Source organism: Panthera leo, chromosome B1 (assembly GCF_018350215.1).
Source record: "Panthera leo isolate Ple1 chromosome B1, P.leo_Ple1_pat1.1, whole genome shotgun sequence".
Lineage (NCBI taxonomy): Eukaryota > Metazoa > Chordata > Mammalia > Carnivora > Felidae > Panthera > Panthera leo.
This window is the reverse complement of record NC_056682.1, coordinates 35,215,981-35,457,270: the sequence shown is the minus strand read 5'-3', so window position 1 is coordinate 35,457,270 and position 241,290 is coordinate 35,215,981. Positions and strand designations below refer to the sequence as shown.

General features: G+C 45.5%; 6 protein-coding genes across 26 annotated transcripts; 5 read left to right on the top strand and 1 right to left on the bottom strand.

Annotated features, from left to right (window-relative positions):
• Nucleotides 1–15,498: 15,498 nt before the first annotated feature.
• Nucleotides 15,499–115,969, top strand: PPP3CC (protein phosphatase 3 catalytic subunit gamma). 3 transcript variants are annotated; one of them, XM_042934609.1, is made up of 15 exons: nucleotides 15,499–15,828; nucleotides 55,082–55,279; nucleotides 55,604–55,728; nucleotides 67,353–67,464; nucleotides 79,420–79,565; nucleotides 80,981–81,120; nucleotides 86,189–86,266; nucleotides 86,353–86,447; nucleotides 90,171–90,296; nucleotides 91,026–91,097; nucleotides 104,028–104,109; nucleotides 104,730–104,827; nucleotides 112,146–112,175; nucleotides 113,532–113,735; nucleotides 115,394–115,969. In XM_042934609.1, exons 1-15 carry the CDS (start codon nucleotides 15,780–15,782, stop codon nucleotides 115,447–115,449), a joined length of 1,611 nt encoding a protein of 536 aa, XP_042790543.1. In that variant the 5' UTR covers nucleotides 15,499–15,779; the 3' UTR covers nucleotides 115,450–115,969. The 3 variants fall into 3 exon arrangements, with proteins under 3 accessions (XP_042790543.1, XP_042790545.1, XP_042790544.1); XM_042934611.1 differs by lacking the exon at nucleotides 115,394–115,969 and adding an exon at nucleotides 114,155–114,365; XM_042934610.1 differs by lacking the exon at nucleotides 115,394–115,969 and having other exon boundaries at nucleotides 113,532–114,050.
• A 1,918-nt stretch (nucleotides 115,970–117,887) lies between these two features.
• SORBS3 (sorbin and SH3 domain containing 3) lies at nucleotides 117,888–146,810 on the top strand. 8 transcript variants are annotated; one of them, XM_042934602.1, is made up of 23 exons: nucleotides 117,901–118,750; nucleotides 119,745–119,823; nucleotides 122,642–122,796; nucleotides 127,857–128,013; nucleotides 128,306–128,378; nucleotides 130,098–130,291; nucleotides 131,167–131,230; nucleotides 133,655–133,693; nucleotides 134,124–134,217; nucleotides 135,896–135,983; nucleotides 136,234–136,320; nucleotides 136,420–136,473; nucleotides 137,275–137,361; nucleotides 137,907–137,953; nucleotides 138,357–138,496; nucleotides 138,740–138,792; nucleotides 138,919–138,965; nucleotides 139,151–139,265; nucleotides 140,673–140,798; nucleotides 141,986–142,291; nucleotides 143,094–143,194; nucleotides 143,755–143,861; nucleotides 146,482–146,810. In XM_042934602.1, the coding sequence occupies exons 1-23, from the start codon at nucleotides 118,734–118,736 to the stop codon at nucleotides 146,541–146,543; spliced, it is 2,292 nt and encodes a 763-aa protein (XP_042790536.1). In that variant the 5' UTR covers nucleotides 117,901–118,733; the 3' UTR covers nucleotides 146,544–146,810. The 8 variants fall into 8 exon arrangements, with proteins under 8 accessions (XP_042790541.1, XP_042790536.1, XP_042790534.1 ...); XM_042934600.1 differs by having other exon boundaries at nucleotides 128,261–128,378; XM_042934603.1 differs by lacking the exon at nucleotides 119,745–119,823 and having other exon boundaries at nucleotides 128,261–128,378.
• Nucleotides 146,811–150,689: 3,879 nt separating this feature from the next.
• PDLIM2 (PDZ and LIM domain 2) lies at nucleotides 150,690–164,382 on the top strand. 2 transcript variants are annotated; one of them, XM_042934598.1, is made up of 10 exons: nucleotides 150,690–150,838; nucleotides 152,268–152,362; nucleotides 153,084–153,235; nucleotides 155,996–156,065; nucleotides 156,175–156,326; nucleotides 156,483–156,561; nucleotides 160,078–160,166; nucleotides 160,414–160,559; nucleotides 162,241–162,358; nucleotides 163,673–164,382. In XM_042934598.1, exons 2-10 carry the CDS (start codon nucleotides 152,270–152,272, stop codon nucleotides 163,848–163,850), a joined length of 1,077 nt encoding a protein of 358 aa, XP_042790532.1. In that variant the 5' UTR covers nucleotides 150,690–150,838; nucleotides 152,268–152,269; the 3' UTR covers nucleotides 163,851–164,382. The 2 variants fall into 2 exon arrangements, with proteins under 2 accessions (XP_042790532.1, XP_042790533.1); XM_042934599.1 differs by having other exon boundaries at nucleotides 150,690–150,823; nucleotides 163,673–164,381.
• Nucleotides 164,383–169,872: 5,490 nt separating this feature from the next.
• On the top strand, nucleotides 169,873–174,766 carry CB1H8orf58 (chromosome B1 C8orf58 homolog). Of its 5 annotated transcripts, none has more exons than XM_042934597.1 (7): nucleotides 169,873–170,046; nucleotides 171,203–171,714; nucleotides 172,071–172,235; nucleotides 172,344–172,485; nucleotides 172,619–172,731; nucleotides 172,973–173,055; nucleotides 173,606–174,766. In XM_042934597.1, the coding sequence occupies exons 1-7, from the start codon at nucleotides 169,998–170,000 to the stop codon at nucleotides 173,715–173,717; spliced, it is 1,176 nt and encodes a 391-aa protein (XP_042790531.1). In that variant the 5' UTR covers nucleotides 169,873–169,997; the 3' UTR covers nucleotides 173,718–174,766. The 5 variants fall into 5 exon arrangements, with proteins under 5 accessions (XP_042790531.1, XP_042790529.1, XP_042790527.1 ...); XM_042934595.1 differs by having other exon boundaries at nucleotides 172,949–173,055; XM_042934593.1 differs by lacking the exon at nucleotides 169,873–170,046 and having other exon boundaries at nucleotides 170,732–171,714.
• A 612-nt stretch (nucleotides 174,767–175,378) lies between these two features.
• Nucleotides 175,379–189,872, top strand: CCAR2 (cell cycle and apoptosis regulator 2). Of its 6 annotated transcripts, XM_042934585.1 has the most exons (22): nucleotides 175,884–176,252; nucleotides 176,343–176,397; nucleotides 176,560–176,654; nucleotides 176,933–177,024; nucleotides 177,453–177,544; nucleotides 177,749–177,863; nucleotides 178,034–178,163; nucleotides 178,345–178,441; nucleotides 182,388–182,507; nucleotides 184,265–184,487; nucleotides 184,575–184,688; nucleotides 185,054–185,217; nucleotides 185,668–185,839; nucleotides 185,927–186,157; nucleotides 186,266–186,487; nucleotides 187,077–187,221; nucleotides 187,341–187,423; nucleotides 187,784–187,930; nucleotides 188,107–188,218; nucleotides 188,317–188,505; nucleotides 188,658–188,863; nucleotides 189,122–189,872. In XM_042934585.1, the coding sequence occupies exons 3-22, from the start codon at nucleotides 176,597–176,599 to the stop codon at nucleotides 189,164–189,166; spliced, it is 2,757 nt and encodes a 918-aa protein (XP_042790519.1). In that variant the 5' UTR covers nucleotides 175,884–176,252; nucleotides 176,343–176,397; nucleotides 176,560–176,596; the 3' UTR covers nucleotides 189,167–189,872. The 6 variants fall into 6 exon arrangements, with proteins under 6 accessions (XP_042790523.1, XP_042790518.1, XP_042790519.1 ...); XM_042934589.1 differs by lacking the exons at nucleotides 175,884–176,252; nucleotides 176,343–176,397 and adding an exon at nucleotides 175,379–175,682 and having other exon boundaries at nucleotides 187,344–187,423; XM_042934584.1 differs by lacking the exons at nucleotides 175,884–176,252; nucleotides 176,343–176,397 and adding an exon at nucleotides 175,380–175,682.
• A 1-nt stretch (nucleotide 189,873) lies between these two features.
• Nucleotides 189,874–232,566, bottom strand: BIN3 (bridging integrator 3). Of its 2 annotated transcripts, XM_042934591.1 has the most exons (10): nucleotides 232,491–232,566; nucleotides 228,568–228,628; nucleotides 209,867–209,915; nucleotides 203,105–203,145; nucleotides 202,607–202,668; nucleotides 199,323–199,459; nucleotides 198,725–198,765; nucleotides 194,177–194,318; nucleotides 193,827–193,961; nucleotides 189,874–191,104 (listed from the first exon to the last, which is right to left on the bottom strand). In XM_042934591.1, the coding sequence occupies exons 5-10, from the start codon at nucleotides 202,632–202,634 to the stop codon at nucleotides 190,958–190,960; spliced, it is 630 nt and encodes a 209-aa protein (XP_042790525.1). In that variant the 5' UTR covers nucleotides 202,635–202,668; nucleotides 203,105–203,145; nucleotides 209,867–209,915; nucleotides 228,568–228,628; nucleotides 232,491–232,566; the 3' UTR covers nucleotides 189,874–190,957. The 2 variants fall into 2 exon arrangements, with proteins under 2 accessions (XP_042790525.1, XP_042790524.1); XM_042934590.1 differs by lacking the exon at nucleotides 228,568–228,628.
• Between the last annotated feature and the right edge of the window lie 8,724 nt (nucleotides 232,567–241,290).

Here is a 241,290-nt window from a genome sequence, read left to right as displayed (position 1 = left end):
TGAATTGATTTATTATTATCATATTGATAATGTGAGATTCTTTAGCCACTTTGGGGAGCCAGTCTCTCCAGAAGCCTTTCTTAGTGGTGCCCACAGTTGCAGCCCAGGGGCTGTGTTTGTTCACTGACTGATTTGTGTGAATGACTGACGAGTGCTGGTCGTGGCCAACACCTGTGAGTTTTTCTGTTCTTACACAGGAAGACTTTCCACTATACAGTAATTAAAAGCAGCATCTATTTTGTTTTTTTTTTTCTTCTTGGGAAATGGCCCTCAAACCAGGAATAGTCTTGAAAAAGAGTATGCGTGGGAAAATTGCTGGTGATGCTTTATAAGTTTGTCTCCTTCTCTTGCTGTTGACTTTGATAGATTTGAGAATGGGCTGAAGAATAAGAAGGAAAACTTGAGTTCTCAAGATTCTAGAGTAAATATCAGGACTGACTCCTGATAGGATTAATGGTCCAATTTTACCAAAGAACCAATTCCTTGAATGTTAGAATCTAACTTTTATATTATCATTATTTTTATTATTGTTGTTACTGTTTTAAAACGGTTCTTTGTCTTCTGTTTTATTTTCCTCAGTGTCTGACATTGCTTTCAGGAGCTAGTAGCAAATAACACTCAAACTTTAAGACTTTACAAGATTTTTCTTTCCCTGATTCACATTGATAGATGAAATGTATAATTTTAGCATTCCCTGTAGATCTGCCATTCCTTACAAATACCGTTATTCTTGGAGTAAAATACTAAGTTAGAGTTAGTGGGTTTCTAGTTTTAGGAGAAGAGCTTGAAAATGTAATCTTTAACAAATTAAAAAATAAAACACGAAGTAGTAGGGTGCTTTCCCTTTTCGTGCACATCCATATTAACTTAAGAACTTTCCTTTTATAGACCGCTGCCTCAAAGGGAAATTCTCTTTAAACTGTAGTTGGCCCAGAGGCCAGTGCTGGCTGGAACTCAGGGGTGGAGGCGCTTGGATAGTGCAAGCTAGTACAAGCGAGCAAATGTTGCCATTGGCAGCAGAGTTGCCTCAGGCGTAGAAGTTTGTGGCGATTCCTTTTTGACTTTTAAGTGCTAGATTTGCTGTTTTAAGCATTTGTACATATTAGAAGTCTGAGGAGTAGCAAGTTGTGAGGTCTTGTTTGCCCCCGGCATTGTCCTCTTCAGCGTCTTTCCCCAGATGACCAGCTCCTAACATCAGCAAGGAAAGCACATGTCCCATGCGGGAGCAGTGACCCAGGAGCAGGGTTGTGCTGCTTCTTACTCTTGCCCTGGAGTGCGGGTTGCCTTCTGTCCTTGCCCCTGAGGTGTTCAGTGTCTTTTGTGTCTAGTGTCAGCTTGGGGCTTTCCCTCATTTGGTCCTTCACCTGGGTTTAAAAGAGAATGCATCTCTGTTTGGGTATCCTAAGACTTGTTTTTGGTAAGTCCTCTTCCAAAGAGATGGTAGTATTGTGGAAATCTGCTTAAAAGACTAAAAACTGTCTGATTTTTGCAAAAGAGAGGTGAGGTTTTTATTCATATTTCCTTTTACAGTTCTGCAGTTCCATCACAGTATTTTTTTAAATAACTCAGGTGTTATGAGATAAATTAGAAAAGAAAATAACTTATGTGGACTGTAAATGTTTTATTTGTAAGATTCTATAAATAAAGCTATATTCTATACTGCTGAATCCCAAGTGTGATTTTTTAAAGGAATGTGGGTGTAATGGAGGCTGAGGGACACAAGGTGGCAATGGTGTCTCACTGATTTCTAAAGCTTTGTTTTACTGCCCCGCCTTACATTTGGAGGGGAGATTTTAGGAGGAAGCTTAGGTATAACCTGCTCACTTTAAAATGATTTAGCGGGGGTACCTGGCTGGCTCAGTCGATAGAGTATGCAACTCTTGATCTGGGGTTGTAGGTCTGAGCCCCATGTTGGATGTAGAGATTACTTAAAATCTTAAAAAATAATTTTTAATTTATCTTCTATGGAGCCTATGACTTGACTGCTGTTGCATGATAGAAGAACTGTTGTGTTTCCTAAGAAGAACTTTCTGTCAGTGCTGTTTCCCCATGTGTAATTCTACGATTTGAAACTCATAGAGTATGCTTGGTTCATTTAGACCACACCTCCTATACGTCTTAACAGGGAAAAATCCTGTCATGGGACCTAAAAGTTTAAACCTGTTATCACTCCAGTTTAGTCATAGGGCCAGGGCTGTTGTTTTTCTTCCACAACAAAAATGAGCAGTAAGGTATAAGAATTGATGTGACCTTATTACCACACTAGAAAAATCCCAAATGCCTATTGCTCAACCCTTCCATTATTTAAAACTCAAAAATTATGTAGCTCATGCTGGTCTTCTAAGTTGCATTAACCAGCTACTCTATGGGCCTGCCATCTGCCAGAGTTCTTCAAAATGACATTCACTCCACTCTTCAGCTTGTATGCCTCCTGTGGAAAGCTTTCCTGGGTTGGCATTGGTGCCTCCTTGTACATATCCCAGTCAGTGGGCTTGTGCTGTAATCTGTCTTCAGACACTAAGTTCCTACTGGGTGGAGGCTATATCTGGTTTCTTGTGATTTCAGCACCTGCCACATAGGAGGAATGAATGGGAAAAAAAAAAGAAATGTCTCAAAGGTCTGTGAAAACAATCTTTTTCCACCAGCAGCTATTCCATTGGTGTTTTTCTGTCTTTGGTGTTGGTTTTGCTTATGTCTTCTTATTACTCATTTTTTTTTCTTAATTTTTTTAATGCTTTAATTTATTTTTGAGAGAGACAGACCACACAAGCAGGAGAGGGGTAGAGAAAGAGGGAGACACAGAATCAGAAGCAGGCTCCAGGCTCTGAGCTATCAGCACAGAGTCCTACGTAGGGCTCGAACTCGTGAACTGTGAGATTAGGACCTGAGCCTAATCTGAGCCTGAGTCAGATGCTTAACTGGCTGAGCCACCCAGGTTCCCCCTCCTTTTTTTTCCTTAACATTTTTAAGCTTTTACTTTTAAAAGTAATATCCATGCCCAATGTGGGGCTCAAACTCATGACCCCAAGATCAAGAGTTGCTGTAACAACTGAGCCAACCAGGTACCCTTGGTCCTCCTTCATTTAGAAACAAGTTTGAGAGATGAATTTGTGACCCAGGTGGAACAGAGCTAAGCAGAGTAAACAAGTCCTTCAGGAGGTTAAAAGTTAGATATTAGACCATTCTTTGTAATGTTCTTAACCAGCTAGGCCATTTGGGACATTTTTGGTGGGAGGTAAATGCTTTTCTATTGCCTTGCTTCTAGAAGCACACTCTTTATCATGCAGTGATGCTGAGATGTGATCTGAGCAAAGCCCCCTTTAAGAAATAATAGAGACACCAAATGTGGACAAAGCGTTTTTAAGTAATCTTTACACCCAACATGGGGCTCAAGCCTACAATCCCGAGATCAAGAGTCATATGCTCCAGGGGCGCCTGGGTGGCTCAGTCGGTTAAGCGTCCGACTTCAGCTCAGGTCACAATCTCACGGTCCGTGAGTTCGAGCCCCGCGTCGGGCTCTGGGCTGATGGCTCAGAGCCTGGAGCCTGCTTCCCATTCTGTGTCTCCCTCTCTCTCTGCCCCTCCCCCGTCCATGCTCTGTCTCTCTCTGTCTCAAAAATAAATAAACTTAAAAAAAAAAAAAAAAAGAGTCATAAGCTCCAGCCAGCCAGATCCCCCAGTGCTCATCTGTTTTAAAGATTTTTTATTCTTTTTTTTTAAGATTTTTTTTTTTTATTCTTAATGCTTTAGTGTGAAATATCTAAACTTATGAAGAATGATAGGTTCAAATACCAGCAGAAGTGAATCCCTTTCATCCTTCGGGAATAAAATGGATTAACATTCCATTTACAGCAAAAAATATTAGTGGCTGGAAAAGATTCATAGGTCCTTATCGGCCTTTGGCTAAGTATGTTTAGAACTGCTGGTCAAAAAAAAATCATTTTTCTTACCAACACTACAGCCCCTTCTTGCCATATGCCCATTCGTGGTTGTTTTTTTGTTTTGTAATTGTTTGAGTAAGCTCCACACCCAACGTGGAACTTGAACTCACATCCTCAAGATCAGGAGTTTCATTCTCTACTGACCGGGCCCAGCCAGGAACCCATCATGGTTTATTTTTATTTATTTTCAACCTAGAATTTTTGTAATGTTTATTTAAATAATTTTTGAGAGGGAGGAGAGAAAGAATCCCAAGCAGGCTCTGCCCTGTCAGCATAGAGCTTGACGTGGGGCTTAATCTCATGAACTGTGAGATCATGACCTAAGCAGAAATCAAGAGTTGGATGCTTAGCAAATAAGCCACCCAGGTGCCCCCACTCACGGTTTGTTTTAAATGGAGGAAGTTAACAGAGACTATCCGCCCTGTATAACAGCAATCCTTGACCCTGGCAGTAGGTGGGATTCCGTGATGGTAGCATCAATTACAGTTAAGGAATAACCCAGAAGTGTTCTGACTCTGGCAATCACAAGCCAAGAAGTAGTTCTTTCTTCCACTGGGCTCTGGATTTTTTTCTCTGTCTGTGGTTTGTTTATAGTTGTTTTGGAACACTAAGAATAAACTCAGGCAATAATCCATAAGGGTTTTTACAAATACTATACACATCCTAGAAAGCCATCAGGCAATTCCTATTGGAGCCCCTGACAAGACCTCTTTTGATGAAGTAATTCTAACTGTGAGATGTGCTCTTAAAATACATATTGCCCTGCATTTGGTTTTCTGTGTGTGCACATTTAATATGAGAAGTGGGGTACTGCTGTCTCTGTCAGTGTGTATAGGGTGGTAGGGAGACAACCAGAGAGTAAGAGGCTGTTCTGGCCCCAGGCTGGGGAGAAGGATGCGGATTGAGGGGACGGGGTGGGTAGGGTGGTAAAGCTCTGCACACATCCTTGGACCACAGTCCAGGCCCACTCTGTCACCGAAGCAAGAATAGAATACAACAGTGCAACCCTGGTGTTGGGAGGCAGGAAAGGGAAGGCACCGGACAAATGGTGCAGCCCACATTCAGTGCTGCCGGGTCTGGCCCACCTCCTGGCCAGACCCTCTTGACTGACCCCCCTACCGCTATCCCTTGGAACCAGGCAGGACCCCGATGTAGCTACTAGGTCTTAAATCAGTGATTATCAGCCAAAGCCACCACCATGTGGCCAGTGCCTGTCCCGATGGCCCCTGCACTGGTTCCGCAGTCTTGTTGATTTAGGAGCGGAAGGAGCTGTCGAATACTTGGATCAGCCACAATCCCTCTGGGGTCCACAGCTACTCCCACGGGAGCCAAACTTGAAAAGAAACTCTCCACTGGCACTGTACACCCCCACTGAATGACTGGAAATGCTTCACTACAACTGCATTCCTGTTTACAAGATGGGGCCCTACAAAGTGCCATTGGGCTGGGAGGTAAAGACAGAACTTGTCGGCCACAATGCGGTGGCCACTCCGGGGGGCCTGTGAGCCAGCTCTGATCTTTGTCTTAAACGAAGACGCTGCCCCAGTGGTTGTCACAGCCACACTACCATCTCCCTTGGTGTCCACTGCCACAGCTAGAAGGCACTGAAGCTGCCCAGGTGATGCTCTCAAATCCCAGAGCACATCTTCCCAGAACTGGCCTTCACCAGAGAAAATCTGGATACTTTGGTGGTGGTTGTCTGCTACCACGATGCTGCTGCTGCTGCTAGCTGGCAGATTTGGTCTTCTCCCTTCCATGGCTGCCAACATGGAAGATGGGGGTGTCCTGCTTGAGTCCTGGCTGTGCTCAGGCTGCCCGGAAAGCAGAGACTGGACACAGAGCGGGGCAGGGCCCAGGGGAAGAACATGTGTTCTGCTTGACTAACAGTTTAAAATGCAACAAAATCTAAGAATGACACCCAAGCCGGTTAAATGAAAATTCCTGCCAAACATGATGTTAACCCTGTGGGTTTTAAGGGAAACAACTAATTCAATAGACTTCTTGTTATTGTTGCTTAAAATAAAGGTTTAGGTCTTTAATTACAGATGCTAGAGAGGAGGGCAAAAAGTCTCTTTGATCTAGTGTATCTTCCCAGAATAGGAAATTCTTTCAAGTGGCATGTTTTTCTATAACTTCTTGAGGTTAATAAAACAAGCTCTTTTGAAGCCAGTGGCTGGTTGTATCGTAGAGACGTGGCCCCTGAGAAGAACTCTCTCAGGCTGCTAAATTCACATAGTTTAAACATTTTGTATTAATTCTCCAAATAATGTAGTTTCCACATCCCCACCCCTTCTCTTGAAAATTGTGTGAGCAGAAAAGAGATTAAATTCAGATTTTCCTGGGGCACCTGGGTGGCTCGGTTGGTTGAGTGTCTGACTTCGGCTCAGGTCATGATCTCACAGTTTGTGGGTTCGAGCCCTGCATCAAGCTCTGTGCTGACAGCTCGGAGCCTGGAGCCTGCTTCGGATTCTGTGTCTCCCTCTCTCTCTGCCCCTCCCCGGCTTGTGTTCTGTCTCTCTGTCTCTCAAAAATGAATTAATGTTGAAAAAATTTTTAACTCAGGTTTGCCTTTTTTCTAGAAAAACTGACTTTTTTTTTTTTCCAGTAGGCTCCACACCCAAAATGGGGCTTGAACTCACAACCCTGAGATTAGAGTCACATGCTCTATGGATAGAGCCAGCCAGATGCCCCTGGAATAACTGATTTAAAAAAAATTAGATTAAACTGATTTTTCAAGATAGATGGTTCAATTGTGTATCATAACTAAAAGAGTAGATAAAATTGAAACATTAGAGATCTCAACATTGTTTTCATTTGATTTTAAGGGTTGTTATATTTATTCTTGCAAACTGATTTTCCTAATTATGCTCTACTTAGCCTAGCAGAAAACTATTTTGCATTCCTTGGTTCATACATTAAAATTTTCCCTGAAAACTGCCTTGATCTAGCTGATGGTAATAATTTTTCATTGAAAATTTTAATGCAGCCTCATATGCTAGTTTAAGTAAGGAAGTCTTTAAAAAGTGTTAAGTTTGGTGCTTTTTAAAGCCAATGAAGATGAGCAAGAATGAATGCAAAACTACTAGCCCAGGATTCTGGATTCTGTCTTTGTCTTCACGTGAAAGAGCACAAGATGTTTAGGCCAAAAGAATGGATTTGTCATTCTGTTATTGACCAGCTATGTGAACTGCACCTCAATGCCTTTATCTGTCAAGTAGAAAATACCATTTCTATCCTATCTATCTCCATAGATGGAACGAGAACTAAACGTATGAGAAAGTGCTTTATAAATTATAACTCTATACCAGTGGTAATTAACATTTTGCTGTTTGGATTCCTCTGAGAATCTGAAAAATAAAGGTTTTCCAACATTTCTCTCACACACTCCCAAAAGCACTTGCAAATGTACTCAAACCCTTAATTTCATTTACAGTTGGGAAGGAATGATTTGAAAGCCTTGCACCACAGGTTAAGACCTTCTGCTACAGGGGTGCCTGAGCGGCTCAGTCGGTTAAGCGTCTGACTCTTGATCTTGGCTCAGGTCATGATCTCACAGTTTGTGAGTTCAAGCCCTACGTCAGGTTTTATGCTGACAGCACAGAACCTGCTTGGGATTCTATCTCTCCCTCTCTCTGCTCCTCCCCCACTTGCTCTCTGTCTCTCTCCCTCAAAATAAATAAGCTTAAAAAAATAAAAAAGAACTTCTGCTCCAGACAAGAGTAAGATATCCGCCCATTCAACAAATTACTGAGCTCCGACTTCATGCCAGACACAGCAATGACAATGGCAGTGCCAGTGAACAGACAGAAGAAGGCGCTTCCCTTAAGGAGTGAGGGTAGACCCAAAGAAACAAGTGCTACAGGTAAATTGGGGTAATGAGGTAAGAGAGTGGTGGGGGTGCCCTAGCTTTAGTTAGCACAGTGATCAGAGGAGGGGCATTAGAGCTAGCCATAATCAGAGGAGACATTTGAGCTGGCCATAAACAATGAAGAGGCAGCTTTGTGAGAATGTTCTAAGCAAAAGAGATGGCAAATGCAACAGCTCTGGGACAGAAAGGAGCTTGGTCTGTGTGAGGCCAGTTTGTATAAATCTAGTATATACAGTATAAACAAGGCCACCATGTTTGAACTTCAGCAGCCATAGGGAATGAGGTTGGAGCTGAGTTCAAAGAGACAGGCCACTTTGGAGAAAGGAAGAGGCACTTGAGGGTTTCAGGCAGAGGAATGACATAAATCAGATTTATGTTTTCAGTTTGGGAAGATTTGTTGTGTGGCAAAATGGACTGTAGAGGGCATCAGTTGACAGGATATGTCCTGTGAGGGATCTTGCCTCCTCCTCCAACAGCCCGCCCATTCTACATTTCTGGCACAAGTGACTTGATGAATGTCAGTGCCATTTCCCTTGTGGGGCCCAGATGTGAGAGAGGTATTAAATTCTGCTCTCCTAGACGATTGTATTATGTAGCCAATAGTGACTATCACCATTATCTCCTGCTTCGTAATGATGTAAACAAAAGTAATAGGGAATGATGGCAGCTTTGGGGCTCCTTGTCACATCACAGTTCTCACAGTGTTGGAGTCTCCCAAGGAGACCAAGGGAGACCTTGGTCCAGGAAGGGAGACCTTGGTCCAGGAAGACCACTGCTAAGACGTTTGCATACTGCCCCCCAAAATGGGCTGAATATCAACCTATGAATACATGTTACACATTACACAAGTCAGCAGAACTTTCATGAGATTTTACTTACAACTGTCTAGAGGGGTTCCTAATTTGATATCAGGCTATCATAATTAGTAGGATGTTGCTTTGGACTGTGTTTTTTCCATTACAAAATATATAAATATATATATTTTTTGATTCACTAATTTTTTTAGACATCAAGACTGTGGAGTTTCCACACCAAGGTAATTTAATCGAAACTAAGCATACTCAGGAAGATATGAATTAAATATAACACAGTATATGATGTCTATACCATATGTATTACTAACTGGGGTGCCTGGCTGGCTCAGTCGGTAGAGCATGCAATTTTTGATCTCAGGTTGAGCCCCCATTGGGCATAGAGACTGCTTTAAAAAAATTATGCAGTGCTTTTCATATAAATTTAGGAAGTATACACCATAAAAGACCTTTTCTGTGTAGACATTTTAAAATATTTTTTAATGTTTATTTATTTTTGAGAGAAAGAGAGAGACAGAGCATGAGTGGAGGAGGGGCAGAGAGAGAGGTAGAGAATCTGAAGCAGGCTCCAGGCTCTGAGCTGTCAGCACAGAGCCTCATGCAGGGCCCGAAACCATGAACTAAGAGATCATGACCTGAGCTGAATTTGGACACTCAACTGACGGAGCCACTTAGGCACCCCTGTGTAGCCATTTTAGAAACCTTCATTTTACTCTAATTTTAAAAAAATTCTATAGTTCTCTTACCTGCATTTAACACAGAAGTTTAATATTTAATGGCTTCATACAAATCAAAACTGAAACCAGGTTACTTTTATACAACAATGGAAACTAGGATTCCCTGTACATTTGTTAAATTGAAAGCATTAATAATTATTTCTCAGAAGGGCTGGTCATTAATTAAGATTTATGAAGTGCCTTGGGAGTTTCATAAGGAAATACACCAAATCTCGCAAGCTCTGTAAAATGGAAACCTAGATTTGAAGAGATTAGTAGAAATGCCAATTACACATGGATCTTGGTGATTTCTAAAAAAAAATTTTTAATGTTTTTATTTTTGAAGGAGAGAGAGAGAAACAGAGCATGAACAGATGATGAACAGAGAGAGAGGGAGACACAGAATTCGAGGCAGGCTCCAGGCTCTGAGCTGTCAGCACAGAGCTGGATGCGGGGCTCAAACCCACAAACTGTGAGATCATGACCTGGGCTGAAGTTAGATGCTTAACCAACTGAGCCACCCACCCAGGGGCCCTGGGTCTTGGGTGATTTCTAATAATCATAACCAATGCAGAAAGCAAAAAGAAAGAGAACCAGACTTGCTAGTTAGATAAAAACACCACATACCCTGGCCAGGTGAATGGGTGTACAAACTGAATGAAATAGAACATTCGATTGTTGCTGGAAACTCTTAATGTCATGACTAAAAAAAAGCATCACCACTACCAATAAGCTTGAATCTCATTTATTTAAAAAAATTATTTGGGAAGGAGCTTAATTAGAGTTTTCTTTTCATATTTTCATTGAGTGGCTCTGATCAGAGAAATCTGTCAGAAAATCCCCCAAATGAGTATGTAACACTACTGGAAATAGGCCAGGACAATAGGTCTTTGAAAGAAAAGAGCTCTTTATTTTCACCTAGTTATAAAGTAATACTTCCTCAGCATAGACAATTTGTTTTTTTTTTAATTTTTTTTTTAACATTTATTTATTTTTGAGACAGAGAGAGACAGAGCATGAACGGGGGAGGGTCAGAGAGAGAGGGAGGCACAGAATCAGAAGCAGGCTCCAGGCTCTGAGCTGTCAGCCCAGAGCCCGACGCGGGGCTCGAACTCACGGACCATGAGATCGTGACCTGAGCTGAAGTCGGATGTTTAACCAACTGAGCCACCCAGGCGTCCCGACAATTTGTAAAATACAGAAATTATTGTTCATTTGTTTCTCCTAAGCCACCCTTCTCCTAAGTCACACTACCCAGAGATGGCTACTATTAACATTCTTTTCCACAACAGACAATGCTCCGTGAGGGTTTGAACTGTGTCAATTTTAGTTCATCACTGTATCCTACCGCCTGGCATAGGGCCAGCAGGCACAGTTGGCATTTGATTAATGTTTATTGAACGAACAAATATTTCCTTCTAGCCTTTTTATGCATACATTTGCTTGTTTGTTCACAAAGGGGGTCCATACTGTACATTATTATATTCTATTATTTCCTGAGGCTTTTCTCATAGCAAATATCTTTGTAGTCTAAAATACGCTGTTTTTTGGGGGTGCCTGGCTGGCTCCGTCAGAGGAGCATGCCATTCTTGATCCTGGGGTTGTGAGTACGAGTCCCACATGCAATGTACAGATAACAAAAAAAAATTTTTTTTCATTTTTTTTAATGTTTATTTTTGAGAGAGAGAGAGAGTGTGAGTGGAGGAGGCTCAGAGAGAGAGGGAGACACAAGATCTGAAACAGGCTCCAGGCTCCGAGCTATCAGCACAGAGGCCAATGCGGGGCTTGAACTCATGAACCGCCAGATCATGACCTGAGCTGAAGTCACCGACTGAGCCACCCAGCCACTCCCCCCAAATTTTTTAAATATGTTGGTTTTTCTTAAAACATAATGTTCCATCCGATATCATATTTCGTTTAACCATTTTCCTATGCAAATGAAATAATATAGTATGTCTTATTTTGTATCTCGCTTCTTTTGTTCCCCACAATGTTTTGGAGATTCATCCATATTGTTGTATGTACCAGTAATTCTTTATTTTATTAGCTGAGTAGTATTTCATTGTTTGAATAATCACTGCTGTCAGGTAAAACACCTAAGAACAGAATTACTGAGTCATAGAGTAGGTGTATATTTAACTTTATAAGAACCTTCCCAACGGTTTTCCAAAGTAGGTATAGCATTTTACTTTCCCATCAGTAACGTGGGAAAGTTGCAGTTGCTCTCACCCTTGCCCAACACTTGGCACTGAGAATCTTTTTTTGGTGGGGCACCTGGCTGGCTCAGTCTGAAAAGTATGCGATGCTTGATCTTGGGGTCATGAGTTCAAGCACCATGTCGGGTGTAGAGATTACTTAAATAAAAAGTTAAAAAAAAACAAACAAAAAACTGCTGTATTTTATTTGTTTGTTTTTAAAGGGCTTTAACTCATGACCTTGAGATCAAAAGTCACATGGTCTACCGACTGAGCCAGCCAGACACCCCAGTATTGAGAATCTTTAGTTTCAATTACTCTAGTAGGCTAGTGAAGTGGTATCTCAATATGGCCTATTTTACATTTTTTTGATGACAAGTGATGTTGACAGAATCTTTTCATTGGCCATATGTAATCTCTTCTTTATTGATACTGACAAATCCCTTTCTAGAGAAGTTGTGCTAATTTGTAATTCTGCTAACAGTATCACCTTTTCAAAATGTTTTCCTATTTGCTATGTGAAAAATGGCATCTTGTTTTAAATTGATTTTTTTAATTTCTTCTGAAGTTGAACATTTTTAATGTTTATTCTTTTATAAACTCTTTGCTTATGGCCTTTACCCATACTTGTAGAGTTCTTCTTTTGAATAGTGAAAGTTCTTTATCTTGACTTCCGAGATGCAAATATCTTCCTGCTTTTGTGCCTTTTAATTGTGTTTATCTTTTTCAAGTAGTCAAACGTAACATTCCTTTGTGATTCCTTTCAGTACTTTTGAGCTTAGAAAGTCCTTATCTGAATTAACTAAGTTGTTTTTGATCTGATAAATGGGGGGAGGGAGCATCAGCATCTGTTGGCATCTATTAGCTCTGGAGTTACACCAATCAACCAAGTAGGATAACTTCATTTTCTTCCAGGTTTTTTTCTTTTACTTTTGCATGTAACTTTTTTTTTTTTAAGATTCTTTCTTTTTAAAAAATGTTTATTTATCTGTTTTTGAGAGAGAGAGGTAGAGAGAGAGAGCGCACAAGCAGGGGGAGAGGGCAGAGAGAGAGAATCCCAAGCCGGCTCCACCTTAGTGCAGAGTCCCGCATGGGGCTGTGAGATCAGGACCTGAGCCATAAACCAAGAGTTAGCCAACTGAGCCATCCAGGTGCCCTTCGACGTAACTCTTTAAACAAGATTCACTTTATTTTAATATTACGGAGTGGCTCCAACTTGAGATCCAAATGGTAACTTTTCCACTACTACTATTACTATTATTGAAAAATCCATCTCTTCACATTGGTTTGCAATGTTTTCTTACCATTTTTTGTTTTTTAGCTATGTTCTTCAGATGAATTTTAGCCTCTACTGTGCTGCAGGCACCACTTTAGTTTTGAACTTTAAAGATTTGCTCTGTTTGATAGAAGTGTGGTGTTCTCATTACTTTTTTTTAAATGATTTTTTAAAAGTTTATTTATTTTGAGAGAAAGAGAAAGCACAAGTGGGGGAGGGGTGAACAAAGCGGGGGGGGGGGGGGGGGAGAGAGAGAATCCCAAGCAGGCTCCACACCATCAGCATGGAGCCTGATGGAGGGCTCAAACCCACAAACCATGAGATCATGACCTGAGCTAAGTCACACACTTAACCGACTGAGCCACCCAGGCGCTCCAACTTTTTTTTTTCTTAAGGTTTTTGTTTATTTATTTTGAGAGAGAGAGAGTGTGCGGTGAAGGGGCAGAGAGAGAGGGAGAGAGAATCACAAGCAGGCTCCATTGCTGTCAGTATAGAGCCCGACACAGGGCTTGAACCCATGAACCATGAGATCATAACCTGAGTGGAGGAGTGCCTGGGTGGCTCAGTTGTTAAGTGTCCAATTTTTGATTTTGGTTCAGGACATGATCTCAGTGTTGGTGAGTTTGAGCCCCAAATCAGGCTCTGCACTAACAGGACAGAGCTGTTTAGTATTCTCTCTCTGCCCCTTCCCTGCTTGTGCTCTCTCTCTCTCTCTCTCTCTAAAAAATAAACATTTTTTAACAATTAAAAAGATAGCTTTAAAAAAATAAAAATTAAAAAAAATGATCTGAGCCGAAACCAAGAGTTGGACGCCTAACTACCTGAGCCACCAAGGGGCCCCACTCATTACTTCTTAAATGAAGAACTTCCTCAGCGTATCTGAACAATTCTCTTGGGTGAAAGCCTTAAGTCAAGACCCAAGAAAACAGTACTAAATTAAACCCAGCTTCCAAAGTGCTCCTACCTTGTTGGGGTTGCTATGAACGGCCTTAGGTCAAAACTGCCAGGCATAATTCAAGGGATGCCTCCAATGTATACCCCCAGATCTCCTCCCAATACATAAATCTATATTTTTTTTTTAATTTTTTTTTTTAACATTTATTTATTTTTGAGACAGAGAGAGACAGAGCATGAACGGGGGAGGGTCAGAGAGAGGGAGACACAGAATCTGAAACAGGCTCCAGGCTCTGAGCTGTCAGCACAGAGCCCGACGCGGGGCTCGAACCCACAGACCGTGAGATCATGACCTGAGCCAAAGTCGGCCGCTTAACCGACTGAGCCACCCAGGCGCCCCTACATAAATCTATATTAATGGAGATTTAGGCTTTAACCCTTATAATCTTTTAGTTAGAGGCTGTCCAAAAAGACTTTGTGCTATGATGGAAATGTACTATGCTACCATGTCCAATAGGGTAGCCACTAGCCACAGAGTTATTGAGCGCTTGAAATGCACTTGAGGAACTGAATATTCAAATTTTTAATTCTATTTAACTTAAATGTGTATAACCACAAATGACTTATTGGCCACCATTATAACTGTTAAGACTGGTTTGACTCTGTTTCTTGTATCTCGGTTTCAATATCGCATTATCATTGCTAAACTCAAAATATTTTTGACTTTGCTGGAAGCTATACTCAGTGAGGGAAGGCAGTCATAGTTTCTACTCTAGACTTACAACGTAAGGAAAGAAAAGGTCGGTTTTTAACCCAGAGATGCGCTAGATTATTAAGACTCTAGAGACTTGCCCATCGTGTTCCACAGTAAGCATGAGCGGGGCAAACAGGTACTGTGTCACTGTGTCAAAGGGGAAGAGGTGTTGCTTCTAGCAGAGTAGGGGACACGCAGAGCATAATTATAAGGTCAGTTCCTTGCACGGTGGAGGTCTGGCTCAGGGGCTCCCTGGAGCGGCTGCCCTCCCTTCTGTTAGAAGGTGGCAAGGAAGTGAGGAGGCCACCGAGCCTCTCGTAGGGTCTTAGGCCACTTGGAATCTGAGTCCCCCCCCCCCCCCCCCCCCCACGTCCTGGACTAGAACTGGCATGGACACGAACGTACTTCTTACAATACTAACTGCACTCAACAAATGTGAAAACTGAAATCAGGTCTTAAATGGGTTTGATGAATCGGGGGAGGATAACCAATGGGAAGGAGCGTGGGCAAATTGTTAGGGACTCCCACAGACAGAGTGGGCGGAAGACCAGAAGAAAAAGAGGGAGGCCTCCCGTGGGGAAGGTCTGGGAAGACAAGGGCTCTCGGCAAGGTGGGCCCAGGGTGAGGTTCGCACCTCCACCGAGCTGCTGCTGGGTCGCTGCGGCCGGGGCACAAGATGGCTGCTGCTTCGCTGCGGCTTTCCGTGCAGGACCCGGGGGCTGGTGTTAGGTGCTGCAGGTCCGGGCAGCGGCAGGCAGCCCAGATGGAGTCAGCTGCGGGGAGGGCAGGCTGAGGAGAAGGGAAGACGGACCGTTGGAAGCAGGAGGGGAGAAAGGAAGCACGCGAGCGCGGAGAGCGCCCGCGGAGCCCTCGGGCCTCAGGAGTGGGGTCCGCAACGACCGGGGAGGCGGGAAGTCAGGTGGCCGCCTCGGCCAGGGCAGCGGGACCGCGCGTTGGGCTTCGGCAAAGCGGCGGCGCGCGCGCACGGGCCGCCGGGAAGTTGGGAGCGCGGCGTGCGGCGGCGCGCGCGCGCGCACGCGGGCCCGGGCTGCGAGCAGCCGCGGCCGCCCCGGTTGCCTCCCTTAGCCCGGTGTGCTCGGGACTCGGCGCCTCAGGAGGGAGCGGCCAGTGGGCTAGCATCTTGTCGGTGGGGTTCTGAGGCCAGGCTGCCGCGGCCACCTCTTTCTGGTGCCTGAGCCTCTCGGAGGGGCCGGGGCCGGGTCACGGCGGGCTGACTGGTCCCGGGGAGCTGAGACTGCTGGACCCGAAGGCGGAGGTGCACGTCCGGCGGTCGCCTGGCGCCGGGAGGAGGCTGAGGGGACCATGTCTGGGAGGAACTTCCACCTCTCCACCACCGAACGCGTCATCAAAGGTGCTGGGCGGGCTGGGCCCTCCTCGTCCACCCGCGGGAAACGGCCCTCGGCCGGGCGGTGGCGGGAGAACGGAGGGGGAGAGCCGAGGAGGGAGGGCGGCGGCGACCCAGGCTGCTTCCGTCCGGGAGGAGGAGGACCTGGAGGGGCTATGGGACAGAGGAGGGGGATCCCCTCCCCGCGGGGCCCGGGGCATTTTCTGTTGCGCCTTGACCCGTAGTTTGCTGGAGATTGCTGATTTATCTCCGGTCGAGCTGGACTTGCAGGTGGGGTGGGGATTTCTTCTGCCACCACCCCAAAGGGCCAGGATCCCCATCTTTTTAAAAAAGAAACAATTCCTTTTTTCTCGTCTTGTATCTGGTGAAGCCATCTAGAGTGGCGTGGGCAGGGACTTTAGCAGATTCTTCCAAGTCAGATCTTCTGCCGCTCCGCTCCCCGTCTTTAGGATCTGATTATCTCGCCCCTCCCCCACCTTTTTTAAAGGACATTTACGCGTACCTTTTGGCCCACTTTCTAGAGATCATCACAAGTCACTGTTGTTACTAAAAGAAACAGTGTGGTGAAATAAATACAAATAAATCCATTTGGGAATGTGTGAAAGGGATTCACAGGTCTCTTGACATGATGTTGGTGTTTTATTTTTTGGCCAAAGAGACTTGGAGAAGGATGTTCTCTGATTCAGAGGTCTAACCAAAACTAAACTGTTCCTTACTAATACTTGTGCGATTTTACATTGTTGTTCCTATTCTTAAACTAAGAATACTGGTTTAAACATAACCACTAATTTATGCACTTTTGTTTAGCGTTAACACTTAACTACAACTCTTCTCGCCCGAGTTTTAACAATCGGTTTGATAGCACGATTTTATAAGAAGGGCGTATACCTCGACAAGCCCTGTTAGTGGCTTCTGGATAAAGGGGTTAGCTGTACGAGGGGAAAACTATTAAAATGCTCTTATTTTTTCATTTTGATAATTAGAAGGAGAAAGGAAACTAAGATTGGTGACAAGAATGCATATATTTTTTAAGTGGAAAAGTCTCTTGAATGTTCAGTGAAGGGGGAGAATTTTAGCGTTTAACTTAGATTCTCCCCCCCCCCCCCACACATGAATCATCATAAATGTTGATTTTCTACACTACATAATTCTAGTGTGTAACTTAGTTTTTTCCCCTCTAAAAAGCCAGGAGCATAAGTGATGATCATAAACATACACTACATAATGTTTAGTAAAGGTAATGGGTTTTTGAGATTTGTCAGTTTGTTTGGTTTTATTAAGGATCTAAGTGAATTGTTCATATAACTGACAGCCCTTTAACTGTTAAATATTTTGACCATTTTAATGTCAGTTTATATAGCATATAACCCATAAAAAGTATAAATCTTCTCTTAAGATAAAGAATATACTAAACATAACCTTTTTTGATGAATCAAGGTCAGTTGTGTACCTTAATTTCTGTCCTGTGCTTTTAACATGGCTGGTGCATTCTGCCGTATAAGGGTGTTGGCAGTTTCTTCCTGTACCAAAATGACTCCTTACTGCTATACCATTTAATGCTTTTGTCTGTTTTTAGTTTATCTCCTCCAAGACTGTTTTCTATCTGTCAAAATATGCCCTTCTAATCTGCTGTTTCTAAGCTGAAGTAGGCAGGGAAACCAGATAAACCAGAATTGTGTGTCAAGTCAGAATAAATAGGATCTGAGCGAAGCTTAGTGGCAGTCCTCAAACCTTCAGGTATTATCAAATTCTGATCGCCATTGTTGCATGTAATGTCCATCATAAGATATAAAAGAGATGTTAAAATAACCCTCTTAGACCCTTAAAATATAAAAGTAAAGTAAAATAAAACATAGTTAAAAGGCAGGTGCTGTCTTAGTGCTAGGCATGCTCATAGTTAAGAAAACACCCTCATAGTCTGTATCATTTAAGTTTGGTTTTTGGCGAACTTATAAATTAATGCATGTTGTATACTTATAAGATTAGTCTTAAATAAATGAAATATAGTGATTTCAACGCCTTAGAAATGTATGGATTTATCTTGTATATAAAAACTTTAGTGTGGGGCACCTGGGTGGCTCAGTCTTTAAGCAGCTGACTCTTCTGAGGTGGTGAGATCGAGCCCCTTGTAGCACTCCGAGGTGAGCTTGGAGCTCTGCTTGGGATTCTGTCTCTCTCCTTCTCTCTGTGACATTTCCTGGCTCGCTCTCTCTCTCTCTTTCTCTCTCAAAATAAATAAATAAACATTAAAAAAAAAACAACAACCAAACACTTTAGTGTAAGAACTTGACCACAGCAATTTTGGCTTCTCCGTGACTTATGTTGCTTTTTTTCTGGGTTTTCCAGAGTTTGAAATAGTTGAGGTTTGTTCTAAGAAAGTAAGGTGTCACTGTATGTATAATATAGCTAAGATCCATTGTACCGGGTACTAAATCCTGATACGATGTTATCCTGCCTGGCCAGAGTTGTCTGCAGTTATTCACAGCTGGAAATCTTTTTCAGAGGTGAGACCACACCAGAGTTATTTTTGGTTCTGTCATTTCCTGTTAACTTAAAAGTCTACTTAATTGTTTTGTTTGAACAAATCTTGGAGAAGAGTGGGTAGGTAGGAGGGAGTGATTAGTATTTTAAGTGTCCTTTGAAAAGCAACTTTCCTAAAATGAAGGACTAGGCTGATCATCAGAAAAACCTAGATTTTATTGTCTCTGGAACTTACTTGTAACCTTGAAACTTTCTCTCTCTCTCTTTTTTCTACAATCTCATCTGCATAGTAGGGTTAATGATACCTTCTTCGTCAGGCATCTGAGCCATGCAAATGATATAACTGACATGAAAAGCTTAAGACAAGGTAGTATTATGGGGGCCCCTGGGTGGCTCAGTAGCTTAAGCGTCTGACTCTTGGTTTCGCCGCAGGTAGTGATCTCACAGACTGCCAGTTCAAGCCCCGTGTCAGGCTTTTCGCTGACTGAGTGGAGCCTGCTTGGGATTCTCTCTGCCCTCTCTCTCTCTGCCCTTCCTCTGCTCGCTTGCACGCTCTCTCGCTCTCTCAAAATAAATAAATAAGCTCTCTCAAAATAAATAAATAAAGACAAGGTAGTATTATGAAACATGATAGTAGTTTGATAATAAATCAGTTTCTACAGAAGTGGTAGGTAGAGAAATCGTTAACATTTGAAAAACACCAGAATTAGAAAGTACATGAAATTATAAGTTAGAAAACTGAAAATATCTCTTCTATAATTTATTACTTTATTTTATTTTTTTAAGGTTTTACTTTCAGATAATCTCTATACCCAATGTGGGGCTCAAACTTACAACACCGTGATCAAAAGTCCCATGCTGTACTGACTGAGCCAGGCAGGTGCCCCATTCTCTCTTACAGTTTAGAGGGTATCTGTCTGGGTGGAGTCCCATGTGAAAGAAAGTGAAGAGAGACCAGTACAGTTCTGCCTAGTACTTTCTTGGCAGCTGGTTTCTTCCCTAGCAGTTGAAGGTGTCTGGATCTAAATTTTTTTTAATGTTTTATTTACTCTTGAGAGAAAGAGAGACAGAGCATGAATGAGGGAAGGGCACAGCGAGAGAGGGAGACACAGAATCTGAAGCAGACTCCAGGCTCTGAGCTGTCAGCATAGAGCCCAATGCGGGGCTCGAACTCATGAACTGTGAGGTCATGACCTGAGCCAGAGTCGGACGCTCAACCGACTGAGCCACCCAGGTGCCCCAATGTTTATTCATTTTTGAGAGAGAGACAAAGAGCGTGAGTTGGGGAGGAGCAGAGAGAGAGGGAGATGCAGAATCCAAAGGAGGCTCAGGCTCTGAACTGTTAGCACAGAGTCTGACGTGGGACCCGGACCCACAAACCGTGAGATCGTGACCTGAGCCAAAGTTGGACGCCTAACCAACTGAGCCACCCAGGCACCCCTTTTTTTAAATTTTTAAAGTAACAGTTCTGAGTGTCTTTAGAATAGTCCATATGCATTGGGGTATCACTCTTGGTGACTGGAAACTCAAATGACTGAATTGTGAAAATCTTTCAGCTTGATTTTTTTTTTCCTTCTGGTTTCCAAGTTTCTTTTCTGTTTGAGGGAATTTTTTTCTTTGACAGTGATTGTTATAAAAACAGTTTTTTCCCCTGGGCTGAATCTTTTCAGAAGCAGCAAGGAAATTTCACCAGGAATTACATGACAGATGTGGAGAATCCATTGTTGGTGGCCAAATGGTGTTTTACAGAAAAGTCTGACTTATTTTCAATAAGATGCTGATATATTGCTCCCATTCATTTGGAATTCAAGTATATTGTATATTCACAGAAAGAATTGTGTCCTTGGTAGCACACACTGGAGGCTACTGGTTCTTTAATATCCTGCCAATTGGAATAGTGTGGCTATGGTTTTCTTACAGGATTTTAAGAATAGTATGGACAGAAATTGCTGTTTTCTCAGGTATACCCTGAACCCTGTTTCAGTTTCTGGTACCTATTCCTCATTTATTTCCACATCTCTTTGCCTTCTCTTGCCTTTTTTTTTTTTTTTTTATTAGGAGAATGGATTTACTAAGGTTTTTTTGTTTTTCTTTTTCTTTTTAAGTTTATTTACTCATTTTGAAAGACAGAGATCATGTGCACATGGGTGAGCAGGGGAGGGGCAGAGAGGGAGAGAGAGAATCCTAAGCAGGCTCCATACTGTCAGCACAGAGCCCGACAAGAGGCTTGATCTCTGAACTGTGAAATCATGCCCTGAGCCAGAATCAAGAGTCGGATGCTTAACTGAGTCACCCAGGCGCCCGCCAAGTTTTTTTCTTTTCAATGTAAGCTCAATCCTGCTTATTATAACATTTGAAAGGCAGAAAGGGAAGAAAACAAAGGTGTCATATTCCTTCCCTGCAGAAACAAGTTCTCTTAATACTTTTCATGTATTTCTATCTGCTAGTGTATTTTGAATTCAAAGAAGAATGGATCACATATATTAAAGCTTGTACTTGGCAAATGTTTCATATTATTTTAACACAAATATTATAATTTTACCTAAATACTCATGATGATCTTAACCAATATGAAAACGGTTTGAAAGTGCTTGTATTCATATTTTGGTCCTTTGTATTTTCAATCATTTGATACAGTGCCAATCTAGAAGAAACATTTTTAAGTATAAATATTTAATGTGGTCAAGTCATATAGTACATATCTGTTGAATTTGTCAACACCATTTAAGTTATACTTAGTTTACCATTGTAATTAACAAGCCACCACAACATTTAAACACTGGAAATCTATGCTATTTGAGTTTCATACCTCTCAGTGGAAGTCTCAAACCTTGGAAAGGACATCTTAATGTAAACACTTAAATCTTTTTTGAGCAGGAATAAGGTGTTCTTTCTTACCTGTATGTTAATGGTTGTGATTAAAGCTTTATTTATAACACATGTGGTAATAAAGCTTTCTTCTATAAAGCAACATATTACCACTTTTAGTAAAGTTAAAAAAATGTTTTTGGGGAACACCTGGGATTCTCTCTCTCCCTCTCTCTCTGCTTGACATTCTCTCTCTTCCTCTTTCTCTGCTCCTTTCCCACTCTCAAAATAAAAAAATAAAACTTAAATGTTTTGGGGGGCACCTGGTTATCTCAGTTGGTTAAGCGTTGGACGTCAGCTCAGGTTGTGATCTCGTGGTTCGTGAGTTCAAGCCCTGCATCGGGCTCCCTGCTGTCAGCATGGAACCTGCTTTGGATTCTCTGTCCACCCCCTCTCTTTGCCCCTCCCCTGTTTGTGCCTGTGTGCGCTCTCTCTCAAAAATAAACATTGGGGCATCTGGGTGGCTCAGTTGGTTAAGCATCCGACTTCAGCTCAGGTCATTATCTTGTGGTTTGTGAGTTTGAGCCCTGCGTTGGACTGTGCTGACAGCTCAGAGCTTGGAGCCTGCTTTGGATTCTGTCTCCTTCTCTCTCTGCCCCTCCTCTGCTCCTGCTCTGTCTTTCTCTCAAATAAATAAATAAATAAATAAATAAATAAATAAATAAATAAAGTTTTTGGATCATTTGAGTGAAAAATGCTAAGGATTCAGTAGTTAAGATGAATTAAAGAATTAATTGAAAACCTTTCTGAAGTGGTATTTGGTAATAAAATACCTTACCATTAAAGTAACATTTTGGGGAAAAAAATAATTTTTAGACATATCTATGAGAGACAAAATTGTTCAGCTAATTCTTGGTATTTGTAGTCACTTTGGAGCTTTGCTGCTACTTAATTGGAAGGACTAATGGAAATAAAGGGGTGTCTGGTAATCATTATCATCCTTTGGTGCAATCATTAATAGACTATTATACTCTGTTTTAAAGTTTTCATGTTAAATTTTAGCTGCATTTTATTTTTTTTTTTAAGTTTATTTTGAGAGAGAGAGCAAGCACATGTGGGGAAGGGGCAGAGAGAAAGAGGGAGAGAGAATCCCAAGCAGGCTCTGCATTACCAGTGCAGAGCCTGATGTGGGGCTCAAATTCATATACAGCGAGATCATGACCTGAGCCAAAGTCAGACACTTAGCCAACTGAGCCACTCAGGTGCCCCTTAGCCACATTTTAAATTGCAAAACTGAGATGTAAAAATTTCAGCTCATCCTTGGTGGTATCTGACTTAGGTATTTTTATAATCTACCTAATTATTCAGATACATGCACAGAGTACTTTTAGTTTTATTTATTTGATACAAACTAGATTTTTATCAAGAAATTTGTTTCTTGAGTCTTTATTATTAGAAAAACGTACAACTTGGTAACTAGATCTCTAGCCTGGTGACAGAAAGATACGCTGTATAAGCTGGCCAAGGCAATGTGCATTTTCTATGATCATTATTAGATTTATTGAATGTGAACAATTCATGAGATTTTGTGCAGTCTAGACAGTGTTAGCCCAACAGACTGAAACAAATGAAATAAATACTGGGAGACAATTCAAGAATTTATTCAACAATTACCTATATAATCCTTGCTAAAAATGTTTAATCTGGATCAAGTTATAATAAACAATCAGACAAATCCAGTTTGTGGGATTTCTCTAAAACAACTGGTCTGAACTCTTCGAAAATGTCAAGGTGATAAAAAATATAAAAGGCAGAGAGACTATTATAGATGAAAGAAAATGAAAGAGAAATGACAGGTATATTGCCAAGCCTGGATTGGGAAAATAAAAAGCTGTACAGGCCATTTTGGAGACAACTGAGGAAATTTGAATATGGAGTATATAATAGATAATAACATGTCAGTGTTAAATGTCTGGATCTGATGATAATGCTATTGTGCTTATAAAGGAGAATGTTCTTATTCTTAGCCAATACCTGATGTAGTATTTATGTTGAAATGTCATGATGTCAGCAATTTGCTTTCAAATGGTTCAGAAAAAAAAATTATGTATTTGTTGAGAGAGAGTAAAAGTAGCAAAATGTTTACCATGTTGAAAAGGTAAGGAGCAAATGTGTATTCATTTAACTATTCTTTTACTTTTTTTTTAAAGGTGTTAATTAAATTTTTAAAAAGCTTTTACTTATTTGTTTTGAGAGAGAGGGAGAAAGCCTGAGTTTGAACAGGGGGTGGGGCAGAGGGAGAGGGAGACTGAAAGTCCCAAGCAGACAAAGAATCCCAAGCAGGTTCTGTGCCCCCAGCGCAGAGCCCGACATGGGTCTCAAACGCCATCCAGGCGCCCCAAGATTTTATTTTTAAGTAATCTCTACACCCAGCGTGGCCTTGAACTCACAACTCACAAAAAATCAAGAGTTGCACACTCCACTCACTGAGCCAGCCAGGTACCCCTAATCTTTTACTTTCTTATAGGATTTCAGTTTTTCAAAATACAAAGTTGGGGAGAGAAAGGCTTCGGAAAGGCTACCATCATATTTAAGGATTCAGTAGTGTCTTAGGGAAAGCTTAAAAGAAGAAAATTTTAAAGTATATTATACCTGATGTGAAGTAGAGGTAACTTCTTTAGCAGAACAAGAGGTTGTTGCAGTTACATAGGGTTTGGAAAAACATGCAGAAATGAGGATGGAGAAAAACAAAGTGTATTTGATTAAGGAGTAGACAGGGTGGGTAAAACTAGAAACCTCAAAGAATTGAAAGAGGTAAAACAAAAAAGAGGAAGAGAGATAGCTGAAAACTGCTAGGGCAATTGATGGTGATTCTATTAAGGGAATAGCAAGATTATTTTGATGGCTATATGTTTTTAAAAACCCAAAGCTTAATTGGCTTATAAATGTAACTCAGAATTATAGGTAATTGAGGGGCGCCTGGGGGCTCAGTCAGTTGAGTGCCCGACTTCGGCTCAGGTCATGATCTCACGGTTTGTGAGTTCGAGCCCTGGGCTGGGCTCTGTGCTGACAGCTCAGAGTCTGGAGCCTGCTTCGGATTCTGTGTGTCCCTCTCTCTCTCTGCCCCTTTCCCACTTGTACTCTGTCTCTCTCTCAAAAGTAAGTAAAGCATTAAAAAAATTAAAAGAATTATAGACAATTGAAACATTGTACAAATAGAAATTGTGGAAAGTGAGACCTGTTTTAATTTTATTGAAGAGATTATGAAAAAAGTGGGAAAAGGTGGCATAGGGATAAAACAAATATTCAAAAGCACTAATAAGCAGAGGAGATAGAAAGGATTTTCTAAGTGTATTTCCCCATCCCTGTTAATCACACCACTTACCCATTTAGTCACTGGCTCAGATGACAAGCCTGGGAGTCAGGCCAGACCCTGTCCTGTCCCTTGCACTTCACATCCAGTTCTTCCAGACTCAGTTCTATGGACTTTTGGTTTGCACATAGCCTTCTACTTCATCTCCCTCTCTGACTTCTTGTTTATACCATTGCAGTAGCCTTGTGCTAGGGCTATTTAATCTAATGTCTATATTGCCATCATGATCTGTAGATAATGTAAAGGATTATTCTTATGCTTGAAATCCTTCATGAGCCTGTTCTGCCCACAGAATGAACTCTAAACTCTGTTGATCTATAGTTCCCCTCATGCTAAACTGTGTGTTACTTTCTCCTCTCATTTCATACCCCTGTTCCCAAACTTTACTACTGCTTGTGGTCCCTAGAATGCCATGAAATTTTATATCTGTGAATGGGTTCTTTGTATTATTTTTATATAGACTCTTGTGCCCCAACTTGACCAGGTCCTATTTCTCTTTCAAGATTTAGCTAAGAGGACATCTGAGAAGCGTTTTCTCTTTTACTAAGAGGCTGTCTAGAATAATGGTTTTTAGAACACGGGCTTGGAAGTCAGACATACTTGGATTCAAATGCTGCGTCTTTTAGTAGCAGTATGACCTTGGACCAGTCACTTAATCTTGTTTTTCCTCAGTTTCTCTATCTGAAGAAAAGGGATAATATAACCCACTTTACAGGATAGTTGTAAGGATTAAATAAACTCCACAAACAGTGATAGGAGCCTAGTAAGTGCTCAATGTATGTTAGCTGCTATCATCATCATTAGAAGGGTTAGATACTGGGGTCCCTGGGTGGCTCAGTTTGTTAAGTATCTGACTCTTTTTTTTTTTTTTTTTAATATTTATTTATTTCTGGGGAGAGCGCAAGCAGGGGAGGGACAGAGAGAGGGGGACAGAGGATCTGAAGCAGGCTCTGCGCTGACAGCCTGACAGCAGCAAGCCCAATGTGATGCTGGAACTCATGAACCAGGAGATCATGACCTGAGTGGAAGTGGGTCACTCAACCAACTGAGCCACCCAGGTGCCCTGCGTCTGACTCTTGATTTTGGCTCAGGTCATGATCTCGCAAGTTATTGAGTTTGAGCCCTGCTTTGGGTTCATATATGTATGTGTACATATATTTGTGTACATATATGTATATATAAAAATATATATATATATGAAGGGTTAGATATTGCTCCTATGAACAGTCTCATTGCTTTTCAAATTTCTCTAAATATTTTTGTTATTTATTTACATTAAACTATTCTCTTCAAGGGCAAGAACTATGCATTATTAATGCTGGATACAGTGCCTAGCACGTAAATGCTTAGTAAATGTTTAAGTAAGTGAAAGCTTAAGAAGCTTATTTTATGGAAGATAGTGTAGAAAAGGGCACAGTCTCTGCTAATTACTAGCTCTGATACTTTTTTATTTATTTTCCTTGCTTGAAGTTTATTATTTTTAAAAAGAATTTTTAAAATGTTTATTTATTTTTGAGAGAGAGAGAGAGAGAGAGAGACAGAATGAGCAGGGGAGGGGCAGAGAGAGAGGGAGACACAGAATCTGAAGCAGGCTCCAGGCTCTGAACTGTCAGCACAGAGCCCAACGCGGGGCTCGAACCCATGAACCATGAGATCATGACCTGAGCTGAAGTCTGACGCTTAACCGACTGGGCCACCCAGGTGCCTCTATTACTATTTTTTTTTAAGTTTATTTATTTTGAGAGGCAGAGCGAGCAGAGGAAGGGGCAGGGAGAGAAAGGGAGAGAGAGAATCCCCAGCATTCTCTGTGTTAGAGTGGAGCCCTGATGTGGGACTCAAACTCATGAACCTTGAGATCATGACCTGAACCAAAATCAAGAGTCAGATGCCTAGCTGACTGAGCCACCCAGGTGCCCTTCCTTGCTTTGAGTTTAAAATGAGTGATAACAGGGGGCGCTTGGGTGGCTCAGTCAGTTGAGTGACTTTGACTCAGGTCATGATCTCGCAGTTCATGAGTTTGAGCCCCACGTCGGGCTCTGTGCTGACCGCTCAGAGCCTGGAGCTTGCTTTGGATTGATTCTGTGTCTCCCTCTCTGCCCCTCCCCTATTGTATGTAATGCATAGTACCTCTAGTGGGTGGTTAATAAATGTTAGCTGTTCTTTATTAAAGGAGTTAATCTTGAATCTTAGTGAGATTTGATAGCAGATCTGTTTGACTTTAAGTGGCATATGTGAAATGAATGTTTAAGAGTGTTGTATTTTATGTTTTCCAACTGTAGTCTCCTTAGGACTTTTGAAAGGATTTAAACCTAAAATGCTTGATAAGGAAATTTCCTTTGGGGCATCTGGGTGGCTCAGTAATTAAGCTTGTGCCTTTGTCTTGGATCGTAATCTCAGGGTTCATGAGTTCTAGCCCCGCATCAGGCTTTCAGTGCAGATCCTGCTTCGGATCCTCTGTCCCCTTCTCTCTCTGCCCCTCCCTTGCTTGTGCTCTCTCCCCGCCTCTCAAAAATAAACATATAGTAAAAAAAATAAGGAAATTTCCTTCTATAGTATAGGTAGAATTTCATAAATCATAAATTTATAAACATATTTGATGAATTCCTGCAAGAAACACATTTCTCTCTTAAGCTTAAATACAGTCTTGAAAAGTACTCAGCATATATTAGCTTCCCAAAAGCGTGACAGAGATTAGAAGTATGGAGCTTCCTAGGACTAATACCACCATGGAGAGCAGACGTCTAAATGGTAGACTATATCTGATATGAAATCTTTGCTTCCTCACTCTACAAATTGACAATCCTTTCAAGTTTAAACTTTGGACATTGATCAGTAGCCTAAAGAAATAAGACTCAATTTGTGGTTTTTTTGTGTGTATCCATAGGTACGTTGTGTTCTTGTGACCTAAGGGTTTGTGGAGGTTTAAAAATAACATAGGATAAAACAAAAAACTAAATAACATTAAAAGAAAAACCATAAATAAAATAAGAGTTTCAGTGAATGGCCAGAGTAATAAAGGTAATTGGTAGATTTATCCATAAAAGGAAGCTAGTTATTTTTGACTATTGCATGCTGTTTTATTAAAAACTATGAATGTCACTATAACCTTACTGTTTCTATCAGATTATCATTGATAGTGATTATTACTTAATTGGTTCTGGGAGGGCTAGTTCCTAATATTTTGAAAGTGTGCTCTGGGACTATCAGAGAATAGAGGGAATGATCTCAAAGAGCTATGTCAGATCATTGAAATAAAACTACTTGTTCTAGTAGGTTATGAAAGGATCTGAAAGCTACATATGACTTTCGGTAATAATACTTAACATAACCTTTTCAGTGGTGTTTAACTGGTTCATGATTGGAAAAGCAGGAGAGTAGATTAGGAACTAAATCTGCAAAAGTAGGGCAGGCTTGCTGGCTTAAAATAGGAATGAAAGCAGGGTTATTTGTAGTGAACAGAGATAGCTATTTGGGTAAATCCTGGTGTCCCATGGGGGTTAAGACCACACAATAATCTAAAAATAAAGCTTATAGGCCAATAGCTTTTAAGGTTTATATTTCATAGTTGCTGCTGGATTAAAGTGGTCATCATCAATGTTTTCTTTCTCTTGTATGCAGCTCTGCACCTGATATTAGGTATATTTACCTAAAAATATCATTTATGTAGTAGATCTATATTGTAGCAGGATATTGAATTGATTTTGCCTGTGAAGAGGCTGCAGAATTTCTTCAGTGTGCTTTAGAAACTTAGTTTAAAAATTTTGTGAGGTTTTTGTTTTTAGATTATAGATTCATAGGATGTTGCAGAGAATGTACAGAGAGAGGTCCTACGCATCCTCCCGTAGGTCTCTGTCCTCCACAGTGTCAACATCCCACACTACCACAGCACTGTACCAAACCGAGAAATTGACATTGGCACAATTCATAGAGTTTATTCAGGTTTCACCAGTTATACATGTACCTGTGCACGCATGCATGTATGTGTAGCTGTATGCAATTTTACTTGCGTAGACTTGCATAACTACCACCATGATCAGTGTAACTCACCACAAGACTCCTGTGTTACTGCCTCTTTGTAGCCACACTCATCCTCTTCAAGAAACTCAATATTGTTTGTTTATTATGTTCTTTAAAAGTTTTATTTATGGGGTACCTGGGTGGCTCAGTAGGTTAAGTGTCCAATTAAATAGGTTAAGTGTCCAGCCTGATCTTGGCTCAGGTCATAATCTTATGGTTTTTGGGATTGAGCTCCCTGTGGGGCTCTGCACTGACAACATGGAACCTGCTTGGGATTTTTTCTTTCCTTTTCTTTGTGCCCCTCCCCTGCTCACACTCTCAAAAATAAGTACATAGATAAATACAAATTAAAAAATAAAAATTTCGTTTATTTTAAGAAATTTGTGCACCCAACATGGGACTCAAACTCACAACCTCAAGATCAAGAGTCACATGCTCTTCTGACTGAGCCAGCCAAGCACCCTTGTTTGTTTTAAATCATGTGTACGCTTGGTTGGATTAGGGTTTTTGATTCTGAGTTGGAAGCACTGTAAAAAAAATTTTATTGAAATACAGGTAACCTAACAACAACTGAATCATGGTAAAAAGCTAGGTTAAAATGTATCAGCAGGGATACCTGGCTGGCTGTCAGTAGAGCATGTGACTTTTTTTTTCTTTAAGATTTTATTTTTAAGTAATCTCTACACCCAACATGGGACTGAAACCTATATCCCTGAGATCAAGAGTCACATGCTCTACTGACTGAGCCAGCCTGGTGCCCCAGAGCATTTGACTCTTGATCTCAGGATCTTGAGTTCAAGCACCATGTTGGGCATAGAGCTTACTTAAAAAAAAATAATATGTTAGCAATTTGAGAGCACTAAAAATTTCTTGGATGAATATATATAGGCTTAGAATGATGGTCCTCAACTAATCAGAATCAGCTCTGGAGCTTTAAAAAAATGCAGAAAAATGGCTTCTGTGGCCCCATTCTAGATAAGTCTAGAAAGCAGTGTCGAGTATAAAAATGTAAGTTCCAAAAAAAAAAAGTGAGTTACAAAAGGATGCACAGTATGATACCGTTTATATAAAATTTAAAATATACTGTGTTGTGTGTAGATATAACAAATTATATACATGTGGGAAGGATATACAACTACTTAAATGTAGTAATAACCTCTGGAGAGGAAGGAATCGGATGAAGGTTGCTCAGTTATATCTGCAACATTTTATTAGTTCTTTTTTTAAAAGAAATTTTTTTAATGTTTATTTTTGAGAGAGAGAGAGAGATAGAGATACAGAGGGTGAGCAGAGGAGGGGCAGAGAGAGAGGGAGACACAGAATCTGAAGCAGGTTCCAGGCTCTGAGCCGTCAGCACAGAGGCTGACGTGAGGCTTGACCCCACAAACCGTGAGATCATGACCTGAGCCGAAGTCGGACACTTAACTGACTGAGGTACCCAGGCGCCCCAAGCAACATTTTAGCTCTTAAAAATATTTGAAACAGATATGGCAAACTTAATATTTTAAATCTACATGTTAGGTATATGGGTAGGTAGCAACATTTAAATTATTAATATTATTTCCTATACCATTTTATGTAAAATTATTTTTGAAATATTTCATTAAAAATATCCATACAGGGGCACCTTAGTGCCTGAGTGGGTTAAGCATCTGACTCTTGATTTCTACTCAGGTCATGGTCTCACAGTTTGTGAGTTCAAGCCCCACATTGAACTCTGCACTGATAGTATAGATCCTGCTTGGGATTCTGTCTCTCTCTGCTCCTGCTCACGCACACTCTCTCCCTCTCTCTCTCTCAAAATAAATAAATACACTTAAAAAGATTTAAAAAAATCCATACATGCAGTATATTAGATGTATGTCTGTCATTTCTTCCTTTCTCTCTTTTAGTATACCTTTTATTTTGGTGCCAAGAGTCAAGTGCTGCTATAACAAATACCTAAAAAGTGTGGAAGTGGCTTTGGAACTTTGAGAAGATCCAGCTCAAGTCTCAAGTTTCTGATGTCCTTCCTTGATTTCTGTAGCTACAGCTGACATCCCTTTATATTCTTCCATGCTAAGAGCCTGTACCATACAATGTATTGTTTAACTGTTTTGTGTTCATATTAAATCTTGTTTTATGTGAATTCTTTTGCCTACTTAAATAGAACATGGGACACCTGACTGGCTCAGTCAGTGCAGCAGGCTACTCCTGATCTCAGAGTTGTGAGTTCAAGCCCCACGTTGATAACTTAAAAATAATCACTTAAAAGTGCAGAGATTACTTAAAAATAAGATCTTTTTAAAAAAATTTTAATGTTTATTATTTATTTTTGAGAGAGAGAGAGCGAGCTAGTGGGGAAGGGGCAGACACACACACACACACACACACACACACACACACAGAATCCAAAGTAGGTTCCATGCTCTGAGCTGTCAGCACAGAGCCTGATGTGGGGCTCAGACCCACAAACTGTAAGATCATGACCTGAGCTGAAGTCAGATGCTTAACTGACTGAGCCACCCAGGTGCCCCAAAAATAAAATCCTAAAAAAAGAAAAAAGTAGACCATAAAGTGCTGCTATGTGTTAAAACTGTGTAATCTATAAATGACTTACACAATGTGAGCATGTAATAGGTGCCAGATAAATATTGAATTATTTAACTCAGAATATAACTACTTCCCTAGTATTTTTGAATTTTAATTAATGAACCCTTCCAGCTCTCTGTATCCTATAGATTTCAGAACTTTAGACTTTAGCAGATATTATTATCCAGTTCCAGGAAGGCTAGCTATAGAAACTTAGATCTATTCAGTTATTGAATGTTTTGTTTTTTACTATCATACAGTCTTTCAGCTTTTATAAGGATGACACTGGATAATTAGACTTGAATTGTAAATTGTAGATGAAGGTAAAATGCCAGAGTTTCATAAAGAAACAGGAAAGATTTGGTGATTGTATCCAATCTTTCCTAGCTCCAATTATTAGGAAGAGAGATAGTGAATTCTTCTAAGTTAGCTACTTTAAAAACAAATAGCAATAGTAGGTAGAATGATAAGAGTATAAAATGCTTCATTATTATGAAGAACAGTGCAATCTTAGCATGTGTAGACTTCACATATTGAAGTTGACACTAGAAAGGTAAATTTAGTAATTTTTTTTTAAATCTCTCTTCTCTTTTATAATAGAGCCACAGATTCTTAGTACTCCTTATGCAATTCCGGTGTGAAGTTGTTACTAACAACATTGGAAGTTCTGAAGTTTTTGAATGATTTTGTATATTTGTCTGAGAATTAGGGTGGATTCAAGATGACCACTAATAATCACTTTACTGTCACTCACTTTGTTGTGTGGGATTTTTTTTTTTAATATAAAAGAGGCAGTTATAGCTAATTTATCTAGAATTGTGTAAAATCTTTTTCTTTTCCATGAGAGTAGTTTTGTGTATTTGTTGTGTGTTATGCCTACATAGTTCTCATTTGGACTTACACTTTAGTGGCCACTTGGCTTATTTTCATTCCTTCCCATGTTATATCATGTTGATTTGTACATTAAGAAAAAGTATTAGAGATTATTTGGTAAAGCAGTGTAGCGAAAGAGGGAGAAGAGCTTACTTAGGCTCTGGACTCCGCTGACATGGGATCAAGGTCCAGCTCCTCTAGTTGCTAGTTGTGAGGTCTTAGACAAATTTTCTAACTTCCTAAGCCTTGGTTGCCACACCTGTCAAAAAGAGAAAATAATACTTCATAGAGTGTTATTAGGTTAAATGAGAGTATATGTAAAGCACATAGCGGGGCGCCTGGGTGGCTCAGTCGGTTGGGCGTCCGACTTCAGCTCAGGTCACGATCTCGTGGTCCGTGAGTTCAAGCCCCGCGTCGGGCTCTGGGCTGATGGCTCAGAGCCTGGAGCCTGCTTCCCATTCTGTGTCTCCCTCTCTCTCTGCCCCTCCCCAGTTCGTGCTCTGTCTCTCTCTGTCCCCAAAATAAATAAAACGTTAAAAAAAAAAAAATTTAAAGCACATAGCATAATGCCTGTTGTGTAGTTAGCACACAAACAGTAAACATCATGGTCGTTATTATTATTGCAAATCCAGTTAAGAAAATTGAAATCTAAAACCTATATTGAAAAGGCTTTGTGGATACTGTAGTTTTAGCAGTTTAGCACAATATAAATAATTTAGCATCGGATATTTTTTAGCAAATTGAATGTACTTTTTTTTTTTAAAGCAAATTGAATGTATGAATTATAAGAGTAACACATCATTAGCAAGTAGGGTACATCCCAGAAATGCAAAATTGGTTTGAAAATCATTCAGTGTAGGGGCATCTGGGTAGCTCAGTTGGTTAAATGCCCGATTTTTGACTCGGGTCATGATTTGTGACTTATGAGTTCGAGCCCCACGTCAGGTTCTCTCCTCTCAGCACAGAACCCACATGGGGTGTAAAGATTGCCTGCAAATAAAATATTAAAAACATAAGTAAAATAAAAATTTGCCCGGAGTTGAGGCATCTGGCCAGCTCAGTTGGAAAAACAATGCAGCTCTCAATCTTGGAGTCGTGAGTTCAAGCCCCCCATTGGGTTCAAAGATTACTTAAAAAATAAACATTGCTTAGAGTTGAAATGCCTTTTAAATAGGGAAAAAATATCTGCCCTTTATTGCTAGCTTTAATATGTGGGTGTGTTTTTAGTGATCTTTTATACCTCCCTGCAAATCACAGAAAAAGAGAAAAAGAAAAATGAGCAAAGGATACAATGTTTATAGATAATTTATAAATGAGTACATTTAAATGGCTGATAAACACGTGAGCTTATAATGTATGAACAAAGATACTTGTTGCTACATTATTCATAAGAGCAAAGAAAATAAAAAAAAATCTGCAATGTTTAATAAAGCAGATTAGTTAGGTGAATTATGTTATCTCCATGATGCAGTCTGAAAATTATAGAAGATCATTTGTTGTTATGAGAAGATTTTAGTAGTTTACTACAAAATTTAACAAAAGACAGATTACAAGATTGTATAGTATAACTGTTTATAAAATAATATATTTAAATATTTAAAATGTTAAGATATATACCAAAATTTTAAATGGTTATCTTTGACATTCTAAGAGATTTGTTTTTGTCTTGTGGTAGTTACTGTTTTTTGTGCTCTTTAGTCTTAAAAAATTCTTTTGCATTGAGTTATAATGTAGTATCTTTGATTTAAAGAAATCTTCAAAGAGTAGTTTGAAGGTTGATAATTGATACTACATGGGTATTCATTATGCTGTTGAACATTTTATAAGAAAAATTTGCTGGGACACCTGAGTGTCTCAGTCAGTTGAGCGTCTGACTCTTGGTTTTGGCTCAGGTCATGATCTTCCGGTCCAAGGGACTGAGCCCTGTGTCAAGCCAAGCCCCAAGTCAGGCTCTGCACTGACTCTATGGAGCCTGCTTGGGATTCTCTCTCTCCCTCCCTCCCTCCCTCTCTGCCCCTCCCCTGTTTGCTCTCTCTCACATTTTCTCACTCTCTCAAAATAATTAAATAAACTTAAAATCTTTAATAAAAAATAAATTTTATTTATTTTGAGAGAGTGAGAATGCAATAGAGAGTGGGGGAGGGGCAGAGAGAGAGGGAGAGAGAGAATCCCAAACAAGCTCTGTGCTGACAGAGTAGAGCCTGACCAGGCTGGGCTTGATCTCACAAACCCCGAAATCATGACCTAAGGTGAAATCAAGGGTCAGTCGCTCGGGGTGCCTGGATGGCTCAGTTGGTTAGGCGACCGACTTCGGCTCAGGGCACGATCTCACAGTCTGTGAGTTCGAGCCCCACGTCAGGCTCTGTGCTGACAGCTCAGAGCCTGGAGCCTACTTCAGATTCTGTGTCTCCCCCCTCTCTCTCCCCTTCCTCTGCTCTCTGTCTGTCAATAATAAATAAACATTAAACAATTTTTTTAAAAAAAGAAAGAGTCAGTCGCTCAACCTACTGACCCACCTAGGTGCCCTGAGATTTTGAATTTTGACATAAAGATCTATTGATGATATATTGATGATCTGTTAATGTTCTGTAATCCCTCTTAGCCTTATAGAAACAGGTAGTGAGTTTTCCTGTCTGCTGACAGCCAGCAATACTATGATTCCTGGATGAGTTGTTACTGATTGTATATTGGTAGTGTAACTGTTGGTTGACTCATTTATGATAAGAGTTATATATATTTGTAGATTCTCATTTTATTCTTTTAAATAAATAATATAATAACATGGTATAAAAAATTTTAAAGGTATACAGCAAGGGCGCCTGGGTGGCTCAGTCAGTTAAGTGTCCAACTTTGGCTCAGGTCATGAGTTCATGGTTTGTGAGTTCAAGCCCTGGGTCAGGCTGTATGTGGACAGCTCGGATTCTGGAGCCTGCTTCGGAGGCCCTGTCTCTTGTTCTGTCTCTTGCTCTCTCTCTCAAAAAGAAAAAAAAAAAAAAAATAATAATAATAATAAAAAGGTATACAGCAAAAAGTCTTCTTCCTATTCCCAATTCTGGGCCACCAGTTGCCTGCCTTGGGAATGTTAAAGCCCACGGCCAACGACCACCAGGAACATATCTGTAATCAAAAATAAGTTCACATGTATTTAGCTTGCTACAGCAAGGAATGACACGCACCAGAATAACTGTGGGGCATCTCAGAAGGAGGCAGTTAGCAAAGAAGATACACAGGGTTTTAGGAGCTGAGGTTAGTTATAAAGTGATTTTAGGGTGGAAATTAGTTTCAGCAGGGATTGGCTAAAATCTGTAATTTAGGTGAGTTGCTGGGATAGGCAATGGTTTTATCTTTAGTACACAAGAGTCCCTGAGAAGTTATAGCTAGATCACTTTGACTATGGTATTGGAACATAATGAGCTAATGTTTAAAGAAATCTGAGCTTGGATAGTATGTGATGCACATTGTGGTTTGGTTTGGTTCAGTTTATCTGTTTTATAAGTCATGGTGTTTTTCAGAGTGTTTGTGAGCACTTTGTGGTTTCTCTTTCAATTCTTAGTCTCTGCTTTTGATCATTTTTTTCTAAGCTGGAGGATTTAACCTTTAGGGGAAGTGATCAGTCAAGATCTATATCATTGTTAGGTAGGTTGTGAATGTTTATCAAGCTTTTGATGGTAGGAATTTTGACCTCTGTAAACACCACAACCCTGTTCTGTTTCTTAGATGATCATGTGTTAAATCATCTGGCATGATAATATCTGACTGTAGCATTTAAGACCCTGGAAATCACACATACATGGTTTCTGCAACAAACAAAACCTCAAACGAGTTACTATTAAAGTTTGAAATAATGTCCTATATGTACCATTATCTATTTGGATCTTCGTTTAGTAACCAAGTAAATTTTTCTCCTTTAATTTTGAATGTGGATTATTTGCCTTACCAGTGTCTGAAGAATTCATCCTTTATGTAAAAGTGATTGTCAAGGATAAAGGTGTTGGTAGTACTAAGAATAAAGGACAGGGTGTTTGTTGACAGTCTGGAATCTTTTCTTTTTCTTTCTTTTTTAAAAATGTTTATTCAGTTTTGAGAGACAGAGAGAGATTGTGAGCAGGGGAGGGGCAGACAGAGAGGGGAGACACAGAATCTGAAGCAGGCTCCAGGCTCTGAGCTGTCAGTGCAGAGTCCAATGCAGTGCTCAAACCCACGAACTGTCAGATCATGACCCAAGCATAAGTCAGACGCCCAACCGACTGAGCCACCCAAGTGGCCCTCTTTTTTTTTTTTAATATTTTATTTTTTTGAGAGAGAGAGCAAGCGGGGGGCGGGGTGCAGAGAGGGACGAAGACAGAGGATCTGAGGTGGGCTCTGTGCTGACAGCAGAGAGCCCGATGCAGGGCTTGAACTCATGAACTGCAAGATCATGACTTGAGCCAAAGCTGGACGCTTAACCTACTGAGCCACCCAGGTGCCTGACAGTCTGTAATCTTGAACCGGCAGAGAAGAAAATAGCCATGAGGGTAAAGGACAAAATCATGCAAAGTACATGGTAATCAGTGGCTTCTGGGCATCTGAGAGGTTGTGTTCTGATGATCTTGGAAATAGGTGGTCTATTCACATTGTTGTCTTCTTTTGGATCAAAACAGTTCTGAAAACCCAGATTCAGCCACAAGGTCTGTCTGTAGCAATGATGTCAGCAGTACATGTAATTCATTCTCTGCAGCATCAATAGTTGTAAGTGCATGATGCATACCTTTATAGAAGTTCTTTCGATATATCTCCACACAGTTCAATACTTGATCTTAGATTATAGATGGCAACTTTAGGTGAATGTAAGGAAAAAGCAGAAACCACTTGTGGATATTGAACTATAGGCTTTAGTTAACTTATTATATTAACCAGCATTGTTAACCAGAATCTTCTACTGATGTATGTAATCAGGTGGTTTTTTGTTTTTTTTTTTTTAATGTTTATTTATTTTGAGAGAGAGAAAGAGAGAGCAAGTGCATAAGCAGGAGAGGGGCAGAGACAGAGAGGGAGAGGGAGAGAGGGAATCCCAAGCAGGCTCCACAGTGTCAGCATAGAGCCTGACATAGGGCTCGATCTCACCAACTATGAGATCATGACCTGAGCTGAAACCAAGAGTTAGACACTTAACTAACTGAGCCACCTGGGTGCCCCCATAATCAGTTTTATAAGGAGTTAGTCACTGATTATCCTGAAAGTAAGAATGTGCTATGCCAAATCTCCAGGCCTTTTATTTACCCTATAAAATGTATCATGAATTTCACCAGTACAAACTTATTTAAGCCTCAAGATACAATCTGTGTAGACAGCTGTTGTGTCAGTCTTTGTATATGAAGGTTTGTTTCCTTTAACCTGAAAGATACACAAACATTGAAGCATATTTTACTCACACAACACATGATTAACTTAGGAAGGTTGAACTCTTTATCAGGTTTTTTTTTTTTCTTTTAACCCAATTTTAATAAAGCAAAAAAGCTCTCATAATAGTTTTGAGTTAATTAAAAATTGGAGAATGCCAAACAAAGCTAATAATTTCTGTAATCCTTTAAAAACATTTTTAATAAGATGAAGGACCAAATCTTTATGTTGCCTAATGATCATTTAGCATAAACCCAAAGATGTCATAGGTGTCAGAAGCATCTTAACAGTTTTATTATTCTGAATTTGGAGAAGAAGAAAATCAAAGAGAATTTTCATTTGACAAAATGTAAGTCATGACTATCCAAAGAAACAGTTATAGGCAGTTTTTTAATTTATTTTATTTTTTAATTTTTTAAAAGTAATCTCTACCTCTGATGTGGGGCTCAAACTCAAGTCCCCAGGATCAAGTCTCCTGCTCTACCGACTGAGCCAACCAGGTGCCCCCAGGCAGTATCTTCAAAAACAGCGATAAATGACAGTTAACTTTTCCCTAAAAGTAAGGAACTTAAAAAAAAAAGGTTTATGACTAGACTATTTCAAAAAGCAGAGAGAGTTAACAGAATATTTTGATGATGTAAGGGATGTTTTATCTGGGCACAAAACATTTGCTTTTTTTTTTTTTTAACAAAGCAAAGCTATTTATTTATTATATTTTTTAATGTTTATTCACTTATTTTTGGGAGAGGAGAGGAAGGGGCAGAGACAGCGGGAGGGAGAGAATCTCAAGCAGGCTCTTTGCCATCAGCACAGAGCTGAACATTGCTGTAACGCATGAACCGTGGGATCGTGACCTGAGCTGAAACCAAGAGTTGGACCCTTAACTGACTGAGCCACCCAGGAACCCCTAATTTTTCTTTTTTAACAAAATGAAAATTAAATTCTAGATTTAGTCTATTATTCATGAAGAAGCTACATTAAAAGGATTTATAAGGTTTTATTTTTTATGATAAACCTCTCATATTTGACCAATTTTGTCAAAAATTTTAATATATTTCTTCCTTCAAATTCTTTTTTTTTGTAACTATTACAAACCCAGACAAATAAAGTGTACTTATTCTTAGACCTTCTTCCCTTACAGTGTATTGTCAAATTTGTTTCTCACTAGATTCTTTCACATCTTGGTACAACCAGAAATTTCTCTTTTTTTCCAGCTTTATGGAGATACAGTTGACATATAACATGCATAATTTTAAGGTATGCAATGTGTCGATTTGATACAGCTATATATTTTGGAAAATGATTACCACCATAGGATTAGCTAATGACATATAACACCACATAATTACCATTTCTTTTTTGTGGTAAATCATACATTACTTATTTAAGACAAAGTTATCCTTTTTATTTCTAGATAAACAAAAGCATTTCTGATACTATGCATTCATATTCCCTTGTCTTCACACACATTCTTTTTTATTCCTCCAAAATCACTGTAACTGCAAGACAATATTAAAGTGAGAAGGAAACTCTGGAGGTGTTAGGAATTGCTCTCACTGAGTAATCTCATAGCTTCCCAGAGAGTTAAAATTTTTAAGGGCTTTTAATTGTTTCTTAAGGATTAATCTTGAAATTCTTTCTAGGGTGATGCCAACTAGCCTTTTCCAGGTTTTGCATCTTGTAGGCACATCAAAGTATGGACTAATTGATTTGGGAGGCCTACGCAAGGCTGATTTTTTTTTTCAGTAAACTTTCTGCTTTTTACCCTGGGGTTTGGGAATTCTTTCAGGGAGGCAGTTTTAGAATTTGAATTGCATTTAAAGAATGCAAACCGTTGGATATCAGAGTTCTGGTTCCTTTTTTCTTTCGAGGTGCCTCTCAAACAATCTTGTTCATGTCAAAATTTCCCCAAGAAGACATTTGTAATTCAGAATTTTTCCTTCGTGAAATTATTGTTGAGTTATATTCATAATCTGAAAACAGGAAAGAAGTAGATACAGAAAGCACAGAGTAGGCGTGGATTTAGACTGAGAAGATTCTTATGTGACCTACGGTAATTGGTGAGGATGGGGCTTTTGCAACCACCTGTCTCCAGAAGACATGAAGTGACACCAAAGATTGGCTGTCATCATTTGAGGACTTCGCAGAACCTCAGCTCCAGGCAGACAGAACTAAGCAAAACATATCTCAAGATTATAAGGACTAAGGAAGTCCTTAAGAAGTTTTAGGAAATGTGACCCAGTACAAAGTTTATGTAAAGACACTGGTCTGATAAGACCTCCTGGACTTGTCAGCTTTTGGAGCTGGCTGGAAGGTATACATATTAGGCCTATGTCTGTCCTATGCTGTGGAGTTCGTCTTACAGATGCATGACACTCAAGATACTGAAAAAGGGGTGCCTGCCTGGCATATCAGTAGAATATGTGACTCTTGATATTGGGGTTGTGAGTTTAAGTCCCATGTTGGGCATAGAACCTACTTAAAAAAAGATACTGAGCAAGTGGGCAGATGATAGGAATGCTGTTAATTAGGTAGAAGCCAAACTTCACTCATGAACAGTATAATCGATAAGACTTAAAGTCAGAGGACCCAACTATCACCTCAATCCTGAAGTGCTCAACAAAATTACTGAGGCTCAGATACCTCACTGTCACAGGCAGGATGGCCTTGAGCAGGTAGAAATCAGTGGTCACATACGTGCACACTGTGGCAGAGAGTCATACGTCTCCCCAGGAAAAGGAGGTCAGCTGAATCTTGGAAATGCCAATTGTTAAATAGTAGGACACCCATAAACCACCTACCAAAGATCATCCAGGATTTATTTGTAGTTAAGAAAAAAAAAAGTTAGGTTTATTTAACCTGCTGCAACAAGCAGAGAGAACTGGAGGAACTTGGGATCTTCTCAAAATGGGAGGACAGTTAAGAAAGGCTGCTCATTGAGACTGTTGTTAGATTAGGGACTGTTGTTAGATTTTAGGGTGGAAGTTTGTAATCTGAGCAAGGATTAGATAGAATTTGTGTAATAGATGAGTTGGTAGAACTTGTGAAGTTCTAGTGTAAGATCAGATGTAGTGTTGTGCAGTTACTATTAAATTAGTTTGTGTGAGGTCTTATCTTGGAACATATGGATTTGAAGGATCTGGTGTTAAAAGGAGTTTGAACTCAATACAAAAAAAAAAAAAATCTGATTAAGAAAAGTGGAGAAGACTTGAATAGACATTTTCCCAAAGTAGACATATAGATGGCCAACAGACACATGAAAAAATGCTCAACATCACTGATCATCCGGGAAATGCAAATCAAAACCACAATGAGGTATTACCTTACACCTGTCAGAATGGCTAAAATCAAAAACATAAGAAATAACAAGTGTTGGTGAGGATGTGGAGAAAAGAGAACCCTGTGAGCTGTTGGTGGGAATATAAATTGATATAACCACTATGGAAGACAGTACAGAGGTTCCTCAAAAAGGTAAAAATAGAAATACCACGTGGTCCAATAATTCCACTACTGGGCATTTACCCCAAAAAGTGAAAACAATTCAGAAAGATACACCCGTCCCTATGTTTATTGCGGCATTATTTACATTAGTTAGGATATGTAAGCAGTCTAAGCCTGGGTGTCCATCAATAGATGAATGGATAAAGAAGATGTGGGGTGTGTGTATATGTGTGTGTGTATGTCTATATACATATAGATGTACATACAGTGGAATATTACTTGGCCATAAAAAAGAAAAGAGACCTTGCCATTTGAGGCAATATGGATGGACGTAGAGGGTGTTAGGCTAAGTGAAGTAAGTTGGACAGTGAAAGACAAATACCATGTGATTTTACTTGTATGTGAAGTTCAAAAAATATAACAAATGAACAAACAAAAAAACAGACTCAAATACAGAGAACAAACTGGTGGTTGCCAGAGAGGAGATAGGTAGGGGAATGGATGAAATAGATAAGGAGAAAAATGGAAAAATAAAAAGTTTGAGCATAGATAGTCTGTGTTGCATGTTGTGGTTTAGTTCTGTTCAGTTTATCTGTTTTATGAGTCATAGTACAGTTATAAGGTGTGGCTTCTGTTTTCAGTTCTAAGAGACAGCCCATGTTAGTTTCTTGTGTATTTAAAACTGTGTTTATAATTGTTAAAGGGACGTAGAAAATAATTTTGAAAGAATTCTGCATTAGTTTTCTTTCTTTTTTATTTTTTAATATTTATTTATTTTTGAGAGAGAGAAAGAGAGAGTGGGAGAGGGGCAGAAAGAGAGGGAGACAGAATCTCAAGCAGGATCCAGGCTCCAAGCTATCAGCACAGAACCTGATGCGGGACTTGAACCCACGCTGGGAGATCATGACCTGAACTGAAGTCAGATGCTTAACCAGCTAAGCCATCCAGGTGCCTCTGCATTAGTTTTCTATTGCTGTGTAACAAATTACCACAAACTCAGTGGCCAATTTTTAGCTCAAAGTTCTGTGGGTCAGAGTCCAATCATGACATGGATTTCTCTGCTCAGGGTCTCAAAGGCTGAAGTCAGAGTGCCCACCAGGCTGAGTTTTCATGTGGAGCTTCTGGGGAAGAATCTGCTTTTAAGCTCATTGAGGTCGTTGGCAATTCTTGTGGTGGTAGGAATGAAGTCCCTAATTTTGCTGTCTGTCAACTAGGGGTCACTCCCAACTCCCAGAGACCACCTGCATTCCTTGCTAAATGGCCCTCTCTATTAAAGCCAACAATGCAGAACGTGCACATGAAATCCCTCTTGTGCTTCAAATCTCTGAAATCCTACATATCTGACCTCTAGATCCAGATTTAAAGGTCTCATATGATTAGGCCAGGCCCATCTAGATAACCTCATTTAAAGGTCAGCTGATTTGGAACTTTTAAATTTTGTTTTTTAATATTTATTTATTTTTGAGAGAGAGAGAAAGAGGGACAGAGCATGAGTGGGGGAGGGGCAGAGAGAGAGAGAGAGACACATAATCTGAAGCAGGCTCCAGGCTCTGAGCCGTCAGCACAGAGCCCAGCAGGGAGCTCAAACTCAAGAACTGCGAGACCAAGTCGGACGCTTAACCAACTGAGCCACCCAGGGGCCCCTGATTTGGGACTTTTAAAAAAAATGTTTATTTATTTTGAGAGAGAGAAAGAGAATGGGGGGGGGGGGAGCGCAGAGAGAAGTGAGGAGAGAGAGAATCCCAAGCAGGCTCTGCATTGCCAGCACAGAGCCCGATGCAGGGCTTAATCTCATGAATGGTGAAATCATGACCCAAGCTGATGCCAAAAATCGGTCGCTTAACCAACTGAGCCCCCCCAGGCACCCCTGGGACTTAAATTATGTGTGTAGACTTCCTTCACAGCAGTACCTACATCACTGTTTGCTGGAATAACTGGGATGAGATGTGTGTATATCATGGGCCATGAATCTTGGGGAGCCTACCTCCAGCCTACCATAATGTCTTTTTAACATTTTAAGCATAAGCCTCTGGGTCATCTTAGTAACTCTTGGTGGTTTATAGGTGTAACTTAAATTTGAGGTTGAATTTTGGAATGTTACTGGTAAGAGTCAGCTTGGGATACAGCTCTGCTGATATGAGAAAAGTCTTATTCGTAAAACTGAATAACAGAAGGAAAGTTATTGCCAATGGGATTGCTTTTTTCCCCCTTAGTGTCTATTACTTTTCTTTCAATAAAGTTTATAAAAACTTGGAAAAACTCGAATGTAGGGCAAAGCAGATAGAAAAATAACAAAAATCACCTGTAGTCCAAACACTCTTCCTTATACTTTTATCATTTTCTTCCAGTTTTTATTGTTCGGTTAAAAGAATATTATTATAATCATGTATATATGAAATAATTATATATACTGACTTCCTAAGTATATGTTTTTTTCTGATTATAAAAGTAATACAGGGGCGTCTGGGTGGCTCAGTCAGTTAAGCATCCAGCTCTTGATTTTGGCTCAGGTCATGATCTCACGGCTCATGGGATCAAGTCCCAGGTCAGGCTCTGCATGGGATTCTCTCTCTCCCTCTCTGCCCCTCCCCTGGGTGTGTACTCTCTCTCTCAAAATAAATAAATAAACATTAAAAAAATAAAAGTCAGTCATTGGAGAAAGTTAAAAAAAATAGGAAAGTAATAAAAATAAAATAATTTAGAATCTTGTTACCCAGCACTAATACTTGGGTATATTTCCTTAGTGCCTGTTCTAATGCATTCCTTGGTCACAGATTAGATCCTATTGTATGGATTTATTTTTTTTAATTTTTAAAAATGTTTTTATTTCTCATGCACTATGAAATCATGAGCTGAGCTGGAATTGAGTCAGACACTTAACAGAGCCACCCAGGCTCCCCTGTATGGATTTATTTTTAAATAGAGTTAACACTGGAACACTTGTAGATTTTAAATAAGAGGCATTTGACATATTACTTACTGCCTAGTCATTTTTTTTTTGTCCTAACCATTAAAATAACTTCATTGATTCTGTATAAGTTTGTTTTAGATTCATAAATGTGTTTTTTATTTTTAAAATTTTATATATGCTTGTAGTTGTATATATTTGTTGTATATATTTGTATTGATATAGGTTCATAATTCAGTATTTAATGAAATAGTAAAAGAACACACAAAAAACTCCATTGCTCAAATTGATTCACTCCCTAAGGGTCCCTGACAGCTGAGTTTTCACTGTACCTTGTTTATTATTATTATCAATGGGCCAGGGACATCAGTGTTTCCATTGGCTCTTCCCTCTTGCTCCTTGGGACAAGATTCCCCTGGTTCTGGCATCCCTGTGGGGGCAGCAGTTTAGGAGAAAAAAACGCTTTGAAAAAATTTCTCAAAAGAACATTCCAGACTTAGTAAAACAGAGCACTATGTGCCCCCTCTCACCTCTTCTCCTGGTTTCTTATACTATCATGCCAGAATGTCTCAGCTGAAGGTACTGACTGATATCAGTTCTCAGTGCAGTGTCTTTCTGCTGAAACACTGACAGACTGGGCTTTTTTTTTTTTTTTTTTTTTTTTCTTTTAGAAAGAGAGAGAGTGAGCACCTGCAAGCCTGGGCAGAGGGAGAGAGAGAATCTTAAGCAGGCTTTACATAGAGCCCAACTCAGGTTTGATCTCATGTTCCTGGGATCATGACCTGAGCCAAAATCAAGAGTCCAATACTCAACTGACTTAGCTACCCAGGTGCCCCTAGACTGGGCTCTCTTGGCTATGTGACTATTTATTTATTTATTTATTTATTTATTTATTTATTTATTTATTTATTTATTTAAGACAGAGAGAACAAGCAGGGGGAGGGCAGAAACAGAGGGAGAGAGAGAATCCCAAGCAGGCTCCACACTGTCATTGCAGTCACCAGCCATGTGATCATGACCTGAGCCGAAACCAAGAGCTAGAGGCTCAACCAACTGAGCCACCCAGGCTCCTGTCTTGCTATGTGAGTTTTTAAATAATACGGAAAATCATTACTTGAGTTACTTGGCAGTGAAAATAGTTTATTACTTACTGTGCTTCTGCTTTTGAGGAGAGAGGGGAGGGAAAGACAGATATTTTGTTATGTAATTTTCCTTGCAGAGTGTCCAAAATGTAATTTGGATGTGGTCATCAACCATGTCAAGAGAGTTTCTGTTTTAACAATGGGATGAAAAAAATCATTCCAGAAACACCTTTCTGGGACTGGGAAGGAACTGAAATGGAAGTTGTTGTGCACACGAGAAGTTTGATCTCAGAGTTGCATAATCTTGAAATCAACCTGGACTTCTGAGTCTAGGGTTCAAAGTAGATAAAAGCTAGACTTGAAAATCTTTAGTACCATGATAGCTTCATTTTAAACTGGGAACTTGCCATTTTATTTTGAATCAAGTATTTTAAAAATGTATACTTTACATGGATAGTTTATTTTTGCATTTTTATCCCTTCTGTTTATTTAGAAGGAAAAAATCTTGATTTTTTTTTTTTCAACGTTTTTTATTTATTTTTGGGACAGAGAGAGACAGAGCATGAACGGGGGAGGGGCAGAGAGAGAGGGAGACACAGAATCGGAAACAGGCTCCAGGCTCCGAGCCATCAGCCCAGAGCCCGACGCGGGGCTCGAACTCACGGACCGCGAGATCGTGACCTGGCTGAAGTCAGACGCTCAACCGACTGCGCCACCCAGGCGCCCCAAAACCTTGATTATTTTTTAACAACTGGCTAATCAGAAAATATTTAGTTTATGCAACTTCTAATATAGCACCCTAAATTATTTTGAAACATTTAGGAATATATCTACTTTAATGTTTTCTCTCTAATAAGTGAATAAATATTCTCATTTGATAATAGCTTGGAAAATATAGGACAGCCATTTATTTTTTTTCTTATTATTATTAAAAAAATTTTTTAATGTTCATTTATTTTTGAGAGAGAGCAAGAGAGAGAGCACGAGTAGGGCTCAAACTCATGAACTGTGAGATTGTGATCTAAGCCAAAGTTGGATGCTTAACCAACTGAGCCTAGGTGCCGCCCCTCTTCTTATTTTTTAAACATGCCACTGCATGAATTTTTTAAAATTATTTTTTATGTTTATTTTTTTGAGAGAGAGAGAATCCCAGGAAGGCTCTGAGCTGTCAGCAGAGAGCCCGATGTGGGGCTTGATCCCATAAACCACAAGATCATGACCTGGGCCAAAAGCAAGAGTCAGACGCTTAACAGACTGAGCCACCCAGGCGCCCTTAAACATTCTTACCACAAATCAACAGGCTGTATATCTTAAACTTACACATTGTTACATGTTAATTGTGTCAATGAAGCTGGGGGAGAAAGGTCACTTCAGTTGCTATAAAAGGCCAAGAATAGAGGAGTGGAAAAAGAGACCAGTTAGAAAACTGTTGCAGTAATCTGGAAGACACAGTCATAGCTAGACTAAGGTAGTAGTGACGGATGTGTTAAAAATTATTGAATCCAGAGTTTATTTTATTATTTTATTAGGGAGTATTTATTCAAAGCAATTAAAACTGCTGCCTCAAAAAAATATACACCTTGGAAAACCTCCCCCCACTTTCAAAAGACAGAAACTCAGTGTGACTGCATCTGCTTGGAACTCCTGCCTACACTGTACTCCCAACATAAATGAGGGCTAGCTGGAGACTTTTTGAATTTAAAGTATATTTTAAAGGTAGAATCAGCTAGGGGTGCCTGGCTGGCTCAGTTGGTAGAGATCAGGTAGGGCATGTGACTTTTTAAAAAAATTTTTTAAACATTTATTTATTTTTGAGAGAGAGAGAGAGAGAGAGAGAGCAAACAAGATGGGAGGGGCAGAGAGAGAGGGCAACACAGACACAGAATCTGAAGCAGGCTCCAGGCTCTGAGCTGTCAGCACAGAGCCCCATGAGGGATTTGAACCCACAAACCACTAGATCATGACCTGAGCCTAAGTCGGGGGCTTAACTGACTGAGCCACCCCGGCGTGGCATGTGACTCTTGATCTCAGGGTAATGAGTTCAAACTGCATGTTGGGCACAGAGCTTACTTTAAAAAAGGAAAAAAAAGAGAGGCACCTGGGTGGCTCAGTTGGTTGTGTCTGACTTCAGCCCAGGTCATGATCTTAATGGTTTGAGAGTTCAAGCCCCACATTGGGCTCACTGCTGTCATTCCAGAGCCTACTTCGGATCCTCTGTCCCCCCCTCACAGCCCCTCCCCTGCTTGTGCTCTTCCAAAAATAAACATTAAAAAAAAAAAAAAAGAGCTAGTCTTGCTGATAAATTGGGATTTGGGGAGAACTGGGGAAGTCAGGATTAAGGGAAGATCCCACAGGTTTTTGGCCTAAGCACCTGGGTTTAGCGATGTTTCCATATATTTAGATGGAAAAGATTAGAGGCAGTCTGGGAAATAATAAGTTTAATTTTAGACATGTTATTTTTTTTCTAGTTTTATTGAAAAATAATTGGCATACATCACTGTATAACTTTAAAGCATATAGCGTGATGGTTTGATTTAGATATACAGTAAAACATTGGATTTTGAGTAACTTGTTCTGTGAGTGTTCTACAAAGCGAGTAAACATTTCTAATAAATTTTAACTTGATAAAGTAGCAGTGTCTTGCATAATGAGTAGTACGTGACACTCAATATCACATGATCACAACTGGGCCAATGGTTTTTGAAATTTGCTTTGATATACGAGTGCTTTGGATTACAAGCATGTTTTTGAAACAAATTATGCTCATAAACCAAGGTTTCACTGTATTTTGAAATGATTACCACAGTAAGTTTGGCTAACACCCATCTTTTCATATACATACAATAAAAAGAAAAAAAAGGAAAAAAAATTCTCCTTGTGAATAGAACTCTTAGGATTTACTCAACAACTGTTCTATCATATAGCAGTATTAGCTGTGGTTATCATGTTGTACATTATATCCCTAGTACTTTTTTACCTTATACAGGAAGTTTTTTATCTTTTGATTATAGTCCTCCATTTTCACCTCCCTTGCCCCAACCACTACCTCTGGCAACCACAAGTCTGTTCTTTTTTTCTGTGAGTTTTGTTTTGATTTGAATCCACATATAAGTGAGATCATACAGTATTTGTCTTTCTCTGTCTGATTTATTTCACTTAGCAAAATCCTTCAAGGTCCGTACATGTTGTCACAAATAGTAGGACTTCCTCATATTTTATGGCTGAATAATATTCTGGTGTGTGTGTGTGTGTGTGCGCGCGTGTGTATCACAAGTTCTTTATCATTCATCCATCAGTCCACTTTTATGTTGTTTCCATGACATGTTAAATTTTAAATGCTTATTAAACCTCCAAGCAGATATTAAATAGGCTGTTGGATTTAAGAGTCAAAGGAGAATTTAGGCTAATCATTTTTTAGAAGTTTTATGATGAAATCCTTGGTTGTATTTGTAAAAATAACTCTATGATCATGCTGTAAATTGTATTATGAAATGAAACATTTTCATAATTCTTAGTTTCGCATTTAAAGATAAAATGCCAAATTGTTTTCCCCCACAGTTTACTGTGTATGTTTATTTTATGTGGATACACTTTAAGTGGCCTTTCTTAGTACCAGTCATCTTTGAATAACAAGTACCTCCTCTACTCTTCAAAAAAAAGAAAAATACTGTAGTTTTATTACCCATGAATTATTACATTTCTGGATAAGTGATGTTTCGGTTCACATTTTTTTTTTTAACTGTGTAGTGGTGTTTTGAGACCCTTCAACCCTCTGTTAAGTCTCCTTTCTCATTGGTAAGGGTTGTAGTTTATAAAATAACAGACCTATATTAAAGATGAAGGGACTGCTCTCCCCCCCCAAATTAGGATATGATATAACCAGTAAAGCAGTAAGTAACTTGAGCGCTGACACTAGTGACATTTTGGTTCTTTCATTTAAAAACGCTTACTTCAGGGGTGCCTGGGTGGCTCAGTTGGTTAAGCTTCTGATTTCAGTTTGTAAGTTGGAGACCTGAGTCAGGCTCTGTGCTGACAGCTCAGAGCCTGAAGCCTGCTTTGGATTCTGTGTCTCCCTCTCTCTCTGCCCCTCTCCCCACTCACACTCTGTCTCTCTCTCTCTCTGTCTCTCTCAAAAATAAATAAACATTAAAAAAAAATAAAAATAGAGTTTTAAAATTTCACTCGAGAACTTATTTTATTTTTAAGTTTATTTACTTTGAGAGAGAGAGAGAGAGAGAGAGAGAGAGAGTGAGCACGAGTGGAGGAGGGGCAGAGGGAGAGGGAGAATCCCAAGCAGATTCTGCACTGTCACTAGGAGCCCAACTCAGTCTCATGAACCAAGAGATCATGACCTGAGCCGAGATCAAGAGTCAGACGCTTAACCGACTGAGCCAGCCAGAAGCCCTTAAAAATGGGGTTTTAAAATTTAATTGGAAAGTTCCTGCTATTTCCTATCGTGACCAAACTTAGCTAGATTCCCTTTAGTCTTCTCAGGATGGTGGCTGTTCCCATTCTTCTATGAATCAACCTCAACTATATTGTGTATACAACTATCTAATAAAGGAAGGAAGTTGTAATTTAGGGCTTCTAAACATAGCTAGGAGTAACTTGAGAGGGGATAGGACCCACTCCTTTAAAGTTGAAGATTCTTTTCTTTTGATTTGAAGGAAATTGAATTTATTTGCCCTTACCTAAAAACTTAGGATTCTTCTGGAACTTTCTGTTATGTATGTTGTCTCAAGCCAATCTTAATTCCTCTTAGTGTTCCTGGATCAGCTGTGTCCCATTTCTCTTAGCTGGGCATAATCCCCTTGATCCATTTCAACCTTGCTTTTGCTTTCATTTAATTAGGTGACTTGTTTACTTGTTTTAAGTAAATTGCAACTAGAGACTTTGAAAGAAAGAAAAAATATCTTTCTAACTTTTTTTCTCGGAAGTTCTTTAGGTTGCTTATCTCTTTCATAACTTATATGATACATAAGAAAAATGGTTTCCTATTTTGTAAACTGTTACCTGATTGCAACAATAATGGAGGAAAATTATTTTTATTAGTAGGTATAATACTACTGGTAGAAGTCAAGTAATATTTTGTGGATCTCTTGTCTCTGGAACTACCTCTATATATAATAATACCTTTTTTGTCAATTCCAATATATTTGATTTTGTATTATTTCATTTTATTTTTAGTTTGTTAACCAATTTCAATTATTTACAAAGTGGGGATTAAAAACAAGCTGGCTTCTTATGGGGTTCATTTCAAAATGGGGAAGGGCAGATTGGCTAGCTAGAAATTGAGAGTAAGAGTTTGAAAACTGAAAAAGAGGTAAACTAGGTATGAAAAGGGGAATGATTAAATGTGGTATCTTCCATTTGTTTTTCTGGATCAAGATTTCATAGGACTGAGGGTTCTCTGAAGTCACAAACAAGCGATTAAGTATATCTCTTGATTGAACCTCATGTAAGTTTCTCTAAAGAAAGTTTCTCTAAGACTTCCACTCTTAGGGGCACGTGGATGGCTCAGTCAGTTAAGTGTCTGACTCTTGATTTAGGCTCAGATCATGATCCCATGGCTCATGGGATCAAGCTCAGAGTCGGGCCTTATGCTGACTATGGATTCTGTCTCTCCCTTTCTCTTTGCCCTTCTCCCGCTCATGCCTGCATGCATATACGAATTCTCTTTTGCTCTCCCTGAAAATAAATACACTTAAAAAAAAGATATACTCTTAGTTTGGGCAACTTTTCCACCTTTTTATGCTAAGTATTTCAACCATATTAGAACAGTAGAGTGAATAGTATTATGAACTTCCAAGTAAACATCATCCAGCCTCACTAGTTATTATTGACTCCTTACCAGTTTTTTTTTTCATCTGTACCCCTGCTTATTCCCTGTCCTCCCACTGTTGTGAAGCAGATTCCAAATAGCATATAATTTCATCTGAAAATATTTCAGTAAGAATCTCTAAACTATAAAGGATTTTTGTTGTTAACCACAACCATATTGCCATTACATTTTAGTAAAAATTTAAGTAAGTTTGTTTAGGACTTACCTTTCACTCTGTCTTAAAGACTCACCAGATAAATAAATAAAAGATTCATCATAATATCTTATACAAATTAACACAAATTAAACTGATTTATCTTTCAAATTGGAATACTTGTGAGAGTAAAAGGGGGTGCTATTAACAGTTATGCTAGGACAGCAGTGGAAATCTAGGACTGTCCTGATTAAACTGGGATATATGTGGTCCTCTCAAAGTAATATTTGCTGTTTGGATAGCTACATTTTTTCAATAAGCTTTGAATTGCCTAAATTAGTCAAGTTGTAGCTAGGAGCATGATGAAACTTACATTGAATTTTCAAGTCTAAAAATTAAAAAAAATTTTTTTAAATGTTTTTATTTATTTTTGAGACAGGCAGAGACAGAGCATGAGCAGGGGAGGGGCAGAGAGAGAGGGAGACACAGAATCCGAAGCAGGCTCCAGGCTCTCATCTGTCAGCACAGAGCCCGACATGGGGCTCGAACTCACAGACCGTGAGATCATGACCTGAACAGAAGTCGGATGCTCAACCGACTGAGTCACCCAGGCGCCCCTCAAGTCTAAAATTTTTATAGTGCCTGTAGATTTCAACTTGTTTTTTTTTTCTTTTTAAGTTTTTTATTTGAGTAATCTCAATGTGGGGTTCAAACTCACAACCCTAAAATCAAGAGTTGCATGCTCCTGTGACTGAGCCAGCCAGGCACCCCTCAAGTTAGTTCTCTCTCTTTTTTTTGAGAGGTTTTATTTTTTAATTTTTATTAAACATTTTTTTCTTAATGTTTATTTTTTTTTAATTTGAACTTATTTGATTGATTGTGATTTTTTAATATGAAATTTATTGTCAAATTGGTTTCCATACCACACCCAGTGCTCATCCCAACAGGTGCCCTCCTCAGTACCCATCACCCACCCTCCCCTCCCTCCCACCCCCCATCAACCCTCAGTTTGTTCTCAGTTTTTAAGAGTCTCTTATGCTTTGGCTCTCTCCCACTCTAACCTCTTTTTTATTTTTTTCCTTCCCCTCCTCCATGGGTTTCTGTTAAGTTTCTCAGGATCCACATAAGAGTGAAAACATATGGTATCTGTCTTTCTCTGTATGACTTATTTCACTTAGCGTAACACTCTCCAGTTCCATCCACGTTGCTACAAAAGGCCATATTTCATTCTTTCTCATTGCCACGTAGTATTCCGTTGTGTATATAAACCACAATTTCTTTATCCATTCATCAATGGATGGCTTAATATTTATTTTTGAGAGAGAGAGGCAGACACAGAATCCTAAATAGGCTTCAGGCTTGAACCCATGAGCTGTGAGATCATGACCTGCGCCAAAGTCAGACACTTAACCAACTGAGCCACCTAGGCACCCCTAGAGATTTTATTTTTAAGTAACCTCTACACCCAGCATGGGGCTTCAACTCAAAACCCTGAGATCAAGAACCACACACTCCACAGACTCGGCCAGCCAGGTGCCCTCAACTTGGTTCTTTTTTTTTTTTCTAGGTTTTTTTAAATGTTCATTTTTGAGAGAGAGAGAGAGAGAGAGAGAATATGCATGTGAAGGAGGGGCAGAGAGAGAGAGAGAGAGAGAGAATATGCATGTGAAGGAGGGGCAGAGAGAGAGAGAGGGAGACAGAAGAAGATCTCAAGTAGGCTCTCTCTGCCCTGTCAGCACAGAGCCCAATGTAGGTGGGCTTGGACTCAGGAACTGTGAGATCATGACCTGAGCCAAAGTTGAACGCTTTAACTGACTGAGCCACCCAAGTGCCCCAACTTGGGTTTTTTTTTGTTTTTGTTTTTTTCCAATTTCTTCACATCCTTTCCAATACTTTTTATTTTCTGTTCTGTTTTTGTGTTTTTCTTATAATCATTCTACTTGGTATGAAATGGTATCTCATTGTGGTTTTAATCTGCATTTCCCTGATGATTAGGGATGTTAAAGATCTTTTATTGACTTATTGACTGTTCATGTATCTTCTTTTTTTAATGTTTTTTTCTTTCTATAATTAATTTATTTTTTATAATTTACATCTAAGTTAGCATATGGTGCAATAGTGATTTCAGGAGTAGATTCCTTAATGCCCCTTACCCATTTAGCCCATCCCGCCTCCCACAACCCATCCAGCAACCCTCTTGTTTGTTCTCTATATTTAAGAGTCTCTTATGTTTTGTCCCCCTCCCTGTTTTTATATTATTTTTGCTTCCCTTAACTTGGTTCTTAATAACACTTTCATAAAAGTAGAAGTGGAACCATCAGGCATAAATCACAAATTACAATGAACCCCTTGTTTAAATGTATGGTTTATAGGCTTGTGGATATTAGATCATAGAGAATTAGAATACATTATACAGTAGAGTAGGTAAATGAAATGATGGTCAAGTCTAAAATGTCAAAGTTTTTTTCTGTTAAAGTTGGTAATTCACCATATTAGATTAACTTTATACCTAGCATAAACTGAAATTAGTTTTTAGCATTTTCAGATTAGAAAACACAGCTAGACCTTCTTTATCTATTCTTCTCAAGTTTATGCTGTGTTACTATAGCAAGTAATTCTCAGAAATAGCTCCATCCAGTTAGTGTTTGCTTATTATCAGTAATACTTTAAGCAACTACCTTTTTAAAAAAAAATTTTTAATATTTATTTATTTATTTTTGATTTTATTTTTTATTAAAATTTACATCAAATTAGCATATAGTGCAACAGTGATTTCAGGAATAGATTCCTTAGTGCCCCTTACCCATTTAGCCCATCCCCCCTCTCACAATCCCTCCAGTAACCCTCAGTTTGTTCTCCATATTTATGAGTCTCTTCTGTTTTGTCCCCCTCCCTGTTTTTATATTATTTTTGCTTCCCTTCCCTTATGTTCATCTGTTTTGTATCTTAAATTCCTCACATGAGTGAAGTCATATGATATTTGCCTTTCTCTGACTGACTAATTTTGCTTAGCAGAATACCCTCCTCCAGTTCCATCCATGTAGTTGCAAATTGCAAGATTTCATTCTTTTTGATTGCCGAGTAATACTCCATTGTGTATATATATATCACTTCTTCTTTATCCATTCATCCATCGATGGACATTTGGGCTCTTTCCATACTTTGGCTATTGTTGATGGTGCTGCTATAAACATGGGGGTGCATGTGTCCCTTCGAAACAGCACCCTGTATCCTTTGGATAAATGCCTAGTAGTTCAATTGCTGGGTCGTAGGGTAGTTCTATTTTTAGTTTTTTTGAGGAACCTCTGTACTGTTTTCCAGAATGGCTGCACCAGCTTGCATTCCCATTAAGCAGCTACCTTTTAATAATAAAGTATACATCTGTGATTGCCCCGATCAGGAGCTGAAGTCAGACTTTTATTTTTTTTTTTTTTTTAATTTTTTTTTTTTTTCAACGTTTATTTATTTTTGGGACAGAGAGAGACAGAGCATGAACGGGGGAGGGACAGAGAGAGAGGGAGACACAGAATCGGAAACAGGCTCCAGGCTCTGAGCCATCAGCCCAGAGCCTGACGCGGGGCTCGAACTCACGGACCGTGAGATCGTGACCTGGCTGAAGTCGGACGCTTAACCGACTGCGCCACCCAGGCGCCCCTGAAGTCAGACTTTTAAAACACAATTCCATTAGGCCAGTTCTTTGGAAAAATAAATACCCTTTAGTGTTGAAATTTCTTTCCTTTCATTTTCTTTAACCACAGTTTCAGTTTTAATACTTTTTCTATAAGTAAAAGATAACTCATATCATCTAGTTCTTTATTTTTTAGTTTATTTTCTGTTTGTTTTTTTTTTTAATTTTTTTTGTAACGTTTATTTATTTTTGAGACAGAGAGAGACAGAGCATGAATGGGGGAGGGGCAGAGAAAGAGGGAGACACAGAATGGGAAGCAGGCTCCAGGCTCTGAGCCATCAGCCCAGAGCCCGACGCGGGGCTCGAACTCACGGACCGTGAGATCGTGACCTGAGCTGAAGTCGGACGCTTAACCGACTGAGCCACCCAGGCGCCCCTATTTTTTAGTTTATTTTCTGAATCGGCTTCAAGTCTTTGACGTTTATATGTAAAACAGTATAATTCATACATCCACACACTGACTTTGACTTTGTGGCCTTTTTAAAAATTAGAATCGATCTTCTGTAACATATAGTATCTTAGATTTTTTTCCCCCACATGGTTCTGTTGCTGTGGATTTGAAATCATGTGATGTATTAGGTTTAATTTGTTACATTAAAAAAAAATGGGTTCACAGTTCTCTATGCATTTAAGTATTTTGAATTACTTTTTCTCTCTTTCTAGCTGTCCCCTTTCCTCCAACCCAACGGCTTACTTTGAAGGAAGTATTTGAGAATGGGAAACCTAAAATTGATGTCTTAAGAAACCATTTGGTGAAGGAAGGGCGACTGGAAGAGGAAGTAGCCTTAAAGATAATCAATGATGGGGCTGCTATCCTGAGACAAGAGAAGACTATGATAGAACTAGATTCTCCAATCACAGGTATGAGAAATATTTGGGTGGCACTTAGATTTGAGCTTATTTGAAAAATTATTACAAATAACCAACTAAAATGTGTGATAATTTTTCTAGGAATTATGAGGTAGTCTTAGGATTGTTTGTTGTTTATTGAAGAAATACAACTTAAAATATCTCATATTTCCTATGGGACTATTCAGTATTGATAGATTGACTACAATTATAGAACAGTCCAGTCAAAAGCTAAAGTGATTTCAGTTAAAAGTTAAACTGTGATCTTATTGATGTACTGCCCTTTCTCTTCTAAGACATCATTTTTCACCTCACCTTATGCCCTTTTTTTCCTAGTGTGTGGTGACATTCATGGACAATTCTTTGACTTGATGAAGTTGTTCGAAGTTGGAGGATCACCTACTAACACACGCTACCTCTTTCTGGGTGACTATGTGGACAGAGGCTATTTCAGTATAGAGGTAAAAATTAAATTGGATACGTGGGAACTTTCATTACCTTTTTTTAGAACTTTGCTTTCTGTTCTTCGGTAGAAGAAATTAAAATGAGAACACTGGCAGAACTTATAAACCTTGTTACTTTTAGTAATTAAGGTGTTAGAAAAATGTTTTCATTGGTGTAAGAAAGTTCTATTCCTTCTTGTAGCTTCTATATGTGGTAGACATATAGAAGGGGCTATATTAAACCCAGCTTTGCAGGTAAGTCAAATGTTTACCAACCTTTCCTCTTTGAAGATAGTGTACAGGCTGTATATAAATGGCATAAATTGCTATTCACCCTAAACAGGATTTGGATTAGCAGACACTAATTCTAAAACCACAAGCTGGTGGGCTGTAATTTACTCTTAGATTAACTTCCAATGCTAAACCACCAGGCACTTAGTTTACTGTAGGAATAATTTTTGATACTGTTATGCATAGTAAGCACTTAATAAATGTTCATTGAATAAAAAAAAAATGATTAAAATTAATGAAGTTAATGGAAACTCAAAATTTACTTTCGTGTATTTTGAAAACTGAATGAAGAGAAAAAATGATTGGAATTAAAGTATAAGCTGTTGTGTATAAAAAATAAAACTATTTTAGAACATCATGCAAAGACTTGAGTACAGTGGAACCATATTCATATTTAATATCAATTGATTTAGCTGTACATGCTTGGCAAATAAAAGGCAAGTAACTTTTGAAATAGTACAGGTAATTGAATTTATAATGTGCCCAAGAATAAGCATGAGATGAGAAATTGAGTCCGCTTGCTGTTCTTGTAGTCTTTAGTCCTGCCTCTCCCTCATAGTGTGATGGTCTCGGTGTATTTAGTGTGTTTCTAGTGGTTAAAAGTTTATTTGTGCAGCATCACTCCTAAATCCAAGTCAACTCTCTCACCTAGTGCTTAAAGAAGCAGTGGTTATTCTAAAGCTGGCAGAAACTCTTTAGTTAAATAGATGTGTCTAAATTGATGAATCAGAGAAGTTCAGAGTTATGTGCCAGTGCCCCAAATTAATTTAGTGTCATCTGTGAGGACAAAGGTTAATGGTAGAAGCTAAGAAAATTATCTTCTTGCCCCGCTGCTCAGTAAATTCCCAAGGTCTCCAAGTACGTACCTGAGATGAGTGGAGATGATACCTGCAGACTGTATCATTGAAATGCTTCTCTATTCCAAGTATCCTAAGTGTCCATTGGTAGGGACACCTGGGTCGCTCAGTTAATTGTCTGACTTCAGCTCAGGTCATGACCTCACGGTTCATGAGTTTGAGCCCTGAGTCAGGCTCTGTGCCAACAGCCTGGAGCCTGCTTTGGATTCTGTGTCTCCCTCTCTGCCTCTCCCCTGCTCATGCTCTGTCTCTCTCTCTCTCAAAAATAAACATTAAAAAAATTTTTAATTAAAAAATTGTCCATTGATAGATGAATAAATAAGATGTAATAAATATATATAATGGATATAATATAATAGAAAATTACTCAGACATAAAAGAGAATGAAATGTTGCCATTTGCACCAACATGGATGGACCTAGAGGATATTATGCTAAGAGAAATAAGTCCAAGAAAGACAGATACTTATGATTTCACTCAGGTAAGGAATCTATAAAACAAAACAAGTGAACACACAAAACAGAAGCAGACTTATTTATAAACACCAAGAACAAACTGGTGGTTGCCAGAGGAGAGGGGAGTAGGAAGTCAGGATATAGGTAGAGGGGATTAAGAGGTACAGACTTCCAGTTATAAAATAAATAAGTCGTGGATGAAATGTACATCACAGGGAATATAGTCAAAATACTGTAATAACTTCATATGGTGACAGGTGATAACTATCCTTATTGTGGTGAGCATTGCATAATATATAGGATTGTTGAATCACTATGTTGTACACCAAAAGCTAATATTGTATGTCAACTGTAGTTCAATAAATAAATAAAATAAAAAGGGAAGCAAACATAGTCTAAAAAGGAAAAGCTTTCTAATTCCTATTCACATCATGTTTCAAGAGACAATCAAAAATATGGATGTTTGAAAGACACATTGAATGTTTACTTCTTTGGGTATTGATTAGCATGAAGAGGTTTTATCTATCTATCTATCTATCTATCTATCTATCTATTTTTGAGAGAAGAGAGAGCCAGTGAGCGAGGGGCAGAGAGAATTCCACGAGTTGCAGAGAGAGAGGGAGAGTATGGAGCCCAGAGCTGGGCTCAAGCTCACCCAGAGTTCCACGGCTGGAACTCACAAACCGTGAGATCATGGACCTGAGCCAAAGTTGGATGCTTAACTGATGGAGTCACCAGGCGCCCCAGCATGAAGAGGTTTTAGAGGCTGAAGAGAAGAATACAGAACTTACTGAATTTTTAATTAGTCATTATATTTAATGAAACAACTTCTTAAAAAGATAATATTATGCCAAATCATCTTCTCATTGTTGTTAACTGACATATTTACAAATAGTTTCAATGCATTAATACATTCAGTATAAAGCACACACTGAAAAACTCCATAATGATTTTTGTACACACATACTATATTCAGAATATTTTCTGTTACATATTTTTTCCTCATTCATCAACAAATGTTTCCTGATTGCCAACTTTATGGCAGGCTCTGAGGATAAAATAATGAATAAGATTTATGCTTTCTATTTTTGTTTGTTTTTAAGATTAATGCTTTCTATAGGAGCTGACAGTCTGTTAGAAAAGATGCACTTGTAACTAGATTTTTCAATACTGTATAAAAGTGCTTGTTTAATTTTCTGCAATATTCTTCATATTAAGACCTAGCATACTAGCATGGTACCTGACACATAATTGGCACTCAATCAATATTTGCTCAATGAATGAATGTTAATAAATCATAGTTTGTATTTGGCTTTATCCTGTTATTTGACGTTTGACTAACTTAAAGGATTTTTCTGGAATAGCTTAAGAGGTAAATGGATCAAAACATTAAAGTGACAATGCTATTTTATACCAGTTTTAAAACTAAAATTCAGGGTGTATATAGTGTTAGTTGGAAGTCACCTACTTATAAACTACCAAGGTTATAAACTTCTGTAGGCTACAGCTTAGTCCAGCATGATATAGGTATATACTGGATCACAGTTTTTTTTTTTTTTTTATCAGTGTCCTTGATAAGTACGAGTATGTTGTTTTTGTCAAATGGATGAAAATAAGGCAATGGAGTCCTTATTACATTTTTGTTGTTGTAAATAGTTCATTTTTGTAGAAAAATTGGGAAATGTAGACTCTAAGAAAACAAAAACTTGTATAAATCACATATAATCACTGTTAATATCTTATAGTTTCTTTTTTTTTTCTTTAAGATTTTAAATTATTTTTTAAAAATAATCTCTACACCCAATGTGGGGCTGTAACTCCCAACCGCTGGACCAAGAGTTGCATGCTCCACTGACTCAGGCAGCTAGGTGCCCCAACATCTTGTATTTTCTTGCAGTCCTTTTTCTTCTTTTACATTTGTATTTATCCTTTTTTAAAGAAAATTGAAATCATTTTGGACATTTCCTTTTGTAGTCTTTTTTTCCCCACTCAGCATTGTATTGAAAACACTTTTCTCTGTGGTTAATGGTAAAAATATCAGAATTTACTTCACTATTCTTTATTTTTGGATGTTTGGTTTGTTGATACTGCTTGCTGCCTATCTTTTCTCTCCTTCCTTACTATCAAAATTCTATTTTTTTCAGATAAGTGAGATTGGGGTTTCAGAGAAAACCTTTGATTTCACTTTGGGGAAGCCCTTAACCCAGCCCCAGGGAATGAATTGGTTGGTCTGAGCTAGTCATATAAACCCATTCCTTGTCACCAGTGATTGGTCTAGGGATAAACATGGGATTCTGTTTTGCCCAGTAATATATAAAGGGAACTCTGCTGGGTGCTTTTTAGGTGTGTGAGTGTGTGCGCGCGTGCGCATGCGTGCTGACACACACTTTGAAACACTTCGTTTCCAGATGAAAAGACGAGCAAGGTGAAAGTTTCTGAACCCCTGTTTAACTACATCATATCGAATGTGGGTGGGTACACTATAGCAGCCATTTTGTGATCATGAGGAGGTGCTAAGGATGAAAAGCAGACCTGTGAATTACAGATCATAGAGGGAAAGAGGACATGGTTTCTTGGTGACAGCATTAAGCTGGTACACTAAATCTGGACATCTTACCTCCAGATTTCTTGTTTCATGAGATACTTAATGTCTTTATGGCTTAAACAATTGTTAATTGGATATTTATCACTTGTAATGTAAGTGGATGTTTTCTAGTTACTTCTGCATATTGCTACAGTTAATACCTTTCTGAATTAATAACATTTCTGATATTTACTTAGGTTAGATTCTTATAAGTAAAAGAAGTGGATGAAAGACTATGAACATTCTATTTTTTTTAAGTTTATTTATTTTGTGAGAGAGAGGAAGAGAGCACGCGAGTGCACAAGCAAGTGGGGGAGGGATAGAAAAGGAGAGAGAGAATCCCAGGCAGGCTCCTCGCTGTCAGGGCAGAGCCCGACATGAGGCTCTATCCCATGACAGTGAGATCATGACCTGGGCCAGAGCTGAGAGTCAGACACTTAATGGACTGAACCACCGAGGTGCCCCAGACTATGAACATTTTAAAGATTTTTGAAACATATTGCCTCATTGTTTTCACAGAACTTTATTCACTGTATTTATATTTTCTTTCTATACTTAATAATTGTTTTCCTTGAGCCTGTGTGAAATAATCAAGGCAAGATGATTTTTTTCATGCCCAGAGCAAGCATATGTCTTTCCTGAAGCAATGCAGGCTTTGATTAGTACAAATACTAAGGAGTTTTGGCATTTAGGGACTGATCCAAATCTCATTGACAAAACAAAATAGTAAAGTTTCACTTACTTCTGAGCTTTTTGACATCCCTTCTTCATTTGTACCTATTATAAACTACTTACTCTGAGGTAGGGCAAGCTAAATTTTAGTTTCTTTTAATTGATTCTTCAATAAGAGAAAGGGCTAAAGGAGATTTTTTTTTTTTTTTTGAGAGAGAGAGAGAGAGAGAGAGAGAGAGAGAGAGAGAGAGAGAGAGAGAGAGGCAGAGGGAGAATCTTAAGCAGGCTCCATGCTAAGTGCAGAGCCCAACGTGGGGGTTGATTTCATGAACCATGAGATCTTGACCTGAGCCGAAATCAAGAATTGGATGCTCAACTATCTTGATTCACTGAGATGTCCGGGTCCTACTGGCATTTAATGGGCTGGGTCCAGGGAAACAAACATCCTGCAATATGCAGAAACTCCTAAACAACAAAGGATCATGCTTTTCACATAGTCAGTATTACCTCTGTTGGGAAACACTGTTAAATTTTGGGGATGGGTGTGAACAAACAAAGCCAAGTCTTTTACTGTGTTTTCTAGTGAAAGGGGCAGCATTGTGTATTTGTTTAGTGTTATGAAAATCAAATCAGGGTAAGGGACTAAAAGAGCCCACAAGGATAGCTAATTTAGATGGAGATTAGGGAAGGCTTATCTGAGGAGGTAACATCTGAAGAGAAACTTGAATGACCTGAGGGAGTGAGCCCTGCTTACCTGATGGGAGGTGGGGGAGGGGTGAGTACATTCCTGCAGAGGACACATCAAGTATTAAAGCTCTGAGGCTGGAGCACGCCTAATGCAGTCCAGGAATAGTAACAAGGCCAGTTTGGCTAGATGGAAAAATGAGTAGGGGGGGAGATGTAGGCAATGTGTCAGAGGGATAGGCAAGGGTTAGATGATATCAGGCTTTGGAAACCATAGTAAGGAGTTTGGGTTTTATCCTGAATGCGAAAGGAAGCCATTGGAGATTGTTTTGAGGTGGGAGTGACATATTCACATGTATGTTTTGAAACAGTCACTCTGGCTGGTTTGTGGTAAACTGTGGAAGCCTAAGAGTGGGTACAGGGAGGCCAGTTAGGAATCTAATCCTGTAAGCATGGGCAAGAGACATTGGTGATTTAAATTAAGCATTTTGGGAAGCATCTGGATTTAGAATTTTGAAACCTTTTTTTGGGGAGGTGGGAAAATCTCAGTTAAATTCATCAAGCTGTTCAGATCATGACACATTTATTACTAGTCATTGCAAAGTCCGTCTCTGTTTTATTTTTTTCTTATCTATGATCTCTATTAATATTTTCCCCCTCTTTCCATTATATATGTTTCTGTTATATTTGGTATATGCCTCAGAAGACATATAATACATTACGCTAATTTTATAATATGTAAGGTTTTGGTGGATAAAAGTATTTTAATTTTACATAAATATGGTAGTGTTCAGTGTCCTCAAACTCAAGCATACATCATAATTTCCTCGAGCACCTGTTCAAAAACAGATTGCTGGGCCCCACCCCAGAATTCCTGGAGTCTGAAAATCTCTGTCTCTAACAAGTTCCCATGTGATGCTAATGCACTACACTTGAGATGAATGTGACCACGCTATGGCCCTGTTTCTGTTGATTTGAGTTTTTATCTATCATGATGTTTTTAAGATCTATCCAAGTTGCTGTCTCTCAGTCGTTGCTTTCTGCTTGCCGTAGAGTATTCCATAGTATACATCTATGACATTTTAGTTCTTTATTCTCAATGGTGGACACCTAGGTTGCCTCCAGTTTCTTTTTTCTATGAACATTACTGTTATGAATATTCATAAAAATATAAATCTACTGATGGTACCATGTTTTAGTTTCTCTGTGGCTTATGTACAAGAGTGGGATTGACAGAGAAAAGGGTATATACCTTCCATACTTGAACTGACCATCATAGATTCCTCTTCAGAATAGCTGTACTAATCTATACGCCTGCCTGTAGCAGCTAAGAGTTCATACTTCCTTATAGCCCTCTTTCCAGAATTTGGTTTTATCTCATTTTCTATATTTACAAAAATGATGGGTATAAAATAGTATTTTATGTTTCAAGTAATATTTTTCCAATTACTGATGAAATTAAGCATCTCCTTACATGTTAGCCATTCCACTCTTATAATCACTGTTAAGAGTTTCTTATATGACCTTTAAGATATAGGTTAAGCATTTACCAGCATATTTCCATATCTATTTTTAAAAAATAAATGTACTTATCAGTGTACATTTGCCCTTTAAGTGCTGCTCTATCTGGGTCCTTCAGATTTTGACCCGTATTGTTTCTATTATCATTCAGTAGTTTATATTTTAAGATTCTCTTTAACCTTAACACAATGAAGTAGTATGTTTTTTGTTTCTAGTCATGCAAGATTTTTTTCATAAAGTTAATATTTTGTTATTGATGTTATTAGTGTAATTATTTAGAGAACATAACCTGGACATATTCATTCTTTGGAATTTATGGGGACTCTATTTGTGATGAGATACCTAGTAGATTTTTGTGACTATCTTTTTTTTTTTTTTTTTTAAGTATCTCTGCACCCAAATGGGGCTTGAACTCATGACCCCAAGATCAAGAGTTACATGCTTTACCAACTATGCCAGCCAACCACCCCTTTATGACTGTCTTGTGTATACTTGAAACTTAATGCATTCTCTGTTGAATTGTTCCCTGTGACGTTCATTACTTTTGTCTGCTTGAACTAGGAGTTACTTTTTGGGTGTTTCAGAAGAGCCAACTACAGTTATTACTGATTCTTACCATAGTCCTGTCAGTTGTTGCGTGTGTTTTGAGACTGAGATATGTAATGAGGGAGTGTGTGGTAAGCTGAGGGCAAAATGCAGGCTAAAGCACCCCCTCTCCCACCTCAGGTGGAGTATGCGTGATATTCTGTGGACACTCCTGGCTACCCAAGAACAAAGGAAAGGGGTTAAAGGGCTTGCCATGGTAATGTGGGAAGCAAAGGCAAATGAAAAATTAAATTCCATGCTGCCTGCAGCCCATTGACAAGTCCTTGAAACCAGCAGAGTGACCTCCCTCTAGGATCCCAGCTGCCTCAAGGATGACATTTTTGCTAGGGGCAAAAGAGAATCTTAGTTTAACCTTATCTCAACCTCCAGGATCCTGTAAATCTACTTCGTTTATCTCAAGTGCCCCAAGATATATGCTGGCAATCATACTCCAAGCTTAATGCCCACCCCCCATACATCTGAAAGGTCTCATGACTACGGTTTTACTAAACGGTAATAAATGGCATTTCCCTAGCAACAGCTGGCCTCTCAAGGTCCTGGAAACCTTGCTTCCACAATACCTTAGGTACTTACTCTATACCTGACCCCCTCCCAACTTGAGGGTATATAATCATATAATCAGTAACCCATCACAACCACAGTGCAGCTCTTCTGCCCCATGGGTCCTGTCCCCATGCTTTAATAAAATCACCTTTTTGCACCAAAGACGTCCTCAAGAATTTCTTGGCTGTTGGCTCCAGACCACCCCACCATCACCCCAAAACTTCATCAATATGTATACTTCATTATTAGTATATATGATTGCTCTTCATTATTTGCAGATTCCGTTTTTGCATACATGCCTCCCTGCTAAAATTTATTTGTAGTCCCAAAATCAATACATATAGTGATTTTGAGGTTCTAGTCCCTTTCATCAGGAGCTAGGAAATACATATAAGCATACTAAGCTGCACATATACCCACATTTTTATCTGTTTCTTTATCTATCTGTATATACCCTTAGAAAAGTGAGTTTTGATTTCAGTCCAAATTCACAAGATTCAGCCTAACCTTACCTCTTTCCTATTCTCATGATTTATAATATATTCACTTGTCTGGTCAATTCTAGTATACTCACAAAGTAGGTATATAGCAGCCAAATCATGCTTTGAAAACAGATTCACTAACTAGAGATACAGTATTTGTGTATATTTCTTTGTGTCTTTACCTTGCAGTATGCAGTCAAAATGCTGTTTTCCAAAGTTACTTGGGTTCTTTTTTCCCCATACCCTCCTTTGTTGCTTTGTTTTTCGTTTATAATACAGTTAGGTTTATTACTTGTTTGCATTCTATTTTGGGTTTCTTTCACATGCTGGTTGATTACCTGTTTTGTGGAGGCACATGTAGAACATTACTGTTGTTGTAGAAAATCAAAGCTATCCAAAAAGGTATGCTTTGAGAAGTGTTGTACCCTGCTCATCCCCCTTAAAGTGTTCTCAGTGCTCCCTTCTTTCCACCCCTTTCCTCTGTGCCCTTTGTAGGTAACTGATGTCTCTAGTTTCTGATTTATACTTCCTGTATTTCTTCTGCACAAATGAGTAAATACATGTGGATCTCTTATATCCTTTCTTTATTACAGAAACAGTAGCATACTTTTTTGTACTTTGCTTTTTTTCACTTCACAGTATATTTTGGAAATTGCTCCAAATCTGTTTATAGAGATCTCTCTCTCTTTCTTTTCTTTCTTTTTTCTCCCTTTCTTTATCTCTTTCTTTCTTTCTTTCTTTCTTTCTTTCTTTCTTTCTTTCTTTCAGCTTCATGGTACTTTATTGTGTTTGCTCAGCCTTACATCCTATGTATAGTTATTTAGTTTGTTTCTAAAATTTTGCTATTATAAGCAACACTGCAACTTTGTGCATATGTATTTTCTTATTGTTGGAAGTGTATCTTTAGGGTATGCTTCTAGAAGTGGTCAAAAGTTAAATGAATATGTTGTTTTATCAGTTTTCGCCATATTTTTTTTTACTGTGCAAATTATTTTTATTTGTAGATAGTCAAATTTATCCGTTTTTTGCCTCTGGTTTTTCGTCATTAGTACACTTTATCTTAGCCAAAAGGCCGAGAAGCATTTGGTTTTTTGTCATTAGTGATAAAGTTTTCCCCTACACTAAAGGATAAAGAACTCAGCACTTTTTCTTCCAGAGCTTGTATGACTTCATTTTGATATATTTGTTTTTTGATACATTTATCTCCCTTATCCATTTGTCATTCATTATGTATTATGTGAGAAATATAGATCTATTTTTTTTTTGAAATGCCACCAGTTGTCCCAGAGGCATTTTTTGAGAAGTCCATCATTACCCCCTGTGACTTAGGATGCTACTTTTATTATATACCAATATTGTATGTACTTGGATTAATTTCTGGACTGTTTTATTCCACTGGTATATTTATTTCTATATGTGCCAGTACTACTGTTTTGTTTTGTTTTGTTTTTTTAAGATTTAAAAAAAATATTTATTTTTAGGGGCATGGGGGTGGCTCACTTGGTTGAGTGTCTGACTCTTGATTTCGGCTCAGGTCAAGATACTAGGGTCGTGGGATCGAGCTCTGCTATGGGCTCTGTGCTGAGCATGGAGCCTGCTTGGGATTTTCTCTCTCTCCCTCAGCCCCTCTCCCCAACTCGTGTTCTCTCTCTCTCTCTCTCTCTCTCAAATAAATAAAATGAAAAAAAATTTTTTTAAATCTTTAGTTTTGAGAGAGAGAGAAACAAGCAGGAGAGGGGGAGGGGCAGAGAGAAAGAGGGAGGGAAGATCTGAAGTCCGGTCCATAATGACAATAGAGAGCCAGATGCTGGGGCCCAAACTCAGGAACTGAACCTCGAGATCATGACCTGAGCCAAAATCAGATGCTCAACCAACTGAGCCACGCAGGTGCTCCCAATTATAGAAGCTTTACAGTATCTTTTAATATCCAGTAGGGCTAGGCCCCTCTCCCCATTATATTTCTCTTTTTCAGTGTTTTTTGTTTTTGTTTTTTGTTTTTTCCTGGCTGTTCGTGCATGTTTGTTTTTCCACAGAAATTTTATTATCAACTTATCTAACTCCATAAAATAACTTGTTGGTATTGGAATTGCAGTGGTTTTATAAATTAGGAAGAACTGATGCTGAATCATCCTATCCAACAAGGAATGTTTTTTCATTTGTTCTTGCCTACTTTTGTGTCTTCCAGGAGATTTTTAAATTTTTCTTGGTATTAGTTTTGCACATTTCTTACTAAATTTATTCCTGTGTGTTTAGTCTTTTTTGCTGGTATTGCAAATGGAGTTTTCTCCACCATGTGTCCTATTTATTGTTTGTGGATATTAATTTTATATCCTGCCTTATTACTGAATTCTTTTATTTTTTGAATTAGTTTAATCATTGATTTTTCTGGAGTTTTTCAGGTATACTATCATATCATCTTCAAATAGAGTTTTATTTTTTTCTTTACCCATTCTTAAGCTTTTAATTGATTTCTCTTGTCTAATTCAATTAGCCAATACCTCTAATATAGTGTTGAATAGTAGCAGAGATAGTGGATATCCTTGTCTAGTTCCTTATTTAGTGGAAATTTCTCTGGTATTTCCTCATTAAATAAAATACAGATTTTAAAATATATGTATATATATATTTATATATGGGGATATATATATATATATACATATATATTTATATGGGGGTGGATTTGTCACAGAGCTCTAGATACTTGGAAAAACCGTGGAAATAGAAATTAAGGAAAGGTATCTATGAAGTCTACTCTATGCTCTGTTGGAGTCTAGGGCAACAGCTTGTTCCTTTCAAAAAGCTGGAAGGTTTCATGTTTCAGTTTGGGAATGACAATTAGATATGCCATTACAACAAGTCATTTAAGTCATTTGAATTCACGTAAATTGTCTTTGTGCGTTGTCATGGTCACAAATAAAAATTTATCCTTATGTTTGTCTTTTTATAGTGTGTGCTGTTTTTGTGGAGTTTAAAGATTAATCATCCCAAAACAGTGTTTCTGCTTCGAGGAAATCATGAGTGCAGGCATCTTACAGAATATTTCACCTTCAAACAGGAATGTAAGTATGATCACTTTTCCAGAACCTTTTTGTTTGTTTGTTTTAAGTAAACTCTACCCCTCACAGGCTTGAACTCACAACTCTGAAATCGAAAATCCCATGTTCTACCGACTGAGCTAGCCAGGCGCCCCATAACATTTTTAGTTACCCTTTTGTCAGTCCCAAAATGAATCGCACAGAAACCAAATAAAGAAACTAATGGAACCCAAATGGTTTCTGTTGTTTATTTTCTGATAAGAACCAAGATTCTACATTTTAAGACATTTATTTTGAAAATATCTTTTGTGGTTTCTCCCTATTATGTAATGTAATACATTTAGGATATTTGGAAAACATAGAAAAGTCCAAAGAAGATAAAAGTTGTCCACAGTCACGCCACTTAAAAATAATAACTATTATCTCACTATTTGAGATATAGTCTTCTTTTCTGCATATATAAAAACCTATCATGAAATAGTTGAAATACATATGTATCTATACATATTTTCAAAAAAATTAGACTATTAAATGTACTGTTTAATAAATTGCTCTTTACATTTTATATAATAACTTTTTCTAAATTTTTTTTTTTTTTAAGTTTATTTATTTTTGAGACACAGAGAGACAGAGCATGAACGGGGGAGGGGCAGAGAGAGAGGGAGACACAGAATTGGAAGCAGGCTCCAGGCTCTGAGCCATCAGCCCAGAGCCCGACGCGGGGCTCGAACCCACAGACCGCGACCTCAGATTGTGACCTGAGCCGAAGTCGGACGCTTAACCGACCAAGCCACCCAGGCGCCCCTATAATAACTTTTTCTAATTAAATCATTAAGTACCATTAAATATCTTTGAACATGATTTTAAAATGTTATTATAATATTTTAAAAGTATTTCATCTTATTAATGCACTATCATATATGTAGCCAATTTAGTAACAGCTGTATGACATTTCTGTTGTTTCCAACTATAAATCATACTGTACTAGTAAAAAAAGCTTATTATTAAGGTAGAATTTTTTTGAAAGGCAAACCATTGCTAAACCATTTGAAAAAAAAAAAACCAAAAAAACTGGCACATTTCTTTGACCAGCACTCACAGTTGACTCTTAACATTCAGTGTGATGGTAACTAAATTGGGCTTGAGAGAACTTGCCCCAGGGCATTTGTGCTTATTGTTTCTTGTCTTCCCAGATAGCTATCTGTTTATATATAAGACCTACATCCTTACTTCATTCTTGTCATCTCCTCAGAGACTTTCTTCCCTGGTTCCTTTTTCTAAATTAAAGATCTCATCATTTTACTCTCATACCTTGTCTTTTTTTTAATGGTATCCATCAACGCCTGAAATTTATGTATATATATTTTTATATAAAATTTATATTCAAGGGGCATCTCGGTGGCTTAGTTGGTTAAGTGTCTGACTTCAGCTCAGGTCATGATCTTGTGGTTCACGAGTTCGAGCCCTACGTTGAGCTAGGTGCTGACAGCTCAGAGCCTGGAGCCTGCTTTGGATTCTGTGTCTTCCTCTCTCTCTATCCCTCCCTCTCTTGCACTCTGTCTCTCTGTCTCTCTGTCTCTCTCTCTCTCTCAAAAATAAATAATCATTTAAAACTTTTTTATTTAGTATTCTTTAAAAAAATTAAATTTATATTTAAAAAATATATTTATTTGTTTGTTGTTTTTCTATCCTGCCGTAAGTTAAATTCCATGATGACATGTTTTATCCACTGTTATTTTTCCAGAATAGTATCTAATAACTCATTGGAGATGTTTAAAAATAGTGGTTGTGGGGCGCCTGGGTGGCTCAGTCGGTTCGGCGTCCGACTTCGGCTCAGGTTACGATCTCGCGGTCCGTGAGTTCAAGCCCTGCATCGGGCTCTGGGCTGATGGCTCAGAGCCTGGAGCCTGCTTCCAATTCTGTGTCTCCCTCTCTCTCTGCCCCTCCCCCGTTCATGCTCTGTCTCTCTCTGTCTCAAAAATAAATAAAAAAACGTTAAAAAAATAAATAAATAAAAATAAAAATAAAAATAGTGGTTGAATTAATTTGTTAAATGAATGATCATCTAGGATTTGTATCTTAGCACAAATTCTCAGAAGAGAATTACTAAGTCAGAGAGCATGAACATTTTAAAAGACTTTTTGATACATACTCTAGCCCTCCAAAAAGATTATATATCAGTTTATATTTTAATGAAGTTTTATATTTTTATATAAGGTGAAAAGAAAATACTGAAATAAAAACCACAAAATTTTACCTTTTCTCATTCCTAAAATTTAGTATATTCTGTATAAAATAAGGAAGCTGAACTAAATTCTTGGATATTGTCTGGCTCTAAAATCTGCTTCTTTCCTCAAATAATAATAAATATATACAAATGTTTTAATGTCATATAACTGATGGTTTGATCAGATTTCACTTTGTGTCCTATTCCAATGATTATCTTGGAGGAATCTATTATAAAATATTTAAAGTTTTATTCCCCCCAAGATATTCAAAGTTGAAAAAAACTGATCCTGGGTGACTCACTTGGTTAAATGAGCGACTCTTGATTTCAGCTCAGGTCATGATCTCATAGTTCATGCGTTTGAGCCCCACATCAGACTCCACTCAGTCGCTGTGCAGAGTCTGCTTGGCATTCTCTTTCTCTCTCCCTCTCTGCCCCTCCTGTGTCTCTCTCTCAAAATAAATAAATAAACTTAAAAAAAAAAAAACTTTTAAATTTGTTTTCTGAGACTCAAGAATTTATCCAATCCTTGGCCCCAAAATCCCTTTAATTAATACAACTTGGTAGTGTTTCATATGCTCATATTAACTCTCGTTACCATAGCTTCCTACACTGAAGTTGACAGTTGTAATGATGGCCTTTCTCCTAGTAGACCCTGAAAGGAAAGGTCATTCTTATTACAAAAAAGTTTAGAGAATGAACACTTAAAAAAAAAATTCCTCTGACAGAACAGTCAGCTACAAGTGGGCTTTTGCTCTACAGATCATTCCAGCCCTTGGGACTTATTAGAATAAACAGTTCAAATCAGTAGGTAATAACCAGGAAATTTTTTTTTAAAGTTAGATCTCTTGGTGAATGTTTAAATTGCTATAAAGTATTTGAACAGCAGTTTTGGAGTTTCTGTAAAAATTTTTGACCCAGCAATTTGGCTTCTAGGAATTTATCATGCAGATTATATAGGTGTTTTGTTTTTGGTTTTGGTTTTTTTTGGATTGTATAGGTTTTTTAATGCTGTATAACAAATTACCACAAATTTAGCTGTTTATTTATTTTTAAAGTTTATTTTGAGAGAGAGAGCATGGGGGAGGAGCAGAGAGAGGGAGAGAGAGAGAGAGAGAGAGAGAGAGAGAATATCCCAAGCAGGCTCCACACTGTCAGTGCAGGGCCTGATGTGGGGCTTGAACCTTAAACTGTGAGATCATGACCTGAGCCACAGCCAAGAGTCAGATGCTTAACCGACTGAGCCACCCAGGCGCCCCAGGCTTATTTATTTTTAAATATTTATTTTGAGAGAGAGAGAGAGAGCGCACATGCATACACACATATGCATGTGAGTGGGGGAGGGACAGAGAGAGAGGGAGACAGAGAATCCCAAGCAGGCTTGGTACTGTCAGCACAGAGCCAGATGCGGGCTTGATCTCACTGACTGTGAGATCATGACCTGAGCGGAAACCAAGAGTTGGACGCTTAGCCAACTGAGCCACCCAGGCGCCCTTGAGAGAGAGAGAATTTGAATATCAGTAAGGGACTGCTTAAATAAGTGATAATATGTTTTAAAAAATGGAATACTAGGCAGCTATTGAAAGATCACCGTGGGCCTAGATGTGCTCCTTTGTAAATTAAAGATACATAATGTGTAGGGGCATACACACACAGACACACATACACACACACACACACACACACACACACACACACACACGAGGAATATATATATAGAGAGAGAGCAGAAGAAATTGATAGCAGTGATTATCTGTGGGGAGTTGAGTCAGCAGGACTTGTATTTTTGATTTTGTATCTTCCTGTGGTGCTGCTGGAGTTGTGCTTCATCACCACCGTGTACTACTACTGTAATAAACTTTTAAACTGGTAACTTAAAATCCACCTGGATGGGTGCCAAGCATTTAAGAGGCTTTTTAAAGACCCCAGATAATTGTCCTGCATGCAGCAGTTTAGCACACCTGCTCCAGAGGTTTGGAAAATATCTACTATTTTTCATTTGAGAACCACTTCACCAAATAGTTGAAAAATTGCAACTATTTTGTATTATTTTTCTAAGCCAAATATGGGGATATTACTCATTACACTTCTCTTTCTTTACCTGGGAAAATTAAATAATGCGTATCAAGCAGTTGACAAAGGCCCTAGAATGATTAGTATTTAGCAATAGATAAGTAATAAGAAAGCTGCCTCAGGATGCCTCTGTTCTGAATTAAGGTTTAGGTTTTTTTAGGCAACATTTTATCCAGTTCTTCCTCTGTTTTATCAGAATTCTTTTTTTGACTAGTATAAATTGGCTCAGACTATTTTTAGAAGATGGAACAATAGGTTTGGGAAACATTTTAAGTGTTCTCATTTTTTACAGAATTTCTTATCTTCGGTTTTTATTTGCTTTTCACATGCTTTAAACCAGGTTTCTTTTCTTCTCTTATCTACAGACATACTCCTGTTTCATTCTAATGCTACATCTGAAATGTGAATAAATCTTGGAACAAATACACGAATATAATTTCAAATTTTGTTCTTATAAGCAAGGAGCATGTGTGCTGCTTTGCATGGATATTTTCAGTGATAAGCTGATCTCTCGTAAAGGGCCACCATGGCTTTTAGAATCAGCACCTTATAATTACTGCTAAGTGATGCTTAGTTCCAGATTGTGCAGCTGTAGTCGTGAGAGTATTTCTAAGGGAGTTAGAATATTTTGTAAGGGAGGAGTTGTTTTTTCCTTACATCAATTCTTTAAAAAAAATTTTTTTTTGTTTATTTATTTTTGAGAGAGAGAGACAGAGTGCAAGTGGGAGAGGGGCAGAGAGAAAGGGAGACACAGAATCCGAAGCAGGCTCCAGGCTCCAAGCTTTCAGCACAGAGCCCAACATGGGGCTTGAACTCACAAACCACGAGATCATGACCTGAGCTGTAGTCGAACGCTTAACCGACTGAGCCTCCCAGGTGCCACTCTTACATCAATTTTTGAATTGCTTTATATTGCAGGGGTCTTTAAATACTCCTCTCAGGGTACCTGGGTGGCTCAGTCAGTTGGGTGACTGACTCTTGATTTTACCTCAGTTCCTGGGATCGAGCCCCACATGGGGCTATGTGCTGGCAGCGTGGAGCTTGCTTGGGATTCTTTTCTCTCTCCCTGCCCTTCTCCCACTTGTGCTCTCTCTCAAAATAAATAAATATTTACAAAAAATAGGGGTGCCTTGGTGGCTTAGTCAGTTAAGTGTCTGACTCTTGATTTTGGCTCAAGTCATGACCTTGGGGTTAGTGAGTTCAAGCACAGCATTAGGCTCTGCGCTGACAGTGTGAGCCTGCTTGGGACTCTCTCTACCTCTCTCTCTTCCCCTCTCCCACTTGTGCTGTCCCTCAAAAATTAAATAAACATTAAAAAGAAAACCGTATTGTTATGACAGTTTATATTTTGGACAAGTTTTTTCTTTTTTAATAAACAAATATTGTTTGTCGTTAATTACAGTATTATTTATAGTAGTAAGAGATAGGTGTGGTTAGATTGTGGTATATCCTTAAAGTGAAATTCTCTGTAGATATAAAAGAAATAATTACAAAGCTCTCCGTATAAAGATGTTCTCCAAAATATGTTAAGCACAAAAAGTGAGTGCAAAGCAGTGTACATATGCTTCCATTTATGTAAAAAGCAAAAGGATGTTGAAAAGAGAGTAAATGTACACATCTTGTGTGTTTGCATGCAGTATCTTTGTAAAGACACCCAGAAAACTAGTAACACTAGTTGCCTTCAGGAGTGGGTAGGAGGAGTAGGAGTATGAGACACCATATAATCTTTTGTGACTTTTGCTTTTGAACCATGTAAATGTAATTTTTTTTTTAAATAATGAAAGCAAATGAAAATGAAGACAAGTGTATAATCAGTGGCTAGACCAGGTCATGGTTTCTTACAAATAGTGCTGACTCTCAAAATTACTTTTTTTTAAATTTTTTTAAGATTTTATTTTTTTAAGTGGGGCTCGAACTCACAACCCTGAGATAAAGAGTCACATGCTCCACCAACTGAGCCAGCCAGGAGCCCCTCAAAATCACTTTAGAGAATATTGTTGAAATTTTGTTTTGTGAATGTTATATTATTGATACTAGTTAGAACTTGTATCATCTGTGTGATCCCTGTGACTGAGGTGCATTTTTCCTTTATTATAGAAATGATTGTTTTATGAGATGTAGCTTAAAATTTGTCATGAAAATAAAACACTGAGTCAACTAATTTAATGTTTGGGAATTACATATTTGGCTATTTAAATTCTCCTAGTAGATATTTCATTTCAAATAATGATTGGGAGGAGTATCACATGGTATTAAGAGCATAAGTAGGTTCAATTTCCAGTCCTGCCACTTACTAGCTTGCAACTTTGGGCAAGTAGGCCCAGTTCCTTCAGTTTTTTAAGGACGATACTAATAGCACTTGTTTCATAGGGTTTCTGTGAAGATAAAATAATTTTATTAGTTAACACTTACATAGTATCTGCTGTGTGCCAGACATTATCAAAGCATTTTACATATATGAATTCATTTAATCTTCACAGCAGTCTTGTAACATAGATATGTATTGTTATTATGCCCATTTATAGATGAGGAAATCAAAGCACAAGGCATGAAGTAATTTGTGCTGAGTACCACAGCTAGTAAGCCAAGGTTCAGATCAGGGCAGTCAGGTTCCAAACTCCATTTTCTTGACCACCATGCTGTGTAGAACACATAGCTCCCTGATGGCACAGATGAATTGTGAGCCTTCAACAAATTTCAATAATAAAGGTAATATAATAATAAATGTTACTATGAAAGTTATGTATTCATTGGAGAAAATACAGATAAACGAAGTAAACAAAATATATAGATATCATCTTCAGTCTAACCCCTCAGAAAACAAATATGTTGGTATTTATATACCTATTCATATACTTTAAGAAAATAACATTTTGGAGCACTTGGGTGGCTCAGTCTGACTTTGGCTCAAATCATCATCTCGTGGGTTTGTGTGTTTGAGCCCCGCATTGGGATCTGTGCTGATAGCCTAGAGCCTGTTTCAGATTCTGTGTCTCCCCTTCTCTCTGCCCTTCCCTGCTGCTTGTGTGCACGCTCTCAGAAAAAAAAATGAATAAACTTAAAAAAAGTTTTTTTAAAGAAAATAGCATCTTGTAAACTATTTTGGTCATGTGTTAATACAGCATTAACTCCTTTTTGCTTAATTTGATTCATCATCTCCTGGGTTTTTGAAAAAATTTTATCAAATTTTTTTATTTTAATTTCAGTATAGTTAACATGTAGCATTATCTTAGTTTCATGTGTAGAATATAGTGATTCAACAATTCTATACATTACTCAGTACTCATCATAAGTGTACTCTTTTTTAAAATTTTTTTAATGTTTGTTTATTTTTGAGAGAGAGGGAGAGAGAGACAGAGCCCGAGTCGGGGAGGGGCAGAGACACAGGGAGACACAGAATCTGAAGCAGGCTCCAGGCTCTGAGCTATCAACACACAGCCCTACGTGGGGTTTAAACCTATTTGCCATGAGATCATAACCTGAGCAGAAGTCAGACATCCAACCAACTGAGCCACCAGGAGTCCTGATAAGTCATAATCCCTTTATCTGTTTCACCCATCCCCCTATCCACCTCCCCTCTGGAAACCATCAGTTTGTTCTTTATAGTTAAGAGTCAGTTTCTTGGTTTGTTTTTCTCTCTGTCTCTCTCTTTTTTTTCTTTTGTTTCTTAAATTCCATATAAATGAAATCATATGATATTTCTTTCTCTGACTGACTTATTTTACTTAGCATTATACTCTCTAGCTCCATCCATGTCATTGCAAATGGCAAGATTTCCTTATTTTTATGGCTGAATAATATTCCTGTGTGTGTGTGTGTGTGTGTGTGTGTGTATTACATCTTTATCCATCTGTTGATGGACACTTGGGCTGCTTCCATAATTTGGCTATTGTAAATAATGCTGCAGTAAATGTAAGAGTGAATATATCCTTTCAAATTAGTGTTTTTGTATTCTTTGGGTAAATACCCAGTGGTGCGAAAACTGGATCATGGAGTAGTTCAATTTTTAATTTTTTGAAGACCCTCCATACTGTGTTCCACAGTGGCTGCACCAGTTTGCATTTCCACCACCAGTGCACAAAGGTTACTTTTTCTTCACATCCTCACCAACACTTGTTTCTTGTGTAACCTCCTGTTTTAATGTACAAAATGGAGTTAAGATACTGTATTGCTTGCCATCTTTCTCTAGATTTGGTATTCTTTTGGAAGTAAGCTAAGGAATTCTTTTGAGGCATTCATAGAGGTTTCTCCAAAGAAGACCTACATACAGCCAACAGACACATGAAAGATGCTCAATATTGCTAATCATCAGGGAAATGCAAATCAAAACCACAATGAGCTATATCACCTCACACTAGTCAGAATGGCTAGTATCAAAAAGACAAGAAATAGCACGTGTTGGCGAAGGTGGGGAGATAAGGGAACCCTTGGATTCTGTTGATGGGAGTGTAAATCGGTGCAGCCAGTATGGAAAACACTATGGAGTTTCCTTAAAAAATTAAAAATAAAAGTATCATACGATCCAATAATTCTATCACTTAGATACTTACCCAAGGAAAACACAAACACTAATTTGAAAGATAAATGCAGGGGCGCCTGGGTGGCTCGGTCAGTTAAGCGTCCGACTTCGGCTCAGGTCATGATCTCACGGTCTGTGAGTTCGAGCCCCGCGTCGGGCTCTGTGCTGACAGCTCAGAGCCTGGAGCCTGTTTCAGATTCTGTGTCTCCCTCTCTCTCTGCCCCTCCCCTCTTCACGCTCTGTCTCTGTCTCAAAAATAAAAATAAACGTTAAAAAAAAATTAAAAAAACAAAAAAAAAAGAAAGATAAATGCACCCCTATGTTTATTGTAGCATTATTTACAGTAGTCAAGATATGGAAGCAACACAAGTGTCCCTTAATAGATAAATATATAAAGAAGACAGACAGACAGACACACACACACACACACACACACAGGAATATTACTCAGCCGTAAAAAAAAGAATGAAATCTTGCCATTTGTTACAACATAGATGGACTTAGAGGATATTATATTAAGTGAAATGAATCAGAGAATCAGGCAGAGAAAGACAAATACCATGATTTCACTTATATGTGGAATCTGAAAAACAAAACGGAAACAAACAGACTTATTACATAGAACAAATCTGTAGCCAGAGGGGAAACAAATGGGAGAATGGACCAAATGGGTTAAGGTGATTAAGAGATACAAACTTCCAGTTAGAAAATAAATAAGTCACAAGGATGAAAAGTATAGCATAGAGCATATAGTCAATAATATTGTAATAACTATATGATGAAGATAACAACTACTCTTATCATGGTGAACATTGCATAATGTGTAGAATTGTTGAATCACCCTGTTGTACATCGGAAACTAATATGACATTGCATGTCAGCTGTACTTCAATTTAAAAAAATCCCTGCCTATATGCAAGCTTAAGACTCTTACAGAGGAATTTCTTTTTTTTTTTTTTTTTAAGTTTATTTATTTTGAGAGAGAGAGAGCACACGTGCTCACAGGAGTAAGGGGAGGGTCAGAGAGAAGAGAGGGAGAAGCTCAAGCAGGCTCCGTGCTGTCACCGCAGAGGCCAGTGCGGGGCTTGATCCCACAAACTGCGAGATCATGACCGGAGCTGAAATCAAGAGTCAGTCACTCAACTGACTGAGCCACGCAGGCTCCCCCTTATAAGGGAATTTCTTATTGACATTGACAACAGAGGGAACTCTGGCTACAAGGATTTTCAGGAGAAAAAGTCAATCACTGGCCACAAATGAAAGGATTTTTTGTTTGATTTTTTTTCTTACGTAGACTTTATGGCCAATATGAATCTACTTTCATAATAGCCAAAATTTAATAGTGTTCAAATAAAAAGAATATAAGGATGTAATTATAAGGAGATGTAAAGATGCCTAAGATCTGGCTCCTATTAACTTGGTTGTCATAATAGAGTTAGCATATGTTGTGAAATAGATGATCTGAACTGCTGTCATGGTAATAGAGAATGCTCTGAAAGTTTTTAAAGGAACCCACAAACTCCCTCAAATCTTGACAATAAAGAGAAAATCTTCACATTCAAGGATAGAAAGCTTTATAACCTCAGATATGGTCTCTTGGTTTATACCTTCCCTTTAGGAATGTCTCTCCAGACATGTCTTGTCAACCATGCATTGTACTCTGGCCCAAATTTAGACCATTACCCTTCACTTTATTCTCCCATGGCTTGCCACAACCAGGCGCTGATACTTAAATACAAGAAGGAAATACACAAATAATCATCAACTGCATAATCTTAACTCGCTTGCTGTAGCTTTGTAGCTCTAGGTCCTGTAGGCTCTGTTTCATCTTCACAGAATCTTGGAAGAGAAGGAGCTCAGTTCTGTAGGGCTGCCTGCCTGCATGATCTTTGGCCTTCTCTACCAACATGCCCTTCCAAGCATGACTTGACTCTGAAATCCAAGGCCAAAGAAGAAGAAAATATTCCCTTTCTTTTTAAACTAAAGCCATCTTTCAGTTTCTCACCTGTTAGTTCATGATGGATTCTTTCTGGATAATTGTGGAGACCGTACCCTCTGCTCACTGGAGTATTTCCTTGTTCTTTAGCCCCAACATGACAACCACATCAAAATACAATTCATTAAGATGAGCATTTTTACATAAAATAGAATCAGGACAAAATTTACTTAAAGACTTTAAAAATCATGAGCAAAGATTATTGATATTTTATTGATTACTCTTTTTTTTTAAATTTAATGTTTATTTTTGAGAGAGAGAGAGACAGAACATGAGTGGGAGAGGGGCAGAGAGAGAATGGAGACACAGAATCCAAAGCAGGCTCCAGGCTCTGAGCTGTCAGCACAGAACCCGATGCTGGGCTCGAACTTGGGAATGGCGAGATCATGACCTAGGCCAGTGTCGCAGACACCCAATCAACTGAGCCACCCAGGCTCCCCTTTTATTGATTACTCTTAAAACATCAGTTTCCACTTGCATGTCTTCAGTACCCCCAAGGAGTCTTTTTAGACCCAACAAAATATTCAGGCTTACAGGACTGCCAGGGGCCATACTGGCATTCATCTACTTAGGAGGATACAGTCCAGGAAGGGGCAGGGCTAGGCATCCCTTTTCAGTGGAGTAGTCCTCATAGGAGTGGGTATAGCAGTCCAAAGGTTTTCTGCCTTTCACTTCTTCCTTCCCCATCCCCCTCCAAGTCACAGCTCAGGTGCAGGAAAACAACATCCACATTGTGCAGATCAGGGAGCCACCATGGGTTAGAAGCCTCATATAGTACAACTGCTAATATCTCCCATAGAAGCTTTATTGGTATAGATTCCAGGGTCCCCTGGGGACATACCTTGAGTCATCCCACTCAGAAGTTCAAAGCTATAGCTTCCCACCAGGTAATTGAGTGATTTTTACCGTAAGCAATGTTGCCCAGTAACACAGCTTATCAGGTTTCCAGGGCAAAAGAGATAGAAAGTTAATCCAAGGTCACACTTGTCTTTAAGGAGATTTTTTTTACCTTTTATCCACAACTTCTCAAGAGTATTTTTATAAAGATGACTGTGATTTCAAATTTGCCTGAAATAAATGGCTTTGAAGTAGCTTCATAATTTTCTGTCCTGTAATGGTAAATTTTAGCTTTTCTTCCTTTGACTGTTTTTCCTTTTTTGATAGGTCGAATCAAATATTCTGAACAGGTGTATGATGCGTGTATGGAGACATTTGACTGTCTTCCACTTGCTGCCCTCTTAAACCAGCAGTTTCTGTGTGTACATGGAGGGATGTCACCTGAAATTACTAGTTTAGATGACATTAGGAAAGTAAGTAATCTTTCATTAGTCTCATGGAGTATATATATCTTTAGTTCAGTTTTTTTGGTTTTTTGTTTTTTTGCAGTCAGCTAATATGCCTCTGTCTGAAAATTTTTAAATACTGATAATCAAAAGTAAGAAACTGGAAATCACCTACAATCTCATTATTGGGAGATAACTACTGATAATATTTTGCTATTCCAGAAAATTTCTGTAAATTTTAATGAAATCTGTACTTTTACCAAGTAGAAACATAACATATTTTGGGTACAGTCCTGAGACTTTAAATAAATTGTGTAGCAATACGAAAGGAAGGAAATCAGGATTCTAATCCCTGTCCTGCAGTCAATTGTGCAATCTTGACCAAATCCCTTAAGTCTTAGTCACATTTTCTTCTCTGGGAAATAAGGAAGTTAGAATGGATGGTCTGAGGACTTCCAGCTCTGAAATTTGTCGACATTGACATTTTAAATGATAGAGTTTAAGTTGCTATACTTGCGTGAGTTGGTGATTATTATTTTCAGGACTTCAAAAAAAGATGATCAATCTTTTTTCACTTCTGTTGTTCTACGTTACCATCTTCTTTTCTCTACCTTTGTATTCTTTTACCTGTCTATGTAAGTACTGAAAGTAAAGATTTTTCTGTTTATAAAACTTTTCTCTGAATTAAAGTCACTTTCCTCAGGGTAAGAGGGTGTGCCTACATCTCTGCTGCCTTATCATCTTTAAAATAACCAGAATTTCTCTTTTACATTGTAAGTCTTGAGTTTCGCAATTCTGAACCAACTGTATTAAAAAAAACACTCTCCTTTCACTTAGTAGAAGTCCTCAGCTATTTTAGTTACTCATTTTGTCTTGGTTTTTACGCTGCTAACCAAAGCAGCAGTGACTAAAGGCTTTAAATTGATAACTTACATTGAAATGCCTCCACTGCATAGAATGGAAAGGATGAAAGTCCTTTACAAAATAAAACTAGAAATCTCCATTGGGATGAGGTAAAAAATGAACAGAACCATTGTAAAACCTTTGCTCCTCTGATGATAACCTTAGCTTACCTAGGCAGTTGAAATGAAGACTTTCCATAGCCTTTCTCAATAATAGTATATCTCTATAGTGGTTGATTTCACATTCGAATTAAATGACTACTGCTTTTAATATTAGGATGTAAAGCAGTCCTTTTCTTAGATGACAGAGATATTTATAAAAATTTATTTCAAGAAAATAATAAAAATTGTATATCCAAATTTGTTAAGTGTTTGTATTCTTCCTAAAGGAACGGTTCTTTAAGGTGCTTGCTGCTTATTCCCCTAATACATTCTTGTGGGTGGGAGGTTTTTGGCTTTTGGGTTTTTGATGCATACCAGTTTCCAAAAGGTCTTTTGCTTTCATGATTTTTCTTCTTTTGGCTCTTGTGTGTCTTCTAGTTAGACAGGTTTAAAGAACCTCCAGCCTTTGGGCCAGTGTGTGACCTGCTTTGGTCTGATCCCTCAGAGGATTATGGCAGTGAAAAGACCTTGGAGCACTATACCCACAACACTGTCCGAGGGTGCTCTTATTTTTACAGGTAAGCTAATCCTCAAAGTTATAAAATTAGGAAAGGCAATTGCAATATATTTCATGAAATTATTTTTAAGTATTTTATATCTTTAATTTGTATAGTATCGGACCTTCTGTTTAATTTTTTAATTAACAGAAGGCAGAAAACTCTTGTTTGTTTTGTGTTTTATATCTTAATTGGCATTATGCCCTCATATATGAATACCCTCATGATACTTAAGTGTAATATACTGAACATGATTGAACAGAGTATCTTGCAGTGCTTAAATGTTATTTTCAGACTCTAGATAATCTTGATTATTTGTTCCCAAACATCATTGATAAGCTTTTTTAAAAATAAGGGTTTGTTGACTCTTCCCCCAGAGATTCTGATTGAGTAGGTCTGAGACAGGAAAATCCTGTTATTTTTTAAAAGGTCTCCAACTTTTGGAACCACTGCTATAGGCAAAGATATAAAAAGAACAGGACATTGTGAACTAAGCCCAGGACATTTCCTGGAAGTTGGCTGTTGTCTTAAATCTCACATGAGCTTTTATTGTGTTCTGCCGTTCAAAAATAGGGAGGTAGAGGGAGGTTTGAAGTCTAAATATTTTTAGTTCCAATATTTTACTGTGACAAGTGATGCATAAATGTAGTCCCCTAAAAAATCTGTTAATTGCCTAAGATAATATATTCATGAAGTGAAATCCACATACAAAAAGTAAAGAACTTCAAAATTGCCATAGTTTTAACATTTTTCTAAGCAACCTTGTTTTATTCCTTTTTGAATCATTTAAGTTTTACTTCTCTTGGGGCACGTGGGTGGCTCAGTTGGTTAAGCGTCCAACTTCAGCTCAGGTCATGATCTCGTGGTTCATGAGTTCGAGCCCCACATCGGGCTCTGTGCTCCCAGCTCAGAGCCTGGAGCCTGCTTCAGATTCTGTATCTCCGTCTCTCTCTGCCCCTCCACAACTCGTGCTCTGTCTCTCTGTCTCTGTCTCTGTCTCTCTCTCAAATGTAAACATTAAAAAATTTTTTTTTTACTTCTCTTTACATTGCTTAAAATAAAGAGCATCATTTATTTTTTTATTGTTATTGTTTGTACAGTATAAACTGGTACAGTCTCCTTGGAGATCAGCTTGATAATATCTCTCAATTATAAATGTCCACCCAGGGCCTTTGAACCAGGAGTTCTCCTTCTAAAATGTAATCCTATAGCCATAAGTCAATCCTCGTTATTTATGAATTCTGAGCTGTAAATTTGCCTACTTGCTAAGAATTACTTGTAACTGCAAGGTCACCACTTAAACACTTTCGTGGTCATTCACAGACATGCACACATGCAGAGTAATGCAAAATTCGAGTCACCCCATGTGTGTTCCTAACTGAGGCTAACAAGGAGCTGCTCTGCCTTCTTTTTCCAGCTTTCATACTACAAGACTATCATTATACCATTCTTTCTGTGATCCATTTAGTGCCACATTTTTCACATTTTTTGTTGGCAATTTTGCTGTGTAAAATGGCCCCCAAGCATAGTGCTTAAGTGCTATCTGGTATTTCTATGTGTAAGAAGGCTGTGACGTGCCTTGCAGAGAAAATACGTGTATGTTATATAAACCTAATTCAAGAATGATTTGTGACATTGTTGTCCGTGAGTTCCATGTTAATGAATCAACAGTATGTATTAAATAAGATGTCCTTAAACAGAAACACACATAAAACAAGGTTATGTATTGATTGATTAATGAAAATGTGACCAGAGGCTCCAGGACCCTAACTGTGTATTTTTTCTAGGAGCAGTGGTTCAGTTTTGACTAATTCCGTTTTTGCAACAATTTTATAGAACATAGCTACTGCAAATAACAAGAATCAACTACATAAATGTGCAAATGTGTAAAATGTATGTACAGCTGACCCTTGAACACGATGCATTTAAACTATGCAGGTCCACTTATACATGGATTTTTTTTTTAAGTTTAGTTATTTATTTTAAGAGAGAGAGGGTGGGTGAGAGGCAGAGAGAAAGGGAGAGAGAGAATCCCAAGCAGGTTCTACACTGTCATCACAGAGATCGTGAGAGCCATGAGATTATGACCTGAGCTGAAATCAAGAGTCAGATGCTTAACCAACTGAGCCACCCAGGCGCCCCAACATGGATTCTTTATATAAATATAATACAGCACTATAAAAGTATTTTTTCTCCTTTATGATTTAAAAAAAATTTTTTTTAATGTTTATTCATTTTTTGAGAGACAGAGACAGTGTGAGTGGGGGAGGGGCAGAGAGAGAGGGAGACACAGAATCTGAAGCAGGCTTCAGGCTCTGAGCTGTCAGCACAGAGCCTGACATGGGGCTCGAACTCATGGACCATGAGATCATGACTTGAGCCAAAGTCAAATATTCAACTGGCGGAGGCACCCAGGCACCCCCTTCCTTATGATTTTCTTAAGAACATTTTATTTTCTCCAGCTTATTTTAGTATAAGAATACAGTATATGATACATACAACATACAGAATATCTGTCAGTTGACTGTTACGGGTAATACTTCTGGTCAGCAGGCCAGTAATTAAATTTTGGGGGAGTCAAAACTTATATACATGAGGGGTGCCTTGCTGGCTCAGTAAGCCTGCAACTCTTGATCTCAGGGTTGTGAGTTCAGGCCCCACATTGGACATGGCGCCTACTTCAAAAGAGTAATACATGTGAAAAAAGGTTATACAGTTACACAGTTATAAAAAGTTACACAGATTTTTGACTGTGCAGGGAGTTAGCACTCCCTACATTATTCAGGGGTCAATGGTTCAAGGTTATTCATTGCTGTATTATTATCTTTTTAAATGTTTATTTATTTTGAAAGAGCATGAGTAGAGGAGGGACAGAGAGAGAGAATCCCAGGCAAGCTCCATGCTGTTAATTTTGACACTTAAGCCAGACACTTAACCAACTGAGCCACCCAGGCGCCCCTCACTGCTGTATTATTTATGATAAAAGATTTAAAACAATCTAGATGTTCAATAGAAGACTAGTTAAATACCTTGTGGTACATTCAGACAATGGAATGTGCCAGACTATACAGTGAAGCTGTTTTTAAAAAAGAAAAAAAAAAAAACACCTTTGTACACTGATATAAAATCCTGGCATACTTTGTTTTATTGCACTTTGCTATATTGTACTTCATAGATACTGAGTTTTTTTACACATTGAAGGTTGGGGCAATCCTGTGTTGAGCAGGTCTCTTGGTGTTATTTTTCCAAAAGCATTTGCTCATGTCATGTCCCTGTGTACATTTTGGTAATTCTCCCTATATTTCAAACTTTTTAAATTGTTATTATATTTGTTATGGTGATCTGTGATCAGTGATTAAAACCACTGAAATCTCAGATTATGGTTAGTATTTTTTGGCAATATTTTTAAATTAAGATAGGTACATTGTTTTTTAGACATAATGTTATTGCACACTCAGTAGACTACAGTATAGTGTAAACGTAACTTTTCATGCACTGGGAAACAAAAAAATTCATTTGACTCACTTTATTTTGATATTTGCTTTGTTGTGGTGGTATGGAACAGAACCAACTATATCTCCAAGGCATGCCTGTAGAACATCTTTTAAAGAGTACTCAAAGAAACTAGGAACATTGGTTGTTTCTAGGGTAGCTGGAAGCTAGATGTAGGAAGAAGGAAGGCATTTGGGGTGCCTAGCTGGCTCAGTTGATCTTGGGGTTGAGAGTTTGAGCCACATGTTGGGTGTAGAGATTACTAAAAATAAATAAATAAAATTTTAAAAAACGAGAGAAGGGAGGGAGGTATTTCATTGTATAATCATTTGTATCTTTCAATTTTATACCAAATGAATGTACAATCTATTTTAAAAGTTAATATTTTCTAATGAGCATCATAAGAAACAAAGATTTAAACATAAAGTAAATAATTGGGGCACCTGAGTGGCTCAGTGGGTTAAGCATCCAACTCTTGGTCTCAGCTCATGATTCTTGGTCATGATCTCACAGTTTGTGGGTTCAGGCCTTGCACTGGGTTCTGTACTGCCAATGCTGAGCCTGTTTGGGATTCTGTCTCTCTGCCTCTCTCTCTGCCCTTCCCATGCTAGTGCGCGCGCGCTCTCTCTCGCGCGCTCTCTCTCTCTCTCTCTCTCTCTCTCAAAATAAATAATGATAAGGTAAATAATTAACACTTGGATAATTCCAGGATAATTTGGTATTTTCCAGTTCTTCCTATCAGGTATTTCTAAATATAGAAAGATAACATTACTGAAAGAGAATGTTAGGAGCAGATATAAATATCAGACCTTTCATTAGAATACGGTTGGGTGTAATATTTGTATTTACTCCTAAAATATTCCTGTATAATATTAATTTGGCATAGATATAACCTGTGAAGCCGTTAGTAGATTCTTTAACTTTTCAAACCATTTGACAGTTTGAAAATTGTATATTCAATTTTTAGCAACTAATAATCTTTCTCTGTCTTTCTCTCACACCACACATACACTCACTCACTCTCTCTCTCTCTCTCTCTCTCTCTCTCCCTGGTACTTTTTTTTATATCAAGACACAAAGAAAAGTTTTGGTTTTGTATTATTATGGATTAAGACAAAAACAGTTAAAAGATAAGGGAGCTTTTTTTCTGTCGTAAGGTTATCTGTTACCTGTATATTTGATCTGGAATGAGTTATATTCATGAAGTAGAAAAACAGTGATGATTGCTAAGCCATAAATAAAGGTTCAGTGGTGGGGTGCCTGGGTGGCTCAGTCGGTTAAGCATCCAACTTCAGTTCAGGTCATAATCTTGAGGTTTGTGGGTTTGAGCCCTGCGCCAGGCTCTGTGCTGACAGCTCAGAGCTTGGAACCTGCTTCAGATTCTGTCTCCCTCTCTCTCTGCCCCTCCCCTGCTTGCTCTCTCTCTCTGTCTCTCAAATAAATGAACAATCAGACAAACAATAAAAGTCCAGTGGCATGTCAAAAACCTGCCTTTTTGAAACAAATTCAACTAATGTCATCTTGACTTTTCCCCTTCCTCCTATTAAAAAACAGTTGTTTTAGTTCTGGATTTATATTTTCTAATTTTCTATTCCAGTTACCCTGCAGTTTGTGAATTTTTGCAGAACAATAATTTGTTATCAATAATCAGAGCCCATGAAGCCCAAGATGCTGGGTAAGTTAGATTTATACTGTACCAGATATCACTGTGGAGTTTTTGCCTTTATTATTAAGACAGACGGACTGTTATTTCTCTTCCAGGTATCGAATGTACAGGAAGAGCCAAACAACAGGCTTTCCATCACTCATTACAATTTTCTCTGCCCCCAATTACCTAGATGTCTATAACAATAAAGGTAAAAGAGTCCAGCGATATTTGAGTTTGAATTTGTGAGTAAATGTGAGCTCTAGTTTAATCATATGTGTGTGTGGTTTTAAAACATATGTAAATTTTAAATAAAAAGAAAAGAGGTCTTAGTTGAAACAAAGGCCAAGAAACTTAGAATTTAGGCTACTGCTTGGTTTTCATTTCCTAAGGAGTATTGGGCTCTGTAAATAAATAATAGGTTTGATTTGTACTCCTGAATCAAAATATAAGACAAATAAATTACTTCAGGTTCAAGTTAGAATAGTCACCATAAATTACTAGTTTTGGTGAATTTATTTGTAACAGTACCTCAATAAAATGTCACTGTTTGGTGTTTTAATGTTTGTACATTATTAAGCTGTTTTTGGTTTTCTTGAGGAATGGTACAGGCAGAGTGAATACCATAAAAAATTAAGAAAAATCATTTTAGTCCAATCCCTGCCAGAAACTAGTAGTAACTTTAGGTCTGTCATGTAATTTTTCTAAACTTCAATTTCCCATATTAAAAAAGAGGATTAAATATAAATATGCCTTCAATCCAGAAGTTCTCATTCTAAGACTTTATCCTATTGAAATTTTTTCTTTTTAAGTATGCCCAATGTGGGCCTTGAACTCATGACCTTGAGATTGAGAGTCACATGCTCTATTGACTGAGCCAGCCAGGTGCCCTGAAATCTTCTTTTTCTTTCTTTCTTTTTTTTTTTTTTAATTTTTTAAGATTCATAGTTTGTAAGTTTTGTAGCAGGGCAGACTTCCTCTGTAATATCCTCTGTAACATCCTCTGTAACTATTTTGTTGTTTATAAAGTATGACTATAAAATAATAGAACTTTAATACAAACATGCCAGAACGTATATATCCAAGTGAGTATTGTCCCTTCACAGTAGTTACCTTGGGAAGCTACACGCTTATTCCAACAATGCTGCCATTGTTCAAAACGTTTTTGGAACTCCTCTTTTGGCATTGCCTTCAGAATCTGCGACACATTCTTTTGATTATCCTCAGTGATGGGAAACCTTCGTCCTTTGAGGGTGGATTTGATTTTTGGAACAGCCAAAAGTTATTCGGAGTCAAGACTGGTGAATAAGGTGAGTGATCAAGCTAGATGGTACCATTTGGGGTCAGAAACAAGGTATGATTATAGGGTAATGAGACTGGTTTTTCTTGTGTTGCTTATAAAATGGGTCTGGAGGCAATTCCACAAGAGGAGTTCCAAAAATGTTTTGAGTAATGGCAGCATCTTTGGATTAAATATATGGTAAGGCAGCAAGGTGTATTGAAAAGAGCACTAATAAGCTGAGTCAGAAGATCTAGTCTAGCCCTGCTTCACTTTTCAGTCCACAGTAAACATGACACTAAATTTCACATTAATAAGATATTTAACTTCTCTGAGCCTCAGTGTATCTTTAAAATACCTGCCATATAGGGTTGTTGAAGATAAGTTGGAATAATAAAAATAAATATTAAAAAGCATCCATGAAACTCTACATTGCTGTAATACTATAACATTTTACAGTTGTGCCTCGTATGACTATGTCAAAGGACCACACTCATCTCATATATAAGGTCTGGTGTGTTTGTAGTTGGTGGTTTCTTAAGTCTCATTACTTTATAGTCATACCTTGTATATGCAGGTGGGGAGTCAAGTTTAAAAGCAGTCCACAGTATACTCACTACATAACCTGAGCCTGTGTAAAGGGAAACTATGGAATGGCACATCTCATTTCAATCTGATTTGAATCAGTCATCTCAGTGTGTCCTTCAGTGGCTTCCTATTCATTTTTAAAAACACTTCTTTGGCTTAAGTTCTCCCCCAGCCGTATAGTTCTTTACATCTCGTCATTCTTTTCTGAGTCTTAGCTACCTAGCCACAACACTCAGCTTCTCCCTAACTCCATTGTTTCTTATTTCCTTCTTCCTAATATGCCCAATATATTAGAGACTCAGTTTTTTTCTTGTTTCTTCCATTGTGAATGGTGTGTGTTGCTTGTGTTGGTAACTTCTTCAAGGACACTTAGTGGCTATAGTCCTCATATTTGTGATGAAGACTGTCCCTTCTCCCTTTTTAGACCTCAGCTGGTAAGTGTGTCTCTTGACTGCACGGTGGATTTATTGGTGTGCTCAACTAAAACGTGCCACCCAAAACAGCAGTCATTTTATTGACTCACTGAACACCAGCTCATTTTTGGCCCATTCTAACCTGGTATTGATCTTGATTATTCCTTTAGCAAACTTTTAAAGTCACAGTCCAGTTTACTGGAATTTTCTGTTGACTTTGATATAACTGGTAACTTTATCTTGAAACATTCTTATTTTCCTTGCTTTTTCTCAAATTTTTTTTTTTAGGAAAAAGAAAATGTGGCATCTGAACCAATGTCTGCTTGTACTCAATTACTCTCCACAGAAGTACTTCTTTTCTTGAAAGACAAGACCACTTGTCTTGCAAGACAATTCACTTCCCCTTTTCTTTTTCTCTCTCTTCTTCTGTTGCTTTTCTTTCTTGCATATTGGTACCAACAAGTAATTCTTAGTTCCAATGATTATGTGAAAGATCCTTAAGTCATAATTTTTGAAGATTTCTATTCCTATTTTTTTGTTTCCACTGGAAACGTACACAAAAACATTTTTTTTTATCCTTTCATTTATAATTATCCACTGTAAAGACCCACCTTTCACCTCTTTTTTCCTGTGTAGATTGAGGGAATTATTGAGTAAAATATGTGCATAATAAAATACATATACATGAAAACATTGTATCTAGTGGCAGGTTTTTAAGAGCAGGCAATCTTACTTTCATGTATTTTCTTCATGATGTACATTTTAGACAGCCAGTAACTTACATTTTGAGCACACTAGGCAATCATTTAATAAGCAAAGAAACGGGAACCAGGGAATGACCTGTATCTCATTTCTGGAGTACTTCATACCCGATTCTATTTATGATCACAATAAGAGTAAAGAGAATAATGCAAACAACATCACAGTGCTTTTGCTCATGGTGAAGTCCAAGAAATTGGATTTCAAAACTTTTAAAATATAAAGAAAATTAGTTTGGTACCAAAGTATGTGTACAAATAAATAAACTGGTTAATTTAAACATTTATACAGTGCTAGCAATATACTGGCTGTGTATAGGGGAGATGGCTGTTTTAGTCCTCTTTATATATGTAGATTATTTAATCTACTTTTGAGCCTTGTAAATTGCTGTAAGTTTACCATCTGTATCCCCCACTGTGAATTGATAATTGCTATGCTATAAACTCCCAGAGTTTATAAAATCTTTGGCTCTGGATAATGACTAGCAAAATAGGCTGTGTTCATTTAATGAAAAATGTTTGCCTTCAAAAGAGAGCTGTAATTGTAACCATTTGGCCTATAAAGGGAAATTATGACAACATTTTTCTAATGTGGAACCTGAGATTTCTATACATGGTTACTGTGCAGTGGCCCTTTGAAGTTTCAGAGCTCAGTTTCTTTTGTACTTTTATTATATGGGATCTTCAGATAACTTTGTTCCTTGGGGTAATTCTTAAAAGAATGAGGTGTATAAAATGCTTTAAGATTTTCCATCTGCTCTTAAATACCGAGGCCTGAATTTACAAATGGAGAGTAAGTTCCTGAATTCTGTTTAGTAGGTATGCAGCTGTATGAAGCATGCCAGTTGCTGTGTCATGTTCCTCTGTGCCAGATTCTCTTGCTTTTTCCTTTTTAGCTGCTGTGTTAAAATATGAAAACAATGTCATGAATATCAGGCAGTTTAACTGTTCTCCACACCCCTACTGGCTTCCAAACTTTATGGATGTTTTCACGTGGTCTTTGCCTTTTGTTGGGGAAAAAGGTAAGGAACTAAAGCATCTGGGCTATCAGTTGTCTTAATTAGTGATGGAGTACACTTTTATATTTGCATGAGTCTCCTGATGGTTCAGAAATGTTTTTCTTAAAGTTATAAGAAGTATTTTCGAATTTTCTTTGTTCTCTACAAAGGTTTTGAAATGGTACTTAGTTTTTAAGTTAAAGTTCTAGTCGATTATATTCTTCTTATTGTAAATATCAACTTAAAATAGCTATCCTACTGTGATCAAGATGTTAAAATAACATAAGTCACTACACCATTCCTTCAGGGATTTCTTCAGTGGTAAAGATATTTAAAAAGAAAATACTGTCCTTAGAATTTCATTTGTGCACCTATACAAATAAGCTATGCAAATATAAAATAAGTCTGTTGGACATAGACATGGTGGCTTAACTTCTTTGTAAAATGGTAAGAAATCTTTTCATGTACATATCAGTGAGGAAGAGGTTCTGGACAGCAGTCTCATGAAATCAAGTAATTAATGCAATAGAATCATCAAGACCGAACTTTCATCAAAGCAAGTAATTTCCCCAAATTCTATATAAACCCGAAGGTCTAGATGTAATGCTACTCTTTATGAATACTCTTAGTAGCATAATGACAAATCATTTTTGTCTATGTTTATTTAACATGTATGTTTAGACAGCCACATCATTATAGAGAAAGTACCTTAATAATTGTATAAATTTTGGGTTATTTTGTCTTATTGTATAGTCACAGAGATGCTGGTTAACGTTCTCAACATATGCTCTGATGATGAATTGATTTCCGAAGATGAAATTGAAGGTAAACTTGCCTTTTTCTCATTTGAACTAGAAATGAAGAAGTTTGGTTTTGGTTTTAGTTCGTTTTGAATAATTTTTTTGACTTATTAAAAAAGAATTATGTTCGTTCCAGAAAAATTAAATTTGAAAAATACAGGAAACCGTAAGTAAGAACAAAAAAGTTACCTATAATCCTGCCATCTCATAGATATCCACTGTTCACATCTTGATGTGATATTGTGTTACCTGTCTTTTGTCTTTGCATATATTTTCCCATTTTTTCTTTTTAACAAAAATGAGGTCATATAATAGTATCACAAACATTTATAGTTATTTATTTTGAGAGAGAGAGAGAGACAGTGCAAGCAGGGGAGGGACAGAAAGAGGGGAGAGAGAGAATCCTAAGCAGGCTTTGCACTGGACATTCAGAGCCCAATGTGGGGCTTGAACTCACAAACCATGAGATCATGACCCGAGCTAAAATCAAGAGTCAAGATGCATAACCAACTGAGCCACCCAGGTGCCCCTATAGTTTTTTTGTAGACTAATTTTTAACAGTTATATAGTTGTCCTTGTTGATAAATTTTTGTTTTAATCAGTCCCCTGCTGTTGGATGTTGGATTTTTCCAACATTTTTGTTTTAAAACCCCACAGTTTGGAAAATTCTCAAAGATAAATCTTTATACATTCTGTCAACAACCACTATTCATCACATGCCTAATATATGGCAAGTACTGTTTGGGTCCTTGCATACAATAAACTTATATTCTAGTGGAAGAAAGAGAAACAATAGATAAGTGCAAGTCAGATGTTGATATATGGTATGAAAGAAAGGAAGCAATATTAGGATGTTGAGAATAACATTTTCTTGATTATTTTCATAGGATAAATTTCTAGAAATCATAATTTAAATCAGATACAGATAACCTCTAGAAAGGTTGTACTAGGTTATATTTTTTGTGTGTGATGCATAGTTCATAGTGCTCTCTCCAATTATAGTTTTTATAATCTGGTGCTTTTTATATTTTAATTTGTATTTTTATGATGACTAATGAACATTTTTTGTTGTATTTGTTGACCATATATGTTTTTCTTTTGTGAATTTGTCAATGCATACCTTTTGCCCATTTTCCTACTGGGTTATGTGCACATTTTTTTGTTTTTTGCTTTTCTTATTGGCCTGTGGGCGTGAGGGATATTTATGTAGTAACATTTTGTTATATATGTAGCCACGTATTTTTTTCCTAGGGTGTTGTGGGAGGTTTGATTTTAAATATATATTTGTTAATGTTTATTTATTTTGAGAAAGACAGAGACAGAATGTGAGCAGGGTAGGGGCAGAGAGAGGGAGACACAGAATCTAAAGCAGGCTCCAGGCTCTGAGCTGTCAGCACAGAGCCCATCGTGGGGCTCGAACTCACAAACCGCGAGATCATGACCTGAGCCGAAGTTGGACGCTCAACCCGGACGCTTAACTGACTGAGCCACGCAGGCGCCCCGAGGGTTGATTTTAAAGTTAGGTCCCAACTTATCTGAGAATGCAGAAGATTTTGGAAAGATGGTGGTACCTGAGTTCAAAACTCTGGCTGTCTCGTTTTCCAAGCTGTGTGCTAAAGTGATTCACTCAACTGTTAGGATAAATTATCTATGTCGGGGAAAGCCTAGCCTACTTTGGGCAGATAGAGTCTTAAACATATTTATGTTTTAGATTCCACAGTGAAGGTGAGGAGCAGATGGAGCATAGCTTGTGAGTAACTTTATGTAAGATAAGAGATCACTAGAAGGAACCAATTCTTTGTGAGGGAAGAGTACAGACAAGGAAAATTAAAACAAAATAAAGAATTTAAGTTGGAGGAAGAGGAAGAAATAGATCTAGTAGAATTTATATTCAAATTTAAGTGGACATGGAAGTTATTGTGAACTCTATTATATGTATTAAGAAAGGATTCTTGATGATCATAAAGGTATGCTTATAAAATTATGCCAAAAATTGCATATATATATATATATATAAAAGGATTGCAAATATATATATTACAAAATTGCAAATATATATATTAAAGAATTGTTATAATAGCAACAGATTCAAAGCAATCTAAATGTCCCTCAGTGGAGAGGTGGGTAATTCAATTATGATATATCCATATGATTGATTCTCTACATAGAATATTATTTTCTTCATGCAAACCTCCTTTGTCCCATTCTCTTCAAGTCAGCTCTTATTCAGCTTATTGTAACATCCTCATGGAAGACATTTCTGACCTCCCTGACTAGATCCAATACCCCTGTCATGCTGTCTCATATCAACCTGTACCTCTCCTTAGCATTTGATAGAGTTGTAATTTTGCGTTTATTTATATTATTGTAAGATTAATATATTTTACTCCCACTCAACTGTCAATTCCCTGAATGCTGGGACACAATTGGTTTTTGGTTTTAGGGCTTACCAGTATAGCCCTAAAGCCAAGTGTAGTGCAGTGAGCATGGTAAAGTAAATATTTGTTGAGTTAGATTCAGTGATATGAAGGGCAACTATTAAAAAAAGAATGGAGTAAGGCTATCAGTGCTAATATGGAAAATTTATTAGATATTCTGTTAAGTGCAAAAGTGAATGAATAGAATCCTGTCATTCTCATTTTTTACAGGGTGTAAAGATATCAGCTGATACATGCTTTTTAATTTTTTTTCTGAAAGGAAACAAAGAATAACCATCTAGGTTATAATGGTGAATTGAACACACCTCTAATTCCATTCCTTCCTGAAACCACACTAAAACCACAATACAATTTTGGTTTTATTTAAGTGATATAAATTAAGGATTTCCACTTTAGTAATATCAGACTAGATAGTGTAAATCAACCCTGACTTAAGATCACTGCAAAAGCTACACACAGGATTGTAAAATTTGCTTTAAAGGCATTCAGAAAGCTAACAAAGTAAAATAATTACCAAGTTGAGATCTGGAAAAAGGCATAAATCCAGAGAGGTAAAACCAACATTTGGGACTATTTGTCTCCTGGAGATAATGAATTTCAAAAGAGAGGGTAAGAGGTTGAGCAGCCCTCTTGATAGAAGCTAAAAAGTTAGGGCTCATGGCTTGCTAAGGATGATATGAGTGCTGGTAAGTTTCTCCTCATTGGTTTGGGATCCCAGAAGGTCGCATCCATGTAAGTAAAGGTAAGGGTGAACTGGAAATAGAACAGCCCTCAAAGGGACTACAGTTTACCTTCAAATCATTTCAATCCATGAAATTTAAATAAAGTAGCTGCAGGCGCCTGGCAAAAGCAAACCTCTCTAGGCTAAGATAACATCATGTAGGGCCTTAAATTCCTACAAATAGCCTTTCAAATATAATACGTGGCTCACAACCAAAATAACTAGGCATATGAGGAGATAGAACAACATGAATGAGAACCAGCAGAAACAGCAAAAAATAAAAACAGATGCCAGATTCTCCAGACATTGGCTTTATCAGACTGAACTTTAAAATAGCTATGCTAGGGGCTCCTGGGTGGCTCTGTCGGTTGAGTGTCCGACTTAGGCTCAGGTCATGATCTCATGGTTCTTGGGTTCAAGTCCCACATTGGGCTGTCTGCTGTCAGTGAGAAGCCTGCTTTGGATCCTCTGTCCCCAAACCCCCTGCACCTCTCCTGCTTGCTCATTCTCTCTCTCAAAAGTAAATAAAATAAAAAACATTTAAAATAAAGTAACTGTGCTAAAAACAAAACCAAAACAATGATTACTGTGTTCAAGATCATAAAAAACTAGGTTGAAGGGGCACCTGGTCAAGCATCAGACTTCAGCTCAGGTCACAATCTCACAGTTTGTGATTTTGACCCCTGCATCAGGCTCTGCACTGACAGTGCAGAGCTTAGTTGGGATTCTCTCTCTCTCTCTCTCTCTCTCTCTCTCTCTGCCCCTCCTCAACCTGTGCTTTCTTTCTCTCTCAAAATAAGTAAATAAACTTAAAAAAAAAAACTAGGTTGAAAATTTTGGCAAAGAATTGTGAATTATAAAAGGAGATATAGCAGAGTTGATAAAGTACCAAAAGAAAATGCTAGGAAGGAAAAGTAAAATAAAATTTAAAACTCTGGACAGATGAATTAACAGATTCAATAAAGCTTAAACTGAGAATAAATGAACTAGGTGAGAAGTCAGAAAAAAACAATCTAGAATGAATGAATCATGAAAAGAAAAAATAAAATACCAAAAAGAAAGCCTAAGAGACAGAGGATACAGTGAACAGGCATATCATCTGTGTGTTTAGAGTCCCAAAGAAGAGATAGAGTCAGGGACAGAATCACTATTTGAAGAGAGAATGGATAAAAATTTTCTAAATTTGTCAAGACATTAAGCTATCGGTCGAAGAAGCTCTGTAAACCAAAGCAGAATGAATTTAAAAAATAACAATGACATCTTAAACGCATCATAGTAAAAGTACTTTGGATGACAAAAAAACTTGGGGTTGTAAATTCAAGCCCCAAGTTCGGTGTAGAGATTACCAAGTAAATAAATAAATAAACTTCTAAAACAAAACAAAACAAAACATGTCATACTTTGGTAAGAAATGGGTGTTACAATTTAGAGTAACTTTCAAGAAAAGAGAGTTTTTTTAAGTATGTAACTTTCAAGGGGCACCTGGGTGGCTCAGCTGGTTAAGCATCTGACTTCGGCTCAGGTCATGATCTTGCAGTTCGTGAGTTCAAGTCCCACGTCAGTCTCTGTGCTGACAGCTCAGAGCCTGGAGCCTGCTTCAGATTGTCTGCCTCCCTCTCTCTCTGCCCCTCCCCCACTTTCTCTCTTTTTCTCAAAAATAAACATTAGGAAAAAAAAGTATGTAACTTTCAAGTTTTAGAAAAAGTGGAACAATAGAAAAATAATCCAGAAGAATGCAAGAAGGGAGGAAAGGTACATATAACAGTAAGATAAATAGAATAAATTATCATGGTAAATGTTTCAGAAATTTTATTAAATGTAAATGGATAAAAGACAAATTATCAAGTAGGATTTTTTTAAATTTTATGTTTGTTTTTTAACTTTATTTATTTATTTTGAGAGAGAGGGCATGTGCTCGAGCAGGGGAGGGACAGAGAGAGAAGGGAGAGAGAGAATCCCAGGAGAATCCCACTGAGGGGCTTGATCCCATGACCATGAAATCATGACCTGAGCTGAAATCACGAGTTGGACACTTAACTGACTGAGCCACACCCCAGACTTTATGTTTTATAAGAGACAAGTTCACAGCATAAGGATACAGAAAGTTTATAAGTAAAAGGAGAAGAATAAATAATATCATGCAAGTACTAACCAAAGAAAAGTTGTTACAGATAGAGTAATATTACATGAAGTAGAATCTAAAAAATAAGATGTAACAATTTTAAATGTATATACAATTAAATAATACGGCTTCATAATATATAAAATGAAAAATAACAGAAGTATAATGAGAAATAAAAATATTCACAGTGGGTAGTAGGAGAATTTAACACATACCTCTCAGTAATTGATGGAATAAGCAGACAGACAAAATTAGGAAGATCGTAGAAAATTAGAACAATGTAATTAATGAACTTGACCGACATATAAAGAACACTGCATCCAACAGGTGCTGAATACACCTTCTTTTCAAATACACATAACATTTACAAAAATTTACAGAGCTAAAAGCAAGTTTCAGACATCAAAGGATTAAAATCATAATGACTATGTTCTTTGACCACATGCAGTTAATATATAAATCAGTAACAAAAAGACAATCTAGAGCACCCTCATAATATTGGGAGATTTAAGAATATACATGATAGGGGCTCCTGGCTGGCTCAGTTGATAGAACATGCGACTCTTGATCTCAGCATCATGAGTTCAAGCCTCATGTTGGGCCTAGAGCTTACTTAAAAAAAAAAAAAAAAAAAAAATGTATACAGGGCGCCTGGGTGGCTCAGTCAGTTAAGCGTCCAACTTTGGCTCAGGTCTTGATCTCATGGCTTGTGAGTTCGAGCCCCATGTTGGGCTCTGTGGTGACAGTGCGGAGCCTGGAACCTGCTTTGGATTCTATGTCTCCCTCTCTCTCTCCCCCTCCCCTGCTTGTGCTCTGTCTCTCTCTGTCTCTCAAAAATAAATAAACATTGGGAAAAAAAAATTTTTAAGTATACACACACACACACACACACACACACACACACACACAAACACACTTGATAACCAATGAATCAAATAGCAGATGACGTTGAAAATTTGAAAGTATTTTGAGCTGAATGACTATGAAAAGTAGTACATATTAAAACTTGAGGACAGGCAGCACACCAGGCAGGCCTGGGTTTGGGACTGGAGCCTAAACCTTGTGGCCATGTCAGCAGATGCTAACTGGTTGACAGCAGAAGAGAGGAAGTAAGTTATACTTGACCTTAAAGTAACAGGATGGTCAGAATTAAGTGAAAGAGATGCCATCTACAAAGAATTCTTTAAAATTTTTATTTTTAAGTTTGTTTGTTTGTTTAAAGAGAGCATGTGTGAGGGGGAGGAGCAGAGAGAGGAAGACAGAGAATCCCAAGTAGGCTCCACACCTCTAACAGAGAGAGCCCCACACGGGGCTCAAATTCAAGAACCGTGGAATCATGACCTGAGCCAAAATCAAGAGTTGGACGCTTAACTGACTGAGCCACCCAGGTGCCCCTCCTTCAAAAATTTTAATCAGGCATTTGGCTTCATGTCCTGAGTTGCCCTTGAAGCAGAGAAGATGAATCATCACCCAGAATGGTTCAGTGTGTACAGCAAGGTCCGAGTGACTCTCCTGTCATGACTGTGGTGAACTGACCAAAGGATGCGAAAGTGGTCAAGCTTAATGACTAATCAGCTGCTTCTGTGTGAGTTCTTCCAAAATGCATATAAAATCTTGCATACGTCTTAGTTGCAATGTTTTTTTTAAGGCATCTTCCATGAACAAATTAAGTTGTAAATTTAGTTCATCTTATACTACATTTGTAGTATAAAATCAGTGCTTAAACTCAAACCGATTTAAACTTGGGGGGGGAAACAAAAATTGGATGTATCTAAAGCCATGCTTAGAGGAAAATTTATAGCTTTAAATACATATTTGGAAAAGGAGAAAGGCAGAAAATCAGCATCTATCTCAAAAAGTTGACAAAGGGTAGATAGCACTTTACGCCTAAAGAAAATAGATGTCATGAAATAAAAAGAATATTGTTACAAAATAGGAAAAAAGATACAGAAAAGCAGTAATAACCAAATTGTGCTCTTTTTTTTTAATTTATTTATTTATTTATTTTTCCAACGTTTTTTATTTATTTTTGGGACAGAGAGAGACAGAGCATGAACGGGGGAGGGGCAGAGAGAGAGGGAGACACAGAATCGGAAGCAGGCTCCAGGCTCCGAGCCATCAGCCCAGAGCCTGACGCGGGGCTCGAACTCACGGACCGCGAGATTGTGACCTGGCTGAAGTCGGACGCTCAACCGACTGCGCCACCCAGGCGCCCCCCCAAATTGTGCTCTTAAAAGAGACTTAATAAAATTGATAAATCCCTGGTAAGACTTACCAAGTAAACAAAATGGAGACATCGGACCCTATAGACATTAAGAAAATAATGAGAATAGGGGTGCCTGGATGGCTCAGTGGGTTAGGCATCTGACTTCGGCTCAGGTCATGATCTCCCAGTTCATAGGTTCGAGCTCCTTGTCAGGGTCTGCGCTGACAGCTCAGAGCCTAGAGCCTGTTTTAGATTCTGTGTCTCCCTCTCTCTCTGTGCCATACCCCCATCAAAAATAAATAAACATTTAAAAAAAAATAATGAGAATAAATTTATACCAGTGAATTTTAAAACTTAGATGAAATGGACGGATTCCTGAAAAACGTAACTTACCCAAACTGACACCATATAGAAAATCTTAATAATTACAGTCCTACCAAGAAACAGGATCTGTAATTAAAAAAAAATTTTATGAAGAAAATTCCAGGTGAAGATAACTTCACCAACAGATTTACCAAACATTTAAGAAAGAAACATCAATCTTAAACAAATTCTTCCTGAGAATAAAAAGAAGAAATGCTCCCCTATAATTTAGTGAGGTTAGAATAACTGTGATCCTAAAATGTGAAAGGACATTAATCCTAAACAAAACATCATCAAATTGAAACTAGCAATATACATAAAAGAATTCTGCCTCCCAACCAAGTTGGAAGATTTAACATTAAAAATTTAATCAGTATTACTAATGTAAAATCTTAATACTAGTGGAAATTGCGAGAGGGGTGTATGTGAACTCCATAGAGTCTTCACTACTTTGCTGAATGTCTAAAACTATTCTAAAATAAAAATTTTATTTAAAAAATCAGTATAATTCACTGCATTAAAAACCATAGATGCAGAGATAGCTTTAGGTAAGATTCATCCTTCTTTTGCAATAGATCCATTAATCTAGGCTTGGAGAGGAATTCTTTAACATATTTATAAAAGCCTATTGCAAACATCATATGGCAAGATGTTGAAAGTTCTCCTTGGTGATTGGGAACAGGTAAGGATGTCAGTTATTAATACCTCCGTATAATACCGCATTAGAAGTTATACCCAGTAGGGGCGCCTGGGTGGCTCAGTCGGTTGAGCGTCCAACTTCAGCTCAGGTCATTATCTCGCGGTCCGCGAGTTCGAGCCCCACATCAGGCTCTGTGCTGACAGCTCAGAGCCTGGAGCCTGTTTCAGATTCTGTGTCTCCCTCTATCTCTGACCCTCCCCCATTCATGCTCTGTCTCTCTCTATCTCAAAAATAAATAAACGTTTAAAAAAAAAAAGAAAAAGAAGTTATACCCAGTATAATAAGGCAAGAAAAAGCAACATAGGGTATAAAGATTAGAAAGAGAGAAACAAAGCTATCATTATTTATAGGTGATTTGACTGTGTATAGAGAAAATTCAAAGGAATTTATAGATTGTTAAAATCAACAAGGGCATGTAGCTGCTGGATACAAAGTTAATAAGCAAAAATCATTTGTGTTTCCATTACCAGCAACAAGCAAAATTTTAAATGTGCCATTTACAATATCCTCCCTAACAATAAATCTGACAAGTGGTGTGTGATACCTCTAAGCAACAAACTATAAAACATTATTAGAGAAATTAAAGGAGATCTAAATAAATGTAAAGAAATAAAATGTACATTGAGTTTTGGAAAACTCAATATTGTAAAGATATGTTATTCCCAAATTGATCTGTGGATTCAGTACAAAGTCAACTATTAACAGACCATTTGACTGTAAAATTTATATGGAAATACTGAGGATAGATTCTAAAATTTGTATGAAAATGCTGAGGATAGGTTCTAAAATTAGTGTGGAAATAGTTTAAGTCTTGAAGAAGATCAAGGTTTACTGCAAAGCTAGAGCATTTAGGATTATTAGTGCAAGGACAGATGGGCACTGAAACAGAATAGAGAATCCAGAAACATCACAGCATTTGTGGACACTTGATTTACACCAGAGGTGGTCCTGCAGAGTAGTGGGGAAATGATGGTATTTTTAATAAGTGTTTTGGAGATATCTGAGAAAAAAATTAAACCTGACCCATATCATATTTCAAACACAAAATAAATCCCAGACAGATTAATACACTCATATATGAGGGGCACCTGGGTGGCTCAGTCGGTTGAGCGTCTGACTTCAGTGCAGGTCATGATCTCGCAGTCTGTGAGTTCGAGCCCCGCATCGGGCTCTGTGCTGACAGCTCAGAGCCTGGAGCCTGTTTCAGATTCTGTGTCTCCCTCTCTCTCTACCTCTCCCCCACTCATGCTCTGTCTCTCTGTCAAAAATAAATGAACATAAAAAAATTTTTTTTAATAATTCATATATGAAAGGCAAAAAAATAAAGCCTCTAGTATTTATAATACAAAATATCTTCATGACCTTGCGGGAAGAGGACAATTTCTTAAATACAGGTCACAGAAAACACTTACCATATGGAAACTATTGATAAGTTGGACTACATTAAAAGTAAGAATTTATGAATTTATATTTATCAAAAGACCCTTTTAAGAGTGTGAAAAGTCAAGGTACAAAGTGGGAGAGGGTATTTGCAACACAATCAACAAAGAGCTCACTTGAAGAATATATGAAGAACTCCAGGTCAGTTAGACGAGACTTGAATAAGTACTTCACAAAAGAGAATATCAAAATGGTCTGTGAAGATATAAAAAGATACCCATCCACATTAGTGATTGTGAAAATGCAAATTAAAACCACACTGGCTGATTCTATACACCCACCAGATTGGCTAAAATTAAAGATGAATTAAAGATGACACCAAGTGCTGGCCTGGACGTGTAGCAGCAGGAATGCTCATACACTGAAATATAACTTCGTACGTCCACTTTAGTAGATAATATCTAACTTATCCAAAGTTGAACATATACATACCCTGTAACTGATCGTTCTAATTCTAGGAATGTACTTAACAGAAATAGCAGTAAAGAGAAACGCATAGGAATATTCATAGCAGTTGAATTCACAATAGCCAAAAATTGGAATTAGACCAAATAACCACTGATAGTAAAAAGGAAAATTGTGGCATATTCATATGGTGGAATTGTATACAATAATGACCATGAACTACAATGGGCAAAACATGGATCAGTCTTACAAACATAATGTTGAGCAAAAGAAGCCAGACACAGAAATACATATTTGATTGTTCCAAATACACAAAGTTAAAACACAATGGAAAACCATAGTGTTTGTGGATACCCACACACTTACATGGTAAAACTATAAAGAACAGCATGAAAGTGATTTCAATAAAGGTCAAGAGAGTGATTTTCTTTGGGAAGAGAGAGACATTTTACATTTGTTTTGTGCACTTTTCTGTATGTTTATCATACCTCACAATAAAAAAGTGATAAACCTAGAAAAATGTGGAGATTTTTATAGGAATTTTTAGAAGCTGGGAAACATGAATAATTTGTGTTCCTCACTTAGCTAATTCAAGAAAGCTAAAGTAATGTGGAATGCTGAATTATAGCACAGAATCCTCAAAAAGCAAAGGAATTGGTAGTACCAGTTTCTAGAATTGGGGACTGGGTTAGGGGGAGTAAGGGGATGGGCACTGAGCTAAAAAAAAAAAAAAAAAAAAAGACTGGGTAGAAGCTGTTTCAAAGGCAGTTAAAATCCTAATTGCCACTGGGCAGTTGCCTCTCCTCCAGGTCTGGAGGCTAATCTCTAAAAAAAGTGTAACCAAAGAATTTCTGGGCTAGGAATACAGCTGAGGGCATCATTACCTGGCCCCAAACCAGTGAATTAAGCAGCCATGTGCATCCTCAATACTGATAAAGAGAATTCCCTAACAAAAGTTCACCCTGATCACAACCTGTAAAGCTCCAAGTCTGCAGTCTACCTGGCAACTCTGAGAGCCTTTTAGGCCCTCATTCCTAATCAGGAGCCGACACCAAGGATTACCATCCACCTCAGGAAAGTCTTGGAGTCAGTCAAACAACAATACAAACAGCAAAAAACAATGTGAATGAGCTTGAGATTCTCAAGAAAATATAAAACTTAAAAAAGGAAAACCTATAATATCTCCAAAAAGGTATAGGAAGATAGTGAATCCGTTAAACAAAAACATCTTGCTCTTATTACGAGATTTGTAGGCTGTTCATTCTGTCCTTTGTTTTTTGTTCCTTGTTTTCAGCATCGTTTTGTTTCCTAAGTAATATCTTTTTCTTTGTCTAATTTTATTTTCATGATTTGTGGGGATGGGATATGTTAGATAAAAACAGATGTGAAATAATGTAAAACTATAAACTTTAAGAAATGGAAAACTGCTGACAAGAAGTTTGTAATTTAATGTTCTATCATGATACCAAGGATGTCTCTTCTGAGCTGATAAAGATAGTAGCCTGCTTCTCTCATTGCATTTCACTTTGATTTTTTTTCTCTCTTCCATGTAAACTTAAATTTCTCTTCTCATATTTCTATCTTCATCTCCTTGTTTCTTGGTGTCTCTTCTCCCTGAAGATCACTACATTTCAAGCTATCGGAAAGGTATCCGACTAAAATGTGCTAAGAGCTTACTACTCGCTGTCTGTCACATACAGTCTATTAATTTTATTGGATCTTTTTAGTCGTAGTTGAGTAATTTCAGACAGGCTCTCCATCCTCCCTTTCTGTTTTAATGTGAGTGTTTTCTCTGGACCTGCCATATAATTCTGCAGGATATTGAGAGCTGGAAGGGTGAGGAAGGAGAGACCATGTTTCTCTTTCTGACTTTTGAATGTGGTCACCTGGTGCATGCCTGGACCTTGGCTTCTCATACGTGAGCTGTTTCCTGAATCATAGATGGGAAAAGGCCATAAAATGTTGTGGTAACTTTTTTTGATGTTGCTTTATAAAGACCTTACCCATCATCATGATTTGTACCACACAGTTGTCTATGGTAGGCAATAACTCACCAGTCTGTGAGTAAGTGAGGATTATAGAATGAAAGTAGCCCTCACTAAGTTCAGGAGAGCTAGCTGTATATATGCAGAAGACAACTGCTTGAATCATCACTTGCCATTTGGCAGGCCAAACCCTGCATCCTAAGGTGGCCCACAGCATTTGCAAAAGAGATCTTTGCTGTAGCAACTGTCTTTGTCTATGTGTATATTTCATTCTTTGCCGTGTTCTACATTTCAGAACCACAAATAAGTTCCTACCTTTCATAGATCCATCCAGTCTGTCTTTGTTGTGACCCCTCCATTTTTACTTCCATCTTTTTTTCCCCCCTTCTGGGTTGTTTTCTCTCTTGCTCCTTAGAACTTCCTGGGATTTTTGTTTGTTTAAACAAACTTAGGCCTTGATTTCTTTTTTTAAAACAATAATTTCTTTAAGTTAGAAAGATACTTCATCCTGCATATTTTAAAACTAACCTTGTTAACACATTCTTTTAACTCACTTATTCTTTGTATTCTTTAAGGAGGCACTACAGTTCGAAAGGAGATCATCAAGAATAAAATCAGAGCCATTGGGAAGATGGCACGGGTCTTTTCAATTCTGCGGTGAGGATAAATCTGTCATTACAGTATGTGATAAAAGTATTTTGAGAGACAATTAGAAGTTGATTTCAGAACAGTTTTTTTTTAGAATTAAAGTGTAGTACAATTGGGTAGGTCTTCAAAGTGGAGTGCAGATTGAATCTGACCTATCTACTAAAGTGACTAGAAATGTTTTGGCAAACATTCATTTGGTACAAGCTTAGGTATAGTGAATGGAGTGATTTAGTGTGAATTCTTGGATCCAGATTGCCTGTTCACATCCTGGCTCTACCTCTTCTTAGCTGAATGGTTTGGAGCCTCAGTTTCCTTGTCTATAATAGAGTGACAATAACAAGACCTGCCTTATACAGTTATTAGGAGGATTAAATGGTATGATATATGGGAAACATTAAAACAGCGGCTGCCTATTAAGTACCTCTAATTGAGAAGCAAGAACTGGCTGGTGGTTTAAAATTGGAATATTTTCATAAAACATCGGTTTCTTTGGGTCAGGGAAGGGGTAGGAAGAAGGAGAACCTGTCCTCCATCTCTGTGCATCCTTTCTTAACTTCCTTCTAGTATCTTTGAACTGCCGAGTGGTGGACACCCTGGCGTTAATGCAGGATTTTCACCTTCCTTTGCAGGGAAGAGAGTGAGAGTGTGCTGACTCTCAAGGGCCTGACGCCTACAGGGACACTCCCTCTAGGTGTCCTCTCAGGAGGAAAGCAGACTATTGAGACAGGTGAGTCTGAGAAATACTGCTTCCATGGAAGATGTGCTCCCATTACCCAGCAGTCAACATAAAATCTAAAATTAGGGCTTCTTTGAAGAAATGATACTGGAGCAATTGGACATCCATTTGGGGGAAAAGTGAATCTTGACTCTTTTCTTTACATATGAAAACTAATTCAAAATGAATTATAACTTAAATATAAAAGATAAAAACAATAAAACTCCCGGAAGAAAGGACGGAGAGTATTGGGGTAGATAAAAAGTCCTTATATAGTACACAAAAAGTGCTAACCTTAAAAGAAAAAAAATCAACTAAATTCCATAAAACTAAGAATTTCTAAAAAAAAAAAAAAAAACTTAAGAATTTCTATTTACAAAAATATATGATTAAGAAAGGGAAAAGGCGGGGCGCCTGGGTGGCGCAGTCGGTTAAGCGTCCGACTTCAGCCAGGTCACGATCTCGCGGTCTGTGAGTTCGAGCCCCGCGTCAGGCTCTGGGCTGATGGCTCGGAGCCTGGAGCCTGTTTCCGATTCTGTGTCTCCCTCTCTCTCTGCCCCTCCCCCGTTCATGCTCTGTCTCTCTCTGTCCCAAAAATAAATAATAAAGAAAAAACGTTGAAAAAAAAAATTAAAAAAAAAAAAAAAAAAAAAGAAAGGGAAAAGGCAAGCCATTAACTGAGAAAAGATTTTTTGCAATGTGTATGTCTGACAAAGGGCTTGAATTCAGAATATATAAAGAACTACAAACTCAATAAGAAAAACACAACTAATGTTTTGTTTTGTAATTTTTTTTAATTAAAAAAAAATTTTTTTTTTAAACGTTTATTTATTTTTGAGACACAGAGAGACAGAGCATGAACGGGGGAGGGTCAGAGAGAGGGAGACACAGAATCTGAGACAGGCTCCAGGCTCTGAGCTGTCAGCACAGAGCCCGACGCGGGGCTCGAACTCACGGACCGCGAGATCATGACCTGAGCTGAAGTCGGCCGCTTAACCGACTGACCCACCAGGCGCCCCTGTAATTTTTTTTAATGTTTATTTTTGAGAGAGAACAAGAGAGGCAGAGTGCAAGCGGGGGATGGGCAGAGAGAGAGGGAAACACAGAATTCAAAGCAGGCTCCAGGCTTGAACTCACAAACCGTGAGATCATGACCTGAGCCGAAGTCAGACGCTTAACTGACTGAGCCACCCAGGCGCCCCACACAACTAATGTTTTTAATGTCAAAAGATATTAACAGGCACTTCACAAAAGAGGGTATCAAAATGGCCAATGAGCATATGAAAAGATGCTTAATAAAGTTATCTGGGAAATAGATATTAAAATCGCAGTGAGATGCCACTACATATTCACCAGAATGGCTAAAATTAAAAGTCTAATAACACCAAGTGTTGGTGAATTTATGGACAAGAGAACTAGATACATTGTTGGTGTACTTGGAAATTGGTTCAGCCACTTTGGAAAACTGTTGGGCAGTAAAGCAAAAACATATGTCTTACCCTGCAACCCAGCAATAAGACCTGGTATATATTGAAGAGAATCAGTGCGTATGTCCTCCAAAGGATAGGCATAAGAATGTTCACTTTGGCTTTATTCATAATAGCCCCAAACGGGAAACAACCCAAATGTTCAGCAATAGTAGAATAGATAAATGTGTTCTATTTATACAATGGAATACTACACAGCAATGAAAAATCACATTACGAATACATGCAAAAACAGGGTTGAACCTCACAGACATTATGGTAAACTCAAAAAGCTAGGCACAAAATGGCACAGACTGTCTGGTTTACAGAATGTTCAAGAATAGGCAAACTAGCCAAATGGTAATAGAAGTCGGAATAGAATGGCACTTCCTCTGGTGGGAGACTAATTGACCCCGAAGGAGCAGAAGGGACTTCTGGAGTAGTGGGGGTATTCTGTATCACTCTCTGGGTAGTAGTTACACAAGTGTATTCATACATAAAAACGTATAGAGCTGTTCACTTCAGATTCGTGCACATGATATGCCTCACCTAATGTATATTTTATACCTTAATTTTGGGTGTTAGAATGTCTCAGAGAGGGAGTTTGCCTCTGCCTACAAGCCATGTTCTACTCCACTGCCATGTCACCTATCCAAACAGAGTGTCTGTTCTAAAAATTGTGTGGGTGCTGGCTTGTAAGGAGAGGGCTTTATGGAATCCTGGAATGAAAAGATCGATATTTGTCAGAATAGACATAGATCTGGTCAAGCAAGACAATTAATTCTAGGCACAAAAACTGGAGTCGAAGCATTAGCAACTTAGAGTTTCACTGCTTTTTGCCCCCTTATTTTATTGAATTGTTTCTATTTAAGTTTTTTTTTCTTGTCATCCCATTACTTACAGGAATCCTTTCCATTTTGTGGAAAGTCCACTGATGTTGATTACTAGGAACAAGCCCCTTTTTCCCCTTTCTTTTTATAGGATTGATTTTCTCCTTCTCTTTCAAATTAAATACTGGAATGTTAGAGTTCAGCTATTTAGAAGGAGGAAATAAACATTTTCTCCTTGGAAGTATATAACTAATTTTCTTAATTTGTTTAGTTTCATAAAAAGGATCAGTAAACTATTTTAGATTGAATTTTTTCTCTCAAATAAATGTGCAGTTTCTTGTGAGGAAATACTTCCCACTGTTACTTTGGTAATTAGTCATGTGAGCTACTCTGAGAGCAGTTTTGGTAGGTTGGAATTAGTTGGAAACACCATGGGTGAAGAAGAAGGGAGTGTCTTCTACAGCCTTTCTTGAAAAGTTTTGGAAACTTGCTGATCCACAAAGTTGTTGTTTTAATCTGGACCTTGAAAGAGCAAATCAGAGATGAATAATGAAGAGAATTTTATAGATGTGTTGTTTGGAGATTTGTTTGTTTATAATCTTTGATCTGCCTTCTGTTCTCAGTCCCAAGTATATTGTTTTCTTCATTCCTAATTGGAATATTAGTGTTTTAATCACATAAGGTTTTTCATTGATAGACATCTTCAGGAATATATAAGAACAGAACTGAAGGTGGAGCCAGCTTTTTAGACTTCCTTATCTCTCTCACTGATTGACAGGAACTGAGCTTATTTTGTCATTTTCCCATCAGAGTCTCAGTTCTGTAGGTTCATTGGCAAACTGGAACATTAGCTAAAAAAGACCTTTTATTGTTCTTGTAACTTTTTAAAAAATTATTTACGTGATTTTGTTTTATTTTTTAATATAATTTATTGTCAAGTTGGCTAACATGCAGTGTGTACAGTGTGCTCCTGGTTTGAAGGGTAGATTCCCATGATTCATCGCTTGCATCCAACACTCAGTGCTCATCCCAACAAGTGCCCTCCTCAGTGCCCATCACCCATTCTCCGCTCTCCTCTACCCTATTGTTCCTGTAACTTTACTTGGAGACCTTTCAACCAACAATATCCCATATGGCCTTATAGCACGCATTCACTTACATCTTACCTTGTTCCACGAGGGATTTGAGTAAGTTACAGTACACACATAATACAGGGAAGTAAAGTAAAGTAAAGAAGCTGGGAATTTGGAGCACAAAGGAAAACAAAACAAAACAAGCCAATAGCCACAACTTTTACTACAAGCTTCCTAATACCAAAATAAAGAGGAGTGCCAAGAACTGAACAGAGTCACAAAGACCATAAAATAAAAAAACAGATTAGGTATAAATTGGACTGCATCAGAATTAACATTTGTGCAGCAAACTGAGCCATCATCAAGAAAGTAAAAAGACAAGCCATAGAATGAGTGACAATATTAACAATCATGCATTTGATAAGGGACTGGTATCTAAAGAACTTAAAGAACTCTTATAATTGAAAAATAAAAAGACAACTCAGGCAACAACAGATGTTGGCGAGGATTCAGAGAAAGAGGATCTCTTTGGCATTGTTGGTGGGAATGCAAGCTGGTGCAGCCATTCTGGAAAACAGTATGGAAGTTCCTCAAAAAACTAAAAATAGGGGCGCCTGGGTGGCTCAGTCGGTTAAGCATCCGACTTCGGCTCAGGTCACGATCTCGCGGTCCGCGAGTTCGAGCCCCGCGTCGGGCTCTGAGCTGACGGCTCAGAGCCTGGAGCCTGCTTCCGATTCTGTGTCTCCCTCTCTCTCGGCCCCTCCCCCATTCATGCTGTGTCTCTCTCTGTCTCAAAAATAAATAAACGTTAAAAAAATTTAAAAAAAAAAAAAAAAAAAAAAAAAACTAAAAATAGAACTACCCTATGACCCAACAATTCACTACTAGGTATTTATCCAAGGGATACAGGCGTGCTGTTTCAACATGCACCCCCATGTTTATAGCAGCACTATCAACAATAGCCAAAGTATAGAAAAAGCCCAATGTCCATCGATGGATGAATGGATAAAGAAGATGTGGTGTATATATACAATGGAGTATTACTCGGCAATCAAAAAGAAAGAAATCTTGCCATTTGCAACTATGTGGATGGAACTGGAGGTTATTATGCTAAGCGAAATTAGTCAGAGAAAGACAAATATCATATGACTTCATTCATATGAGGACTTTAAGAGACGAAACAGATGAACATAAGGGAAGGGAAACAAAAATAATATAAAAACAGGGAGGGGGACAAAACAGAAGAGATTCATAAATATGGAGAACAAACAGAGGGTTACTGGGGGGGTTGTGGTGGGGGGTGGGCTAAATGGGTAAGGGGCATTAAGGAATCTACTCCTGAAATCGTTGCACTATATGCTAACTAATTTGGATGTAAATTTAAAACAATAAAATTTTAAAAAAGAGAGGATTAACCCTAAAAAAAAAAAAAAGACAACTTAATTAAAAAATGGGTAAAAAAGTTGAGTAGACATTTTTCCAAAGACATACAAATGGCCAATAAGCATGTGAAAAGTTGTTCAACATCATTAGACATTAAGGAAATACAGATCAAAACCACAATTAGATGCCACTACACCCACTAGAATAATAACAAGTGTTGGTGAGGATGTGGAGAAATTGGGACCCTTATATGCTGCTGGTGGAAATGTGAAATGATGTGGTACTTTGGAAACCAATCTGGGAGTTCTTTGGATGATTAAACATACAGTTGACCTTATGAGCATCTGTTTCACTTGTAGTTAAATACCTCAGAGAAATCAAAACATATTCACACAAAGACTTGTACACAAATGTTCATAGCAGCATTTTTCTTTTCTTTTTTTTTAATTTTAAAATGTTTTATTTATTTTTGGGAGAGAGTACAAGTGGGGGAAAGGCAGAGAGAGGGGGACACAGAATCCAAAGCAGGCTCCGCACTGACAGCAGTGAGCCCTATGTGGGGCTTGAACTCATGAACCATGAGATCGTGACCTGAGCCAAAGTCAGATGCTCAATTGACTGAGCCACCCAGGTGCCCCAAAGCAGCATTTTTCATTAGAGCCAATAAGTGGAAACAGCCCAGATGCCCATCACCTGATGAGGTGGATAGCCACAGAATAGAATACTATTCAGTCATAAAAAGGAATGAAATACTGGTGCAGGTTTCAACATAAATAAACCTTAAAAATATTAGACTGAATGAAAGAAGCCAGTCACTAAAGTCACATATTGTGTGATTCCATTTATATGAAATGTCCAGAACAGGCAAATCTGTAGAGGCAGAAAGTAGATTATTGGTTGACTCTAGGATCAGGGGAAGGGAGGCGGGAGGTAAATAGGTTTCTTTTTGGGGTGATGAAAATGTTCTGACCACAGACTGTCCTGTTGGTTGTACAACTCTATATCAAATTGTACACTTTAAGCAAGTGAATTTTATGGTGTATGAATTATATTTCAGTAAAGAAAGATACAAAGATACAAAGATACAAAGAAAATTTCAATAAATATAAAATAAGAAATATATATATAAATATAAATAAATAAAATAAACCAGTTTCTCAGTTTTATGGGACTATTTCTTATAATGTCCTTTAATGCAGGCTGGTATCTAAATACCCAATGCAAAAAGCAGTTCTAGGAGGACCCAAAACAGTGCAACACTAGTACATATTTTACCACATAGCTTTTAAACTCCAATTAGAACAACAATCTGTATACAGTTTCAGGCTGCACTTTGTTCATCAGCTTTGTAATAACACCAGTGATATACTGTTTGAAGGCACTATCGTTTTCTTGTGAAAGTTTATTCTATTTGAGGAGATTAGGGAGGGTGTGACATTGCTTTACCACAGGCCTACAAATGGTTGACATATTTAAGCACTTGATAAATTGATTCCAAGTTTCCATTTTTCACATTGTGATAGGAAGTTAACTGTCAGTTCTTCCAGTTTCTCCTCTCTTATTGACACGTAAAACTTCAGGACAGCAAACTGTTACTGTTCATTATTCTTTCCTGACTTCTTTTTAAAAATTGGTACTGGAGGAACTGAGAGGGTTCTTCTAGTAGGATCTTTCTTGCTACAACCTGTGACCTTTTCATATATTCGAGTTTTTACTGTTTTAAAAAGATGATACTAGGAAACTTACCTGTTGGCACTAATTTTTAAATTGCTTCCTTTTCCATCACCGAAGGAGAAGGCCTTAGTAATTGGCCTGCCCTCCTGCACAGTAAATAGAAGCACAGTAAATGGAAGCCGTATGGGTTGGAAATGTCAGCTTCTGCTGTATCTCTAATCCCAGATGGCAGGTGAATTTGTATCCAGGATTGAGTAGTTTTATGCCTTTGCCAGCTTAGTACTCCACCCCTGGGACAAGAAATAATCGCTCACTTATAACCCACGTTCCTTTCCCTTCCAAATGCTAGTCTGTTATTCAAAGGCCATTCATTTTTTTATTAAGTAATTAAAAAGGACAGTTGGACCCCACATAAATTGCTTAAGAGCAGGAAGTAGTTTTAAATAACTGTTTTGAATAGGTCCCAGCAACAGCTCATTTAATACCATCTGAGCTGTTAGAAACTAAAGAACAGTTGTAATGTTAAATTATTTGACTCAAGCTATTTTGATACGTGAATGTCAAGACGTAAATTAGCAGTTGGCTATTTAAAATAAGTAAAGCAACATAACTCTTGGTTGTTTGTAGTCAGCTTGACTGACCCATTGTCTTAGCTATGGATGCCATTAGTTTAAAAGGTTCCCATGCCACCTGAAATGTTAAAAATAATAGACACTCTCCCCGCCTCACATTTCCCCGCAATTTAGTTTCTCGCAGCAATCCTCGCTTCTCTAGTTGACTTTTGTTATGAATGGGAATAGGCTGAGGTGGGAGCCTGGGATGTCTGTGCTGGCAGCAATGCTGTTGGTTTACTCACTCTTTTTCTGTCTTCATTTTTGCATGCCACTGCTCCTGCCTCTTACAGCCACAGTAGAAGCGGTAGAGGCCCGGGAAGGTATGGCCATATTCCTGTGTTAGATGTGATCATGTGTCTGTCTACTAGTTTTAAAGAGCTGTGTCAACATTTGAAATCTTCAATTATTGCATCGCCAGAACTGTAACAGTGAGAAAAGAATTAAGTATTTCTAGGCATGCTCATAAAGCGTTTCCTCAGTGTCCTGTATTGGTGTTAATTTAAATGACTTTCTCCACAGCTGAAGTCCTCTCTGGGCTCTATCAGTTTTTGTTTTTTATTTTTGTAAAATGTTTATTTTTGAGAGAGGTGGGGAGGGGCAGAGAAAGAGGAGAGAGAGAATTCCAAGTAAGCTCTGCATGGACAGCACAGAGCCTGATACAGGGCTCGATCTCATGAACCTTGAGATCACAACCTGAGCTGAAATCAAGAGTCAGACACTTAATCAACTGAGCCACCCAGGTGCCCTTGGGCTCCATCAATTTTAATGCAATGGCTGAAGCTTAAGCAAGTGGTCATGAGGGATCAAGTGGTTTAATCCAGTAGCCCCTCCATGTGGAAGTGATTTCTATTTGATTACTAGAGACTCAAACAGGTCAGCTTCTTTTTCTAATGATTCTAAAGGACATCAAGAACAGAGTCAAAAGTAGACAGGGATTTAGTTTAATTCATTTCTGAGGTTGCACTAAGGCAGTCAGGCTAAATTATCTTTGTTTCTAAGAAAACAAGTTTCAAGTAACAAATCATCTATGAATCTGATGGTGAAAATCATTGGAATTGATAAACATGTGTTATAAATTTAATTGTTCTGTTAAGTAAGGTGATTGAAAATGGGAAGGCCTTCCCTTGGTGATACAAAAATTCAATTAGAAAGATCTCCAGAGGCTCTTTTTCAGATGGCTTTTAACTTACATTCAGCTCCTGGTTGTGCAAGACAAAAAGCTGTCCTTTTAAACAAAAAGATGAGCTCTTATTGGTACTTTTTTTGTGGCCAATATGGTGTTTGTGCTAAAGTTAACTACTCTGTTTAACGTGTTCTGTTATTCTAGCATTGCCTTTTTTTCTGACACTCAGCATGTTTTAGGCCCATAAGAAACTCTCAAATGTGTTACAGTTGGGAACGAACCTCTTAGCCATTTGTCAGGCGTGCTTCTGCCATGATTAATTACAGAGAGCTTCTGTGAAAAGTACTTCCACAGTGTCAGCTGCCCTCTGAGCCTTAAGGAAGCAGTAGCTTCAGACAAGTCTGATTCAGATCAAATATTGCCTATTTACCTTCACCAGACGTCTGCTCCAACCCTGTATGGTACTCTCTATGGAGGTTGCTGTGTGCTAGCATGCTTTAAGCTTGTTGCTTTGCTGTCTAACTGAGCTCCTCCCTTTCCTGTTTTCCTGTAGCCATCAGAGGGTTTTCGCTTCAGCACAGGATCCGGAGTTTTGAAGAAGCCCGAGGACTGGACCGAATTAACGAACGGATGCCACCTCGAAAAGACAGCCAGTACCCTGACGGGCCAGTGAGACTGCCGGCACAGCCCAGCGCTGCGCACAGGAGCGACAGGGGGAGAAGAGCCAACAATGACACAGAGCCCTGCTGTGGCACAGGTGGATCGAAAACTTAAGAACAAATTTTATTTATTATTGGAAAACAAAACAAAAACAACTTTAACAACTTAAACCTGGAGGTGCATTCATATACACTTTGCATTTATGCTGTAAGAAAGGTGACCATTTTATAAATTGTTTTTAATTTATGTTTAATATATATAAAAAGTGCATCTGTTTTGTTTTTCCCTTTTCTTCCTAATTTTTAGGAACTGATCTGATTGTCTGATACATATGTGAAGTCTTGTGCTACACAGGGGACCTTCCCCTAATAAAAGGGCCTTGGAAACCTCCACACTGGGCTTCTGACTTGAACTAGCCAGGCTTTTCTCCTGTTCTTTTGGAAGGTGATAGCTTTCATTTCAGACTAATAATAGTTTTTCAAACATAAGAGGGTTTTTTCTTTTCCCTTTCTACAGGGTACTGTTGAAGAAGATGGCCTGGATTTCACTGGCTAAAACTACTCTTCTTATGGAAAACTTGATTATAGGCAAACTTCTCAGTGAATAACCCAAACCCAGTGATTTTGAGGGCCAAGGAGAATGTTTTCCATATAACCTACTTTCTTCTGGACTCTCAATTCCTTTTAATATGTTCTAGTAAGACAAAATAAAAAGCAATGAGAGATTTTCTTAGAATTATTCAAAACCTGTTCTTCCAACCATGGGCATGGTTGGTTTAAACTTCCCTTAGAATTTTGGAGGTTTCTTATCCCAAATCCTTTTGCTTTCATTTTTGAAGCCCAGGTAATTTACCCAACTGCAAAGGAAGCTACATTTCTAAATATTTTATAAATGTCCTCCGTAGAACTTTCAAAAATAAGAGGTATTTGTGTCCTTCTGTGCGATTGTATCAGCTATTGCGTCTGTTCTCCCCATTGTCCTTATATTCCTGTGTCAGCATTTTAAAAACCAACTGGGGTAAAGGAAACTGACTAGAGTAGAATGATCCCCTTATGAATTGGGAGTCTTGCTAAAGGACATTGGACAAGTGAGGATTTCCTATTTTCTGTATCAGTTACTGGGATATTTCTCCACCTTACACACTCATTAGGTTGAACTGTATGTCAATCTCCATCAACAAAAACAAGTGTTCAGATACAGTGTTTGAATAGTCTTCTCAACAACCAGTGAGTGAAAGAAATTTTGGTTATCCTTGGGCTCCCATTTTTGGTTTAGCCTGGTGACAGGTACCATGTCGTAATGCTCATTTGTCAGCTTTGCAGTGAATGTCCATGTCTGGGCAATACTACACCAAAGTGCATATTTACACAGTTCTTAATATCATTTGGCATGTAGGAGTCCAGCATTGAAGCAAGCATCTCAGACAGTAGTACTTGATGTTGTAAGCTTAAAGGACACCAGAAACCTTTTTCAAAGAAAAACCCACAATTTCACTAGAAGAATGAGGATTTAGCCCATCTATCTATGTTTCCCTATACCTTTTGCTAATAACAGTTCCTAATTTATGAGAGAGAAAGCATGTTGAGGCTTGGGATCTGGTGGCATGGATTACTCTGTTAATAAAAAAAAGATAGGAAGGATATGGGGGAAGGAGATAAAAGACCTCTTACTAGGTTGTGAGTAAAACCTATGAAAGGAGGGAGACAAAGTCTTGAATAGTTTCCTTTACTGATGGTCATTTCTTTATATTCAAAGAGGGAATTCATCATCTGCATAGCCTCGTACTCCTCCCTCCCCGAGTCCCACTCTAGAAGGGACACCGTTTTGGAAATCTCACCTAATAAGAAGGTCAGTCCACATGACAGTTGATGGATGGGAGGGAATCCCTTACCCCTTTCTCCTTTTCTTCTAGCTGAGGCTATTGTTATACATATATAATCCACAGGTAGAAACCACTCTTAAGGGCTTCAGTCAGCAAGTAAGTAGTGAAATAGTTACTACAAATCCTTACAAGCAAAAGATACTGTACTAGTAAAAAGGATGATTATTTAGAAATGTCTTCATTATCTTCTCAAAAACAAGCTTTACAGTAAAGCAAGTTTCCTTGATAGAGGATGGCAAAAGACCTATACATACAGAGAACAAACTGAGGGTTGCCAGAGGGCACGGCGGGGGAGGGGGTGCAAAATGGGTGAGGGGGAGATACAGGCCTCCAGTTATAGAATGAGTAAATCATGAGAATAGAAGGCACAGCATAAAGAATACCATCAGGGATACTATAATAACGATGTAACAGGACACATGGTAGCTACAGTTGTGGTAAACATAGCATAATGTATCAACTTGACAAATCACTGAGTTGTATACCTGAGATGTAACGTGTATCGACTATACTTAAAAAAAAAAAAAAAAAAAAAAAAAGATGGGGGGCGGGGGGGAGGATGTATTTTACAGGTACCCTGGGAGCTGTTGAGGGATCAGCCAGAGGGGTAAGAAGTCATGATTCAAGAAAATCAGAGTGAGTTGAAAATAAAGCAACAAGGGAGTTAGGTTTGAAAATTCAAATTTTGTTGAATTCTAAAGATAAAGGTATTTCTTATGTTCTGTAGAAAGCTGGGGTGTGTGTTTCAGCAATGGAGAAAGTTGTGTGGTAAACGTGTCTCTGTGTAATACACACATCTTCTGAAAGTGAGACTGTCAGTCTATACTTTATATGTATTTACACCTGTGACTCAAGATGGTTTAGAAGGCATGTGCCTTGGGGAAGTATATATATATATGGATATATATATTGTGGTAACAGGACTTGTTCTTCACTTTAGACTTCATTGGAGGGTTTTAACATATTTTCGAATGTTTTCATCTAAACAGTAGCTCCCAAGATGGCTGGCTGCCTGTTCTGGGTTTGCCTTAAGGCCATCATTTCAAACAAACATTTTCACTGCTGTCAGAGCTCTGCAGTATTCCCATTTTCAAAGCCTCTTCTATTATAGTAAATCATACCCCTGCGGGTTCTAAAGATACTAAAAATACTTTTCTCTTGTTCTCTTTTACTTTAAGGTCCTTAGGGACCTTATTTTCTTCAACTTCTTTTATCTGGGGAAAAAAAACAACACTTCTTACATCAGTTCCCTAGGCATGTTGGAGGACTCTTTTATATACTTTACTGAAATATCATTTTAGAAATGACACTTCCCAAGGACCAGTTTTTCCATTTGTGTTTACGTCTGCAGCATATGAAATTTCAAATCGATCAGGTGACCCGTTTTTTTAAATAAAAATTTAAAAACTCATCTAACACAAGTTTAGAACATACATCCTTTTTAAATCTCTGTGTTCTGAATATTTAAGAGCAACCCCCCCCCCCCAATAAGCCAAGGGGTGTGTGTGTTTAATGGAATACTAAAACAAATGCCGCCTCAGTTTCTTTTAAAACCTCAAGGCAAACACGTGGTTATGGGTCTGACATTGCTGGTCTGCTGGCCTTTTGTGACTAGATATTGACCAGCAGAGTGAAAATTGCTTGTCACTCTCTGATGGGCTTGATCTGGCTTCTTGCCTAGAGATAGAAAATCAGGCCTTCCAGGAACATTGGTAAATTTTATCTACATTTATATTGCCTTTTCTGTTTCTACACAATAGTTGCGGTTCAATGAAACAAGTTCCTGTCAATAACAAAGAGTTGATTTCTTATCCTAATAACTTAGGTATGACTTCCTGATACTGTTCAAAATAGGAAAAGAAAAATCCTTTTATTTGTTTTGTTAACAGAATATTATTATTTAATATTATTAAGGAGCAAGGGTGGGAGTTTTTAAAATTAGGTAACTTTGGGACCCTTTCAGCTTTGTCATTGTCTCACAGATCCTCTTCTAAGTAATTTTAAAACAAAGTTTGAAGCAGCTGCCCTTTGTAAGAACATTACAAACCATGCTTACATGGCACACAGCTGGGCTTACTGCTCATGGTCATTACTCGTGGGTCTTCTCCAGCCTCTCTGAAGGAGCAAGGCTAAAATCACTTCCCTCCACCCTCCTTTGTTTTATGTACATATTGTAGCTGATCTCCAGAATTTTTGACCATACTTTATCTATAAATATAAAATTGAAGTTCTTGAGAATTAACCGTTTAAGTTAAAATAATTAGGAAGAGCTTGCCCCAGGTTGACTAATTTATAGTTTTTCTTTGTATTACCAGTTTTTTTCCTCCAGTTTTTCTATTGAAAAGTATTCCTGAACCCATAAAGACTTGTTAAGATATCATTCTAGAATCCCCACTATTTATTATAGTTGTTATAGTAACAGTGGAACCCAAGTTTTTTTTCAGAGCATTATTCAGTTTTTCATATGTAGGCAGAAATGATTTCAGGGGAAAGGTGAACCCAAAGCCCCAGTTGTGGGCATGAGGCTCCAATTTCCTAAATCATTTGTGGTTATAATGATGGATAGATACCACCTTGTCTGGCACCTGGTCCACAGCTTTCCTGAAGTCTGCTATAAGAGGGAGTAAAGGGCAGCCTGGGGGCCCCCAACAAGAGCTGGAGGCCTTGGAGCTGGAGGAGGGTCTGGATGACCTGGAGGGTAGTTCCAAAGCAGTGTTGCCACAGCCCCTCTTCGGCACTGCTGTGATCAAATGCTCATAGGAAAGCCTGAAGAGAGAGCAGATGTGTATGTAGGGGAAGAAAGCTGTGTAGTCGAAAAACAGGGTTGTTATTCTTGAGTTGTACAGAGAATTGCGTTAACAGTAAAGCTTTGTGCCATTGACAGGGTGTGAAAGAGGTAACCTGTGTTACTCTGAGACTTATGACCTGCCCTGCCTATGTCTAGCCAGCCAGAGTGAATGGGGCCAGGGTTAGCTGCCTTCATCTATGCAGTCACAAAGGTAAAGGTGATACTGGAGAGGATATTCCCTCCTGGGAGGCCTTGGCCTCACGCCCCAGCAACCTTGGCCAGACTGGCTAAATAACACCTTTGTCTGAGACAGGGTTATGCATGTTCTCCTCTTCTACACCCTCATGACAAGTCAAGGTGGCTTAAGATCAAGAAGCAAGGACATGGATGTGGACTATCCCTCCGAGCAGCTCTAAAGTAGGGCCATGCACATTGCCTTCCTGTAAGTTCTTGCCCAGATTCCCTTCACTTCCTTGACGTAGCTATCTCCAAATAACTTGTGTTTTGTTTTGCATGTTAAAGTGGAAGTGCATGTAATAAGGAGGCCTACCACAGATTTTGATTTGCGGCAGTAAAGACACATTTTTTGGTCTGTCAGAGAACCTTTTTGAAGATGCAATCATGAGCACCTTTTCCTTTCTCAGTGCACTGTGACCAATATTGTTTTTTCCTAATAGAAATGTCAGCAGGCATTTTCTAAGAAAGGATCCTGGTTTCGCTTCCTGAGGTGGTCAGACATAAGAGTAGCTGGTGATGGTCATTTTTTTAAAGGCTCTTCTGAATGATAGATTATGTGCTTGTTCTGAGAGATTACTTGCTTTTTCTTGCTTTCAGTTATGTTTAAGAAAATGGTGAAAATGTTATTTATTGGCAGAAGTGAACAAGTCTTTTTTGTGATCAAGAAATTAATTTGTTCAAATTTTATTGTAAATTGGAAGTCATCTTTAAAAAAAAAAAGCACTGTTAAAATTAAATGATAACTTTATTGGCTTCCTGTGTCTTTATTTCCTTTATTTCCTGTTAGAGGCACTTATATTTGGCTCTTATCCATTTGCTCAAAGCCTAATAATTCCAGAAGTCAAGGGAAGGCCTGGTGTTTGATGTCTGGTCTGGTCTCTGATAAAGGAATCTCATCACAATAAAAAAAGACCTCTTTCCTTCACCCTCTTCAGCCCTTCCTTTAGTTTTAGACAGGCTTTGGTGGCTGCAGGGTGCTCTCCCACTCAGAATCTACTGCCTTGCCCCAGCCTCCTTCCCAGCACTCTGCCCACCACTAACTCAAGTTCCAGCTCCTTCTGTTGCTTCTCTGGCAGAGGCCACTACTTGTAGAAAAGGAAGAAAGACATCCCAGAAAATGTATAGTCTTTAAAAAGACATTAAAAATACTTTTTATTGTAGCAATTTAATAACTCTGCATATGATCCTAATAATAACAGGCATGAGTTCCATCTCGGGAAAAGTCAAAGGAGCCAGAGAGGCGTTGAATGTGGAGCTGAACTAACAAGAAAAGGAAGTGTAAGACCAGCCTTTTGATTCCTTTGAAAGTAGAACTACCCTGAGGTGCTATGGACTCAGAAGGGAAAATAAATGGAGGATTGAGGGTAGGGCAAGCACCCAGGGCCCTTGCAGAGGAAAACGTTATCTGAAGGAGTTTTATCAGTTCTGGCAGTAGAGGCAGAAAGTCTAAATCGAGGCCCTGCCAGGCCTAAGTAACGCAGTTTTACCAAAAGTACGGCCACATCAAGGGCCACAGTGCAGTTTACAGGCCTAAAAACAAGCCCAGATTTCTAATAAGCTGGGTATGCATTTTGGGATCTTCGTTATTCCCCAATAGCATCCTGACTTAGCAATGTCCCTATACCACAGCTAAACATTGAGTAAAATGAGGCAGTGTTTGCCCTTATTTCCAGAGTTGTGAAAAAAATTATTTAAAATACTGGAAATTAAGAGCTAAAATGCAAACTCATGTTTACCTCCCACTACATGGAGACTCAACCCCTACTTGACTGCCTGCTTTATGTAATTACATGGTCTTTCTGGTTTTTCTATTGTGACTTGCAGGTTTTAGGAAGAAACTAATGTTGATCTAGTAGATTCATAACAGTGGGAAATTGGGCTTTTTAATGTTGGTGCAGTTCAGGGGAAGGTTCATCGTAGAATCAAGGAGTGGGAAGACAAAGTCCTACTTTGAAGGCCAGTGGACACCATAAAGTTGTGCTCTGATCAACATATCAACCGTCTTGTCTTCCTCATCTCAGTTTACCTGCACTAGGAGAGAAGGTTGATGCAGACCTACTTTTCCAGCTCCCTTCTTTGTGGCTGAGTTAACTTGGCTGGGTTTTCCCTCTGAGGTCATCATTTATTTATCCATCCCTTATAAAACCTGCTTTCTAAAGAGCTGACAGCCATTTGCTTGCTCTTTCTTTCCTGAGAACTAAAAGAGGTCCCTCCAGCTCAGCTCTTCTCAAAGGCACCACATCTGCACGTGACACTTGTTCATTCATCTATAAAAGGAGGGAGAGAGAACAGTCTCTGATGTGATGTCAGTGTAAAGGCTTCCTTGAATATAGACTAGACAGTTGGACAAAGGGCTGAGTTCTCTCACAGCCTTCGGGCTGAAATGGGACTGACTCAGAGGACCCTAAATAGGTGTCGCCTGTTCTGTCCTGTGTGTGCTAGGGGGAGATCTGTGCAAGGCAGGCCTGGAAGCCGCCTCCTCCATCCCCGTGAAGGTCCACTCACTTGCCCCAGCCGCCGGGCCCCAGCACTGACCATATTTGACCTGTGGTGGGTATTTTTTCACTCCGCTCTGCTCTGCTGGCTTTGTTCCCCTGGCAGGAAGAGAACACTCTTCTGAGAGTACAAATAAATTTGCTCAAAGCCTAACCAAAGAATATACTAGAGTTTATCCGTGTGGAGGAGAAGAGAAGGAATAGCAGATGCCCTTCCTTTGCCTAATGTGGAAGGACTGAGGCACCGGGCCAGGAAGCCACTTAGCTGCTCAAGGGTGGATCTGAGTGCCACATTCAAATGCCAGACTCCCAGTACTAGATAAGGAAACTCCTCAAGAAACGGGACTTCAGGTGTATGTCTTCTGGGATCCCTGGCTTCTTTTTCCTCACTTGAGAACTAAAACTGAACTCTCTGCTCACTTACTTACAATAAAAAGCTACTTAAGGGCTCTTTCCACTCATCCTTCCTCTTGGTGACACAGGTTGGTTTTCAGAGTGACCCATATTCCTGTATGAAGAGCCACCTTCTTCTCCTGAGGCTGCATGTGAAGAGCCAGATCTATTGGGAGTCTCTTGGCTAATCAGGGTGGTGGGCATGGACAGATCTCTGTTGACATGAGTGTCATGGGATAATTCACAGAACAAAAGGTGGCAGGCTCGAGGATCAGGTGGGGGTGGGGCATACTCCCGACCAGGATCAGATAGCTAGGAAAAACAGAGTAGTTATGTAACTGTGTTTACTATGGCTCAGGTGACTCTGAGAAGGCAGAGGCAGCCCCCTGACAGAAGGCAGTGCCAGAGACTGGGAAGAGTCACAGGGAGGGAGGTCCCTGTTAGATAAGGGAGTCACCAGAGGAGACGGTGTATTGGGATGAAAAGAATTTTTTTGTTGTTGACAACAGCCTGTCACCTGGGACAGCCTTCTCTATCCTTAGCCTCTCCCTAAAGCATGCCAGCTGTCTGTGGGGTTGGGCCAGCAGCAAGTAGAACTGAGGGTGGAGGGAAGAGTCGAGAAATCAGATACCTGTTTCTTGGCTAAATCTTTGGACTTTGCTACTTCCTGCTCCCCCCCCCCCCCCCAACCCTTAATCTTCCACTTTTTCTAGGAGGGATTCTTGTCCCTAAATGTGCGCAGGAAAGGAGGAATCAGTCAAGGTTCCTTATGCTCTATGCCCCCACCAATCTCTCATCCTCCTTGCCATGAGGCTGGATGGCCACCAGGGAACCTGCAGGGATCCTATTCTAGCTCCTCCTTGGTCTAGGCACATGGCCTAAGGCTCAGAAGGAGAGAAATTTCCACCGGATCAAGGGCAGAGCAGGTTCTGATCTGAGAGAGGTGATAAGCCCAGTAGAGTCTGGGCCTAAGTAGACAGGTAGAAGTCAGAGCAACTGGGGAGAAAGGCTCAGGTCTCCAGTGGGACCTACCCGGCCTCCTCCTACAAAGCTGTTTACTGGACTCCCTATTCCCATAGAGATGAAACTGGTAGCCAGTCCCCAGCTCCTTGCCCCTGGCGGCTACCTCCCTTTGTGAGAAACAGGAAGTGAGGACCTTTGTCAGCTCAGCTGCACCGTCTACATTAAATATTTATCTTGGAGTCCAGGTCAGAGCCCTAGAGAATAAGAGACACTCGCTGCTGGTGAGAGAGGGTATGGCCAGGATTCCTGGAATTGGAAGATCTTCAGCTTCACCATCTTTGGAGAACAAGGAAGAACATGAACGAGATGTGGCCCTTCTTAGTCGCAAGGATTCTGACAGGTGGGAAAAGACTGGTGACAAGGGAAATGGGCACATATTTTATCCCTGAGGGAGACAAGAGGATGCTGCCCAGGGTGGGTAAGCAAGTATCCAGGCTTTAGGGGCAGGAAAATGCCCTGCTGCTTGTCCTCAAGAAGTCCCAGAAGGCCTATGCTCCTTTCTGCAGCTGTCTTCTGTGGGCGGGGCTATCCATCCCCTCCCTCCCCTCAGCTTTCCTGGAGAAATATGGATTGTTGGAAGGGGCCTTAAAGGTGACCCCGTTCAGCTACCTGCTGGGTGCAGCAATTGCTTTTATAAAGATGCCCCATAATCAGTAGGCTTGGAACCCCTGTAATCATTCTAAAAGTTCTTTGGAAACCTTGGGCGTGCTTCCAGGTATGCACCCAAGGGTCTCACTTCTGCTAGTGCAGCCGGTCTGTTTCCCCCCAGCAGTCCAGCAAACACTGGAAACTAGCAGCATGCCTGTCTCTCAAGCTTCTCCACAACCTAAACATCCCTCCTTCCTCTTTCACATGCAATATTGTTTCAAGCTGGTTCATCACACTGGGATAGCGCTTTTAACTGAATTGAGAAAAGATAAAGCTAATAGCATCAATAATGGTGGGATTAAATTTTTTTTTTTCATCTTTCTCCATTCTCTCTCCCTTCTCAAATTGGAGTGGAACGATGTGCTTGGAAAACACTCTAAAGTGCATGGTGGCCCCAGGGCACCAATCTTACACCCATAGGTACACATAAATGTTTTCTTATTTTTATAATTTATCACTGATTACTCCCAAAATGGATCTGAAATTGCCCAATAACTACTTGCTGTTTGGTTGTTTTGGGGCTTGGGGTCCTAGAGACAAGCTAAGGGCTAAGAAGTACTCCAGTCTTTCCATTAGCAGTAAAATCTACGCCCTCTGTGGGAACACAGAGGCTTGTGGGAGAGGGGAAAGAAGGGATGGCCAGAGGGGTTGGGAGCCAATGGGCGCGGGCTCTTGGGACTGGTGTCAGAGCCTCGGGAACAGCGGAAAAGCAGCAAAATCAAAACAAATACGGTGTATGGGAACACCAAGACCCTGGTAACCCCATCCCCGCCAAAGGGACCCCGCCCTCATCCTCTTCAGGGGCGCGGCGCGCCCAGGGGGCCGCTCCCTAAGGCCGATTTCCTCCCGCCACCACCCTCGGCGGTGCTTGCACGTGTGTGAGCATCCGCCCATTTGCTGGTGCACGCGCGCCTGTGTGCGTGTGTTTGTTTGCACACGCCCGGACACGCGCTTACGAAATCACAAAGTCTGTCTCCCCAAGTAGGGAGGGAGGCGGCGGGACCGTAACTCGGTCCGCTGAGCTACTCCACTTGTTGGGGTGCCCTTATCTCGGCCCCAGCCTGTCTGCATCTCGGTCCTGTCTCCGGGGCTGCTGGCTCGGTATCAGTTGCTGGCTTGACCCGGGACCTTTAATCATTCCTGCCCTCTGTCCTGGCTCCGCCGTGCAGGGCTGCCTTCCCACACGCTGGAAATGTCGCTGGAAACTCTGAGTGGCGCTCGCCAACCCCCACCCACCCCCGCCCCCCCGGCCCGATGCCAGCCCTGCGGTGGGGGCCGAGGAAGGCAGCTGGGAAACCAGAGCGGGCTCCCCAGGGACCCTCGGCGGCCCCTCCCGGCGCCGCCCGCGGCCGGCCCGGCCCCCTCGGCAGGGGGCCACAGCGTCCCCGCCGCGCGCCCCGACGGAGGGCACTCGCACGCCCCGGCCGGCCGGCCGGAGCCCCCGCCCCGCAGGCTGGAGAGGCCCAGATTGGAGGGAGACAGACCGCGCCGCCCGCCCGCGCGCTTGTCGCGGTCCTCCCTCCCTGCGCGTGCCCTCGGCCCGGTCGATCCCCCTCTTCCTCCTCCCGCGCCCTGCCTCGCGGAGCCGGTCCTGACCCGGTCACGAGGGCGGGTGGCACAGCCCGGACTTCTCCCTGCCCTCCCTCCTCGAGAGCCCGCCGCGGCCGCACCAGGCAGGAGCCGGGCAGAGATGCTCCTGCCCTCCCGGGCGTCCTCGGTCCGCGCCACCTGCTTGCTGGGAAAGGTAGGTGCTGCTAAGGGGAGGGGGCGCCGAGGAGGCGGGGGCCCCGCAGGCGGGGAGGGACCCGTGCCCAACCCGAAGGCAAGGCAGCGTGCCCCTCCCCCTAGAGTCTCGTCCCCAACTCTGGGGTGGAAAGAGGTGAAGAAGTCCCTCCTCAATCTAGAAAAGGCGAAATTCGAGAAAACTTGCCCTTGTCCACGTGGACTTGTATCTGGGAAATACCTGGAAAAACGCCTAGGGCCAAGCCCCCAAGGTCAGGTCCGTACTTGGAGGTGCAAAGGAGTCTGTCAACTACAAACAGGGAGCTACTTCACCTCTTGCAGCCCTTGGGGTGAAGGACTGCCAGAATTCTGGGAGGACCCCAGAGGTTTCCTGGCACCCTCTCTGTCCTCTGCCAGGTGCAGGACCAGTGCCTCCGTGCCCCCATCTCCATATGAGAGGTCGCTCTTAGTTTCTGCTGGCACAGCCACTGAGAGAAAAAACTCAGCCCACTCTTCCCCACCCACAGCTGCCTATCTCTAGAGGATACCTGCCACAGGCAACAGTGTTGGGAAGTGGCTTGCTACACCACCAAGGATCAGCAACCCCTGAAAAACTGGGTGCAGGGAAGGGGCGACCTCCTGTCCTCCCCATCCTACCAGAGGGCAGTTCTCTTTGGGCACAGCAGGGTGGGACGGCAGGAGGGGGAAGGAGGCCTGGGTCAGCTGATGGCTGGGACTGCAGATGCTGACCTCGCATCTTGGTTTCAAGCAGTCAGCTGGGAAGGGAGGGGCTGCTGCTAGGACCCAGCCTGCCCCAGGCCTCTGGATCTCCTACTCTCCCCTGCCTCAATTTCCCCCTCAAGGGGAGGGAGAATAGCGGGAGCTGGGGTGTGTCTGCATGTTTTGCTTTTGGTAGGAGTCCTAATTGGATCCAGCTGGGGAGCTGCCCCTCCTCCAGCCTCAGCCCTCACTCCCCCCACAGCCAGGGATGGGCAAGGAAGAGCACTGTCCCCAGTAGGTCTTTCAAATGGTAGAAGAAATCCCCACTCAGAACAGAGACAGGGACCTGCCACCAGCCTTGTCGGTACCCTCCAGCCCCTGTGGCCCGAGCAGGAACAGGGCACAGGATGTAATCACAGCCCCCTATTGTATCTTCATCCCTCTAGTCTCTGTAGACCTTGTGCTACCCCTATGAACCCTCGCTGCACACCCCCCCCCCACAGCTACCCTTCAGCTTACATCCTTCTGTACCCACCCCCCCCCCATGCTCACATGTGTCCCACCCCCACAGTACCTCCCACACTTCACAATCACAGCTCTGCACTTACATTCCACCACACACAAACACAGCACCTCACAAGGCCCCCTGGCCCTTCTCACGAGCTCCCAAGCTCCACAGGCACACACAGGCCTAACTCGAACACACAGGCCAGAATGGGTCCAGCCCCGGCAGTGGAGGTTGGCCCAGCTCTGGTCCAGTCCAACAGCACACGTGAGGAGGGACAGCCCTGTTGGGCAGCCTGACCACCTTCATCTCCTGGGTCCCTGGAGTCCCCTTCTCCTGGCCAAGCCTTTGCATGAGGCAGAAGAACTAGGCTGGCCAGTCAGGTGTGCCCAGCTCTCTGTATCCTCAGCCTCTCCCTAAAGCATGCCAGCTGTCTGTGGGGTTGAGCCAGCAGCAAGCAGAACTGAGGATGGAGGGAAGAGTCGAGAAATCAGGTACCTGTTTCTTGGCTAAATCTTTGGACTTTGCTACTTCCCCCCACCCTTACTTAATCTTCCACTTTTCCTAGGAGGGATTCGTGTCCCTAAATGTGGACAGAAAAGGAGGAATCAGTCAAGGTTCCTTGACTTGTTCAAAAAACAGCATAGGGGCACCTGGATGGCTCAATCGGTTAAGACTCCAACTTCAGCTCAGGTCATGATCTCGCGGTTCGTGAGTTCGTGTCCCGCGTTGGGCTCTGTGCTGACAGCTGGAGCCTGCTTCAGATCCCGTGTCTCCCTCTCTCTCTGCCCCTCCCCTGCTCATGCTCTGTCTCTCAAAATGAATAAATGTTAAAACAAAACAGCCTAGAGGATAGGGGCACCTGGCTGGTTTAGTCGGTAGAGCATGCGACTCTTGATCTTGGGGCTGTGATTTTAAGCCCCATGTTGGATGTAGAGATTACTTTAAAAAAATAAAATAAAATCTTAAAAAAAAAAAAAAAGCAGCCTGGAGTTGTAAAAGAAAATGGTGTATGGGGGTGGGGGGAACTCAACACCACCTCTCCATCATAAGCACCCCCCACTTTGTTCTTATCCACGGCTTTGCTTTCCATCCCACCCCTCACCAGCACCCTGAGCCCTCTGAGGCTTCAGTTCCAGGGAAGAAGGCCAAAGAAGGGAGCGGATAGTCCTTTGAGCCTAGAAGGAGTGGTTCCTGCTGCCTGGAAAGGCCCCCACACTCTCCCCCTCCCATAACCTTGGCCCCGTTGGGCAGTGGGCCGGTGGCCTTGCTGTTGTTCAGGGCCTCTCCCGCAGCCCAAGTAACCTGTTGTGCCTGCTGGCAAGCCGATGCTCACAGAGGGACTGGAGGAGACAGAGGGAACTGAAACAAAGTCCTGAGTGCCCAGGCCCTCCTCTGCCAGCTGCCCCAGTTCCCTCATCCTTCCCTCTGGGGGAGCGGGCTGCACTGTGCAGTGAGAGCCCCAGAGGGGCTGGCCAGCAGGCCCGTGTGCCCAAGGCTTTGTCCAGCGGGCCTGCTCCTGGCCAACCTCCCCTCCTCCCTGCCTGACTTCCCCCTCCCCCACTCCCACCCGGAGCTCCTGCCCCAGGCCTAACAAGCAGCCCATTGTGCCTCTGAGAGCAGGCACGGGCAGCCTGCAGGCGATCACCCGCAGAGGCCTGTTTCCTGGGTCCTCAACTCCCACCCAGCTGGCCTGACCCCCTCCCACAGCTGTCCCCTCCAACCCCCCACCCCAAGGTTGAGCCCAGAGGGCATGGGCAGCCCAAGCCCAGCAGGGCTTTCCCTTCCTCCTTCCTTCCCCACAGAGGGCACACAGAGGAGCAGCTGGCACACCAGGAGCCCTCCAACCTTGATCCAAGCATGCAGGCTCCACCCTGCAGCCTCCCCGCTGGGCTCAGCCTGGACGACTTCATCCCTGGCAATCTCCGGGCTCACATAGGGTCATCCTCTCAGGGGGTACGGGTGAGTGACAGTGAAGAGAGGGTTACTGTGGGCCCAGAGTTGATGGGGACCTCAAAGGACAGGTGGGGGAGCAGGAGGATTAAAGGGAAGGAAGGGGCAGAAGATAGCTCTAGAGAGCTTTGCTGGCTACCTACAAAGGGGTTAGGCTGACCCTCCAGCGCTCACCATGGGGTAAACCTTGTCCATGGTTCCCGCCCTTCTGCGGAAACTTCGGGCCTGAGCTGCTGCTCCTGGCCCCTCCCCACAGGTGCCTGTGATCCGGAATGGTGGCTCCAACACCCTTAATTTCCAGTTTCATGACCCTGCGCCCAGGACCGTGTGCAATGGGTACTCACCCTCCAGGAGAGATGCTTCCCGGCACCCAGGTGGGTCTGCTCCAAGATCCCCATGTTGGGGGTGGGGGGATCAGAGCTTCGCGGGCCTTTGACCCGGTACTACCCTGTGATGGGCAGGAGGGCCAGGAGGGCAATGGCAGGACTCTCAAGGTCCTGGGCCTCCAAGCTCAGCTAGCTGCCCTTCTCTGTGTGAGCACTGGTGTCCTGTGAGTGTAAAATGTGCTGCGGGAGAGCAGACCGACGCATCTCTTCCCCTCATCCTGTACCCCAGTGCCAGGGGAAGGAAGTATGCAGGGGACACAGTCTTGGGAGGCTGGGGGACCTCTAGCAGACAATGGAATAGCTTGGATTTGGGATGGAAGTGTGGAGGAACGTGAGCATATGTTGTCTGCCGAAGGTGTGGGGGCCAAACCCCACAGCAGGGACTAGGGGCTGCTCCAGTCTGTACTCACCAGCCAAACAGAAGTTTGGAGAGGCAGCTCTGAGAGCCCGTCAGCTCCTAGGCTCCTACCAGTCACCAGAGTCTGGGCCATGGGGTCCAGAAGATCCTGGGACCTTCTGGGTGCAGGTCTACCCTGAAGGCCCCTCTCCTGAGGAGGGAGACCTCCTTCATTGAGCATCCTCTTGAGGCAGGCTCTGTGTTAAGTAGTTTATTCATTTGACAAATAATTGTTGAACACTTAGAGCTTATAGGACACTGAAAAGACACATTCACAAGCCTTATTTCATTTAATCCCTTGAAGTCCTGGGAAGGTAAGCTACAATTATCGGCATCTTCCTAATAAGAACCTGAGTCTCAGGGATGTTCAGTTGCAGAGGCTGAACCGAGATTCAAACCCTGGTCCTTCCAGGCCTGAAGACCTTCTGCTGCCACACTGGTGACTTGGGGGCTGAAGGTTCTGGGGAAGTTGAGGATGGTAGCCACTGTTGAGGCGTAGCCACATCTGGCGAATGAGTTTCTGTCCCTTATCAAGAGCCTTGAGGGGCGCCTGGATGGCTCAGTCGGTTAGGCGTCCGATTTTGGCTCAGGTCATGATCTCGCAGCTCATGAGTTCGAGCCCCGCGTCGGGCTTTGTGCTGACAGCTTGGAGCCCGGAGCCCGCTTCGGATTCTGTGTTTCCCTCTCTCTCTGCCCCTGCCCCACTCGCATTCTGTGTCTCTCTCGAAAATAAAAACAAACATTAAAAGAAAAAAAAGAGGCTTGTGAGTGTGTGTCAGGCACTGTGCTCGGCACGGTCACACACACTGGATCTCCCTGGATTTTTGCCACGATTACCCTTGTTTTACAGAAGTGGAAACTGAGTCACTGAGAGGTTGCTTGCTGTGCCCCAGGTCACACAGCCAGTAGGTGGCAAGCTGGCATCTGAATTCTTTGTCCCCTCCACCCCTTTTCTGCCGCACCCTGCTGCCTTCCCAGCTGGGACTGTCCCCAGCATTCTCTGCCAGTAATGGTTCGCAGCCCTCATTCTGAAGACTTTTAGGGCAGCCCGAGGAAAGGATAGGGTGGACTTGGGCACAGATTTCTCAGGAAAAATCCACTTTCATTCACTCGAACTTAAAAAATAAACAAAGGCCTGTGGTCTTGCTGGGGATGGGGAAGTTTGTAGGGTCCAAGCCATCAGTCCAAACAAACAAGGAGATGTTTAAATTTTTTGCACCCACAGGATCAGTGTTCTGAAGAGCAAAGGGACAAACAAGTCCAGGTGGGGCCCCTGCCCTTTGCTAATGCTCTACTGCACACTCCCACAGACCCTGCCTGGTATCAGACCTGGCCAGGTCCTGGGAGCCAGCCCCCTGGGAGCCAGAAGACCCCTGCCTCCCAGCACCCCCACAACTGGTCAGCCACATGGACCAAGGACAACAAGCGTCGGGACAAGCGCTGGATCAAGTATGAAGGAATCGGGCCTGTGGATGAGAGCGGCATGCCTATTGCCCCCCGATCTGTGAGTCCAGGGCTGGAGGCCACTGACAGATGGGGCCTAGGGACCCGCGCTGATCTCCACTTCTGTGAATTAAAGTGGGAGCAACAAAGAATGCACCCAAACCATTTCAGACTAAAGCAGGGCTCAACCATGATGGGTTTTGGGGGGTCATAAGCCACATAAAATTACAGGTGCTCTTGTGTGTCTGAGTTGCACAAGTGGTCTGTGGGGGGAAATGGGATCTAGAATGCCCCCAGGTTCTCAGAGGAGCAGAGTTCCTGCTGTAAGGGCTGAGCGAGGCAGGGATCCCCTCTGTTCATAGCCACGGGGCCTAGCACAGCCAAGGAGTGAAGGACTGGGCTGAATGAGCTAGCGAGAGTCCTCTGAGTGAGAAGGCCTCACACGGTGGCAGGCATGGAAGGATCCAGGGCCCAGGCTCTGAGGAGCCTGCCTTTCTTCCACTGCATGCCTGTCTTGAGCCGGCCACCTGCCTTCAGTTCTCCACCCGGAACTGAAGTTGGTAACAGGCCTCCCACAGCTGTTTTCAGCCTCCGGTGAGGCAGGGGCCATGAAATGACAATCCACCCCTGTGTTATTGCATTTATTTTTCATTGTGTGCAAATATATGTTTGTTGTAGAAATACCAGAAATATAGAAAAGCAAAGAGGGAAAACAGAAACCACACCAAATCTCACAGCCTCGGGACCATCACTGAGGGAGATCCTTCCCTATACCTTGTTCATATGTAATGTGCTACATGAAGTTACTGTTATTAGACATATCACAACAGCCCCCCCACTGGGGCTTCAAGGGTGGCCAGAGAAATGACCAGTGTGGAAAAACTCCTGTGGCTTCATATCAAGAGGGTGGTCTGACTTTGTCTTTTCTGACCCCAGAGTGTTGACAGCCCCAGGGACTGGTACCGAAGAATGTTCCAGCAGATTCACCGGAAAATGCCAGGTGAGACACGCTTCTAGGGCCCTCTCTCTGCCTGATTGGGCTCCACCCCTGAGGCAGGGGGAGGGATGGGCAGAAAAGGGAACGTACCTCCTCAGGGAGGTCTCCACCACCCCAGGCTCTGTGGTGAGCGTCCCTAAAACAGGCCAAAGGGTTTGGAGCCTCCAAAGTCTTCTCTGTCCTTGGGCGGGGAGGGGGGACGATGACCAGACACTGTCCCTGGTATCCTCTGAGAGTTCTAGGAAGCCATGCAGTCACTCATTTGTCACATCAGCCCCCCGGTCACCTATTGAGCACTTACTGTGTGCTGAGCACTATTCTGGGTGCTGAAGATAAAACAGGGAATAAAAAAGAATGTCGCTGCTGCAATGAAGCTGAAGACAGAGGGAGACACAGAATGAACAGATAAATATTTAATATGGCAGATTGTGGTAAGGGCAAGGGAGAAAAAAAGAGGTCAGTGCCCAGTGCGGGCTGGTCAGGGAAGGCCCTGATAGGTGGTGGCATCTGAGCAGAGCTGAGGGAGGGAAGGAGTCAGCCCTGCAGATCCAGGAGAGGAGCCTGGCAGCAGGGGGAGTGGCAGAGACCCAGAGGCAGAAGCAGGCCTTTCTGGAGCAGCAAGGAGAGGCTGGGCTGGGGTGAGAGGGGCACTGGCGGGAGACAGAGGCAGAGTGATGGGATCTGGTCACAGTGGGCCTTTAGGGCCATTATCAGACTTTGGCTTTTACTCCGTAAGAGCTGAGGAGCCGCTGGGAGGTTCTGAGCAGAAGAGTGACCTGCTCTGGAGGCTGGCCCCGGCTGCCGGGTGCGGAGGAGACTCTGGAGGCCCGGCTGCCAGGTGGGGAGGAGACGAGGATGCAGGATGCGGTGAACCACTTAGGGGGCCTGGCTTTAATCCAGGTTAGAGATGGACAGTGTCTCAGACCAGGGCAGTAGCAGTGGGACTTGTGGGATTGTGGAGACAGAGTCATGGGGATTTGCTGATGGATTGGATGTGGCATGAAGGAGAGACGTCACGGATGACTTGAAACCTGAGCAAGTCAAAGAGCGCCCCTCTTATAAGTACAGGGAAGTGAGACAGGTACAGTCTAAGGGGTGTTCAGTTTTAGATGAGGTCCATCTGCTTGGGGGTGTCAAGCAGGCAGTTAATATGCAAGTCGGCAGTTCAGGGGTGAGGCCTAAGCTACAGATGGAAATACCTGGGATTCACTCAAAGATATTTTGATTTAAAGCCCCCCAACTAATTCCAATGTGAATTCCTGCAATAGACAGTATTTTTTTTTTTTTTTTTTTAAGCCAGAAGACTAGACAGGATCACCTGGGGAGATAGACAGAGGCCCAAGGACTGAGTCCCCAGGCACTTGGATGTTCAGAGATTTGAGAGATGAGCGGGAATCAGACAAGCAGACAAAGAAGGTACAGCAGGGAAGCCCAAGTGAAAAAGAACTTTCCAGGAGGAATGATCCACTGTGACAGATTGACCATTTTAAAAAATATTTTTAAAATTTGTTTGTTTTTGAGAGAGAGAGAGCGAGCAGGGGAGGGGCAGAGATGGAGAGGGAGAGAAAGAATCCCAAGCAGGCTCCACGCTGTCAGAGTGGAGCCTGATGCGGGCTGGAACTCACCAACTGTGAGATCGTGACCTGAGCTGAAAGAAAACAAGAGTTGGAGGCTTAACTGACTGAGCCACCCAGGCACACTGACCATTTTGATTTGGTTAACATGGAGGTCACTGGGGTCTTTCATAAGAGCAGTTGGGGGCAATCTGTTGGAGCTGAAATCTGCTTACCAAAAAGGGGCATTGGAGGCAGTGAGTTAGTGATGGCACAGCTGTTTCTTGCAAAGGAAAGCCAAACAGTCTAGGAGCTGGAGGACGTATAGGATCTGGGGAGAGGCACTTTGGTTTGCATTTAAGACAAGTGCTGTTGTGGCACGTCTACATGCCAAGGGGATCAAGTGGGTTGGCTGGTCAGCAGCTTTTCCTAGGAGGCCCCGGAAAGTCATGAGCTCCATGAGGAGTGGGTCTGGGCAAAGGGGGAAGGACAGGCATCCAGAAGGGGGTGCAGAAAGGGAAAGAGGGAGAAGGGGAGGTGGAATTTCCCCAACCTGACATGGTGAGGGCAGGTTTACAAAGGTCAGGGAAAGGGTGTGTGTGGGAACGTGGGGAGGGAGGAACAGGAGGGTTTGGGCAAGTCCGCTGCCTGGGTTGGCTCACTCAGGCCCGACGTCTGCCAGAGGCATTTCAAGCCCTCCAGAGAACTGCCCTCCTAATTCCTTCCCTCCCTCGGGACATTCTTCAGGCCCTGACTCAGCCCCTTGTCCCCTGCTCTAGCAGGAGGATGGCTGGGAGCAGCTGAGGGAGCCTCACAGGGCTCGGTGTCCTCACTTGCGGCCCCATCCCTGATCTGGTCCTTTCTGCTCCTGCAGACCTGCAGCTGGACTGGACCTTTGAGGAATCACCCAAAGGTGAGGGGATGCGGGTGGCCCGCCCCAACTCAGTGCCTGCATTTGCCCATCTCGTAAGCCGTGCCTGGCTTTGAGGCTCCCCCCTTGGCTTCCTTCAACTTGAGAAGTTCCTATAGCCCTTTTTCAGTGAGCTTCAAATCCCCTGGTAGGTGGCGATGAAAAACCTCAGCTTCGCTGTCCAGTCGACATCTTAGCCCTGGCTCTGGTTTCTCTGGGCTTCTCTCTCATCATCTGTAAAATGGGGACACTACCTACCCCAGAGTTGTGGAGATTTAGTAAAGAGTGTGAAGCCCTTGGTGCAAACCCCAACCCTGTTCCCACAAGCCACCCACCAGCATGTGTGAGCGTGGGTGCCAGAGCCTTCAATGGTCACCCAGGTATCCTCAAGCTCAGCTCTCACTTCCCCTGGCCTGTCTTCTCCCACCCTCAGTGGCTTCCTCCTGTGCGGCCTCTGCAGACTCAAGGCATCCAGCGCCCCAGCAAAGACCGGCTGCCAGGCCAGGCCAGGCCTCTTCTCTGAGTGGGTGAGCCATCCTAGGAAAGGGGCCCAAGTGCTGCAGAGGGGTGCTAGCTTCCTTGTGGGGACTGGCACCCCCTGGTGGCCATGGCCGGTGCAGCCTCTCTGTGCCCCCCTCCCTCCGCCCTACCCCACAGCTCTGCTCCTCCTTAGGGTCCCTACCACTCCAGATACCCTCCTCGCAGCCAGGGCCAAAGGGGAATGGCGGGCAGGGGTGGACTCCGCACCCATTCCTGGTCAGGAATGCCTGTGATTCTTTTGTGGTTGGTAGCAGGAACTCATCACACCAAAGATCCACAGGTCATATGGGGTGGAGAGTGGAGTGGCCCACAGGCTGGGCGTGGACCTGTGGCCATTCACTCCACAGCCTTAGAGAAAACAAGGGGTGCAGAGGATCCCAAGTTTCCTCCCAAGTTGGGGGAGATGAGGATGAGAGAGGTACCCTTCCACATAAGTGAAGGATGTAGTTCCTTTGTTCTGCACAAACCATACAAGCCCAGCCCAGGCTGCCAGGGTCCTGGAGGGGCTCAGCCAGACCTTGAGAATCAGGAGCTCTGCTCACAGTGAAATCAATGGGTTTCTTATTCCTTTATAGGAAGGGATTACCCTCATTAGCGTGGCCATAACTGGCCTGTGGCTCTTGGTGTCATCAGTAAGATAGAGGCTAAGAGCTCAAGATTTGAACCCAGAGTTTGGATTCAAGCTGCTGTGCTGCCACTAGCCATGTGACCTTGGGCACCTTAACCAATCTCAGCCATCTGTTGAGTGGGGACCACAAGGTGGTTGTGAGTATAAAGGCACATAGCAAGTCTCCACAAATATCACTAATATACAGGATTAAATATGACTAGAGCTCCCTTAAATTAGGAATGGTGTATTCTATTCTCATTACCACTGTTATTACTAATATCATTATTTCTAAAATAGAGAATGGAGTCATACAGCCAATAAATCCTCACCTTCCGGTCAGACATTCCATCATTTGATAAGCTTGGTACAGTGAATCCACTTGGTGGAAACATTCAAACTCAACAGAGGCTGGAACATTTAAACCAGCCAAGAAAGGAGCCCTGGAGGGGAACTAGGGCAAATGTGACCATGTGGAGCTTTGGTGGCTGGAGTGTTTTCACAGATGACATCACTGAATCCAGAACCCTTAAGGGACTGAGGTTGAGGGAACAGAAATAGCTTACCCAGGCTCCTGAGTCAGGGCCACAGGCTCTTTCCCCTGCCCTGGGTTCTTCTTGGACTAGGATGTGGTCCCACACTCAGGCATGTGTGTAAGACCGCTCAGCTGTGACAGCCAGAAAGACCAGCTTCATCAAAGCTGCACAGACATACATAGCCACAGCCATGGGGCCAGACTGAACACGAATGTAGAGTATTTCACCAAGGCCAGTAGGAAAGGTCTAGCCACAGCTTCACCACACCCTCATGAAGGTGGGAATCCTACTCATAGGTATCGCATCTGAGGCTCTGAGAGCCCTGTAACTTGCCAAAAGGTCACAGCTAAGTGGTAGAGCTGGCATTTGAACTCAGAGCTCGTAACTTTCCACTATGTAACACTGCTTTCGCAGGCTGGAGCCAGTAGTGAGGGGTGATGTGTGTATGTGCAGGGCTGTGTTTTCACGTATGCCTCAGTCTCCCTAAAAGGAGACTGAAGAGATGTCCTCCCCTGTCTTTAGAAGAAGTTGGGACCCCTCTGAAGAGTCTTCTAGAAGCACCTTCAACTGTAATCCTGGAGCATCCTTCCTACACCAGACCCCACATCAGGTAGCCTTCCCAGCATCCTCCCCACACTACCCCCAATGCTGTGCCCTTTGGCCAGTCCCCTCTGCCGAAAGAGTATAGATAATGCCCTTTCAGTTTGGGGCCTGTCCTGTGCAGCCATGAAAGCCCAGAATCCTTAGGAGGGCACTGGCAGGCACAGGGGTGAGGCAGTGGCCTACAAGCCTACTTTTTGAGCCTGGACAGTCTCCTGGCACCCCTCTACTCAAGCTGATGCCCACCAACTTCCATGCAGGTGCTCAGACGCCAAGAGAAAGTGGAAAATGTCTGGACGGAAGATTCTTGGAACCAATTTCTGCAAGAACTAGAGAGTGGGCAGAAGGTGAGTGTCCTCCTGGCCCTCTGAGAGTGGTCATACTCCTTAGCTAGTGCATTTTGGAAAGGGGATTCACCCCCTCTGACTTACCTTTCCCACCCTTAGCCCAAGAAACCGCTAGTGGATGACCCTGTTGAGAAGCCCTCCCAGCCCATTGAGGTGAGTGCTGCAGGATAGGTTGGTGAAGGAGAGAGACAGCTATGTTGGGGGACAAATGAGGGAGACTCCTGGGTGGTATTGGCCCCAGTGACCGTGGGCAAAGGCCAGAGACCCAAAGCTCTGACCCTCTCCAGTCCCATAGAGTTGACCTCTGTACGCCCAGCACCTGGGACAGTACCTGGCATACAGTATACACTCAAATATGTGTTGAATAAATGTCTATTGACCAAAGCAGGACCAGAGAAGGGAGTGGTCAGTGTGGACTTGTCAGGAAGTGTTCTTGGAGGTGGAGCTGGGCTCTCAAGATTTGGGAGAGCTTGTTGAGCCAGAGAGAGAGCACTCAGTGTGGGGAGACACAGAGGCAAAGGCTGGAGGGGCAGCAGGAGGGAGAGCAGGTGGAGTATAGGCTGTGGAAAGCACAGAAGACTTGATCAGAGAGGAAATAGGGAGCCTTATAGGCTCTGGAGCAGGGAAGTAACAAGACAACAGACACTATCAGGAAGTACTAAGGTACTATCATGGGAGTAGGGATGGGCGAGCCCGGTCAGATGGGAGGGGCCAGTGAGAAGCTGTGGAAAGGCCATCCTGATACCCTGAGACAGCTCTGGGCAGGCCCACAGGCAGGGAGCCTGCCCTTTACCCAAGCACTGCGTGCTTTGTCCAGCTGCCCATTGGGTTTCTCACATCTGACCTTCGATCAGCGCTCCCGCACTGTGTCCTCCACCACCCCGCGCTCCCGCCCCTTCCTCCCTCTCCCCACCCCCGTTACTGCCCAAGTCTCTCCCCATAACCCGCCCCCAGGTCCTGCTGGAGAGAGAGCTGGCCAAGCTGAGCGCGGAGCTGGACAAGGACCTTCGGTCAATTGAGACCCGGCAGCCATCCCCCAAGGTACCGGCCTCCCAGTCCCCTCCTGGGACCCTGAGCCCGCAGCAGCTGAGCGTGGGTGGGAGGGGCAGGCAGACCAGAGGTGTTGCCTCCAGCGCGACCTTGGACGGACTTCATCCCTGTCTGCTCTCTCCTTTATAAAATGCAGGGCGTTGACTTTTCCAAATGACCCCTAAGAACCCTTCCAGGCCGACTCCACGTCAGCCTGACGTCCTAGTGCCGGGGGCTCCCCGCCCCGGCCTCGCCCCGCCCCGCACCCCACCCCCCCCCGGACCTCGGCCCGCAGGGACCCCAACCCTTACCCGGCCCCAGTTTCCTGGGCCGGCCTCCCCTCTTCCGCCACCCCACGGTTCCTCCCCCGGCTCGTCGGCTCCTCCCGGGTTCCCGGCCCTCCCGCCTGCGCGGGCGACTCTAGGACCCCGCGTCCCTCCTGCCCCTTCCCACCCCTCCCGCCCTTCCGAGCCGCAAACTTTTCCGGAGGCGGCGGCCTCCGCTGCCGCGGGGCCCCGGCGTCCCGGGCCCTGACCGCGCCCGGTCTCCCCGCACAGAGTTCCCAAGTGCCCCGACGGTGCCGGGAGCCGCGGCCTCTAGCGCGGTGAGTGGCCCGGCGGGGCGCCGGGGACGTGGCGCGGGGAGGGGGCGGCCGCGCTGGGAAGGGGGGCGAGCCCCGCGGAGGGCGCGGGAGGAGGGGCCTGGGAGGTTGGCCAGTGGCCGCGGAGGGAAACCTGTCCCCGTCCGAGGACTGGGTGGCCGCGGCCAGCGGCGGAGCGAGGCCGAGGGAGCCTCGCGCTTCCCACGCGCCCTCCTGCGGCCCCAGGCCGCACCCTTTCCCGGCCGCGACCGCTGGGGAAGTAGGACATCCTGTTCAGAGCCCGGGACGTGGGAGACGCCTTGGGAGGAGGCGGCGGGAGATGCGGGGAGACATTTGGGCGGGCAGGGGTGAGCGGCGTAGGGTGTGAGGCCCCGGACAGGTGGCTCACTCGCTGTGTCCCGCGCAGCCCGGCTTCCGCCTGGAGCTCCAGTTACCCGAATGCACTTTACCAGGGTTCCTCCCGGCCCCTGAGCCCCCACAGAATGGCGGATGGAACAAGCCCCTTCCTAGGTCGCAGGGACTTTGTCTACCCTACCTCGGCCCGGGGTAAGGACCAGCTCTTTTTCTCACCCAGACGCCCGCCACCACGCACCAGTTATGCTGGTGCCTGGGCTGGGGGTGAGGGGCGGTGGGGGGGTGGGGGGGTGGGGGGGTTGGGTGGGGAGGCAGGACGTTCATAGAGCCCCCTGCTTCCACTGGTCCCTGTCATGGGGTGGGGGAGCGGAACACCATCCCAACTCCGCCCCCCCAGACGTGGCGTTCCCAAGCTGAGGTAGCGCTTCTCCACAGACCCTAGTGCCTCTGAACGAGGGGCCAGCCCAGCCAGGAAGGAAGAGAAGAAGGTAAGGAGGGGTGAAAGCACTAGGGTCAGGGTGCGAGGGGGTCTGGGGTGGGTCCCGGTGATGGCTGTTTCAGATCCGCCGCCTGCTTGACTGAGGTGACTCCCTCTGTCCTCTCCTCCTGCCCAGAGGAAGGCCGCCAGACTCAAATTTGACTTCCAGGCACAGTCCCCCAAGTAAGTGCCCTTCTCTCTCCTCCCCACCCCCAGGACTGTCTCTGCACCCTATGGGAGGAGGGGAGGACAGGGCTGCCGGGGCCTCCCCAGAGGTGGGTGAGACTCTGGGTGCATTAGACAGGGTCTGAAGGGAAGGAGGATTGGGAGGGCCTCACTTTGCTGGATGTCCTTACTCTGGCCTGCAGGGAGCTGACTCTGAAGAAGGGTGACATTGTCTACATCCACAAGGAGGTGGACAAGAACTGGCTGGAAGGGGAGCACCATGGTAGACTGGGCATCTTCCCTGCCAATTATGTGGACGTAAGCAGGAGAGCAAGCAGGAGTGCGGCCTGGAGGGCGGATGGGTTGCAGAGACTTAGAGTGCAGACGCACTGACCCCTCCACAGCCCTTCTCTGGAGCTGACTGCTTCCCACACATCTCACAGGCTTCCTGATAGGTAAAACTGTGAACTCCAGGGGCAGGGGCCTGGTCAGCCTCATTCATGCCCTTGGCCCCCCCCCCCCCCCAGGGCCGCACCCAGTACTTTGCCTGTACTCAGGACATGTTTCTTAAATGAGGACTAAAGGTAGAGCGCAGCCCATGGAGGAGAACCAAGTGACCCCATTCTTGTGCCCAGACTTTCACCATTCAGCAGCTCTCTCAAGCTGTCTTTGGGAAGGATCCCGAGGGCAACTGGCAAGGGCATGTAGTGTGTGACAGCTTTCTAATCACATCACATATACCTGCATCACTTTCTTCATCTGTAGTACCTTCCTTGTTCTCTCATTAACCTGAGAAGAGATCAGTCATCCCCACTTTACAGATGCGCTTGTAAGGTTCAGAGACAAGTGGTTAAGTACAAGATCCAGAGGTGCCTGACTGGCTCAGTGGGTAGAGCATGTGACTCTTGATCTTGGGGTTGTGAGTTTGAGCTTCACATTGGGAGTAGAATTTACTTGAATAAATAAAACTTTATTTTCCTTGAGTATTTAATGATATAAATTTCTCTGTAAGCACTGATTTAACTATGCTCCACAGGTTTTGATGTTTTGCTTTTTTTTAATTCAACTCAAAGTATTTTCTCATTTCCTTTGTGACTTCCTCTTTGACCCATGGATTGGGTTATTGTTTAATTTGGGCTCTTGATTTGATAAGAATCAGTAGGCCTCCCTTACTTTCAGAACAGTCTCTGTGATTCTGAAACTCCACCAAACACGCAGTATCCCGTGTTATTAGTCATTTACATATTAGTATGAAATAGTTTACTAGCTTCTTGATTTTTTTTATGAATAGGGTGAAGCAAAGGGAATGTGGGGATTCTAGGCACCTGGTGGGGTAGAAGGGACAGGGAAGAAGGATACTTGGTATCGGCAGTGGTGTTAGATCCTCACTTTTAGATCAGGTCGCAAGATGTTCCCTGCTTTTTAGAACTCTTCATTTACTTCTGTACTCTAATTTAAACTGTCTCTTAGGACCTACTTCCATCTTTGTTCTTCCACTGCCTACTCCACATACCACAGGGGAAATTCTTCCTCCAGTAGCCTTCTGGGACTAATCACCCCTTGGCTGTGCTCACCCTGGCCACCCCAAAGCTTGTGTCTGCTGTCTGTATCCTTGCTGGCTTCTGGGGCACATCTCACCGATACCATCTTCTCTTTGTTACCTCACCCTCCCGGGAGCCTCAGATCTGCCCAGTTGATGCCCAGGCTTAACCTTTCTTCCTCTAGGTGCTGCCTGCAGATGAGATCCCTAAGCCCATCAAGCCTCCAACCTACCAGGTGCTGGAGTATGGAGAAGCAGTGGCCCAGTACACTTTCAAGGGGGATCTGGAGGTGGAGCTGTCCTTCCGCAAGGTGCGGCCAGGCAGGAAGTGGGGGGGGGGGGGGCGGTCAGGGGCCGGTGAGGACATGGGTAAATATGTGTAGTTAAAACATTTTTTTAAGGAGTCAAATGTACCCATCTTCTCCCAGTATTTAAAAATTTTCCTAATCTCTTTGCATATTTTCCCCCTAATTTAGCCCATTTTTTAAAAGTTTGAAACTTCTAGAGTAGTTGTGCTTTTTTCAGTTGCAGGTTGGTAGGCTGTGAGGATCATAATCAGCATTTTTATAAGAACAGAATGGAAATCTTATAATGCCTTGCATGTAGAAAGGGTATTTTATCAAAGTTTTAGGCACTTACATATGTACTTATGTGGGTGTGTGTGTACTGGGTTGTTATTAAAATGTTAATTTTTACTATAGATCATAAGGAAGTTTGAAAAAGTCCTAGAAAGCGGGGAGCTGGTCTCGTTTTGGTTGATTTTGGGGGCAGAGACCGTGAATGCCCCTAGTGAAGGTCCTCCAGAAGAGCTAGCCCCAGGGAGAGAGAGGGAAGGAGCTGGCTGGGTAATGAGAGGTGGGGGGCGGGAGAGGGCTGGAGACCATCCTCCCCAGGGCAGCCCTGCCTAATGTTAGTCAGCATGTGGGCTTGAGGACACACTGGCTGTCCCTGGGAGTTTGTTTTTTGATGCACTGGTGATAGATCACCCAGTGAAGAGGCAGGGACAGGACCGTGTCACGGCAGTGGCGACTAATGGCTGTCCAGTGCTTCTTACCAGTCGGCCACTGATCTCTCTTGCTCCTCACAGCAACACGATTGCTATCCCCACTTAACATGTGAGGAAACTAGGCTCAGAGAGGCACAGTAACTTGTCTGAGGCCACACAACTTGAAATTGGCAGAGCCACCAGGTTCCCCTGTGACTGGAATTCCGGGGAGAGGGTGCTTTGGAGTCACAGGGGTACATGTCACATAGGCTTCCCAAAGAGGCAGGACTTGATCCGTGCCCAGTGCGGCATGTTGTGGGAAGAGCCCAGGCAGCCGGGGCTTGGCTCCTGATTCCACCACCTTCTAGTGACGTGACTGCACAACCTGCTGACCTGCTCTGAACTTGCTCTGTGCAAGGCATTAGGTTTAAATGAGACAGCCCCCGTGGGCACCCGCAGGGGCATGGTGCCCAGGAGGGCCTTGCAGATGCTGATGCTTTTCTGCACCCCCAGGGGGAGCGCATCTGCCTGATCCGCAAGGTGAATGAGAACTGGTACGAGGGGCGCATCTCCGGCACAGCGCGCCAGGGCATCTTCCCTGCCAGCTACGTGCAGGTGTGCCGTGATCCCCGGGTCCGGATCTGTGACGATGGCCCCCAGCTCCCTGCATCTCCCCGTCTGACCACCGCCCGTCTGGCCCGGCACTCCAGCTCCCCATTAGCACCACACAGCCCAGTCGATCCTGACTGGGGGAGCCAGACCTCCCCCCGCCGTACTGGCTTCTCCTTCCCCACCCAGGAGCCCAGAGCCCAGGGCCAGGTAAGGTGACCTGCCTCAGCTTAGAGAGCTGATCCCTGCTTCCCACACTATTTCCTCCATTCCTTTGACAGAATCCTTTGGATTCCTTCCTAGTCTGCCCCAGGACAGATCAGTGGAATAGCTGGGCAGAACCTTGCACGGCAGAGCCACCCTGGCCTTGTGGACCACAGACCTCTCAAGTTGGTTCTGGCTCTTGGGCTGCAGCCCAGGAAGGCATGGGGCAGCCAGCTAGTTTTAGGTGTGACCCCAAAGCCAGCCCCGACCTCCTGACCATATAGACTCCACTCTTGTGATTGGCCTGTATCAGTTTCTAGGACAGGGTCATGTGGGAGTCAGAGGTCTGCCATTCCCTTGCGTCTGACCTTAGGCAGATGACATACAGTCTCTGGATTTAGGTTTTCTCCGCTGTGGAATGGGGATAATAATTCCCACTGGAGAGGGTACTCGGGTCGGTTTGAACTAAAAGCTTATAGTAGCTGATGGGGAAAAGTTATCATTGGTTCTTACGCTGACATAGTCCACAAACAGGTACGCTCACTCCTGTGCTCATCCATTCACTCAGGAAACCTATGTGAGCATGAGGCACGTCCCATGCCTGGCTTTGTGCTGGTGTTTAGAATCGGCCACCTACCCTAGCTGGACCTCAGCTTCCCAGCCCCTGTGAAGTGCAATGCTCAGACAGACCTCTCTGCCGTGGGGGTTCAGAGGATGAGATGGGGGCAGGAGGTAAAGTGGGAGGGCCCGCTGCACTTCCCCTCCCTCATGCCTGCATGTGCCTGCCTTTCCTCCTGTGGATCCCCAGGGTTTAGGCACCCCTGGGTCAGCTCTGTCCCATCCTGGAGGCTCCAGCCGTCCCGTGGACCTGGGGACCTCCCCCAACACCACTCAAATACACTGGACCCCGTGAGTACCATCTGGGGGTGCTTGGTCAGGGGTGGAGTGTTGCTTGCAGGCAGTGCTGAGCACAGTGACGCCCCCCCCCCCCCCCCATAGCTTGCCCTTTTCCCACTAAGATAGATTTGGTAAACTCCTGCCTTTGGCACCGATGGATGATTTGCTGGGGGGCCACTTGTCTGTGGTGGTCCTGACCTGTCTCTGCTAGCCCTTTGTCCTTAAAGCAAGTTTCCCACACTCTGCCCCTTGGCCTCAGTCTCCTCACTGTGTTTCCAGCCCTGAGGTCAGTGCATGTATGTGTGAAGTGTGGGAACTGGTAGAACAGACCTGAAGGCACTGGGAGCTCGGAGGAGGAGGGGTTGGGGTAGTTAGGGCTTGGAGCACAGGGTGCAGGCCTGGGAAAGGATGCACTGAAGCCAGACAGAGTTGCCATTCTAGAAGCTGGGCCAGAGGCCAATGGGATTATCTGGAAAACTCAGAGGACATGGCAACACTTGAGTTAGACTCTCTGGGCCTGATCTGAGGCAGGGGCCAGACTCTAGTTGTTGCCATGATGCTGTCTCCCACAGGTATCGGGCGATGTACCAGTACCGGCCCCAGAATGAGGATGAGCTGGAGCTGCGGGAGGGGGATCGGGTGGACGTCATGCAGCAGTGTGATGATGGCTGGTTTGTGGGTATGTGGGCCTGGCAGGTGGGCTGGGGGGTGGCAGGTTGGAAGGGGTATTTCAAGGTCCCAGGGAGATGGGCTAAGGGCCAGACCAGAAGGGGATATCTGTGAGTTCTGGGCAGGATAGCTGGGGAATATCTCAGGGTCCTGGGGGATGACCCAAGGGACAGGTCAGAGTGGGTATCTTGGGGTCCCTGGGAAGATTTAGTGGGCTGTTGGCCTGCCAGTGTCGATTCAGCAAAGATTTGCAGTCTGACCGACAAGCCTAGGGTCACTGATGAAGTCAGCACGGACTCAAGACAGCAGCGTTCCTGACCCTCACAGCCCTGGTCCTTCCCACCACACACCTGTCTCTGATGGAAAGGACCAAGTCTCACATCCAAATATACCCACCCCCACACCCAGTTAGCAGCTGGCTCCCCTGCCCACAAGAGGGAGTAGAGAAAGATCCCGGCCCTTAGGGCTGGTCCTAGGGCAGCTCAGGCAAAGGACTAAAGCAGGAAGCCTCAAGTGGGCCTTGGCCTGGTTCAAGGTGACCAACCCAGCAGGCTTCACACAGCCTGTTTCCTCCAAGTGGGCAGGGCCATACAGGCCTCAGCTTCAGAGGAAGGGGCCGTTTTCAGAGAGTAGCGAGCAGCCAGAGCCCCCTCCCACAGCAGGCTGCCGAGCCTAAAGGGTGGCAAGACTGCTTGGTGGCCCCAGGGGCAGTCTCTTGACCTGGCAACCCACCGTTTCTCATCTGAATCCTAGCACCTCATTGCTGACCAAGTTTCTGACACACCAGCGATCACGGAGCACTAACGTGTTAACAGTGCTTGCCTCAGAGGGGTGGGCTTGGGGGGCACATCCTCATCTTCCTCTGTACACTTCTGCTTTTGCTGGATTTACTAACTTAGTTTATTTATTTATTTTGAGACAGAGAGCGCAGGGGAGGGGCAGAGAGAGTGGGAGAGAGAGAATCCCAAGCAGGCTCCACACTGACAGCACAGAGCCCGATGCGGGGCTTGAACTCACGAACTGTGAGATCATGACCTGAGCTGAAATCAAGAGTTGGATGCTTAACCGACTGAGCCACCCAGGTGCCCCTGCTTTTGAATTTTTTTTCTTTACTACTAATAAAGCTTTGCAAATGTAGACAAGAAGAAAAAGCACCACTTTTGTGGTATAAGCCACAGTGCTTTTAGAGGAAAGACTTGGAAAGTTCAGTATCTTAGTCACGCTAGTACAGTCCAAGAGCTCGGTAGCTACATGTGGCTAGTGGTTATCATTTTGGACAGGGAAGGCTTCCTGGAGGAAGTTGGGGAGCTAGGCCTTGAAGGGCAGGGGAAGGATTAGGGGAGGCATCCCAGGTAGGGGAACAGTATCGGCAAGGCCTGGGGACAGGGTGAGCATAGGCTGCTCATAAGGAAGTCAGGATGCCAGCCTGCTAGCAGGGGAAGGTTCAGGACTTTATTTTCATTTTATATTCCTGTGTCTTCTAGCATTCCCCCTTCTCCACCCCCAGAACATGGGTTTCTTTGGGGTTGTAGCAGACCCAAGGCCTGGATTTTACTCCCACCTCTACCCCTAAGTGCTTTTGGGGAATTCACTCGGCCTTCTCTTTAGGCCTTGCCTGTCTGTCCCATCTGTAAGGTGAAGGTGAAGGACGCCTAGGTGGCTCAATGGGTTAAGTGTCTGACTCAATTCTGGCTCAGGTCATTGATGGTGGTGACATGGAGGCCCGCGTCCAGCTCTACACTGGGTGTGGAGGCTGCTTGGGGTTCTGTCTCTCCCAAAATAAATAAATAAACATTTAAAAAAATAAATTGAAGGTGGGGCATCTGAATGGCTTGGTTCGTTAAGCATCCAGCTTAGGCTCAGGTCATGATTTCGCGGTTTGTGGGTTCCAGCCCCACATCGGGCTCTGTGCTGACAGCTCGGAGCCTGGAGCCTGCCTCTGATTCTGTGTCTCCCTCTTTCTCTGCCCCTCCCCACTCACACTCTGTCTCTCTGTCACTCTCTCTCTCTCTCTCTCAAAAATAAATAAACATTAAAAAGTTTGTTTTTAGGGGCACCTGGGTGGCTCAATCGGTTAAGCGTCTGACTTCGGCTCAGGTCATGATCTCGTGGTCTTTGAGTTCGAGCCCCGCATCAGGCTCTGTGTTGACAGCTCAGAGCCTGGAGCCTGGTTTCGATTCTGTGTCTCGCTCTCTCACTGTCCTTACCCCGCTTGCACTCTCTCTCTCTCTCTCTCTCAAAAAATAAACATTAAAAAATTTTTTAAAATTGTTTTTAAAAATAAAGGTGAGAACAGTGAGTTTCCTCCATATTTAAGGTCTGCTATATCTCAGATTTAAGGTCTGAATTCATCCGCCTGCTTACTTTCCTGAGGAAGGCTGGGTAATTCAGTGCTGTGTGCAAAGTTATACACTGTAGAGTACTCAAACTCCGAGTCATTGAATTTAGGAAGTGTAGCTTTGCCCAGCTGCCCGCTAGGGGGCAGAAATGAGGAAAGCAAATCCTTCGTCCCTGGGACAGGGACTCCACATGCAGTTCCGCGGGCTGCCAGTAGGGAGAAGGTCCCACACCCCCACATTCCTACTAAATAAAGAAGTTTAGGGAATGCCTTTTCTCTTTTTCTCTTTCAGGTGTCTCCCGGAGGACCCAGAAATTTGGGACATTCCCTGGAAATTATGTAGCTCCGGTTTGAGTGGTGGTCTCCGTGGCAACTCAGAGCCAAGCCAGGATGGGGTGGGGAGCGGTAGCACTTACAGGAGGGAGAGAAGATCCCCCCTCCCTCCCTTCCCCAAGACCTGAGCTGCTGGCATCTGCAGACAACTCCAGCAGCCATTCTTTGGAGCCCCCTCGAAGCCCCCTGGACTGCTTCCCACCCACAACTCACAAACATTCCTCCAACAGCCTTTTTATTTCCTCCCCTACCACACTCCCCAAATATAGAGGTCTGCTTTGAAGTGGAGACTGTTTCCAGGCCTTATTGAGACCAGACCCTGGAGCCCCCCACCCCGCCCTGCTATGGCATTTCCTCTAACAGGGACCAGCTCCCAGCTTCACCCCCATGGGGTTCTTCTAACAAGGACCAGCTTCCTAACCTAACAGAGACCAAAGGCCGCCTCTGCCTGGAGGAGATTCCTCCTCTTTCAGTCCAGCTTACCTGCTGGCCCTTTTGCCTTCCTGCCTCCAGCTGGGATTGGGAGTGAGGTGGGAGAGGGACACAGCACCTCCTTAGTGCCCAAGGCCTGGTAAGAGGTCTTGCCTGAAGGCACCCTCTTCCCAAAGGCTGCCAGCCCTGGGCTTGGGCTGTGTGGGCCATCCTGCTGCTGTAGTGCCCAGGAAGGGGTGGGCCTCAGAGGACTGGCCTATTCCAGGTGTTTTCCCAGAAGACTGATGTGTGCTGCCCTCCAGCCTCCCCAGCTCCTCCAACCCCCAAGTCCCCTCTGAAAGAGAATGTCAAATAAATCTGGATACCAGGGACCTTGCCAGTCCTTTTCCTTCTGGGCAGGAGAGGGCTCCTCCCGCTTAGCGTTGTGGGAATTCTCTCTGCTGTCAGCTGTGCTGGGAACCAGGTGGGATGTTGAGTGTGTGTGTGAAAGGGGAGGCTGGAAAAGCACCATCATTGTCTCTAAAGATCTCAGCCCCCGGGGTCTCAGGCAGAATGGGGCAGCCCCCAGGACCAGACAGCAGTCTGACAAGCAATGCTGAGAGAGAACTCACGTCACAGGGCGCAGGGCAAGGCCTGATTGTGGGGAGAAACCAGAGATGGGAGCTGAATGTGGCCTTGTGTGCAGGCTGTTTTGATTCCGGAGTGGCCATGGGGTTGCTGGACTAGATGACATTTCTAGCTCTTCTGCTCCTAATGTTTTCCTTCTGTGTGCTCCAGTTCCACACCAAAGCTCTCGTGTGTTTGTTTACTTTCTTCTTTGAGCTCGGGTTTTTGAGCAATCAATTGCGGGAAGCTGGGAGTGGTGGGGCACAGCTTACCCGAAGCAACTCTTCTCGCCCAAGGTTTCAGAGTCCTGGGGCCTGGTGGATCCTGCTAGGCGACAGCAGTGGCACCGTCTGGGCCGGCTGCTCTGCCAAGAAAGAAAACTCCAGTCCTTGGCAGCTGCTGGGAGTTGAGCAGGGCATGAGGTGCTACACGTGTGTTCTCTGACGTAAGCGTCTCAATGATAGGTATATGATTCTGTTTTATAGGACAAGAGAGCGAGGCTGAGAAGTTAAGTTGTCTGGGCCACATGAATGTGAAGTCAGGTCCAATGACTCTTGCCACCTGTCTGCACAAAGTGTATCAAATGCCCAGGCAGTCCTTGTCCCAGAGAAGAAAGGTCATGCAGGAGGCCAAGGACTTCCCTGGGGCCGCCCCAGGTTGGGCCTCCTTTATATACTTCCTGGCAATCCTGTCTTCCAGGCCTGTGGGTGGGAAGAGGTGCTGGTGCCTTGCTCTGCCGGGATGGGGGTGGGGGAGACCTGTGAATGACAGGGCCATAGCCTGGGTGTGGCCTGGGCCCCAATACTGGTTAAACAGCAGCTGGAAGAACAAGACCTACGTGCACACCATCTGTTCTGTCCACCCTGGTCCTCACCGTGATCTGCTTCTAAGTTGGTAGGTCCAGCCCATCTTGTGCAAATGATTATTCTCCAGGAACCCACTGGCCTGTTCCTCATCCCCTGTCCCAGCTTCTCCACATTCCCTGATGCCCTCATCAAAGATAGCAGGGTTGTGACTTCCTTTCCCTGGGGCAGAAACCAAATCCACACCCTCTTTGATAGATCCCTGAAACCTCCCCAGCAAGCCAACCCTACGCCCCTGGGCTGCCTGCCACGACAGACCTGCCTGTACAATGACTACTTCTGTGCCTTGACCTGGTGTGAGGCAGGAGGTCACCGGAGGATCACAGGCCTGAGGGGTGAGGGGGACCTGTGGGGTCAGAGTCAGAAAGGGCTGTAGGCCACTGGGGATGCTCATGCCATTAGAGAGGTGAGCTGATAGATTTGCCCAGGGCCACAGAGTTGCTTAGAGCAGGACAGTACTCCCTTCTGTTCCACAGGATCTTGTCCCTGGGTCGGACGACTTTGTCTTTGTCATGAGTTTTGTGACTGCATGGCCCACAGAGCAGAAATCCTGTAGATTAACCTGTAGATGTTTCTAGAGACCAGTACAAAGTCAGGAGCACAAAGAAGTGTAAAACAGAGGCCCTGCCACAAATTGGGGGTGAAGGAAGGGAAATTAATCCATTCAATCATTTCAAACAATATTCATTCAACATTTATTGAGTGCCTACTGTGTGCCAGGCACTGTACTAGGCTCTGGGAATGGAGCAGTGAACCAATCCCCCCACCCTGCCCTAAGAGGAATCTGCACGCCAGCAGCTTTATATGAGAGGACAGTCTACGCAACAGGAGGCTAAAGTATGCATTATGCTCACTTTACCTGTGGGGAAACTGAGGAAATTACCCAAAGTCCCACAATAAGAAGCAGATCATGCATTTGAGGCTAGGTCTGTGTGACCCCAAGGCTATGCTTGCCTGTCCTGCAGTTTCCTGCTCCCTCAAGGGCTTCCAGCCTAGTCGGGGAGGTAGAGCGGATGTACCAGGCAAAGTGGCCATTCCAGGAGGCCCAGGACTGGTTGGTGGGAGAGTGGCTTAAGCACACAGAGGACAGAGGCTGTGGGAGGGAGACCCAGAGTCTCCAGGTTTGTGAGTGCAAGGAGGACGAGACACAGGGCATAGGTTGGCGAGAAGGATGGTGAGGGCACTCCTTGCAGAGGGAACCTGGAGGGAATGACTCATACCTGAAGCAGGCAAGTTACAGCTGTGCCCACAGGTGTGCTTCCCTGAAAACAAACCAGCCTGGCAGAAACAGTGCAGACCGGAGGCCGGTGGGAGATGCCAGAGCCAGCTCTGGTGGGCCCCGAGGTCTCCAGGGTGAGGGTTGCCAGGTATGGCTCTGGGGAACCATTTGCCAGATGGTACTGAGCTGGTGCCTGGGGCCTTTCTTCGGCTGTCCTCTCCAGAGCCCTAGAGCCTGGGTTCCAGGTGGTTGGCAGAGGGCTGGCCACATGGGCAGCGAGGGCCAGTGGTGACTGTTGGGGCTGGCCCACCCCAGGCGGGGCAGCAGAGAGCGTGAGGGGAGGGCAGCTAGGAACGGAAAGAGCATCAGCCCGGGAGAGTGCCCAGCGCCCTCCAGCCAGCAGTCTCTCCATCTCTTGGGCCTGGAAGGTCTCCCGGAGCGGAGCAGGCTTGAGAAGCATCTCATACAGGGAAGCTCCGAGCAGCCCGAAAACCCCAGCAGTCTGCGCCACCGACTAGCCGGGGCGCCGGCCGTTGGGGAACGGAGTTGAAGAGGTCGGAGGGGCGGCCGCGGCTGGGGATCTGTGGGTGTCGGGGCTGCACCCGCGCCTGTGTCAGAGCCCGGAGTGGGCGGCGATGCCAGACGGACCGCAGACAGACCCAGCCGGCCCAGCCCCGCCCCCGCCCCGGGTGTGGGGGTGCTCGAGGGGCCCTTCGAAGGCGGGTGGGCGCGACCGGCCTGGGGGAGTTTCGGGAGGGGCGCCAGTCTCAGCTGTTTGTGAAGTGGGGCTCGCGACCCGTCACCGGAACGCCTCCGCGGCACCCTCAGGGGGCAGTCGGGAGGAGAAGGGCACCTCGGGGACGACGACCGCAGCCTTCAGGGGCCTCTAGGGAGAGACCCTCCCCCCACGCGCACACCCCCCGCGGGGCGCGGGCCAGGTGGCAGCGCCGGGGCTGGGCTGCGCGGAGGAGGCGTCCTCCCCGGCCAGGGGCGGCGGCAGGGGCGGCTCCGGGATCACATGGGCGGAGGCAGGTCCTGGAGCCCCGGGCGGGCTCTCCCCAGAGTCGGGCAGACGGCGGCAGCGGCGGCAGCGGGAGCGGCGGTGTCTCCACACCTTCCCTCCTTCCCCTCCCTTCCCTACCGGGCCTGGCCTCCCAGCCCGACGAGTGAGAGCGAGCCAGGTGAGCGGGAGCCAGGTGAGCGCGCCCACCTGCGCACCGTCCGCACGGCCGACGAGCTTCCCGGCTCCGGGGACCTCGCAGCTCTGCGCGCCGCGTCCCCTCTGCGCAGCTCTCAGCGCCTCGGCTCTTTCCTCCGCCCACGGCCTGCAGCCTCGCTAGAGGCTGGTGCGCCCCGCGTGCTGGGCTTTCCTGGTCCCGGGCGCTCCTCCTCCAGCCCCCGGCCCGTGGGTACTTTGGCCTCGGAGCACAGAAGGTGCCAGAACTGGGAGAGCCGGGCGGACGGGCTGGGCACCTCCCCGGGGCCCCGGGCGCGGAGTCCACAGGCAGGCTCAAAGGTCTGAGACTCCAAAGCGTCTATGAACCGCCAGCGCCAACCTGGGTACCTAGGCAGGGACAGGGGCTAGTCCGGAGCAAAAGGGGAAGCCAAGGACCGGGGAGAGGGCAGACAGCTCCTCTTGCTTGGGCGTCCTCTGCCCAGGTTCCTAAACACGGGAAGTGGCCCTAGTGTCTTTGATGTTGATTGGCAGCACTTGCAGTCACTGGGCCTCCCCAGGGGCAGCCCCAGGGTGGGTGCTGGGCAGGGTGGTGGCCCAGGCTGGCATTGCAGCTTCCTGCCTGGGTTGGCTCCCAGCTCCATAACTAGAGGCTCAGGAAATCCTACAAGGGCTTGGTGTGCAAGGACACTCCCTTGCCCAGCGGAGGGGGCAGTGGATGGGAGGCCTGTGGCCCCAGCTAGCAGGCAGCATCAATCAGCTCAACCTGCTGGCCATTGCCAGGGGGTGGGTGTGCCCAACTTGGCAGATGAGCCCGTCCTCCTGGCCGGGGCTGTTCAGAGGGCAGCAGGCCCCTGGAGGAGGTGGGAAGCCCAGTCTTGCCTATCTGGACCACATCGCCAGGGGCCAGGCAGGCAGCCAGGAGGCCCCCCTGAAGACCTTGGGCCAGTCCCCATCCAGCCAACTACTTGAAGAGTCTGTGGTGGCATCACCCCCTTGTTTGCTATCACTCCTGTTCCCAGAGTGCTGCCCTCCCCCAGAGTGGGGAGGAAGTACCTTGTGCAGTCAGTTTTGGGGACCGGAAGCCAGCACTGGTGGGACTTAACCTTGTGGTGGGGGAGGGGGAGAGGGAGAGGCAGGAAACCATGACATCTCCTACCACCTGCTAGCCCCTGCCGCCTGTTCTCCGGCAAAAGCCCCTGTGAGGCACCCTAACAGCCTGCCTTTGGGGAGTTGCTTTGCTGAAGATGGTGGCGGTGAAGGGGGAACTCAGAGTCACGGCTTCCCAGGGCGGGGGAAGTGAAACTGGGGGGGGGGAGGGAGGGAGTTAGTCACTTCCTCTACCCTCCCCTTCACCCGCCCAGCCCCTGACTGGCTGCTCCCTGGACCTGTCATCCCCTCTCTTTTACCTCTTCCATCACCTTACAGTGTCTCCATCCCTTCTTCCTCAGATATGGCCCTAACAGTGGATGTGGTGGGGCCAGGGCCCTGGGGCTTCCGGATCACTGGGGGCAGGGATTTCCACACGCCTATCATGGTGACCAAGGTAAGGGCTAATTCCAGGAGCTAAGGTGGTACCCCCAAAGTTAGGGTCTACCCTGTCTACCTGGTCCCCACAGGCACCTTTCTTTTTTAATTCTGGAGCCAGAAGGCCTGCTTCTGGGAGTGTTAGCCTGGGGAGGACCAGGCTCCTGGGCTCTGTTGCCGTGGGGATGTGGTGACCACTTCAGGAGCAGACTACTAGGGAGTGAAAGGGAGCTGGTCCAGGTACAGGGCCTGCTCTTTTCTCCTTGCTCACCAACCCCATACCTGCTGGCAGCCATTTTGGGAGGTTATGAGAACAGGAGCCCCAAGTTCTTGGCAGTTTCCTCTTGACCCAGGCCCAGGCCAGGGAGCATTCATGCAGAAGGCCTGTGTGCAGGCAGCCACCTGCATGGTGTGATTTGCACGGGCAGGGCTCTCTATCCAAAAGTATTTCCAAGAACAGTCCCTGAAACTCTGCCATTTCTTCTGGAGGCCCCTGTTAGAGTGTCAGTGCTGGGGTGGGGGGTGGGGTTCCACTCCAGCTTTTGGAGGGGATTAGCTGATAAGCTGGGCAGACACTGCTGTGCAGAGAGACAAAGGGGGACACAGGCCAGTCTGGTTCAAACCAGGTTCTGTGTTTCTTGGGCAGGACAGAGAGAAATCCCCTCTCCTCCATCCCTACATGAATGTCATCACTGTCTGAGCAGGGGTGCCTCAGACCACTTGCTTCTCATCCCCTCCAGGTAACTGAGAGGAGCAAGGCTGAGGCTGCTGACCTCCGGCCTGGAGACATTATTGTGGCCATCAACGGGGAGAGTGCTGAGGGTATGCTTCATGCTGAGGCCCAGAGCAAGATCCGCCAGAGCCCCTCACCCCTGAGGCTGCAGCTAGACCGGTAGGCCCTCCACCTCTGCTGGGCCTGCCAGCATTCTCCTCCCCTCGGCCAGCCCGCTGCACAGTGGCTGCCCTCACCCCCTGTTCTTAGCCCCAGCCCGGCCTTCCTGGGCCCTTTTGGCTCATCTTTAGACGGTCTGGGCTCTGGACCTGCAGCAGAGTGGGCTGAGGGGTGTCCCTGTACCTAGCTGGGCATGTAGCCATGGGCAGGGCAGGCTGGCATCAGCCACCTGGATGCCCGGGTTTGACTGGTTCCCAAGTGTGCAGGGCACAGGGTGTGGGCATGAAGTGGGTTGAAGAGGGGAAAGGTGTGCCTTAGGCTGGGTCTCCTGGGCCCCTGCCTCCAAGAGGGGATGGCCTTTGTTCATGTCCTGGGGAGTAGGTTGAGGAGTTTGGAGGCTCATTCCCCAAAGAACCCCTCTGTCCTTCCCCTTTGCCTCTCCAGGCTGTGTTGGTGAAGGCAGATTCCTGGGCTTGGGTTTTCAGTCCAGAAGCCTGGGTTGGGGAGGGGAACAGGTGGCTCCCTGGGGTGGGGCATCATAGTGAGTCACAGGGAAGGAATGCTGGAAGATCCCCCAGCCAGGAGAACCCTCTGGGCGGGCCTTGAACTTGAGTCAGATACCTCCTGCCTCTCTGCCCCCCCCCCCTTCCCCACTGGGCTCTCTCTGGGCCCTGGCTCCATGCCCTCTCTTCACCTCTACCATCCCACAGTGCTGTAGAAGCTGGCTCCCATGATGTCCCGGCCCCTTTAGTGACTCCCTCATGCCACTCAGACTCATGAGTGTTTGCAGGAGTGGGACCCAGACGAGGAGGGTGGAGAGTAGTACCTCATGGAAGCTGGGAAGGGGACCAAAATCTACAAGAGACTGCAGAGTCGGGTGGGGGAGGGACAGGGAGCTGCTGACACCACCATTTCCTCTCAGGTCCCTCTTAGAGGGATCCAGTCCCATCAGGGAGTGGGCCTGGCCGAGTCCCTCCAAGCCTCCAGCTCCATGTTGGGCAGGTCAAGACTCTCTGCCTCTTCTTTCCCTTGCCCGGCCTGCTCCTAAACCCTCCTAGTCTTCCCCACCTCAGGAAGCCTCTTGAGCACCCAGAGCTCTGTGGCAGGAAGCAGTGCTCTGGACTGGAGCCAAGGCCCAAGCTCCCTTCACTCTGATCCCACACCCCTCCCTGGGGAGGCTGAGGCTGGTGTGTGTGGTGACTGAGGTTCTTGTTGACCTCTCTAGAAGTGGCCAGACAACCAGGAACGGTATAGTGGGATTGGGACATGGCAGGCTCTTTCTCCACCCTCAGCTGGTACCAGCCCTCCAATGTCCTCCTGTTCAAGGCTCCAGTGGGAAGGGCTTTGGAGGGGGTCTCCTGGGGTTCTTCTCTTGCTGGCTGCCTTGGTGATTGGTGGAAAGCTGGGCCTACTTGTTGCCCTGGCTCTCCAGGTCCTGCAGGAAGGGGGGCTGGCTCCACCCTTTGTTTCACGGAGAAATGTTTAGAAGGGACCATGGAGCACCTGGGTGCCTCAGTTGGTTAAGCATCTGACTCTTGATTTTGGTTCAGATCATGATGTCACAGTTGGTGAGTTCAAGCCCTACATCAGGCTCTCCACTGACAGTGTGGAGCCTGCTTGGGATTCTCTCTCTCTTCCTCTCTCTTTGACCTCCCTCATGCAGCACACATGCTCCCTCCCTCTCTCTCTCTCTTCTCTCTCTCTCTCTCTCACTCAAGAATAAATTAATTAAAAAAAAAAAAAAGAAGAAGAAGAAGGGACCAGGAATGATCCTCCCCAAGATATTCCAGCCATCAGCAGCAAAGCTGGTGGGGAATAGCCTCTGGCTGGGTAGAGGAGAGTGAGCAGCTGGCCCAGCCATTGTTGGGCTTTAGGAAACTCACTTTCCTTCTCTAGGCTTCAGTTTTTCTATGGGTGAAAGATAAAGAATTATTTATGTGAAATCAGCAATCTTCCCCAAAGTTGATCTACAAGCTGATGCTGACCAGTGACAAAGTCTGTATGAAATTAAAAAAAAAAAAGGAAAGAAAGAAAGAAAGGAAGAAAGAAAGAAAGGAAGGAAGGAAAGAAGGAAGGAAGGAAGGAAGGAAGGAAAAGAAAAAGGCCTCTGGGCTGGCTCAGTCAGTGGAGCATGTGACTTTTCATCTCAGGGTTGTAAGTTTGAGCCCCACCCCACATTGGGCACAGAGATTACTTCAAAAAAAAAAAAAAAAAAAAAAGGGGGCACCGGGGTGGCTCAGTCAGTTAAGTGTCTGATTCTTGATTTTGGCTCAGGTCAGGATCTCACAGTTCATGAGTCTGAGCCCCGTGTGAAGGCCCAGAATGGGGCCTCACTTCAGGCTCCAAGCTGATAGTGCCTATGGATCCTGCTTGGGACTCTCCCACCTCTCTCTGCCCCTCCCCTGCCTGCACCCTCCCTCTCAAAATAAATAAATAAGTAAACTTTAAAAAACAGAAAAGAAAAAAAAGACGAGATAATAGGAGGAGTTTTTACTAAAATTGAATTTATTGAACTTTTCGCTGAAATTCTACATACTGATGCTAAACCTTCCATTCCTTTGAGAAATGATGGTAGTTGTTAACAATAGTTGTTTGTTTTCAATTTGGCAAAGTTGAAATTTGACAGCCTGATGTCCAAATGTTTTGAACCTTGTACTAGTCTTGAGAATCTTGTGGGAACAGCTGCAATCTGTGGCCCTTATCCCGTTAGTGGGGGGCCAGGACCCCTGTGACTTGCCTCCCCCCCCACCCTCTCCTCAGGTCTCGGGCTGCTTCCCCCCAGCAGACCAATGGGGAAAGCTCTGTGGAAGGGCTGGCGACTCGCTTCCAGGTAGGATGGTGCCTTCTGCGGGGAACTCCAGCACCCCAAAATGAGGGGAGACCTGAGGGGCAGGGCTGGTAGGGGACGGGTACCCCCTTCTCAGTCCTTCTTTCCACAGGGCTCCGTGAGGACGCACACTGACAGCCAGTCCTCCCTGAGGTCTTCCTGCTCCAGCCCAGTCTTTTCCAGCCCCCAGCCCGGCAGCCCATTCTCTGCCCTGCCCCCCACCAGCCCGCAGGCCCTCCCTGGAGAGACTGTTGTCAGCCGCAGGTGAGCCCAGGGGGTGAGCACCGTGGCCACAGGGTCTGGACCAGGCCTCTCAGGCTGAGTAACTGGGTTTAGGGGAGTTTGAGGGCACCCTCCTCTTCCCTGAGGCAGGCTGGGTGGGATGCCCGGAGCGCACACCATCCATTTCCCCCATTTCAGTTTCCAGAGCCTGGCACATTCCCCGGGATTGGCTGCTGCTGACCGCTTTTCCTACGGGGGCCGCCCCAGAAGTCGACCGGTAAGAATACCTGGTGGGGAGGATAGATCCTCCCGTCCTGGCTGGTTGCCAGTGGCACACATTGGGCTGCAGATGGCAGGTCCCACCTGGGCAACCAGCGCCTCATCTCTTAGCAACAAGCATGCCCCTCTCCTGAGCCAGAAGGCCACTGTGTCTGGTGGTAGGCCACACTTCCTGTGCCTGGGGCCCTGCCCTGCCAGTCCCAGGTGGCCTTCTACCTCTTGTACTCCCATTTGCCGCCTCCCCCCTTCTGCTAGCTTCCTCCCTTCCTGAGTGTTTCTCTTGGGCCAGGGCTGAAATAGTTTTGCTGCTGTTGTTGGGATGGTTCCCTCTGGCTCTGGCTGCATCTCTTGAACACATTCCTCCCCATTCCAAGCCCCATGCCTGCCCCCAACTCCCATCACCCCATCCCCCTTCCTCCTTGTCTGACTCAGCCCAGAGAACCACCAATGGGACTGTGGTTCTGCCTCATGTAGCACTTGGCTTACTCTCTGTCTGCCCCTCTCCCTGCTCTTCTACCCTGGATGCCCCCCTGCCAGATCCCACTGTGCACTAGTGACAGCCTTCCCCACCCCCCCACCTCCCTTAGCATTTCTCCTCTCTAAGGGCAGGGGTGGTGAGGAAGTGAGGGACTGAGTCGGCCAACAGTCCTGGGCCACAGCTGCTGGGGGCAGAGTTGGTGGGGGGCATGTCCAGCCTTTGGGGTGAAAGGGATGAGGCCCAGCTGCTGGAATCCTACCTCCGGTTGATTCTGCATTCCAGAAAGCAGAGTCTTTGGAGATGGCTGGGGGAGGGAATTAGAAACTGGGGGCTCTGGAGAAGGAAGGAGTGGGCTTCACTGGGGGCTGCACAGTAGGGGCTCTCCAGTGGCCTGCTATGGGCCCACCAGGTGGCCTGCCAGGCAATGTGGGCATAGAAATGCATTCAATAAGATCCCTGTCTTTAAAGAATTTAAAATGTAGTTGGGGAGATAAGACAAACATGTAAAGCAGTTTTGGAACAATTAAGTACTAAACAGTGTGGTCTTAATTATAAAAGCAGGAGGCATTCTGGGAGGGGAGAGATGAATGTGGGCTGGGTGGCCTGAGAAGGCTTTGTCAGGAATTTTGCTGGACGTCAGAGGTAGGACCGGGTAGGGTTTAGATTAGAGGATGATAAGCCAGGGAGACGGGAAAGCAGTTTGTAAGCAAGACCTGGCGTGTTTGGGCCCGGTGAGGGGGGGCTTCTCTGGGAGATCTTTGGGCTGAGACCAGTTGGGAATGTGCTTGGCCCAGGGCGTGGCTGGAGAGGGCCCATCCATCTTGGCCTTCTTCCTTGTGGTGTCCCAAACTTGGGCAAAGGGGAGATGCTGGTGGTACAGGGAGTGTGTCCCAAAGCAGCAGCAACACCTTGGAACCTGTTAGAAATGCAAATTTCCAGGCCTCAGCCTGGACTTACTGAATCAGATGCAGGGGTGAGAGTGTGGACAGGGGGACCAGTCTGTGTTTTAAGGAGCCTTCAGGGATCTGATGCATCCAAAGATTTGAGGACCACCCATGTGGTGTAAACAGGAGCCCTGGGCCGGGTGGCAGGGAGACTTGGGTTAGTCCCACCTCTACCATCTAACTAACCTTGGATAAGCAGTCCCCATGCACCAGGTTCCCTTCTTTGGCCCCAAGGACCGTGATCATTCCTTCAACAAATTTTTATTGAGCAGTTGCTTTGTGTCAGGCACCCTTCCCAGGCTCTGGGGATGCGTTGGTGGATAAACAGATATTCCTAATCCAATGAAGTTTGCATTCTGGTCTGTCAGTGAGGCTGTGGTCAGATGGTGTGGGAGTGTCGGGGTCCCACACTTCCCTCTTGGGAGTCACTGTGTACTTTTAGCACCTTTAAAGATTCCAAGAAGTCCCGTGATAAATAGATTTAATTTTATTAGTTGTCTAAACTTGTTTAACTATAGAATTTCTCCTGGAATCCCCCCGCCCCAACCTGCCACTCACTTATTAACATCCCTGTGTTCCCCAGAACACGTGTTGAGGGGTGTTGGCCACAGATGAGCTCTTGTTGGGCAGGTGGACAGCTTTTCTGGACTTGGAGATGAAAGGTTCCTTTTGTGAAGGCAGGTATCCCTGGCTGACTAGGAGGGAGGGAGGGAAGAACTTTCTCCAGTAAGGGAGTTGGGCTCCTCTCTCTCAGGGCACAGTGGTCTGGAAGGAAGAAGGGGGTTAGAGGTGACTATAGATGAGGTGTCTGCTGTGGCCATGATTTTGCTGCTGGCTTTCGAGTTGGCTGAGGCTGCGCTCAGTCCAAGGCACAGGACACCACCAGCCTCCATAGTACCCTTCTGGAAACTGGAAGTTGCCACCTCTGGGTAGGTACACGCCTTGCTGAGCAGATGTGAAGACAGCACCCCTCTGGCTGGCATGAGAACTGGGCTTACAAAGGGAACCTGGGCGGATTTCTCCCTGCGAGCTGCTGCCCCTGTGCAGGGCACATGCTGGCTCAGGACAGCGAGATGGGATGTCGTTCTTAAGTAACTGGTGCTGACTGTCCTTCCTGAGGAAATTATCTTACCGTCTGTCAGTTGACCGCAGGCCACCAAGTGTAGGAGGAATGTAGACTGGGGGAAGACGGCTGGGGGAGTGAGGGTCTGGGGCTTTCTTCTCAAAACTCTGCAGTTTCTGTTTTTAGCTTTAAAATCCATGCAGTTTTGTCATTTGACCCCATAACTTGTCCTTGATTTTGAATTTTAAAATGGAAGAAAGTTGGCTTTCCAGGGAAATGTGCCCTCAGCTAGTGCACGGTGGTGGCCTGTCTTTTTGTCTCTGGGGTTCCCCTTTCCGTGGGGGATGGCCGTGGAGAGGGGGCAGGGTAGTAGGGGAGGGTGCAGAGGTACATGCCAGAAAGCAGAGCAACAATGAGGTTGAAGGCAAGATTTCCAGGTAGATGGCAAGTGAAAAGAGCCCAAGATGGATAGCACACACCTGGGGAGGGGGAGCTGCTGCTGGGGTGTGGATCCAGAATGGGCCTGGCCCCTAAGGCTCCACGGGGCAGAATTAGACCTCCCAGGGCAGCCAGAAGAGGTTGGTCAGCCCAGACCCTGGGGCCCTCTTAGGAGAGGAAGTGTGTGTAGGAGAGAAGTCCCTTGTGCTGCCCCATCCCTGACTCCAAGACGGGTCCTTGGGCCCTTCACTCCATCCCTTTGTGTTTTCTTCTCACTGCAAAAGCATCTGCTTTCTTCCTCTCTGCTTGTTCTGCCCCTTGCCCAATCTGCTTGCAGAAACTTCACACCTCCATAGTTGGGTGCTGGCCTCTCTCCCCTTCTGGGAATGAGCAGAACACTCCCTAGTGCCCCGAGGGTAGGATTTGGTGTATTGGGCCCTTGCCGCCTGAGGGCCTGTTGGTCAGCAAGAGCTGGGGGCCCTCTGGTGTCGGGCCTGGGGAACAGCCGGGCTTGGCTCGGCAGCCCAGACGGGTGTGCGGGCCAAAGGCTCCAGCCACTGACTCCTCCCCTGGTGCCTCTCTGTCCCACAGGCCAGCCTCACCCGCGCCACGGCTGGTGACTCGGCTGTGCTGGTGCTGCCGCCTTCCCCGGGTCCCCACTCCTCCAGTCCCAGACTCAGGTACCCGGTGGATTCCGGAGGGTGGGGTGGAATCCTGGAGGGCCTGGGAGGGGCAGGAGACAGATTGGCTTTCCAGAGAGGGATTTGGGCAGGGGGAGGTCCCCGGCCACTTTAAGCCCATTTGGCTTTCCTCTGAATCCTCTGAATTCCCTCAGAATGCCTTCCCCCGGACACTCTTTCCCTGCCTTCTTGCTGGTCCTCATACCCGGGAAGGAACCCTCACTCCTGGCTGCTCCTGTCCCTGCAGTGTGGACTCAGAGGGGGGAAGCCGCCTTCTGGAGGAGGATTCAGAAGTCTACAAGATGCTGCAGGAAAATCGTGAGGGGCGGGTGGCCCCCCGACAGTCCAGCTCCTTTCGGCTCTTGCAGGAGGCTCTGGAGGCTGAAGAGAGAGGTGAGCCCCTTGGGGGCTTGGGTGCAGGAAGGAGATTCCTGCAGGATACCCCTGGACCCTGACTGGACATGATACAGAACAAATATTTCCTAAGTGCTCATCATAGGAATAGGCTCCAAGGGAGTCCCTGCACTAAAGGAGCTTTCAGTCTGGTGGGGGTTGTAGGGGTGGACCCAGAGGTGCTGGCTGGGGTCAGGAAAGTGCCAAGGGGGAATGAGAAAGGTGGGTGGTGGGCTCTGTGGGGGCTGGGTCTCCAGGGTGGGCTTCGTAGAGGAAGATGGATTTGACTTGACCCTTGAAGAAAGATCAAGATTTTAACAAAGGGCCTTAAGATGGTGGCAGAGAGCGCCGTGGCATGCAGTGGTTGGCAGCTGGAGGGCTTTGGTGTGGGAGCGAGAGAGAACAGGGGGGCCTGGCAGCATGGAGGGTGGTCTCAGAGGTTAAGTCCTGGCCTCACGTGCCAGGCTGAGGAGTGCCCTCACCTAGAAGGACTGGTTAAATGATGCCAGGCAGTGCATCAGATGCTGAAGTGCATAAGAGATATGGGCTCTTGCCAGCCATTCAGTTGTTTGCTCGACAGACATCCACTGTGCCTGTCTGATGGGCCAGTGATGTGCAGAGTGTGGAGGCTGAGGGCAGACAGGCAGGCCCACCCAGCGCCTGAGGTGTGGTCAGTGCTGCAGTTGTACTGTGTGTGTTGGGGGGGCACCGGCCTAGTCCAGGGGAGAGATGAGAAAGCCTGGCCTGGGCAGTGGCTTCTGGGAGGCAGAGGATGGGACATTCAGGACTACGGGATCAGCAGCCTCACCAGCACAGTATCTGGTGGCTGGCTCCAACTCTGACACTTAGCTCCGGGGGTGTTCACTGGGGTCAGGGTGAAACGGTTTGGAGCAGACCTTGTGCATCATGACCCGGAGGCCTTGGCAGGCCCCGGGAGAGGCCCCGGGGTGAGGGGAGTGCAGACGGTCAGTGGCTTCACCGCTGGAGTCCCGGAGCCCTTGGCTGCAAACAGGGAACGTACCCGCCCAGTAACATCTGTGCTTTGTCTTCGTGTTGTTCCAAGGCTCACATGCAACTGTGCCCATAAGAACCCTTTGAAAACTTTAAATTTTTTTTTTTCAACGTTTTTTATTTATTTTTGGGACAGAGAGAGACAGAGCATGAACGGGGGAGGGGCAGAGAGAGAGGGAGACACAGAATCGGAAACAAGCTCCAGGCTCCGAGCCATCAGCCCAGAGCCTGACGCGGGGCTCGAACTCACAGACCGCGAGATCGTGACCTGGCTGAAGTCGGACGCTTAACCGACTGCGCCACCCAGGCGCCCCGAGAACCCTTTGAAAACTTTATAACGGTGTTGTGGCGCTGTTACTATCTATCATCAGCATCTTTTAATCAATATCACCATGCCTGCTTGGCGGGACGTGGGAGGCACCGCGCAGACACTCCTCAGGTTGCCCTAGCTTTTGGGCCAACTCAGCCTCAGCCAGGGAACTGCCATGATCACTCCCTTCCTCCATTACCCACTCACCTTCACACCCAGTGTTACTTCAGGGGTCTGCATAGAAGCGCACCTTTTAGGAGTCTCCTGGGAACCGTGCTAGCGGAGTGTGAGTGGGAAAACACAGCCCGGGTGCCGCGACCGGTGGATGAGCTCTGATGTGTCTGCCCCCACCCCTCCCAGGTGGCACACCTGCCTTCCTGCCCAGCTCGCTGAGCCCCCAGTCCTCCCTGCCCACCTCCAGGGCCCTGGCCACCCCGCCCAAGCTCCACACGTGTGAGAAGTGCAGCACCAGCATTGTGTGAGTGTCTACTGCCTGGGAGGCAGGCACACCCTGACAGGGAGGTGTGGGGCGGGGCAGGGCACGGGATGCCCCCTGGAGGAGTCAACACCAGTCAGGGACCCTGGAGGGGTGTTTCCACAGCAGACCTGTGATGGGCTATGTTGGTTATTTTAAGCCTTCTTAAAATGTCTTGCTGGCTTCTTCCTGCCGCATCCCCTTCTCCCTGATTTCTTCCTCCCTCCTGGGAGGAGTAAGAAATGACGCTTCTGATTTCTCTGCAACAATCTCAAGGCCTCTGGAGATCTGCCTCTAGATGCAGTGCCTCCTCCTGGAAAATTTTGCTCTTGCCCCTTCCTCACCCCCTTTGGAAAGGGATGACTTTTCCAGAGGTAGGTTCATTTTTCCTCACAGGGTGGCATTGTAATGCAGCCACATTCTCTGGAAAAGTGCTGAAAGTCCACCCGCTCCGCCATAAATTTCTTACATGCCATGATGACGGTCAGATGACTCACCTTAGGTAAATCCCTTAGCCTCTGCAGGCTTTACTGTCTCAGCTCCAGAATGGGATACTATGCATGCCTGCCGTGCAGACACAAGGGAAGTGTTGTATGTGGTGGTTCTCAAAGAGCAGCTGCACAGTCCCTGAGGACTTGTTAGAGGGACTGCTGGCCTGTACCCCAGAGTTTCCTCTTCAGGAGGTCTCTGGCCCCAGCATTTGCATTTCCAACTTGTCCTCAGGTGATGTAGTGCTATGGTCCCGGTACCTGGGACCACACCCAGAGGACCACTGCTCCATTAACAACCCAGAAAATTCAGGACGAGTTTATTTGCCTATGTGTAAAGGAGAAACAGCTTTAAAAAAATATTTTTTTAATGTTTATTTATTTTTGAGAGAGAGAGGAAGAGAAAGAGAGAGCGTTAGAGGGGGAGGGGCAGAGAGAGAGGGAGACACAGAATCTGAAGCAGGCTCCAGGCTCTGAGCTGTCAGCAGAGAGCCCAACATGGGGCTCAAACTCATGAACCACAAGATCATGACCTGAGCCAAAGTGGGATGCCCAACCAACTGAGCCACCCAGGTGCCCCCCTTTTTTAAAAAATTAGAAGTCCCGGAGGTGGTGGTTGAGGGTTATTGAAGTGAGATTCCTGAAGGAAGGCTTGGGGAGTCCAGTGTCTGAGATTTGGGGATCTTTCCAGGTCCTGACTGTGGGCCTGGAACTGGCCAGGAACTAGGCTCCCTGGGAATGAGAATGGCAGCATCATGCTATCACCCTGCCTTCCCCCACCCCCCCCTCCCCCAGGCTAATGGTTCTCCCTTCTGCATTGCCCCTGCAGGAACCAGGCTGTGCGCATCCAGGAGGGGCGGTACCGCCACCCAGGCTGCTACACCTGTGCGGACTGTGGGCTGAACCTGAAGATGCGTGGGCACTTTTGGGTCGGAGACGAGCTGTACTGCGAGAAGCATGCCCGTCAGCGCTACTCCTCGCCCCCCGCCCTCAGCTCCCACGCCTGAGTACCCGGCTAGGTTCTCAACCTGCCCTAGACCACGTAGGCACCTGTGCACCAGGACCATACCAATAGCAAGTTGGCATGGAAGGGTGGTGGTTGGTGGTGGGGCCCCTGCCTCCAGGCTGGGTGAGGCTAGAGCCTGGGACCTGTGATGGGCTGTGGATGAGGACAGCTTCACCATCCAAGGCCTCTGCTAGATACTCACTTCCTCCTGTAGAACAGGCTGTGCACCAAAGTGTGAGGTGGGCACTGCATTGGATATCTTTGTGCAACAGGGATTAAGCAGGTTGGGATATAGAGATAAATATGTAGAAAGAGAGGGATAGGTCAGAGGTTAAAGGTATTCACTCTGTAAACTTTTTTGGCATATGAACTCTATAAATATACATATATGGATGAAACAAAGTAGCTCTTTCCTCTTCTTCTCTGCCTCTGCCCCTGGGGATGAACTCTGTCTACCACTGGGTAAAGAGTTTTTATTGACACAATTTTTCCCCTTTATTCCCCACATCCCCAAACCTTACCAAACCTTACCAGGTGCTTCACCACATGACACCCTCTAATGAAGAGGCTTGCATTATTTATTTATTTATTTATTTATTTATTTATTTATTTAAGTTTATTTATTTTAAAAGAGACAGAGACAGAGACAGCATGAGTGGAAAGGGCGCAGAGAGACAGAGAGAGGGAGACAGAGAATCCCCAAGTAGGGTCTGCACTGGCAGAGCCCGACGCAGGACTCGATCCCACCAACTGTGAGATCATGACCTGAGCCGAAACCAAGAGTCAGATGCTTAACCAACTGAGCCACCCAGGTGCCTCTAAAGATTTTATTTATTTTTTTATTTAAAATTTTTTTTTTAACATTTATTTATTTTTGAGACAGAGAGAGAGCATGAACAGGGGAGGGTCAGAGAAAGAGGGAGACACAGAATCTGAAACAGGCTCCAGGCTCTGAGCTGTCAGCACAGAGCCCGACGCAGGGCTCGAACCCACGGACCATGAGATCATGACCTGAGCCGAAGCTGGACGCTTAACCGACTGAGCCACCCAGGAGCCCCTAAAGATTTTATTTTTAAGTAATCTCTGCACCCTGTGTGGGGCTTGAACTTACAACCCCACGATTAAGAGTTGCGTGCTCCATCAACTGAGCTCGCCAGGTGCCCCTCCTGGACTCTTTTATTAAGATGCCAGTTTTACTGGGATAATCTCTGGTACTTTAGAGGAATGAGTTTCTCATCCGGAGCCTGGAGAAGAGGAGGAATGCCAGAGGGCGGGCAGCAAACAGGAGGCAGGCCCGGATGTCCATGCTATCCAGGCCTGGCTCAGTGACAGTCTCATGCTCCACCAGCACTGGCTGGGCTGGCACTCGGTGCCCCTCACTCTACTTGGGGTGAATGCTGCCAGCCCAGCTGACCTACCCAGATGAGCCGGGTGGGGAGGAGAGGGGGCAACATGTAGAGTATCTTTTGCACTCCCCCAAGGCTGTCTGCATGCACTTGAGAAAGATAATCACCAGCAATAACCTTGAACTGGGCTGCAGGTTAGTCTTGCCTGGGAAGCATACACCAGAGGAGCCCCACCCTGAAGGACCTACCCCCCAAAGGTCCTCACATCCAAGCCAGGCTTGCTCTGTGTGTCCCTTCCCTGGGAGACCCTGCTGGCTTCAGTGGTAGTTGATTTGAAAAACAAACAAACAAACAAACAAACAAAAAACCCAGAAACAAAAATAATGGGTGACTAGTGTTAGGTGTGCCTGCCCTCAGGTATGTTTGAGTTGACACAGGGGGCAGTGGTCCCCTACCAGATTTTAGGCTTTATTCACCCACCACCCCCATCTCAGAGACATTTCAGAAAGGTGCATGGGTGCTCCAGACCCACCCTGTTCCCCAGTTAGCCTGAGGAATGGGCCACAGCCTCAGCTTTATTTTCACAGAAAAGATCAAAGCTGGGCTCCAGAGGGTGTTTGTGCTGTCTGGTTCTTTTGGGAAGGAATTTCGGTGGACTGTTGGTGTTGGCTCCTCAGGCACCTGTTGATATAATTTACACCTTGATTTAACTGTCTCACCTTTTGCCTGGATGGCTGCCTTTATTTTCATAGAAAAGATCAAGGCTTTCTGTGGTTCAGGAGTGGGTGGGGCCAGAACTTTGGTCCGCAATGGGATAGTCTCCTTGACGCCACCTAGTGTCAGATGTAGCCCATGGCCGGGGAGAATGCCTGCAAAAGGGGAATTCACCCCTCTGTAAACAGTTAGGTCCTGGCACAGTGAGAATACAGAAATCTACTCCTGAAGGTAATAGTCAAGTGGCAGCCACTGAGCTGGCATGAATTAAATAATGCTACATGGCAATGAGTGCTAAGAGCGGATGTGGCACATTCAGGCATGCCCTATGCCCTGTGAGTACAGAGCAGAGACCATCTGTGTGTAAGGACAAACAGGACTTGGGCAGGTGGAGGAGACAAACATCCACTGCCAGGGGTGAGTGCAGGTGGAATGCTCAGTTTAGGGCAGCGGCTGAAGGAGGTACCAAGAGAAGACTGGAAAGGGAGATGGGAGCCTTGAATTCCAGAAGAAATGGTTTGACTTCACCTTGAGGCTCAGGGAACATTTTGAAAATTTTAAGCAGGGAAGTGACAGGTTGGAAAGGGTGGGTTGGAATATGAACATGGTGGGCCAGCGGTGTTCTGAGGAGTAGAGGAGAAGAAGTAGGGAATGAAGACCCTTGTGAAATGGGTATGCCTGGGAGTTGTTGAATGCCTTTCGAAGGCTGGACGGGTTCAGGCTGAAATCCACCTCTTTAGTTGTGGCAGGCAGCTCTCCTCCCAGGGGTCGGAGGGTTTCAGAGTGCTTTGCGGCTACACAGCCAGCTCAAGCTTGGGGGCAAACTTCTTTGGGAGATGGGAGTTATTAGTCAAACCCATTTGTCAAAGAAGGTTGGGGTCTGTCTTTGATCTTTTACCCCTGCCCTCAACCCCACCCCAAGCCAGCTGTGAGCACCCACCCCCTGTGTCCCAGTGAGGGCGGGGGGAGAGATCACCTAATTTTTTTAACCTTTATTTTTGAGAGAGAAAGAGAGAGAGTGCAGGTGGGGGAGGGGCAGAGAGAGGGGGACAGAGTGGGTTCTGTCTTGACAGCAGCGAGCCTGATGCAGGGCTGGAACTTACAAACCGTGAGATCATGACCTGAACTAAAGTCGGATGCTCAACTGACTGAACCCCCTGGGCTCCCTGAGAGACCACCTAATTATATGACTGCAATTTATCCAGTACTGTACCCTCTACTTTTTTTGGCATTTTGGGGAATAACCTCAGAAATGATGACAGATTCAAGTTAGAGTTTCCCAGGGAGAGCATCTAAGATAGCCATCTTCAGTTAGAGATGGGAAGGTGACAGTTCCTAAGTTACAAAGGTAGATAATTCTTTTTTTAAAATAATTTTTTCATGTTTATTTATTTTTGAAAGAGAGAGAGAGAGAGAGCGTGAGTGGGAGGGGGCAGAGAGAGAGGGAGACACAGAATCCGAAGCAGGCTCCAGGCTCCCAGCTGTCAGCACAGAGCCCGACTCAGGGCTCGAACTCATGAGCTGTGAGATCATGACCTGAGCTGAAGTTGGATGCTTAACTGACTGAGACACCCAGGCGCCCCACAAAGGTAGATAATTCTAACAGCACGAACTTTTTGAGTGCTTTAATCACCCACCTACAGAGGTAGGTATTCCTTGTTCTGTAAATGAAGAAACTGCGGACAGGGAGGAAAGTGACTGGTCCGAGGACTCCTACTTGGTAAGGGGGTGTGCATGCTGGGGAAGGAACCTGGGGTCTGAATTCTGAATTTCTGGTGTGGGGTGGGGGCTCTTGCCCCTCCATCACCAGAGGCTGCCTTCCAGGCCACAGGGAGGTCACCATGGCTCCCAGCCATCTCTGCTCTGGCAGGAGCTGCCCTCTGCCTTCTTGGCTTTGCCCTTCCTCCCACAGGGCATAGCTCAGTGCTGAGCTTGCAGGAAATGTGCTTCCTGAAGCTGGGACTTCCCCATGGAGGTGGAGGGGCAGCTGGGCATCCCTGGCCTCAGCCTAGGGAATGACTCTGCTCAGCCACCATGCATCTCAGGAACTCAGGGCAGCTGCTCACCCATCAGGTGGGCAGGGAGGGTGTGGCTGTGCTCTGGGCACACGGCTGCTCCAGTCAGGGCCGCAGAAGGCAGATGGGAGGGAAGGGTGTGGCCCCCAGAGAGGGATCCCCATCACATGAGGGCTCAGGCACATCTACATGGGGGTCAGGCAGTGCAGGAGCCTACCACCTGGAAGGGAGTGTGCTTGGGTGTGTGTTGTGGGGGTGGGGGTTCTTTTGAGCCCACACAAAGCCTTGTGCTGAGACACCACATTCCTGCTGGCTGGGCTTCCTGTTCCAGATGCATTCTTGCCCCAGAGTCACCAGGGAGACCGCTTGGAATCTGGCCCCACATTCTCCAAATTCAGGGCGAGATCCGACAAAGGTTCCCTCCCTTTCCCTCCCTACCCTCTCACTTTGGAGGAAGGAAGCCACCTGATAGGCCAGCCCTCCAACTCCCCGACCCAGGGAGGGCTGGGGTGGGGTATGACACTGCCTGCCGGGTTTGGTGCCACACATCCTGTGGGACCTGCATGAAGCAGTTCCTGCCAGGCCCTGCGTTCATTTCCCTGTCTGTATCTGGGAAAGAGGAATGGGGTGGGGGTGCTGTCTAGGAGGACAGGGTTAGGAGGAGGCCACCCAGACGACCTGTGGCTAGCAGAGAAGGGCTTGGCCTGAAAATCAAGGTGTTAAGAGATGTCAGGTAATTCAGGCACTTGGCTCTCATTCTTTCTCAGACCTGGTTATATAGGCCTCAGTTTCCCCATCTTCTACAGTCGGAACCTTACAGTTTGTGGCTCTCTGGCGAAGGTTCCTGTGTAAGGTATTTGAGGAAGGGTATGAAGGAGCATGGAGCAGAAGGGGTGGGCAGACTGTTTTCTCCCTTCCAGTTAACAGCTGCTTCCTCCCAAGGGCTCTGGTTCCAGCCCCTCCCCCAGAGGCTCAGGTGCAAGTTTGCACGTCCACCAGTCTCTTTATCTGCCTCCAGGGGATTTGGGTCCTGCTGGGATTTTTCCAGCCCTGTCCCCTTCCTCAGGAGGATGAGGTTTTCTTAGAGGCCAGCAGCCCTCTGGTCACCAGGCTGTGTCACCTTCGGCAGCTCCCTAGGCTACCAGCTTGAAAGCAGGCTGGGAGCCTTTAAGGGTGGGGGCTGGTGGAATCCCAAGGGCCAAAAGAGGGTTGGGGTTGGGGGACAGGGAAGTATTCACACTTCCACCGCCTCCAGGCTGCTTCCCTGTTCGCCTGGCTCACTTCCCTAGATCGTGAAGTTCCCCCCCCCCCACCCCCCCCCACCGTACCAGGCCCCAGCTTTAGGGTGCTCGGGTGCTGGAGTGGTACGGGAAGAGGAGGGGATCAGATCTAGTAACAAGGCGCTCTGCAGTTGTTGGAAAGGATTTCCACGTGGACAGGAATCATTTCCCCCTTCTATCGCGTCAGGTTTCCGAGTGGCCGAGTGACGTGCCCCAGGCACACAGCAGGGAGTGCAGGGACAAGCGTGCAGCCAGCACGTGGGACTCCATTTCCTTCCGCGCGGCTGTTCAGTCCCTACCGACCCTCCACCCCCATTCCCAGCTTCGTTTCGGCGGCAGGAAGACAGACCAGCATGTGAACCGCGGGTGGGGGGTGCCCGGTAACCCCGCACCTCGAGCCAGACAGCGTCCCCAGGCGGGGGCCTCCGTTCCCCGGCCGGGGGCGGGAGCGTGGGACTGCCCGGGGCCCGAAGGACCGGGGACCCAGGCCTTTTCCCGGATCCCCCCCCCCCCCCCCCGCGCTCCGCGCTACCCGGCTCCCAGCCCCCGCCCCTGCCCCCCACGGCCCCACTCGGCGCGCCCACCCCCAGCCGCCCGCACACCTGCGCGCCCCTCCCCACTGCCCGCCCCTTCCCCTCGCCCCCGCGGGGAGTGTCCGGGGGCCGCGCCCAGCCGGGGCCGGACGCGCGTGCGAAGCCGCCAGCCCGACAGCGGCTGGGGGACGTGGGCCGGGATCGCGGGGCGGCTGCAGCGGCCGCGGCCGGGGCGCCGCGTCGGGGCCGGGAACTGGGCCATGCTGGGCCGGCGGCGCGTCTTCGCCGTGGAGCCGCTCGGCGGCCGGGGTGAGTCGCCCACCCCCAGGCCGGCCCGGGCCTCCTGCCCTAGAGCCGACTCCCGCGCCCGGGCCCCGGTCTGTGTCCCCTGCCCCAGCCCGCACACCCCGCCGGAGGCGCCCGTCCTCGCCGCCTCCCTTCGGACGGGCTGAGTGATGGCGCCTCGCACTCTGGAGACTCTCTGGGTTTGGGCGTTAAATCAGCCACCACCTTCCATCCCACTCCCTTCGGGCTCCACTTCCCTCTAATTCCCCATCTGGATCATTCTCCGCCCAGCCCTTGCCCCGGCCGGCAGGTCCGAAAGCCCCCCCAGCGGCGGCGGCGGACCCGTTCCCGAGGTAGACTTCCTGGCTGACCTCCTTGGCCAGAGGGGCCTGGCCTGGCACCCAGGTCTCCTGCGTGGCCGGCGGTGAGACGTGGGCGGCCCTCCATCCTCTCCAGCCGTAGTTTGTGCATCATTATTACAGTTGGGGACCCAGCGCGTGGGTAACCCCTGCCGCTGCTTCTCCTCCTACCCCCTCCTAATTCCAGTTGGGTGTGTTTTTTTTCCCCCCCCAACTCTCCGCAAAATCTTCACTATTTCCCATTTAAAAGAACAGAAGCCCGCAATGGTTGTAGCTGTTGTTATTTTATTACTCTCCCCCAGGAGCTACAGGAGAGACTTCATCTTGCATCCTGATGCTAGTTTGGACCCCAGGCTTCCTGCTTTGTGCCCTTTCCCATCTCTCTGAAAGCTGGAGGGTGGGGGTGGAGGTCGTAGCCATGCTGCCCGGTGGGGAGCAGTTGAAGAGACTGGGGCTCCCCATTCATGACCTGGAGGTCTTAGGCTGACCCTAGGCTCCAGAGCACAAGGGCTCCCCAGAAGAAAGCAGCTACTCCCTCAAAGGAGGGTGGCCATATAAGGAGCTGATAAATAGGACCTGCAAGGCTTTGCCCATATCCTGGGTCTGTGATCCTTAACAAAGACTATTTGTGAAGGGATCTTGTCCTACCTTCTCCCAGCCAGGGATGGGGAGATATCTGGGCGGGGCCGTGGCTGTCCAGTCCCGGCCCCTCCCTTCACCTCTGGCCCAGGACACTCCTCCCCTGGGAATTTTGCCAGCTTCCAGGAATGCTGGGGGCGTTCAGGGCAGCCTGCCCAGCCTGATACTGACTGTCCTTGCAGATGGGGTTGGCGAGGACCTGGCACGCAGCTGTGTAGTACCTGGAGTCAGCAGCACCTACCGAAGGATCCCGGACGCTGTTCAAGGTTGCTCCCTGGACTCCTGGAAAGGGGATGGCCAGCTGAGAGGTGTCAGGAGGCAGGAGCCACTTCTCAAACTGGCTTCTCGGGACTCTGGAGTGGAGATGGTGGTTGGGGACAGCCCCCTGGCCACCTCACCAGGTCTTCCTCAGGACTCTCTGGACTTTGAGCCCGCAGGGAGCCCTGATCCCCGGGCCCTTGCTGCCATGGAGCCTCCTGCCCACCTGAGCCGGCTCCTGGCCAACCGTAAGCTGGAGCAGGTGCTGGAGCGGTCCCGCCAGCTCCCGACTTCCCCTGTCGGCATGTCACAACACCACTACTCCCTGAAGCCACCTATCAAGCCTGAATGTGAAATGCCCCCTTTTGGAGCAGGGGAACAGGAGGCCGCTGAGGCAGAAACTGACCTAGAGGCAGGTCTGGAAGGAGCAGAGGTGGTGAGTGTCAACTCTCAGGCTGGGTGAAGAGTGCGGTGGAAACGGTCTTTTTACATGGAGGGGTGGGTTGGTGGCTGGTGGGTCCTCCCTGACTTCTCCTTGGAGCTCTCTTGGGGTGGGGCATTCCTTGCCTCTAATTGATGGCTTGTGTCTCGGCTTGTTGCCTCAGCCCACTCCCAGCTGTGTGGAGGTGAGCAGTATGGGGGACGGCCTGGCAGCCTGCCTGGCCGGGCACTGGGAAGCCAGCTAGGGGTGTGTGCCTCCTCTCCCTGGCCCCTCTGTTCCCATCTGCTGGCTGCCTAGGATGGGAGTCTGGTTGAGTTCAGAAGTCTTCCTTGCCTCACTCTGTCCCACAGGTGGGGGGCCTGGGGCCTAAGGCCTGGGCCTGTCTCCCAGGGCAGGGTCTCCGCTATCTGGAACACCTGTGCCTAGTGCTGGAGCAAATGGCAAGGCTCCAGCAGCTCTACTTGCAGCTGCAGACCCAGAGGCCCCCAGGGGCGAGTGAGCTGCAGGTCGGGCAGGTGAGTGGGGGAAGCAGAGGAGGGCTGGGAGCCCTGCAAGCAGGGCTGCCTTCAGAACAGGCTCAGCCATCTAGTCAGGTCTTGAGTACCCGTCTCTCCTGTGCACAGGATCCTGAAGCGGTGGAGGGGGAGTGGGGGGAGCAGCAGCAGCGGCCACCGCCACCGCCACCAGCCCGGGACCCTTCGCCTCCACCTTCTTGTGCCCCAGGCAGTGAGGTACAGGAACTGCTCAGCCAGACCCAGGAGACAGGTGAGGTGCCATTGTGTTTCCCTGTGTGTCTTGCCAACCCAGGGCCCCCCACCCCGGGCGGACCTCCTCAGTCCTGGTTTTGATGGGTGGCTTCCTGTTTCTGGCCCTGGGTAATGGGATTTTCTTTCTGAAGGGGCCAACACAGCTTCACCCCTAAAGGTAGGGGTTCCTGGTGCCAACCCTCCCAGGCTTTTAGAGGCTTCAGCAGAGCCAGCTCATATCTTTCCATCCTCCCAGGGACACAAGGTAGGTGATGGGTATGTGTGGAGGCAGGTGATACAGGATGGAGTCGGGGGTAGGGGGTGTTTGGGTTTGTAGATACCCTGAAAGCCAGAAACTCTGGGAAAATGACAGAATTCCTGATTGGAGCAGTCCTGGCTGTGGCGACTGCTATCTCTGGGAGCTCAGGCAGGGGTATGTTGTGGGGAGGAACTCTGTGGTGATCCCCTCACGCTCTGCTCAGCGGGATCTCTCCCACTGGAACAAGGTCAAGGTCCTGCTCAACCGGATCCGTTGGAGAAGCTCGAAACACTCTGAGTCCCCTGCTCCTCCTGATGGCCCTGCCCCAAGGTGAGTCCTGAGGCCCAGCCCAGGTTAGGGCAAAGGAAGGAGCCTGATGAAGCCAGAAGCTGAGACTGTAGTGCCAATTGTGGGTTTTTGTTTTTTTTTTTTTGTCCCTTTGAAATCTGAGAGGTGTAGATAGTCTTGGTGAGGGTGGTGGAAGAAACAGAAAGTAGTTAAAGTGTTCCATTTACAGATGAAGAGGATGGGGACTGGGCTGGGGAAGGAAGTCGCTTTCTGAATCTACATGCATGCAAGTCAGTGACAGAGCCAGGACCAGCATATGGGGAGTCTCCCTCACGCAAGCCCAGCAAAAGCCTTCACCCCTCACAGCTGAACCTTAGGCCACCTCCTGGATTTGCTGGGAGAGCAAGGTTGGGACACAGAGGATCCCACAGGAGATGATGGGGGATAATGCTGAATAATTCTGTGGCGATAAGAAGCTCTACGTCAACATCCCCAGGCTCCCCACGGCAGATAAGCAATGCTCCATCAACTCTGGGGCCATTGTTACCTTGTTTCCTCCTCCTAGCCTAATGCTTCCTTTCCTTTTTCACAGGATTGAGTCAAGGGGTGTCCCTGAAAGACCTCCATTCCAGCCCCTCCGGAAGACCTTTATGCCATCATTTGTGGTTAAGAAGCAACGAGCCAAAAACCTTTCTGTATGCTGAGAATTCCTGGCGCAGGGACATGACCTTGGGTGGAGGGGTGTGCAGTGCAGTCATCTTCCTCGCCCTTTGCCCTGTTACTGTTTCTGGGCACTGCCAGGAAAAGCTGCTGATGCTCACCCTTCTCTCTGAGGAGAAGGCTGGACCTTTCTCCTCTGGGCAGCCTGGCAGAGGAGCCCTGGTTCCCTGAGTGGCCCCAGGGTGTGGCAGCCCCTGGGCGCCTTGCTGGTTGCCAGAAATCCCTGGGCCTAGACAATGTGAACTAACTTATTTATCAGGAGTCCATGGAGCATGTTTGGCCTGGTGATCTATTGGGGCCTAGCATGTCACAGATGTGTATTTATGCAAAGTGATACGTGTATCTCTGCAAGTCTGTCACTGTTGTGAACTGGCTGGATCCAACCATGTCTTCTGAATCATGCATTCAAAGGGTTGGTCTGGGTGAGGTAAAGGATGGCCACCTTCATTCCTCAGTGGAGAGTTACTGATTTGGAATCTTGCTTTTCTCCTCACACCCTCGTGGGCAGCCCTAAGACAGAGAAGGGTGCTATCTTGGGTTCCTCTGCATTGAGTCTTGCCTGTGGAGCAGAGCCCCTGAAGACTGAACCTGGAATAGAAAGGTCAGGGACAACATGGAAAATAGCAGAGTAAGCTTCAAGGTCTGCCTTTAGCTGCTTTGGTCCCTAATAACCTTAACACATCAGAGTTGAAACCAGAGACTCATTCTAGCTTTTGACTCTACACTCATAGCTTCCTACTTAATCTCCCAAATGGTCTAATGATACCTGCCCTACCTACCTCACAGTCTTATTAATGAAGATAAAACGAGATGAAACTGTCTCAGAGTGCTTTGTGAACAGGAAGGGGGAGGGTATGGGTGTTGGAAGGAGGCCAAGCTGGAGGGATGATGGGAAGGCCAGAGGATAAGGGAGGACTGGGGTTGCTAATGGAGACTAAAACGGCCAGTGATTAGCAGCAAGACTTATAGCAGGTCACTTTACTGAAGTCTCAGGTTTCCTGGGAATTAGGGCACTAATTCCTGACCTAATCTTCCAGCCCTGGGAGGACTAAAGGAAATATTTCCTTTTTTTTTTTTTTTTTTTTTTTTTTAAGAAACAGAGAGTGCAAGAGTGCACGTGCACGCAGGGTGAGGGGCAGAGAAAGAGAGAGAGGAGAGAGAGAATCCCAAGCAGAGCCTGACGTGGGGCTCCAGCCCACAAACCATGAAACCATGACCTGATCAAGAGTCGGATGCTTAACTGACTGAGACACTCAGGCACTCCTAAAGGAACTCTTTCTGAGAACATTATAAATGTCTACCAAAATGTTGTGGTGGTTTCTTTACTACAGTCTGGCAGGTTCCTATATGTTTGCTAATTGAGAAAGAGCAAAAGTTTAGTCTCCTGTAGATATTCAGAGGGCAGGAGAGGAGGGTGTGTGTGTGTGTGTGTGTGTGTGTGTGTGTGTGTGTGTGTGTGTTATCAGTGGAAGGACAGGGCTAGGGATAAGGTCACTGGCTTAAACCTGGCGTCTCCTCCTTTACTCAGGAGGGGCTGGTTCTCTTGCGGCTGCAGCCCTGGGGTCTGCCAGAATGAGGCCAGATGTGGGGTGATAGGTGCTCTCTTCCACTTGGGGGTCCAGCTCCTGCTGTCTTTGGACAAGGAACCAATGCTCTAAAGCCTGTTTTTCTAATGGGACACTTAAGCGAGGACACCGCGGAGGCCCAGCTTCCTCACGCGCATCCGATCGGGGAAGGTGCAGTTCCGTTCCACAGTTGGAGCGGGATGGCAGACCGGCGTGGGGGAAGGGAGAAGTCGGTGGAGAGGAGGGAGGGACCATATCCGGGAGAGTGGTAGCTTCCGACCAGTGGTCGCGCTTCCGGAGAGGCGCTTCCGGTGGTGGCGGCAGCAGCGGCTGTGGTGGTTCCGGGTGTCTTTGTCCCCCCGGTGTCGCGGCCCTGGCCCGCAGGTGGGTTGGGGGGCCCCCCGCCGCCCCTCTGCCCCTTCGCCCCTCCCCCTGCCGAGGGGCTGCGAGGGCCGGGCAGCAAAGATGCACGGGGCGCGGAAGGGGCCGAGCCCCCCTTCGGACTGCAAGTCCCGTCTCCCTGGCAACGGCCTCGGCCCTGGGGGCGGGCGGGAGGAGGAGAAACCGCGCGCCTTCGTCCTCCCACGGTGGCCCCGCCGCGGCCCGGCCCGGGAGGCCCGGTGCCGGCGGCTGCTGAGGCGGGAGCGGAGGCCCAGGGAGCACGGGAGCAGGAGCGCGGGCGGGCGCGCTGCCGGATTCGCGTTCGGCCGAGCCACAGGGCTACCTTCCTACCAGCCCGTCCGGGGAACAACGGGCCGGGCTTCCGGGGAGAGGGCCCACACCTTCTCTCCAGCACCAGCCTCCTCCATTTTTCCGGGCCTTGCGTGGAGCGTTTTGGCGGATGTATTTGAATGAATGAATGCCACTGGGGCTCTTTCCAATCCCCCCACTCTCCCCAAGCATCTGCGGGTGGTGTGGCATAGTGAGAGGAGCGTTAAGTTGTTGGAGACCTGGGTGCGAGTCTCAGTTTTGTCACCAACTGGTTCTGTGTGGCCCTGGGCAAGTCTCTTAATCTCTTTGAGCTTCAGTTTCCTTTTCTTTCAGATAGCTTGACAGTATCACCCACCACTAAGTTATTGTGAAGGCAAACTGGAACAATGTAATTTTTTCATTTCCTGCCCCTCTATGTTCTCTCCATCTCCATTCATTTTCAGTACCCACCTCACCTTTATTAAGATCTCAGTTACTTTTGTGGGGGGCGGGAGGAGGGGTCGGTGGAAAATTTCCCTCTAAGCTGTTAACACTGCTTTTTCAATTAAAGGTTTTTTCTAAGACTCTGAAAGAGGACAGCATTCCCAATGTCCCAGTTTAAGCGCCAGCGGATCAACCCGCTTCCAGGGGGACGCAACTTCTCAGGTGATCACCTTTATTCCTGCTGGGCTTCAAACTGGGTAGTAGTTCGTGCTTTGGAGATAGTCTCTTAAAATGTGGCTTTTGGGGTTTCCTTGGTGGAGTGTGATTGGTTGCCAGCGTTTCATAGGAAACTAGGAGATGAGCTCAGTGGTGGCCAGTGAAACCCTGTGGAGGAGTTGGTTAGAGCCACTTTGCTCTTTGGGCCTCCCGTATCTTTGAGCTGACTCCAGTGCTCAAAATGGTAGGCGCACTTCCTGGAGGTTGCTTCTCTGTCCACATAGGCGCAGCTTCAACATCTCTTCTGGGTCCTCCTCCTGGTTTGCTCACTCCTCCTGTGGCCACAGACCTGTCCCAAAATGCCAGGCACCTTCAGGTAGGTTGGGCATTTTTTCTAGTGAGTTTCAACACTCAAGACTACCACAGCATGCATGGGTGCCTGGTGCTTTCATTCTTGCATTGCTATGTTCATCCTTCCTGACACTCCCGGCCTGAGCCAGGATGGAGGTGACTAGACACCTCTGACTGGGGAGTCCTAAGTCCTGGCTCTAGGGAAATCTTTAGGCTGCTTCTGGGAATTAGAAAACTGGAAATCCTAGAAGCAGCTGGTGACCTTAGAATCAGCGTGATCTCCCCCCATTCCTCCACAGTAGATTATAACTATTGCACACGCGTGCCTCCTTCATGTGAACCTTGATGCAATACTCTGCTGAGCCCGGTGCGGTTTGGCTGGAGAGGAGATGCTAATGGCAGAGTGTGGACAGATGCTCTCTATGACTTTCAAACTGCACTATTCTCTTACAGGGTGGGGAGAAGCAGCGGGTCTTCACTGGCATTGTTACCAGCTTGCATGACTACTTTGGGGTGGTGGATGAAGAGGTCTTTTTTCAGCTAAGGTAGGCTTGAGGTTAGTCCCCTTCTGGAAATGCTTATTCAGTTCAGTTCTGTCACCATGCTGGTGGGACCCCTCTGAAGCCATTGCTTTGCTGTTTTTATGCAAGGTGTGAGAAATCTTGATGGGAAGGGCCTCATAGGGGCAGTCAAGGTGGCTTGGCCAGGGTCTCTCTCCTGACTGGGTCTCCTGGCTTGTGTGCTGGCAGTGTGGTGAAGGGCCGGCTGCCCCAGCTGGGTGAGAAGGTGCTGGTGAAGGCTGCATACAACCCAGGCCAGGCAGTGCCCTGGAATGCTGTCAAGGTGCAAACGCTCTCCAACCAGGTATCCATCTTTCCTCGGCATGTGCGTTGGAAAGGGGAGGGAGGGAAGCCCCTGTGCCCTGAAAGCTGGGCGAGAACCTTACTTTTGTCAAGAGGTGGGGCTGCATCTTTCCAAGGTGGTGAGCAGATCAACCATGGGATGCCCTGACTTTCCTGGTTATTGTTCTGCAGCCCCTGCTGAAATCCCCAGCACCTCCCCTTCTACATGTGGCAGCCCTGGGCCAGAAGCAAGGGATTCTGGGAGCTCAGCCCCAGCTGATCTTCCAGCCTCACCGGATTCCCCCGCTCTTTCCTCAGAAGCGTGCGTACCAGTGGCGTGGATGTTGGGATTTGGCTTTATAGGGTACTCTGGTTGAATGGGCCTGTAACTCTCAGGTTTGCTCTCAGAATGGAAGTGGGTACTTCTGTCACTGGAAGAAAGGGACAGGGAAGCTGGGCAGATATTTAGGGTTTTTGAGTCACCAACCATTTCTTCTCTGCAGCTCTGAGTCTCTTCCAAACATCCCACACACTTCATCTGAGCCACCTGAACAGATTTCCTGCTCGGGGCCCTCATGGACGATTGGATCAGGGCCGAAGGTAAGAGAATGATTAAGCAGGGAAGATATTTTATTTGCCCCTAGTAACAGTGTCTCTTTCTTTGCCACCTGTTGACGCTAACATTTTCTTTCTGCAGCTAGATGTCTCTTTCTAGCTAGGCCCTTTACCCTGAAGCAGGCTGATGCATTGAGATGTATCTGCAAATATTAGAACTATATAAACTGGTTCAGCAAGCAGGGATTTGATGTAGTTCAGCTTTCAAAATACCATATTGAATTTTTAAAATACATAATTTTCTTTTATTTTTAGTCCTTAAGATTGAGGTGTCAAAAAATCAAAACTATCAAGAAAATGGTAATTGTCCAAAAAACATAACATCGTAGCGTAGGTTTTATTTGCTGATATAAAACGTGTTTGTTTATATACGCTACGCATCAGTGTAGTGTTAGAATGTGTATGTTGCACTCTGCCCTGAAGCCCAGGCCTGTGCCTTGAACATGCAGATAGATTCATGGCCCCTCTGCAGCCGGCATAGTGACTCTGGGACTTTGGACGTGTCCTAGGCCATCTTCTGTCATCCGTGAGCTACAGGGACTGCGAGAGCATGCTGCCTATTCCCTCTAGCTCCTGTGTCCTTATTCCGCCTTACTCTCTCTCTAAAAGGTTTCGCTTTTATCCTTAAGCTCTGGACTGGTTTGCTTAAGACTGGTTTTAGTTCTCCTGTTGGTCCTCATTTTAATTTTTTATTATGGAAAATTGTAAATATAGGTAAAACAAACAAAAAGATGATGAACCCTCATATACCCACCATCCAGCCTCAACAAGTATCAATATTTTCCATTCTTTTTCATCTGTACGTCCATCTATTCCCTGCCTTATACCTTTTTTAATTAAAAAAATGTTTTATGGCAAATTTTATATAGGTTGAAATGCACAAATCTCAACCAGTTTTGACAAATGGGAAATCCCATGTAACCCTCACCCCAGTTAAGATATAAAACATTTCCGTCACTCCAGAAAGGTCTCTCATATTCAGGTTCTTTTTTGAAATGAGAACTCTACTGATAAGGAAGATCTCCAGATGCCAGTAGGTTATTACGTGATGAGGGCTGAGAATGAACTCCAATGTGAACTCTTACAAGGAGCATGGAATAACTCAGGGAAAAAGTTTAGGCAGAGGGCATAGTCTGCTGAAGCTAGTGGTGGTTCCCTTGGGCTAGGTCATTATGATTTGTAACTAGGAGGATGGTTCTCCACCATGTCCCCACTACATGAAACACTTTGTCCTGTTCTCAAGTGACTGGTATATATTTTGCATACACCTGCACCCCTTCCTTGTCCCTGTGCATTTTCCTGGTCTTCAGTTTCCAAGGAGTTTCTACCTGTCACATTCTGTGAGTTTATTAAAGGCTTTATTACCAAATCCCAGCAAGTGCCCTCAGGGATAATGTAGCTTGGGTGGAAATCAATGGCTGCTATTGACTTTTTGCTTTAGGTTCAAATTCAGTCTTTCTGTACAGTCATATGCATTTGATTGTCCTGGACATGCTAAGCCCTGTGTAAGGCCTGTTGGTATTACTTTCGCCATAATGCTTCTGTGTTATGGTTTCTAGAGAAAGGAGACATTACCACTGGCAGGGAGATAACACCATTAGTCAGTGCAGAGAATTTGCAAAGTAGGAAAGGGGGCAGTAGGAGTTCGGTCACTCTGGGACAACAGCAGTTTACAAAGGAGTCAGGCTGTGTTAGCATTTTGGCTGGAAGCCAAGTTTTATTTTAAATTTCAGGTTCTGGGATGGAGGTAACAGTGTCTCCGTTGGACTGCCAGTACTGAACTACTGAGGTTTTTTGGACAGGTGTGTCCAGCGGGATATGCCATCTCAGTATCCTGCTGAGGTTACAGAGATGTCTCTCACTGGTACTGCTTTCCAATGTGTTCCTGACGATTCACAGTAAGGAGAGAAAACTGGCCATTGATTCCAGGATTCAGTGGGATGTCCGGTTTCACTAGGGGTGGACAGCATTTCCCAAAGAGTTCACTCCAGTCGTGGGTGAGCTGGAGAGAGCTGTCAGAATTACTGTGTTAGAAATGTGGAAGCTGACATTCTGTAAAGGCGAGATTAGAAGGCAGCTTTTGGATGGAGATGCTAATGAGCAGGGAAATGAGCCAGGCAGATAGAGAAAAAAAAAAAACCCTCTGTGTTAAATGTAATGAACTTCGATGCTCAGGGCCATAATGACAAGGGAAACAATGCAGGCAGGTCTGAGGGGAAGAGTAGAGGCCTTCTGGCAAATAGACTGCAGGCAGCCCAGTTACCTGGGCAGGAAGACCTGAGAGTTGATTTTACTTCTCTAGAGACACAGGAGTTTGTTTTCCCCTCATCAAACTGGCATTTTTTTTAATGGTCTAAAGGTTTTTCTCTTCTATTTTTTTTTTAGAGGTGGGGAGGGGCAGAGGAAAGAGAGTCTTAAGCAGGAGCCAGATCTCACAACCATGAGATCACTACCTGAGCCAAAATCAAGAGTCAGATGCTTAACCAATTGAACCATCCAGGCACCCCTCTTCTATTTTTATTTATTGAATCCATAACATAGTGATACTATAATAAGTATTATATCATAGAAGTGTATAAAGTAGTACATGCTATTATATAAAGCCAAAATAGTATAAAAATGAGTCATTTCCTCTTTCCCTTTAAAGGTAATAATCATTCTTAAACACCTTTAGAAAATAATTTTGAAAAGAGAAATTATTTACGGCTGCTTTTTTCCCTATGTCCTTTTCTGGTCTTTATAGGGAAACATACTTTTTATGACTCTAATTAAAAAATTAAAAAGTCTTAATTTTAGAGCCCACATTACTATCTTTTACGTATTTTTTTTGAGAGCGCGAGTAAGCGCACATGCACATGCGTGAGTGTGGGGGCAGGGCAGACAGAGAGAGAGAGAGAGAGAGAGAATCCCAAGCAGGCTCCATGCTGTCAGTGCAGAGCCCCATTCAGGTCTTGGTCTTGCAACCATGATATGACCTGAGCCGAAATCAAGAGTCAGATGCTTAACCAACTGAGCCACCCAGGTGCCCTAGAGTCCAAATTATTTTTATACATTATGATTAAGGTGATTAAACATTTTTTCCTTATTGCATTTTAATCCTCACGATTGTTTTAACGGCTGTATGATTATTGTATTTGTTTACTATAAAAGTTCAGGTGTTGCTGGATGTGAATATGGTTTTCTTACTCTTGGTTTGAATTTTTTCCACTGTTTATAACCTCTTTTTCTTTTGAATTAACTTCCTTGGGATAAATTTTCAAGAGTGGAATTACTGGACCAAAGGGTTTGAGTGTTTTTCTGACTTTAACGTGTATTGTTAAGGGTTTGTTACAAGAATGGTCTCTTAATAAAACTTGCTTTATAGAACCCTTTGCATGGTAGCATATATGTGTCTCATGTTAGAAATCAGTTAAAATCTTTGCTCGTTTCAAAAAATTATATGTTCACTGTAATTTTTAAAGTTCAGAAAATATAAAAAATAAAATTACAAGTTTTACCAGAGGCATTTATGGTTAATACTTTTTTTTTTTTAAGATTTTTTTTTTTTTAAGTAATCTCTATATTCAATGTGGGGCTCAAACTTACAACACTGAGATCAAGAGTCATATGCTCCATGGACTGAGCCAGCCAGGTGCCCCAATACTTTATTTCTTTTCAGTTTTTAAAAGGTTATTTTGCACAGTTGAGGCACTACTGTATACATATTACTGTGTACTAGTCTTTGCTTATCATGGGTGGTTTTCTGCTATTAGAAATATTTAAATACTCATTTTAATAACTTTATAGCTATGTGTCATAGGGCTGTTGGCATGGCTTCTTTACCCATTTCCTTGATGTTGGGGATTCAGACTGTTTCCTTGTCAGGCCAGTGTGTATTGAATCTTAATGTAACAGTGTGGTTTCTTCCTTCTGGTGACGGGCCAACTTCCAGCGATGACTATGACTCCAAGAAACGCAAACAGCGGGCTGGTGGAGAGCCTTGGGGTGCTAAGAAACCACGGCATGACCTGCCTCCTTACCGGGTCCATCTCACTCCCTATACTGTGGACAGGTGAGTGGCAAGGCTGGGGTGGGGGCTGAGGCTCACAGCTGGTAACAGTTTCTTGTGTAAATGAAATACAGTCTATGCAAGAGACTGTGTGTATATGGGGTCATGTGCTTGGGACCTTTTTGTTTGTTTTTTTAATGTGACAGTTTTTTAATTTCTAAGTCTCAAATTTGGACCAGCGTAGCACCACTTACATGGGTTCCCTGATAGAACTTCTGTGATTTGATCACCAGAAATACTTCTGCCAGGTTATCGTTAAGGCTTACCAATTCAAATTCGGGTACCCAATACTAGTTCTAATTCAAGTAGAAACTACAGATCGTAAGAGCCCTGGGACTCGTTTTCCAGGGACCCTCTCAATCCTTTTTCAAGTGCTGTATGGTGTATGAGGACTCTGGCCTGCAAGCCTACCTATCTCACTTAGCAACTCACTGACAGAGGTAGATGAGCGATTCCAGATTCCATCTAGCGGTGGAGAGGCAGGGCTCCAGCCACTGCCCCAGTAGCAAAGTTCACTTAAGCCCAAGCTGAGGTGGGGTGGTGGCCTCCTGGCTACTGCTCAAGGTGGAAGGGAAAGAGGGCTGTTCCCGCTCTACCTGGCATCACCGCTTCCTGTCCACGGGGCCAGGCAGGACCTCTCCTGTGCTCCATGCTGAGCCACCTGCCTCACAAGACAGTGTGGTCCCTGCATCAGCCCTGCATCAGGGCTGCATGTAGAGCCTCCTCACATCAGTCCAAATGTGACTGCGAACAATTTGCCACACACAATGTGTCTTTTTGAATGTATATAGAAGCTTCTTGTATGTACTGTTTGGCATTTTGCTTTTTCACTTAATACATCTTGGAATTTCTTCCATGTTAACATTTATTAGGTTGGGGTTGCATTCTTTTCAGCAACTACACAATACTCCACTGAATGGACAGACACTTTTTTTAGCCAGTTCTCCATTTTCACTTTTTAATTGTTGTAGTAAACATTCTTCTACAAACATCTGTGTGAACAGGCACAAGTATTCTGTTGAGATCAGTTCCTAGAACTGGAGTAGCTGGCTCAAAGGTCTGATTTTAAACTGGACGTATATTGCCAGTTCTGTCCAAGAGGCTGTGTCGATCTACGTTCTCGCCAGCGGGGCATGAGGTACTTGTTTCCTCCTGCTGCAGCCGGTGTACCTTGTCAAACGTTTGGATCTTTGTCAGTCTCATAGGTGAAAAGTGATCCTCTGATTTGCATTTCTTTAATTTTAAGTGAGATAGAGCATGTTTTCACAGGCTGTTAAGTCTCTTTTCTTTTTTGTTAAGTATCTGTTGATGTCAGTTTTCTCAGACTTGTCAACTTTCTGTTAGTCATTTGTGGGCTCCTCATATCAAGACAGTTGAGCCTTAGCTGTCATGGATTGTAAATGTTTTTCTGTTTTTTCTTCTCCAGTTCGACTTTATTTTGCAATTAGAGGTTGAAGCATTTTAGTGGTCAAATCTCCATCTTTTTCTTTTCAGAGACGTCTTCTTTCCCAGGTTAGAAAATATTTTGCCCTTTCCCCTCCAAGTCTTTTATAGTTCCATTTTTTATTTTTTATTTTTTTCGTTTATTTATTTATTCTGAAAGAGAGCAGGAGAGGTGCAGAGAGAGGGAGAGAGAGAATCCTAAGCAGGCTCCACACTGTCAGCATGGAGCCTGACGTGGGGCCTAAACTCATGATATGGTTCCATTTTTAAAAATAATTTAGCCTTGCCCAGTCTGGATCTTTGCTTTCTTCCTGCAGCCCCACCTGTGACTTCTTAGAACTCCAGCGCCGCTACCGCAGCCTCCTGGTTCCCTCAGATTTTCTGGCTGTGTGTCTGAGCTGGCTGTCAGCCTTTCCTCTGAGCCAGCCCTTTTCCCTCCATCATCCAAGCCGTATCCAGGTATCTTCTGAGAAGGAGCCAGCTCCAGACACTGGTGCTGAGCCCATCCCTGCAGACAGCGATCCCGCTTATAGTTCCAAGGTAAGTGGGCTGAGGTCCTGCCGCTTTGTCCCGTTGTCGGAGGCTGAGAAAGCTCTCGAGTGTGTCCTTCACGCCGCCCCTGCACAGGTACTGCTGCTCTCTTCCCCGGGACTGGAGGAATTGTATCGTTGTTGCATGCTCTTTGTGGATGACATGGCTGAGCCAAGGGAGACACCAGAACATCCTTTGAAGCAGATTAAGGTAAGAGCTGGTGTCCGTGAGGCAGGATGCAGTCATTGATAATGTCCAGGCCCTGTCAGGTTTTCGGCAGCTTGGCTCCTATTCGTGAACTTGTAGAAACCAGCAGTCTCAGAACTGAAATACCACTACCACTCACTTCACCAGGACCGTATGGCTCAGGATCTTCTTGTCAGAAAAAGTTACATGGCTGGTTCACGTTCATGGGTAGAGAGATCCACCCCTCCCTGCTTCCCACCCTGTGTGGGGGATTCTTCACCACATCCTGCTGCTTTCACTCTCAGGGGTGTAGGCTGCCTCACGGGAGATCCAGGTAATTGGGTTTTTGTTTTTGTTTTGTGTTTTTAATCTCGGATCCATTTTTGCAGTTTTTGCTGGGCCGGAAAGAAGAAGAGGCGGTGCTGGTTGGGGGTGAATGGTCTCCCTCTCTGGATGGCCTCGACCCCAAGGGCGACCCGCAGGTGCTAGTCCGCACCGCTATCCGCTGTGCGCAAGCCCAGACCGGCATTGACTTGAGCACCTGCACAAAGTGGTGAGTGGCTGCCCCAGGCTTGTCTGTGGCTGGCCCTCTGTATTGGGGAGACTGTTCAGGAGGTCAAGTTCCTGTGCCTTTCTGACTTGTTAGCTCTCTTCTGTGTCCTAGTGCTACCTCATTCCTCCCTCTGGCCCTCAGTGACGGTCACCTTGGTCATGAGCATGACTAGGAATGTGTATGTGTGTTGAGGGCCAGCTGACCCTCCAAGGCTCGTCAGATGTGATCCCTCTGCCATATTAGCGGTCCTTGTTGCTTGTAGCACCTTGGATAGTAATTGTCTCCTTATTTGTGTCTCTCCATTGATGAACCATTTCTTGAGGACTTGGTCTCTTTTGTTTTTGTATTTTCAAAGCTTCGTATGCAGTATGTGCTCATTAAGTGTTGACTGAAGCACTTGCTTGTGAAGGTCATGGGTCAGTTCTTCCTTCTTCCTTTTGCTGTGAGCAGGTGGCGCTTTGCTGAGTTTCAGTACCTGCAGCCGGGCCCACCGAGGCGGCTCCAGACTGTGGTGGTGTACCTGCCAGACGTCTGGACCATCATGCCTACTTTGGAAGAGTGGGAGGCCCTGTGCCAGCAGAAAGCTGCAGAGGCAGCTCCCCCACCCCAAGAGGTGTCCGTGGTAAGACTGAGCCTTACAAATAAGGGGGCAGGGTAGATGCCCTGACCCCTGGGCCCAGGTGGTCACCGCTCTTGGCTTTTGTCACAGGAAGCAGAGCCAACGGAACAGGCAGCTGATGTATCAGAGCAAGCAGCAGACGCCTCTAAACAGAATGCAGAGAACCCAGAGGCCACCGCACAGCAGGAAGTGGACACCGATCTCCCAGAGGCCCCTCCACCCCCTCTAGAACCTGCTGTCATGGCACGCCCTGGCTGTGTAAACCTGTCCCTCCACAGTATTGTGGAAGACCGGAGGCCAAAAGAAAGGATCTCTTTTGAAGTAAGTGTAGGAGTCTGGGGGGGCTGTGCAGTAGGGTATCTGGGACGGCAGGGCTTGAACATTCCCCTTTTCCTGATGCTCGTGGACCTCTGCTGACTCTCCTACCAGGTGATGGTGTTGGCTGAACTGTTTCTGGAGATGCTGCAGAGGGATTTTGGCTATAGGATTTATAAGATGCTGCTGAGCCTTCCTGAAAAGGTTGTGGCCCCACCTGAACCTGAGAAAGAGGAGGCAGCTAAGGAAGAAGAAGCAGTCAAGGAAGAGGCTGCCAAGGAGTCCAAGGATGAGGTACAGAGTGAGGGCACAGCTGCCGAGTCAGACGCCCCACCGGTGAGTACCTCTGCTGCCCTGCACGGGCACTGGGGCTGCACACAGTAGTGCTGCGCCATACCAGGCGCTGCTGGGGGGCCTCACGGGGCTCCTCTCACTGCCCGTGTGTGCCTTGCCACCTGGCACGTCCTCGGGAGCAGGGCACCTCGCTCTCCCACCTGGCTGTGCAGCTAGGAGGTGGTGTGCTGAGGAGAGGGGAGGCGGGCCTGGCGGCATGGTTGACCTGCCAGGGTGGCACAGAAGCCTCAGTTACTAATGCTGTGGGGAGGACGGGTGTTTGGGCTGCTTGATGGTTAACTAGAGCGCCGCATCTTCTTAGCCCTTTCTAAAGCACATAGGTCTGTTTCTTGCCTGATGCCATCAAGTACACATATAATTTCTTACGAGACCGTGACTGACTCCCAAAGAAAACTCCGGGTGCCCTGGAGCCGCCCTGGTGTGCTCTGAACCCCACGTAATGAAGTGCAGTAAATGGGAGCGTGTGTACAAACCCCTTACCACAGTGCCTGAACACGGTTGATGCTCAAATGTTGGCTGTTCTAATTGTTAGCAGTTAGAGATGACTGTTCTCGTCCGGGTCTGTTTCTAGAAGGAAGATGGGCTTTTGCCCAAACCTCCATCTTCTGGGGGAGAGGAAGAAGAGAAACCCCGGGGTGAGGCATCCGAGGACCTCTGTGAGATGGCGCTTGATCCGGAACTACTGCTCCTGAGGGACGACGGAGAGGAGGAGTTTGGTACGTGCGGGCACCACACAGCGGCCTCCTGGCTCTGTGGCTGGACTGCTTTCCTGTTACGGCTGTGGGATTTGGGCCCGTGTGGTCCCTGCTCCAAGCTTATCTCAGGCTTTCTGCAGCAGGAGCCAAGCTGGAGGATTCTGAGGTCCGGTCGGTTGCCTCAAACCAATCGGAGATGGAGTTCTCTTCTCTTCAGGACATGGTGAGGCCTCTCTTCCATCCCCCAAGAGTCCGTGAGGCCTATTAGCGAGGTCTCTGACTCACTCCTGGGAGAGGGAAACTTTTACCATTTGATTCCGGTTGACAAAAACCAGAATGTGGTTCTTGGCTCATGGAGTGGGGTGTTCATAGGATCGAGGGCACTTCAGTATCTCCATCTGGGTGAATCTGAGTGAGGTATCTGATCTAGGAGCGCACTCACTTCCTCTGTGTGTAAAAGTAGCCTGGGGGCCTGTCTCCAGGCGGAAGGGTGCCCCGGTGTCATTAGGTCAGCTACGTCCTAGGTGCTTTAGCCACTGAAAGCACTCTTTGTAAATCTTGTCCATCCTCGTTTCTCTTGCAGCCCAAGGAGCTGGACCCCTCTGCCGTGCTCCCTTTGGACTGTCTCCTTGCTTTTGTCTTCTTTGACGCCAACTGGTGTGGCTACTTGCACCGGCGAGACTTGGAGAGGATCCTGCTTACCCTTGGGCTCCGGCTCAGTGCAGAGCAGGTGCCTTCTCTCACATCCTCTCCGCCCTTTCCAAGACGGCCTCCCCTAACGTTACATGCAGACACTGGACTCCTGTGGGTGGCTCAGAGAGCTCTAGTTCTAGGCGCTTGCATACAACGGGGGCAAGGGCTCGCGTCTTCTCATCAGTGGGTGTCTGGGGCGTATGTTTTCTGCAGGCCAAACAGCTGGTCAGCAGGGTGGTGACCCAGAACATTTGCCAGTACCGGAGCCTTCAGTACAGCCGCCAGGAGGGCACAGACGGTGGGCTTCCTGAGGAGGTGCTCTTTGGTGCGTCCTGGTGCCTGTAGCCTTCTGTGGAGGATGGGTGGGGCACGCTGCTTTCTCCTGAGAACTCTTCCTTCTATCTCTTTCTCGGCCCCTTCTAGGAAACCTGGATCTGCTACCTCCTTCTGGGAAAAGCGCAAAGCCGGGCGCCGCCCCCACAGAACACAAAGGCCTGGTGTCCCACAACGGCAGCCTGATCAATGTGGGGAACCTGTTGCAGCGCGCAGAGCAGCAGGACAGTGGACGGCTCTACCTGGAGAACAAGATTCACACACTGGAACTGAAACTGGGTGAGTGGCCCGAAGTCGCAGGGACCCGGCACGCATAGGACATGCAGCCGTGGGTGTGGAGATTAAGAGGGGTCCCTCCTTATGCTTCGGGCCTGTTGCCCTGTGCGGCAGTGCTTAGCTTAGCAGCGGTCTTTCTGCCGTTTCCCCCCCAGAGGAGAGCCATAACCGTTTCTCAGCCACTGAAGTAACCAACAAGACACTGGCGGCGGAAATGCAGGAGCTGCGGAGCCGGCTGGCCGAGGCCGAGGAGACGGCGCGGACAGCCGAGCGGCAGAAGAACCAGCTGCAGCGACTGCTCCAGGAGTTCCGGAGGCGCCTGACCCCCCTGCAGCTGGAGATGCAGCGGATGGTGGAAAAGGTGAGCCTCTAAGGGCAGAGCCGGCTGACGGTCATTCGTCATTCGGGAGGCTTGGTTGGGGTGACAGGTGACAGCCAGCCAGCACGCACATTGGTCCTCCTGCCCTTGCCGGGCTTTGCCTCGCCTTGCCTTCTCCACCTACTGGTTTCTTGGGGAATCGGTTGGTAGCAGCTGCAGCCTGGTCTCCCGGGAGGAAGTGCTGCTGTCCTCCCATCTTGGCCCTTCCTCTCGAGTCCTGAGTCCTGATTCTCGTTCTAGGCGGACAGCTGGGTAGAGAAGGAGGAGCCAGCACCTAACAACTGAGGGGCCTGGTGCAGGAGCTGTCCTCCCGTGAGGTCAGCGATGGAGCCTGCTGACGTTCGAGCCCTTTTGGTTCCAGAAAGAAGCTGGAGCAGGACCTGGGAGCCACAGGCAGGGGTGGCTGACCCCTATGCTCAGCCTCCGTAGAGGAGCTCAGGCCATCAGGGTGGGGTCTGTGCTATGTGGGACGGATGCGTGAGGAATCCTGGTTCCACTTAACAACTAAATCCAACACCTTCTGCACCCCTCGAATGTCATTTTGCCCTCCACCTTGGGATTTTTCCTGGGGCCCTTTAGTCTTGTGCTGACTTTTCTCCTGTCCTCTTCCAGTTTAGAATAAGACAGGGGAGGAAAAGGCTTTTGAGTATGTCATAAGGTCTGATGCCAATAAACTGAGGAAACAGACGTGGACTCTGGCAGGGGGTAAGAGCCCTTCCTCTGGATGGCACAAGTCCTGCCAGGTACAGGAGCAGGTTCCTAGGGGAAGGGTCTTCCTTGGCCATCGCAGAAATGGGAGTCTGTGCTGGCGAACTCTTGGTGTTGGGCTGTGTCTGCCAGAGAGCACTGTGCTCCAGCCACCCTGGACTTGCCAGAAGAAACCAGCACCTCCCCGTGTTCAGAATGTGGTATTGGCTCTGGCCCAGCCTTTTTCCCTGTTCCCCAGAAGTCTCGCCTCTTTCCATAATCCGTGGTTTCAGTTTGACTTTGTATATAAAGTTGGTTTTTTTTTTTTTTTTTTTTTGGCTTTTTGTTTTTTAAATAAACCAAAGTCAAAAACAAGCTAAGTGTCCTCCATAGCTCTTACCTTCTTCCTCTTCTAGGTCTCCCTGTGCTGCCCCCTTCCTCCTAGTCCTCAGCCTAGCCTCTGCTGGATGGGGGGTGCAGCATCTCCAGAAGGTGGGGCCGGGTGGCAGGAAGACGAGCCCCAGGGTGCTCTGGGTCCTGCCCCCTGCTGGTCAAGAGACACTATGCCACAGGGGTGCTGTCAGCTCAGCAGAGGGCAGCACCACCCTGACACAAACCTGGGGTGGCTCTCTTCTCTCCTCAGTTACAGCACAGTAACAGCTGGCAATTTTATTGAAAACTTTACTTGAAAAAATAAAATTTCCAAATATTCAGGTGAGACAAACCCACTGTTCTTGCTTTGAGGCCTGTGAATCAGGCTGTGACATTTTGTTGGTTGACAGCCTATTTACATGAGCTGAGTCTGGTTTCCTAGGGAACCTACAAGGCTTGGGGTTCTTCTCTGCACTTGACCTAAGGGATAGAAGTGGGTGAAACCAGTTTTTATCATGCTGGGAGTCTGGGCTAGAGGAGAGGCAGTGTCTTGGGCCTCTCCCAGAAAAGAAGAGTCTGAAGGGGAAAGGCAACGAGGGTGGGTGGACTCCCAAGGATGGGTCTTTCTTTGGAGGTAGGTGAGATCACAACCGTGCAGGCAAGGCTAAGACCTCAGGTGAGCGGACAGAGCCTGTGCCTTTGAAGGCTGGAAGCTTGCTCAGGTCCTAGGCCAGGCTGCCCTTTGGACGGTTCTTTTGGAAACAAAGCCCTTGGAGTTTTTCTGTGCTGCTTACCTGTCTGAGTTCTTGCTATGGGTGGGGAGGCAGCAGCCTGCTTGGGGCTCCTGGTGCCAGGCTCACTGCAGAGGTCTGGTGAGGTAGAACAGGGGCCACTGCTGTCCCCATACTTCTCTCGGGGGAGAGCCTTTTGCTGGCTGTCGCCTGAGCCTAAGCTTAACAAGGGCTAAGACCAGAAAGGTTGACTTGTATCCCAGGAGTCTGAAACGGTGGCGGGGACTCAGTCATCAGCCACAATGGAGAGGGCTCTGAGCTCACTCAGTCTGGCCTCATTCTCCCTCTCCCGCTGCTCATCAGTGTGGCCAGGCTGGTCGAGCTGCTGGGTCAGGTCTCCGAAGATCTTCTGCATTTCAGAGTAGTACCCAACCTGGAGGCAGGGATGGAGAAGGAGGTTGGCAGGTGCTGGGCTCCTGGGGTACAAAGCCCCCTCAGCATTGCACCCCCTGGGCGCGTCCCAGAGGCCCACATGCTGCTTGTTCTCTTAAGCAGAGCGCTCAGGCTGGGTGGAGGGGGCTGGCTTCCACTCTTCCCTCCATCACTGCCCTTCCTCTCAGCCCATCTCCTGAAACTGCAGGGCAAGTAGGGAAACTGAAGCCACAGACCCCAGCCCTTCAGGAACGTCCACTGCTGCTGCCAGGATGGCAGAGGAGGGGGGGCAAGGGGGCCTTGGTGAGATGGATGGAGGCGGGGGTTCTGACTTTGGAGCCCTCCAGGCAGCTGAGGGGCGTTGGGGCCTGTGCCGGGAGATATAGGACAGTGCAGCTTGAGGCTGGCTGAGGGCACTGGCAGGACCCTCCTCGAGTCCTAAGGGAAGCCAGGGAGTCAGGCACTGACCTGAGGTGCTTCAAGAAGCTAGACCTTTGTCCATGGGGAAGGGGCGTGGCTGGCCCCCAGAACCCTGAGAGTCTTAGAGGTAAAGGTGAGAAAGGTGACCCCCCCCCCCGCCCCCCAGCCGCGTGTTCCTTCCCAACCTGTCCCACCATTAAGCATGCTGCGGCTGTTTGGCTGGAAAGCAGGGCTCGCAGACCAGCTCGTTTCCGTGTCCCTATGTGTGTAGGCACCGGGGCTGATGGGAGAGGCCTGTGGCAGTGGGGTGGGGGTGTGCTGAGGACAGGGGAGACCCCTCAGCAACTCTCCGATGGCTGAGGGCTGCTCAGACCAGGGGCCACTGCCTCGTCTCCACCTCCATGACCAAAGGCAAACACTTCCCGTGAAAGTGATCCACACTACTCAAAACTCTATTCAGACACTGCTTCCACTCTAGACAGTGGAGTGCTGTCACTGGGAAGGCCAGGCCGAGTGGCAGGTTTGGTGGCAGGGCCATGGCTCAGCTGCTTCTGAGGAGGGGTCTGTCATACCCCCACAGCTAGATTTCCACTGGGCTGAGGGGAGCTAAATGAGGGTCTCCAAATGCTGCTGTCCCCTGAGGGGACGGGGCGTAGACCAGGGCCGGGAGAGGGCAGGGGATGGCCTGCCCTACCCCCACTCCCCGCCCCAGAGCCGCACTGCGCAGGCTGAGTCACTAGGAATGCTCACTTCTCCAGTGACTAATGGCAGCGACAGCCTCGGGAGGGGGAGGCTGGTGCTGAGGAGGCAGTAAACAGTCCCTATCCACCCCGCTGCCCGGCTACGGGGCATCCCTAGCCCCTAACCTCAGGTCTGGGCACCCTGGAGCTTCCTCCCGTGAGCGACAGAATGGAGGGGGCAGGGTAGCATGCAGGGGGCCGGGAGCAGGGGTGGTGGTGGCACAGGGAGGGAAAGCACGGGTCTCCTTAAACACATTCCTCCACAGACTAGGCTGAGCCTCTGGAAGGAAGTCCTCGTCTCCAGGAGAATGCTCTGGAGGCAGGTGTGGAACCCCCCCCTCCCTGCCCCCCTTCACTTGTGCATGTTGGTGCTCTGCCTCATTTCTCCCTAGCGGCCAAAAACATGGTCACTAAGTTCCAGCTCCAACATCAACCCTGCTCGGGGTTCTGAGCACAGGCATGCAGCCTCATGGGTTTTGGTGTTCTCCAAAGGCTGATAGGCTGGGCAGGTAAGGATCGGGCTTTTCCTTGGGTGCCCTGAGGCCTTTCAGCTTCGTCACCTTGTTGACTGCAAGGAATGAGTGTGTCCACTAGAGGGCGCCAGACACCCAGGCCAAGCACCGAAGTGGGCAGGAGGGGGCCGAGCCTTTAGCTTTGTCACCGGCTGAGGAACGGTGGGAAAGGTGGCAGGATGCTGAGTGCCTGCAGGAGGCTGATGCGGGGGCCCCACATGGCAGAGACCTCTTGGTTTGGCACCTTCACCTCCTCTCTTTTACAATGGGGAGAACAATCCCTGCTAACAGTTTAAAGAATGGCCGGGGCTGGGGGGCGGGGGGGTTGCTATGCAGGAGCTACACGCAGCTGGACATTGTGTCCTCAAACCCTCGAGTGGTGGGAGGCCTTAGCCTGCTTCCCACCCTCCAGTTGCCCGGCACCGGTGCTACCCCAGGCACCTCCATGCACACCTGGCCAGAGGCCGGCCTGCCTTTCCACTGGAAGGTGCCCTGTGGCCTGGCACCCAGGCAGAGGCCTTGAGCATGGCTCTCCCCAGGATGTAGGGAACCCTCCAAGGGTTGCTAGAAGTCAAGAGAGCCTGTGGTCTCCTGCCTAGCGAGGAGGAGCAACTAGAGCGGGGAAGCAGGGGTGTGGGCCTTTGCCCTGCAGGCCTCTGTGCTGGACCTGAGCACACCAGGCAAGAAGAACCTGCCCGTCAAAGTGAGGTGTTGAGAGGGTGGCTCTCTTCTTGCCACTGGTGGTACAATGAGAGGAGAGAGAGAACTTGAGGGAAAAGCCATTCGACAAAAAGGGGTCTCATCCTGGGACTGTGATTCACCAAAGAGCAACAGAGGAGCCCAGGCGGTAAGTCCAGCAGATGCTCAGAGTCAGACGCAGACGCAGTGCCGGGGGCAGGGTGGCAGCACTGCTGACTTGGCGGAGAACGGCTAAGCCACCCTCCCAGTTGGGAAGCGGGGACGGGCGCGAGGGTGTCTACAGAGCCCAGGACCATCTCCCAGGGGAGCAAGCATTTGCCGTCCTTTGGGGCAGGGTGGGGAGCCGCCTCACCTGCGCTCGGATCAGGGACTCGAAGCTGGGCTGGAAGTAGTCCAGGCGGCTGTTGTAGAACCGCGGCATCTCATCCAGGAGCTGCTTGTTCTTGGCCTCAAAGTCGTCCCGCACAGGCCGAAGCTCTTCTCGGGCCTGAGGGACAAGACACTGGGTGTCACAGCTCTTGGCAGCTTATCCAGAGTGTGTGCTGGGGGCACGATGTGTACGTTGGGGGCGGGGGTGGAGTGGGGATCACATCTGGTGTCTTGGTCTCCTAGCCCCCAAAGCTGGTCCCCAGGTGAAGGAGGAACTTGCCACACGTCACCCACGGGGCCCGTTGTCCACACCCCCCTCTCCCTTCTTAGTACCTGGTGGAGTTTGGCCAGCACTGGCCCCGTCTTCTCCTTCTCCTCGTACTTCTCCACCTTGGCCTGCAATCTTCTGTAGTCCTGCAAGGCCTGCTCCCGCCGCTTCACCGCCATGTTGAGGCTCGGGAAGACACTGCTAAACCTGCCGCACAGTCGGATACAGGCTGTTCTTGGAGCCGCAGCCCAGCAGCTCGGCGTCCATTCAAAAATACATACTGAGTGCCTACTAAGTGCCAGACCCTGTTCTAGGTCTTGGGGATTTCACGTGGGTAAGACAGATGAGGCCGTGGCCCCTGGGGAGCACCCACTGCTGAGAATGCCGTCCGGGGTAAGGCCACAGGAAGGAAGTAGGACTAAGGGTCACTCTACTGATCAGAGTGAGCCACAGGGGCAGGAATGCAAGGAAGCCACTGGCATGGCCACTGCCCCTTCCCCACCCATCTCATATGACCCCGCACATGACAGAGACCTGTCACAGAGCATGGGAGAGCTGAAGACTCTTGGGAATAATCTGTCCAACATCTTCCTTTAACACAATCAATGAAATTGAGGCCAGAGAGATGACATGACTTGTCCAGGGTCACAACCAGGATAGTGACTGTCCAGCAGAGAGCTCAAGCATCCCAGTTCTCTGGCACCTCCCTGCCACCTCATGGTGGCACTAGCAGTGACAACTGCAGTCGAAACCTAGCCTTGGCCTATTTCTATCAGCTGACCGTGAGAAAAGCAGGAACCCTCTGGTTCTGCCACTGAAATGGCTGAACCGTTGAACCAGATGTTTGTGGAAAATGACTCAAGGACATGTTGTTGCCCCACCGGGACTAAAAAGGACCACAGGGAATGCTGAGGAGTGGGCCACTCACAAAGAGTGGGAGCGGACACTTTTGGCCCCTGTGGGCATCATCTTTGTGATGACTATCATCTTTGACTGGGAAGAGCAATGAGGTCTTGAGACAGACACCGGGCAGGACTGCATCCCAGGCAGGGACGCTGTATTTCCCTTGATTAGAGTGTTGGAGAAGGCAAGGCAAGCCTGCAAGCAGGTTTTCTGGAACTGGACAGGAAGAGATGGGGCGAGCAAAGCCTGCAGGGCAGGAGGCGGCAGGAGGCATCTACCCTGCAGGTCGGGCCCCGCAACTGAGGAAAATGGTGGCACAGTGGTTATTCGGGGTTGAGAGGCACAGAGGGGGCACTCGGGGCCAGAAGACTGGGTTTCTCTAGGAGCGGCTGGGACAACATGCTGTGGGACCTCCCCTTCCACAGTGCTGGGGCCGGAGGTGCCCGTCAGCTCCCGGGCCATCTTCAGGCAGTTCACATGCCACAGGAAGAACAATTTTCCAAGTCTGCCTCTCAAAGAAGCATGATCATGAATTTGGTTTTTAAAAGCCCCAACAAATCACGAGTGCCCGTGACATAAGAGTAATGAAGATTTCTGCCAGAGAACAGAGAGCATAAATTTGACCAAAGCACTGAATTCCCCAGCCAAGGCTATAGATACAGGCAGTAGGTTCTGGTCAAACAAAAGCCTTATCCCTAAGAAAGGACACTAAAATGAGTCCTTCTAACTGACTGGGTGACCTAATGGGCTCACTACCTAACTGGAAAGGCTAGAAGTGGGTAAGACATGCCCTTAGACAAATCAGTCATCAAATCGATACTTGAATGACTGATCTGCCAGCAGAGGAGCCTCCTTGCTGCTGTGTGAACTGGGTGTGGGGAGTAGTACCTTCAGGACAAAGGCCCCCTATCCTGGGTAGGTCTGAACAGATAAGACCATGGGCAGGGACCAGCCTCACTGTTTGTGCCTCAGGCGGCAGCTCTGAGGGGGTCTCAGTTGCTAGGCAAGCCCCTCTCCCCTCCTGGGAGGAGTGTGACCAGCAGCTGAGAGGCCTGTGACTCAAGGAAGCAGGTGCAACGGGGCCTGAGAAACCACCACCACCACCACCACCCTCTTGACCCCAACCAGACTAGAGGCCACAAGTGGCCACCCTCATTCTCTCATTAGAAGTGGCCTGCTTAGGTGGCCCCAGTGCCTGGGCCTCTGCTGTCCATGCTGCTGGCGGCCTGGGAGGAGTGGGCACGGACAAGAATGGGGCAGGAAGCAACAGGTGGAGGGTTTCCTCCTATTAGGAAAGAGGGCAGCACCAGGGATGCATTCTGTGGGTGCCAGGCGGGACGACCACCATGCTGGTGGCTGAGCAGTTCCGGATGCCCTCTGACCCCAGAGCACTCGTCTCTTTGCTCGCCCTCAGTTGTCAGCTGGGGTTGATTCCCAGGGCTGGGATCAAAGGCACAGAAACGACAACTAAATGCCATTGCAGGGGTTGGGTTCAGGCCTCCCCTTCCACAGATGGGGAAACAGATTTGGAGGAGCAGGGCGCTGGCCAGGGTCATGGGCTGGCTGGGGGCCAGCTGGGACTGCCCGCCTAGCACTTTCCCCACTCCGCTGCAAAGCGCCCCCTCGGCATTTATGGACCATCCTGGTCTTTCTTCCTGAGAGCGCCATCATGGCTTCAACACTGGGTCACAAGCTCCTAAAATCTGTGTTGTGTCCGCCCTCCAGAGAAAGCAGAACAGGGCTGGGCCTACACCACACCCTCGCTGAAGCTCTGCCCAGGTGACTGTCCTAAGGTTCAACCAAACTGCCTCCCCTGGGTAAGCAGTGGGGTGAGGAGGCAGTGAGAGGGAGGAGGGAAAGGGGGAGGGAGAAAGAGGCCGGCTGGGAGGTAGGCTGGGAGCAGCCGGCCCTGGTGGGGAATGCCTGCCATTCCTCAATCTGTGCCCACACAGCCGGGATCTTCCACCCACCAGGAAAGGGAAATTGAAAGCATCCCCATCCGACCATGTGAACACAGCCCAGAGACTGGGGGATTAGAGGCCGAGCCCCCTGGGGGGAGGCTGGGGGCGGCAGGGTGGCCATGTGGTGATGTTCTTCATCAGAGGACAGGAAAGCTGCAGTTTCCTGTTTCCGGTACTGGGGTCCCTGGGAGCTTCTCTCCTGGCAAGAGGCGGCAACAGGCAGTGCCGGTTTTATGTGGTTGGGGGAGATCGCATGTCGGTTACGGGATGGAGAAGCCGGCCGGGTAGGCAGGCAGGCCCGGGGGGCTCAGGCAGAGGTCAGCGGATCTGCTGCGGAGATGGTGCCCGCCTCCTGTGCCACTCACCCACCTTCCTGGCAGGTGGTGGGCTGCTGGGGCGGTGGGAAGCAGCCGGGATTTCTCTCCATTTGGCTCTAGAAGCCAGGCATCAGATTTCAAGGCCGCCTCCTTGGTTGTGAAATCGAGGTTGGAGTCAGTCCCCTAGCTCTCTGAGCTGGTGTCCCCTGCCTAGCTCTGCCAGCCATGGGTGTCTCTGTGGCAGCTCCTGGAACGCCAGGGGCAGGGTCTGCTCTGCCCGTGGTCCTTCCCACCCAACTGCGAACGCTCGGTCCTGGGGACCCGGTCAGAAAGCCACCAGCCACGGAGACCCTGCTGCCACCTCCCTCCTGAGCCACCAGCCTCCTCGGCACCCAGTTCCTCGTGTGGCCCTGCAACCTGGGCCCGAGCAGGGGGTAGGGGAAGGGGCCCAGGGAAGGAGGGTGGGCCGAGCCTCCAGACAGCCTGGCTCAGAAAGAGCTTTCCCTAACCCCACCCCTTGGACCTGAACAGGGAGTGAAGAGCTCAGTAACCTCAAAGCCAGGGGCTAGAGGACCAAAACCTGCTCTCTTCATCTCCCTCCGGGCCCCGATCCAGGCCTAATGGTAATTAGCAGAGCCTCATTACCCAGGCCTGGTGAGGCAGCTGCCAGGGACCACCACAGAAGAGGTAATAAAGTGCAGCTGCCGGGCTGGAGCGGGAGCCTTTCTAGGTCAGAGTCAGTTTGGGAGAGGCTAGGGGGGCAGAAGAAGTGATCTGGAGCTTCAAGGCAATGCTCCTGCCTGTCCCCGCCCCCCCCGCACCCCCCCCCCCCCCCCGCACCAGCCCACCACCTCAGGGGACCGGGGGATAGGCCTGTCTGATCGCTGCCCAGAGCCTGCCTGAGAGAAGATGAGCCTCGCAGAAGAATTTCTGACCCTGTCGGGTCACGAGTTTGGGGACCTTCCCAGGCAGGACCCTGCTGCTGCGCCCTTCCCCATGTGCAGCCACCCCCACATCTCCGAAGCCGGGCGCCGCAGGCAGCTGCTCTCCCGGTGCGGCGGGGAGATGAAAGGCCTTGCTCATCCCCGCTGAGGGCTGGCCAAGCGCTCTGCTCGCTTCATTCAGCAAGCTCTGAGACCTCTGGCTCTCAGTCGGGAACAGAGGGAAAGATGGCAAAGTGACCACTGACTAGAGGCTGTCTGCTGGGGCAGACCACGAGTCACTGAGTGCACTGGGCAGGGCGGGTGCTCTGGGGCCACAGATCACATCGCCAGCGTCCCTGTTGAGTTTCCGGTCAGCTCCCTGGGAGTCTGGGGTTCTAGGCTGCTGGAAATGATATTCGGTCCCCAGTCGGCCAGTTGACCTGCCTTTCCAATAAGCGCCCCCAGCCTAGTTCCCTCAGGCCTGTGGTCCCCAGATGACCACTACTCACTTTTTTAAGGGTTCAATCACGGTCTTTTGGATCTGGTTCACCTGTTGAAAGAAAGACCCAATGAATCAAGACCAAGGGGAAGCCGGACTCTTCCTAAAAGGGGAGGATCTATGTTCCTGAGAAAGGGGACAGTCAGGGCTGTCCTGAGAGCCCTGGGTGGGGACGAGATGGGGTGGGGGGCACCCCTGACTCCACAGCTGGAGCGAGGCGGAGAGGACGATGATGGCCAGGACGTCGAGGGCACCAGGGAGTACTGTTCTTGTTCCAGGTCTGTTCTCCTCCCGCCAGCACCGTCTGCAGGCTGCTGACAGCCGTGCTCAGGGGGCAGGCTGGGTGGGCAGCTACAGAATGTGTGAGGGGCTCCGGGTGAGCAGAGCTGCCCTGCCTCCCTCGGGGTCTCACAGTGAGCGATACGAGCTCGTGGGAGTCACGGGCAGCACAGGGTGCCGAAGCAGGTCCAGGAACGAGCTCACGGGGCTCGTGACACACGGGCGTCAGAGCACTGAGGGCGTCGGAAGACCGAGCCCTGGGAGGACTCTGCACGGGCGCTCCACCCAGGCAGAAGCCACGGGAAGGGGGAGAGCAAGACCCCAGCTACCTTCTCCTGGTTGAAGGCGTCCATCCGCTTCATGGCTGTGTCCAGGGCTGTCACCATGTTCAGGAAGTCCTGGTCTTGCTCGCAGAGGGGATTGGACAGCAAGTCCAAGGATATCTTCACAGCAGATTTGGATAAGGCTGTAAGAAGTCAAAGCTCGGTGAACCTATGAAGGGACAGGTTTCAAGGTCTTGTCCTTAGGACCCTGTCCTTCCTCAGTCCAGCGGCCATACCCTGACCGCCATCCCGGCCATAGGCCAGAAAAGCTACAGAGTACCACAAGCCGAAAGTCAGCGGTCCTTACTGGATGGTGTTTGCTCCTGACCATCTGAGGCTGCTCTGGGTAGTTCTTCGGAGCACCTTTACCTTTGGCAATGACTTCATTTCCCAAACTCTGGGTTTTAACAGAATCCTTTGGGCGGGAAGCTGTAAAAAATACCTATTTTCTAGCTCTAAAGAGTCTATCTCAGTAAGTCTGTAATCCAGAAACATGTATCTTAAAAAAACTCTCCAGGTGGTTTGGGCATGAAGCTTGGTTTGGGAACCTCTCACGGACGAGAGTAAGAGTGTGCCCCACCAGGGCTGGCAAACATACCATAAAGGCTAGAAATCAAGATGGCAGGCTGTGTGGGCTGCATGGTTTCTGCTGCAACTACTCAACTCTGCCACAGACAGTACCTAAAGAATGGGTGTGGCTTTGTTCCAATGCCCCTTTATTGACAAAATGAGGCCAGATTTGGTGTGGCCAGGCAACCCCTGGTTTCAATGACATACACTCAGAAACTTGTTTTCCCCTGAGCCTCTGGAGCTGGTACAGACCCTACCGAGCAAGCACGGCCCCTTCCCAGTCTCTTCCTGCCCCTGTAGACTTTTGTTTGCACGTAGTGGAGACTGAGAGACTTGTACTTTAGACCAAAAACTCCAAAGCTGCTGACAGGTTTCCATCCTGCCTCTGCAGGGTTCCCGTGCCCCCACTGTTTTATCCAGGGCTCATACAACGCAGGAGACATTTCAGGTAGTGTATTTTGGCCCCGTTTTACAGATGAGGAGGGTGAGGCTCCAAAGAGGTTATAACTCCCTCAAGGTCAAACAGCTGTAAGTGCTGAGCCAGGACTAGACCCTGGGCACCCGCCTCGCCGCCCACTCCTCTCCTGGTGATCCTCCTGGAGACAGCTGTGGGCAGGCGCCACAAGGCTCTGCTGGGGTATCTGCTTATGTTGTTAAAGGTCTTCTGTGGTACCATTTCCCCACAGATGGAGGCCACTGCCCTGCTGTAGTCTTGTTCACATGTTTCTACACCATGTTTGACAGAGGATATGGGGATATGGGGAGCCTGGAAATCAGAGGGCAGCTCCAAGGCAGGATGGAGATCTATTGGCAGCTTTGGGGTTCTCAGTCCCATACAAGTTTTCGGGTCTCCATTATTTGCAAACAAACCAACAAAAAAATTCTAGAGGGACAGGCAGAGAGACTGGAGAAGGGGCATGCTTGCTCCATAGTGTCTGTACCAGTTTAAGGGTTTCAGGAGAAACGTTTTTGAATGTATTCCTCACTACTTTATGCCACTGAATTTAAGATGGTAACACACCATTAATGTATAGCCATTGAGAAAGAAAAACTATGCTGCGAATTATGTTACGGTGTGTTGATTTCTGAGATGTTAAAAGCGAAACAATGTCTTTGAATCAATGAAATGAGGTCCACTCCAGTTAACCAGAGATGTGCCCCTGCCTTGCCATGTGAGGAGCGTGTTGGCCCCACGCGCCTACTCCTTGGCCCCAAGGGCCTACTTCTCTGTTCCGGTGGGAGAAACGGAAACCTAGCGGGTCCCTCTCCACTCAGGCTCCTCCACATGCCAGCAGAGAAGCCCACAGTGGATGACTGGCTCACACAGCGCCCTGTCCTGGGCCTCCCTCTAATCTGGTAGCCTGCTGCAGTCACCCAGCAAACAGGCACCGTATGGGAGAAGCCTGGAAATATATACTTCCCAGAAATGTTGAGGCAGTGGAGCTAAGAACCCTCTTTCAAATCTGTGCAGTGACTTTGTAGGCTTAGGAGCAAACATCATGTGTAACTGGACTGGATCATGAAATGGTCACACACAGTATAATTAAAGGATAGAAACTTGGGACAAAACTGGAAACGTTTTTGAAAAATTTCTTCCACTACTTTTTAATATTTGAGGACAAAAATCCTGAAAAGGTAGGGCAGGGGAGACTTCCTTCCCAATTTTCCTTTTCTTTCCTAAAGCCTCACACTTCAGGCCTCTGCCTCTGTCTTTGTTAGAACCATCTGAAGTCAATTAACAGTGTGGAATCCCACTGGGAGTCCTCACTGGCCTATGTGAGTGAGTGAGTGCCGCAGGGCAGGGCCATAGAGCCTCCATTCTCAGGGACTGGGAGGGTGTGGCCAGCCCAGCACCAATTGGGAGGCTGGTGGTCTTTGAACCTTAAAGAGAATGTGGGTCTCCAACTCCACGTGGGTCTCTGGAACCCTGATGCCACCTCAAAATATAAGGGTTGACAAAGACCTAACAGGGACTGGCGGTGCGCAGATGATCTTGTTTGGGAACACAGAATGGGATTTTAGATCTTGTCCAGGCAGTTGATTTCCCTCAATTGTCTGGGGCAGTGGTTCTCAAAATGAGGTCCCCGGGCCAGCTGCCTCAGCACTGCCTGGGGGTGGGCTGGACAATCTGCCTCTGGCGGGCCTTCCAGTGACCCTGATGCACTGACTGTGACTGCTTCAGGAGGGCTTTCTCTGCCCAGATTCTAGTTCTGACTGGGGGCGGAAGAGGCCAGGAACCCTGGGCCCCAGGGGTCGCCCATTTATTTTGATTTCTTGTGGGGAAAACCATGCTCTCCACTTCATGGATCCCTGACGTTCCACAGCTTCCAAAGCTGCCCACTCTGAAAACGCAACCTTCCCTTCATCTGTGCTCTGACAGTGCAGTCTATCTGGAGAAGTACCAAAGAAAGGAAGCAATAGGTCACAGCTTCTCCTGTACTGGAAAGGCAGTGGCGAACGATAAAGATGCCACCCAGGGAACCTGGAACTATCCACAAAACAAATAACAGATGGGCTCCGTAATCAGACCCTTGGCTCGCTGCACACGTAGTCTGGAGATGCCAGGGACAGTCGTGTTCAGACCCACCCATGTCCTCTGGATGAGTGGTGACATAAGCATCTGTGCACAGACCACAGGAGCCAGCCCTGACGTGACGGAGGGGCAGAGGTCCACCCGTGACCCGGCCAGGCCCGGCCCAGCTCTGGGCTATGCCACCTACCCAGATCAGCATCGGTGCCCTTCTTCATGTCCTTCTGCAGCCTCCTGGTCTGCTCCTCCAGCCTGCAAGGCAGGGGCACAGGCTTAGGCACCTGGCATCGTCAGCTTGCTTCAGCCCCCTTCCTTCCCATCTACCTGAGTGAAGCCCAGCCTGATGCCCTGGAAGGCCTGCCAGGAGAGGGGGCCCCTGCTCCATGGGGAGTTTTCCCACCAACTGAAGGGCTGCTACTGGCTCTGCATGAGGCCAAGCACCCAAAGGCTATGAGTTAACGACTGTCACATAGCCATCAGCTGGGGGAGAATTTCTGGCAGGCTGTGAACTGAGCTGCCCTCTGCTCCCGCGGCACTTACGGGACAGCTGAGCGGCCCACTGATGGAGGTGCCGGAAGGGGCAGTGCGAGAACTGAGACCTGGTGGAAGGCTCCTGCCCTTCCCCCCCTCGCCCCCCCCCCCCCCCCGACTCCCCCCAGCCTCCATCCTTCTGGGCTTTGACACTCACTGCTGGAGTTTTCCATACTCCCTTTCAAAATCTCTCTCCACCTGTAACCAAAGAGACAACTCAATCATCGGAGAAATGACAACACGCTGGAAAAAATCTGCCAGCCTACTGAAACTCCCTCTCCACCCTCCCCCCAGCTGCAGAAAACAACATGGTCCAGTTCATACAAGCTCCAGCAGATCGTTAACGACACAGTATCCCTGTGTTCCCAAATTAATTAAGTGTTTGATTTAGGGCACAAGACTCCCCTCCCAGATGGGCCAGCCAGGCAAGTAGCAGCGGATTGTGGCTCTGTTCCTCTACCACAGGGAGCCAGGCCCTGGGCTGCGTTCCCTCTCTCCTCACCCTCCCATCGCGAGGCAGGTGAGGTGCTTGGAATGTGAATGTGGATGAGACTCGCAGGGGGGGAAGCAGGCGGGTCCCCTCCTACTCCTGGCCCTGGTTTCCTCACAGGGCTTACCAACTGTGAGGTTCAGGGTGGACCAGGAAATGTCCTGTCTGCACGCTCTGTGTGCTGGAATGTACCGAGCACAAATACTATTGCTACTGACCGGCAAGGCTCTCTTAAAATTCTTGATAAGTAACCAGATTTCCCCGATGTCAGCAAGACTGACATCAGATGGGTGTAAGTCCTGATCCCAATTCTGCCACCTGCATGTCAGGTGAAGTCAAGAAAGTCACTTGCACGTCCAGTGCCTGAATTTCTCCATCCGTCAAACAGGGCCCTGGCAATGGCCTCTCAGGAGAGTGGCCTGTGAGGGATATGACACCTGAGAGCCGAGAGGAGGGGACCGAGGCCTGTCCTGGTTCCCTTCTGCAGAGGCAGCAAGAGCTCCCTGGCCGGCGTGCTGAGCCGCTGGGCTGAGGCGCTCAATTAAGAGCAGCTAACATTCACGGGGTGCTCGCCGCATGCTTCTGTGAACGGCTTCTCCCCCACAACTGCAGAGGCAGGTGTACTTGTGGCCCTCACTGCACCAAGGAGCTCCCTAGGACAGAGGGGACGTATGCTGCACTAGCTCACACGACTAGTGAGTGGCAGGGCTAGGATCTGGACATAGGCAGCCTGGCTCCAAGGCCTGTGCTCTTAACAAGCATTCTACCAAAAAGGGGAAAAGGTATTTGCTGATGAATTAAAGCCACGACCCAAGAAAGGTGCCTTCTTGGCTGCTCCCCGAGATGCCTTCCAGTGAGAGCCCTAAACCCTGGTCCTCACTCTCACAGCAGGCTGAAGGTCACAGAGCCCAAAGCTGTGGAAAGTGTCAAGGCCCCATTGTTCTTTGCCAGCGCACCCTTCCGTCACAGTGCCCCATGAAGGAGCATTCTGAAAGCCCACGGACCCCACACTCATGTGCATTTAGGTAAACTCAACACAGTCACAGAACAGCAAAACATTATTCAGGCCGACTATTTCATGTTATAAACACAGAGGACGAAGCCCAGAGACGGGGAGTGATTTAATAAGGACGCAGGGCTAGTCAGAGGCAAACCAAGGCTAGAATTCAGACTCCTAGTTCAGCACCGGCCCCCTTTTTAAAATGACATTTAATAACCTCACAAACATTTATTGAGCACCTATTAAGTGCAACGCAATCTGTCAGGTGAGAGAGATGCTCTGGTGAATAAACAGATGTGGGTCCTGGCAGGGGAGATAAAACAAATACACCTCTAACCTAAACCATGGACAGCCCCGTGGAGGACGGGGGCTAGAGAATGGCATGGAGAACCTACTTAGCTAAGGTCCCGGGGCACAACCACATGTCGCCCTTGCATGGACACACCTCACGTTCCTCAACTGAAATGTAAAATTTAGAAGCAGGAACACAGGGTCTTTCCTTTTACTTTCTGACCCCAGCACCTGGGGTCTGACACAAAGTCGTGAAGTAAAATTCACCATCGGTTTCCCCCACCCTACAGTCTTTGCCCTCTTTTCAACAGACCCCCTGTTTTTCCATCCAGGAATGCAATGTTTTCATCATCACCTTCCTATGATCCATCAAAAGCTACTCTTAAGAGGAAGCTCAAACTTCGCTCCCACTAAAGCGTATGTTCCTGAAAAAAGCTTAAAGTGCTACCTGTCCCAGGGGATGTGTAGCTGGGCAGGAATCAAAGTCTCAGCCAAAGGCCGGAAGAGTGTCTGGTGCGATGCAGGCGGGAGATTTGTTCTGGGGTAGCGAGGCCTCGCCCGGGCCCAGCAAGCCCGCGCTGGGACGGTCCAGCCCTTTCTCCACCAACACCATCGAGGAAGGTGGTAGACAGGAATGAGCAGAGACGGATGACAGATGGACTCTGATACCAGCTGTGCAGTATTAAAAATACTACCTAACATTTTGAGTCTCACGTACTTTTCTAGAGGAATGGGATAACTCCATTCGGCCTTCCCCTGGGAAGATTTTCAATGGCTGCCAAGGAAACGGGGTAGCAGTGTCCGTCTTGTTGGCTTGTTTAGAGGATCACCGAACAGTCTGTGTAGAGCACAGAGCTCGGTGCCTGGCCTGTGGATAGGGTTTCCTTGTTCTTCTCCCATGCACTGGGGTGCTGGGGGTGCCCAGAGAAGTCTGGGGGTGCAGACTGGTCTGTGGCCCTTTGGCAAGGCACGGGGTCAGTTGATAGCTGGGATGAACGCTGATTGGGCTAAGCCAGGATCCTGTGCCTGGGGGTTACACCTGGGCCTCCCTTAACTGGACATATCACCCCTCTTATTTTGTAGGATGTGACGGCTGAGCAGAGTCTTTACATATTAAAAGTATTCTTTTCCAAAAAGATGAAGTCAAGGATGTCCTGGTCAGAGTCCAGCTTTTCTAAAGATGAAGAACATGCAGTGGGTGCTCCCAGAGGGAGGCGGGCGCAGAGAGCTCCGGCCTTGGCTCCTGGCGCTCTCTTTTGCAATCCCCAAGTGTGCCGGTGCGTGTGTGGGATGTCAGAGAGCACCTGGTCCCCCTGGCTGGGAATGCTTGGACTTGCACAGAGAGCGAGCGACTGCGGGTTTCCAACTGGGCTGGAACATTCTGGTTGGGGAGCCGCTTGAGGTCTTACCCCGGCAGCTGAGAAGTATGTCGGGGTGGAGCTCGATCCTTCTGCTGCTGCTCACGGCCACGTGAGAGCCTGAGATGTTCATGAACGTGTCCCCCTTCTGCCTCTGGCAGCCAGGTGTGGGTTGCTCTCAAGATCGCTCTCCTCCCTTGGGGAAAGATCCGAGGCAACACCACCAGGATTCTGGCCCCTCGGATAATGGATAAGGGAATAAGGAGACACACTGGAGTCCTAGTGCAAGGTATCTCCATTTTGAGGGAAACAGCCAAACACGGAAGATCTGAACATCTCTGAATGCTTGATGCTTTTGCCAAAAAGGCGATTAGCCCCCAGTCAACAATGCAAGTGCAAACACATGTGCACGGCTGTCAGCGGGTCAGGGCGGGCCGGGCCGGGCGGCGAGGTTAGCGAAGGGGGAATGAGCACCAGACGGCCCGCTGCTCTGGGCATTTGCAAAGGCTCAAGGTGGAGGGGTGAGACTGTGCTGCTCAGCGCTCTACCCCCCGTGCCTAGGGTCAGGCTGGCATGGAGCAGGAGTCCGTATTCGTTAAATGAATGAGTGGGCTGAGGTCTCACCCAAACGGACACTCGGGGTGAAGTGAAGAAGGAGACCGGCAGGCAGGGCTCTGGCTCTAGCCCTGGAGCTAAGCCGTGTCGGATCAGAGCTGGCTGAGGCAGAGGGCACACTGGGTGATCTCGGAAGCCCCCTCTTGGAGGGGTGCTAGGGGCGGAAAGCAGCCTCCCTTTGGTGGATCATGTGTTACCACATGATCAAGTGAGGCTGAGAGGCTCTCCACTTTGCAAGTGGAGATTGTCCTCAAGTGGGGGCTCCGTGTGGCAGGATGCTCCCCTGCCCTGACGCTGTGGCATGCCTGCCTAGCTCGGAGTCTAAGAGTGTGCTTTCCTTCGTGTGCGAGACCCAGGGTGACCCCTGCTTCCAAGAGCTCTTCCCTCCTCGAAGGTTACGGACGGGGAAGCGGCTGCTTTTTGCCATGCCAAGATGCTCCGGCTACCTTATGGGAGTGGTGGGGCAGGAGGGGTGTAAGCAGAGGGTGCAGAGAGTTCGGACTGGGAGGTGGGCAAGCTTTTGTCCCTCCACCTCCATCCAGTGGCCAGCCCCTGCAGAGAACATGCCATTCCCTCGCCAGAGCCTTGACAACAATGGAATTCGTGTTAATAACCTGGGTGCAGAAGAACAGTGAGAGCAAACACACAATGCTTTCTTTGTGTCTGACAGTTGGGTACCTTGAGCCAAAAACCTCCTGAAACTCCCTGAAGATAACGTGAGCGTTTCTTCCCATGACGGGGGCGCCATGACTTCCAGGCAGCAGGCAGCCACATCTGCGCCTCTGACGGTGCCTGGGCAAGAACGGTAGCGCGTCACCACTGTCTGGGGGCAGCTGCCGGAGGCGCTGAGACGGCTGCCCGGGCTCGGCCTATGATGGGGGCCTGGAGGGGCTTGTGCGGCAGAGAACGAGATTGAAGAGGCAGGCTCTCGCTCCCTATACTTCGGTGCCTCTGGGGAGTTGAGGGAGCAAGTAACTCTCTTCCAAAGCCTAAGTCGGCTTTGATTCCTTGTGAGAGATCAAAGGCCCGGCCTACCATTTCCTTGTAGTAGGGGATCCGGCTGCTTGGAACAGGCTGAGTCCTTGGTGGTTTCTAAAGAGTCAAATCAACTATCTTCCCACAAGGTAGTTAATATTTATTGAGGGCTCATCATGTGCTAGACACTGTGTTAAGTGGTTCATACGCATGACCTCATGTACACAAGACTCATACTATATCAGTGGCATAGGTACTAAGATCCTCACTTACGAAGGAGGAAACCAACGCTCAGAAACAGTAAAGGGCCTTGCTCAAGGTCACATACAGCATGTGGCGGAGCCAGTGGGAATCCAGGCAGGAAACCTACCACATCTGGCTTCTTAATCACTACTTGGTGCCCAGTCTGACTGGGGGAGCAGATTCCAGAAGTCAGAGGACCGCAGTTCCATCCCAAACAAGACTGACGTGAGGAGGGGAAGAGGGAAGCCACGGGCCCATCTGTGGGCTTGTCTGTAGGGCCGTCCATAGGTGCTGGGATTGTCCATTTGTCCCTCCTCTGGGGAGTCCTTGCCACTCCTCAGATTAAAAGACCCAGAGATCTTTCCGTCAACAAACTGGCAAAGAAGCTAGAAACTGAATTCTAACCTATACTTTTCTGTAGAGAACAACGGCTATCTCTATAGAGGTAAGGGTGTTGGGAGGGTTTTCTGTTTGCCTGTTTGTTTTTTGGTAGTGAGCGCTGGGAATAAAAGACCCTTCTCAAAACCACTTCCCTTTCAGATCTGCCCTGGATTAAACTCTGGAGACACAAAGCCACACCTTCCCACTTCCTGTAGCCGGCTAGAGCCCAACATTTGCACGCCCAGATTCTTTGCGCTTCAGCTGAGAGCCTCCACAGATGGTCAGCCTCTGCATGGGAGGTAAACTCTCAGTCTGTCCTCGGCCTGCCTTCACTTGAAAGAGAAACGCAGCCCATTTCCTTTTAAGTGGCCTGCCTTTGGATTTTCCAAAGACTGAGCCATTGGTCAGATGTGTGCTGAACTTCCCTTCCTGCCAAAATGAAGCAGGAGCTTTCCTGTAGTCCTGAGTTCTGAGCCAAGGAGGGCCGAGGTTATTAAGACAAGGAGAACCGTCAGGGGCTCCAGCAGGCTAACAGTTGCTGGAACTGTCACAATGAGAGATACTGTACAGTTATGGGTTCCCACGGTGAAACCAACAGCCTGATTAGATTTGGGGGTGAGGGAGTTCAAGAGGCCATTCTTTACTAGAATTCCCAAACCTCAGCAGACCTTCACAGCCTGAGTGAGGCAGCATAGAGCAGTGGAATGTGCATTGAACAGAGACTCCGACTTGGGTTCCAATTTTGGCTCTGTCGGTATTAGGGTTTAAAAAAAAAAAAAATTTTTTTTTTTGTTTTGTTTTAAGAGCACTCATGAGTGGGGGAGGGGAAGAGGGAGAGAGCAGCTCAAGCAGCTCTGCTTGAGAGTTGGATGCTTAACTGATTGAGCCACCCAGCTGCCCTAGTGTTAGGTTTTTTACAACCTTAGAAAGTCATGGTGGCTTCGTGGGCCTTGGTTTTCTCGTAAGGAAAATCAGGTTGGACTAGATGATCTGTAAGGGCTTCCAGCTCTAAACTTTGTAAAAATCTGTGATTCCTCTCCCATTCTGGAGATAAAATAGAGATAAAAATCGTGGGTTCTCAAGGAGGTAGGATTCAATCATGCCCTCCTGACTCTGGGTCCTGGCTAAGAATTCCTTTGGCAGTGGAGAGAAAGGGACCTGGAGCCTCCTGGAGAAGCTTCCTGGTCTTCACACAGCCTGAGGTGGCTGGAGATAAAGGCCTGGGACATGTCCTTGGCAGGGGCCTAGGTTTCAGGAGCCCACTCAGGAGAGTGCAGAGTGCCACGCCAGACTGCAGAGATGGGCTGTCACCCACCTGTCACCCACCTCCTCCACCTGCCCCAGGATGGGGACGAGCCAGCCTGATTTGCAGAAGGAAGATGTCCCAGGCCAGGAGGCCTCCGCAAGCCCCAGTCTAAGTGAGGTTCCAGAGCGACACGGCTGGGAATGAGGCAGCCCGGGTTCTGCCTTCCCCAGCCCCACGATGTGCTGAATCAAACCTCTGGTTCTCTGCAAAGACCATGTGAGACAGGCGGAGTCTCAGAATGAAAGAATCGGGTTACTCACTGTTTTAGGGACAATCTGTTTCTTAGGCTGCCCAATCTTGAAAGGAATCCTAGGAGAGAAAGAGACAAAGAGGGATTTTAGGAGAAACGGGGAAGGACGTAGCTGAAAAGAACTGATGAAGTCAAGGCCACTTGACTTCAAGGGTAATGAGAGCCAGTGGTCTGCTCCTGGCACTCGAACCACACGCCCTGTGGATCTAGGGCCGTCGGCAGCCAGGCTGGGCTCTGGAGGGTGATCTTCCCATGAACAGTGTCGGATGGAGGTCCTGGGCACCACCTTCTGCCCCAGAGCATCTTTCCTACTAGTAGCCAGGTGTTGAAACACGTTGCAAAGGTGAGGGCAGGGAAGGGGAGATACCACACGACAGACAGTCATTGTAAATCTGTGCCCTGAGGAGCTGCAAAGTCAGAATTACAGGCTCGCTGGGGCAGCTATCATCCTTGAAAACAAGCGTTTAAAAACACCATGAGAACCACTTATCGTCTGTATTAGGTGCTTCGCTACTTCTCTATAGAGGACTTGTTACGTGGCTGGAGACAGAGGATACACTACAGGGCATTAAGGCCCAGCCAGGCTGGGTTATTTCTGGTGAGAACTGACAACGTGAAACGTGGCTAACTCAAAGAGGGCCCTGAATCTAGCCCAGGTCTGCCCTCTGCACCTCAGGTTCTCCACTTGGAAATGGAAGGCAGTTTGGCATAACAGAAGGAGGGTCAAGAATCTAGCCTCTAAATCTAGGCCCCCCTCCACTGCCCCCCACCGTCTCCCGCTCTGAGGAGCGGGCTGCCCCCTGGCAGGTAACGACTGCCCTGGGATTCACTGCCCACTCTGTGAAAGGACAGGGTTAGACTGGATAATTCAGAAGCTTCCTTGAGGCATGAAAAATTCTGATTCTACAATTCTGAGAAGCGTGGTCCCGCTAGGAGCAAACACAGTGCATTCCAACTGCTGGAGAAAAAGAGGCTCCCCAGAGCCCCCAAGGTAGCAGTGAGTGAAGCACCCCTGGGATCAGCTCAGGGCACAGGGAGTCAGCAGGAGAGTCCCCAGGGCACGACTCCACTCCCACTCTTCTCTCAGTGCTCAGGACGCTGCAGTCCCTCCCTTTCAAACCTCCCGCTTCCAGCTTCCACCGCTGCACCCGCCCCTTCCCTCCGCACCCCCTTCTGCCCAAGCCTGCTTTCTCTTGGCCCAAACTGACCAACACTGTTGCTAAACCCAATGGTATAATTAACTACCGATAATAACCCCAGACAACGATCCGGTCGAGAGGATGGGCCAGCCTGAGTCACAGTGGTTTAAATTTAATTTCTGGAGGACATCCTGTTTATTGTTAACCCAGCCCGGTAATTTGGGAGCATTAACCCTTTGGGGGCTGGCTGATTCACGTGGCTTCTGTAAACAAATAATCAGTGGCTATATAATTACCAGGGGAAAGGTAAGCTCTGAAACTGAAAAGAAGAGAAAGGGAGAAATTGCTCTTTCCCCTCCTCAAATCTAAAGAACAGAGGTTAAGGGAGCTGAGCTCCATAGTCCCCTCCTCGTGTCCCCAGTTACTTTTCCCCAAATCAGGGATTGGAGTTGACTGACACAATGGTTTTGGACAGTGAACAACTGCCCTCAAGGACTATTTTGGTGACAGTGCAAATGAGGTCCTGGTGGCATTGAGAGAAGATTGAGCCTGCACGAAGCATGTTGTGGGATAATAAGCTTTGGACCAGGAATCAGAAAACTGATCTCTGCCTTTGACTAGTTTTGTGATGCGAACAAATCACGGTCTCTCTGGAGCTTTTTCTTTCTTTCTTTCTTTTTCTTTCTTTCTTTCTTTCTTTCTTTTCTTTCTTTTTTAAATTCTTTTAATGTTTATTTTTGAGAGAGAGGGAGGGAGAGAGAGAGACGAACGTGAGCAGGGAGGGGCAGAGAGAGAGAGGGAGACACAGAATCCCGAGCAGGCTCCAGGCTCTGAGCTGTCAGCACAGAGCCTGACGTGGGACTTGAACTCATGAACTGTGAGATCGTGACCTGAGCCAAAGTCAGCACTTAACTGACCAAGCCGCCCAGGCGCCCCTGGAGCTATTTCTTAAACTCTAAAACAGAGGAGATGGAAACTTGAATTCTAAACTGAATCTCTGTTCCAGGAACACGGGGCAGGGTGAAATTCTACAGAATTCTCAGAGTGGTCTTCACAATGATTCTAACTTGGAGTCTAGTACTACAGACTAGCTATAAAGAAATGAAGAACTTAGATGCCATTATTTGTGGTGCCACAGCCTCTCTAAATCTTAATTTGGAATCACAGTATTTTTAGAATTGCAAGTTACCATAGAAATTGTTCCAGTTCAACCCTCTCATTTTGTAGATGAGAAAACCAATCTGGAAAGGTCCAGTGACTAGCCCAGGGTCATCCTGCTGGTTCACGACTGAACCAGGAGTAAACAATCCACTTTTCTCTCTGCTATTCTTTGCCATGAATTTGTTATGTTTATTTGAAGGAACTAAGGAAAATCATCTGATCAAAATACCTAACCTTAAAATACTGTGGAATTTCAAAGGGGCTCACTATTCTTGAAAAGACTGGAAATGCAAGGAATGAGGAGGGCAGCATTATCGGGAGGAAGGAGGCTTGTGCTGACCCGGCTCCGTCTGAACAAATGATAGGTTCCAGGTATCATGTTGGCTGAGTGCAAAAATGTCACTGATAATGTCTTTGAGACAACAGGTAAAGAACCTGGACTGTCCAGGGCAACTGGGACACATGGCCATTACACCCACATGGAACGCCTTCCCTTCTCCCAGCTTGATCAAAGCTGTTCTCAAGTCCAAAACCTTGCTTATCTTCTTCTAAATGTCTAAGACTTCATTTGGCATTGAAAAATAGCCTACCTTTTATATTAATTGAAGTTTACCCATTTAAAAAGTAAAACATACTCATCAGAGAAAACTTGGGAAATACAGCAAAGTCAGAGACAGAGAGAGAGAGAAAGAGAGAGGGAGAAAGGGAAGGAAAAGAAGGAAAAAACCAAAACAGCACACGGTCTCATATCTAAAGATAACCAAGGCTAATGTTTTGGTGTTAATTATATTTTAAAAGTTTGCAGAAAGAAAAAAATCTGAAGCAAATATGCCAAATGTTAATAGTGGTTAATTCTGGGTGGTAAGAGTGTGATTACTGTTTTCTTCTTTGCACTTTCCATATTTTTCAAATAAACTAAAAAAAAAATCCCTTGTTTTTTTCCTTGACTACAAAAATAGCACCTGATCAGTGTCAAACACTTGGAAAACATGGAAACACACACACACACACACACACACACACACAAACAGTAACACCCTGAATCTGTGTGTAAATACATGGACATGTGTACATATGCATATTTATATAACTTAAAAAACCTAAACATATCATAAAGGCTTCTATATGCCAAGATGTGGTTGTCATCAGCCTGCCCTGTTAAGAGCTACCTAGTATTTCATTATATATCCCTATTTTATTTTTGTGATCCACATCACTTACTAATGATCATTTCAACTGTTTCCAATTTTTCTTCTATTATTAAAAACACTAATAGCTAAATCTTTGTGTACATCAAGGATTAGTCACATAGGATAAATTCTTAGAATTGGAATTGCTGGGTCAAAGGATATATACATGTCTAAGGCTTTGATACATTTGCCAAATTGCCCTGGAGGCAGATTGAGACAGTTTACATTTTTTAAAAGATTGAAATGGTTTACATTTTACCACTAGCCCTTTGGCCTGTTTGTCAGGATTTTTTTTTTCTGGCTTAGCGTTTGCCTTTCCCTTTTGTGCAATTAATCTGAGTTTGCTTTTATCAAAGTTACACGTGTGCATGGTTTAATAGGACAACAAGGTTTATTAAGTGAAACATGAGGTCCTACCCTCCCTCCCCCTGCCCTAATCTCACTTGCCCAAGACAAGCACTTTTCGACTCTGCTGGGTTTTTTGGCACGTACCTTTGCATCTCTAAATAAAAATGCATCTATTTCTATCTCTGGTTAGGTTTTAGGCACTAGCTGCTGACTTTTTCTTTTGCAAGGGGAAGATTTAACGAAACCAACCAACTGACCAAGCTCTTGCAGGCTTCTACCCGTTACACAAAGGCACATCCGAATCTCCTCTTCTTCTCGATGCAGTTACGTGATTTGGTCAGATCAATAAGTAAACTGTTGGGAGAATAATGTGATTTCTTGTCCTTCCTGCATGTGGCAGCCAGCAGATTTTTCAGCCTCAGCCAAACCTTCAGAAGCTGCAGAGTTCCGAGCCAAGCCTCGCAGCTAGGCCACTCCCAAATTCCTGACCTGTAGAAACTGGTACTGTTGTTTGGAGACGCTAAGTTGTGGGGGAATTTGTTACACAGCAATACGTAACTAATAACACTGCATGCTTTTGCTCCTAAAATTGTCATTTTTTCTTTCACGTGCTGAATTTTCTATGTATTTACTGTCTAAATTTACTCTTAATACATTCACTTGTGTCAGGTATTCACTTCTTGAAGCGGTGTCCGAGGCAGCCTCCAAGCTGCTCTGGTCAGGACGGGTCGCCTCGGCCCCTGGTGTAGAGCTGGAGGCCCAGGCTCGCCCTTCTCCTGCCTCCTATAGGAATTCTGACACCTGGAATCCGGGTCTTCCTCTTTGCTGGTTTACTCCTCGTTTGGGCAGAGTAAAAGTGTGTGTGAGATCACCTTTTGAGACTTTGCATAACCAAAACCTCTTTGCTCTGACTCACACCAGTTAGTCTGACTGGGTATAGAATGTAGGTTGGACTTCATTTCTTTCAGAATCTCACAGACTTTGCTTCCCTGGCTTCTCATTTCCCAGTGCTATTGTGGTGAAGTCTAAAGCACTCCGATTTCTATCCTTTGTAGGCAACCTACCCATTCTTCATGCAAGCTTCTTGAATCATGTTTGTCCCTGGTGGTATAAACTTTCACAGTGATGTACCTCGTGGGTCTAATTGCACTCACTGTGCTGGGATACGCACCAAATTCTTTCAATTTGGCAATTTGTAATCTTTCGTTCTGGGCTTAAAAAAACTTTGTTGTGGCTCGTGTCTTCCCCCATTTTCTCTGTTTCTCATTTCTGAAATTCATTTTTTTTTAATTTTTAAATTTTATTTATTTTGAAGGAGAGAGAGAGAGAGCAAGCATGGGAGGAACAGAGAGAGAGAGAGAGAGGAACAGAATCTGAAGCAGGCTCCAGGCTCCGAGCTGTCAGCACAGAGCCCAGTGCAGGGCTGGAACCCATGAACAATGAGATCATGATCTGAGCTGAACTTGGATGCTTAACCAACTGAGCCACCCAGGTGCCCCATTTATTTCTGAAATTCTTGTAATTCCAGTGCTGACCCACCTTGGTTGCTTCTCCAGTTTCTTTATTTTTCAACATTTCGTATCTTCTAATACTTGTAAAGTTTTTCATTTCTGCTATCATATTTTTAATTTCTGAGAGGTCTTTTTACTTTTCAGGATGTCCTTTTTTTTTATGGTATCTTGTTTTATTTCATGGATGGCTTCTCTCTCTGATGATCTTTAAAAAAATTCTTTTTTAATGTTTCTTTATTTTTGAGAGACAGAGAGAGACAGGGCATGAGCGGGGGAGGGGCAGAGAGCGAGGGAGACACAGAATCCAAAGCAGGCTCCAGGCTCTGAGCTGTCAGGACAGAGCCTGACGGGGGGTTCAAACTCACAGACCACGAGATCATGACCTGAGCCAAAGTCGGACGCTCAACCGACTGAGCCACCCAGGCGCCCCATCTCTCTCTGATGATCTTAATAGACAGATTTACAAAAAGTTTCTTCTGCCTTCCTTCAGTCTCAGTTTCCCCTCAAGTTGTTTTCTGCTTTTGCCTCCATTTTTCACACTAAACTCTCCCCTTGGGAGTGTGGTAATCTTGGGTGTCTGCTCACATACGGGACTGGAGACAAGACAGCTGATCAGAAGCTGTGAGCGCTCAGATATTGTCTGCGTACTGTGTGCAGTGACCTGGCTGAGCAGTGTTGTGGGGAGCCCCTGATGTCAGTATCTGTACTCCCGGGCAGGTAAGATTTCCTAGAGAATTTTTCAGTCTCTCGCCATGGGAGTAAAGGCCCAGCAGAGTTGTTCCGAGAGCTCAGTGAGTAGAAGAGGTCACTCGAGCACATGCCATGCGTGCAGGTGCCATGGGGGAGGGGAAGGGTTGTCTTGGCACTCCCCACGCATTTCTTCACTTCACCCTCCTGCCTTCAGGATGGCAGTCCTGCCCTCAGCTGGGCTTACAGTGGATCTGTGCTTTGTGGGCCCGAAGCTTATATGATTTTGTATGCCTTTTAAAGAAAAAGAAAATGAATTTACAAATATCAAAATTGGATGGGGCCCCTAGATGGCTCAGTTTGTGGAGCGTGGGACTCCTGATCTCAGGGTCGTGAGTTTGGGCCCCAGGCTGTATGTAGAGATTACTTAAAAATAAAATCTTTTAAAAACATTAAAAAATATTAAAATTGGCATGAAAGTGTTTATTTAGACAGAGAAAAGAACATAATAAATTAAAAGTTATAAAAGCTGACAACATGAAATCAAAAAATCAAGAATAACCTAAAATTTTTATTAATCGTCTGCCTGACACACCTCTGTATTCATTTCCCTGCATTTTTTGGCTGCGTAGTCTATGATTGCCTCTTCATGTGACACCGAGTGGGTAACATCATTTTCGTAGAGAAAAGAAAGGTAATTCAGCCTTTCCTCTAGTATGGTTGACTGAAACTTGTTTTCTATCATTGACAGTTCAGAAAAGCTTTTTTTTCCAGCTTACCAGTAATATATAAATATAATAAAAATTTTGCTGTAAAACTTAGGAAAATCTCGTTTCCTTCATAAATAAACTGTAAGATTTCAGGACACATTTCAAGGTTTCTTGTATAATGACTACTCTTAACCACTCTCTGAATTAATGGGGGTAACCAGCTTCTCTGTTCCTGATGTCGCTGGCGGAGGGCCCATCATGAGTTTTGTCATCTTCGTTATCTTTCGTGTTAAGAACTTTAAATTGTTTTATCAATGTGTTCTAATGATTTGCGCCTCTTTATTAACTAGATTATCAAACCATCGCTCCTCTTTAAAACTGATCTCATTCTTTTTTAAGAAATATTCTTAAAAAATTTTTTTTAAACGTTTATTTATTTTTGAGAGACAAAGAGAGACAGAGTGCAAATGAGGGAGGGGCGGAGAGGGAGGGAGACACAGAATCCGAAGCAGGCTCCAGGCTCTGAGCTGTTAGCACAGAACCTGATGCGGCGCTTGAATTCACGGGCTGCGAGATCATGACCTGAGCTGAAGTCGGATGCTTAACCGACTGAGCCACCCAGGCAAACCCCTGATCTCATTCTCTTAATGAATGACTAGGTTTGAGTACAATTTGAAAATGTTTTGTTGCACTTTGATTTCAGAATATCTCTTGATTTAACTGCTCACCTGTGTCACTTTTGTTTTGTGTTATTTTTTACCCAAATTTTCCCTTAGTTTTTTTCTTCTTTAAAATTTTTTCCCCAGCTTTATTGAGATACAATGGATCTATACAACACTGTGAAAGACATACAACTTTTTTTTTTTTTTTAATTAAGCTCTACATCCAATGTGGGATTTGAATTCATAACCCCGAGATCAAGTCGCATGTTCTACTAACTGAACCAGCCAGGCACCCCTTTCCCTTAGTTTTTAAATACATTTAAAGATCACCAAAAGAGGTGCCCTCTGTATATTTCCAATTCAGGAACCTGAAATTTCTCACGGTTTTATCAAAGTTTTCAAAAAATGTCTACAAACTGCAGCTAAAACAGCATATTTCCAATTCAACCCTCCAGTCGCATCCCAAAAGGCCTAGGCTACTCCAAAGCTGCCTGACATGAGGGGTAGTATCAAGTAGCAAAAGGAGGAAGTGAAGGCAGACGTTTTCTTAACTGAATGCAGTATAAACACATTGTTGATGTTTGCAAAAACAGAGGATCATGTGAACACACAGCTAAGGTTCCTTCTGGGTCTTGGACAAGGTCCATGCCAGCAAGGGGCCCTGAAGCTTAAATTTTATTAAATAGTTTTTACATAGTAAATCCACCTTTGTGTGCCTAGTATAGGAACTCCCTGTCTCATACTCTCCAAGGGGTGGGGCCCCTTCATTCTTTTGCTAGGGTGAGGCAGGGACAGTCTCCCAGGGACACCGAAGTTGGAGAAGAGATGGCAGGGCTCTAAACTTACTCAGAAACAGCTTTCAACCAGTTCTTCTGATCCGAGAGCTCGGCTTCACCCCACTTCTGGAAGTACCCAGTGCCACCGATTACTGACCCTTTGAGGATTCTGTGATGTAAGTCATGATGGCTTGTGGTTTTCCTAAATGCCAGTTTGGGATCTGGCTTTCCTGGAACTAAGTCAGTTACTGCATGCAACTGCATTCCAATTCCCAAATGTTGTTGATGTCTCTATCCTCCCTGAATTTGTAGATCTATGCCTTAAAAAAAAAAAAATCACTTTATTGTGCTTTTTTTGTGGGATTTGTGAGGGAGATAAATTACATGTACGTATTCAATCTGTCATCTTTGCTTCGAAGCTGGTTTATTAATTTTTAAATAAGAGCTTTATTGAGGTATAATCCACACACCATAACGTTCATCAAGTGTACAATTTGGTTGTTTTTGGTATATTCAGAGAGTTGTGCAACAATCACCATGATCTAATTTCAAAGACATTTTCATCACCCCTAAAGAAACCCTGTATCTATTAGCATCATGCCCCGTTTTCTCCTCTCCTTCCAGCCCACAGGCAAACCAGTAATGTACTATCTCTACGGATTTGCCTATTCTGGACATTTCATATCAATGGAATTATACAATAAGTAGCTTTTTGTGTTGGCTTCTTTCAATCAGCAAAATGTTTTCCAGGATGATCCATGTTTGGGCATGTATCAGTCCTTCATCCCTCTTTTATCACAGAATAATAGTCCATTGCAGGGATACACGACATTTAGCCACACATCCACTTATCCATTTATCCGTTCACTGAGCGGTGGTCACTTGGGTTGTTTCTACTTTTTGGCCATTATGAATGCTGCTCCTATGAACATTTGTGTACATATTTTTGTGTGGACATATGTTTTCATTGTTCTTGGGTATATACCTCGGAGTGAAACTGCTGGACCATATGGTAAGTCCACGTTTACCCGTTTACCCTTCTGAGGAGCTGCCAGACTTTTCCAAAGTGGCTGCGCATTTTACATTTCCACAGTAGTGTATGGAGTTTCCAATTCCTCCACATCCTCACCAACACTTGTCATTGTCTTTTTTATCTTAGCCACTCTGGGGGCTATTTCACTGTGGTGTGATTGGCATTTCTGTAATGACTAATGATGTTGAACATCTTTTCATATGCTTAGCAGTCATTTGTAGGTCTTTGGACAAACATCTATTCAAACCCTTTGCCTATTTTAAAAATGGGTTGTCTTTTTAAAAATTTATTATTATTATTTTTTTAATGTTTGCTTATTTTTGAGAGACAGACCATGAACGGGAGAGGGGCAGAGAGAGAGAGGAAGAATCTGAAGCAGGCTCCAGGCTCTGAGCTGTCAGCAGAGAGCCTGATGTGGGGCTTGAATGCATGAACCATTAGATCCTGACCTGGGCCGAAGTCGGACACTTAACTGACTAATCCACCCAGGCGCCCCATCTTCTTTTATTGTTGAGCTGTAAGAGTTCTTTATTTAGGGTACAAGTGCCTAATCTGATATATGATTTGCAAATATTTTCTCTCACTTTTGAGGGTTTTTTTTTCACTCTTTTAATGGTATGCTTTGAAGCACAAACATTTTAGGTTTTGAAGAAGTCTAATCCATTTTTTTGTTGTTTGTGCTTTTGGTATTACATCTAAGAATTCTCTGCCAAATTCAAGGTCATGAAGACTTATCCCTATGTTTTCCTTTTATGATTTCATAGTTTTAGCTTTTACATTTGGGTCTTTGATCAATTTTGAGTTAATTTTTGTATATGGTGTGAAGTAAGGGTCCTACTTTATTCTTTCGCATGTGGATATCCAGTTGTCCTGACGCCGTCGAAAGGACTATCCCTTCCCCATTGAACTGTCCTGGCATCTTTGTAAAAAAAAAATCAACTGACCATAAATGTAAAGGTTTATTTCTGGACTCTTAATTCTATGCCATTGATCTACGTGTCTATGCTAGTACCACAATGTCCTAATTATTGGACTTTTGTTGTAAGTTTCAAGATTGAGAAGTATTGAGCTTTCCAACTTGGTCAAGACTGTTTTGGCTACTCTGTGTCCCTTGCATTTTCATATGAATTTTAGTGGTTTATTTTTTATATTTAAATCATCACTCCATTTAGAGTTTGAATGTTGGCCAGTCAGTTGTTTAGTTATTTTAACATAATCTAAAAAATAAACTATCTTTGAAAAATCATTTTATTAGGGTTAAATACTTCTATTCCATACCACAGACCTGTCTACTCTTTGGCCAGTAACACAGATTTAATTATTTAGGGTTATAACAGCTCTTAATTTCTAGACAAACAGATCTCTTCTCATTACATTTCATTTTCAGGTAATTTACTGGCTATTTTAATTTGTCTTAATATTTATTTATAAGTTTATTTATTTGGGGGGGAGGGGCGGAGAGAGAGGGAGACACAGAATCCCAAGAGGGCTCTGTGCAGAGCCCGACATGGGGTTCAATCTCATAAACTGCAAGATCATGACCTAAGCCAAAATCAAGAGTTGGATGCTCAACCTCCTGAGCCACCCAGGTGCCCCTGTGTTACTTTTTTTTTTTTTTAACTTTTTTTTACATTTATTTATTTATTTTTGAGAGACAGAGAGAAACAGAACACAAGTGGGGGAGGGGCAGAGAGAGTGGGACACAGAATCCGAAGCAGGCTCCAGGCTCTGAGCTGTCACAGAGCCCGACGCGGGGCTCAAACTTACAAACCATGAGATCGTGACCTGAGCCGAAGTCAGAAGCTCAACCGACAGAGCCATCCAGGCGCCCCTCCCCTGTGTTACTTTTTAAGATGAACCTCAAAATCATAGGTGGTGCGCCCCCCTCCAAAATCAAGATACTTATTACTGAAAATGCATTATATTTATAGATTAACTTCTGAAGATCTTACATTTTTACAAATACTACATTTGCTCATTCAGGGCCATAACATTTCTTTCCATTTATTCAAGTCTTTTTATTAGGTCTTTTAGTCTTAAGAGTTTTTCCATATAGGTCCTCTACTTTTATTTTGTTTAATACCAAGATCCCAAAGTAACACTTACATGTGAAATTTTTAGCCCTACACAGGTCTTAGGTACATTCCACGAGATTTTTAATTTTTGGTTGTACTGCAAATGGAATTCTCTTTCTCATTTTGTTGTCCTGGTACACAGGAAAGCCATTGGGTATTAAATATTTACCCTGAAACCATTCATCACACCTATATACTTAAGCTATACAGCCTGAGAAACTCAGGTAGGAAAAAACCCCCAGAATTAGATTTTCTAAATAGCCAAGTCATATCACTTGAAAATAATGATAAAATTTCCCTTTTCTTTCTCAATGTTTCATACCCACTTCTTGTCTTGTGTGTTATAGCATTGGCCAGAAATTGGAGAAAAATGTTTCTGACTTTAGTAAGAATGGTTCGAATCTGATCTTTCACTATTAAATAGGAAGAAGGCTACTGGTTCCATTCAGAAAGACTTCTAATAGCAAGGAAATATCTTTTTGTTCCTAGTTTCCTAAAAGACACAAAGATTGGATTTTTAAATTATATCACAGTGCCTTTTTCAGCATACATTTAGATGACCAGTTTGCTCTCTTTGACCCAGTACTGTGATGAACTGTGCGAATGTATTTCCTAAGACCGAGCCACTGCTTCCTTACTGAAGAAAACTCTGCTTGGTAAAGGGTCAGGTTAACTAGCTTTGCTGTGTATGCATCTTGCTTTCTGCTTATGCCACATAAGCCCCTCAAGTGCAGGGACTGAATGTTACGGTTCTTTGCAACTCCCGTAAGTACCGTACAAGGTACAGTGTTATTTTCAACCTTTCGTTGAATGGATGTTCGGTAAATATTTATCGAGGGCCTCCTTTATGCCTAGAACTCTGCTAGGTTCTAGCAATATCAGGATGAACAAGACGAACTCATTCTATGATCTCATGGAGCTCATGGTCTAGTTTTGCGCACACAGTAAACACTGGATAAATGATTCAACAAATAAACAAGTACATGGCCCCAAGGGCCCTATATAATACCATACTCTAATTTAAGTTTCCTGAAAAAAGTTACTCTCAGATAAGGCTTTAGAAAGAACAAATAAAGGTAATATCACTGTCTTTGGGTCTCCCAGTCCTTATCCAACTCAAACAAAAGCTAGAAAGGGGAAAGTGTACTCGTGGAGACCGAGGAAACGGAGGTGGCCTTTGGCGTCCACAGTAAAGCCAGGTGATGTTATCAGAGTGTGGGTTTAGGGAAAACCAACATTTCAAAGAGCTTAAGAGGAAATATGAAGGGAGAAGAGTCTCCTGGGCTTATTCCAAGGCTGCCAAATGGTCGATATGCTCCCCTCTGTCGGAGGAAGGGCCAGAAAACTGGGGCAGGTGCCCCACCACCACTGAAGCAGTCAAAGGTGGCGACGGGAAAGTGAGTAGAAAGAGCAAAACAGCCACCCTTCAAGCAGCTCTTCTGCCTCTTCTTGCCACTGCCTCCCTGATCTCCCCCTGTGGCTCTAGGGACTTCTTCGGGACAGACAGCTGCTCTGGAAGGCGTGTGGCAAGAGCAACAGCATCGCAGTGGCTCCTCGGCCCAACTGGGGTGGTGGATCGAGGCTGACAGTCCTCCAGGACCCGGGAAGGCTCACTGGGCCTCGGGACCTCAGTTCCCCTCCTCCTCACAGCTTTCCTTAGGCTCTCCCCTTGGCATGGGGTGGGTAAGCAGAGGTCCGGAGAGAAGACAGGGCCTGCTCCCCACAGGATGTCTCTGCCCTGGAAGAAATCAAGAGGGCTCTGAGCTCCCAGCCTCTGGAGTAGGATTCCTTACTTGGTTCTACTTGCCATTCCGTAAATATGAGCACCGGAGGGCAGGAGCAGGGATATTTTGGTCTGAGCAACAAAATGCAGAGAGCAGTTCTCTCAAGCGTACTCTCCTCCAACCTCCAACATGCCCCACCTCAAAACAGAAAAAAAGTTCTATGTATACAGAGGGAAAGGGGGAAAGATTTACTTTCACAATAAAGAAAAGTCAACAGGATGTTCTCCAAAGCTACAAATACACTTTTTCAAACAGTAAATATCTCTATTAGCAGCACGATGCCAGTTGGCTAATTCTGTCTGTCTCAGTAAAACCTTTCCAAAAAAGCTCCTGCTCTTGTGTAATGTCTATTTACAAAAACAGCTCTTTTGCATTTTCAATTTGCTAGGTTTCTCAATCTTTTGCTTCCCCACCCCCTCTGCTGCAGAGGCTGAGACAAGAGGCAGGCCCAGATGGCAGTTGGGTGGGGATCCCCTGGTCACCCCAGCAGATCCCTTAGCCCCGCCTTCTTTGGAGAGTCCTCTGCTTCCATTACAAAGATGAGTGGAAAGAAGCTGAAACCTACACATTCTTCCCTGGTCTTCACCTTGGCCTCTGGAATTCATTTCTGCTGAATGTGAATAAGCCTCGGCCTGGCTTGGGGGTGGCAAGAACCCTGAAATGATTCAGTCTATGCCACCCCACACTTTCTGATGGATCACAGTTTTGGGGGCAGGGAGGAGGTGAGGGAGGTGAGAACGGAGGGAGGGCTGAGCAAAGAGTAGGCGGCAGCTGATAGTGGCTGAAATCCTGGCTCCCCGGGGAGTGGTCTGGGCCTGAGTCACTGTCTCGGCAAGAGCAGGAAGGTGGGCGAGAGGCAGCAGCTTCTGAAGGCTGGAAGGACAAGCCCCTCCCCCGTCCCGGCCCTTCTGTTACCCTGTCCTTGGGTCACTGCCTTCCCTGGTCTGAGGCCCCACCAAGGCTATCACCACCTTGACACTGGGAGAGAGAACAGAGAGCCGGGTGCCGGACAGGGCTTCTGGAGAGGCAGCCGGCTCCGGCAGAACAGCTGCTTGCTGGGTGTCATCCCCTCTGCAGGGCCAGCTGGCCATGATGCCAACCGGCCACACGAAGTTCAGCCTGAGCAAGGACGTGAGAGACCCCATCACAAGGGGAAATGAACTGAGCTGCAAAATACCCATTTCCAGCACCTCTGACCACAGCGCCCCCTCTCACCCCCCACCGCAGTCCTTCCTCGAAATTAGCCACATCTAAAACCAGAGCAACACACACTACCCTACTCGCCACCAGTCCGAGGAGGTATGTGTGTGTTTAAAAATAAAAGGCATGACTCTGTGACTTGGCTGACTTGTCACTTGGACTAGAACAGTCCCCCAGCTCAGCTGTGATCCCTTCTTCTCCACTGTTCCCCACGCTGACCTCTGAGAAGTTTAGACAGAATGAATCACAGAATGGTCAGTGTGATCTCACAGAACGTGAGATCACAGAAATCATCCAATTAAAGTGACCATTTATGGAGCATCTACTATTGCTGGTTTGGGCTGGGTACTTCAGAAACATCCGCTCATCTAAAGCGGTCCACTCCTGTACTCCTCACAAGAGACAGTGCGCTGGATAGGGGGGCGTGCTCTGGAGCCACACTGCTTGGCTTTAAGTCCTTGCTCTGCCAGCCGCCAGCTGTGAGGCTTCGCACAAGTTACCTAACCTTTCTGTCTCTCAGTTTCCCTGTCTATAGACTGGGACAATAACATAGCTATCATGTGGGGTCGCCGTGAAGGCCAAATGAGTTTAGTGCTCAAAACAGATCCTGTCGTAGGTCAGCAGCCTGTAAATACTGGCAGTAAAGGCAGTGGTGGTGATATTTTGATGATGAAGATCAAACTGAGGCCTGAGGGAGTGGCTCACACTCAGTTACACAGAGGTAAGTATGGTTAGGAAACCTGAAACAATTCTTTTCTGTTTGGGGGGCAATCAGCCACTGCCAGGCCCCCCAAGTGAATCCATTTGCCAACAATGAATGGGGACTTCCTCCCAAGTGGTAAAAGGATCTGTGACAGAAGTCTGGAGGCTGATGGAGCATCTAAAGGTCAAGAAAAGGGAGGAAAGAAGGCAATTCAGGGAGGGAGGTTGTTTGTTTATTTTGTAGCTCTTTAGAAAATGGGTTCTCCATGTTATAAAAGGGAAACAGAAGGCATTGCGAGGTGAAAGTCTTCTCCTGCTTAATCCACAAGCCGGAGACAAGCCTCAGGGGCCTGCTTTCCATGCTGATGGGGCCACGGTGGCTCAGATGCCTACAGACTGCGAAGTGCCGGGCCAGTTGTTTAGCTTCTGAGGCACGAGCTCTAATCTCATGTTCACTTCTGTCTCTTACCAACGAAGGATTGTACAAAGAGCTTTCAGTCTACCTTTTCTCTTATCTGCTGAAGGTTTGGAAGCAGAACGGAGGAAGAGGAGGAGGAAGAGGAGGAAGAGGAGGAAGAGGAGGAGGAAGAGGAGGAAGAGGAGGAGGAAGAGGAGGAAGAGGAGGAGGAAGAGGAGGAGGAGGAGGAGGAGGAGGAGGAGGAGGAGGAGGAGGAGGAGGGCTGAGATGGAAACTCGGAAACTCGCTCCTAGGCCCACTGTCTTGGGACATCCTCACCTACCGGCCGTAGGAGGCAATAATTCCCTTGCTATGAGCGGTGAGGTCAGCTCTAGTCGTGATGGCAGTCAGGCTAGGCATGACAAAAGTTAACAGAAAGTATTATAAAATATTGCCAACACTCAGAAAGTTAGAATACATAATAAATACTCCTGTATTCACCTACTGTTACCGCATTTACAATACTGAGCCACACTTGCTTCAAATCTTATTCTTCAAGCAACGTAACAGCTCAGATACTGTTGATGCTCCCTGAGTGTTACAGTCTGATTCCATTTCCTTGTCTCTCCTCATGACCTTAGCGGTCACCACGACCCTGAATTTAGTATGTATTATTCTCACCCTTTCACTACATTTGTTTAAATCCGTGAGCACAATACAGTATGGTTTTATAGGTCTGAACTTTACAAAAATAGCACAATATTGAATGTATTACTTTGAAACTAACTTTTTATGACCAGCATTCTGTTTCTGAGATTTGTCCGTGTTGATAGATATAGCTGCGCTTCATTCATTTTGACTACGTGTTTCATTATGTAAAGACAGCACACATAGGCTGGACATCTATGAACAATGAAGCGACTAATACTCCCCTGCACTCACCTGCTGCATGAGAGCTCAGGTTTCTCTGGGTGACTGTAGAAATCTCCAAAGTGATTGTATTGTGTCAATTTTTACCTCCACGCTCTACGCCACCCTGCACCCGATGCCAGTGGATGGGAGCTCCCCCTGATTCTCATCCTTAGATACTTGGCATTGCCAGACTTTAAAATTTTTGCCAGCCAGATGGCTGTGAAATGGCATCTCATTGTTACTTTAATCTGCTTTTCCCTGATTACTAAGAAACCAACATCTTGGTATAGGCTTTTGTCCATTTGGGTTTTCTTTTCTATAAAGTGATGACGTTTTTCACATCTATGGATTAAGTTCTTATAAAGTACATTGCTGGTGCTCTTCATAGTTGCCCCTTCCATATTTCTTATTATAACCCACGAAAAACAACTAAGTAAACCAACAACACGGAGTCATAGCTATTAGCTTATAGCCTGAATATTTGTAATAAACACCTAGATCAGTGTGTTTCTAAATGGGATCACTCATCAATCATGTAAACTGCTATACGTTATTCCAGTGTGTTTGCCCACAACACACCGGGTCCAAATTAGACATGGGATCAATTGAAATGCATCATTCTTTAAAAATGAAATAGAACATAATAGAAAATATAGGAATGCATCACACATATACCATGTGAAACTTTTATTTGAAGTATAAATGTTTTTGTGTGCTGCAATAATGAAGGTTTTTTTCTTTCCTTTCTTCTCCTTTTTTTTTTTTTTTTTTTAGGCTTCATGCCCAGCGCAGAGCCTAACATGGGGCTTGAATTCACGACCTTGAGATCAAGACCTGAGCAAGAGTTGACGCTTAACTGACTGAGCCACCCAGGAGCCCCTCAAAGGTATTTCTAACTGCAAGTTGTGGTCAAAAAGTTTTGGAAGCCACTGTCCAAGTTAGCCCCCTGGCTCCATTCTTCCTCTGGCCTGAAGTACAGACTGTTGCCAAATTAATCTGATTAACTCACTGATTTCCCCATGCCACTTCCTTGCTCAAAACCTTCAAATTTCAAAAGCTTAAGCTCAATGTCAGTCCCTCAGCATGGCACTCAGAGTACTGACAGTGGGGCCCCAACCGCCATCAACGAAGCCTCTACCCAAATCACTACTTGCTAAACCCAAGCTGGTCTCCTGACCATCCACCCCAAATACTCTTGATGCATTCCGTCTCCACACACCTTTTCCACACTATTCTTCTAATGTGGACCCCTCGCCCCCCACTGTAACAAATCACATCCTCTGAAATCTTTCTTGACGATGCCACACCAACATTTATTGGCTGTCATTCCTATGAATCCCGGGCACTTTCCAGACACTGGCTGAAGATAAGTTATCGATTCTTACAGCCTTCTGACTGTCCACCAGTATTAAGTATCAGCACAGGCCCTAGTACATTATAAATGTTCAATGAGCATTAAATCAACAAAAATTTTATTGAGCATTATCTGTGTGCAACATGTTATACTGGGTCCTGTTTAATGGACTAACTACCAAAATAGTGGGTTTGGGGAAGCAACAGCTTAACTGCCAACTCCAAAGCCACTTCAACACATGTACGTCAAGAGTGTAACACAGAAGAAAACATCCTTGATGAAGAAGCTGTGGGATTCAACATACTTGCCTCTTTCCAACTACTCCCAAATCTGGAAAGAGCCCCTTCCCCTCTCATTACAAACAGCTGGAACAAGAGTGAGATGTTTTACATTTGTGCCCAAAGCAACGTCAAATACAGCGTCTCACAGGCTCTTCCAGGGGGTCCCTGCCTTCTGGGCATGACCATGCTCTGTATAGAAGAAAAAGCCTGGGGGGAGTCTGGCCTGTCCGAAGTGAGTGGGAGGGCCACCCAAGGCGGGGAGGCCTCAGAGTACCACAAAGCTGACATGGTCCAGAACACCTGGAGGTCTGCAGGACACAGGACTTCCTCTTCACTTTACATGTGAAAACTGACAACTTCCTGTAATTCACTACCAACCTGGTAGTGTTCATACAGACCAGCAAAGTAAAATAGCGTCCTTTGGGACCCAATCAGCTTGGGAATGGTCTTCCACTTTTCAAGCACAGAGAATACTCAGATTTTAGTTCTAGCTCTCCCAGGTACTCCGTGAGTGAATTCTAATAACTTGTCAAAGGGAGATAATAAGACCCGAACTACATACTGCCAAGGATAGATGTGGGGACGAAATCAGATAATGGATGGGAAGGTAACTTGAAAAGGTGAAAGCACTATACGAATGCATGATAGCAAGAGTAATACTAGAGGGAAAAGAGATTCCACTGAGAACATGTTTGAAACAGAATGGATGGTTCAGACTAACCCAGCAGTTTACCTTCTTTCCTTTGTAGTCCATTAACTTCATTTAACAATTACGGACTAGGTACTTACTATGTGCAAACAGTGCGCATACACAAACGTGAAGAACTTGTAGATCCTGCCGCCATGGAGTCTGTGTGGGAGAGGAACACGTTTTTGGTCCCTGGAAGGATGTGGAAGTGCTACAGGAGTTCTATGCAAGTTCGGAAGAGGATAGTTTGGGGAGGGGGTGGAGAGGAGAGAGGAGAGAACAATCAGAGACAGCCTCAGGGAGGCGCTGAGGCCACTTCTTCCCTCTTTGATTTAACAACAGCACGCTTAGAGGCTCTTCATTTGAGGAAGTGGCTTATAGGTTCTGCACATTTTTATCTGAAAACTTTTCCTGAGTTGAGGCAAGCCAGGAAATGGAAAAAAAAGTGCTCATTCATACATTCAGTAAACATGCACTGATTGCTGGGAATACTACTAGGGATATAGTGATGACCAAGCCACAGTCCCTTTCTCAGTAACTTGCAGACTAGGGGGTCACTGACAAGTAAACCAACGATTCAAGTCCAGATGCTAATGAGGGTCAGAGCAAGGGGACCCGGCTCAGTTTAGTGGGGTGTGGGGGGCTGTTCAGGGGAGACCCTCAGAAGAGGCAAAGCCTGCCGTTATTCTGGAAGAATGAGTGCACCTTGGCCTGGTGGATGAGGCGGCGAGGGGTGGGAGCAAAGGGCATTGCAGCAGAGGAACAATGCATATAGAGGGGCAGAGGCACGAGAGGCCGGGGAAAGCTGAGACACAGGAGTAATGTGGACAGCCAGATCCAGAAAGGCCTTATAAGTTACAGCCCAGAGTCAGGCCTTTATCCTGAAGATGATGGGGAGGGCATATAGGGTGAGAACATGGGGGGGACAGGTCCCAAGGAATACCAATATTTAAGGGGCAGACAGAGGTAGAAGAGCCCAGAAGAGTCAGAAAACAATCATATTTGCATAGTCTCCATTTTTTTCACAACAGGCTTGGGTGGCAGCGTCAGCTTGGATTATCCATTCCATGTCAGAGGTGGAGAAAACAAGACCGAGGAAGGTTAAATGCCTGACCAGGCCACACTGTGAAGGAGGGAACCAGAACCTGAACTCAGCCCTCTACCTCCCAGCCACATTTTTCTGCACTGACTCTAATTTCCTTCATTCTGAGTCAAACCTCTGGATCCCTAGTATAGGAAGATTTCCTCCAGGACTACTTTTTTCCTTGACCTTGAACCCAAAGAGCATCAAGGCATGTGGTTCCAGGGAAGGCTATAACCCCTGATGACAGCGAAGCCAGGTAAATAAGCCAGATTCTTCTTAATTCTGTTGAATTCTCCCTCCATACAATAATAAAGACACATACACATAAGAAGAGAGAGGAGACCAGCAGAAGGAGAGGAGAGGGAAGCACCTGACTTAAGCCCAAATGGTGAATCAGTGATCTGACATATGAACATAAAATGCCTCCTTCCTCGCAGGGCACACCACTGGACAGCCTGGCTTAAAGACACGTGGGTGGTCAGTGGGTGAATGCATGGGTAGATGAACAGGAAGGCAGCAGGTACCCACAAAACAAACGGGGTGGGCGGGCTGCATGCACAGAGGAAGCGGGGAACAAAGACCTCTTACTCTTCATGCAAAATCCACAGTGTGCAAAGGGCATCAATATTGGACATTTCTCACTGTGACATTTTGAAAGCCTGGCCTAGCCCAGAACAATGGTTACCCTCTGGGGACCAGGGGCTGAGTGCCCCTAGGCCTTATTCAATGATGGCTTGGCATACCCCATGTGCTTGGTGAACTCGACCTTGGGCATCAGCCTCCCATGATGGCTCTACGTCACTCTGGTCTCTTCCCCCACTGAGAATTCCAGTCTTGGATGAATGGATGGATTCATTCTGGGAGCAGGAAAACCACTCCAGGAGTGAATCAGAAGGACCCAGCCCTGGTCCCTTTGCCAGCCATTGAGCCAGGAACTGAGTGTGATTGTGTGCCCAGGCGCCGGTGCTGTTCCCCTCTCAGGGAGATAGGGTCAGGGTCCACGTAAGAGATGACGTAGTCGCCCTCTAAAGAAGAAGAAAAAGGAATCTCAGCTTTGAGGGACAAAGCCGCCCTTTTGGTTCTGACCCTCAGTCCAAAGAGGTGCCAAGCTGCACATGTACTAAGAAGTTAATTCTACAGGATAAAAATCGCAGCTTTTGCTGAACAGTTAGTTGTCAATTTCAATTCTCTGCAGCCTGACAGACCTCAGGAAATAGGCTACTACTTTTTCAGAAAAAAGCTTCTTCAAGATGGGTGGGAACAGCATGCCTCAGATCACCAAGAGAATATTCTACTCTGGTCTGGGCTCTGTTCTCCTCCCGATTTGTGAAGAAAAGGCCAATTTATTTTTAAATTTGTAAATGCCAATGTAAGCAATATAAAACATCTGAACTTCCTGCTTTCTTACCTTGAAAAATTAAGCAAGAGAACTCCAACGATTCAAGGTGCAGCAGGCAAGAGGACATCTGTATCACAAGGCTGGGAGACCCAGGCTGACATTTTAAGGAAGTAATTCCTCTAGGAAAGGGAACTGAAGGATTGCTACTTTGCCCATCGTTAACTAGGTTATAACAAGATGGGAAAGTTAGCTAACTTTCAAGGCTCTAGCCCCGTATCGGCCTCCTGGAGCTAAGGTGGAGGGAAAAGGAGCAGTTCCTACTGGGGCTTATTAGGGCACTGCTCCAGGCTGCCCTCGTGTGCAGGCACCAACTGTCTAACGTTTGTCCATCAATCTTTGTCTAAGAAACAGGAGGGAGGAGGGGACAGAAATGGTTTAAATTTTGTATTACAGAATTGTCCTGAACACTGACTGACATTAGCTGCTTGTCGCCAGAGCTTAGTCTCCACTAATGGTCAAATGTGAGTCCGTTAAGAGCCTTCCTGAAGGATACTCTACTATCTTCATTCATTCATGACTAGTTATCACACATTTACTTTGTGAAAAGAAACAGCTAGACTATGAGGACAGAGTGGCAAACATGTTCCCGATGCTAATGGATCTTGGATTCCAAAAGGTTTGATTCATCTTGTACATCCCCGGGGGGGGGGGGGGGTGGGGTCAATGTATTCAGACAAGCAAACTACGGCTGGATCCTCTGAGGTTTCGCATTATGGATATGCAGGTCCTTGGGCCTGAAGGTAAGGCCCTTTGGGCAAACTGAGTCTTACAAAATAAATCAACCATTAAATATTATGAAGTATCTACCATGAACCTAGCACATATAGCACCGTACCTTCCAACTCTGGAGTCGTGACTCTACATCTCTGAGACTCCTAGCGTCTTTTCTCATGGCCTGCTAGTCCCCATAATGTTTAAGCTTACCAACCGCTATTTTCAAGAGAAAGCAGTGAGTGGGTAATGGCCCTGGAAATGATTAAAACTAGTCCAATCCCACACTGGGAGTGTGGGTGTGGGTGTTCAATTCTGGACCTTTCCAAAAGAGAAGCAAGTTTTGTCCTTTGAAGACTATCAAGTGGTGCAAAGGCTAGTCATCTGAAAGCGAGTGGCTTTTTGATCAGTGAATTGGGCCCAGACTGCCAGTGAGGGCTACAGCTCTGGGGCCGCGGGAGCGGTGAAAAGATGCCCACAGGGAGAAAGAAGGCATTTACTCCACCTCAGCGGATATTTACAAGAGGAGGAGACAGGAAAGTTCCTCACTTCAAGCAGCTGGGAAAAGACGGGACGAGCTTGGAAGAGAAAGAGTCAGGAAACAGACGCAGGATTCCAGGCCAAGGAGATCCCCCGCCCCATATCCCGGTGAGTCCTGCCGACAGACGGAGCCTCCGGGAAAGCACCGGAGGAAGGGCCCTCGAACGACCCTGGGTGGAGGGTCCGTGTGGGCAAGGCAGGCAGCGGGGGCGAAGGGACTCAGGTGGGCGCGGGCAAGGCGCACGGCGGGCCTGGGGCTCCAGCGGCTGTGCTGTCCCGGCCTCACTCACCAGCTCATGGTCCTGAACCTGGCCCTGCTGCCGGGGTCCTCGGCCGCTACAGGGTCCTCAGGGATCACTTCCGGATTCAGCCAGTCTCCAGGAAGTGACGTGAACCCCGCCCACTGTGCCCGGAAGAGGCGGGGGTGGGCGGGGCTCGGGGAGTTAACCCTTCCGCGGCGGCGGGCGTCCCGCGCACTTGCCCCGGCCCGCGACCTGGGGTATTGCCTCACGGGGCTTGGGGTTCAGCCTGTGCCGGCGGCGTGGGAACCCCCGGGTGCGTTTTCTGCCTGAGACACTGGCTTGTAAAATTCTCATTCGCTTACTACACGTGCCTCTTAACCTTGTTATTGCCTCAGTTTTTCTGTCTGTAAAGAGATTTCTAATCCAGAGACAGTAGCAGTATTTGTTGATGGGAGAAGGAGCCATGGGGTCATCTGAAGTCTGGGGAGACTTACATTCACTGTATGGTCTTTAATATCTTTGAAATTTTGTACCCTGCACATGCCTTACCTGTTACAAACAAAGAAACAAATGGATCTATTCCCTTCTGTGAGATGGCATAGGGCTCTGAATATAAACAGGTGCTTTTCAGGTTGGAAATGTTCTGTAGCTTTAACCAACAAAAGAGAAAAAAAGAGTAAGGATTGCTCCATGTCTCCCAGTCTTTCCCTCTGCTCCCCTCTACAGAACCCAGATGATGTGAATGGTCCCATTCTTTTTACTTGGTCATTTAACAAATATTCACTGAGCTCCGCAATGTGCCAGGCACTGTGTTAACCTAAAAGATACAACCATGAAAAAGAAGTAAGGATCCTGCCCTTATTCTCTCCCAGAGCTACTTACCTAGAGAGAGAAGTAACTGGCAACTAAGTAATAACATAGGTTGGAAAAGGACAGGGCACTGTGGCTGCCTATAAGGGTCTCCTGCAAGCTGCCCATGGGTTTTAGTGAAGGCTTCTAGGAGACACCAATGTGTAATTCAAGTCCTGAAGGCTAATCAGGCTAGGTAGGTTAATCCTAGATGAGGGCTGGAGAGGGTCCAGGCAGAGCAAACCCGTCTTAGCTGAGAAGGGGACTGAGTTCCAGGTAAACGGCTCACTTTGGGTCTCCCAAAGTCAGAATTCAGGTCCTTAGTGCCTCAGAAGCTGCCTGGGGTCCAGGGCCATGTTGGCCTCCTCACCCCTAAGCACCTCTCTGCGTTAGAAGAGAGGAGCAGGCAGTGAGGCCTGTACAGGTTAACTGCTGGGCCCACAAGGGCCTTCTCTCTGAGAATTCTCTTCCTTCAAATGGATCTTAAGTGTTTTAGGGTCATTTGGAGAGCAGCTAAGTCATTGAACAGAAGACATGTGTTACTTGTCCTGACTTCCCAGGTCAGGAGGAGTAGGGGGCTCAGAGGATCGTCCACAAGAGACAGTCTCTCATTTGTGTTTCCTGTTTCCATCTTTGAGGGTCTAGAGTTTGACTCAACAGAGGTTTTCCAGCCAAGTGTGTTACACAGATCGGCTTCATCACCATGTTCTTCCTCAGGAAACAGGCCAAAATGAGCACTAGAGAAGGCTTGAAGAATAAAGATGAGGGGAAGTCACCAAAAGGCAGCCAGGGCACAGAGTGGGCAAAGGGAGGGACAGTCCCTGCTGCTGTGTACAAGGTGTGGTGGATGCTGTGGTTTAGGAACCATCTGACATTCTAACACCTGCAGATGGCTCTCCCACCTGCTTCTTCCTTTTCCCACACTCTGTATCCCTTAGTTATTGTCCCAGAGTGTTAAATAATTTCTAAAAGTATTAGCCTAGGCAACCACCATGTCCCAAGGGAAGTCTGTTTCAAGGCTGTGGGTAGGAGACACATCCTATGGAACAAGAATGATGAGTTCTGGATTAAGAGTCTGAAGGAGCCCTGGGTTCTAGTTCCATCTTTGACACTAGGACTGACCTCAGGAAATCACATCCTCTCTCTGGGCCTTGACCCCCTTGTCTAGAAGATGAGTGGTTGGATATCACCTAAGTTGCCAACACTCTGAGGTTTTAAGTTGACTGTCTTGTTGACTGAAGAAGCCCTCAGGAAATAGGAAAATGGGGAAAGCCTGTGGGGTGGGGCCTGCACAGAGAAGCAAGCTGAGAGAAGTGAGCAGCTCTGAGGAATCTGTGACATCTTGGGAGGAAGCCAAACATGAATCTTCTGGAAGGGAAGGATTCAGCTTGTGGCCAAGCTAGGGTTGCTTACCTCCAATCCCTGCTATTTAATGTGGCCTGCAGGACCTCGGAGGGTACTGGAAAGGATGCTGGCCTCCTAGGAGTCTGTCTGGAAAGTGCCCCTGCTCTGACTTCTCATCTGTGGCTCATTTGCTCAGCCTGAATGAGGTGTGCCACGCTGAGGATGGATGGCCAGGTCCCCTGCTGCCCTGTGGACCCACAAGCTTCCCTCCATGAGCATGACTTGCCATGTGGCATTGATCCCTGGGCAGCTGAACAGCAGGAAGCACAAACACCTCCCACTGCCCTAGAAAACTCAGCTGCAGGGTCTCCAGACCCAAGGGTGGGAGCTATGTCCTTCTTCAGAACCAAAGAGCGGCACCACGCAGGCTGATCCTGCCCCTTCAGGGGAGGGGTGGAAAAGGAGCAAATTCAGTGTCTATGTGGAAGCTGAGAGTGGAGGATCTTGGGTAGAAGTGGATGCTTCTGGCTGCAAGCCTGGTGAACACGGCTTCCTCCCCCAGAGTCTGAGCCTGAAGTTCAAAGAGTATTCAGGTGGCAAAGATCTGCCTGGGCAGACAAAGTTGTGCACCAGAGGGAAAGCAGCCAGAGAACCAGCTGTGCCACCACACCCCTTACTTCTTGGAGCATTTCACTCAGAAATTGGTAAGCAGCCCCCCCCCCCCCCCGCCCCCACTGACCCTCCTCTCTGGGCTTGTCGTATATGCCCTCCGCACACAGAGGTCTAGGCCTGACTCTCTGATTATCTCACCACGCCAGCCTCTAATTAGCTAAGAGCAAGGATTCCAGAACTGGAGCCGGGCCGTTAGGGGTTTCATCACAACATAAGGGCTGAGACTCAAGGGGCTGACTGGTAAGGGGCTAAATTGGTGGGCTGAGCCCCCTTGCAGCCCCAAAGTCTTTGGTGCCCAGGAGGCTCCTGCAGCATAAATTAATGACTGAGACCCTCAGGTTTCTATATGTTTTCACTACCCACTTGGCTCTGTATCTGCTCAGCGAGATGCCTCAGAACGAGAGTTCCTTGGGCAGCCATGGGCCAAGGACATGGGAGAGGAGCAAGGGTGGAGGAAGATGGAAGCTATGAGGGTAAGAGTTTCCAGTGGTGGGAAGCACACCTCAATGGCTCAAAGGTCATGGTAAAGTGGCAAGTCAGAGGCTGCACTAGCTAAGCAGTCAGGACCAGAAATAACTGTCTTGACCCTGGCTCTGTCTCCACGTAGCTTGAGGGAGTCTCTTCCCCCCTTGGGGGGCGTCTCATCTTTCTTGACTGTAATATAAAGAGTCCAGGTTAGATCTGGGATGGCAAATGGGTGCCATCCCACTTGCCAGCTCCAATTGCTGGTTACTGGCTGCCTGGAGTGCCATACTGAGGCTTCTGGGGAGTCTGCCATTGGCGGGGAAGTTCTGTGATTGATTAGCAATGTCTGCTTTGGGTGACTAAGGAAGTGCATTCTACTTTATTATTTTGTTGTTGTTGTTATTGTTTTTATTATGAGCTAATAATTGAGCTCTCACGATGTGAGTGAGTGGTTCTGTTTTAGTTGTTTACAACAACCCTATGAAGTAGGTACTATTACTGTGATCAACACAGAGCACAGCTGGTAAGTAGGGAAATGGAATTCTGACCCGAGCAACCTGGCCCTGAGCCTTATGCTCTTCCCCGCGGTGGTACATCACCTGTCACTGGTGATTCCTCAAGTTCCTACCACTTCTGACAACCTATAGTTCTGTCAAGGCCAAGTGGGAGGGAGCAGCAGATGCCTGCAGATAGGAGAAACACAAATGGAATGGTGGGGTTGGGGCTGGAGGGCAGGCTCGCAGGAGACCAGGCACCTAACAAGGGACTGGTGCTCGGCCTCATCCTGGGCGCTTTTATATGCTTCCTCCAGCTTGGCAAGCTGAGGACCAGCAGGTGGCAGCACCTGGCAGGGTGAGTGAGAGCAGAGGGCAGATCCTGACTTGGCACGGAAGTCCTTCAGGGATCAGACAGCCCAGATGTCGAGGAAAGCAAGGACAAAGGAGGGTGTGCAGGAAGGCTATCCAAGGGCCAGGAGGAAGAAAGCCCGAGCCTCAGACCCACAGGGAGCTCCCATGGCCAATGCTTTAGTTCCACCCGCAGCGTGAGCCTCTCAGCTTGCATTTCATGGTGCCTGCTGTGGGCTTTTTTTTTCCTCCACTCTGGGAGAATGACTAACTTTAAGGACTAAAAAAAAAAGTGTTTTGATTACACTGCCTTTTTACCAACTGGGAGCATTAGTCACCGTGGATTGCTGCAGATAACGGGGAAGGCGAGCAGCATCCCCCTCCTCCCCCTCCTTCTCCCTGATTAGCTCACAGAAGCCAAGGAGGAGACATGAGTGAGAAAGAGTGCACCCAGCAGGGGAAACAGTGCCCCTGGACAACACGTGTCCCAGGCATCATTCCCAGGGCAGCCCCCTGATGGCTTCACCTGTAGTAGGAGGCACCCACTAGAAAGAACTGGCAGGGGGAGCATTGAGCCCATGCTCCCCGGGGTCTGAGTTGGCTCCAGGTGGCTGTTCCTCCAGGTGGGTCCAGGGTACACCTGGAAGGGGGAAGACAGAGTGAAGTCACTTGAGACATAGCCCCTGAGGTGGGGCATTGGTGGCTGAGGAGGATGAGGGAGCCCACGATGGCTGTGACACAGGGCTGGGGCCCAGGCTGTGGTGGGGCTAGACAGTTGCTGCCTAGGGCTGGGGCCTCAGAGCTCAGCCTGGGGTTGAGCAGTTCCTGCAGGTGGGGACAGTCCCATTTTCCATGCCCCATACTCCAGCATTCTCCCTTCCTCTCCATCCTCAAGGCGGCAGTATCGGGCACCTTGCATGGCCTTCTTTGCTCCTGCCTTGGTGCCGATGGGGCAGAGGAGCCAACGCGCTCTCCCAGTCTGTCCTGTTGTCCTGGCTGCCAGCGATGGGAGCTCTGCACCTCTCTGGGGAAGGCACTAAGGCAGGGAGGGTTGAAGCTGGGCTGTATGAGGGACAGGACGGCCCTGCGAATCCTGTTCTTTTGGCTCAGCCCTTTGGCCCATTCTCCCCACCTGGGAAGAAGGAATTTGTCTGAATGGCCCTTCAACTGGCCAGCCACTCATGGATATCCATGTAAAGAGTCCCAAAGGTGAGGACAGATAACCCTTGGATTATATTAGTAAAGGAGAAGAAACAATTTTATTTCTACGTTTCCCAAGATCAAAGCTACTTCATCTTGATTTTGCTGTTGCTGATTCTCTTAAAAAACCAAAATGTCCCCTGGTGCTGGGTGTTCTATGACCGCGAGGAGCTTATATGGCATCACCTCAGAGCAGACGGGGTTGCAAGAAGGAGAAGTCCCGAGGGAGGTCCCTCTCACTCCTGTGGAGGATGTCCAGGCACTGGGATTGCTGTGTGAGTTGTCCCATCAGCCCTGGCATGTCTTTTCTGAGTGTGGCAAAGTTGGCTTCCTCATGTTCCCCACCCCCATTCTCTGCTCTTTGCAGTTCTCCATAATAATAACCATCATTGTGGAGTGTTACTGGTGCTGGGTGAAGCATGTGACATGTATTCAATAATATATTCTTTTTTTTTTTTTAAGATTTTATTTTAGAGAATCTCCATACCCAATGTGGGTCTCAAACTCACAACACCAAGATCAAGAGTCACCACGCTTTACCGACTGAGCTAGCCAGGCGCCCTAAGATAATGTATTCTTCATAGTAACTTGATGAGGCAGCTCCTCTGAGGATCCTTTTTATATATGAGGAAACCAAGGCTGAACGAATTGCCCAAGGTCGTAGAGTTGGCCAAGTGACAATGACAGGTGTTTAAAACCAGGTTATGTAAACTGCCTTGGAGTAGAAAAGAAAGTAGCAAAGTGGGGGGTCAGTGGGGGAAGCTGGCATTTATAGGAGACTCACTCACATACCATCTCATTAACCCTTGCTGTCTCCCTAAAGAAGGACAATGAACTTGTTGGTCTTGGTCACAGGAGAGCCTGGGATGGTCAAACAGAAGTCCTTCTTGCTGCAAAGCCCGTACTCCGGCTGTGGTACCGCCCAGAGGTCGGCTTGCAGCCAGAAGGGGTGCCCAATGATATCAGACCAGTACAGGGAAGACAGGCTTTGAGCTGATTGTGGGTGATACAGTAGCCTTAGGACTTTTGTGCCCTGGCTGGGATAGCCCTCCACCCTGGGCCAAAGCCACAGGGTGCTCCAGGTGAGCACAGCCCCCAGGAGAGGATGGCTTGCCTAGGGAATCCTTGCAGATCCCACATGCGGTGAGAGCAGATCTAGGGAGTGGGGAGGACTGCCCTAGCCTGACCTTGCTCCAGGCCTGGCTGCCCAGTGTCCGCCCCCTGCTGCTGCGGCCGAGACAGCCCCCAGACACCGGCAGGGCAGGTGGCAATTATCCCTGGGCACTGATTACACTGCGGGGCCAGCCAAAGCCCCAAATAGCCCAGCAGCTCAGCCTGGCACAGGGAGTGAAGAGGGGGGAGGAGAAGGGTCCTGCTGGAGAAGATCGGGCAGGACCAAAGGGGTGCATGGGGAGGATGTGTTTGGAAGGACCGTGGGGGTAGAGAGGGCATCACATCAGGGGTTCTGCCTTTTGGGCAGTCGAGGACACTCAAAGAAAGAGATGGGGTCCTCACTGTAGCAGGCCAACCCAGAGAAGCTGGTCAGTGGATGGGGCAGACACTACTACTCTAGCCTTTCAGAGGGTACATGTGCAGTGAGAAGGTGGTGCCCAGCAAGAAGGGTCATGTAGAAAGGGTCTCATTGCCCTGCAAGAGGAACCAGCAGTGCCACTGAGGTCAGGCCAGTGTACCTCCAGTCCTAGCCTGCTCTATCTCTGGACCGATCAGGAAAGAATTCTTAAAGAAGGCTCGCAGTGCCCAGGAAGAGAGGCTAAGGGAGGGTGTGGAGCGTGCGGGGGTTCGGGGGGCACAGACTCCCCCTGCCTTGGCCAGGCCAAGGTCTCGGTGCTGCCCAGGCATTAGCCCCTCTTCCAACCTCTTCCCCTGCCTTGGAGGACATTGTAACCACCCCCACCCCCACCCCCCAGGACCCCAGGGCCCTTCCCTCAGGGCAGTCTTCAAGCAGTAACAAAGGCAAGCAGCAGTGGACTTTGGAGACTGGAACCCTGGGGGGCGGGGCGGCCCTGAGCCCTTGGGATGGGGTGCCTTGCGAAAGTAGTCAGGGCAAGGAGCCCTGGCTTCTCGCCCCTTCATTTCTAACTGCTCTCCCCACTGCCACATATCTGAGGTGTTAAGGAGGCTTGAGACCTGTGGGGCCCGTGCCTCCACAGCACAGGCTGGGGGAGGTAGCCATGGGGAGCGGGCTGGGCCTCAAGGCACTCAGGTGCAATGAGCGGCAGGTTCCTTTGCGGGCCTCTCTGATCCACCACCCCAACCTGGATCTGGCATCTTTAGAGGCTTGCTTCTTGGAGGCATTCCGCCTGAACGCTTCGAATGGCTGAATGGGAGGAGGCGCTGGATGGAAACAAAATGGACAAAGAGAAATATACCCCCAGCCGTGCATACCATTTTCCTTCTTGTTTAAGGATAGATTCTCCTGTGTTGACCCCCCTCCCCCACTTTGAGAGTCTGCAACCACTGTGATTTCCCCTCCAGTCAGCCAAGGGAGGGGGCTGAGCTGCTGGTCCCTCCCCCACACCCAGAAGCTATAGCTGAGGGGAAACCAGGGCAGAGTTGTTCCTGGTATTTGCCAACTCCGGGACAAGGCAGGGCAAAAAGCTGGTGTCCCGGAGGTCTCTGCCTGAGACACTCACAGGGATCCACGGTGCCCAGTGTCTGCGCTCCTGCCCTCCCCACCGTGGGACCTGGCGCCCCTCTGGCAGCACCTGCTTGAAAGCCACCTGTGAGTTCTCCGGACCCGGGTCAGAGAAGGAGACCGCCAGTGGCTCCAAACCACCTCTCCCAGCAACTCTGCTCATCCAAATAAGATAGGGAAAAGGCAGTGGGAGGAAATGATAGTTTCATGGTTATTTTCAGAAAGGAAACAAAAAAAAAATGCAAACAGGAGCACACCCTGCATTTTGGTGCAAAATCTAGGAGTCTCAGGGAAAAGAACCGACAGTGCTTCCTCCTTCTTGTCCCCTCACCCAGATGCTGGGAAGGGGCTGCCTGGGCTGCTTTTCCTCCTAGGGAGGGGAAAGGGGTGAGAGGCTTAGGGAGCAGACCACAGAGACCCTTCCCACTAAGGCAGGCTGGGCAAGTGGAAAGCTGGGAAATTCTGGAGCTGAGGCTTGTAAGGCACAGTGGCTTGTGTAGGATTGGTGGGCCGGGAGGGTGTGTTCCAGGAGCATAGCACAGAAAGAGAACGGAGAGGGGGAGGGGAAGCTGGGGAGCCTGGGCTGTGGGAGAATTGAGCGGGGGCTGCGTGTGTTTGTGCAGGGGGCACACACACAGATGGGGGGCTGTGCAAGCTGGGCCGCACCCAGAGGGGACTGCCCAGGGCCCCACTGGCACCAGAAGGCTGTGCCTTCCTGTCCCCAGGGGGAAACTGGGCTGCGCTCTGTATCCTCTAGGTTTCCTGGTTAATGTGGGGAGGGTGCAGAGGGAAGCGGTGACCTGACTCTCTGGGAGCT

Excerpts from the sequence above, each read along its gene's own strand:
- PPP3CC (XM_042934609.1), top strand. The coding sequence starts at position 15,780 with ATGTCTGGGAGGAACTTCCACCTCTCCACCACCGAACGCGTCATCAAA. Across the intron at positions 90,297-91,025 it reads GCCTTTTGTTGGGGAAAAAG|TCACAGAGATGCTGGTTAAC; the intron begins GTAAGGAACTAA and ends CTTATTGTATAG. Across the intron at positions 112,176-113,531 it reads AGCGGTAGAGGCCCGGGAAG|CCATCAGAGGGTTTTCGCTT; the intron begins GTATGGCCATAT and ends GTTTTCCTGTAG.
- SORBS3 (XM_042934600.1), top strand. Across the intron at positions 136,321-136,419 it reads AACTAGAGAGTGGGCAGAAG|CCCAAGAAACCGCTAGTGGA; the intron begins GTGAGTGTCCTC and ends TCCCACCCTTAG. Across the intron at positions 140,799-141,985 it reads TGGAGCTGTCCTTCCGCAAG|GGGGAGCGCATCTGCCTGAT; the intron begins GTGCGGCCAGGC and ends CTGCACCCCCAG.
- PDLIM2 (XM_042934598.1), top strand. The coding sequence starts at position 152,270 with ATGGCCCTAACAGTGGATGTGGTGGGGCCAGGGCCCTGGGGCTTCCGG. Across the intron at positions 152,363-153,083 it reads CGCCTATCATGGTGACCAAG|GTAACTGAGAGGAGCAAGGC; the intron begins GTAAGGGCTAAT and ends CATCCCCTCCAG. Across the intron at positions 160,167-160,413 it reads TCCTCCAGTCCCAGACTCAG|TGTGGACTCAGAGGGGGGAA; the intron begins GTACCCGGTGGA and ends CTGTCCCTGCAG.
- CB1H8orf58 (XM_042934592.1), top strand. The coding sequence starts at position 171,046 with ATGGGGAGATATCTGGGCGGGGCCGTGGCTGTCCAGTCCCGGCCCCTC. Across the intron at positions 171,715-172,070 it reads GTCTGGAAGGAGCAGAGGTG|GTGGGGGGCCTGGGGCCTAA; the intron begins GTGAGTGTCAAC and ends TCTGTCCCACAG. Across the intron at positions 172,486-172,618 it reads CAGCCAGACCCAGGAGACAG|GGGCCAACACAGCTTCACCC; the intron begins GTGAGGTGCCAT and ends TTCTTTCTGAAG.
- CCAR2 (XM_042934584.1), top strand. The coding sequence starts at position 176,597 with ATGTCCCAGTTTAAGCGCCAGCGGATCAACCCGCTTCCAGGGGGACGC. Across the intron at positions 178,442-182,387 it reads CGATTGGATCAGGGCCGAAG|CGATGACTATGACTCCAAGA; the intron begins GTAAGAGAATGA and ends GCCAACTTCCAG. Across the intron at positions 187,222-187,340 it reads CGACGGAGAGGAGGAGTTTG|CAGGAGCCAAGCTGGAGGAT; the intron begins GTACGTGCGGGC and ends GGCTTTCTGCAG.
- BIN3 (XM_042934590.1), bottom strand. Across the intron at positions 199,460-202,606 it reads GGGCACCGATGCTGATCTGG|CCTTATCCAAATCTGCTGTG; the intron begins GTAGGTGGCATA and ends GACTTCTTACAG. Across the intron at positions 198,766-199,322 it reads ACGCCTTCAACCAGGAGAAG|GTGAACCAGATCCAAAAGAC; the intron begins GTAGCTGGGGTC and ends TTCTTTCAACAG.